The sequence below is a fragment of the Cryptomeria japonica genome, chromosome 3 (genome assembly GCF_030272615.1).
Source record: "Cryptomeria japonica chromosome 3, Sugi_1.0, whole genome shotgun sequence".
NCBI classification, from domain to species: domain Eukaryota; kingdom Viridiplantae; phylum Streptophyta; class Pinopsida; order Cupressales; family Cupressaceae; genus Cryptomeria; species Cryptomeria japonica.
This window is the reverse complement of record NC_081407.1, coordinates 472,690,850-472,979,207: the sequence shown is the minus strand read 5'-3', so window position 1 is coordinate 472,979,207 and position 288,358 is coordinate 472,690,850. Positions and strand designations below refer to the sequence as shown.

The 288,358-nt window shown below is 38.4% G+C and overlaps 1 protein-coding gene across 1 annotated transcript; it reads left to right on the top strand.

Moving 5' to 3' along the window:
* The first annotated feature begins 88,659 nt into the window (after positions 1-88,659).
* On the top strand, positions 88,660-231,618 carry LOC131029585 (proline--tRNA ligase, chloroplastic/mitochondrial). The gene is made up of 11 exons (XM_057960114.2): positions 88,660-89,036; positions 89,142-89,198; positions 90,285-90,395; positions 90,568-90,654; positions 90,739-90,852; positions 90,952-91,158; positions 124,673-124,810; positions 214,164-214,325; positions 214,553-214,752; positions 230,796-230,879; positions 231,047-231,618. The coding sequence occupies exons 1-11, from the start codon at positions 88,737-88,739 to the stop codon at positions 231,186-231,188; spliced, it is 1,602 nt and encodes a 533-aa protein (XP_057816097.1). The 5' UTR covers positions 88,660-88,736; the 3' UTR covers positions 231,189-231,618.
* The last annotated feature ends 56,740 nt before the right edge of the window (positions 231,619-288,358 follow it).

Sequence of the window (288,358 nt, the reverse complement as noted above, 5' to 3'; positions counted from 1 at the left end):
CTGAAATGAAATGATTGTAATTGAAATGTATACCTTGATGAAGCTTTCTTGAATCCTCACACAAGGGTTTTAGGGTTCTATGTAGAATGTCTTCATAGAATATTGACCATGGATGCCATCTTGAATGCTTGAACTTGACTTCTCTTCTTCTCTAATGCTTGATGAATGCTTGATTGATTGCTCACTTGAATTGAATTTGCTAGGGTGTAATTGAGATTATAGAAGTCATTAGATTAGATTTTAAATGAGAGGAGTAGACCTCCTTTTATACTTGATTGCTTGAAAATTATTTCAATTTTTGGAGTAGGCCGACACAAGGTCAAATTTCCCGCTCACATGAGGTGAACGTTGTCAGGACCAAATTTGGGTCTTGATTAAGAGGAAAAGGGCATTGGGTGCCCTGTTCCTAAGAATCAAGACTCAAATTTGGGGAGAAGGCGGGGAAGGTGGTGAAATTGCATGTTGTAATTCCTTTGAGCATAATCAAAATAGGCATTATATACGGATATAATTTACAACACTACACAAGGATTGACAATGCTAAAGGAATGCTATTAGGGGATTGGAAACCCCAAAAATATGAGAAAACAACACATAAAATTTAAACAAATACTTAAGAAATTTTTTGGGATCATTAGGGTATGTAGGTATGGATAAGTCCAAAATGTTGAAAGGTTTACAAACACACAAACTAATAAAACATTGTAATTAGCCCAATTATGGATTTTAATACCTTTTAGGATAACTATTTAATATGACTCAAATTGACTATGAATAATGTTTCAAATATGAATTACAAATTAGATGAAAATGAAACAATAAAAATGGTAATACAAATTTGAGTCCCATCAATATTAATTTGCATGATAAAATAATTATGATGTACACAATGCTCCAAGTAGAAACATATGAAAATAATGGGTTGTGAGAAACATGATCTATATGGAAAGGTAGTAAAATGATAAATTATGTATATATAATAGTGACAAATATGTTCTCGATAACTTTATAAGACAATAAGAGATCATGGACTCAATGCTCAATTTAGTTAGATCTAATAATAATAGATCAATATAGGGAAATTAAAAATGATAAGAAGATAGACCACTCAATATATGAATATTAGATAATTCTGTTAGAGGCCACATCATTAATGTAAGTATATATAGGGAAATGCTCTTATAAGATAGAACAATCAATATAGGAATATAAGACAGTGGTCTAAGAAGATTGATAAAATAATGTAGAAACATATATGTGAAGCAAATAGTTACACTAATTGTAATATAAGAACCAAGGATCAAAGAGATAAAGGATCACAAAATCAAGAGATAACAAAGTAGAGTGACCAAACAAGATAAGATAATATTATAAAAAGAGATAAAAAAATGTAAAAGATAATAAAAGTTAATGATAAAATCAACTAAAAAATAAATCAAAACGTTCCCCCTAAGTGGGTTAAAATGGTATGAACTAAACATAAAAAATAAAATAAAGCACATACATGCAAATAAAACAGGTGCTTGAAAATAATGTTGTAGCAATTAACTTTATTCTACCTTTAATGAGCATGCATGAACATATCAAAAATACCTAAAATAATATACAATATCAAAGTGGGATTCATCATTTTATATTTTTTATTGATTGGATAGGGATAATAGATAATATTGATGCTCACTCCTTAGGATAATAGAGTCTAATAAATATTGCAATGTCATATTATATTGACATACAATCTCTAGGGTTTAATAATAATCTATTATTTTCTTACTTAAATATAATCTCATGTTATTGACTTAATAAATGAGATTTTACTTACTAATTATTCGTAACTTTTACACACCCTAATTGTTTCTTGAATGGGTTAGCTACCCTCTTTGAAGATTTACTAATTAAACCCTGAAATCCTACAATAAATGTGCAAGTATAAATTTTCTACTCTACTTGAGAATTTACTTATTTATAATAATATGTAGTATAATGTAGGGGACAGTCAAATCAATAAGAATGTATGCATATCATTATCATAAAGTAAACTACATATAACATATACATTGGAAAATAATCATATAATTTATGGTGCAGGAGCATCTAGGGTGTAAGGGAAATCTTGCATCACCCAAAAATATTGTTTATTTTTATTTCTATTAAGTTTAGTCAATAATTGTTTAAAAGGATCGCAACATGGCGTGAACTTACGAAAATTCAAATCGGCAGCAACTTTTGAGGGCGCAACAAGGTGAAAGCAAAGTGGAGCATGGTGTTGGACTCAGAGTGAAGCTGGGTGGCGCTGGCATCTCGGCAATGGAAGTAGAGGTTGTCATTCCTATGGAGACCATTCGAGATCTGGCAGCCAAGGAAAAATGGAGAGCTGTGAATTCTGAAAGAACCCTGAACCCATTGGTGCCACATGAAGATTTTCATACAGGGGAGTATTGGCCCCAATGGGTTTTTGAAAGGGGTAGATGGGTTCACAAATGTCACCCTTTCTTCCAAAATCTATATCAGGAAAGGTCATCCTAAAGAAGGGATCAAAGCGCAAGGCAGCAGAGTCAACCGGGAAAATTAGGGCCTTCATGGCCAAGATGGAGGCCTTTCCTATTGTGAAACTGAAGGAATAAGGATACCTTTCCGACCATTAGTGTGGTTGAGCATCTCTGAAAGTAGGGGTTTAAGAAAGGCAAGAGTGGATGGTTCAGGCAAACAAATATCCCAAAAGCGGATCAGGTGGACAATTGGAGATCTAAGAATGTAGGTATCGCCACTTGAACCAGCAAAAAGTGGGAAAAAAAGAGAGATCCCAAAGACATTGGTGAAAGCTCCCGGAAACAAATAGAGCTTCAAAACCAAGTGAGTGATCCCTCTATCTTGACAATCCTTTTGAATGATAACATAATTAATGAAATTAGGGAAGATCTTTGAAACTTATGTTTCTTCACCAAATGGGGTGGGGGACATGGGGGCAGGGGCAAATTTTCCACCTGGTGTAGAGATCAATGGGGGGAAGGGATTAAGGTCATGTCACTTCCCAATGATTATTTTTTGGTTGAATTCTTGGATGGAAATGAGAGGTGGAAAACCCTTAACAGTGGTCTCTATATGTTGGATGGCATTGGAGTTCATTTAATAGACTGGCAACCAAACTTCAACCCCAGGATCCACAAATTGCCTAAATGTTTGGTTTGGGTGAGGCTATACAATATACCATCAGAATACTAGAATACTAAGGCCTTGAAATAAATTAGAAATTTCTTCGGATCCTTTATATCTACAGATGAAATTCTGGAAGACATGATTTGGGGAAGTTATGCAAGGATCTACGTTAATGTTGATCAATATCAAGCATGCCAAATAAAATAAGGATCATGGGCAATGGAGAGGGGTGGACACAAAGAATCGACAGAGAAGACCAAATGTTCATCTATCCCAAATGTTTTTAGAGGGATCATATTGGAGTGGAGTGTGTCGTGTCAGCAGGAATCTCCAAAGAATACTCATGCACATAAATACCTAAGCTGCCACAGGTTGATAACAAGGTCAAAGAACAAAGTAAAGTTCCCTCCCCTATTTCTAAATAATCTGAGTGGATGAATGATGCGATGGACACAGTTGTGCCCAACAAAAAACTATTGGTTGAGGAAAATTTGGGAGTCTCTAAGACCCCTATCATGCCTTCACATGGATCTCATCAGGGGATTATACATCAAAGCAACTTGGCCTAGATTCATGCAGACATACTAGTGGAAGGCAATGTGGTAGAATTGCAATCACTACTTCAGGAAGCAAAATCCCTTCAATCAGAAATAGAATCATAGATGAAGACCCTACCAACTCCACATGGTGAGGAACTACCCATATTCCCCATTGGGGATGAGGAAGAGGTGACCATCATGACTAGATCTGAATCTAGTATTCAGAGGCTACAAAAGGTAAGATACATGCACACTAAGCACATCTTAGGTTATCAGGAGGAAGGAAAAGACACTCAGGCTGAGGATTTTTAGCAGAATGAGATTGGGGATGAGGATTCTGAATCGGAGTGGGAGGAGGAAGATGGTGGATAAGTTGAAGAACTAGGTGATTCCAGCAAGAAATGTTTTGAGGCCTCTATATCCAAAATCAGCAAGCCCAACATCAAGCCCATGGGCAGGAGAGGTCACAAATCAAACAAAACAATGTTGAAGCTAGCAACAATCGATGCTGGACAAACCAAACTTTTAACAGGGAAGGGTGATCCCCTTCCCTAGGAGTAATGAAGATCATGACTTAGAATGTCAGGGGCTTAAATGCCCCTGACAAATGGTGCTTGATCAAGCGTCAAATTGATGAAGCAAAAGGAGACATTTGGATGCTTCAAGAAACAAAGTGGAATAGATCAGACATTGATATGCGGATGCGATTGTGGAGGCAATAGAATGGGAAATTTGTGGAAGTTGAAGGGACCTCGGTAGGTATTGGCATCATTTGGAACCCATTGTTGGTCAAAGGAGAAGTAGTGGATGAGGGGGAGCATTGGCAGCAATGCAAAATAACTCTGCTAAGTAGTAATGAATCCTTCTTTATCTTCAATATCTATGGGCCCGTTGTCATTCCAAAAAAAAGGGAGTTGTAAAATCTCATATCGAGCAAACTAGATGGATGTAATAGGGCAAAAAGCATCATTGTTGGGGATTTCAATGTGACCCTAAATGATCAAGAGAAGACGGGTGGTATTCAGAGATCCAACATTGTCCAAAGAGATTTCAAGAATTTTATTGACCGCAATTTACTTATGGATATTGCCCCCAAGAATGGTGTTTTTACTTGGACAAATAGAAGGATTGGCTTCTCCAGTATTACAAAAAATTGAATAGAATTTTATTGTGCTGGGATTGGACATCAAAAAATCATCTAATTGAAGCCCTTATCCATCCACTCTCAGGCTCTGACCATTACCCTATTCAATTAGATATCTCCTCATGCCACCCTAGAGGAGGCATCCCTTTCAAATTTGAGAAGATGCGGTGCAAGGACCTCAATCTTCAGAGTCTGATCTTAGTCTAGTGGAATGAGATTGATGTAGGGCACAACTCACATTTGTACAAATTACGTAAGAAGTTGAAGTACATTAAAATGAAGATCAAAGAATGGAACCAAGAACACTTTAAGAATATATTTGTAGAAAAAGGAGGGTGATGGATGAACTCGAAAGAATAAATGAAGTTGTCATTATCAACGACATGAGCAATGATGACTTTCTCAGGGAAAAATTTCTTAAAGATGATCTCAATGAGATCTTGAAAAGGGAAGAAATTCATTGGAGGCAGAAATCAAGAGAGATTTGGCTCGGAGAAGGTGAAAGAAATATTTCCACATAACAACAATAGCTAATAGAAACAGAAGCAGGATTTTGCAAATCAAGAAAGAAGATAATAGCATGGCTCAGAACCTGGAGGAAGTCAACTTTGAAGTAGTAAGTTTTTTTAGTCCATTCTAAATAGGGGTAATCAAGTGGATGAAGTGGCTAGGGACAAGATCTTAGCCTCCATCCCAATGATAGTATCCAAAGACCAAAATAAAGAGTTATACAAATGCATTGATGAGGAGGAAGTTAAGATAGAAACCTTTCAGCTTAACCTAGATAATTCCCCTAGCCCTGATGGTTTTCTTGCAGCCTTTTTTCAATCATAGTGGAATATCTTAGGGAAATATCTTCATTGGTCAATGGAAGAGTCAAGAAAGAGGATGACTATGTTGGGAGCCATCAATCAAACCTTCCTTGCTCTCATCCCTAAAAAGAGCAGCCCTTGGGAGATGGGGGACTTTATACCTATTGCACTATGCAATACAATGTACAAGGTTGTAACAAAAATCATTGCAAACAGGTTGAAACAGATTCTCAATCTCATTATATCTAATGAGCAAAGTGGATTCGCCCCTAGCAAATCAATTGTGGAAAGCATCATCATGGCTCATGAAACATTACACTTTGCTAGGAAATCCAGGGATGCCTAAATGATTATGAAATTGAACATTCTGAAAGCATATGACTTAGTGGATAGGGAATTCCTCTTCAAGGTTTTGGACAAGTTTGGTTTTGGGGATAGCTAGATCAATTGGGTAAAAAGTTGCTTAACTACCACAAAGTTCTATGTGTTAGTCAATGGGTTTTCTCATGGTTTTTCTCCTCTACCCAAGGGATTAGATAGGGAGACCCTCTCTCCCCTTATCTTTTCATTATTATGGCAAAGGCCTTGGGAAGATCTATCTGCGGCTTGTATCAAGAAGGGCGTTGAGTAGAGGTGAATGTTGCAAATGGAGTTGAGCATACTACTCAATTTGCAAATGACACAATCCTCTTTGGTGTCTCGATTAGGTGTGAGGCTAGAGTCATTAAATCTTTCATGGATGAGTATTGCAAAGCATCTAGTCAGAGCATCAATTGGAACAAATCAGAATTTTTTTTTATTAATACACAACCAAGACTACAAAGAACCCTGTCTAGAATTCTTAATTTAAGTGTTACAAACTTCCCTGGGAGATTTTTGGGTACCCCTCTGTTCATAGGGATAAATAATATTAGCTACTGGGAAGTGTTGATTCCAAAATGCAAGGCTAAGCTGGACAATTGGAAGGGCAAGTGGCTTTCCTCGGCTGGAAGACTCACAATGATCAAATCAGTATTGGTTACGATCCCTATTTTTTTTATGACATGCTTAAAAATCCCTTCGGCTATGGAAGATGACCTCATACTAACCATGAGGAAGTCTATGTGGAGTGGGGTTGGTGATTGGGACAAGCTCCCCTTGGTAGCCTGGTAGAAAATTAGTCGACCCAAGGAATCAAGGGGTGTAGGCATTCGCCAACTGTCTTTAATGAACCTGGCCATGGGTGCCAAGCTTGTATGGACCATGTGTAGTGGGGGTGAGCAAAAATGGGTCAGAATCCTTAGGAGCAAATACTTGGACTCGGTTGAGCCAAAAAGAATTCTGACAACTCTCAACCCTCCCAAAGGCTCGACAATTTGCAACTACATACTAGAACGCATGGATATCATTGGTGATCATGTTACCTAGGAGATTGGTAACAGACAAAAAGCATCCTTCTAGAATGACTCATGGGGAGGAGGATGTATTTTGAGCTCGCTCCCAAATTTGAATGATATTAAGGAGTCATCACAGCTGTGGGGAAACAAGGTTTGTGATTTTGGGGAAGTAGTGTTGTAGGATGGAGTAATGAAACGGCAATGGAAAGCTCTAGACAATTTGAATGTGGATCAACAGAAAAATGATACATTGTAAAATATTCTGAAGAATCGCATATCATCCCAATAGGGAAGGAAGACATCATTTGTTGGTGTAGCTCTAAGGATGGAAACTACAAGGTCGACCTAGGCTACAAGATCAAAGAAGCTGCAAGAGCTAATCAAGAATGGCCATTGAAATTATTATGGAACAAACATTGCATGTTGAAAGCCAAGGTATTCGCATGGTTGGCTATACAAAAGAGAATACTTACTTGTGACAGGCTCATGAAATTCGAAGTGTAGGGTCCCAGTAGATGTGTTATATGTGGGATAAATTCGGAAATAGTTGATCACCTATTGTTGCTATGTGAATTTTTTTGTAAATGTTGGTGGTATTTCATGCATAAATTAAACATTTATTGTCCATTCTCGAAAGGGATTGACGACTGGTTTAAAATATGGCCACAAAGGACCTTGAAGGCAGTATTTGGGGATATATGGACAATTCTCCCATCCCTTCTGATTTGGAAATTATGGAAGGAGTGCAACCGACGCATTTTTCAGGACAAGTTGATGGACTTAGGAGCCCTTGGTCAGAAGATAGAAACCTCTTTGATTGCTCTAACCAATGAAGCTGCAAAAGGAAAGACTTTAAAGAAAATTGTATATATAGGATGGGACTATAGACTAAAACTCACATTCCCAAGCCTCTCTATTCCCACTCTCTTTGGGAACAATTCCTGCAACCCCCCGCTTCGATCCAGGCCCCTTGTTCAGTGGGATGCTCCAAACCCTGGTTGGGTCAAGATAAATTTTGATGGGGCTTCGTTGGGCAATCCAGGCCCTAGTGGAATTGGGTGTGTGATTAGAAATGAATTTGGTAATTCTTTAATGGAAGTTTCAGATTGCATGGGTCATACTACAAACAATATGGCAAAGTTCTGAGCTGCATTACGTGGACTATAGGTTGGGGTCAGTAGTGGGGCCCAAAAAATCTATTTGGAAGGCGACTCCCTAAATGTGGTAAATGCGATCAGGAAAAATGAACATCCAAGCTGGATCCTCAATCAATGGCTCCGACCAATCAAATCGTTGTTGAACGAATTGGAAGATTTTCGTATAAGCCATGTGTATCGGGAAGGGAATGTGATACCAGACAATCTAGCTAAAGCGGCGGCACAGTCTGTCAATACATGATTAGATGGTACCATGCTAACATCATATCTCAACAGTGCATGATATTCCCACATGACTCATCACCCTCGCCTTTCTTGGGCAGTGAGATCATTGATTTTCCTTACCCTCCAGGAAAGATTGTTGATATTTCTCAAAAAGGTACAGATATCCTCTATTAGTATCACTACAAGTGGGATGACTTATGAGTTGGTTAACATGATATTTCATCAATGTAAGAAGTGCTAGGACATCCCACTTCACCTTGGCGATCATGAGAGTGTATGTTTGGTCTATTTATAGATCTTATTCCTCAATTTTTGCATATTGCTTATGAAGTTGAGCTATCTCAAAGTGATTGGACTTAGGGTGCTAGGGTTGCTAAGGATGGATACACTTGTTATACTGGAGTCCACCAAATGACAAATGGCCTTCTTGGGGGAAATTTCTGACAAACGGCTTCTAGAAGTTATGGCCATGAAGCACCCTCTTATTCTACATGATGTAAAGAGAATTCTGGGTGGGGAATTCATTAGAGCTTATCACTAGTATCGAGTAAACTCAAATATCCCGGCCATGCTCATCGCCATGCTAATTTATATGGGGGTGAACAAATAGTGAGTCAATAAAATGACTCAAATGATATTCAAGCACTGCTTTCTCAGTGAGATTGACGCTCCCCTGGATAAATATCGATGCCAACTGTCGCACCCCACTGCCACAAAACTACTACATGTCGTTGGGAATAGTAGTATAGGTTAATAAATTTGTGGTGGTGCAAGCCCTTGAGCAGGGGAGCCTTGTTGTGGAATGGGATGGGAAGGACCGAAATATTTCTTTTCTGCTTAAGGCAATTGGTGTTCTATCGGGCCCTAACAAGGCTTGGATGAGGAAGTTTGTACTGGTGGAGGACTTGAGTGAAAGACAGGACATTGGAGTCCTAGAAAATAGTGAGTTTGAACCTGACAATGCTTGGGGCTTTGGTCGTAGCAAAGAATGGATATCGGACGACAATCGTCTTTCAGAAGAAATGGTTGATTCAGAGGTCCATGTTGATTGTGGGATGGAATGCCCTGTGGTGTTGAGAGTGGTCCTGTTTCAAAAAGCCAAGGAAAGTGAACAAAATTTGTAGGAGGAAGAGGTCAGTGAGCCTGAGGCTGTGGCGCTTGAGGGGATGAATGTTCACTCTCTCTGAGCCTTTGGGTGATGTCTCTCTTTTCGTTTTTATTTTTTGAACTCTAGCACAACAAACAGGTAATAGCCTGTATTTTTATAAATATACTATAAACTATGCAGGGTGGTAGGTGTGTCTGTTAGTAGTATTTAGATTCTATATGGCAGTTTTTGGGAATTCTTGAATGTAAATCAGGGGCACTAGGCCTTTGGATTTAGTTGGTAGTAGGAAGCAGGACATATTTCCAAATTATATATGTAAAAATATTTCATATTAATGTAATGGGTTCTGCCCCTCTGCAACTATTTACCTCTCAAAAAAAAAAGTTTAGTGAATAATTGTCGATAAGGGCTAAAAATGGTAGGGTTGCTATTTTTAGTAAGTTTGCATTTGTGCATGTATGAACCTGAAAACTGACCAGAAGGAATAGAATGGAAAAATATAATGATCGGTCTCCATACTATGTATCATTTTGGAGATATTAATGTTGGAAGCATGAGCTTGTATGGTTGTCATTGACGTCAAACCTAGTTATCCAGATGGATGTTGGTCTGGATATGTCTTTGGTTGTTGCAGTTGTGCTTTGTGTTGCAAACTGAGTTGAGTACTTTTGGTGTTGGTTGTGGCATTTTGTTTTGGATAAATATCTTTGTTCTCTAGCAAGGAGTATGTCTATCAGAGTGGTCTAGAAATCTCTTGGTGCCCTCCGAATATGTTGCAGATTGTGTTGCACTTTAGTGGATAATGTTTCATGGCGTGTATAGTTTTCTCAATATGTTTTCTTTGTTTCACAAGAGAGATTTGTTGATTTATGTTCAGGATATTCAGTTATGTTGTGACTTGATATGTTTGACTAATTTATCTTAGATGGATCATATTCTTTTGGTCTAGATATAAGTTGGAAGTTCTATTAGGATGTAGTCATGGGTCTCAGCTTGGTGTGTGGAGATCCACAAGGAGTATTTTACATTGAAAGATGTTATGTGGCTAACTGAGTTCTATATCTACACATTACATTTGGTAACAGCTTTGGAGAATGTATTAGTGTGAGTGGTTCATTGAATTAATCTTGGAAGGATGTATTGTAATATGTTTTGGTTCCCTCTTTCTCCTGGAGTGGGCCATCTTGGGTAGTTTTGGTTTGGGTGGCTTATTTTATCAAATATTGCTTATTTTGTTTTGGCTTACCCTCAATTAGGTTTCCAAAGTTATATATCATATTTAAGGTGTGCATATGGATGAGTTTTAGTGTGATGGAAAAGTGAATTGTATGTGAAGTGTATACGAATGATATGCAAGCATAAATGAGATTGTGAATGTGCGCAAGTCAGTTTGACAAGAGATTTGAAGGTGATATATTTAGTGAGATAGTGTGTTGTGATAGCAGATGCTATCGGAGATATTTTCCATGATGTTGGTCACTTGATCCAGTTGTTCAAGGATAATTTCATGTTCAAGATAATCCTTCTCAATTTCAATTTAGCTACTTCCTTCATTGTTGATTTATAGTGAGTCCCTAAGTAGCAATTTGTATCTTGCCCTGAAGAAGTGATAATCAACAAAGCAAGACATGATTTTGTATCTTTCCTAAGGTTGTGCACCTTATTCTACAAGTTCAGAGCAGTGAGCTCTTTTCCAGAAAGCCATATTCATTATAAACTATTCATATATATTGTGAGTTAAATTCTCACTATGGTTTTTCCATGTTTGGGTTTTCCACGTAAATCTAGTGTTCACATGTTGATGATTGATGCTCGTGTGTTGGTGATTGTTGTGCTATTGTTAAGTAAGTTGATGGTGTTTATAATTAATTTGTTTTGAAGTTCCAAACTAATTCCCCTCTCTCAGTCCTATTGTGTATTCAACAATCGGTAGTTGAGTTGTTGGTTCCTCTTGGAAAGCTTAATCACTTGAGGTAGATTTAGAAATGTCGCAAGAACTTTGTGTTAAAGCACTGATGTTTGATGGAACAGATTTTAATTATTGGAAGGAAAGAATGGAATCTTACTTGGAGATATTGCATACTAGAATCTGGGATATTATTTAGACTGGTTACTAATGAATTCAAAATGCACCTTTGACTCTAGATGAAATTAAGGCTCGGGAGACAAATGAAAAAGCTAGAATAATACTTATCAGTTGTCTAAGTGATGAAGTATTTGGTAAGGTTACAAAATTCAAAGAAGCTAAGGAAGTCTGGAACAAGTTATGTTATGCATATGAAGGTGATTTGAAGACTCGGCAATCTAGGCTCTTGAATTTGAAACAAAAATTTGAAGGTTTTAGAATGGTTGATGATGAAATTATTGAGAACTACATGCACAGAGTGAATGATACCACAAAAGATATTCAAGTTGTTGGTGGAATCTTAGAAGAAAGTGATGTTATCAAAAAAAAAAATTGTTTACATTGACCAAACCCTACAAACTGAAGAAGTGTGTTATTGAAGAATGTCATTATCTGAATAACTATCTGGTTGATCAAATTATCAAACATTGTATGCCTATGAAATTGGGGATATGGAAGATATAAAAATCCTACCAGAAGGAAGTTGTATTCAATGTGTCAAGGATATTAGGAGATGAACCAAAAAAAAAGTGAAAACTTGGATGAGATTGAGGTGAACTTTGTAAGAAGACTAAAGAGAGGAACTAGAAAGTACAAAGATAAGTTTCACTTAAAATGCTTTAATTGTGGAAGAATTGGTCATTATGCTTCTAAATGTATATATAAAAAAGACTATAGAAAATCTTATGATGATGAAAAGAAAGTAGATATAGAAGTCATGATTTTAAGAAAAGGACAAATGATAGAGATAAAGGAAAAAAGAGTTTATGTTCTATGGAGACACATTCATCTGAAGAAGAAGATGGCAAGGACACAAATGAAGAATCTTTATTCTTGGATATAGAGGAGAAGAATTGGAATAGTTCTAGAATACTGAAAGAGAAGATTGCATTACATGCTAAAGAAGAACCAAGATCATGGATCATTGACTCTAGATGTTCAAATCACATGACAAGAGATAAGGACAAGTTCATTAATCTCAAGAAGTATGATGGTGGATTAGTGAATTTTGCAGGAGAGGAAGTTACACCGATTTGTGGAATAGGAAGTATCTCGATTGATGGTAAGCATAAAACTAATGATGTTTATTATGTAGAATTTTTGAGACACAGTTTGTTAAGTGTTAGTTAGATGCGCAATCAAGCTTATGAAGTTGTATTCACAAATATTAGATGTATAATCAGAAAAAGGAAAAACTAGAAAGATGGTAGCAGAAGGGATTAGAACAAGTGGAAATGTTTATTATATAAAGGACAAAAGTGAAAATAGATATTTTTTGACTTAGACCAATGAATGTTGGTTGTGGCATAAAAGAATGGGACATGTTAACTTTGACAACATGATAAAGATTAGTAATAATAAAGCAGTGAGAGATATATCAAAGATTACCAAGCCTATTGATATTGTGTGTAGGGAATGTCAGTTAGGAAAGCAGACAAAGAGAAGTTTCAAGAACAAGGAATATTATACTTCATATCTCTTGGAGATGATTCATACAGATCTGTGTGGACCTACAAACACAAGTGGACTTTATGGAGAAAGGTATTTCATGTTATTTATTGATGATTATTCTAGGATGACATGGGTTACATTTTTTAGAGAAAAATCTAGAGCTTTTGAAAAGTCTAAAGTATTCAAATCAATAGTAGAAAATAGAGTTGATGCTAAAATCAAGTGTTTAAGATCTGATAGAGGTGGAGAATTTACATCGAAATAATTTGACAATTTTTGTGAGAAAATATGGTATTAAAGGATATTTTTCTACTTCGAGAAACCCTCAACAAAATGGTGTGGTAGAAAGGAATAATAGGATTGTTATTGAGATGCCTATAATTATGATGAATGATGCTAACTTGGCTAATGTGTAAACAACAGTATGCATAGCTTGGCTATTGGAAAGAAGTTTGATACGAGAGAAGATGAAGGAATATTCTTGGGATATTCTACAAATAGCAAAGCCTATCGGTGTTACAATAAGATAGTGGAGAAAAAAATGTGAAAGTATGCAAGACATAGGATCAGACTGCCCTTGAACCCATTCAAGGGACTGGATTTGAGAACATTTCAGATGCTTAAAAAGAAAAGATAGACCTGGAAGAGAACAATGTCGAAGAGATAGATGGAACTAAAGAAGATAAAAAAGAACCAGAGCAAGCAATCAAGACTATGAAGTATGTGCAAAGAAATCATTTAGAAGATCAAATAATTGGAGACAAAAACAAAGGATTCAATACAAGAAGTTTTATAGAAGTAAATGAGCAAGCAAATTATTTGTTTATGTCAATTATTGAACCTAAATCATATGAAGAGGCAAGAAAAGAGGAAAGTTGGATAAAAACAATGTAAGAGGAATTGAATAAGATACAAAAGAATCAAACTTGGGAGTTGGTACCCAAACCAGTTGACAAGAATGTGATAGGAACTAAGTGGGTGTTTTGGAACAAACTAAATGAACAAGGACAAGTCAAAAGGAATAAGGAAAGATTGGTATGTAAAGGCTATTCTTAGGTAGAAGGTATTGACTTTGAGGAAACTTTTTCTCCAGCAGCTAGGATGGGAGATATTAGAATGTTTCTTATTTTTACTCCTATAAGAAATTAAAGGTATATCAAATGGATGTCAAGTTAGAATTTCTAAATGGAGAACTAGAATAAGTGTACATTGAGAAAACAAATGGATTTAAATTGTCAGAAGATCCAGATGCGATTTGTAGGTTAAAGAACGCATTGTATGGACTCAAACAAGCACCTAGAGTGTGGTATGCGAGACTGGAAAGATATTTATTACAATAAAATTTCAAGAAAGGTATTGCAGATAGCAATATTTATTTTAAGGTTGAAGGCATTAAGTTGCTGATTTTTATTGTTTATGTTGATGACATTATCTCTAGAGGAAGTGATGGTTTGTGTAAATAATTTGGAGAAGAGATGTAGAAGGAATTTGATATGTCTATGTTTGGAGAAATGTCATTCTTTCTTGGTCTACAAGTTATTCAATTGGATGATGGAATTTTTATTTCACAAGCTAAATATGTCAAACAAATGTTAAAGAAGTTTGATATGGAGAATTGTAAACTTGTTACTACTCCTTTAGCTATTGGTTACAAACTAGGTAAAGATGATACATCTTTGAATGTTGGTCCAAAGAAGTATAGATCTATGATTGGAGGATTGTTGTAGCATACTGCGTCCAGACTAGATATTATGTAGGTTATATGCTTATTTGTGAGATTTCAAGCTAGTTAGAAGTAGACTCATGATCAAGAAATGAAGAGGATTTTTAGGTATCTGAAAGGAACTTAGGATTTTGGTTTATGGTACAAAAAAGGATGGATATTTCATGTTGAAAACATATACAAATGTTGATTGGGCCGAAAGAATTGATGATAAAAAAAGTACCAATAGTGGCATATTCTTTTTGGGAGATAGATTGGTTTCATTAAGTAAGAAGCAAGAATTAGTGTCATTATCTACTGCAAAAGAAAAATACATTGCAACAACACCTTGTTGTACTCAAGTTATGTGGATGAATTAGACTCTTAAGGATATAAGAGTGATATATGATGAAGCTATTCCTAGTATGTGTAATAATATCAATGTTATAAAAATTTCAAAGAATCTAGTTATCCATTCAAGGACAAAACATATCTCAATTCGTTATCATTACTTAAGAGAGAAGATTGTAGAGAAAGAATTCAGATTGGAATTCATTTCTACAAAAGAATAAGTAGCAGATATTTTTACTAAGGAATTGGCAAAGGATACTTTTGAGTATCTCAAGGAGAAGCTAGGGGTTATTGCCCCTCCTTTTTCCAACTAGATGCATTTCAATGGTGCATCTTTCCAGGGGGAGATTCAACACTTATCCTTTATCTCCTAGATTGATGTTGTTGCTCCTCTTAGGGGGAGTAGTGGTGGGTGTTGGTCAATATGTTATAGAGAACCCTTTGTCATTGTTGTCAAAGGGGGAGATATTTGTTGTGAGATTACTGGAGAGATTTGTTGTAAGATTTTCCAGATTTGTTCAAGTTGTTCAAGTGTTTCCATCAATGACAAAGGGGGAGATTGTTGGAAGCATGAGCTTGTACGGTTGTCATTGATATCAAACTTGGTTATCTATATGAATGTTGTTCCAAAAATACATTTAGGTGTTGCATTTGTGCTTTGTGTTGTAGATTGAGTTGAGTACTTTTGGTGTTGGTTGTGGCATTTGTTTTGCATAGTTATCTTCGTTCTCTGGTAGGGAGTGTATCTATTAGAGTGGTCCAGAAAGATTTTGGTACCCTTCGAATATGTTGTAGATTGTGTTGTGTTTTAGTAGATTATGTTTCATGGAATGTCTAGTATTCTCAGTTTGTTTTATTTCTTCCACTACAGAGCTTTGTTGGTATATGTTCAGGATATTCAATTATGTTGTAACTCGATACACCTGATTAAGTTACCTTATTTGGATAATATTCATTTGGTTTGGATATGAGTTGGAAGTTGTATTGGGATGTAGTTATGGGTCTCAACTTGGTGTGCAAAGATCCGCATGAAGTATTTTGCATTAGAAGATGTTATGTGGCCGACTATTTACTATATCTACACGTTACATTTGGTAACAACTTAGGAGAATGTACTAGCATGTGTGGTTCATTTTATTAATATTAGAGAGATGTATTGTAATATGTTTTGGTTCCCTCTTTCTCTCGGAGTGGACTCTTTTGAGTAGTTTTTGTCTAAGTGGATCATTTTTTATAATATTGCTTAATCTATTTTGGTTGACCCTCAATTAGGTTTTCAAGGTTATATCTCATATTTAAGGTGTGTGAATGGATGAGTTGTAGTGTGATAGGAAATTAAATTGTATGTGAAGTGTATGCGAATAATATTCAAGCATATCTAAGATTATGAATGTACAAAAGTCAATTTGAGAAGAGCTCTGAAGGTGATATATTCAATGAGATAATGTGTTGTGATAGAAGAAGTTATCAGAGATGTTTGCCATGATGTTGGTTGATTGATTCGGTTGTTCAAGGATAATTTCATGTTTAATAGATTCCTTCTCAATTCCAATTCAATTATTTTGTTCATTGTTGATTGACAATGAATCTCTCAACAATAATTTGTATTTTTTCCTAAAGAAGTGATCTTCAACAGAGCAAGTCCTAATTTTGTATCTTTCTTAAACTATTGTGCGCCTTAGTTTGCAAGTCTGAAGCAGTGAGCTCTTTGCTAGGAAGTCATATTTGTTGTTAACAGTTCATATATATTGTGAGTTAAATGATCACCATGGTTTCTCCATGTTTGGGTTTTCCACATAAAACTGGTTTTCATGTGTTGATGATTGATGCTCATGTGTTGGTGATTGTTGTGTTGTTGTTAAGTTGATGTTATTTGTAATTAAACTATTTTGAAGTTCTAGACCGATTCCCCCACCCCTCTTAGTCCTATCGTACGTTCAACAATTAATGTTTCAAGGTTCAAAAATCCTATAAAAAATATTCAACTTGAATTTTGGACCTTTAAATGGTCGAGTGGAACCTTAATGAATGTTTAATTAATTATTAATTTGGGAAAAACATGGTGTAGATCACTTCAATATCTTTCATTTAAAAAAGGGCTCGATCGGGTTCTCAGATAAAAATTTATGGTTTCTAAAAGTTGTGCTACTTTAGGAGGGAAAACAAAAAGAAAATCAAAATATTTTGATAGACACCAAAACCCATGTGGGCATTTTTTAGCATATTTCAAGGCAAGGAAAAAGGAGAGAAAAGTGATCAGTCACAAAAATAAGAATCACTTTCTATAACATTCTAGGGTGTTATACATTCTAGATAAAGAAGACAAATGAGGGGTGACAAAATACAGCTTTGGTAGTATAGATTGAGGTTTTACTTGCATATTATTATAATGAGAAAGCTCGTGTAGCTATAGCATGTTATTTTTTAAGTGTTGTAGTTTCATTTGATTGGGATAATAAAAATCAATTGTATCTTTCTTGCACTTTTGGTTTATATGTTTGTTGTTGTTGTGTGTTTGAGTTTGTAAGGGGAGTACCATTTATCAAGTGGTATTGAAGCAAAAGTTCCCGAATGTGTAAAAAGATAGCCAAGTATGAGGTAGTTTGCACTTGTACTGCGGTTGTGGGTATGTGAGAAAAGTCAGAAAAATGCCCCCGTGAAGGAATCATGGTGGAAGAAATATTGTTGTGGCAAAAGAGGATTTTTGAGTCCTCCAAAGACAAGTTCAAGCAATGGAAGAGGATTTGCATACATGAGTTGATATTAGAGAAAGAGATGAAAGTGAGGATGAATCTAAGGAATAAGAAGAAGAATAATCTAAAGGAGAAAATGAAGTAATAAATCTTAATTAAGATAGATTCGTGAGGGTCAATTCCAAGATTATAAAGAGGCCAAGAATTGAGGTTTCTAGATTTTCTACAAATCTAAATCCAAAGGAATTGATCGATTGGATCAATAATATGAAGAAGTGTTTCAAATATGAAGAGGTGGGAGATCTTGTTAGGGTCAAGTTTTCCAAAACCAAGCTAAAGGGTCATGTTGGTATTTGATGGAAAGAAATTCAATTAGAGAGAAATAGAAGACAAAAAGAGAAAATAACAAGATGAGATCAAATTGTGAAAAAATTAATAGAAAATTCATTCTTATTGACTATGAGCTTGATATTTTAAAAAGGATGCAAGGGTTGAAGCAAGTGGTAAATTTTGTTAAAGGGTATATAGAAAAGTTCTACCAAGTCCTAATCAGAATGGGCCATTTTGAGGCTAACAAGGAGAAATTTTCCTAATACATAAATGGGTTGAAGTTGAGTTTCAAGGAGAGTTGAATTTGGTAAGATGAATAGAAGGTTTGAAAGCAAGGAAAGAGGTGGAGGTCATAGTGGAAGGACTTATGGATGGTCTTTTGGAGGTCTAAGTGAAGATCTAAAAAAGACTGAAGGATCAAGTAGTAGTCAAAACTAGAAGGGAGATAACACCTAGCATCCGTGTGATCAAAATAATGGAGATCAAGAGGAAGAGCAAGATCTAGACAAGGATCGAGAAGAGGAGGATTTTGTGTAACCTATTTCCAATGTGCAGAAGAAGGACATCGAGCATTTAAATGTCTACAACATCAAGGAAGGATAAATAAAAGACCTAAGAGTAATGTACGAGTTGAACATGTAGATGAGGATGTTTAAGCTTCCCATTCTAAAGATTCTTAAAGAGGAGAGGTTCTTGTTACTAGAAGAGCCATGCTAAATGAAGAGAAAGAACCAAATCAAAGGAAGAATTTGTTTCACACAAGATGTAAGTGTGAAGGTAAATTTTGCAATGTAATTATTGATGGAGGTAGTATTAATAACCTTGTTCCAAAAGAAATGGTTAACAAGTTGCAGTTAGAAAGAAGAAGGCATTTGAATCCATATCGTATTGCTTGGTTGTAGAAGGACCATAAATATTTGATCAATTAACAATGTTTGGTAAAGTTTAAGATTGGAAGTTATCATGATGAGGTATTATGTGATATTATGCCTATAGATGTTTGTCATATGTTGTAAGGGAGATTGTGGTAGTTTGATCAGTGTGCAGTACACGATAGACATGCCAACACCTATTCCTTGAAAAAGGATGGATTTCATCATAAATTGAAGCCCCTGAAAGAGGTAGAGGAAAAAGTATGAAACAATTCCAAAATATTTTTAGTTGATCAATGGAAGAAAATTTATGGAGGTTATAAATCATGAACACATATATTATGCTTTGATTCTTAGGGTTGATAGAAAGATGATAAATGGATACTTGTAGAGGTTTCAAATCTATTGGATGAGTTTTAGGATATTGTCTTTGATAATGTGTCTGAGGGTTTGCCTTCAATAAGGAATATTAGTCACCACATGGACATGATTCCTAGAGCTAGTTTGCCAAATATGGCAGCCCATAGGGTGACTCCACAAAGAATAAAGAATTGAATATAAAAGTGTAAGAGTTGTTAAGTAAGGGATTGATTTGAGAGGGTTTGAGTTTGTGTGTAGTACCTATAGTAATTGCACCAAAGAAGGATGGAGAATGGAGGATTTGAATAGATTCTCGAGCCATCAACAAGATTACCATCAAGTATAAATTTCCCTTGTCGAGAGTGGATGACATTATGGATTGTTTGAGTGGAGCTAAGTACTTCACAAAGATAGATTTGAAGAGCAGATATAACCAAATTCAAATTAGAGGAGATGAATGGAAGACAACCTTCAAAACCAAGAAGGGCTTGTACAAGTGGTTAGTCATGCCTTTTAGGCTAACCAGTGCACCAAGCACATTTGTGCGGCTCACAAACAAGGTATTAAAAGAGTTTTTGAGAAAATTTATTATTGTTTACTTAGATAAAATTTTGGTTTCTCAATAAGACATTGGAGGAGCATTTAATGCATATCCAAAGAGTCTTTGAGAGGTTAAGAGAAGAAGTTATTGATTAACTTGAATAAGTGTAGTTTTGTGAAGGAGTTAACTAGTGTACTTGGGATTTGTTGTCTTAGCAGATGATCTTCAAATAGACCCAAAGAAGGTGGGGCCAATCATTGAGTGGCCTACCCCAAGGAGTGATGCTAAGATGAGATATTTTCATGGTTTGGATAGTTTTTATTAACAAAATATTAGGAGTTTTAGTAGTATTTGTGCAACCCTAACTGAAAAAGTGAGAGGGGATAGAAAGGAGTTTAAGTGGACTACATGAGTACCAAAGAGTTTTGACATGTTGAAGAAGAAATTCATGAAGAAACTTGCTTTGGCACTTCCAAATTTTAATAAGGTAGATTGTGATGCTAGTGGTAATGCCATAAGAGCAGTATTGAGTTTAGAAGGTAAATCAATTGCTTGTTTCAGTGAAAATATGAATGATTCCAAGAAAAAGAACTTTGTTTATGATCAAGAGTTTTATGATATAGTTTATTTTGTTTACTAATCATCAAGCTTTATAATATTTGAATAGTCAAGGAAAGTTGAATCAAAGGCATATAAAATGGGTTGAGTTTTTGAAAAGTTACACTTTTGTTTTGAAGGATAGGAGTGAGAGGTCTAAGAGAGTTGCAAATACCTTGAGTAGATGGTACAATTTGTTGACAAAGATGAAAATTGAAGTTGTTGGATTCATGAACTCAAGAGTTTGTATCCTAAGAATTCGGATTTTGGAGAGGCTTGGAGAGCTTGCATAAAGCCTGTTACTTTCAATAGGGCATGGTGGTTGGATTTTATTATCCAAGGTGGTATGTTATTTTGGAGAAGCCAATTGTGCATTCCAAAGAGTTCCATGAGGGATAACTTAATCACGGCAAAGAATAGTGGAGGATTGGCAAGACACTTTGGTTATCCAATAAGACCATTGCTCTAGTTTGAGAGTATTACTAACGGCCATAGTTGCAACAATATATGAAGAAGTTTGTGCAAAGTTGAAAAGTATGTTAGATGGCAAAAGGAAAAAGTTATAATAAAGGGCTACATTAGCCATTACTTGTACTGAAGAGGCTATGGGAGGATATTAGTATGGATATTGTTCTTGCTTTACCAAGGACTTAAAGAGGATATAATTTTGTTTTTGCGGTAGTGGATAGTTTCTCAAAGATTGCATATTTTATTCCTTGTAAGAAGACTAATGATGTTGTTCGTGTTGCATAATTATCTTTCAAAGAGGTGGTGAGACTACATGGTCTATCAAAGAGTATAGTTTCAGATAGAGATACCAAATGTGTTGGCTATTTCTAGAGGACATTGTGGAAGAAGTTGAAGATAGATTTGAAGTCAGTTATGCACACCATACACACATTAATGGAAAGACAAAAGTGGCGAATAGGAGTTTGGGTAATTTTCTAAGATTCTTAGTAGGAGATAAACCCAAGGAATGGGATTTGATTTTACCATATGCGAAATTTGCTTGCAAAAATTCTGTCAATAGAAGCATTAGTAAATCACCATTTTGGATTGTATATGGAATTAGTCCCAAAAATTCTTTAGAGTTAAGCAAGATGGACAAAGGAGAAAAGAAAAGTAACAAATTTGAAGACTTTGTAAAGCACCTAAAGAATTTGCATGAAGAGGTGAGAAAGGCCATTAATAAGATAAATAGTTAGTACAAAGCTAAGACATATTAGGATAGACAATATAAGGAATTTTAAATCAAAGATGAAGTCATGGTTCATCTAATAAAATAGAGATTTCATATGGGAACACATAATAAGTTGAAGACGAATAAATTTGGGCCATGCAAAAACTTTAAGAAGCATGATTCAAGAAATGCTTATGAGGTAGATTTGCCAAGTGGACTTAACATTTCACCTGCATTCACTATTTCAAATTTGATAGAGTATCATAAAGGAGGCATTGAAGATTAATTAGTAAGCATGGAGAAATATTCCAACACCTACTTCAAAAAGGAGATAAAAGACATCTTGGATAGTTGTGTGGATAAGAGCACAAGAAATAGAAAATATAAAGAATATTTGGTTAAATGGAAGGGAAGACCTGTTGAAGATTCATCATGGTTATCTAATGTAGAGGTTAACTATCTTAGTTTTCCTTAGAACACTTGAGATATGACAAGATCACTTCTCAAATTACCCTGGGTGGCTGATGCAAGAGCATCTAGGGTGTAAGGGCAATCTTACATCACCCAAAAATATTATTTATTTTGATTTTTGTTAATTTTGATGAGTAAATGTCAACAAGGGCTAAAAATGGTAGGGTCACTATTTTTAGTAAGTTTGCATTTATGCATGTAGGAAATTGAAAATTGACCTCAAGGAGGGGAATGGAAAAATATAATGACTAGTGAAAGAATCATCTCAAAATCTTATATCGTTTGGGAGATATTAATGTTTCAAGGTTCATGTTACCTATTTTTTACCTCTAGGCCAAAAATAGTAGAGGTCTTGGGTCCTTCAAAGAGGTTTTAGAGGGGTCTCAAAAGTATCTTTGGTCTATATGATAGGTTTTGAAAAAAATGACTAAAATATTTATCTTTTTCTTTTATTTGAAATCTTTGAATGTTTTTCCAAAAGAGACATCCACACACCATAGAGAAAATTAAAATTAAAAGTAATAAAGATGTCACTTGCATTAAATCAAAGGTCAAAATTATCCCCCTCATGTCTGAGTTGCCTTGTCATTAACTCCATATTGTAGGTATAGGAACAATTTTCATGTTTTTGTCCTAACATGGAGACAGGTCAAGTTTTAGGGTTTGAGCTTTAGTTTCCATCCCAAGAGAACAATTGCATGCTAGTCATGGTAGGCAAGGCTATCCTAAGCCTCATGAATTTTTTTGACAATAGTCAAATATATTTAATCACTGTAACAATGTTTTACTTGATACATCTTCACGTGTTGATCAACTTCCAGAGTTAAAGAACCATTCTAGAGGTTTTGGACATGAAAATGGTTACCATTTTGAAGGGAGAAGGTGTGAAAAGAGTTGAGCAATCTATGATACCCATTGTGAGTGAATCATTCAAAATTCATGCAAGTCTTTAAGCCCCCAAAATGAGTAGGTTTTCTTATTTTGCATCATTTTCTATGGTCTCGCATGAGAATCAAGGTTATTTGTGTATGATGTTTTCTTTATTCTATTCTTAAAAGCATGTTCATGACAAAGGAAGAGTAAATAGAAATACAAAGTCTTCAAGCCTTTTGAACAACATAATGGAAATTTTTTTGTCATTAATATACATTTTAAAATTGCTCGAGCATGAAACCCCTCTAGGGTTTAGGTCAAGCTCACCAAAGGTATACATTAGTTAGTCACCAATGACAACGTCAATCCATGAAAGCAAGATCAATTTCAATAGGTATTGATAACTATTACCTAAGAAAGATATGGTTACAACATTAGCAAGGGTGGAGTGTAGTTTTAGCAACCTTCTTTGATAGTCAAAATCACAAGGTGTAGTTGATAATGGACAATATGACAATGAATAAAGCTTCCAAGCAAGGAATGCAAATTGAAAATGCAACTATCTTCTCAGAGGTATCCAATAAAAGAAAAAATATTTATGAAGAGGTTGAAGACTCTTAATGGTACAAAACTCAAAAATGATGATTCACATCCCATTGAAGAAAATTTTAGTACAAAGAGATTAGTCTAAGGATATACACTCAAGATCAAGAAAATAAGAGAAAACTCTAGAGAACAAACCCGTAGTCCAAAATCTTGGGAACAGTGTGTAGTTCAAAGTAGCAATAACCTGTGATCTTGACAATAGTAAGAGATATAGATAAAAAGATAAATTTGCAAGATTGAAGACCATCAAATCCCATCCACTAGATATCATGTGAATCATAGTTTTAGGGTTAGTGGAAATACAATCACTTTCACAAAAAGGTAGCCTTGTGAATCTTATTAAGGTCATGAAAGGGTCAAAATATATATAGACCAACTCATTAGATTATGTGATCTCAAAGTCTAATGCAAAGGAAAACCTTGAAATCCTAAGTCAGAGGTATCTGAGAGTAGTACAACAATGAAATGAAAGAAAAATTGCAAAGGGACTTATTGTAGTTATATTAGTACCATTACATCTTCAGAGAGTGACAATTAAATGAAGATAAATCAAACACCTATGCACAAATGAAAAAACAGAGATGACAGTCCTTCCAAGTAGAATTAATCAGTCCACAACCCAAAACAAGGGGTAAAATAGTGAGCTTGATAGTCTTATCAAAAAACAAAGAGGATAGTCATTAAGCCTTTTAGAAGGAAAGGGATAGACCTAATGCAATTGAAATTTTGGGATATGATTGATAAGAAGCTTGTGTCATGATAGTCATGATCATGCTATATAAAGGAAACAAAGTACATAAAGGATTCTCCATTAAACCCCACACAATATGTAGACCTATGAGAAAAGTACAAGAGATAATCAAAGAGGATAGATCATAAAGTAGTTGTAAATTTATTTTCATAGATAGTCATGAGTCCAAGAGAAGAGTCATCAAGGAAAAGAATCCTTGTGAGGATTAATGACAATGAAGAATTATAAGACAACTAAAATTTAGACCAAAAAATAATAATAAGGAAAGTCATAGACAAATCTATAGGAAAAAAGATGAAGGATGGTGAAATTTACTAATTCAAACAAGAAAGGACAAGAAGATTTGCAAAGGTGAACCTCCACAAGGACAACAAAGAAGTAAAATTTGTCAAGAAAAGAGATGACAATAGGATCATGGAAAACATAATACTTTTCAAATACATGACAATGAGATTGGTTGTTGCATAGTGATGATAGTAGTATAGCCTCCAATAGGCTAAGATGTAAATTTATCCTAAACATCATATTACTATCATAAGTACAAATTATTGCAGTAGTAGAGAGGTATGGTAGTCCAAGCTAGAATGCAAGACTAAGTTATGATACATTGTGTGCCAAAGAATAAAGGAGAACATTCATAGAAATCTAAGTTTATGAGCAACAAATGATACTCAGAATGACACCAAAATGGGAAGATAATCCTCATAGGCATTGCAGATGATAGCCACATAACACTATTACCAAGAAGTGTAGGAAAGAATGCAGTCATAGTAGAACAAGATAGTCCTTAGAGAACATATTCATATGATTGATAATAGTATAAGAATGTGACTGCCAAGGTAATAATGGTAAGAAAATAGAGATGATATGTAAGATGAAATACCTCATAATGATAGTTTGATAGTCTAGTCTCACAAAAATTCATATGAGAGGACAAACCTTAGGACATTAAGGAAATAAAAGAGACTATGTGCAAAAGGAAGTTTACTTTGAAGATGGATGTCAGAATGTACAAAAAGGTTCTTTGTGATAGGGTACAACTGGAAAAAGACCTTGACAATCCAAAAAATGAAAAAGATTGCAGACAAAAGGCAGTAGTCAGAAAGAGCTTGACAACAGTGCATTAGCAATTTCAATAAGGGCTCCATTGTCAAATATAAGAGACAACTCTTTGGCAGATTGGACAATGAAAGATGTAGATCCAAGAGCAAGAAGATAGAACTATAATAGTGTATTAGGGTGGCATATATGCAAGGAACAAATATCATGGAGATAAAGAGCAATCAAAGAGCTTTTTTTAATTGCATTTGGTAAGCATAGAATAAGACCATTATCTTAGGTAACGAAGATAGTGATTTAAGAGTGTTAAGAACAAAAGATGATAAACATGTGGCAGTTTCAATTCCTTTAAGATATCCAACACCTAAAGAAGACTAAGTCAAACTCTAGGTCAATAATCATACAACTAGCTATAAAGTCACACAAATAGTTGATTTTCATCATACAATTAATGACATCAGTTTGAGATGGCTAAATGAGGATTTTAGGAAGCAAATGAGGAAATTAAACATTAGTTCAGGACTCCAGATGGGTGATGCATGAGTCAAGGAAAGTTTAGAGACCACAAACCTTCAATTCAGAGTAGTTTAAGGCATCTCTTCACAGGATTTTTGATCTCATTCAAACCTAAGAACTCTATCTTGCAAAGTTGGAGAAGAAATCAAGTTGAAGTCCACCACTTGGAGTTAAGTTTGAGGATCAAAGCAATAATTCATCATCAGTCTCATCCTTCAATTGAAGAGTTTTTTCTTATAAGTCTTCTTTTGTATCTTCTTTCTTTCTCCAGTTCTTTCTTTTAACTTGCATACACAACAAAACTCGAAGCATTTTAACTCTGATTTTCTCAAGTAATTCCAATTTTTAGAGTACTTTCAGATTGTAATAGCAAATCTTTTCAAATACAATAAAGAAGCAACGTTCTTTTTCATATATTTATAGTTTTCAACATTGTGAATGAATGGTTTGGTATGTTTACTGTGTTTTCTTTTCAAAAAAATTTGAATGTGTCTTATTTATAGAAATATCAAAGCAAGGGATTTCATGTTAATGCAAGTTATAAGTTGTGTTAGGTTGGTTAAGGTAGTTTGAAATTGTGAAAACTCAGTTTTCCATTATGCAAATAGTGAAACATGACCTTATAAAACATTTTTTCATTTCATGAGTAAATTTGAGTTGTAAACAAGGAAACTTCTTCCATTGAGTCTGATTATGAGCCTAGAGAAATAAGTAGAATCATAAATTTTGGTGCATCGCCTCCTAGGGTTAATAGAAATTCAATTCAAGTAGTCTCCATCCCTTTTCCAAGCAAGTTGCAATAGTTTTAGGAGGTTTTTTAAAGGGAACCAACCCATAATTTGGAATTTAATCTTAATGTTAAGTCACCACAACCTAAAGATGTCCCCATGTTGCATAGGATTGATGAGATTTAGGGCTTACTATTTAGTGCAATCCTTCATGACAATAATTCAAAAATCATATAACAAGTATTCAATTTGAATTTTGGACCTTTAAATGATTAAATGGGATCTCAATGAATGTCAAATCAATTATTGATTTGGGAAAAGCATGGTGTAAATCACTTTGAGATCTTTGGTTTTAAAAGAAAGGGTTCAATCGATTTCTCAAATCAGAAGTTATGGTCCCCGAAGGTTGAGATACTTTAGGAGAGAAAATAAAAAATACTTTGGTGGGTGCCAAAACCCTTTTGGACATATTTTTGGCATAATCCAAGGTGAGGAAAATGGAGAAAAAAGTGGTTGGTCAAAAAAATAGGGATTACACTTTCTAGAATATTCTAGGTCAGTTATACATTCTAGATAAAGAAGGTGAATAGAGGGTGACAAATAATTGTTCCAATAGTAAAAATTATGGCTCTAGCTTGTAGATTATTGTAATGAGAAAGCTTATGTGGTTGTAGCATGTTTTATGAATGTTGTAGTTTTATTTCATTAGGATAATAGAAAACAAGTGTTTCTTTCTTGCATTTTTTGTTTATTTATGTGGTGTTGTTGTGCATTTGGGTTTGTCAGGGGAGTACCCTTCATCAATTTATTATCTTTACAAAAAAATTACAATCTTAAATAGATTTTTCTTGGCAATGTTTATCTCTCCTAAATATCCCAACTCATAATATGAAACTGAGCATATATTAATAGAACCTTTTTTTGATGACCAAATATAAGCAAGAAAATGATTATTGGGCAAACTTAATCAATGCAACATGTCCCTCAAGCCACTTTTTTTGAAATATATTGCAAATAGAATGTTCCTCAAACCAAGGTTTATAAAATTTACTACAAAAAATATTCTCTAATTATAATATTGTAACAATTCAAAAATCAATGTCATATATGCATTACTTGGACCAAAATGGATATCCAATATGCCAAGGAAATCTAAATACTTAATGTAGGTAGTTGACAAGAGGAATTGTAGTAATGTTAAGTAGGTGGGAGTGGGTGGATGGGAATTGTACAATTACATTTAATGCTCAATAATGTTTGAATAAATGTTAAAACATTACTCATTTAACATTATCAAGCTTCCTTGAGCCTTTAATTTTTCTAAAAATATTTCCCCTTTAAATTATCAAGCCATAAGATGGGTTGTGCTTTAATTTTTTCTCACCTCCAATAGACATTAAGATTCTAATATCAATCATGTTGGGCCTCTGGAAATTGTTGGATTGCAATCATATGTCATTTTGGGCCTTTTGGGAGGGTAGGTGGGTTTTATAGTGACAACAATAGGATTTTTAGATTGGTGAGGGGTGGAAATAAATCATACTACATACCAAGGATCAAAGCATTGGGGATTTAAAGAATCAAGGGTGATAGGGAAATTCGTTGTAAAGGAGATGTGAGATGTGGAAAAGTTGACTAGGGAATCTTGAAAAAGAAAGAAGGATTTTGATATGTTGGGATTGAGGAGTCGGGATGGGGTTTAACCTTGTCTTGTATAGGAAATGGTTCAAATTTTGACTTTGATAGGATATGTAGAGCAATAAATGGAGTTTAAAACTTTGAGGGATTGATGGAAATGGGTACTCGAATTAAGGGTAAGGTTAAAATTACAATCCCACAATACTTAGTAACATTTATGGAGTGAAAGGAATCAAACTTCAAGTAGTATAAATGAAGGGCCCGAATGGGTACCAAGAAGTGAGATAGAGGATTGAGAATGATAAAGGAATCTTATTAGGGGATTGAAAACCCAAAAAATATATAACAAAATACAACTTATTTAAAATTTTTACAAAGACTTAATCAAGTTCTTGGGATCACTAGGGTATGTAGGTATGGATAAACCCAAAAATTTGAAAAGTTGACAAACACACAAAACACTAAGGAAAGCACCATAAATAGCCCAAAATTAGATTTTTTATGAACTTTTACATCTTTTGACACTTAGGGTACCTATTTAAGATGTCTCAAACTGATTATAAATAATGATTCAAATATGACTTACACATAAGATGGAATAGATTCAAGAAAATAGGTTTGAGTCCCAACACTATCAATGCAAGATAAAATAAATATGATGTACACACTACTCTAACTAGCAAGATATGAAAACAACATGGGTTGTAAGAAAAATTATCTATATCGAAAAAGAATAGAATGATAAGTTATGTATAAATGATAATGAGTAATATGTTCTTAATAATTATATAAGACAATAAGAGATCATGGACTCAATGCTTAATTTAGTTATATAAAAAACAAAAAATAAAAATAAATAAATCAATGTAGGGAAATAAAATATGATCTATAAAGATAGACCACTCAATACTAGAATATTATATAATTCTCTTAGAGGCCATATCATTCTATATAAGTATATATCTATAGGGCAATGCTCTTAGAAGATAGAACAATCAATATAAGAATATAAGGTAATGATCTACAAAGATCGATAAAATAATGCAAGAACATATACATGAAGGAAACAACCACAAGAATCGTAAGATAATAATCAAAGATCAAAGATAAAAAAGACCATGAAATTAAGAAGAAGAAAAAAATTAGACTGACCAAAATAACAGATCAAAAATGTAAAAACAACCAACAACCATGAAAAAATCAAGAAAAAAATAAATAAAAACATCCCCTAAGTGGGTTAATATGGTATGAAGTGAACAAAAAATAAAACAAAGCACATATTCCCACCCCTCGGGCCCCCTACCCCAAGTGATGGAAATGACATAAAGAAGTTGAAGGGATACCAAAAAACAAATTAGATGTGAAAAGTGATTAATACTAAAGACGAATGATAAATGAAGGAAAAATAACAACGATATATAGGAAATGAAATCATCTCCTATATTAGATGGTTTCTCTTTATGTTACATGTGACCTCAATGTGTATCTTTCCTTTGTCCATAAATTCTTAAAGTATATGTTGGAATAAAATACCTTTATGTTGAGAACACTCACGTGCATGGTGAGAACTATATTTAGCATAATAAGGATTTGTTAACTCGTTTATACTCTCATGTGAAATAGTGCTAGAAGATACTAAATGAAAGCATGAGCTACTTTAAAAAATTAATTACAAATAAAGAAAGATGAATTAAGCCAATTTAATGCTCTATCACACATGCACAATCTAAACTTGCTAATTAACAATGTATCATCATCTATGTTCATATAGTTAGTAAGTAAAAAGGATTTCACATATAAATAAGTATCAATGGAATTATCATAAGTACCATGTGATCAATTCTTAATAAGACTTATAATTTCATCATGTAAAAAAATTAAGTTTCAATATGATAAGCTAATGTATTCTATATGAGGATTAGCATCATATATGATAGAATGTAGCATATCAAAGGAACATAAATCCATAGAATGATCATGACATGCCAAAATAATCAATACAATATCTAATGCTAGGCTAGTCATCTTAAATTGTTAATCCCAAACTAACAATTATATTCATAATCATGAAAAGTGTTACATAATAAATCATATCATCATATACATCATGCCTAAGTTTAATATTAGCTTTAAGTTCTACTAAGTAATGGAAAACATTATTTTGTTTATCATGTTATAAAACACAAAGAAGGGTAAACGACATGACATGAAGACATAACATCATTTATTGGCACTATGCCATTGTCTATTGATAAATAACACAAAGAAAATATACTCAAAATTAACATTTTATTAAAAACATACAAAAAAACTATCACTCTCCATAATAGAGATAAAGAAGTGTGCAATATATGGGAATCATGAAGAAGTGAAGTAAATTTTATTAAAAACATAAAAAAAAAAAACTATCACTCTCCATAATAGAGGTAAAGACATATGCAATTCCCATATATGGGAATCATGAAGAAGTGAAGTAATGGTATCAAGCAAATATGGAAAATGATAAGAAAATCTTTGAAGGAATAGAAAAAGTAAACTTAATCATACATAACCCCCATAGATAAAGTTATCTCATCATTACAATAGAATGTTAAAAGAATCTAGAACAATGGGGTCACTTTTCACAAATACTTAAAAAAAAAACAGTGATCAATGCATAAACAACATGGTTCTATATATGGATGCATGCGCCTAAAAGTTATCTTTCCAGAATGGAGAGCTCACGTGGAGGAGGAGTAGGTGGCAATGGAAGAATTCAAATTTTGAATTCTCTACAAGGCGAGAACTCTGATTCCAATGGAGGTAGCGGCCAGATCGATGGAGCTGGCCAGATGGGGGAGAAGGACAAGCCTCCGGATATTCTGTAGGCTGACGGTACTCTGTCGGAAAAGAATGCGAGTCCTAGAAACGCAGTTGGGGGGTCCAGCCCATGTGAAGTTGTGCTGGAGAATGGAAAAGAAATTAGAAAGTGGTCAACCCTCTTTGGAACTAGACCATCTAAGAAATCTTCCCTGCCTCTTGTTAAGAATATATCGGACCCGACTGGTGGTAAGTTTGCCATCTCTATTCCTGACTCGGTTTTGGATCATAACATAAGTAGTATGTCGAACTCTCTGGTGGGTAAATTCATGGGACCATGCCCAAACGTTGAGGTTGTTAGGGCTTATGTTAAACGGAAATGGGCTTTGAAAGGCAATGTTGAAATTTCGGCTCTGCCCAAAGGCCTTCTCACCTTTGCCTTTTCTTGTGAAGAAAAAAAAATAAGGATTCTCTGTGGTAGTCCTTGGTTGGTCGGAAAGATAGCTATGGTCCTCCAGAAATGGCACCTGAATCTAAATATAAGTGAATCTCTTCTGGTGCAAGTCCCAGTTTGGGTTAAGCTCCCAGGTCTGCCTCTCGAATACTGGGCAGAAAGTATTTTCTCAAATATAGCAAGCTCTTTTGGTGAGCTCCTCTCAATAGATCCAATCACATCCTCAAGAAGGAGGCTCACTCATGCCAAAAATTTTGTGTAGGGGTTGCCCACGACGCAGATATGCCTGAGCAGATAGATATTGTGTCTAAGTTGGGTACTTGGAAACAACAGATCGAATAGGAATCCATCCCCTTTGCTTGTTTCCACTGTAAAAAAGTAGGTCACTGGGCTAAACATTGCCCTCTAAAGCCCAAAGGGGATAATAAGCAAGTCAAAACTACAATAGAGAGTAGAAAGGCTCTGGAGAAAAAGGTATGGCAAGTCAAAAATACAAAAAACAAGGAAACTGACCTAGCTGAGATCAATTGTTTTGGACCCCTGGGAGAGAACAATGATGTGGTCTCCTCGGCCTCTGTTTCTAAACATCATTCCCCCCAGGAATCTTTAAGGAAGGAACGTATGGAAGCAGATAACCTCCTGGGAGGGCAGATCCCAAGAGAGGAAATAATAGAACAGAATGAATCTTCTAAAGAAACTACCCAAATGGTGATTGTTGACACCTTGGCTAGTAAGGAAGCTTCCAATGAAGAGGATCAGAAGGACAAGGATATTAAGGAAGTGGAGCAATCTGAGGAAGGGGAGATTATTGGATCAGAGGAAGAGAAGGTTGACTCTTCCCCTCTCACAGATAGTTTTGATTTTCAAGAGGCCCAAAGCTGTGCTATCTTGGGTTTGAATCTTTCTGATTCAGATCAGACCTCTAAAACAGTTAATAGCTCTTCACATGAATCCAGATCACCTATATGGGGTAATGAAGAGAAGATTTCTAGAATCCTTAGTGATCCTGAAGTGGCTTTTGAGAAAGAAGTCGAGTGGAAAATTCCAAAACACGGTAACAAGAAAGGATCCACTCTCTTTGCTACCCAAATAAGGAAGTCTAGTAGAATTGCTCAAGTTGATGTAGGGTATGTCTCCTCATCCCCAGGACGACCTTCAAACCACAAAGTTAGAGATAAGGAGGCTAGAAAGAACATAGCAGATGGGACTCAGAGGACTCTAAAGGAGTTAGGAATTGGTAAGTGATTATGAAGATTGTTTCTTGGAACATAAGGGGACTTAATAATCCCCACAAGCATGATATTATTAGGAATATGATTAGGGATAGTAAACCTGGATTTTTCTTATTCAAGAAACTAGGATGAGTAGAGAAAAGGTTGAAGCTTTGAATTTCCTTAAATCTGGTAGCATCTTTGGTGGTAGCTCTGAAAGTGCCTCTAGAGGCATTGCAACAATCTGGAATCTCAATAGTGTTAGAGGTCAAGCTCTTATTCAAGAGAGCAATTTTTCTTGCATTAAGTTTGACCATTTAAAGGATGACACCTCTTGGGTCCTCACAAACATCTATGCTCCCAATACCTTGAAAGCCAGAAGCAATTTTTGCAAAAAACTTATGGAAATAAGGGACAACTTCAAGAACCTCAGTTGGCTAGTCATGGGAGATTCAATACCCCGTTGAAAGAGGAGGAAAAATTTTGTGGATGCCCTTCTCAGCTAGATAGTAGACTGGCCCTCATGGATTTTATAAACACTCAGGCCCTTAATGTTGTGGAGATGCAGGGTTTCAACTACACTTGGACTAATAGGAGGGCTGGAAATGACCTTATTCAAGTTCGCCTTGATAGGGCTCTTATATCTGATGATTGGTTTAGACATTAGTTTTGCTCTCTGTCTGCTCACATTCATGTTGGGTCTGACCACTACCCTATAAATTTTATTGTTGACCCTATCAACAGCAGAAGGCATTTTCCCTTTAGGTTTGAAAAAATGTGGACTTTACATCTGGATCTTACTCATAAAATTCAGGAATGGTGGAACATTCAAGTTGAGGGTATTGCCATGTATAGAGTTGTGAAGAAACTTAAAAGCATAAAAGATAACATAAGGACCTGGAATAAATCCAGCTTTGGGAATATTTTTTAGGCCAAAGGAAAAATTCAGGAAGACCTCAACAAAATTCAGGTCCAAATCTAGAAGGATGGATTCTCTACTGTGACAATTGCAGAAGAAAATGAGATCCTCAAAAGATACCACGATATCATTGCTAAATAAGAAGCTTTTTGGAAGCAGAGATCTAGATGTATTTGGCTGAAGGAAGGGGATAAGAACACTAGATTCTTCCATATGTCGACTATCAAACACAAAGTTGCTAATAGGCTCAAAAAAATGATGGTGGACAATGTGGAGCTGGTCAAGGAGGAGGAGATTAGAAATGAGGCAAAAAGTTTCTTCTATGATCTTCTTTGTAGGGATCAGAGCTTGGATGATGATGTTCAAAATGCCTTCCTCCAGAACATTCCTTGCCTTATTGATGAGCATAATAATTCTTTTTTGACTTCCATCCCTTCAAACTTGGAGATCAGAAATGTTGTCTTTTCTTTTGAGGGCAATAAAGCTCCTGGACCTGATGGCTTCCCTATGTTCTTCTTCCAAGAGTTCTGGGATATTGTTGGGAAAGATGTCTCCAATGGGGTTAAAGATTTTTTTGGGGCAAGAAAACTACTGAAAGAAATTAACGGTACCTTCATTTCTTTGATCCCAAAAATTCAAGGAGCTAACTCCATGGATAAGTTCAGACCTATCAATTTATGCAACTCTTTCTATAAGATAATTTCCAAGGTCCTCACCTCCAGACTCTTGAATATCCTTCCCTCTTTGATCAGTCTTTAGTAGAATGGTTTTGTGCCAAGAAGGCAAATTCTTGATTCCATCATTACTGTCCATGAGAATATTCATTCCCTTGTTATGGCCAAGAAGCAGGGTTTTATTCTTAAGCTTGATCTCTCTAAGGCTTATGACTGGGTGGATTGGTCTTTCCTCATGAAAGTTCTCTTGGCTTTTGTCTTCTCTAATAGATGTGTGGACCTCTTCAAGCAGCTTATCTCCTTTGCCTCCTTTGTTGTTCTTGTTAACAGCTCCCCCTCCCCTTTCTTTAAAGCCTCCAGAGGTTTGAGGCAAGGGGATCCCATCTCCCCTATTCTCTTCATCATTATGGTTGAATGCTTTGGCAGGTACATGGAAAGCATGGTGACTAGAGGTATCTTTAAAGGTCTTCAACCCTCTTATGTTGATCACACCTGCTCCCACCAGCAATTTGTGGATGACACCATCATTATGGGGGATTCAGTATTTCAGAAGCCAGAATCCTAAAGGACACCCTGTGCAAGTTTGCGTCTACTTCTGGCCAGCTTATCAATTGGGTTAAAAGTGAAGTGTTTTTCATCAGCACTCCTAAGAGAAGATAACATAGAATTAGCAGGATTCTGGAATGTCAAATTGTTGATCTCCCTACTACCTACCTTAGCCTCCCCCTGGGCATCTCTCCACCTGATTCCTTTTGGAGTTCTTTGGTGGATAAATTTCAGAGAAAGCTTGCTGGTTGGAAAGGTTCTCTCTTAAGTCGGGCTGGGAAGTTACAACTTCTTAAAGCATCCCTTCAAAGCATTCCTATTTATGCTCTTAGTCTCTTCAGAATCCCAGTTAAGTTTGTTGAAGCTATTGAAAAAATCCAAAAAAAAATTATTTGGTTTGGGGTTGAGGAAAAGAAGAGAATGGCTTTAGTGGCTTGGGACAAGGTTTGTAGATCTAAAAGCAAGGGTGGTCTGGGTCTGAGGAGAATCAGGACTCTCAATGAAGCTCTTTTGTCCAAACAGGTATGGAGATTATTCCACTTTGACAGTGAGTGGTGTGAAAGTTGGAGAAGTAAGTATCCGCTCCTGTCTTCATCTCTTTTCTCTTTCATCAATTATGATTTCAGTATCAATGGATCTCACATTTGGAACCATTCTTCTAAGTGTAAAGATAGCATCGCCAAAGGGGTTAAATGGAGAGTTGGTAATGGTAGGAAAGTCAAATTTCGGGAAGATCCCTGGTTGCTTGATAAGCCTTTTCTGGAAATCCCTGATTGGGCCCGTTTTATTGCCCCTTGTAAAAGAGTTTTTGGTTCCTTGGTTGAGGGGTACTGGATAGGTGACAAATGGCAAAATATTGAAGGTATACACCCTGGCTTCATCAATCTCAAGAAACACTTGTTTTCTGCTTGGCTGAATAATGAAGAAGATATTCTTATTTGGAAATTTGAGCCCAAAGGCAACCTTACTATTTCTTCCATGTATGGAGTGTTGACTCCAGCCCCCTCAGAGAGCCCCTTCTTGTTTAAATCTTGGATTAAGGGTCTTATTCTGAAGATCAATATCTTCTACTGGACTATTCTCTAAAACAAAATTTTGACTCTAGACAACCTAAAGATTAGAGGTTTTAATCTCCCCAATAGGTGTGTTTTATGTCATGAGGAGGAAGAGTCTGTGGACCACTTGGCTATTCACTGTTCTTTCACTGTCTCTATTTGGGAAAGCTTTCTTAAGAATTCTTGTATGGAATGGGTGTTTCCTAACTCTATTCAAGATTTATTCCATTCTTGGAGTTACCATTGGTCTAATCCCTCTTTGAGAACTTTGTGGTAGCTCTCTCTTCCCCACATCCTGTGGGGGATTTGGAAATAAAGGAACAACAGCATCTTTTGGGATACTTCTCTCCCCCAAAGCTGTTGTTTTTGAGAAAATTCAAAGGGCAATAGTGGAGAACCTCAAGATCATTGGAGAACCTTGCAATCATGTCAATTGTTTGGAAGCTCACATCCTCAACTCCTGGAACTTGAAGAGTGTTGTTAGGATTGATTCTAAACAAAGTAAGAGACTTGAAGCTAAATGGTACTCTCCCCCTCATGGATGGTTCAAAATCAACTTTGACAGTGCTGCTAAAGGCAATCTTGGACTAGCGGGATGTGGTGCAATTCTCAGAGATGAAAATTGCATTTGTAAGGAAATTGTTGTTGTTCCTATAGGTTGCCAAACTAACCATATGGCGGAAGCTATGGTTGGTCTCCAAGGCATCCTTCTGGCTAAAAGGTGGAATTGTCCTTACCTCTAGATCGAGGGGGACTCTAATAATATCATTAACTGCCTTAAAGGAATTACTAAGCCCTCATGGACTATCAACAATATCATTCAGGCTGCTAGGGATCTTATTAAAACCTTTGATAAATGTTTTATCGCTCACATTTATCATGAAGGAAATGGCCCTGCTGACTAGGCAGCTAATGTGGCGGTCACTCATGACAACATGATTACCTGGAAGGGTGAAGAGGATCTCCGTAATGATGCCAGATCGATCATTTTCATGGATCGATATAACTGCACCTCAAAGATTTTAAATGGATTATATAATGATTAATAACATGACTTGGAGGGCTAATATTAATTATTATTGTGTCAGTACCAATAATGATAAGACAAATGCCACCTTCTCCCATGCTTTCTGGGTTTTTGGGGCCACTTCTAGAGATTTGTTTCCTGTAGCTATCTGCAACTCTCAATTTTCTGGTTTGAGCTATGAAATCATGGGAGGTAATAGGCATCGCTACAAGCCCAGTAATTGTAAGGAATGGAAACAAAAGGAGGAAATTTGGAGTATCTTACAAAAGGGCGGGCTAACGAAGTATCTAGAAAGACTCCATGGGAGGGATTCTAAAATCACTAAGTTTTTCACCAAAAATTGGAGGAAGGCACCCTGAAGATGGGAGATCAAACTATCTCCATTGACGAAGACCTCATTGCTCAGGTGACGGGTCTCCGGAGGGAGGGAAGTAATTTCTACAAGGACAGAAAGCTTAGCAAGGAGGCCATCGAGCGATATCCTGAAACTAATAAGGAGAAGAAGCACCTGTTTAAGCTTAGCAAGACCTACTACCCTCCCAAGGATTTTCTAAGCCTTGGAGGGAGGTTCTGTTTGCAATAATGTGCTACATCACTCTGGATGGCAAATTTACCAAAGTTTATGGCTAACATTTTGTGTTGTTCAACCACTTCAGGTATGAATACAAAGTTAACATACCCTATTTCCTTATTTTCTCAATGAATGCCACTATCAAAGCCCATAGAGAGAACCCTAAGGGAGACACTGATATGCACCAAGGTCTTGTGGTTCTTATCTATGATCATATTAAAGCTAATAAAATCGCCTGCCCCCAAATTTCTATCTCTAATTCTAAGGAGGAAGGGTCAGACTTTGATTTTTCTGTGGGTGAGGATTCTGACGGTGATTCGAAAAGTGAGACTAAGGAGAGTCTGGAGGACTCTGAGGTTGAATTTGGAAAGAAAAGAAAACAGGTGAGCATTAAGCTGTCCTCTTCTAAGGGAAATAAAAAAAGAAAAGAGAAGGTCTTCCAGATTCACTCTTCCTCCTCCTCGGAGGTCTCGGAGGACTTTGAAAAGGATGACTCTCCATCCCCTCGGAAGAAGAAACCTAAATCTTCCTTTTAGAAAAGGAAAAAGAAGAAAAGGCAGGACAATTCTGAGCTGGAGTCAGAGGACAAAGAGAAGAGCAAGGATTCTGATGTAGACCAAAAAGTTGAGGAGGAGATTATGGGGGATGGTTTCAACCAGAGTGTTGGTGGTGATGCCGAACAGATTACCAGTGGAGAAGTCCCCAAAATTGATCAGACCAAGCCTGGTGAAAAAATCCCCCTTCAAACCCTTCTATTGAGGGTTTGAAGGGGTTTCTGGATACCCTCGACTAGCTCATAAACAGTCACAAGAAAGTTGTGGAGGAAAACAAGAAACTGAGTCATAGGGTTCAAATTCTAGAGACAATCAACATCGGTGAAGGTAAATCCATGGCTGAGTATGTTGATGATTTGGGAAAGACTATTGCCAGAGCTGAAGAGATTAGGGACACCTTCAACCCAAGGTTTGAGCAAATGGAGAAGGCCTTGGAGGAAATGAAAAACAATGACACTGCTAGGGACCAAAGAATGGTGGATGCTGAAAATAGACTCAACAAAATTGATACATGTCTCGAAAGCATTGTTGAACAAAGTTATAACATTCTGAAGGACTCGGCTGACAACATCAAAATCATGATCAGTAAGCTGGAGAATGAGAAGTGATCCCTAGAGCAAGAACCTGACATGGAAGGCGTGGGAGATGTGCAAGGACCAAGAACGAGAACCAGAGGCAAGAAGAGGGAGAAAAAGCCAAATAAGGAAATCGAAGAGCTCAAAGTTGCTTCGACAAATTATGACCTGTTGGTCATCAAGGCTGTTGATCTTCTTAAGTCTCTGTAGGTGTTGTTAGCTGACTAGGTCTTTTTTCTAGTTTTTTATGCTTTGTTGTTCCTAGTCTTTTGCTGTCCATTCGGATTACTAGCCTTCTTGCCAGTCTTTTGTATGTTGTCATTATGTTGATCTAGTTGTTCTTTGCTGAACTATCTTTTGTTCTTATTGTTAAAGGTTTCGGGTCCTTAAAACCTGTTTTTCTTATTAATCGAAAAATGGTTCTATATATAGATATAGGATTTTCTATTGTAATAAAAATAAAAGAGTTTAATAGAAGGATGAATCAAAGGAAGTATAGACATATACTCAGAAAAAGATGGCTCTACCCCCACTGAAAAAATGGCAGTGCATTCACCGAACTGAAGGTGGCAAGCGAGGAGCAGAATGCGACACGATCCTTGAGCACCCAGGAGTTACAAACCATTGATGTTTTAGAGGAGATAGATGAAGAATTGGAGTTTTTGCAGGACCTAGCGTTGATTTGCAGATTCATCAGGCCTAGGGCTGAAAGGAAGAAGATAATGAAATGGGTGGAAGATCAATGGCAGATGCCTCAAGTTATCAAATTCTTGCCTCACGGATTCTTCACGGTTAGATTTGCTTCCAAGGAGGATAGAGAAAAGATATTGGAAAGAGGATTTTGGTATATGAACTCATCCCCACTATATATCTAGAAATGGTACAAAAACTTTAACCCACTCCTGACCTGCCCGTATGAAGCACCAATTTGGATTCGCTTGTATAATTTACCTATGGAATATTGAATGGAGGAAGTGATTCATAAAATTGGTGGATCTCTTGGAACCCTAATAGAAGTTGATATAGATATTGCGGAAGGAGATTCCTACCTATATGCGTAGATTCAATTAGCTGCAGTCAAAACCATTCCAAAGGAGGTCATTCTATCTGCTCATGGGAAAGAATGGATCGAAACGGTGGAAATTGAGCAGGGATATTTTTACTGTTTGAATTGTGGAAAGAGAAACCACCCCACATCAGATTGCAAAAATAATGTGCCTAGGACCAAGAAGGTCTGGAGGCCAAAAAAACCTAAGTCCCCCAACCTGGTTCCACAAGAGTCACATATTCAAAAATTTGATCCACAAGACATGGCAGCCAATCCAAATATGGGGGTTGTGGTGACTAGGGATAATATTTTGCCGGTCTTGCACAATCTCGAGGCTCCTATCACCAACAATGTGGAAACTCGGGTTACTCTAGCCACTAAAGAAAATAATACCCTCGATAATGCTCTGAATGGTCTTTGGGAGAAAAAGGAGAATGTAGGTCGGGAAGATTTAGATATCATGGATCCTCGCAGAATTAGCCAATCAGCGGCTATTGATATTGGAGATGGCAAAAGCAATACGGGTAGGAAATGGAACAAGCAAAAAAGGGAAGAGGAAGCGTCGAAGAAAGGTCTAATGAGTGTGGCAGAATTTCTCAAAAGGAAAAGTACCAAGGGTGCACAGGCCTCTCTTGGGAAATAATAAAATTCTCAGCTAGAATGTCAGGGGTCTAATGGCTCCTGACAAGCGTCGGATGGTTAAATTCCATTTGATGAAAACCAATTGTGACATTATACTAGCACAAGAGACTAAGTTTGGCTTGGAGGAGGGAAAAAAATGTCTCATATTCTGTAGGTTCTGGGATGGCTGGTTTCATGAGGCGGATGGATCATCTGGCGGATTGGGAATTCTATGGAATCCAAAATCCATCCAGATTTTGAAATCTAGTGATTGCAAGAACTAGATAGCATGCACAGTTATTTGCAAACACACTGGCACCACCTCCCCACTGTGGAATGTATATGGACCAATTTTATCTCAGGAGAAAATTAATGTCTGGGCTGAACTTCAGACTCAGATCTGCTCTCTCAAGATCAATAATTACATTTTTGGTGGTGACTTCAATGCTCTTCTAGATTTGTCAAAGAAATGATGTGGGAGTTGTAGAATTAACAAAGACATGGAGGCATTCAAAGGCTTTGTGTAGATGATTGAGGCTATGTATTGTGTGTCATGTGAAGGTTGGTTCACCTGGACCAATACAAGGAAAGGTTTTATGAACATTGCAAAGTGGCTTGACCATTTTTTGAAGGGTTCTAAATGGTTGTTGGATGGGACTCCCCTCAGGGCTTCGACACTCCCCCTTTCCCTATTGGATCACTTCCCTATCCTCCTAAATATTGGAGCGAGTATGCAATGTGAGGGCAGTTATTTCAAATTCCAAAATATGTGGTGGCGGGATCACTCTCTAAAAAATTTGATTGGAAACTAGTGGAATGAATACAAGCTTCCCAAAGGTACAGCTAGTTTCTGCTTTGCGAAAAATCTCAACTACATCAAATGCAAACTCAAAGTGTGGAATAAGGAGGTCTTCAAAAATACATTTTCAGAGAAGTAGATAGTTCAAAATGAGTTGGAAATACTCAATGCCATAATTCTAAAGGATGGGATGAATGGGGAAGATTTCAAATTGGAAAAATCTCTGAAGGAGTGGCTTGATGAATTGCTTGTACGGGAGGAAATCTATTGGAGGGATAAGGCCAGAGAAACATGAATCAAAGATGGGGATAATAACACAAAGTTCTTTCATGCCTCATTAAAAGCCAAAAATGCCTCAAACCTAATTGATGAGATTGTGTTAGACAATGGGTCTAAACTATCAGATAGGAATTCAATTGGATTGGCTAGAGTGGATTATTTTCTCCATTCTAAATGAGGATGTTTCTCCTAAAATAGTTGATTTCAATCATTTCCTAGATTGTATCCCTCAAATGGTATCTGATGAAGATAATGGCATGTTAATGGCACCCTTCAAATAAGAGGAAATTAAGAGGGTGGTCTTTAATTTGGATCCTGACAGTGCCCTGGTCTGGATGGATTCCCGACCCGTTTTTTCCAAAATTATTAGAAAATTTAAAAGATGATATCATTTAAGTGGTAGAGGAGATCTGCATCAAAAAGAAGTTTGTGAAATAAATAAATAATATTGTATTGGTATGCATACCTAAAAAGTAGGGGGCTTGCTCCTTTGACGAATTCATACTGATTGCTCTCTGCAACACAATATACAAAATTGTCACCAAAGCATGGGCGTCTAGACTCAAATGCATCCTTCCCAAACTAATCTCGAAGGAACAAAACCGCTTCACCCCTGGCAGAGATATCATGGGCAACATCATCCTTATAGCGGAATCCATACACTCTATTGTCACAGAGAGGAAGAAGGCGATGGCCATAAAGCTAGACATCTCGAAAGCATATGACAAAGTTTGGTGGGAATTTCTGGACTGTGTTTTGGATAAATTTGGCTTTGACAAGGACTGGAGGAATATTGTCCATATATGCCTTTGTTTTACATGCTTCTCAGTTGCCATAAATGGGGAGCTTTTTGGCTTCTTTGGGAGTAAAAATGGGATTCGGCAGGGTGACCCCATTTCTCTTGCTCTCTTTGTCCTAATGGCCGAAGGTCTCAACAGACTCATCCACAAAATAAGGCAAAATGGTTTATGAAAAGGATTGTTGATTCATAGAGATTTAGACCCAAACACCCATGCCCAGTTTGTCGATGACAACATTTTATTCGGTGAAGCAACTATTCAAGAAGCTAAAGTTATAAAGAATACATTGCAAATTTACACAAATGCGGTACGTCAAAAAATCAATGATGCCAAATCATAAGTCTTCATCTTCAATACTAAGGCAGCTACTCAAAAAAAAAATCATCAACATTTTAGGTTGGAAGACTGGTGTGCTCCCCTCCAAATATCTTGGTGTCCCCCTTTTTTCTGGTGCATCCTGACCTATCCTATGTGAAGAGCTGATTGCTAAATGCAATAAGAAAATGAAAAACTGGAGGCATAAATGGTTGTCTCTTCTAGGTAGGATCCAACTTATTAAATTTGTCTTATCTACAATGCCTATTTACACCATGTCATGTTTCAAATCATCTGGCAAGGCTATTAGAGACTTAGAAAGCATCTTCAAAAAAAATATGTGTGAAGGATGTGGTGAGGCTCACAAGATACCCCTGTTGAATTGGGATTTAGCATGCAAATATGAGCTGATGGGTGGTCCAGGTTTGAGAAAAATGGAGTTGCAGAATTTGGCTCTTGGGGCCAAGCTAGTTTGGAGACTTTATCGATCACCATCCAAAGTTTGGTGCAAGATAATACAAAAGAAGTACCTAGATAGTGAAGATCCAACAAGGATTCTTACGATTGAGTCAAATAAACCTGGATCAGCTACTTGGAAATTTATCAAAGAATGTAGATATATCCTTACCGAGCATCTTACATGGAAAATCGGGAATTGCAGAAAAGCTAAATTTTGGCAAAAATCATGGAATGGTTATGAAGTGCTCACTGAGATCCTTGGCTCCCCAAACTAGATTGATGAGGTGGAAGCGATGTGTGGCACAAATGTAGTAGACTACCTTGAGGAACAATCATGTAAGAATGGTCTCTTCATTTAGAAGACAATATTGATAGAGAGGATATCGGAGGAATCAAGATCGAGGTTGACTGAAATTCTTAAATCTAGGTGGATTAATCTGAATGGTGAGGATGATGAAATAATTTGGTGTGTGGCTAGGTTGGGGGAGTATTCGGTCAAACTGGGATATCAACTGCTGGTTAATGAATATAACAATGGTGATTGTCCTGCTAAGTTGTGCTGGGATACGTTGGTAGCGCCTCGTGCTGGTGCTTTTCTATGGACTGTAATCCATAACCGTATTTTAATAAGGGAGTGACTTAAGACTTATGGGTTTAATGGTTCCACCAGGTGCACTCTATGCATGGCAGAGGAAGAGACATCATATCACCTTCTTCTACAATACCCCTTTGCCAGGAAATGCTAGAATTGGGCACGTTCCTATTTGAATTGGCAAGCAACGACATGTGCTAATTTCAAAGACCACATTATGAGCTAGCCCATCAACAATTGCAAGTCACTCTGGGTCTCATTATGTATTGGCACACCCTCTGCTATTATCTAGCAAATTTGGAAAGAATGAAATAGAACAATCTTCGAAGACAAGACAAACCCGATGGAGGTGATCATTAGAAAATACGCAGAATGATATCTGAATTGGTCAACTTCAAAGCCTATGGATGCAAAATTGAATATATCTCAACTTGGGACAAGGAAGTGCAGATGAATTGGGGTGGTTTGATCCCCTTGAATATTAAAATATCCTCAAAGTGAAACAATAGAAAATGCATCAAATGGGTGGGGCTAGAACCAGGGGCTTACAAGCTCAACTTTGTTAGTGTTGCCAACGGCAATCCTGGGGAGGCTGGATATGGATGTCTAATTCAAAACTCTCAGGGGACATGTTTGTTGGAGTGTAGCAGAGATCACTGCATTGGAAAGAGGCTTGAAATACTGTGTAGACAAGCAGATTTCCCCTTTGGAGATAGAAGGTGATTACCAAATAATTATCAATGTTGTAAAAAAAGGTCATGCTCAAAACTGGAAACTTGCAAGCAAACTTGACTCGATAATGACCCTTCTTCATCAGATACCCGTTTTCACACTAACACACATTTATCCGGAAGTAAATCTTGGGGTGGATTTTTTGGCCAATAAAGGAGTAATGTTGAAGACAAGTACAAAATAGGTGATCTTCCAACCAATAGATACGAAGCTGGTTAATATCCTTACAGCCCAGGCAATTGGTGCATGTGACATACCCAGGATGGGCATTGGATAATATTTTTGGGCTCTGGGGCCACATGATGGACTGCGGATAGTGTTGGGGGAATGCTCTCTGCCCAAGGGGAAATCTAATGGCTCGATTTCCTCCACATACTAAATGGTCTATTAGGGAATTTTTTGGAAAGATTTGGACTCTTCCCACTAATTGGATGGCATGATCTCTGCTATTGTTGTAGATTACCATAAAGGAGGGTACTGTGATGAGTGTCTATCAGGAAAAATTGTTCACCAATTTCGAATTAGATGTGTGTGCTGAGAGGAGAGCGTACATGAGCAATGCAGCAGGTTATTCCATGCAAATGAATGGATCGTGGAAGACATTCGCAAATTGGATGGGATTTGGATACTTCACACTGGAACAACATCCTTGGCATGGATTTCAACAAAGACATTCACTTGCAGGAATGTCCTGAGAAGGATAAACGAAGTAAGACTACTTTCATAGAGGATGTGTGGGAAGTCTTTCGGGCTGGGGTCTTCAACTGCAACTTGGAGCCCTTCCAGTAATTCAGGCAATCTGAAAACTCTTGGCTCTTTGCTTCTGACTTTAGTAGGCTAGTAGTTATTGGCACTCCACTAGGCTCCATCCTGAGTGCTATTCCAAAATAAGCTATGGCCCAGCCTTGCTTGAGATGTATGGGAGCTAACCCCTTTTTCTGTTAGCACTTATCTATATAAAAAAAGAAGGATGAATCAAACAACATAAAAATAGGGTACAATTTGTTATAGCTTGAGATATCAATTGTGGATTATATTTTAAGAATATGCTAAAATATAGACATAATATCAATAGAAGGATGGGTAAGGTGGGCAATGTTGGATTTAGTTGTGAAGCCACCCAAGATCAATGTGACTGAAGGAAATCAAGACAAGAATCTAAGATGATCAAAACTCAACACTCCCCTAGCATTGAACTAGACTCATAATCAACTGAGCTAGTGATCTACAACATAGGGAGAGGTGAGGGTTGATTATGTAGAAAAAAAATGGGCAAATAAATCCAAGAGGAATAATAAGTCCCAATGGCCCAAAATAGGAGGGAGTTTTACCTACTTGGTAAATGCCAAATACATGGTTATGCCAACTTAGGTAAAGACAAGCAAATGGTTATGGGGAGATGGATAATAAATCCAAAAGAGGGTGTGACATTTAACTACCCAAATGTGGGTGTGATTGACACATGTGATTGTAGGATTATGACATGTGTCCTCATACTAACCATTATAATATAACTTAAGCAAGCTTAATAATGAGTGTAAGAAAAATAATTATTCCCTAACATAAGAGAAAAAAAAAACCTACACTAACACTCCCACTTAACTGTAGCTTAGGTGGGTGAAAATACACAAAGATGGGTCCTGACTACAAGGCCATGTTAGGTACCCATGTGCAAAAAAATCTCTCACAAATGGAGAAAAGGAGAAAATCCTATGGGATAAAACTCCTCCCAAAAAGAGAGAAAATTGAAAAAGTTTCCCAACACAAGAAAGAATCTCATGCAAGGAACAAATCCCCTCCAAAGTAAAAAGGATAAGAAAGACTAAGTAGCCTCCCCAAAATTAATCAATTGTACCAACGGTTAATGCTTGAAACTAGATGTAGAAGATGACCACGATTGTCGAACAATGTTCCTCCCCTTAGTAAGAAACAAAACCAAAGGTGTGTATACTATCTTCCCATTCTTGAAAGAAATATGAATGAAGAAAGTGCAAAATGTATGGAGTCTCTAAATACTGCCCATGTGTCTCCATGTCGATGCTGAAAAATATCGAAATCAAATCAGGCATCCTAGGTCACACTAATGAATATGACAATCTAAAACCTAGTAGAGATGTATGTTGAACAAGATCCAAAGACTTATGTATCTCCTCTAAAGATAAAGGTCCCTCCTCCAAATGCTTCTCAAAAGTATCCACACTCATGTCAAACTGTGATAAATGATTATGTGGAGAATGAAAAAGAGGATCCAAAGGTTCATCCACAACAACTGAAGAAAAATCAACTTCGTCAAAGAGAAGATGAATATCATGAATAGTGTCTCTCAATTCTAAAATATGAGACCCCACAAACAAACCCACAATGTTTGTTAAGTAGTCATCCCAATGAACTAGATCTAGAAGACGATGCATATCCCATTGTATCGAATCGCGAGTAGCCATGAATGTAGCAACACAAGTATCCTCAAAAGCAACAATAGATGGAGGAGACTGAATACAAGGTTTAAGAACTAGATATGATGTGAGAATACCCAAGTTAAAGTAACCAAAGTTATTATCAAACTCAAAATTCACACTAGGAATATGATCAATAGCCAAAGGATCAAAACCATCATCAGGTGCAAAGTCTAAAAAGTTATATAACTGAAATGCATGATCAACCATCCTAGTAGCAATTATCTCCCTACTTTCCAAGTCTCGAATGATAACTGAATCAGGTGTGAATTCTATAGTCTTACCTATCCACCATGGGTGCTCAGATAGATGGAAAGAATATTGTTTGACAAATAAGGTACACACAAAACATCATTGAAGGTTTCATCCTCAATATCAATAGAACCTTTCCCAATCATATTCATGTAAGTTTTATTGCCCATTAGAATAGGTGGCATAACACAAGGCTTAAAAGAAGAGAACATAGAATGTGTAGAATCTATATGATAAAAAGCTCTAGAATCTAGGAGCCACCTTCCTGATTCATAATTTGTAGTAGCACAAAGAACTTTACCTTTATTTTTAGTTTCTTTAGAAGCAAATTATGCATGACCTTTTACCTTAGTAGATCCTAAATGTTTTGAATGTGAAGAAGAAGATGACTCAGATATTCTATAAGGAAGATCAATGTTGTTATTCTTAAGAAGATGTTTCAGTTCATCAATATCCTTCTTAGAACAAGAATGTTCTTCATGTCTAGTCCTCTTGCAATATAAACAAGTAGACTTCTCCTTCTTGGATGAATCATTTTTTTAAGGTGATCTATTTTGTACTTGATCTGTATGTGTCTTTTTCTTCAAGTTCTTATGTTTCTTGTTAGACTGTCCTGACTCTTTATGTCCCTTAGGCTAACTAGACAACAAGGCCTGATTCTTTGATGGCTTAATGAAATCCATAGAAAGAAGCTTCTATTTTTCATGTATTAACATCTTAGAAAAAGATGCAAATGAAGGCTTAACATAATTTGATCCCATTGTTAACCTGTGAGTATGAAAACTAGAACCAAAGGATGCATATTCAGGACCCAATTTGTTCAGTACATTATAGACCAATTGAATGTCCTTTTTCTCAATACCACATTCTTTACATTGTGCTCTCAAATTATTAACCTTAGTTATGAAATCTTGGATGTTATCAAAGTTCTTTGGATCTCAAGCCTCATCAAATCATTTTCAATCTAATAGCTTCTTACTTTGTCAGTTGTAATATACAATGTTCTTAGATTTTCCCAAGCTTCATGTGAAGTCTTACATGCTTCAATTTGAAACATGAGATCAAGGGAAACAAAACTATGAAGACATCAAAGAGCTTTTGTTTGCTCAAGCATCCATTTTATCTTTTCCTTAACTTTTATAGGTTCACCTACCTTTTTCTCAACATATGGAGTATACCCCAATTGCATTGGAGCATTCCATGCATGTTGATGCCAAGTAGCATAATTATATGGTGTAAGAAAAGGAACCTTAGAATGATCCATGTGAATAGGAAATGAAGATCACAAGAAAGTAGATCAGAAACACACACACAAGAGAGACCCCCCCCCTTTTCACTCAATCAAGAATCCCCCCAACAAAAAAATGATTGTGGCACTTTATAAATCAGTGTGTTTAGAATGGTGGAGTTGTTTTCTAGAGTTTTACAATGTCCAGATATAGACTCAAATATTTAAGTACAATATAATGTCAGAATTACAACCTCAAAATAGCACCAATGTGTATTGCTCAAAAAAATATCAACTTTAAAAAAAAAGAAGCACCTCCATCCGAGGACATATGTGAAAGTTATAATTGTTCGAAGTTGGAAAAACAGGGATTGTCCTTCAGATCTGATGAGAAAACTGATTTTATAGAAAAACAAGATCACTTGAGAAAAAATGATTAAACCACCATGAAGAGCGCAAAATTCTACCCTAAATCAAAGAAATTGTACTGAAAAATTCCTTCATATGAGTGAGAACGAGCCTTCTAAAGTTCAAATGTAAATATCAAAACTGCAATGGTGAGGGGTCTTTGGTTTGCAAGGTCTCCACCAAAGTTAGCTGAATCCTGCTAAATTTAAAAGCACACAAATTTTTTAAAATGGCCAATCAGATTAGATGTCTGCTAATTTTAAAATACTTCTAACCAAATTCAGTAAAAATTTGTAAGTCTGGTATGTTGCCAAAACTAGCAAATTTTCTTAAAAGGCCACTAAATGCATTTGTGCCACCAACTTTCAAGCATTAAGGCCTAGTTCGTTGGTGTAGTGGTCAAAGCATGAGCATAGAGGCCAAGGCAATGTTGTGCAATGCAGGCTAACAAATGTTCTAAGCATTTTTTTTGTTGATTTTGAATGTTTTAAAAATAATTAAAAAATTGTTTCTAAAGGGGGGTCGAGGCCACTCCCCTCCCCAAAGGGGTCCTGTGCTCCTTATGTGGAGGTGCAGGTTTTAATGCATTGCTCCACTATGTGGTGCAAGGTCCAATTGTAAGTTGGGTACCCTGCATACCACTTGGTATGGGGGCTTGCACCTGCACAGGTACCTTGGTACAAAAAAAATTATTTGATTTTTTATAAATAAAAAAAATTCAAAAACTTTTTAAAAATTTTAAAACAAACTTTTCAAAAAATTTAAAATAAGCTTTTTATAAAATATAATATAAATTTCTACACAGAATCTAACATAAAAACCTACAAATTTTTTAATAACATTTTATTTTAAAGTGCAGGAAAATATAAATATATATTTTTTATGTCTGTACTGTATTGTGCAGGTGGGCCAAAGGCTTGCTTGCTAAATTTTTTTGTCTTAGATTTGACTGTGTCCAAAATTAATGAATTGATAGTCCATATGAATTTTTTTGGGCCTTGATGAGCTCAAATAATGGCTCAATGTTGTCCATGTCTTCTATGTTCTTGCTAGTTTTGTCAAGGGTTTTAGATACTGTTTTAGGTCTTAAGGCTCCGTTAATGACGTTTTTATGTTGTTTTCATGAACAACAAAAGTGGGCATGAACTTACCCCTATATACTTCCATTTTGGTTAAATATGGTGAATGACAAGGTGGCCTTGCTATGTCGTTTATTCATATTAATCTTGCATATAGTTGGATAAATGTTATTAGGATATGAAATGGATATCCCTATTGTTTTGTGCACGCTAATGTCACAATGCAGGAATAAATGAAGGAGCATAATTGGCCAAGGCCTCACAATGTAGAAGTTCATGCCAATTAACTGGATTGAAGACAAATTCACGCCAAGATAAAACATTGAAGAATTCAACAACTGATTATTTACAGCTCATGTGGAGTAGTAATGCAACTTTAATGTTCATGCTTGTAATAGAGTAGATCTAGGGGGAGCAGTTATGCTAGATTTCCTCTGCAGCCGAAACAACTTGACTGTTTCCTATATAGAGTGTAACTCCCTCTCCTTTTTCTTATGTTGTAATAAATAACATCCTACTAATATCTTGGGAGTAGACTTTCTATTAGTTAGATTTAGTTAGGAGTCCTTTGGTTATAAATAAAGTTCAGATATCCCTTCTTAGGGAGAGAGAGAACATCAGATATTGTAATTTCAGTCTTTAGTTTTATTAAAGAACGGTTTTCAGCAATACTATGATGTAATAGTGTTTTTGGATAGTACTTAGTTGAGTTTTGGGAAGACTTGCTAAGGGGGCCCACTTAGTGAGAATTCCAATCTTTATGTTCAACGGTTATTTTTCATTCAGTATCTAGTTGTTGTCCTAGCAGATGACTGTTCTTGCAGCCACTAGAAAAATATCATGTGACTTTTCCTGCAACCAAAGTAGATAGAGTAGTTTCTTGCTTGCTTGCCATGGATTAGATTGTTGTTGATCATTTGAGTTCAGTTTAGAAGGTAGCTTTTTTTAAGCATTTAAGTTGTTTCCTTTTCATGCACCTTACTTTTAGTATCATTTGCTTTTCAATTATAGATAGTGTGGCTACAATAAGGTCTCTAGCGCATATACTTTACTAACCCATTTCAAGTACACACCTCGGGTTGACAAAAAATGAGCCTTCATAAGGATGAAGTAACTACTTAGTATGGATGTCCAATCCCTAAGGTATGGATCTAGGGCCTGATTATTAAAACCTTTAAAGGAAACAAACAGGCCTTCTAGACGCAATGATGCAATCCGTTTGGCCTCAAAAAGCCCCGAGATGTTAGCTACCCTTCAGATCTGACTGTGAAACCTGTTAATATTATTTTAGGATTGCTTGTAGGCGGCATTTTGATCAAGTGGCAGCGATTTCTTTTGATTTTCAGCTATTTTCCCATGCGTCAGCATGCCCGCCAAGTGGCGTCTCAGCATTGCCTCAAGTCGCTTGCTTTTCTCGCTCAAAGTTGAGAGAACATGGAGTTGTCGCGTGGCTCAGGTTTTTATATCGATGTATGCTTCTCGACCCCACTACCCATCGTGTAAATTTGAAGACACTTGGTGTCCCCGCATTGCACGATCTGGTTCTCTTTCTGCGCTCAACTTCGGATATCCCCCGAGTCGTTGCGTGTCTTCCATGGTAGTTCATGAACTAGGATGCGGTTTGCATCATGTTTTTCTTGTTGGGCAGGTGCAAGGATCACCATGACGCAGTTGAGATAACAACTTTGAAGGTTGTTTTGCTGGGTAGCATCTCGCGGTGTGCCGCGCCATGTTTTCTTGTCAGATTGTGCCTATGGCCTTTGTGATGGTTTTATTTGAAGCTTAATATATTAACTTTTGTTTTGTTTTCGAGTTCAACAACTTCTATGATATTTGTTGTGAGACTTTGCAGATTAAACTATGTTCTGAGACTTGTTATCTGTTGGATGAATGGTTAATATCATTTTATGTTGAATGAGTTTTGTTGAATTACTCTCTCGAATGGTTCTGAGCATGTAGATTGTTGAATGAGCTTTAAAGTCGCATGTCTCTGGGTTTTATATGTTGTTAATGCTTTTCCAAAATATTTTGGCGTATCGCCTAACTAGTGTAGGTCATTTGTTTTAAGTTTTCTCCTTCTCCTTTTCTCCCCCAATTGTATTAAGAGTTGACTTCTCAAACCCGGAGGTCATTCAGTGAGTTTCGCGCAAAAGGTCCCCCATCACTGAATTTCCCATAAGGTTGTTAGCGTTTAGGGTAAAATTAAGAGTCAATAGTTCTTTTTCTGGCACGCCCGATGGGACCAAAATTTTGAACAAGCCTAAGCTAGTTTATGAGCCACAGACCTGTTACCAAGAGCTAGACAACTTTAAGTCCCAGTTTGCTCCTTCCACCCTTGGTAAGAATCCATTTGCCCGCAACCTCTTCTTCCCATAACCCACATATCTTCCCTACGGTTGTTCCCATAATAATGGATCAGATTCCCTCTAGAAACTTTGTGACTTGGAACAACAGAAGCCCTCCCATTCCTCCCATTCCACCTGCAATATAGGGGTGCATTCCCTCTTCCACTAAAAAGTTATCTCTAAATTTACCAGAGAATGTCCCAAGACCCCTGGAGAGAACCTACAAGATGTGGCCAATGTCTGCACCGTCCATAACATCATAGAGCAAAATATAGCTTTGAGATTTCTCATGGCTTCATTCAAAGGGAAAACTCTAGATTGGTACAGATCCCTTGGTCCAAATTCTATAGCCGATTGGGATCAGCTGGGTGACCGCTTCTTTTATTGATTCTTTGACAAGGTTGATAGGTCATCCCTGATGCATAAATTGATTACCATAAAGAGAGCCCCTCAAGAAGTTGTGACAAAATTCAATTTGAGGTTTCAGAGGACCTGGCAGAGAATGTCGTTGTCCACCCGTCCACCTGCAGATATGGTGTTCATTTTTTATCTGAAAGCCTCCAACTCTAATATATTTGTGATGATTCAATCTCTCAGGGGTGATACCCTCCCGGATGCATTTGATTTGGTAGTCCAAGCAAAAAATAATCTAATCAATGTTGGAAATCTTGCACCACGACCGCTCATGCTGGTCTTTCCTGAGCTATCAAATCAGGTCCCTGAACCAGCCAGGCCAAGCACATCTGCTTCCCAATCTATGTACGTGTACCCCAGCCCCAACAAGAAAATCTGCCTCCTCCCTCATGTCTAGTTGTGGAGGTCAATGATATGAAAAATTTGTTGAGATCTTTCTCGAATGAAATCGTTAATCTAAAAAGGTCCCAAATCGCACATAATAGACCCCCTTTCCAACAAAATTTCCAAGGGAATAGGCCTGCATATTAGCAAAACCAATATGCAAATAACCAAACTTCCCCAAGTCATCCAAATGGCCAGATAGTTCTGGTACCCAATCCTTTCCAGATTGTCTATCCTAACACTGATAAAGAGTTGACCATGGGACAAAATAATCTAGCAGATGATACCAATTCTTGGTGTTTTCCATGTAACAACGCCCACGCCCCAAGAAATTGCCCAAGAGGCAATTTACAACAAAAAATTGCAGATCAATGGAACCTAGGTGTGGCTTCAGATGATTCGGCTTATGCATCCCCTGGCATAGACAATGTGTCTCTCATTGCAAAGATGCAAGGTATGTCAATAGAGAAGGAAACAGAGATAGCTTCAGACCATGCACTATTCTCTTGGATGGAGGATGAAAATGTCATGCTCACAAATGGCACAACCACATCAAGCTCGGGGGCTCCTCAAGTGCAATCAGATTACAACCTCTGGTCAAAAAGCCGCTTCATGGGAGAGAATGTAGGCACGCATGGTAGATTCACCGCAGATAAAGCTCCTGAACAACCCTCAACCGCTACCACATACCCAAGAAAGGAATTTATCCCCTATAAGTCGAGAGAGGCAAAGACGTCGGTATCGTCAATGTCGGACGTGGTGCAATAGGTAAAGAAAGCCTCGACCAACATCTCCTTATGGGATCTCCTTAGTATCCTAGAGCAGAAGAATCGATTGAAAGAAGCTTTGTCGAAGGTGGGGAAACCTGTAGGCAGAAATGTTGCTAATTCTCTGCGGGTCAATGAAGAAAGATTCCAGCCCTCTACAGAATGATCATGCTCATCGACGGTGTTAACAAATGAGGTCAGACCTCCTATATCCCAAGTAGAAGGTAAGCCTAAACCAAATCCTTTCTATCTGACCCTCATAGTAGGAGATAAGCTGTTACACAATTCTATGATAGATTCCAATGCCAGCACTATCATCATGCCTAAGCAAATTGCTGAGTTTTTGAATATCAAATATGAGCCTTTAAATAGGGGTGTTATGCAACTAGACGGGAATAAGGTCCAGACCGTGGGTCTTATCAAAAGCCTTCCACTGACGTTGTTCACATGTCCTAGTGTTATTGCGCCTCAAGAAGTAGTAGTTATCGACATTCTGCCTATTTTTGGCCTCTGCCTTTCTCGAGACTTCACCACCAAAATAGGAGGTTACCTATCCTTAGACTGGTCTCACCTTATCCTTTGAACCCAGCGTGGTGCTAAACTCAAAATTATTTTAGAACCCCTTCACATCGAGCATGTAGCAAATCAGGCTATGCTCAACTTTGAGCCAACTCATACCACCATCTCTAATGAAGAGAGAAAAATAGTAGAGTTTCTTGAAGATGAAGAGGTGACTGGGGATATCCCACTAGAGCAAGAGGTTTTTCTCAATGAATTCATAAATTCCGATCCATACTCCAACTATCATGCCATAGGTCTTGGTACTTACTGCATTTTTTATGAAGATCAAGTCATCCCAAAACTAACTAAAGATCCATTGACTAAAGAAGAGTTGTCCTCTGCACTTTGGACCTTACACTTTGATGGTAGAAGATGCAAAGAAGGTTCAGGGGCTGAGATTTGCCTTACCTTCAAGTGAACAGATTTTGAAGTCTTTTCGCCTGCAGTTTGCTTGCTCCAACAATGAAGCAGAATATAAAGGGTTGATCTAAGGCTTACGCTTGGCAAAAAGGATGGGTATAAGGCATTTGAAAGTTTTGGGTGACTCTGAGCTGATCATACACCAAGTCCGAGGAATCTCTAGTGTCAAACACGTCCATATGAGATCCTACCGCCATAGGACATGGGATCTAATCAAAAGCTTTGATGCTTTCAATATCTAGAGGATTCCTTGAAAGAAAAATGCATCCACTGATCAGATGGCTATTATTGGATCGCAATTCAACCCTGTTGTGGACCTGCTCGCCAATCCCCAAGCGATTTCTGTGATCGTTCAACTAGTTATTCCTGATAATGACACCCACTGGCAAGTTTTCGAGAGCGACAAGCAAATCGCTTTGTTCATTCAAAACTCAGGAGAGTTCTCTAACCAATTGTAGCCTAAAGTAAATGAAGCTTATGGGGATTATATCAGTCAACTCAAATCCAACAAGCTCCCAAATGGATTGATCACACTAGAAAAATTATTTGACCATGATGATGCCAAAAATGACAAATGAAAACTTATGGCTGATAAGGGTGACTACGCCAAAATGTCATTAGGGAATGGGAGAATACTCAAGGTCAGAAAGGAAGTTCCCTCAGAAGATCGAGAGAGATTGGCTCGATATTGTGATGAATATGTGGGCATGCTAGCATGGTCAAATTAAGTTTTGAAATGATACAATTCTAGCATCATTCAACACACCATTGAGCTCACTGATGGGGCCAAGCTGGTCTGATAGAAGCAGAGACCTGTCAATCCGAAGATTGAGTTTCTTATGGCTCAGGAATTGAAGAAGCTGATATAATCAAAGATTATCTATCCCATCAAGCATAGTACATGGGTATCCAATTTGGTGCTATTCAGGAAGAAGAATGGAGATATCCGACTTTGTGTAGATTTTCAAGACCTGAACCAAGCATCTCTACAAGACCATTATCCTTTGCCACCAATGGAACAGTTGTTAAGAACGATAGCGGGGTCAGAGATGTTTTCGATGTTGGATGGTTTATCAGGTTATAACCAGGTATTGTTAAAGCCAGAAGATCAACATAAGACAACCTTTGCAACCAAATGGGGGATATTTGCTTATCAGAAAATGCCTTTTGGGTTGTCAAATGTCGGTACAACTTTTCAGAGAGCTATGGATCTGGCTTTCAAGGAGCTCATTAACAAAATCATCCTCATATATTTGGATGACTTGACCATGTTTTCAAAGCACAAAGAAGATCACTTCGATCATCTTGAACTAGTGTTCCACAAGTGCTTGGAGTTTGGAATCTCATTGAACCCAAAGAAATGCATCTTTGGGGTCCCACAAGGAAAAATACTAGGGCACATAGTGTCAAAAGAAGGAGTCTCCATCGATATAGATCAAGTGAAGGCAATGAAGGAGCTTCCTCTTCCTATTAAAAAAAAGGGCATTCAGTCCTTCCTAAGTAAGGTTAACTTTGTTAGCCACTTTATCTCAGACTTTTCTGGGATGGTGAGGCCCATCACTCTAATGCTTAAAAAGGAAACACATTTTTAATGGACTTCTAAAGCTAAAGAGGCTTTCGAGAAGATCAAAGATGCCATCTCTTCAACTCCCATGCTCTCCAACCACGATATGTCTTAAGATTTTATAATGTATGTTTTCGCTAGCAATTATAGCATTGTTGTGGTTCTAATCCATAAAGATGCAGACAAAAGAAGTGAGCACCCCATAGCTTTCCATTCCAAAACTCTGAAAGAATATGAGGCTAAATACAATTTTGTTGAAAAGAAAGCTTTGGCCATTGTCAAAGGCCTAAAAAAGTTTAGGCATTTTATCGCCTGTAATAAGACTAATGTGTATGTCGCCCACCCTTCAATTAGGGAATATATAATGGAAGGCGACATTACAGAGAAGAGAGCGAACTGGATTACCAAAATCCTAGAATATGACATTGATGTCAGATCCACCAAGGTGATCTATGACAAAGGTTTGTGTGAATATATAGCCCAAGAGTTTGACCCCCAAGAAGATGAGGTTACTATAGAGGAAGTTGTAATGGTCACCTCCGAACCAACAAAAGCATCTTGGATGGAAACTTGGAAACATTTTATGAAGACTAAGATTTTTCCTAAATGCCTCCCTCCCAAAAAGAGGAGATTCTACAGGATGCAGAACAGCGGCTTCTGCCTGGTGGAAGGAGTGCTTTTCAAGAGAAATTTTGACAGATTCTTGATCCGCTGCGTGGACTAGGGCCAAGCTAGTAAGATTCTACATGAATTTAATTATGGTTTATCAAGAGGCCACTTTTCAATGCAAACCACCATCATTAAGATCACCCCGTGTTGGGTACTTCTGGCCGTCTATGTTCAAAGATGTGCACACTCTGGTAAGAGAATGCAAAGAATGCCAATACTACAGTGGTAGGTGCAAAAAGGCGGCAGTGCCGCTTAGGCCCATAATGGTGGAAGAACCCTTTACTCAGTGGGGTCTCGATTTCATAGGGATGATCAACCCCGAAGCTCAGTCGGACACAAGTGGATCTTAACTAGGACTGACTACTTCACCAGATGGTCTGAGGTTGTCCCCCTAAGGAATTCATTAGAGGCCAAAATATTAGCATTTCTGGAAGATTTAGTGTGTCGATATGGTTCGCCAAAGAACATAATATCAGACAATGTGCAAGCATTCATAGGCTCATGAGTCACCCAGTTCGCTCTCAGTAGAGGTATCTACCTAAATACCTCTTCAAAATACTATCCATAGGGAAATGGCCTAGCCGAGTCCACTAACAAGAATCTAATAAGATTTATTAAAAGGATGGGCTCTGAACACAAAAGGGAGTGGCATCACCACTCGAGAAGCGCATTATGGGTAGATCAGATAACGCCCAAATAGATTCTAAAGAACTCTCCATACAAGTTGGTCTACGACAAGGATGTATTATTCCCCATGTCTTTGGAGATTCTCGCCTTACAATTACTCAAATCTATTGAGGTGGCAGAAAATGGTCCCATGGAGATGAGATTGACGGAGATTATGGAACTAGAGGAAGAAAGGGAAGTGACATTTTTTCATCCCTTCAAAACCGCCAGCAAACCATCAAGAGGTGGTTTGATAATAAGAAAAGTTTTGATCCGGGATTCAAGCAAGGCGACCTTGTTTTGAAATACAATAAGAGGGCAGCCAAGCCCGGTCAACGTGCTAATATTAATGGTTTATGGGAGGGACCCTTCCACATTATAAATTGAAAAGGTTTCAATGCTTTTGATCTCGAGGATATGCAGGGAGATTCTCTCAGAATTCTGGTCAATGGGTTCCATCTTAAACCCTTTCACTAGCAACATTTTTCTTAATGTACAATAAAGTAAATAGTGTTTTTCGGTGTGCCTTATTTATCTAATTATGTTTCTTCATGCATTCCCAAAGTGAAAATTGAATCACAAGATACACCTTGATCAAGCAAAAATAAATCATTATATTATAGGTATCTTGGTACAATATATATAGAAGGCCTGCGGCCTAATTTTGAGAAGTAAAAAGACATAACTTTCTGAAGGCAAGGTGACACTATCTCAATGATATTATTCATCATCATCCTCATCCATCTGGAATTCAGAGTCATCACTTCATCTTCGACATCATCTCCCTCTGATCACTCGTGGTCAGAGTCGTCGCTAGGCTCCTGAGCTATTGACACAAGCACCAGGTTAGGTAGGACATGCGGCGTCAAGATCTACAGGAATGTGTAGTCCCTGAACTTAGTATACCATTCAATGCCAGCCAGAATGGGCACTATCAGATGGACCCGGAGGAGGAATTCCACAGCAAGCTCTGCTCGAAAGCGATGAGATGACAACGACATGGTCTTCAGACCGCCTATAAGCGGATGTTAGGTCACTTCCTCACCAAAGGTGATGAAACACCACAAATCCGAGGCCAGAGGTAAGCCTCTAAAAGGGACGTAGTACGCCACAACATCTTCTAGGCCACCTATATACTCCAAGGAGAACAACGCTTTAGCTAGCTCCGAGGTAAGATAACTAGTCATCTCGGTATCTAGTAACAGAGCCATAAAACGTCAGCAAATATATGTGCTTACACGGTATCTGTACACGTCGTCAATGAAATCCTCCCCAAGCACCCATTTGATGGTAGCAATGATCAAAGGATTTTTGTGTCGTGTCATCCCCTGTAACCTCTGGTCTAAAATATTACCTAAGAAAGTGACTTGAGCCTTACTGCTAGTGAGCCTAACGAGAGTATCCATTTCTTCAAGAAACTTCGTCGTTGAGCTAGATACTGTGCAAAAGAATGTTTGAAAAGACATATTTATAGTGTATTTTTAAGCTCCAGATGATGAATGAAGTAAAAAGTCAGTGCTCCTGATTTTCGACGCAACTGTCTCCCGTCATCAACTCGCACAAGTAGACGGAGTCTGGTTTGAAGGTTGCGTACGTCCTACCCTGTACCTCAAAAAGAGAAGCGGTGTCCTCAGACTCCACGTGTATATATAGGTACATCATGTTTAAGCAATAACACCCGCAGGTATGTTATAATTTGTGTGAGCCCCGCTAGCTGCTGATGCTCTCCTTAATGGGGAGATTTGTCCAGACAGGCAGATCATCTCAAGTAGCTCTAATTAACGACGGACTAAATAGGCATTTTCTTGGGAATCGCAGATGGTGATGCTCATCCTTTTTTAGAATCAATTGCAACTGGAAAATGAATTGGAATACGTACAGATAGGCTCTCATTATTAAACGCCTTCTTTCATGAAGATTTAGGCATGCGACACATTTAAAGAAGAAGGTCTTCAAAAGTGCCCATCATATTGTTCATTCTACAACCCCAAGCATCGAAAAGCTTTACAAGTGTTAGAAAGAGAAGCTCTCATGCAAAAGAGGGAGATGTAAGAAACTCCCTTAGGTTCTTTCCAAGGAAGATTGTGGGTAGATGTATTCAGGGAGCTCTCATATTCCTCTCATGCCATGCCCCCAAAGTCGGAATATCAAAGAACCAAAGCTAAATAAAAAACGGTCACCCGCAACCCGGCGGCGGTGATAGATTCTCTAAAGAATTGTTGGTCGAAAATTTTGTACACTTGGGGAAATATAAAAAATTGTGGTTTCAACCACAGCGTGTGAGTAAAACTCTCCTAATTAAGGGAAGTCTCCCCCTATCTAACTACAACTTTGAAAATAAAATAGGATGGGACAACAATCTTTCTTCTTCTTTCAAGAAAGACAATATCCTTTTCTCTTCACACAAAAGGATAGTGATTTGATATAAAAAACAGTAACCACTTTCAAAATGAAATGAGAGAAAGGAAATGAAGTTTCTTGAAAGAGCAAAGACTTCCATCACTTCCTTCGAGACGACACAACAATATCAAGCTCAAAGACTTGATTATGTGAAGTCCTATCTACCCTTTTCTATATTAATGCTATAAAGAACAAATTATAATAGCTCAAAGACTGGAATATCTTATTCTTTTCTACATAAAACAATGGGAAGTAGTATAAGCTCAAAGACTCACAACTATTTCTCACAAAATCTATTCCTAAATTCTCCTAAGATCAAGTGAAAGCACAAAGACTTATATCTTCTCTCAACAAAATATTTATTTTAATCTATATTAACCTCAACTACTTGCAGCACAAAGACTACAAATCAGATGTGATTAAGCTCTTTAAGAAACACTTGCAACAAAGATAATATAGAACATAAACTCAAGTATGTAGCACAAAGAGTCAAAGCTTGAACAATTTCCTTATATTCCTTTCAATTCTTGAATTCACACATGAAAGCTCAAAGACTTATTTGTTGTAAATTTGGCAGAGTTTTTGCTTGCTTTCCAAAACATGAAGATTACAATAGACCCCTCAAGTATTTATAGAAGAGGAGCCTTGAGAAAAAGGTGGGAGGATCCTAACTAACTTGAGAGATTCTCTCAACCACCAAGACTTATTCAATAACTAACTAAGACTTATTCCAACTATAGTCCTAATTGAACACAACTTGTAGTTGCTTTACATGTAATTACAAAAGTGCAAGTAATGAGTTAACTTCCATTTTACAAGAAGACTTTTACATGTAACTTGTCAAAAGAAAAACTATAAATAAAGATTAAAAATATGGAAAAATACAACTAAGTGTTGAAAAACACTTAAGTTGCAGCACATGAAGACACGAATCCTTCAAACTTCTGGATGATCATTTGTAGTTCATCGGGATCCGGTTCATGGGTGTTCTTTGCAACAACCATGGTCTTCACAATAGTGTCATGACATCGAAGGAGCGCAGATCTATTTTCATCCAGGATGGACTGGATTTTATGCAAAAAGATTTGGTGTTTCATCAACATTTGAATTGAAGTGGTCGAGAATTGTTCACTCCTCCATTCATTATCTATCCTCATCTGTAAATCAGCAAGAGCTTCTTCTTTTGGAATCAGCTCTCCATCCTGACTTAGTTTTTTGTAAGAAGCCTTTTCACAATGAGACAATATCTCGAAAAACTTCACCCCGTAATCTCATTGTATCACCAATCTCCTCAATTTGGGATTTAAGAACAAGGGCCTTATTTTCCAGAAGCTCTTCAAATTCCAAGTACATGACCCTGGAAGAGATGATGGCATGCTCTTGTAGAACACTCAACTGTTGTTGAGGCATGGTACGACAGATTGTCAAACTATCTTCAACACTTTCCAGATTCTTTTTGAAAGTATCGAAAGTCTGATCCAGTTTCTCTTCAAAGGTTTCCAACTTAGACATCATCTGAAAAATGTCCTTCATCACTCGTGCACATAGATCATGAAGTTGATCAACCCAGGAATCCAATGCTAGTACCTTTTGAGCAGCCCTTTCCACTCCATGAATTGATTCTTGGGAACCAGAAGAACCTATGGAGTTACTCCCTTCAGTAGCAGGTTTTGTGATTTTATGAACAACTACCATAAGTTGTTGGTTTTCCTCTTCTAGCTTGTCTTTCTTTCCTAGAACTTCATCACACCACTATACCAGTGAAGCTACAGAAAACTAAGCATCATGTTTAATCACCTCATGCATTTGCTTACCCAATTCTATCCTTGTAACTTTGTAATCAACAACTGACATTTCTTCAAGTGGCTTATCTACAATGGGTTCAACAATTTCAGTTACCTTCATCTTGTTGCTGTCAACAGTTACTCTGGAGATAGTCTTGGCCTTTTTATCAACCTTGGATCTGGACTGTTTTTGTTGCTGATAATCAAAGGCATTAGGTGAGATTTCTTGCTTCTTCCTCTTTGGAGTAAAAGAACTAGGCCATGGAGGTAAAGTCATCAACTCTCCTCTGTAGCAGTTGTAGGCAAAGGAGAAGCAGTTTCTGTTTGAATAATCGTGGTCATCCTGGGAGGAATATTTGTTTGGATGGCGACCATGGTTTTCTCAGTAACCAATGGGCATGAATATTGCCTCATGAATTCTTCAAAACCAGAAGTGGAGGTATCAATTTCTGACAGTTGGACACAAGCAGGAGTATCTTCAGGAACTTCTTGCACATTCTCTTGTTGATGATCAGGAGGTGGCTCGTATGCCGAAATAGGAATGGCATTTTGAGGAGATTCATGAACAAGCTTGCCAGGAGGAGAAAGGGGCGTATCAATGGAAACTGGAGGAATAATCTCATGAGGTGAGTCAGATGTTGGAGACTTGGGAGCATCATCAAATTGTTTCCCTTCTTCTGGATTATCCAGATCGATCACCTGAACATGAAATCGTGACTTTTCCTTTCCATGAACTGTCGCCTCCTTGGGAGGAAGCACTATTGCCTGACTAACTCGCAATTTGATGCTTGTGCCCGAAGATGATGCACCTTCCTTGTTGTCAACATGAATCTCAAACTTACATCCAAGAGGCCCCATAGAATCATCTTATTTTCCAATCTTGATTTTTATGAGTCTAACAACATTACTTTTCAGCCAAGCGTTGGTGTTAGCCAAGATAGGCTGAAACCTCTCAAGAATGGATATGCACTCCTTGTGTGACCATTGGATTAAAAGAAGTGAAGCTTCCTCAACCCTTCATGAAATATATTCAGGATCAAGTACATGCCCATCATCAATCATCCCTTGTGGAATGTCCACGAAGTTCAAATCAACAACCTGCTCAACAATGAGCTTGCAGTAATCCATCTTTAAAACCTCGACCTCTGTGTAGAGATCTACCCAGATATCCTCAATGCTATGCATGTGCACAAAGGATTTTTTGATATTCTCCTTCATACCCCGGTAATCAAAATCAGCTCTGGACTTAAACCTTTTGAGCTTAATTTCCTGCATTTTGGTCTCCATGGCCTTAGCTTTAACAGATGTGATGAGAGAATACCGAGCAATTTTTAATGGGTTTGTTGTAGAGATCCCCATTCCAGCCTTGTGTCTGGCAGACTGATGAGTGTGGACAGCCATGATTTGTCTTCCCAACTCCATAAGAATGATCTTATCAGCTGGGTATCTAGGGAGCATGTATGGCTGCCCACTATAGCTTCCGATTCTCATATAGGTGAAGGTTGGGAACTGTAGAAACAAGCATCCATACTCACTCACCCTTTACCATGCCTCATATGATACCCTTTTTCTCTTTAGAGTTATGTCAAACTGACACATGAAGTAACCGAAGAATGCATCTTGGACTCTTCTGAAATGCAATCTGCTGGGTCTCAAAGGTAACTGATCATAATATTCCCAAACTAGTATAAGCGAGCAATCACCCTTGGTAGAAAGACCTGGAAAATTTCTAAGTGATGCTGCTAAGTACACCAAATATGAATTCATATAGAAAGTCATGGTGGAATTGAGTACTGCAAGTTGTTCACACAAGGAATCGCTAATGACTTCTCCCCATGATATATGATGGGACTGCCTTATGAACATGATGAACTGGTACATCCAGGGCTCAAAAACATTAGAATGTTCAAGGCCCATTATCCTGATGAGGAGGGTTATGATGTCTCCTATTTCCCATTTGAAATCATAGCGGTAAAACTTAGCCCACCTTGAGAAGGTGGCTCGTGGCTCTTGGATCCACCTGTTGATATGTCGTTTACAATCTTTTTCCCTTTTTACATAATACTCAGCTGCACTCTCTTTGGATATTTCCATGTAAATAGGTGCAGGAGGTATTCTGAAGACCTTCTCAATTGTGTCTGCATCAAGACAGATTATTGCTTCGCCATCATCATTTTTAATGATTCTTGTCTCCCTGTCAAAGTGATGGGCGCAAGTGAGAACAAATTTAGGTTCTAGGGCAGCCACCGGGAAAGAAGATGCATGATGGATATGGCTGTCCAACAGCCGCTGCATATTGCTATCTTGTGGATCCTCAACGCTTTTCACAAATTCTGACATGTCTACATGCCCTATCTCTGTATCTCTAATATGATCCAAAGGAGAGGAAACTTAGGAAGGCGCAACTTCATTTTGGTACTTGTCATATTTGTACTTCATCTTTTTTGGAATTGGAGATGACGCCAAATCTGACATTGATGGACAACCTGGAATACTGTGATGAAGACTTAAAAGAGTTAAGGCAACATCATATTCAGCTGCAAATAACATTTTTCCTTCTTCAAATGGGAAAAACTTTGACTCTTAAACTTCACGACTTTGTGAGAGAAAGAGGGGAAATATATGGAAATGGGGGAATCTTGACTTTGATGAATTTTGGATCTTAGGGAAATTTTTGCAAGTATACAAGTTGGAAAGGGCATACATGCAATCAGATTTCTAAAACCCGAATGCAAGTACACTTGTAAATTTGCAAATGGAGAAATGGATGGAAGACTTTCGGAAAATGATGAAAACGGAAAGTACGGATATGGGTGACATGAATGGATAAAAATGGGAAAATCTGAGAATGTCATTTTCATGAAAATGGGAAGAACTTTTCAACATGTAATCGGGTTCTTAAAACCCGATTTTGAAAGGAAGGGTATTTCACACTTTTTCAACTTGGAATTTAGTCAAAAATGGTTAAATTCTTCAACCATAAGGGAAGAACAAAGATTTCCAGCCAACTTGTAATTGGGATTTAAAATCCCGAATACAAGTAAAGAGGGAAAATGGGGAAGAACAATGCGATCCAAAAATTGCATATCAAGGGGAAAAACTCTCTCACAAAACCAATTTTGGGACAAGAACAACATATTTACAAATTTACAACTAGGAAGGAAAACTAAGAAAACAAGAAAATAAGAAAATAAAACAAGGAAATAAAAGAAAACATACCTTGTTTCAAACTGAAAATTCCTCTCCAAAAGATGCAACAATCTTGAAATGAAGAAGACAATCCAATAAATAGAGACAATCCACAATGCCAAACCCTAGCCACGTTTTATAAAAATGTCATTTGCATAAAAACGTGGTGTCAAATGCAAGGGAAATGGCATGAAAAGTGGCCAAGACTCTTTCTTACCTCAAGGCCTTAGAATACCAAGCCAAAACGATTTAGGAGATTGTTGATTTGTGGCATCCTTGAAGGAGAAAAATGTGGTTTTTGGTAAAAACGTGTTTGTTGTTATAAACCAAGAAACCAACAATCTTAACCTCCAAATGGCATGAAAGATGTCTACAAATGCATGAAAATAGGAAGGAATCCTAAACGCCTTCTTCCTCCAAAAATTTCTCCACAAAAACTTGCTTAAAATCCTCAAAAAACGTTTTTTCTTGCAAATCGGGTTTTTGGAAACAAATAACAAGTTCGAATCTGCATGAAACAATGAAAATCAGATTTTTTGGAGGAAATAACAAGTTTAAAATGCACTTTTTCAACTATAAGGCAAAAATCGGGTTTTTTAGACCAAATAGCAAGTTTAAAATGTCACTTTTCTCATTCTTAGGCAAAACCGGGTTTTGGAGAGAGATGTGCAAGTTTAAAATCACTTGTAAAGGGAAACTAAAAACCCTACAAAAAGTTATAATTCAATTGCACACATGTAATAGAGGTTTAAAATCCCTATTACAAGCAAAAACCATTAAAGTAGGGGTTTTAGAGAATAATTACAAGTTTACTTGTAACTTAACCAAAAAATCCCTATTTTAACTGAAAAAGCCAAAAAGCGTCAAGGGGGAAATAAAAAGCAAATTACAAGTTTTTATTTTTCAATAAAGTGTACTTGTAATTAGCTAAAAATTTCCCTACAAAGACCAAAACAATGGAAATCATTAAAACTTGCAGTTCAAGGAAAATTCTCCACCTGCAGTTAGGGAGAAAAAACCCGAAATTGAAGGAAAGATATAGCAAACGAATCCAGAATGCGATGAAATTCAAAATGTAGTTCAAGGATGGACTGAGGATTAAGCCAGTCTAAGAATTAGTCTAAATTTTGCCCCGAGAAGCATGCCATAGGGTAAAATTTTATTTTTTACAAAATTTTTATGTAATAGTCCTTCATTTTTGGAAACAAAAATAACAACAACAACTGGCTCTAACTGGGGAATTCTTTCATTTATCCTTCAAGATATTGAAAGAAAAGAAACTAGAACTCTAAGTGCCTTCCTCTTATCCATTGTGTCACAAAGTCAAACAACGCAAAACAATCAAACAAAAGACAAAAAATCAAACAAGAAAAAGAAATTATTTACAAGAAGTTACCTCGAATCTTCATTCAAAGTAATGCTTCAAATGCTAACCATTATAAGGCAACGGAAATTGTGTACCATCATGGTAAACCAAGATAAAACTATCTTCTCCAGCAATATGGTGAACAGTGAAGGGTCCTCGCCAAAGAGAATCAAATTTGCCATGTAAACCTTTCGGTTCCCTTCGCTTATCCCAAAGCAAAAAATGATCACCAACTTGGAATCCTCTTTTCTTTGCTTTTTTATCAAAAAGAACTTTAACTTGTTGCCGATGTCGAGCAATCTGATCCACCACTTGTGTTCTTTGTTCTTCCAGCTGAGAAAGATACATAATCCTCTTGTCTAAAGCATTCTCAAAAGTTTGATCTTCAATTGCCTTAGCCAACTTAAGAGCAGGAAGTTCCAAAGTGATGGGTATTTCTGCATTGATCCCATAAAGAAGTTGAAATGGTGACATACCAATAGTCCTTTTGGGTGTAATTTTGTCTGCCCATAAAGCATCAAAAAGAGCTTTATGCCAAGACCTTTGATTTTCTTCCACAAGTTTGTGAATAATAGTAATCAAATTTTTGTTACTTGATTCCGCCTAACCATTACCTTCGGGATAATAATCGGATGAATGAGTTAACAAAATACTATTTTCAAAGCAAATTTGTGAAATTTCAGAGGAAGAAAAGGTGGCTGCATTATCAGTCACGATTTTGAATGGAACATCAAATCTGGAAATAATATTCTCCTTGAGGAATCTACACACTATCTCAGAAGTAGCATTCTTTACTAGTATTGCTTCCACCCACTTCATGAAATAATCTGTAGCAGTAAGGACATACGAATGAAAGGATTGATCACACCAAAGAAATCAATGCCCCATTGACAGAAAGGTTCTTCAACAATAATCGGCTTCAATGGTAACACTGCAAGCTTTTGTTTGCCCACAAACTGCTGATAATGTATACATTTACGCACCTATCTAAAAGCATCTTGAAAGAGAGTAGGCCAATAATACTTAGCTCTCAAAATTTTGTGAGCAGTCACTGGTGTAGAAAAATGTCCACCACAAGCCTTTTCATGGAAAGATTCCAGCAATTTGGTTTGTTGTGCTTTGTCAACACAACAGAGGAAAGTACCATCAATTGCTCTTTTGTACAAACCAGTATCCCATAATACAAAGTTCACAGATTTCAACTTGATGCTTCTTTTTTCCTTGAATGGCAAATGTTGTGGATATTCACCATAAGTCAAGAAAAATGCTATATTAGAGTACCATCCATCAGTAGTACTGACAAACAACACCTTGGGAAGATCTTTAGAATCATCCAATTCTCGCTCCTCTGGAATACCTTCCGCCATCAGCTGATAGAGTCCTCTTCCTCGAACAAGCTTTGTAGGCTTAATCTCCAAATCATACTCTTGGATTTTAGCAATCCAATTCCCCCTTTTTGTGCCAAACTCTTGTTGTGTTAAGATAGACTTGGTTGATGTATCAGGAACTAACACAACGGTATGAGAATTCAAGATGTAAAAACGGAAGTTCTTGACTACTTTAACAACCGCATAGGCATTCATCTCAATAGAGGAATACTTGAGTTCATGAGACTTTAAAGGGCAACTCATGAAAGCAATAGGAGATTCAATCTCTTCTGAGTTCTTCTGCATCAGAATAGCCGACATAGTATGCTCGGAAGCATAACTATAGATGATGAACTCCTTGGTGTAGTTGGGACATACCAACACAGGTGCATGAGAAATTGCATCTTTGATATCATTGAATGCAGCTTTGCCTTCTAAATTCAAATGGAAAGTAGTCTTTCCTTTCATCATATCCATAATATGACGAGTATTTTTTGCAAAGTCAGGAATGAATCTCTACAAAAAAATTACCTTACCAAAGAAGGAATGAACAACAGTCTTATTGGACGGCAGAGGAAGAGTTTGAATAGATTTTACCCTTTTAGGATCAACTTTTATCCCTTCCTTGGAAACAATATGACCAAGGAGTTTTCCCTCTGTCACACCAAAAACTGACTTCTTGGGATTAAGGGAGATGACGTGCTTGCGACATCTTTCAAGTACATCTTTTAAGTGAAAAAGATGATTCTCGCGGTCTTTAGAAAAAACAATGAGATCATCAAGATATACTACAATATATCTTCCCACAGTACCACGGAAGGCCAAGTCCATAGCTTGTTGGAAAGTAGCTCCTGCATTGATCAACCCAAAAGGCATTCTATGGTAGGCAAATGTACCCCATGAAGTAGTAAATGCAGTCTTATGCTGCTCAAATTCACTAACCTCAATCTGATTGTATCCTGAGAATCCATCTAACATAGATAGCATTTCAGAACCTGACACTGTTTGTAAAACTTGATCCATGATTGGCAATGCATAATTGTCCTTGAGTGACAGTTGATTAAGATTTCTAAAATCAACACACATACATATTTCTCCATTCTTCTTATGCACCTGCACTATATTTGCCAACCATGTTGAATGATGGATGGGAAAGATAATCCGGGCATCAAGCATCTTTTGAATTTCAGAAAGAATGGTACCTGAAATTTTTGGATTATACTGGCGATGCTTTTGTCTAAAGGGAATTGCACCAAGCTTTAGGGGAATGTCATGCTGCACTTCCTTGGGTTGAAAGGATTTTAGATCATCGTATGAATATGCCAAGACATCATGATATTGGCACAAAAGCTGAATAAACTGATCTCTTTCATCTGAAGTGTAGTTATTGCCAATATTGACAAATTTGAGATCTTCATCTGAGCCAATATTATATTTCTCATATCCCATAGGAGAATCAACACTTTCTTGTTGCCGCCTCTTGATATAACAATCATGTTGATCGAAAAGTTTTTCAAGAGAAACCAACCCCTTGGTAATCTTATTTCCTTTCAGCTAAAGAATATTTTCATCTGACTCGGATGATGTTTCAAACATTGAATCTGATGATGAAGAAGTAGGAGAATTACTTCCTTCGAAATACAGGTTGTGGAAACCATCTTCTGCTTGCAGGAAATTATTAATCTGTTTATCATCATTGAAGATCTGCTAATGATCTCAATTGTAAGGCACACTAGGTCTGCAGATTAACTCAATAATATATTTATCTTGACCAAAATCAAGATGGGGAATTAATGAAGTAGCTGAAACAGCAAGGGAATCAACCCTATCTTTGTATTCACGAGGCACAACTGAGATGCTAAAAACATCGAAATCTTCAATATTTTCCCATACCAAATTACGGTAATGCCTGAGTCTGTCATTTCTAATCTGCTATATACTTCTTACTTGACAAACTACTAATTCTGCATCACCCTGGGCGTGAAGATTTATGATTCCTCTTTTCAATGCAACGCTCATTCCTAACAAAAGTGACTCATATTCAGTTGTATTGTTAGTATTAGCGAATTGCAATTTGAAGGAATAAGGGAAGATCTCTCCCTTAGGAGCTATGAGAACTACGCCAGCTCTGGATCCATTTGTAGCGCAACTACCATCAAACTCAAGAGTGCACACATCATTCGAACTGTGGTTTTTATTGGAATGATTAGTGCTGCCTTCATCCAAAATGAATGCATTATCAAAAGAAAAATTGTCATTTTCTTCCATAGGAGAAGATGAACTCTCCTCTTGTGTAGGAGAAGAGTGAAACCCTTCTTGTCAAGAAGGTAATGGAATACTTTCATCAGCAACAAGAGATGAAACTTCTTCAACCATGATATATGAACTGGAAGACCCATCTTCAGATGCCTGGTCTTGATCAATATCAACAGATTTTTCATTCGCTGAAAGTAGTGAAATGTCGGAGCTGCTAGAAGGACAATCTTCAACAAATTCTAAGATTTCATCTATATGGAGAGAATAATACCCGAAACCTGAAGATTCAAAAATAATTTGAGCATGGGGATCATTAGACTTGACAATCGTGTACTTGGTTTCTCTTTTAGGAATTAACTTCTGCACAATACCTTTGATAGGTATTGTTGCTTCGGTCATATCCATGTTGAGTTCACCTCCAACATCCTTGCAAAAATTATGACCAAGTAACATTCCATATGACGCGGAACGTCGGCTACCAAAATAGTCATCTTTATTTTATTATCTGGAAAAGCTGCAAATGCAAATTGAGCATCTTTGATTTGCCCAATAAGAGGCACTTGTTTGTTTTCCATGGAATAACAATGACCAAAAGTTTTGGTCAAGGTCAACCCCAAAGCTTGAGCAACTTTTGCGGGCATGACGTTATCAGAAGCACCAGAATCCAAGACATAATTTCTCAATTGAAAACCATTGATCAATAGGGAAATGTAAAAAGGTTCTATCTTTCCTTGGGTAGTAGATGTAATGGTCACCAAATGATTGGGCAAATTCTTGGGTTCTTGTGGGGCAATATTTTCAAGTATAGGATGAGTTTCCTTGCTTTTAACAAAGTCATCTAACCTATCAAATTGATCAGGATTAGCTTGTAAGTATTCAAATTCGGACATTTGAATCTTGGTCTTCCTAGCATGGTCAATAATATCGAAAGCTTGAAATGAACCAGCTAGAGAGGGATTAGCATTGTCCAAATGTGGTCTGGGGTTAGGCATATTGGGCTTGGAATCAATAAAAGAAGCAAAAGGGGGATTTTTGTTACTTGACTTTTTGTTGCATCCTTTGGAATGTAGGGCAGCGGTGTTCCCCTTTTAGCAATAGTAACAGGTGTTTGTAAATCACTTGAAACTTTTGCAGCTTCATCTTGTTGAGCCAACCAAGTCTGGAATCTTGTCATCATGGCAAATGCTTGACTATGAGTCCTTGAAGCAGCATTAGAGTCATCATAGTGCATATAGTGTATAGTAGAGTCGCCAGTTACATCTTCTTCTTCTTCTTATTGAGGAAGAGCAATGTCATCAAACTGATAATCAAAATAAGAAGATTCATTTTGATCCGTCTCATAGTAGTCAACCGCTGCCTTTGAAGGAGGTGGTTCAAGCATAAGCCTCTCGGGAGGAGGAGGTAACTTGGGTTGATTCTTAGCAGCATAATTGGCAGCTTAGGATACGTTCATCTTGGGATATCCTTGTATGGTGTAGGATAGGAATTTTGAGATACTTGCTTCTTTAAAGCAAGAAGTTCATTTGCCAATTTTTGCACCATTGGATTAGTAGAACCTGAAGATGAACTCTCCATATGAGAACCTCCAATAGACCAATTAGAATCCTTTTTATTTTACCAGCTCTGATCAAATCATCTTCAATTTCAGTAGCCATTGATTGAGCAACAACCAAATTAGCGGGAAAGGCTTGTCTCAAGAAGAAACTGACCTCGGGCAACTGAGTATTAATGAAAAAGCACTTGAGATTCTCAGGAGTAGGTTTAGAATTGATAGGAATTCTATTTGCTAATTTATTGAACTTAGCAGTGAATTCACCCATGCCTTCATGGGTATCCTTATTCATTTGGGTCAATTGGGCCAGCAAGGCATGCTCATCTTCCACGGGCTTGAAACGTTCTTCAAACTTGTCTCTCAATGAGTTCCAAGAAATGATTGAACCAACAACAAGATTGAAAAATCAATCAGCTGCAATACCTTGAAGAGTTTCTATGAACAAATGAACAACAACATCTTGATGTTCTACTCCAAGAACACCACATGCCATATAGAAAGATTTACATGCTCATCGGGATGTTTCTTTCCATCTCCATAGAACTTGGGATATTTTTACAGGAACCTTGTGGAAGTGGATGAAGAGGAGGGGTTAGGGACAAAGGACCAAAAGCTACTCCCCACGGATCGAGAGGAGGATATGGAGGTGGATTAGCCATACTAGATGATGAAGATATAAACAATTTGAAAAAGAAGGGAATTTTCACTTGGGATAGACTTCTTTTTCTTAGAAGGAGGGTAACTTATGGTTCATGAAAGGGAGGATGTACTAGTAAGCAAATGGAATCTAGCTCGTTCAGCAGCAGATATCTCTTCAATATGTTCACCTCTCCTTCGACGAACGTAAACACACAAACCTTCCAGCTTAAAGAAATCAAAATATTTCCAAGCTCTTATCAACAGGAAACCCAAGAAAAGTTATTTCTTCTTTAAAATCAGCAAGACACTAGTCTTCAAACGAAAGCCTGAGGCTTCCGAATGCGTCCGTGTCCCTAGCAGAGTCGCCAAAAAATTGTTGGTGGCTCAAATGGGCCAAAGAAATTTATACCAGAGATTCTAAGATAGAATTAACAGAGCACTTCAAATCTCTCTCTCCCCAGCAGAGTCGCCAAAAAACTATTGGTGGCTCGGATGGGCCAAACAAATTTAGACTAGAGATTCTAAAATAGAAGTAACAAAGTACTTCAAATCTCTCTCTCCCCACCAGAGTCGCCAAAAAACTGTTGGTTGAAAATTTTGTACACTTGGGGAAATATACAAAATTGTGGTTTCAACCATAGCGTGTGAGTAAAACTCTCCTAATTAAGGGAAGGTTCCCCCTATCTAACTATAACTTTGAAAATAAAATGGGATGGGACGTCAATCTTTCTTCTTCTTTCAAGAAAGACAATATCCTTTTTTCTTCACAGAAAAGGATAGCGAATTGATATAAACAGTAGTAACCACTTTCAAAATGAAATGAGAGAAAGGAAATGAAGTTTCCTAAAAGCTCAAAGTCTTCCGTCACTTCCTTCAGGATGGGACAACAATATCAAGCTCAAAGACTGGAATATCTTATTCTTTTCTACTTAAAACAATGGGAAGTAGTATAAGCTCAAAGACTCACAACTATTTCTCACAAAATCTATTCCTAAATTCTCCTAAGAACAAGTGAAAGCACAAAGACTTACAACTTCTCTCAACAAAGTATTTATTTTAATCTATATTAACCTCAACTACTTGCAGCACAAAGACTGCAAATCAGATGAGATTAAGCTCTTTAAGAAACACTTGCAACAAAGATAATATAGAACATAAACTCAAGTATGTATCACAAAGACTCAAAGCTTGAGCAATTTCCTTCTATTCCTTTCAATTCTTGAATTCACACATGAAAGTTCAAAGACTTCTTTGCTATAAATTTGGTAGAGTTTTTGCTTGTTTTCCAAAAGATGAAGATTACAATAGACCCCTCAAGTATTTATAGAAGAGGAGCCTTGAGAAAAAGGTGGAAGGATCCCAACTAACTTGAGAGATTCTCTCAACCACCAAGACTTATTCAATAACTAACTAAGACTTCAATAACTAACTAAGACTTATTCCAACTACAGTCCTAATTGAACACAACTTGTAGTTGCTTTACATGTAATTACAAAAGTGCAAGTAATGAGTTAACTTGCATTTTACAAAAAGACTTTTACATGTAACTTGTCAAAGGAAAAACTACAACTAAAGATTACAAATATGGAAAAATACAACTAAGTGTTGAAAAACACTTAAGTTGCAGCACATGAAGACATGAATCCTTCAAACTTCTAGATGATCATTTGTAGTTCATCAGGATTTGGTTCATGGGTGTTCTTTGCAACAACCATGGTCTTCACAATAGTATCATGACATCGGAGGAGCGTAGAGCTGTTTTTATCCAGGATGGACTCGATTTTATGCAAAAAGATTTGGTGTTTCATCAACATTTGAATTGAAGCGGTCAAGAATTGTTCGCTCCTCCATTCATTATATATCCTCATCTGTAAATCAGCAAGAGCTTCTTCTTCTGGAATCAGCTCTCCATCCCGACTTAGTATGTTGCAAGAGGCCTTTTCACAATGAGAGACAATATCTTAGAAAACTTCACCCCGTAATCTCATTGTATCACCAATCTCCTCAATTAGGGATTTAAGAACAAGGGCCTTATTTTCCAGAAGCTCTTCAAATTCCAAGTACATGACCCTGGAAGAGATGATGGCATGCTCTTGTAGAACACTCAACTATTGTTGAGGCATGGTACACCAGATTATCAAACTATCTTCAACACTTTCCAGATTCTTTTTGAAAGTATCAGAAGTCTGATCCAGTTTCTCTTCAAAGGTTTCCAACTTAGACATCATCTAAAAAATGTCCTTCATCACTCGTGCACACAGATCATGAAGCTGATCAACCCAGGAATCCAATGCTAGTACCTTTTGAGCAGCCCTTTCCACTCCACAAATTGATTCTTGGGAACTGGAAGAACCTATGGAGTTACTCCCTTCAGCAACAGGTTTTGTGATTTTATGAACAACTGCCATAAGTTGTCGGTTTTCCTCTTCTAGCTTATCTTTCTTTGCTAGAACTTCATCACACCACTGTACCAGTGAAGCTACAGAAAATTGAGCATCATGTTTAATCACCTCATGCATTTGCTTACCCAATTCTATCTTTGTAACTTTGTAATCAGCAACTGACATTTCTTCAAGTGGCTTATCTACAATGGGTTCGACAATTTCAGCTACCTTCATCTTGTTGATGTCAACAGTTACTCTGGAGATAGTCTTGGCCTTTTTAGCAACCTTGGATCTGGATTGTTTTAGTTTCTGATAATTGAAGGCATCAGGTGAGATTTCTTTCTTCTTCCTCTTTGGAGTAAAAGAACTAGGCCATGGAGGTAAAGCCATCAACTCTCCTTATGTAGCAACTGTAGGCAAAGGAGAAGCAGTTTCTATTTGAATAATCGTGGTCATCCTGGGAGGAATATTTGTTTGGATGGCGACAATAGTTTACTCAGTAACCAATGGGCAAGAAGATTGCCTCATGAATTCTTCAAAACCAGAAGTGGAGGTATCAATTTTTGACAGTTGGACACAGGCAGGAGTATCTTCAGGAACTTCCTACACATTCTCTTGTTGATGATCAGGAGGTGGCTCATATGCCGAAATAGGAATGGCATTATGAGGAGATTCATCAACAAGCAAGTCAGGAGGAGAAAGGGGCGTATCAATGGAAACTGGAGGAATAATCTCATGAGGCAAGTCGAATGTTGGAGACTTGGGAGCATCATCAGATTAATGCCCTTCTTCTGGATTATCCAGATCGATCACCTGAACATGAAATCGTGACTTTCCTTTCACGAACTCTCGCCTCCTTAGGAGGAAGCACTACTGCCCGACTAACTCGCAATTTGATGCTTATGCCCGAAGATGATGCATCTTCTGTGTTGTCAACCTGAATCTCAGACTTATGTCCAAGAAGCCCCGTAGAATCCTCTTCTTTTCCAATCTTGATTTTTATAGTCTAACAACATTACTTTTCAGCCAAGCATTGGTGTTAGCCAAGATAGGTTGAAATCTCTGAAGAATGGATATGCACTCCTTGTGTGACCATTGGATTAAAGGAAGCGGAGCTTCATCAACCCTTCGTGAAATATATTTAGGATCAAGTACGTGCCCATCATCAATCATCCCTTGTGGAATGTCCACCAAGTTCAAATGAACAACCTGCTCAACAGTGAGCCTATAGTAATCCATCTCTAAAACCTCGACCTTTATGCGGAGATCTACCCAAATATCCTCAATGTGATGCACGTGCACAAAGGATTTTTTGATCTTCTCCTTCATACCCCAGTAATCAAAATCAGCTCTAGACTTAAACCTTTTGAGCTTAATTTCTAGCATTTCGGTCTCCATGGCCTTAGCTTTAACGGATGTGACAATAGAATATCGACCAATTTTTAATGGGTTTGTTGTATAGATCCCCATTCCAACCTTGGGTCTAGCAGACTGATGAGTGTGGACAGCCATGATTTGTCTTCCCAACTCCATAAGAATGATCTTATCAGTTGGGTATCTAGGGAGCATGTATGGCTGCCCACTATAGCATCTGATTCTCATATAGGTGAAGGTTGGGAACTGTAGAAACAAGTATCCATACTCACTCACCCTTTCCCATGCCTCATCTAATACCCTTTTGTGCTTTAGAGTTATGTCGAACTGGCACATGAAGTAACCAAAGAATGCATCTTGGAATCTTCTGAAATGCAATCTGTTGGGTCTCAAAGTTAACTGATCATAATATTCCCAAACTAGTATAAGCGAGCGATCACCCTTGGTAGAAAGACCTGGAAAATGCCTAAGTGATGCTGCCAAGTACACCAAATATGGATTCATATAGAAAATCATGGTGGAAGAGACTGCTGCAAGTTGTTCACACAAGGCATCGCTAATGACTTCTCCCCATGATATATGATGGGACTGCCTTATGAACATGATGAACTGGTACATCCAGGGCTCAAAAACATTAGAATGTTCAAGGCCCATTATCCTGCTGAGGAGGGTTATGATGTCTCTTATTTCCTATTTGAAGTCACAGTAGTACAACTTAGCCCACCTTGAGAAGGCGACTCATAGCTCTTGGATCCACCTGTTGATATATCGTTTAGAATCTTTTTCCCTTTTTACATATTACTCAGTTGCACTCTCTTTGGATATTTCCATGTAAACAGGTGCGAGAGGTATTCTAAAGTCCTTCTCAATTGTGTCTTCATCAAGGCAGATTATTGCTTCTCCATCATCATTTTTAATGATTCTTGTCTCCTTGTCAAAGTAAAGGGCGCAAGCGAGAACGAATTCAGGTTCTAGGGCAGCCATCGGGAAAGAAGATGCGTGATGGATATGGTTGTCCAACAGCCGCTGCATATTGCTACCTTGTGGATCCTCAACCCTTTTGACAAATTTTGACATGTATACATTTCCTATCTCTGTATCTCTGATACGATTCAAAGGAGAGGAAACTTGGGAAGGCGTAATTTTGTTTTGGTACTTGTCATATTTGTACTTCATCTTTTTTGGAATTGGAGATGACGACAAATCTGACATTGATGGACAACCTGGAATACTGTGATGAATACTTAAAAGCGTTAAGGCAACATCATATTCAACTGCAAATAACATTTTTCCTTCTTCAAATGGGAAAAACTTCGACTCTTGAACTTCACGACTTTGTGAGAGAAAGAGGGGAAATATATGGAAATGGGGGAAACTTGACTTTGACAAATTTCGGATCTTGGGGAAATTTTTGCAAGTATACAATTTGGGAAGGGCATACATGCAATCAGATTTTTAAAACCCAAATGCAAGTACACTTGTAATTTGCAAATGGAGAAATGGATGGAAAATGAGAATTAGACTTGCAGAAAATGACGAAAATGGAAAGTATAGATATGGGTGACATGAATGGATAAAAATGGGAAAAATTCGGGAATGTCATTTTCATGAAAATGGGAAGAACTTTTCAACATGCAATTCGATTCTTAAAACTCGATTTTGAAAGGAAGGGTATTTCACACTTTTTCAACTTGGAATTTTAACCAAAAATGGTTAAATTCTTGAACCGTAAGGGAAGAACAAAGATTTCCAGCCAACTTGTAATCGGGATTTAAAATCCCAAATACAAGTAAATAGGGAAAATGGGGAAGAACAATGCAATCCAAAAATTGCATATCAAGGGGAAAAACTCTCTCACAAAATTAATTTTGAGACAAGAACAACATATTTACAAATTTACAACTAGAAAGGAAAACTAAGAAAACAAGAAAATAAGAAAATGAGACAAGGAAAGAAAAGAAAACATACCTTGTTTCAAACTGAAAATGCCTCTCCAAAAGATGCAACAATCTTGGAATGAAGAAGACAATCCAATAAATAGAGACAATCCACAATGCCAAACCCTAGCCACGTTTTATAAAAACGCCATTTGCATAGAAACTTGGTGTCAAATGCAAGGGAAATGGCATGAAAAGTGGCCAAGACTCTTTCTAACCTCATTGCCTTAGCATACCAAGCCAAAACGATTTAGGAGATTGTTGATTCGTGGTATCCTTGAAGGAGAAAAACGTGGTTTTTGGTAAAAATGTGTTTGTTGTTATAAACCAAGAAACCAACAATCTTAACCTCCAAATGATGTGAAAGATGTCTACAAATGCATGAAAATAGGAAGGAATCCTAAACACCTTCTTCCTCCAAAAATTTCTCCACAAAAACTTGCTTAAAATCCTCAAAAAATGTTTTTTCTTGCAAATCGGGTTTTTTGGAACAAATAGCAAGTTCGAATTGGCATGAAACAATGAAAATCAGGTTTTTTGGAGGAAATAACAAGTTTAAAATGCACTTTTTCAACTATAAGAAAAAAATCGGGTTTTTTAGACCAAATAGCAAGTTTAAAATGTCACTTTTCTCATTCTTAGGCAAAATCGGGTTTTGGAGAGAGATGTGCAAGTTTAAAATCACTTGTAAAGGGAAAATAAAATCCCTACAAGAAGTTGTAATTCACTTGCACACATGTAATAGAGGTTTAAAATCCCTATTACAAGCAAAAACCATTAAAGTTGGGGTTTTAGAAAAGAATTACAAGTTTACTTGTAACTTAACCAAAAAATCCCTATTTTAACTGAAAAGGCTAAAAAGCATCAAGGGGGAAACAAAAAGAAAATTACAAGTTTTTATTATTCAATAAAGTGCACTTGTAGTTAGCTAAAAATTTCCCTACAAAGACCAAAACAATGGAAATCATTAAAACTTGCAGTTCAAGGAAAATTCTCCACCTGCAGTTAGGGAGAAAAAACTCAAAATTGAAGGAAAGAGATAGCAAATGAATCCAGAATGCGACAAAATTCGAAACGTAGTTCGAGGATGGATTGAGGATTAAGCTAGTCCAAGGACTAGTCGAATTTCTGCCTCGAGAAGCATGCGACAGAGTAAAATGTTCATTTTTTCACAAAAAGATTATGTAATGGTCCTTCATTTTTGAAAACAAAAATGAGGACAATAAGAATGTCATTGAGCCCAAACTTCACAAGCATCCTAAGAACCTCAGAGAGGACGCTTGCGGTAGAATGGTAAATCACAAAAATGAGCCGCAATCTACAATAGTCAATTTTTGGAATAGTGGTGCTTCTCAGTTCGTGGTCCCCATGGTCTTGCATTGTCCAGAGTTTGTGGCTGCATGCGCTAGCAGGTTTGACCTCGTTTCTTTTTCAATTCAGGGCTCTTTTCTGAAAGTAGTTATAACCCTAGAGGTTGTGAGAGATATGATGTGTTGTCCCATTTTTGACAGAACAGAGGTGTTCACTGAAAGTGCCATGGAGGAATATTGGAGCACTAGAAGAGATATTGTCTCTTTCAGCTAGACCTCCAAGACTCCCTCTATCCTACAACAACTTAAGGCATGATGACCTCAAGGACATTTCCTTGACCCATGCATGGCTATGCGGTTGTGATAATGACTGGGAGATCACTGCTCCTATGATAGGCTTCTTGTTCAAATGCCAGAAGCAGAAAGAGCCATTTCATTTTGACTTCTCTATTTTTATAGCCAGGGAGATGGTAAAGCAACTAGATGAATTCCAACATTTTTGACGGTTCAAGTTCACCTCATTCCTAGTTCACATTTTCTTACACCAGAATGATGCTTTTTTAAGCCAATTCATGCGACTGACTACACATGATGAGTCAGGAAACAAGATGCCTATGTCGGCCTGGACACCCATCCTTCTTGCTTCTTACGATGCCTACCAGTTTTCAGACTGTTTCCTAACTCCCATCCTTCAAGATCTTGGTTTGATCCCTGAGGAGCCTCTTGCCCGCTTTTCTCAGATACAAATGAATTGGATGTACAATGAGCGCCCTCCTTGTGATTGGTTTCTAGGTAGCGAGTTTTGCTTTATCCGGGTGCATGGCTTCTTTGAAGAATCTTTCCGCCTACCTACCTATGTCATAGAAAGAACCCTCGCCCTTGAAGTTCCACGACAGTTGGTGAAGATTGACAAAGCTATAGGGGCGGGAAAACATGATACCTCCATAACAGAGGACCACAAAGATATTGGCCCCATTACTCTCATTCGGAGAAGCATTGCTGAAAATGTCCTAACATCCAAGTGGTGCAACTTGGCTTAGTAGTAATTAATGATATGTGGAGTTACGACCCAGATGGGTGCCTGTCTAAGAGAAAAAATGCAGTTAAGCTTGAACCACGAAGTTCGTGGGAAGCACACACTAACCCGCCAGTAAATGACCCAAGTCTCTATGTGGGTCTCAATGATTTTCCCATTTTAAAACGACCCTCGTGGTTTAATTTTTACTCTATCTTGCAAAAGTACAATCTAGCTAAGCCCATTCCTCGGAGTATGCTAGAAGCCATGAGGTTGGATTCGTGGCCTAAGAAAAGGAGGATTTTTGGATCTATCATCAAGAAGTGAATTAGCCCAGGGCTAACATCGAGAACGCTCCTTTTGATGAGAGTTTTGAGATTGAATGGTGACAACACAACAAGTCAGATGAAGAGACATGTGATGAGTCCCCACATGGTAACTCATCCCCCGAGGCGGCCCAATAGCAAGAGGTAGAAGTTATAAGTATAGAAGAGAAAGAGACCGAGCCTTATATTCCTCCGTTCCCAAATTGCCAAGAGATCGACTGAGAAGCAGGCACCTATTTCCCCTTCCAGTAAAAAGCAATATCTAGGTTATGCAAAGAAAGGTTCATCTTCTCGGGTCCCAGAGGTTTCCTCAGTCTCTCAGCGGTTGGTGACTTCTACGGTTCAGGTATGCCCTTCTTTTCCCTTTCTCCCTGCTCAATCTGTATCATCTGCTCCCCATCTCGCATCTATTCCTACCCAAATTCCCACTGCTCTCACATTAGCGCTCGTCGGGGCTCTAGTCGACCCTTAAGTTGCGTCATCACAGGTCTCCATTTTGCTCCTTGCCACTAATTTTATCCCTGTAGTGTTTTCCCCACAGATGCCTAATGCAGCCACTATCTCGCATAGGTTTGGTTTTGGAGAGTCCACTCCTCCCCCAAATGTTGGGGCAATGTCCACTGATCCATTTTCTTCAGGAGCCTCTCCTTTCGTCCCGTTGTTTTCTCCAACCACACTTGCACACCCCATTCAGATCTCTTTTGGTGGCCCTATTTCCCAATTCCCCTTTGCAATCCCTCTTGGTGCAGCATTTGCAGGCCAAGCTATTGCACCTGGATGCTTATCAACAATAGGTTACCTATTCCAAGATTGCACGTATTGGTAGGACTGGTAAGAGAAAGGAGAAAGATGGTGCCAGGCCAGCCCATTCGCACATACAGACACATTTCAGTGAGGAAAAGGATAGTCTTTTCTTTGTGACCATGTTCCCCAAGGTTGACAAGCCGAAGGCCCAAATGAGACCCAATGATTACACCTTGCATGTTGTCGGGGTCAATCTCCTGAACGCTTTGACATCTGACAAAGTTAAAATGATGGAAGAAACTTCGAAGTTCGTGTCTTCAGATTTCATCAAAAAGAGTCGTCGCCTGGAGAAAATGTGAGCAGAGAATGCGAGTCTTTGAGAATCTTTGGACCAACAGAGAAAGGAAGACAAAGCTAGGAATGCTGAAATCAACCGCTTGCAGGGATTGTTGACACAGGCTAACTCTAAAAAAGGAAAGTTGCAGTCCGCCCTGAACAATGTGAGTTCTCAGTTTAAAGGACATGAGGCAACAAGGAATGTGGCATTGAAAGAATTGCATGAGAGGGAGCAAGAAATACAACAACTAAAAGAAGCTTCCAGAGATGCTACCCAAATTCATACACAACTGCATGAGGAGATCCACCTAAAAAAAGAATACGCTCGACAACTGAGTGATGCACATGTCACGCTTTCGGAGGAAAAAGCAAGGTTTGAAATATTTGCATGTGAAAAAGTGAGTAGCATAGAGAAAGATGAAAAGAAATTCCTGGATATGGAAGGTTTGTTACAACAAGAGCGAGATCACATGTCGGACTTCAACAAGCTGTACAAGATGGAAACGCCAAAATCCTCGTTCTAGAAAGTCAGGTGGTCCATGAATAAGACAAGTGCAGGGAGCTGCAATATGAGATAAGAGAAAAAGATGAGGAAGTCTCACAGTTGTCAAACACTCCTCCCCCCTGGAGGTTCCTCAAGATTTTTCTCCAATTTTTGGTAGAATTGTACGTTCCCCATTGGGAAAGAATTTAGCAGTATTGCCCTTTGCTACAACCCGTGCTGAGATTTCTAGGAGAAGCACAATCTCTCTGTGTTGAAGTGGGCGCTCTCATTGACAACTCTATGCTTTTTATTGGTCCTAAGATCCCTATAGCCCAGAGCTTAATTCAGATGTTGTATGCTGCTCAAGATGAAGAGTTGAGAGAAAAGGGAATTACAGATCGCAAGCAATTAATCAGGAGGACTAATTTCTTCATTAATCAACACAGGATAATCATGCATGTATCAATAGTGCTTGAGCCTTTAATGATTTTGGTTCCAGATATCAAGCATCGCATAAAGAGGTTTGTTTCCCTGGGTTTGCCTTCTCCTTTTCCCGCAGATGTTTCTATGCTAGGGATAGAACAAGTGTTGAACCAAATAGAGAAATTACAGCAAGATAGGACCTTCCTACAACGCCTGAACAATCCTATTTCAGCAGAGGAGGTCGAGCATTTCCTGCACCCCCAGGCCCAACTCTACATGCTCTTGAAACTGGTCCATGATGAACCAACGAACTTGCCATTTGATGAAGTAATTTGTTTAGATCAACACTACCAGAATCTGAAAGCGCAGGTGTTACCCTCCGAAGACGAATGGTTTCCGTTGTAGTAGGTCTTCAATCTGCTTCACCCCATTCTAGCATGAAGTCTAGTCTTCGAACCAACAATTTTGGGTTCTAGCATTCCGTAGGCAGAATTCCCCATTTAGGCACCAAGAAATGTTAATATTATTTCAGGATTGCTCGTAGGCAGAATTTTGATCAAGTGGCAACAATTTCTTTTGATTTTCGTCCATTTTCTCATTCGTCAGCATGCGCGCCAAGTGGCGTCTCGACGTTGCCTCGAATCGCTCGCTTTTCTCGCTCAAAGTTGAGAGAATGCGTAGCTGCCGCGTGGCTCAGGTTTTTATATCGGTGTATGCTTCTCGACCCCACCATCCATCGTGTAAAGTTGAAGACACTTGGTGTCCCCACATTGCACGATTTGGTTCTCTTTCTACACTCGACTTCGGATATCCTCCGAGTCGCCGCATGTCTTCCATGGTAGTTCGTGAACTAGGATGCGGTTTGCATCACATTTTTCTTGTTGGACAGGTGCAGGGATCGCCATGACGCGGTTGAGATAACAACTTCAAAGGTTGTTATGCTGGGTAGCATCTCGCAGTGTGCCATGCCAGGTTTTCTTGTCAGAAGCGGTTGCTAGGCTGTTGCTGATGCTGTGAGCTGTTAATTAGGAGCCGAGGGCTCTATTTATGCTTTCTTTTCCTTGCTTAGAAGGGTTCAAACTTTTAGAGAGATTTTTAAACTTTGGCTGATTAAAGAGGCCTTTATGTTGATTAAATTTGGTGAATGATAGACATGTTAGATTGTGCCTATGGCCTTTGTGATGGTTTTATTTGAATCTTAATATATTGACTTCTGTGTTGTTTTCGAGCTCAATAACTTCTATGATATTTGTTGTGAGACTCTGTGGATTAAACTATGTTCTGATACTTGTTATCTTTTGGATGAATGGTTAATGTCATTTTATGTTGAATGAGTTTTATTGAATTAGTCTCTCAAATGGTTCTGAGCATGTAGATTGTTAAATGAGCTTTAAAGTCACATGTCTCTGGGTTTTATATGTTGTTAATGCTTTTCCAAAATATTTTGGTGTATCGCCTAAGTAGTGTAGGTCATTTGTTTTAAGTTTTCTCCTTCCCCTTTTCTCCCCCAATTGTATGAAGAGCCGACTTCTCACACCCGAAGGTCATTCAGTGAGTTTCGCACAAAAGGTCCCCCATCACTGAATTTCCCATAAGGCTATTAGCGTTTAAGGTAAAATTAAGAGTCAACAAAATCTTTGCTACAAACCTTCACAAAATTCACTTCTAGTGTCCAATTTGGATGAAACAAAGGGTGATTCTGACTTTCTCGACTGCTTTGAACTCAATGGTGAGGTTAGATTTTCTCCAGGAAGTTCCAAAAATATCCGCACTGAAAGGCAAGAGATAGGATCCCCCCAAAACTATAATTTTTATCAAGCTTTTCTGATTCTCAATGTCATCATCGGATGCAAGAGATCATACTTTTCTTTCAAAATAAATGAATCTAGATTCCTTAAAGATCTACTAACCCACAACTCACAACTAACTTTGATACCATGCTGGATTTAGCTGTGAAGCCACCCAAGATCAATGTGACTAAAGGAAAGCAAGACAAGAATCCAAAGATGATCAAAACCTAACACTCCCCTGGCATTGAACTAGACTCATAATCAACTAGGCTAGTGATCTACAACATAGGGAGAGGTGAGGGTGGATTATGTAGAAAAATATGGGCAAATAAATCCAAGAGGAATAATAACTCCCAATAGCCCAAATTAGGAGGGAGTTTTACCTACTTGGTAAATGCCAAATACATGGCTATGCCAACTCAGCTAAAGACAAACAAATGGTTATGATCAGGTGGCTAATAAATCCAAAAGAGGGTGTAACATTCAACTACCCAAATGTGGGTGTGAATGACACATGATTGTAGGATTATTCCATGTGTCCTCATACTAACCATTATAATATAATCTAAGAAAGCTTAATAATGTGTGTAGGAAAAAAATTCTTCAAACGTGTAGTGTCACAGTTAAAATACTTCATTGGTGAAGCAACCACCAAGGTTCAAACCCCTGTTGGGCCACTATGCTCGGAGGCCTTGTGTCTTCGCTAGGTCATTGTGCTTGCAGGTTTGAACAATTGAAGTGTGGGGATGGGATCCCTCATTGTGGCCTCACTAGTTCATAGCTCCGGGTCAAAAAGCGTTTCACTTGGAGCCGGATAGCGTGTCATGCCTGTGTTGCCGGTCACGTTAAAAAAGTTTACTAGACATTACAAAAAAAAATGTGTGTAGGATAAATAATTATTCCCTTACATAAGAGAAAATAAAAAACCTACACTAATAGACAAAAGGTTGATTATGCAAAGAAACACCATACCTTAGGAGATAGATCTATCAATCAATACCAAGATAAAATAATAAATTATATACAAAACATAAAAAATTAAACCTTAATTCTAGATTTGAGAACCTGGTTAGGATTTTTGGGTTCTTTAAAATGGAAATGAAATAAAAGGCTCCTTTATAGGTAATGTAGATTAATTAATTGCTTTAAAATAAAAATTAAAAACAAACTATAATAACAATAAAAGAAGAGAGACATTGCTTCATTTTATGATTGAAGAATGCGTGCTAATTGATGAAGATAATGAGATGTGTATTCCTCAAAAACTAGGAATTCCCTAAGCAGTTGTGTATATGGATGAGAATCAAAATATGGTCGACTGTACTATTCTAGATCCAATTCACAATTACAAACTTTCTCTATGCCCATGAACTCAATCTTTGATGATCTTTGGATTCTATCTTGTGAACTCTTAGAAAATAGGCTTCTAGACAATGATATTTCTATTTAGGGTCTCAAGATTATATTTTAGATTACATATATATAGAGATCAAGATTGTGACTATGAAAATGTCCTCATAATTATAGACATGACCTAGATTAAACAACCAAATTGAATTCATATATAAAAATATACTTTTTAATTATACAAATACACGATCTATAATTATTTGATAGGCTATTATTTGGAAGAAAGTCCCATCAGAATGTAATGTCTCACGTCGGGACTTTCTCACTCTTGCCAAAATAAACCTGTCTAGATGCGCATTTTCGTAGAACAAAATAACTTCGTCCTACATTTATACCTATTTAGAAAACTCTGCCTACTTGATTGCATGTTATTGTGTGCAATACTCTTCTTTTAAATAGACCAAGTTATTGCCTACGATCCACACACCCATCAAATATAAAAATGACACACAACATAACTGAAATGAAACCCACATATTTTTGCTCCATGCTTTCTGAAGTTTTTTGTAGTGTTTGTAATCGATGTGTATGTGTCATGCCGTCTAGCATTTTGTAGTGTTTGTGATCATAAATTTGGCCCTCGCTGAAAAAGTCTTGCTAGACTTCCAAGATTGCTCGGGTGGATATCTTGGAGAGATCTTATACTAGATGGATGTAAGGGACCCTTTTCCAGAACCCGCCACTTCTCTATGCGTTTTAGAATGCTCAAAGTTGCAGAAAAGCGTTTTCAATAGGTCTTATTTTCAATGTTGCACTTACAATTCATACATAGTTAGAATGCTCAAAGTTATGCATGATAGGGTGTTGAAGGTACGCAGTTTCCGTGGAATATTTAATTTAATTATTACACAAAAAGAGATACTGTTTGAAGACACTAAATTTAAATTTTTTTAAAATTAAACCTAAGCTTTCCAAATTATGGATGCCTATATAGTAATGCAATATTTTCACACACTTCTCTTGAGCTGATGCACTCTAATTGTTACATTTTATTTTATTTAATGAGAGCTATGCTCTTGGTAGTATTCATTTATAAATAAAATAAACAATGGGTCCTTGGTCTGTTGGTGAAGTTGAATGGCTCCAAATGAGCCCACCAAGGATCAAGTCTTGCTGAGTACAAGGCTCCGACATCACAAAGGATGAGGTCGGGATTGTGTCGTGAAGGCCCTCGCTGGGTTGGCAGCGCGCGGGCTTCTTGCCTTTGCTGGGCTATCATACTCATCGTTCTGTCTATTTTTATAGCGTTTATGTCAGCATGCTTTATAAAAGTTTATATTATTGTTTAAATCATTTTTATTTTTATCAATTCTTAAAATTGTTTCAAATAATTTGAATTGTATTTAGTATGTATTCTTTTATATAAATTATTTATATATTTATTAAAATATTATTCTTATATGATTTTTGTTATGTGCAATAATATTTTAAAATTTGTATATTTTTGTTTAATTTAACATCGAGTGACTATCTTATTTCCCATGGCTACTTGAAGACCCATTTCTCCACGCCATTTGAACATCGACTCTGTAGAAAATCTAATTTGTGGCTATCTTAATTTGTCGTATCTTTTTGCAACTCTGTTTTGTATTGACGTACAAATTATGTTTTGTATTGAAGCACAAATTACTGAGAACTCTGTAGAGTTTCATATTTGTATTTCTTACTATTCATCAATAGAATTTTTGTTTTGTATGTTGTAGCATACGTTTGTCAATATATTATGTTTTCTTTCAATGCTCTCTTTTGTTTTGATTCCCCTACAACCTACCTGTATAAACATGAATGAATAAATGCAAGAAATGAACTCCTTTAGGAATAGGTAATTGCATTAAATCATTCCATCAAAATATAAATAAAATTAAATAGAATTGCAATGAATATGCAAATTTCACATTAGACAATAGTAGAATTGTAATAAGAAACTACTTACACTATAATCTCTTTATCAATCTTCATTTCAAAGGTAAAAAAGGCTACATTGAAACTTAAATCATTTCCAAAAGTACAAAAATGGTGTACAAAATAATTTACAACGCACTCAAGGACGTCATATTAGAAACTCATGCAAAGGTGGTTCTAAAAGGAGCATAGTGGAAAGAAGCGCTATAAGACAATATGCTTTATAAATATGGAGCTTATACACTTATTTGTGAAATTCCAATTTATGATTCTGATACAATAAAGTATAGAAGTATATACTATCTACTGCCTGAAATCTCTTCAAATTATGATTGTTGATAGGATAGGATCTATCATGTACTTCTTGTTAATATTCTAGGTGTTACAACTAATGGACTCTTCCAGTGGAAAAAATCAATGTGAAACCCTGGAAGTAATTGAACTCGGGAGACTACAAAGCCGAAAAAGAAGCTAAGCTATGACCATCATAAGGAGGAAATAGCTGTCCGTAGGCATATTAAAAAATTAGAACAAAGTCAAAACACTCCCCAACAAGTAGAAGCATAAAGGTTGCAAAATCATAAAGAATACCAAATTTTTTATGAATGTCATAAAGAAGAAATAAATGCACAGAGGCATATTATAAACTTAGAGAGACAAACATGTCAATAACAACATCAAACAGAATATGTAATAACATTTAGCTACAATGCTAATTTCATGAAAGCATTAAAAAGATTTAGGCATTGAATAGACACACTATCCAACTTGTAGACATGCACAATATATAGATTTTAATTATTTTTTGCATCTATACATATTAGTTTTCCTCCACATTTCAAGATCGTATTCTAAATAAGTACTCATAACAAAGGAAATATTCATTTCTTCCAAATTTTATGTGTATTTTAATATATTACCCAAAACATATCTTGATATCGACCTAACCATTACATCTTATTAGAATAAAGTGCTAGTTATATAAATATATTAAACTATTATCTCAAATTAAATACAAAATTAAATGAAAAATACACCAACAGCATATAGATATGGGACACTTGAAATTCTCACCTATAGTTTTAAAGGAGTGAACTCGTGTGAGGGATGATCCAGTGTGGATAGAGCTGAGAGCAGAGTTGAGGGATGGGAGCTCTGCGCTTGCTCTCACCACTCCATTTCACACACTGTGCATATGGGGAGAGGAGGACAGAAGTGACAGGGGCACGAGCAAGGGCGAGGACAAGGAGCAGTGCCATTAGCCCACTTCGCTCATCCTCTCTTCCTCTGAAACACAGTGAAGGAGAGAGCATAACCCCGCGTTCCCAAGATTTCAATATGTGGTATTTGGACGTGGTAGCAAGCGCAGAGCTTGCTGACTACGGTCCTGTGAGGGGCACCATGGTCATACGACCCTACGGTTATGCCATCTGGGAATTCATCCAGGTGCCTGCTCTGCCTCCCCTTTCCGTTCCCCTCATCTCTTCTCTTCTCTTCTCTTTCATTTCATTCTTTCTCATTTCATTGCCTTTCCTTACTTTGCATTCCCAGACTTATTTGGATGCTAAATTCAAGGAAACTGGTCACTCCAACATGTATTTCCCCCAGGTAACACAACTTAATATTTTCCGCGATCATTTTTTCATTCAACTGTATCAATCTTTGGTTGTGGCGGAATTCTCACAACCTATGTCAATTAGCTTTTTTTATGTTGCAGAGTTGATGGTTACTATGAAAAAAAGACGAATAATTTTCTCATTGCGCTTCTGAGGACTTGATTTATAAGTTGCCTAAAATTCAGACCTTTTTCTATATTGATTAAACCTGCATTTATAAAGTAAGATTATAGAGCAGCAGGGTAACATAACTGTTTAATTTTTTAAGAAAAATAAATATTTTTGATAATTTGCATATTCATGTCCCTTATATGGAAATATAGAGAACAATTAAATATCTTGACTAACTATACTACGAAGAAATGTATCTGTCAAAATCTTTTAATATGGACTCTTAGCACACATAGAAACAGGTTGCATTTTGATTATAAGCGCTGCACTTGTCTCGTCAGCTACTCTCTTATTGCTTCTGGCAGCCCCATCAAAGTCCAACTTCCAAATTGTCATTTAAGACAATCCCTGTCTAGATATTGAACCCTTTGTTAGGGAGGGTTATGAATTTTTAAAAGTTGTCTGAAACAGTTTCTCCTCTTAATTTCAATATATATCAGAAACAAACTCTTCTAGCCATCTGCCAAAGTCTAGGATTGAATTATGAAATGTGTTAATACTTGAGAGTTTAAATTGGCATTTTACTATTCACTTGCTGCGTTTAACATCTGAATGATAAAATTTTATAATGTTTGCGTTTCTTATAACCATGCAGACTGCCTTTTCATTTTTGTTTGAATGTTTGAAATCTGACGATGCTACGTGTAATTCAGGATGATGTGTTGCTGTATGGTATATTATATATTTATCGTATTGATGGGAAGAACCAAGTCCTAGTTTTACCAATACTTAACTTCTGATTTGGAGAAGTTGCAAGTAGTTGTTTGAACTAAATAGAGGATGAAAAATATACTACTACATAAGTTCATATATCATACGATTTTTTAATTCTTCTTTTAGCTTTTTCAATCCTTCTCTACAGTGAATTATTTCTCTTAAAATCATTTCATGGTCATGTTTTGAACAGTTTATTCCTTATTCCTTTATCGAAAAAGAAGCCAGCCATGTAGAGGGTTTCAGTCCCGAGCTTGCTCTGGTTACTATTGGAGGTGGGAAGGAACTAGAAGAGAAGCTTGTGGTAAGATAGATGTTTTATTGAACTAATGAACAAACTAACTGTTTATGACTTACGTCACTTGTGGGAAGCACAGATGTCTGGATAAGGCTCTCTGTTTAGTGCTGTTTCTGAGGAATCTACTGTTCTATATTGAACAATAATTGTTTTGTGCTTGATCTTGAGGCATGTTTAGGTACGACCAACAAGTGAAACTATTGTAAATCACATGTTTACTAAATGGGTGCATAGCTATCGGGATCTTCCTCTAATGATCAACCAGGTGATTTTTACACCTCTCTTTAAGAGTTTTACTAGCTAGATCAAATACTATCTCTGAGCAATTGAGATTGCTGTTATATGATAGTGGGCAAATGTCACAAGATGGGAAATGCGTACCAAACCATTTGTGCGAACACTGGAGTTCTTGTGGCAAGAAGGTCATACAGCTCATGCCACAGAGGAAGAAGCAGAGAAAGAGGTTTGTTCATGTTTCCTTGAAGGATGGAGGCATCTTACAATGAATATTTCTTATGTGTTTACTTTAGTTATAACTTTTTCTGGTTCGAAAACACTACAGGCTCTGCAGATGATTGAAGTGTATCGTAAATTTTCCTATGAACAAGCAGCTATACCTGTTATAGCTGGCCGCAAGTCCAGGGCAGAGACATTTGCTGGTGCTCTTCGCACCTATACAATTGAAGCAATGATGGGTGACTGCAAAGCACTGCAGGCTGGAACTAGTCACAGTCTTGGGCAAAATTTTTCTCTTGCATTTGGTACTCAGGTTTGCCTCAATTTCTAGTAATTTCAGCACAAATTCAAAGATTGAAAGAATTAGCTGTTGTTTTTCTTTTTGTTGTGCTTATGGTATAATGGTTCTAGTCGTGAAAATAAAATACCATGGAATTGCATAGAAAAAATTAACAATATTTATCTCTCAAAACGTGCATCTGTGTACCATTACAAATCCCTTCTGATGTGAATGAGAAATCGCAGAAATAATCAAGAAATATAGAAGTCAAGTTTGAAGCATGTGAGGCACAATAAATCCGACTTCAGCAATGAATTCTGCATATGTAGATAGTTAAGCTAATTTGCTTCTTGTATGGTAGTTCTTCTCAACAATTATGAATGATATCACACATCCCCTTATAGACTTGTTTGTTCTTCTCTACTTGGATGACATACTGATTTTCGAGAGAACATTGTAGGAACATTTCAATCATGTTTAGTGGGTTCTCTAGACTTTGTCATTATAACTTGTATGCCAACTTAGTGAACTGTTTTGTTTCTGTGAAAAAACCCCAGCCTTGGGGTATATTGTTGATGAGTATGGGATTTTTTAGTTTATCGGACATCCTGAAAAGATAATTCATTCAAGATCTGATTGATCAATTCCATATAGAGCCTTTTAAAGCTTCATAGCTTCCTGAGAACATTCAATCTTTATAGGATATTTGTACCTGATTCTTCTCACATTGCATGTTGCTCAAGTAAACTCTCAAATGTTGGTATCATGGCAACATTCACCTGGACTGACCTACAACCAAAGTGTTTCAAGGGTTGAAGTGTGCTCTGTCCAAGGCAAGCACTTTGCTTATTTGCAATAGCGATTTGAGATTGAAAATTGTTGCATCCAATGCTCCTCAGGGTTGCGTACCCTGCTCTTGTACCCCCCGTCCCCTGAAGGGAATGTTTTGGGGGCTCAGAGATAGCTAGGTCGGCCCAAAATTATTTTATTGAAACATTTATTTATTTCTAAATGAAACCCACACTAAGTGGCCCAAGAAAAAGACTTTATAAAATATTAATAATTTCATTTCTTAAATTTTATCCACTAAACCTAAGCTGTTTTGCACAGAAAACTGAGTTATCACACGCCCTCCTTGATCAATGCCAAAAAGAGAAATGTCCTCAACATGTTCCAGAATTGATACGGGACAACAGGGTACGAATAGCTGTCCTCGGAACAGGAAGGGGACGTCTAGGCATCCCCTGACCATCTCTGGGATGGCTAGTTTTCCCCTGTGGCCTAGCAGCGAATTCACTTGCTTTTCAAAGAAAAAACACATTTTAAATTAAAAAAGGGATGGTTGGGTCCTCAAGGATCCCTCCACCCCTTTAAGCATCATCTAAACCTAATTCATTCATCAAAAAAACAAAAAAGAAAAAAAAATCTCACGTTTTGAGGGCCCTCAAGGATCCCCCCACCTCTATAAGCAACATCTAAACCTAATTCATTCATCAGAAGAACAAAAAAGAAAAAAACTCTCATTTTGACATTTGCAAACCTGTGTTGAAGACCAGCAATTGAAAGAGGAGAGAACAACAATTGAAAGAGGGGATTAGGGCATCAAATCCACTACATAGAGGTAAGCTGTTCATTTACATCAATTTTTTTAATTTGTTTTGCTTTTTTTTACTACATAGGAAGGGCATTGTAAGTTTGTTTTTTCTTTTATTTGGACTTGCAGCTCTCTTTTCAATTCTTAAACATAAAAGATTATGAGCAGGTGAGAGTAGTGATAATCAGGAGGTTGAGGTTAAAATGCAAGAAAGTAGACCTTGAAGTAGAACTCATAGAAGTGTGGTAGCCATTGGGGGTTCTTCAAGGTGTGGGAGTGTAGCAGGGCTAGCAAGTTCAAACCCATTTGAATGTCCTTCCAAACTCCTCCAAAAATATGTAAAAGGCCCATTTAGGCCATAGAAGCCTCTTTTACAATTTGCATCACGAGTTGATAAGTATAAGGAAAAAAATCCAGGGTAGAGTAGAGAAAGGCTTTGCCATTTGTGCAAGAAAGAACTTAGGGGCAGCTATATAAGAGTTTATTGTCATCTTTTGTGGATAGGTGGTAAAGGGGTGAAAGGTTGTGAACAAATAAGAAAATTGAGGCAACTAGATTGCATATGGAGGGGAGGCAAAAAAAGAAAGGGATTCCATAGGAGAGTATGTAGTCTAGTGTGTCATTGCCTACAGGATGCGTGGATGTTGGATTTCATGGGGGAGAGGGTTCTACTTCTAATTCTATTAGAGGAAAGAAGAAAAACTACTATTGTTGCTGAAATGTTTAACACACAATTACAACATACGGTTGATTCCTCTATTGTTAAGTTTTTTATGTTCATGCCATACCATTTCATGAGGCACATTAACAAATGTTCAAACATGTGATAGTTGTCGGTCCTTCATTTGTTCCACCTAGAGAACATATGCTACACACCACCCTCCTTGATAGAGAATATTCCAAGGTGAGTGTGTTGATGGATGATATGAGACAAACTTGGATGATATGAGACAAACTTGGATAAACGATGGATGCTCCATCATCGTGGATGGGTGAACCAATATCAAACGTCAATCATCATTAAAATTATTGTCACAAGATCAGCTGGCTCTTATTTTCTTAAATTTATTGATTGTTTGGGGAAAAGGAAGGATGCAAACTTCCAATTTCAAAATATAGAAGATGCCATAGAAGTGGTTGGAGCCTTTAATTTTGTACATGTAGTGACCAATTCAGCTTGTGTGTGTAATTTAGTTTGCTTGATGGTGGAGGGTGCTTATAAGCACATTTTTTTGACCCCTTATCGTGTTCATGCATTGAACAATACCTTGAAGGAAATTGGGAAGATAGATTGGGTAAGGCAATGGTTTTAGAGGACACTAGATATGCTAGCTACTTCATTTTGTTGGAGATAATGCTTGAGGTCCAAGAGGCTTAACAATTAATGGTGGTTAATGCAGAGTGGGGTAGATGGTTAGAGGAAAGCATGTTGGAAGGAGGAAGTGTGAAACGAAAAATCCTTGATGATGATTGGTGGTCCACAATGAGGTAACAAAATTACTGATTTTATTATTTATTTTTTAAAATGTTTGTGTAATAATTTATTAATGTTTTGAACTTGTAAAATGTTTTCATTCTTTTTGAAGATTTTAATTTTTGTAACTTGTTTGCACTTGTAGATATGTTTGCAACTTCATTGAGCTTATTGTGCAAGTAATTACACTTGTTGACATCGACTCCCCTAGCATTGGAGAGATTTATGAGACCTTTGATAGCATTCTTGGGCAAATGAAGCAAGCAATTCATGGCAGGGACCCTACTTTGGGATTTTACAAGGAGCAGCTTAGGCCCATTGTGACGTGGTAATGGAAGTGGAACACTATGAACATCCCGCTTCATATGGCAACTTATGCATTTGGATCCCAAATGATATGCATCTAAGCGTGGAAGAGTGCCTCAATTTGATGTGAAGAGGTGAAAAAGGGGCTCACGAAGGCCCTTCAAAAAATCTATATTGTTGAGGAATCTGCTTTACTTCCCTTGTAATGGCTTGCATTAATCAATCTTCATGGTCTAACCTTCAGCAAACCAGAGGTGACGTCGGATAGAGCTATAGGTCTCGATGCAATAGTTGTCAATTCTTCATGCTGAACAAGTTCTGAATTTACTTTTCTTGCTACTGTTCTGAAAATTCCAGCAAGCTCAAAAACATTGTTTGGAAACTTTTAAAAATCTGAAATGTAAAAATCTCCATGATTCAACCCATGAAGAAACTACTCCAACTACAATTGTGTTGGCATTTGGCATAACTGATACAGAAGAGGTGATACAGTTGAAGATGGATGACTACACTGGTAAAGGATAGAAGTCTATTTGTGATGAAGAGATTGAGATTTTGTGAATAGATGACTTGATCAGCTATTTGTGTTGTCATTGATGGCAACTGATGTCAAATGGTGATTACTGATGTTCTTGATGTTTTGTTTTGTCATCTAAGTGATTTGGTTTACTGGAAGACAGGGTTTACTGACAAAGAACTGAAGTCTGTGAAATAGGACTTTAATTGGTAAAGCAGAGATGTTTTGATTGAATCCGACGATCGGCGATGATTGGTAATTTGTGGTTTGAAATGTGAGCTTGTATCATGGAAAGGAGTATCTGACCGAAACCGGAATTTGTGAAGATTACCGGAAGGCTTCTTTCAAATTTTTGATTAAGTTTTGCTAAGGTTTTAGTAGGGTTTAAGATCGGTGAAGATATCATCAAATCGGTAATGATTTTTGTTATGACGGTGATCGACGATGAGTCTACATGAAGTTGGTAACACGACACAACCCGCATGAATGATTTGATTGCTGTTTTGACACGATTCAAGGAAGAATTTCTTGGGAATCAATGAAACACTTAGTAGGGTGTTTTGAGGTTTTGACTTTGGTACAGATCGGATTTTCGTGATGGGTTACGATCAACCAACGGTTGATATTGCATTGTAATTTGTTGTAATGATCTGTATATCGATCTGTGATGATCTCTTATGATTTGTATTGTAATTTCAAGATGTAATTAGGGTTTAGTAGCCGACCTAGTTGAGATGGCTAATTAGCATGGCACAGTTGATGTTTATGATGTCGGTGGTCTTAGAGAATGTGTTGAGCCGTCCAAGAGAAGTGTGAGATCTGCTTGAGAGTTGCAGAGTGTTGAGCATAACTGGATCTGATCAAGCAAGCTGAGATGTGCAAGTAACAAATCACTTATTCACTGTTGTTCCCTAACAGTTGCAACAGGTTAAATCCCTTAACCAGGTAGGTCCTAATAGGCCTTAAACATTTAAAGTCCCCTAATAGGGCAGCTCTCAAAAGAGTTTTAAATCCTCTCACATCCTAACAGATTATCAAGCTTCTAATCGGGCTACTAGGCAAATCCCTTAACTGGGTGACTCCTAACAGTGCGTATTGTAAGCTCCTAACAGGGCGTACTTCAAAAGAGTACAAATATTTGTGGGTGCCAACTCCCACTGTGGTTTTTCCCTATTTGGGTTTCCACGTCAAAAATTATGGTGTTCATGTGTGGAATGCTTTTCATGTGATGTTCTTGTTTATGTTTCATTTTATGCATTATTTCTGAGTACACCGGCTATGATGTTTTATCAGAGGTTTATCAAAGGTTACCAGTACTGATAAGAGTTGATAGTGAAAGTGTTTTGATTTGATTGATGAGGGTAATGAGCTGGTAAATGATCAAATCTATATGATTGCTTAAGTGGTGAAATAATTGATAGATGTGGTAAATGATTTGATTAATGTGTTAAGCAAATCTGATAAAGAGGTTGTTAGATCTGATAAAAGAAGTTGAGACATTTTGATAAATGATTTCAGATCTGATATAAGTTTGTTTTTGGGTTTAAAGTTTCAATTGGTCTTAATACTGATTCACCCCCCCTCTCAGTATTAACCGGATCCTCATAGGATTAACAAATTGAAGGGCATGCATTACAACTCAACTTAGATGATTTGTGAAATGTCCCACTTGTTGGCCAACTCCAAAACTCAAGAACAAACTTTATGCAAGAGTGTTGCAACTCAAAACGAGTACCAACTAGGAAATAACTCTCAACTGAAATCATCAAATTGCATACCCAAGTTACCTTCCAATTCCTCATGTAGTTAGGAATGCTGATACTTGCTAATGTCATCTCACTCCAATTGCAATCTTCATTTGTCTCCTCATTTGCTCATTTCATAATTGGTGGTCTCCCAGTGGATAGTGAATTGATGCTATGATTAATACCAAAATCAGACCCTCCATCATACCTTTCAGCAGTAACTCCAAGGCTATTCCAAACCTCTTGTGCTTCTTCATTACTATTTTCAGCAGTAAACTGAGGATCCAAATAAACAAAAACACTAGGCCTATGCTCAAGATAAGCTCCATGCTATAACAAGTTTGATTTGTTTTCAAGAGTGTTCTTCTTAAAATCAACTCTTTTAATGCCATCCTTTAAGCATAACTCCTGAGATGAGATTAGAACAACATTATAGTCAAAAGGAAATTCATCCCACATATGATCCCCATCATACTTCGGTGCCAACACACCCGGATCTCAAGTACCTAAGGGATGAATGTTCAGTTGAGAGAAAAGATGTTCACTGTGCTCCTCATGAGTGGTTGTCTCTTTGAATAAGTCACTCTCCAACTCACTAATATTGATGTCATCTTGAACAACTCTCACCAAAGGCTTGGTTTGAAAGTCAAACCAAAAGCCACTTGTGTTATCTTCCCTTGATTGAGATAAGGGATCATCACCAATAGCTGATTTCAAGTCATCATCATATTTGCTTTCACCAAGCCCTTTATCTGAAAACACATTAGTGAACTCTTCACAGTCATCTGCTCCACAAGAATAATCAAGGAAGTCATTAGTCTTAGAATCATCACCAGATGAACCTGAACTAGGATCCAAGGCTGTTGTATGCACAACCTCATCCACAGTAGCTGCAAGAATGTCAAAGAAATCATCATGAGGCTTTGTCACACATCCCTCATGTCAAGGCATCTTCTCCAATCAAATGATTTGCTATGAACCTCTCTTCATCCACTTGAGTTCTTTGATGTGGAGTTTTTTGCTCATCTTCTTTCACTCGACTTCACATGTTTGAGTCTTGTCACTTTCTTAAGATACCCTTTAATGTCTGGATCCTTCATTAGATTAGAGAGTTTGTGCATCGACTCAAATATAGACTTATCAGTTCTAGACATCTTTCCGACTTTGTTATGCAACTGCTGAACTACAACAAGTGATCGCTACCCAACATTTTGGCAGAAAAACTTGCTCTGATACCACTGTAATGTTCACCCCTATTTTTTTGTTTTTGTTTTTAAGATAGTTTTGCCATACAAGTATTTGCCAACACAAATTGAAATAGTTGTAAATTAAGTCTGATCTCTGATGTCTTAATTTATTCAAAGCACAATACATATTCTTGGAAACAATATTTTCATAGCCCAAGCTGAAATAGCAACACCAAACATCAACTTAATTCAGTTTCAGTCATTAAATCAATGAAATACCTCAAACGGGCAGCCAATGAAGTCATTTCAGGTCTGTTGTAAAGTGCAGATTTATAACAGTCATGATCAGCATTGTAACATGACTTTTTGCGATTGAAATCAGACCTCTAGGAGGCTGCAATGGCACTAAGGACACCTCCAAACAGCTAAATATATCCTCCAAACTGCTCAGAAATATAGGATAGCAAGAATAACCTCTTATTGGACTGAACATTTCTCAAAAAACTCCCAGATAAGACTGCTGTAGCTGATTTGCTGCTATTTTGTATTGGGACAACTAGCTAGTCTTCCGAAAACCTCCTTGACCAACTTGTTGTGACCATTTCACACATCGACCCATTAAAATGGGGACCCCCTCTTTTCGCTTTTGTTTTGCCTATTCTTCTCTCTGCTTTTAGGGTTTTTGAGTGAGTTGTCTGTCTGGGCTAAGGCTAAACCTTAGGGGGTTTCTTCCAAATGTTTTTTCAAGCTGAGTCCAGTTAAATTTTGAAAGTTATTAAGCGTCCTCCCGAGGATTGAGATTGAGACGATAAGGTGAGCCTGTCAGGGAGGTCAAATAGGTCTCAGGTTAGGTCTAGTCAGGGTTTTTGAGGTAAAATCCAAAATTTTGTTTAAGTGTTAGCATTTTGAAGATGGAATTATGTGTTCTTGCCTAGGTAAATTTTGATCAAATTTTGGAGGCAAGATGATGCCTGAAACAAAGAAATCGCTCCTGTCCTTCACTGGAGGCCCAGGGCGAACTTCATTCTAAGTGCAATTTCTTATTTTGAGAAGGCTTACTAACTGGTTCCTGGCCTTGAAGATGACCTGACTCTGCCTTGTGAAATGAGTGGAGACTTAAATTTTGAATGGATTAGCCAGAAAGGACAAAATCGCTCCTGTCCCTCACCCAGGGACCAGGGCGAAAATGTTATTTAATGCATATTTGTCATTGACTTTTCTATTTTGTTTTGTGTAGGGTCTCCAGGAGTGATGATCAAACGTGACTTGATACTTTTGAAGATTTTGAAGGCACGAAAATGGGGAATTTTGAAGATTTAGAGAAATTCGCTCCTGTCCCTCTCCAAGGGACCAGGGCGAAAAGACTTATTTGAGACATTCCTAACCTTGTTTGGTCGAATTGAAACATCAAAGGCATGGTGGACGGCGAAATGAACGTGATAGAGCATCCAGACTTGATTAAAGACAATGAAATGATGAAGTTTTTGCCTAGAAGGTTAAATTCGCTCCTGTCCCTCTCTGAAGGACCAGGGCGAAATTCTTTATATCCACATTTTTTGGACCTTGCTTGGACTTGAACTCTTATTCATAGTGTGTAACAAGATGAAATCTTTCCTAGCCAAGACATTTCATGATGAAAGATGAAGCATTTTGGCCTAGAAGGCAAAGTTCGCTCCTGTCCCTCACTGAAGGACCGGAGCTTGATTTTCAAATTTGTACCATTCTTACAGGGTCAAAATGATTTTATGATTTGAAGAGATCAAGGAAGGCATGTTTTGTCCGTTGAATATAATTTGAGTGGTCCACAGAGGAGGAAATCAACCCAAATGACAAAAGGTGCTCTTGTCCCTCACTGAAGGACCATGGCGTTTTTTCAAGATTCTCCTCTTTGTTTGAGATTTTGAGGCAAAACTTGACTTGGATGAAAGGGAGAAATGATGTTTTATGCCTTAGATGCGATTGAAGGTTTAAAGAACAAGGAAATATACCAAAAAGTAAAAAGGCGCTCCTGTCCCTCTCCAAGGGTCCAGAGCGATTTTCTAAAAAGTGCAAATTTCTTGCAAAAGACAAGGCAAGTTTGTGATTGAAATGAATGGAATAAGGCATGTTTATCCCGTTGAAGATAATTTGGAAGGCTAGCAAAGGACGGATAAGTTTGAAAATGCAAAATCGCTCCTGTCCCTCTCCAAGGGACCAGGGCGAAAAACCTAATATCCAGCCTTTCTCTCCAAGATTGGACAAATCTAGGCCAAGGCGCAAGTTTGAAAGGATGCTTAAAATACTTCGAGGTGGAATTGAGATGCAAGATTTACAAATTTTGATGATAATAAGGAAAATCGCTCCTGTCCCTCTCCAAGGGACCAGGGCGAAATTTCTAAATGTGCCCATTTACCTTACATTTTGAGATGATATTTTCGTTTCCAAGACTCAAGAGGGAGTGAAGTGTGATGTTCTACGCCTGGAGGGTAATTTGAAAATTGATGTAATCAAGAATTTGTGCAAGAGACTCAAAAGCGCTCCTGTCCCTCACTGAAGGACCAGGGCAATTTTCACAGAATCAACAACTTCCCTCCAAGACTACGCTAAGGCAAAGTTGTGCAAGATGAGGGATGTCTTCTAAAGCATGGTGAACAAAGGTTTGACTCCAAAACTTGACAATCTTGGGCTAAAATGCAAAAGTCGCTCCTGTCCCTCTCCAAGGGACCAGGGCGAAAATCTTTGGAACACCTATTTTGCCTTGCAAAAGCAAGTTAGGCATGCATGAAATGAATGAAAGGGATCATTGCTTACCCCACAGCGAGAATTGACAAATAAAGATGAAGGATTGAGGACAAAAATGGAAAATCGCTCCTGTCCCTCTCCAAGGGTCCAGGGCGAAAAAGTCCTAAAGACACTCCCCTTCTTAAAATCAAGCGAATTGAACTCAAGATGAAGTTTTGGCGATTAAAAATGAAGAATGCAAGGTTTAAATTGCAAGTTCGCTCCTGTCCCTCTCCAAGGGACCAAGGCGAGGTTATTGGCATTCTTTATTTTTACCTTATTTCAACATTGATATCCTCTAAAATTGCATTAGATGCCAAAATTGCCAACTTCGAAATATTTGAAAAAAATTTAAATTAAATTGGCAATTAATAAAGGCGCATTGGTATTTAATAAATTAATTTTGAGCCTTAGAAAATCGAATTTTTATTATAAAGGCATTTAAAATTAATTTTTGTGAAATTAAAATTAAAAATGGAGCGCTTGAGGTATTATTTTTATTTATTTTATCAAGTCGGCCTCTTCTTTTTGCAATTTTATTTATTTTTTTAGGCCTATTTTGCCAAGTCGGCCTATGGGAGGCAAAGTGGTGAGCGCCCTATATAATAGGGGTGTTTTGATCAAGTTTAATCAATCATTCACTCATTACTTCAAGTGCGAATTTGGAGATCAACAAGGGAGTGCGAAATCTGGTCTATTTGGAGCGAATTTAGCCTAAGTATTGAAGACTAGAGGTGGTGGAGTTGATGCTTGTGATGACTAAAGGAGACGCATTTTGCTAAAGGGATAACTTTGATCTACATTTTGCCTAGCGAATTCTCCTATTTTTGCATCATTTCTTAGAGTTAATTCTCAAGAGGAGGTATGGCGAAATTACCTTGACACCATTATTGAAGATTTGAATTTTACGCTTTGTTTTGAAAATCCTAAGTTTGACGTAGTTGATTAGGAAATGATAACCCAAGATTTATCATGAAGTTTCCTAATGGATATCTTTTATCTTCCTTTTGAATCTTCCTGTCTACTCTATATTTCTACGCTTCAAAATATATTACTAATTATGAAATGTTGTGTAGGTGTCAAGATGGCGACTCCAAAGGCAGGAGCATCTACTAGTCGTCCAGCTCTCATGAAGGAAGATCAGAGGAATGAAGAATTGGAGACCAAGATCGTGTCAAAGTGGAGCAATATTGGAGATACCAACTTGGGAAACTTCAGTGTCAAGAAGTTTCGAGAGGTCCCTTACATTGGCAAGCCATCACCTGTCGCAAAGAGGATAATTGAAAGTGGCATCATCAAAGCGGCCGGTTTCCCTCCAGCAATCCAGTGCCATGAGCTGATGATCGAGTGTGCTCGCCATTATGACCCACAATCAAGATCGATCGTATCCAAGGAAGGGAACACTTTGGCGTATCTTTCGGAGGAGGCTATAAGTGAAGCTCTCCATCTTCCAGAGCATAAAGATATGATTTACAAAAGCTTAGAGGGAGCCAGGTCAATGTATGAAGACGATCCAGACACTTGCTTGAGCATCATCAATAAGAATTGGTTACTCAAAAGTCGTCCTCGCCTGAGCAAGATTCCCAACACACCACATAGGATTGACTTCCAGGAGGAGTACAGAGATTTGATAACTTTGCTCAATTGAGTTACAGGGGCTCCTCAAGCCTTCTACTTTGAGAAGTGGATGTTCTACTTCATCCAAGTGATAGTTCAAGGGAAAGGAACGATTCATTGGGCTAGAATTATTAGCCATTGCCTGGATGTGCAGTTAAGAAGACTAAAGCCTACCAAGTCATTTCACATGAGCTCATACGTCATATATGCCTTGATCAGGAGTTTTGAATATGCAGGACTGCCTCACAGAGGAGTGATCGGAAGAGGACCCGAAGAAGTGAGAGTTTGTGACTCTTATGTTCATTTGCATCATCCACCTGGAAGTGACTACAAGTTAGTCAATGATACCTTCACGATGAACATCAGTAGGATATTGCAAGGCGGGATTCACAATCGACTATCTCCGGATGCACAAGAACTTGTAAAGAGGTATGGTGCTTGGTTCATCCAGTTTCAAAAGTTTACTTATATCAGAGTTCATGGGTGTCCTTCACCTCCCTACATGTTGCCGAGGTATCCGACAGACAGGATAGTGCTACTTGAGGTGACTAGGCAGTTGGCAGCTTATGCGAAGGCATTTAGACACAGGCATGGAAATGGATTTCCCGTGCCCATCATATTGGGGAATTCAGTTGAGGTATGCCCTAATGCTCTAGCCTTGGATGATGCAGAGAGGGAGTTGGCATTATATTCATTCACGTTCTTTGTCTTGAGGGAGAATTTTGATCCTTATGGGTATATGGAAGAGACAGCTGGTAGGAAGTACAAGCACGAATTTCAGGTAGAGGACTTTTGGATGAATCTCTCAAATGATTTAGAAGTGAAAAGAAAGATGCATTCCAGATTACCTTTAGATTTCATCAGGAAATGCAAAGTCTACAGAGTGGCCGATCAAGCTCAGGACAGTGGTAGACATCTCCAGTCATCATATGACAGAGAAGACAAAGCAGTGAAGATAGATTGGGACGAGCTTGAGATTTCAGACTTGAGAGCTTTGATGGCTCCAGTTTTGTCATGTACTCGCAGATGGGTGGATGTACAACATCAAAAGTTAAGAGAGCAGAACGTACCAATGACTTTTACTTTGGAGGAAAAACCAAAAGAAGGAGGAGCGAGCGCAAGTGAAGACAATTCTCATCCTAGAGGAGCGAATGAGGAATCTTCCCGAGATTCCTATTGCTGAGATTGAAGGAATTGTGTCCAGATTCGCTGCATATGCTAATAAAGAGCATTGGAAAGGGAATAAGGTTCTAGAAGAGAGGTTGTTATAAAATGATGTGGCATCTCAATTATCATTGGTCTATGTTCCCTCGATTTTGTGCCAATTAATTATTTGGCTATGCATTTAATAATGTTCAACTAAAAAGGGAACTTTTTGTAACAAACCCTAATTAGGGTTTAGGTGTCAGAATCTCAGCCGTTGATCTTCTTTTGATCTGTGCCGTTCATTGTAATTGAGGATGCTATATATACCCTCACTCTTTTCATTTTGTCATAGCTAGAAATTAGAAGATTAGAGCTTTTGGAGAGAAGAAAGTTATTTTGTAGCAAGATTGAGCATTGAAGAAAGAATTTCAAGCAATTGTTGTCTATTTTGGCTTTGAGATCAATAAAATATTGAAGTTATGGTGTTTTATTGCAATTCTTGTGGCTACTTTCATGGTTGTTTACTTTCTTGAATCATTCTCAGTCGAAGTAGTATTTAAGTTTGAAGGACTAAGTGTTGGGCTTGATCTTTGGTGAGATTCACATTCCAAACCACTAGCTTCTTACTGATTGTAAGGACGCCTTGTGTGGTCAATTGGAGATATCCATATTGCTTGAACCTTCAATCATTATTGAACTATTGATATGTACCTTCATGGTAGTGTCTATAATTCTTGATGATTTGAAAAATCACTAAACACCTTAGAAGATCGCATCAATTCCAGTAGAGTTGTAATTGCTTGGCAATACTGAAATTGGTAGAATCTTACCAAGTCTAGCCTACATTGAGTCATTCTTAGGATTAGATTAGAATTCATCCCTTGCTAACCCTATCTTTTGATCTTTTTTGAGAACTTGTTAGTTTTAGGAAAATTCTGTTCCTGCAATTCGAAAACATAAGGCCCCTTGAAGAAACAGCATTCACAACGACCACTGGTGCTTATCCACACGTAGAGATCCTACAACGAAGAACATTGAAGTCACCCTAATTGATCCTTTCTCGCGATATCTTCAGCATTCAGAGGCTTTACTCAAGAGAGGATAAGGTACCCTTGGGTATTTTATTCTGTGTTTGATAGTGTACAAAATACACGTCAACACAACTCCAAAATGTCCTAGTAACACATGCTATCTCCTTGTTCAATTCAAACGCTTCAGAAAGATGGGAGTACAATCCTCAAACCTCACCACAATATCCTTGGAATAGATTTCAAAGCAACCCACAGTTGTACGGCCTGCCTGGGGGGCTGATTTCTCTTAGATTTTCAAAGTCTCCCAAAAAACCTTCAAATAGTAAATGGAAATTGGCTGCCTATCTGAAGGAAATGAATAAAAACAATTCCTAGAAGGAAATAATTGATGCCCTAAGAGATATGAACCAAAATGAGGGTTCACTTGTGACTGGAAATGGTACGGCCAGCACTAGAAAAATACTCAGAACCTGAAAACTGACACAGCAATCTCAAAATCCACTAACATACAAAAATCTGAAAAATTCATTTACCTTAATTTGCATCAAAGCCTTTGTCACCAAGCTCAAGCAAATCACTGAAAACTCAAACTGAAATCAACAACCAACTAGGGAGGATCTTATCTTTATCCCCCTCCCCCTTGGGCTGGTGTTTGGTCTAAAAACCTCATCCCTAAGATCAATATATTTCTCTGGATCTTGATGCAAAACAAAATCCCGACAATTGATAATCTTTGCAAAAGAGGTTTCTATCTCACCAATAGATGCTTCTTATGTGAGAATGAGGTTGAAAATATTCATCACCTAATCTTGCATTGTGATTTTGCCTCTGAAGTTTGGGGATATTTATTGCAGTTATGGAATGTGGACTGGGTTATTCCCTCTTCTCTTTTGGATGCCTTCAACCAATGGAGAGGACCGATTGCCAATCATTCCTTGAAGTTACTTTGGTCCTTTTCCTTTCCACATCTAGTCTGGGGTCTATGGAAAGAACATAACAATAGAATTTTCCAAAATGTTGCTTCTCCCCTTGCAGTTGTTTTCAACAAGATCCAAAGAGCTAGAGCTATCACTGCGAACTTTCTCTCTGCTAGAATCAATCAAAGTACTAAGGGGAATTTTATTTCGCCTTTTGATTTAGATACTGCCTCTAGATGGAACATTAAGTTGGATTATCCTAAGGATCCTAGAATGGCTAAATCTCCCAGAGATTATGCCCATTGGACACTTCCCTCGTTTGGATGGGTCAAAGTCAATTTTGATGGGGTGGCCAAAGGAAATCCAGGGCTGGCTAGGTGTGGGGGAGTGATTAGGGATGAAATTGGTAGGTTGTTAGCAGCAGTGGCACTCCCCTTGGGATGTCAGACTAACCACCTTGTTGAGGCTGCTGCCACCTACCATGGGTTATTTTTGGCTAAAAAAATAATGCTAAGTCAATATGGTTGGAAAGGGACTGTAATAACATTATCCAATGTTTATTGGGTAATTATAAGCCCTCATGGAATATAAAATGTTGGATTGAGAAAGCTAGGGATTTATTAAAAACATTCCAAAACCATAACATTTCTCATGCCTATCGAGAAGCCAATGGTTTGGTTGACCACTTTGCTAACCTTGGAGTTAGTAGCAATGATGAAAAAGAATGGGGGCTAGGGGATAATCTATCGGCCGAAATAAAGGTTGTAATGTTATATGATTTGGCCCAGGGGAGACAGGTTTTAAATGATCACATAATGCCTTATTCTGATGGCTCGTATTTCAATCATTAAATGTGTCATCCTTGCATTACTTTTGGTTGGGTCACACGCTTTTTGGGTATTTTGTGGCCTGCTTTGGAATTATTTGACCATTCTTATTAATACCATTGTCGATTCCATGGGAGGAGAAAGGAAAAGGGTGGCCCTTGAACTGTGAAGAGCTCAAGAAGAATAAAACAATTTGGCGTATCTTGGACCGGGGAGGGCTCACTCCCTTCATTGAAAGATTTATGGCACCTTGTTGATGTGTCTTTTGTACACGACCAACCACAGAATAAAATACCTAAAGGTACCTTATCTTCTCTTGAACAAAGTTCCCGACTGCTGAAGATCTCGCTGAAGGGTCAATCGAGGCAACTCCAAGGTTCTTGTATGTAGGTTCTCTACGTGTGGATAAGCTCTTTGCGGTACGATGTGATTTTGCTGGAATCACAAGGGGACTCACACTCGACGACTTGAACGTCTGATTTGCTTTGGATATTGCTGGAACGTGAGATTTTATTGATCCTAGATTTTGAAAAAAAAGAAAAAAGGATAAAGGTCGGAACGGGATCTATTTCTAACACTAAGAATGTAAGAGCAATGAATGACCTTTGATGAAATTTTAACTAAGTCTTGCTTTGACATCCCAGGACCATCTCCACAAGGTTAGTGCGACCTTCTAAGGAAAGCTTTATGATGTTCAGATCACTGCTACAAGCATGGACACCATCAGGCCGATGCATATCAATGAAGAAGCGATAATTGAAGTTAAGCTTAAGCTGAATGATTCCAGTTGACTACACAAGGCAAGTCATGCAAATTGTTGAATTGACCCATAGAATTCACCATTTCTTCAATGAAGTTTACAAGTCTTTTGCAACAATATCTTGGCAACAATCTTTGCCTTCTCTTTCTACTCTACTCTAACTATTTCCTACTCTTTGACTATTCACTATTAGCTAACTATTAACTATTAACCCTTACAAATGAGGAGCCAGGGCTTATATAGAGAAACCCTTTACAAATAGACGGCTCTGATTGATTTAGAATCAATGGCTAGGATTGCAAGATAGAAACCCTAATTAGGGTTTGTTACAACAAACTTCCTTAGCCAATTAGAAAATTACATTCCCGGAGTGAGGACCAATAGGAAGCATGGGTAGGTGCCTCGAAGTTTGTGCCGTACCCGATGAGTCAGGTACATTGAATCTGGACATGCTGAGGTGGACCAATCTGACTGGAGGAATGATGATTGGGATGCCACCTTGTTTGACACTCGTAACTTGGTTGATGTTCAATTTGATGACGCTGAGAAGCTAACTTTAATTAACTCTTCTGAAACTATCTGTTTCTTCAACGGACCCTTGCTTTGACCTTCTTTGTCTTTGATGTGCTAGATGGATGGTGTACCTTTCCTTGAAATGCTGGCATCGCCTTCCTTTGTCATCTTGTGGTTCCTTACTGTGGCAAAGTGAAGGTTCTGGAGGTAGCTGGCAATTCCTTGAACACCTTGAGTCTTCCCTTTTGCCTGTGGAACGTCCTTGACGATGATGGATTGGAATTGGTCATCCTTGATGATGCTGGACTGGAAGAGGTCGTCCTTGATGATGCTTGGTCTTCTCCTTCTGCAAAATAAACCAAAAGATGATTTAAGTACATTTAATAAATTCATTTCAACATAGCATTTTCCACCTTAAATCATCAAGAAAAAGATATTAAAAATGAAGCTTGCTCAAGATTCTCCCCAAGGACAGGCCCTATAAGAATTTCGCCCTGGACCCTTTGGAAGGGTCAGGAGCGAATTTTACATCCTGGCTCAAATTCTTCTCACTTTGTGACCGTACTTGCTTAGCTACATACCCAAGGATGCCCTCATTCTCAACCAACACCAAGCTTGATGTAAATTTGGGGCAAAATAGAGGTTTTAAGAATTTCGCTCTGGACCCTTTGGAAGGGTCAGGAGCAAAATTTACATTTTAGGACAAAATCTATCATGCCTCTACTCCAAAATGCCTTCAAGCAAGCATACACTGGTCTTCTCTCCACCAAGGTCTGGGAATCCATCTCTTGATCTTTATCATGAGCAATTTAGGTGAAATTGGGAATTTCGCTCTGGACCCTCTGGAAGGGTCGGGAGCGAAATTCAAGTTTTAGGTCACAACTCTTCATTTCCTTCACTTCAATTCACCTTGCAGGGCAAAGTAACAACATTTCAACCTCAACCACGCCTTAGGACTCAAAGTCCTGCCTTGACAGAAGGAGGAAATAGGTAGATTGAAGAATTTCGCTCTGGACCCTTTGGAAGGGTCAGGAGCGAAATTCTCTTTTTAGCTCAAAATTTGCATTTTTAATGGTCAAAAGTCTTTCCAAGGCATTCCAAATGGCTTCTTTCACCCTAGTCTAGGCCTGACTTCATTCAAAATTTGGAGAAAAGGATGGTTTTAGGGTTTTTCGCTCTGGACCCTTTGGAAGGGCCAGGAGCGAAAATCCTGTTTTAGGCTTCTTCCTCCATTCTTTCAACATCAATTAACTTTAAAAGGCAAGAACATGTCTCCTCACACCCATCCAAGCTATGAAAACCTAAAGTTTGACTAGTCTTGCAAGGAAAGTAGGTGATTGTAGGGTTTTCGCTCTGGACCCTTTGGAAGGGTCAGGAGCGAAAATCTTGGTTTAGCTCAATTCCTTCAATTTCAATGATTTCTAGCAACTTGAAGCCACTCCTAAGGACCTCTACCATCTCAATTCACTTTAGTCTGCAATTGTCTTGGCATAAAATTGAGGAAAAAAGGTGGTTTAGTGAAATTTCGCCCTGGACCCTTTGGAAGGGTTAGGAGCGAATTCCCATTTCTAGACTTGATTCTTCATCCTTTCAATCCAATCCAGACAATCCATTATCCAACTGGGTCTAGGCAAGGTCAAACTAGGTTTTTAAGGCCAAAGGAAGGCAAAATGGAGGATTTCGCTCTGGACCCTTTGGAAGGGTTAGGAGCGAAATTCTCCTCCCAGGGCGATTTTCATCATCTCAAAGTCTAAAACCTCTTTTCTAAGGCAAACATGCATCAAAACCTACCAAACCATGCCTTAGAAGTTCCAATCTCGGTCAAGCTAAGGAGCAAAATAGAGGAAATATGAATTTCGCTTTGGACCCTTTGGAAGGGTCAGGAGCGAAATTCTAATTTTGAGCACATTTATCCATTCTTTCAATTCCAATCCATCTCAAGAGGTAAGGATATGTCACCCCATACCTATCTATGCCATACAAACCAAGGACTCGACCATCTCCAAGGGAAAATAGGTGTCCTTCAAGAATTTCGCTCTGGACCCTTTGGAAGGGTCAGGAGTGAAATTCTAATTTTAGCTCAATTCCTTCACCTTTGGCAATCATAAGCAACTCAAAGCCATGCCTAAGGACTTCTTCGATCTTGATTAACACTTGGCTAGATACAAAATTGAGAGGAAAAGATGGATTTTAGGAATTTTGCTCTGGACCCTTTGGAAGGGTCAGGAGCGAAATTCTCATTTTGAGCTAATCTTTCACTTGCTTCCTCCTTTTCACGCCTTGGACACACTTTGTTAGGCTTCCTTCCATCATGATCATGCCAATTTATCCTTTAGGTCTCCAGTTTTTGTAGAAAATAGGGTTTTACATGAATTTCGCTCTGGACCCTTTGGAAGGGTCAGGAGCGAAATTCCTCTTTGAGCTCAAGTCCTGGCATCATTTTCACCTTTCTTCATTTACACAAGTGTTTTTACCTTCATTCAAGCCTAGGAAAGGGTTAGCTCAGAGCCTGGGTTAAGGTGGAGTGTTCGGTGGAGAAATTCGCTTTGGATCCTTTGGAAGGGTCAGGAGCGAAATTCCTCTTTTAGGCTTAATTCACCTCCTTTTCCACTTGACTTTGCCCTAGGCTAGATCCTTGATCCATTTCCTTCCATGTCCTAGCCAAATTTGCCCAACTCAGACCCTCAAAAGACAAAATTCCCTCATCAAGATTCAATGACCTCCTGACACCATAAGTGACAAGAGCAGAAACTAAGCTTAAGGGAGACTTTCAAAGAAACCCTAATTCTGGAGCATCGTGGACTCACCCTGACTTAAGCAAAGCCTGCTATCCAGTGATCCCCCTGACAACACTCATCATGCAAAGGCTAACAGACAAAACCCTAAAAGACCTAGGAAACAAACCCTAGAAAGCAAAAAGTAGGGGTCCTCATTTGCAATGGGGTGATGTGTGAATACGTCACAACACGCCCATACAAATGTCACAAAGAAATTTGCCAAGGGTTTGAAGGACAAAAAAATTCGAATTGAGGGCAGATTGGTGGAAGTTGACGAGAAACTCATTGCTGAGGTCACGTGCCTATCAATGGAAGGAACGAAGTTCTACAAGGATAGGAAAATGGTTGATGTTGTAGTCAAGAAATTCCGTAGAAATGAGGAGAGGGCAAAGCTTGCAAAAGTTGACAAAAGTAGCTATGACATGGGTAACATTAAATCTATCTGGTGCTCTATTCTTGTGGTTTTGATGAAGTATGTTACCCTTGATGGTAGATTTACTAGGGCCTATGGGCATCATTTTGTTTTGCTCAATTATTTTAGGCACTAAGAGAAAATCTCTTTCCCCTTCTTCTTGATGGCATCCATTAATGCTAGTATTAAGGACCACAAAAAAAAGAAATCCCGTGTCCTGCATGGTGGGTTGCTCTCCCTCATCCATGAACATATCAAAACCCTATCCTCTCCTTTGACTAGGGTTCTTGATGTTCCTAGCGATTCTGAGGAAGGGGACCATGTTAGTCTTTCCTTAGATGAAGAAGATTGGAACACTGATATGGAACTCTGAATCTGAGTCTGAGTCCTCTTTGAAGACTGTCCATCGAGTTAAACGTGCTAGATGCTCCCTTGTTTCTACTTCAAATTCTGATTCTCAACCTTCCCACCAGATACTTCTTGATAAATCTGTCCAGGCTCAAACCGGAGTGATAGACCCCCCTTCCCAAAGGAGCTCAATGTCAACTCTCCTTATCTCAACATGGAAAGGCAGAATCATGATGATGTTCTCTCCTTAGCCCGTGATGCTACTGTTGACAACTTCAGGATGTTTAAATGGGCTTTCCATGAAATTAAAGATATCAATGTGAAAATTCGGGCAATTAGCAGTAAACACGATTCTCAAGCTATAGAATAGTGGACGGTTGATCAGAGAAAGTCTATTGTGGATTCTATGTAGAAGACTGTGGGAACGGATAGTGATATGAAGAAAGACTATGACTGCAAGATTTCTCAGCTGGAGGAAAAAATCAAGAAAGACTTTGAAGGTAGATTGAGTAAGGTGGAGAATAAATATCAGAAAATTAATGAGAATTGATATATTTGGTTTCCTTCAGTCATAAATTGGTTAAGAACTTGGTTGAGAGTTTAAATACCATGGTTGGAAAGCTTGATGCCATCCATTAGGAAGGATCTATAGTGGATGTGGAAGCGTTGGATAAAAATCTCGAGGAAACGGTGGGACCTTTCAAGAGAACCAGAGCTAATCTGAAGAAGAAAACTGTTAATTAGGATATTTAGGAGCTAAAGAAGATTGCACTAAATATGACTTAGCTGGAAACTGAGGCCGCTGAGGCCCTTAAAAACTTGTATTAGTTTCTTCCTTTTTACTGTCTCTTTCCTTGTTTTTGGCTGTGTTGGTTTTTTGCTATCTTTGGGCTGCAGTGGAAATGGCGTATCTTAGTGTAGCTTTTTGATGTAGTTCTTTGTTAAAGGGTTTCAGGTCCCTTCAAAACCTGTTTGTTTCGTAATAAAAAACTAAGGCAGATCTTGCACCACCGAAACCAGGCTAACTAAAGAACTCTCCAAGTTCATTTCAACATCTTGTTATATGTGCACAAGCAAAATGATGCAAATGAGAGCCCCAATCCTCCTTTTATAACTTTTGAGAGCTATTTTAGGAAAAAATATTTTTGCTTTTTTGAAAAAGTGCTTTTGCTTTTTAAAAAACCTTTTTTTTTACTTTTTTGCTTTTTTTTTTTGAAAAGCACTTTTTTAGTTTTGCTATTTTTTGGAAATGCGCTTTTTGCTTTTTTTTTTTTTGAAAAAAAACAATATTCAACTCAAAAAAATCTCTTTGAAATATTAATAACAATTTATGTGCAAAGGCCCGCCCACCTCGACCTCCCCCAAAGCATATGGATTTCAAAGAATCGATGTTGTTCAATTAATCAAGGAGACAAAGCTCCTTTAAATAGAGTTACAAAGACGATGTTTCTAAAAGAAACAATTGTTAACTAGAGGCGAAATTAGAAACAACTTAAATGACCATTAATAACACAAAGAGAAAGATATTATTCTAATACCCTCCCTTAATGGTCATCATTCTAATTACCAAGAGAAATAACAGAGAAGGTTGCCCCCTTCTTCTCAGAACATGCTGCAACAGAAGACAAGAGCCTGCCACTAACTCTGCCACTTGAGATGAGTCTGCCACCAACCCTCCCAGAAATTGCAGAACTTCTGGAGATACCCAAACAACACCAACCGTCCAACCTGATGTTGGAGAACTGTTCCTCCCTGTAACTAGAGACACACTAAGAACAGTTGTCACGATTTTGAGGAAAAAATCGGCAAACCCTCCAAACTATTGCAGATGAGCAAGATGCCCGAAAAATAGACTGCAAACAAGAGACTAGTGCAGATGTTCGCACAACAACTTCAGGTGCGACTAAAAACAGATTGCAACAAAGTACAATTTTTGAGGAAAAAATCATAAACCCTCATGATTTTTTTTTTACAGGGACAAAAAATATTTAAAAACCCACAGATAATTTTTAGGACAAAATTATTAAAACCCACAGATTTTTTTAAGGGAAAAAATATTGAAACCCATCATAATTTTTTTTTAGGTAAAAAAGTATTAAAAACTGAAACAAACATTGATGCCCATAAGCCATCTTCACATTTTTCGAGGCACAAAAAACGAGGTACTGAGAAGATGCTAAGCGCACAAAACCTGACTACCTTCCAACATCAAGTTGGTCAATGATGCCATCTTGCACGTTTCCCAATGCACGGAAAACGAAAAAACTGAGAAGAGGCGTTGGCACAAAATTCAAAAAATTCGAATCCCAATGCAGAAACAGAGGCAAATGCAGGTACAAACTTCAAAAAAATGAAGTACAATGGGCACAAATTTCAAGAAAAAAATTCTGGCTGACCCAAAAAAATCCGAAGACAACCCAAAAATCCTTGTGAAAAACCCAGAACGAATCTGCTGTCGGAATCTAGATCCGTTGGCTCGAAAATCGAGGCACCCAGAAAATTCTGATGACGACCCAATTGAGGTCTCGAAAAACCCACCACGAATCTGTACTCAGAAATTTTTTTTGACTGAATCTGGAGGGTCAAAACCCTAGCCGAAAATGCAGATTTCCGTACAAAAATGGCAGAAAAAAATTTGCAGGCAGGAAAAAAATGCGTTGCGTGGTTGCGCGAAATGCAGGAGAGACGGGTCGCGGGAGAGGGCAGAAAATAGCTAGAAAACCCTAGTAGTGCAACCAAAACGAACTGCAATTTTGAATAAACAAAGAAATTTTTCAAAAAAAAACTGTTAAAAATTCATGACGAATTTTTAATTGAAAAATTATTTCGAAATTAACCAAGGCTGCTCTGATACCATAATACAGATGCAAAAGTATATGGATTTCAAAGAATCGATGTTGTTCAATTAATCAAGGAGACAAAGCTCCTTTAAATAGAGTTACAAAGACGATGTTTCTAAAAGAAACAATCATTAACTAGAGGCGAAATTAGAAACAACTTAAATGACCATTAATAACACAAAGAGAAAGATATTATTCTAATACCCCCCTCCCCTCAAATCTCTTCTAGGTGTCCATTTTGAGAAACTTAACTTAATTTGATAATATTAAACACTAAAGTAAATCTTAAAAACATAACTTTAGTGCAAATATTAAAATAATTCCAAGCACGTTGTAGGAAGGCCCACCAAAGCATCGAAAATTGAAACCGAACATGTCAAGACATTATTGGTGTTGAATAATGCTGCTCGGTGCCAAAATGAGCACATACTATAAATAGCAGTCTTCTCCAAGAACCAAAGAAAGCAAACCTAGAAAAATCTAGAAAGATCGGTGCCATGCAAGCAATTTTTATAAATAGTAATTGTTGTCGATGTTAAGTTTTATGATCAGATTAGATAGAAGATAATTCAAACACAATTGCATAGTACATACCCTGGGAAAACCTTCCTCTTGAAGGTGAAAACCCAGCAACAAATGTCTTGTAATATATTAGCAAGATGTCTTTACAAATGCTTCACACTTTGAAGCCATATGATCAAATTGATTCACACTAGATTGCAGTGAATGCAACCCAAACTTCCAAAGAAATGTATATAGTATAAGTTCGATCTGCCTTATGAATACAAGCTATCGAGGAAGGAATCAAACTGTTGAAGATGAACACGAGATGCTGAAGGATGATTTACACGATCTGCTGAAGAATATATTCCTTGATCTGCTTGTTGTATAAAATTGATGCCAAGGAAGGGAGATATGATCTCCCTTTATATCCGTCGGTGGTAACTCTTCCCTCAAGGGTTGGCACCCTTCAAAGGAACACGTCTCCATATGATGCATTGTGTTCTTTCACTAAGGGTGGCGGACTTTTAAGTCGGCTCATTATGTAATAATTACATGATTTTATATAAGCAAATCGTATTTGCTTAATTGACATTTTAATTGTCTCTTTTATTAAATCGGTATGAATAAATGTTTGTAAATTGATCTATAAAATGTCTAAGGCCGATAGGCCAATTAGACATTTAGATTAGCTATGTCGGCCCATAGAAGGAATCCGACCAAAGCTATAAACGTCAACGCTCCCTCTTAGCTAGGGAGGAATCCTTCTCGATATCTGAGACACATAGTAACATCCACCATGGCTACTCCCATGTATGGAATTGCAAATGGACACAAGTGCCCATCACGGAATCACTTAACGTGATGTCGTCATCTCATCATGACGTTCACCATGGCTACCCCCAGAGGGCGAATAGACACAAGTGCTAAGTCATGGAGTCTCTCACATGACATCCACCGTGGCTACTCCCAGAGGGTGGATCCACCATGGCTACTCCCAGAGGGTGGAACAAGGGCTTTCACCCCAAACTTCTCTCACATAAAAGAATGCATTTAACAAGGGCTTGCATCTCAAACTTCTCTCACAGAGAAGAATGCATTAAACAAGGGCTTCCACCTCAAACTTCTCTCACAGAGAAGAGTGCATTATAGTACATCTCAAGAAATTACTGATGTCGAGACTCCCTCTTAGCAAGTGCTTCGTTCTCCACAACTCCAAGCTTGTCTCGAAAATGCACAAACTTCACTTTGGCAAGAGGCTTAGTGAGAATGTCAGCTGTCTGTTCCTCAGTACAAATGTATCTCAACTGAACAACATTCCTCTGTACCATATCTCTGATGCAGTGGTATTGGATCTCAACATGTTTTGTTCTATCATGAAACACTGGATTGATAGATAGCTTCACACAACTTTGGTTATCACAATGAATAACTGTAGGCTCCAACGATTGTCCAAACAATCCTGCAAGGAGCTTTCGAAGCCACACTGCTTCACGAGTTGCCACACATGCTGCAATGTATTCTGCCTCTGCGGTGCTCAGTGCCACTGAAGACTGCTTCCTGCTACACCAGGAAATCATAGCAGATCCCAAACTGAAGCAACAACCAGAGGCGCTCTTTCGATCAATAACACTCCTTGTCCAATTAGAATCAGAATAGCCTTGCAGATTCAGGTCCACATTGGAAGAATATTTCAAGCCATATCCAATTGTGCCACGCAAGTATCTCAAGATATGCTTGGCTGCAACTAGATGTATCTATCTCGGTTCACACGTGAATTGACTAAGTGCACTTACTGCATAGCAAATATCCGGTCTAATGTTAACTAGATACATCAAAGATCCAATCAATTGCCTGTACATAGTGGGATCCACAAGATTTGAACTAGCTGTAGATTCCCTCAATTTTTTCAAGGTAGTCTTCATTCGTGTAGACATTGACTTGCAATCTAACATTCCAAATCTCTTCAAGATGTCAATGGTGTATTTTCCTTGACTCAAGATAATCTCATTAGGCCTTTGCCATACTTCCAAACCTAGAAAGAAATGCACGAGTCCTAGGTCTTTCATCTCAAATTCTGAAGTCAACTCATTGCATCTAAGGATGAGATGATCTTCCCTAGTAAGGAATAAGTCATCAACATATAGAACCAAGATTAAGACTTCACCATTGAATAGCTTGAAGTAAAGATTCAGATCAACATCATTCTTGCAGAAACCCAAAATCACCAAGTATCTGTCAATCCTTTCATACCATGCACGAGGAGCCTGCTTAAGACCATATAATGCTTTCTTCAACTTGCATACATGAGACTCTTTCCCATGAATTATGAAACCTTCAGGTTGCTCAATGTCTACCTCTTCTTCAATCATCCCATTGAGAAAAGCTATCTTCACTTCCATCCCTTAGTTGTTGCAATGGCAATGATGGTCCTGATGGAAGTGTAGCAAGCAATAGGAGAAAATGTTTCTTCATAGTCTATTCCTTCTTTTTGAGAGAAACCACGAGCCACAAAGTCTTGTACTTCTCAATGCTTCCATGTAATAACCCACTAATTTTTTTTTTTTGATTTTCAGGCCAATAACAATTCATCCACAACAAATAACCCGTTAAGGTTAGAGGAGTAAGCAAAACAACTGAAAGGGAACCCTTCCACCTTTTGTTCACCGAGAGCCCAGACTAGGAGGGTGAGAGCATACGGTGTTCCGAGGATCGTCAGCATCAATAAACAAACTGAAAATTACAATGCATGGGCGGCAAGCCAGCCCCTTCTGCTTATCCAGCAGGATAGAAACTGAACATCTTGGCGGTAAACCGACCAAGGGAAAATTACAAGAAATTGAAGTTCAATCACTCTACCGCGTATTTCAGCGGGAGGACATTATATTAAACAATCACTTTACCGCATATTTCAGCGGGAGGACCAAAGCATTGAACTTATCACTTGACCACTTATTTAGTGGGAGGACTGAAAATTACAAATTGTTGCATATCAGGCGGCAAGCCAGCCTCTTCCACTTATTCAGCGGGATGAGAATTACAAAGATAGAACTGGTTAGTAGTACTACTACCTAGCCTTACAATAATAGAAATGATAGGAGAGTAATGCAGATTTCTACAATAAAGATATAAATTTCTGTTACAACCAATCTGCAGGCTGGAAACATAGACCAGCAGTCTAGAGAAATGCCAAAATACTCATAACTCCCTCATTTTACATCCAAATCAGCTCAAACCAGTCCCAAACCCACCGTACGTCATATGCAATGGTAACCAATCAAAACAACACCCCAAAAAGACCCTTATTTAATTTGCACGCATCCCAATGCAAGGCAGAAAACCCACGCCTAGCCTAGAGATTTCGATTTAGCATAATAAATTTAAAACTCAAACAAACATGCTATAAACTTACAAAGTTTATTGCCAGTGCTGGGAAGGAAGATAGGAATGATACCCATAACTGTCAGTCGCTCTAGCAGAGAGGTGTGAGCAAAAATGTGCTTCAGCCACAGGCGAAACCAGCAAGTTCCAGAATCACTTCAACACCAAGATGTCTATGGCAAAACTTTGAGAATGTAGAAGAATACAAGGCACAGCTAGGTACTGTATTTCAAGTACGAAACCGGGTAGCACTAGGGAGATGCACTCCGAAGCCTCAAGTTCTGTCGCCAATCCGGCAGCATAACATTACAGATTTTCAAGATACCAAAATGAGAGCCCAAGTCACTTATTTATAACTTTTTGCCAACCAAATTCAAATTCAAATGCACTCCAATTACGCCCAAACCAAATGCAATTCCATTTCATCCACATTTAGCATTGCATTTCATTTCATTTCCTTGCACAAGTTCGCCCTTTTTAATAAATATAAGTGTCATAAAATAAAGTGTAAAGTGGGCGCCCAACTATGACTTCCAAATAAAAAATATAACTAAGGCAATATACTTAGAAAATCGCCCATTTGCCTTGAGTTATAATTTACTTATTAACACCATGATGACCCCCTTGAAGTCATATGCAATTTTCGCCCAAATAGACTTAGGATAAAATTAATATTTTCTCCCTTCCTAAGTCGTCCATCCATAAAATAATCAATTATTAATACCTCATGCCTAAGGTATAATATATATTAAAATGCCTTCTCCTCAAATATTGATTATTGCCAAATTGAGCCGGAGACTGAAGTGCTGGAAATCACCAAAACTGAACTGAGTTGGGGCTTTGAACTGAACTGCCAAAAATAGTCATCTGAGCTGAGCTATAGAATCCCTGCCAAGAATAGCACCAAAAAATGCTGGAAGACCAACTGCTCAAACTGACCTGCTGAAAATAGCCATCTGAACAGGCCAGCTGACATCCTGCTAAAAATAGAACTGCTAAAAATAGTACTTGCTAAAAATAGCATCCTGCTAAAAATAGTAAGTGTTTCCAAAGTGATTTTAACCACATTCTGAGCAGTCGTCGCACTTACTAAAAATAGTAAGTCAGGAAAAAGTCACTCGATGCAGATGCATGTCGAACCATCTTGAAGCTCTCTGAAAACCCAGAAGGAATCCAAAATCCAAACTGTCAAACTCCCACATATACGCCTTGAAAACACAAAAGAATCCTCCTATAAAATAGGAAACCCTAATTCTCCTTTCCAAATAGCCTACGAGTCTCCGGAATAGGCCAATGGACCACTGAATGCACATCATTGAGAAGGGGACATTACATTCCATCAACTGCATGCTTAATCTTGTATAGCCACTTGGAAGATACAACTGACTTTCCTTTAGGTCTAGGTACAATATGCCAAACATCATTATTGATAATGGATGGATATTCTTCATCCATAGTATCTTTCCATACTTGCAGTTTTGAGGCTTCCTTAGCACTGGAAGGTTTAGTCTCAATAAGATTACACATTAATGCAACATAGCTAGAGAATTTCTGTGGTCTTTTACTTTCTTTGAATGTGCCTCTAGGAGCTGTGAACTTTTCTGCCTCTTGCATAGTGTTTCTTGCCCAAAGAGGTCTCTTTCGATTGACAACAATATCTCTAGGCCCATCAGTAGGATCCAAAGGTTCAATTGGATCATCATCTGCTACATGTTCAATGGACTCCCTCTGAATCTCAGGAGTATGATCAATGTCCATGTCTTGAGGAGTCCCATCATCTATCTCCATGCATGAACCTTTAGATTTTCTGAATGCAACATCTTCTTCAAATGTAACATCTTTGCTCACTTCTATTTGCTTCTGATCGGGAATGTAAATTCGGTAGGCTTTAGAGGTTTCACTGTAGCCCACAAATATTCCTCTCTTGCCAGAAGGTTCCAACTTGGTTCTTTTGTCTTTGGGTATATGAACATACACTGGACAACCAAAGATCCTTAAGTGATTGATATCAGGTTTAATCCCTAAAAAGGCTTCCTCTAGAGTAATATTTTGCAATATCTGGTGAGGATATCTGTTCTGAACATACACTACTGTTCTAGAAGGTTCTGCCCAGAGAAAGGTTTGAAGATCTTGATCATGGATCATGGCTTTTGCAGCTTCAACAATGGATCTGTTCTTTCTTTCGGCAACCACATTTTGGTGTGGGTTGCAAGGGACACAAAACTCCCTCTTGATCCTTGCCTCAATACAAAAATCACGAAAGCTACCAGAGGTGTATTCACCTCCATTAGTAGACTTTAGAACTTTAATTCTCTTTCCAGATAAGTTTTCTACTTGAGCCTTAAACTATTTAAATCTACCTAGGACTTCATCAGACTCTTTAGACCTTAAGAAATAAATCCAAGTCTTCCTAGAGTAGTCATCTATGAAAGTTACATAATACAAAAATCCACTTAGGGATGCAATTGACATTGGACCACATAAATCAGAATGTACAAGATCTAAATTTTTTTTTTACCTATTTTCACTGCTATGAAATGGACTCTTAATATTTTTACCCATAGCACAACCTTTACAAGTTCCATCATGTACATGACTAAGTTTAGGAATACCTTTAACCATCTTCTCCAATGATGGGAGATCCTTGAAATGAAGATGCCCAAGTTTTCTATGCCATAGTTTGCTAGAACTGGAAGAGTCATGTAGAAAGGCTTGAACTGGATGAGTGGAAAGCTTATACAAACTCTCATGTCGATTCCCGATCACATGAGCAATCTTGATGCTGGAGTTCTTTGGCCATGCAAGAACTCTCCCTTCAAAAAATGCTATTTGATAACCCTTATCCTCCAAGGCTGAAATAGACACAAGATTTCTCTTGATTCCTGGCATGAATAAGACATCACTTAGATGAAGAGAAATTCCAGATTCTAGGTTTAGTGATGTGGCACCAAATCCTTTCACTGAATGGCGAGCATCATCTCCAATGATTACTTGGAGATTAGACTCCCTTTCCACCAAATCTGAAAGATGTTCTCGATAGCCCGTGATGTGTCGAGAAGCTCCACTATCAATTAGCCAAGTGTCACTATCCGTGGGAACATTTCTTGATAAGGCTAATATGAAGAGGAATCCATTAGAGTTGTTTTCTGCTTCCTTTTGAGTTGAGACTTCATTAATGTTCGCCATTTGTTGCTTAGGCCTTGTCAAGCAGTCCCTTGCATAGTGACCAAACTTGTCACATCTAAAGCATTGAATGTGAGAGAGATCTTTCTTCTTCTTTGAATCAGGTGCAGAATCTGATTTTTGATCTCTATTCCTCTTGACGTTGCCCTTCTTCCAATTTCTTCCTTTCTTGGTAGATTGAGTGGCAAGAACATGAGTGTCTTCATTTTGAGAACCTTTAGCAATTCCCCTGGCAGCCAATCTAGATTCTTCTTGAATGCAATCCGCACGAAGATGATCAAGCTCAGGTAATTTGGATCTCCCACTTATACTTTGAATAAATAGCTCCCAAGAATGAGGAAGGCCATTCGATTGCAACATGACAAGATCTTTATCAACCACCAGATCTCCAATAGCGCTTAGTTGATCCCTCAGTTCGGAGATCTTCATGAAGAATGACATGACCGATTCTCCTTTCACCATCTTGACTTGATGAAGTTGTTGCCTCAATGTTAGAGCCCTACTTGTGTTGTTGATCTCATATAGGCCTTCCAAGGTCTTGAACATGTCTCTTGCAGTTGTCATCTTGGAAATGAGAGGCACTAAGTGATCCCTCACGGAGTCAATCAATATCTTTTTCGCTTTTATGGCATTCTTCTTGAATTGAAGTTTCTCCCCTTGATCTTCTGGCTCGGATAAGTCTTTTTCCTCCACAAACTGAAGAAGATCATTTTCTTCAAGTGCAATAAGCACTCTAAACTTCTACGAAGTGAAGTTCGATGCGCCTTCAAGCCTAACCTCGACTTTAAGACCAATCACCATTTTTGAGGCTTTGATGTTCCTTCTTGAAGGTGAGAGATGAAGGAGAACTTTGTTGTTATAGGGAAATCTGATCACGATTTACTTCACCATGGCTCTGATACCATGTTAAGTTTTATGATCAGATTAGATAGAAGATAAACACAAGTGTACAGTATATACCCTGGGAAAACCTTCCTCTTGAAGGTGAAAAACCCAGCAACAAATGTCTTGTAATATATTAGCAAGATGTCTTTACAAATGCTCACACTTTGAAGCTATATGATCAAATTGATTCACACTAGATTGCAGTGAATGCAACCCAAACTTCCAAAGAAATGTATATAGTATAAGTTCGATCTGCCTTATGAATACGACCTGCTAAGGAAGGAATCGGACTGCTGAAGTTGAACACGAGATGCTGAAGGATGATATAAACGATCTGCTGAAGAATATATTCCTCGATCTGCTTGTTGTATAAAAATGATTGGTGCCAAGGAAGGGAGATATGATCTCCCTCTATATCCGCTAGTGGTAACTCTTCCCCCAAGGGTCGGCACCCTTCAAAGGAACACGTCTCCATATGATGCATTGTGCTCTTTCACTAACGGTGGTGGACTTTTAAGTTGGCTCGTTATGTAATGTATATAAGCAAATCATATTTGCTTAATTGGCATTTTAATTGTCTCTTTTATTAAATCGGTATGAATAAATGTTTGTAAATTGATCTATAAAATGTCTAAGACTGATAGGCCAATTAGACATTTAGATTAGCTATGTCGGCCCATAGAAGGAATACGACCAAAGCTATAAACATCAACAGTCGAAACCCATTGTAACTAAGAATTGAGTTACCAAGAACTCTAGAACCCTCCTGGTGCATTAGGAAATCTAGGAAAAAACTTGAAAATTGGCCAACACTCGCAAAAGAGGATGGTGTGGGGACATTACAATTAAGTTTTTTATAGGAGTTTCAAACTTTCTGATAATTTATCAAGTTTTTAGTGTCAAAATGGTATGTAATTTTTTGATCTTGCACGAAGAGATTCTCACTGTCATTGTTTCATAATCTCTCTTGCACAGTTTGAAGATCTGCATTTGATTCTTTGCTACCAATGCATGTGTCCAATGGATTGTGGCTTCACTAGTGAGGTTGATCTAGTTATCTGTTGTTACTCCTATATCATGGATCCTTGCTATATTTGACTTGGCAGGTGGTTGCATTACTGGATACTTGTAGGCCTTTGCCACTCTTTGTTGTGAATCGGTGCAATTATTTTGCAAGTCTTTTCAGTGTTGTTTAAAAGTTAATTGCATGATTTTGCAAATTAATTGGAGGTCTTAAAAAGATATTGAACTTATTTTATCCTTGTCCTTCTTTGTGCTATTGCTTCTACCTTGTCTAAGTTTTTTGTTATCCTCTTAGGAGTAAAAGTCAAGTCCCTTGGAATAGAATAGGGTCTTCTTTGAGATTCGCTCATAGGGATTTTGGTGATCGTATTTGCTTCATATTCTTTGAATCGAATTAGCCATCCTTTGCCCATAATTTACTTTGAAGCACTAGGTAATGAGTTTCTCTTTTATTCATTTTGCATGCCTAAAATCACCTCCTAAAATTTAGTTTCCTGCCTGTATATCCATATTGTCTAGTCTCCTGCCATAATCTTCAAGACTCAAATTTATTGGGTTGCAGTTCAAAGATCTTCTGATGGCTTTTTAAGTAGATGTGGGCATCATATCCATAGTGGTGCCAAAATTGAAGACTGTCCATCTTGGTATCTGCCTCCCATTACTTGAGTTTACATGTCATACCAGGTTTTCCACATTTTAATTACTGTTTGCTTCCCTATCCACCAACAACTATAACAGCTTAATTAGATTCTGTGAAATATCTTCTCTGCAAAATTTTGCAATACTTAGAGAACCGCCTGCCTCATAATTTTGATAATCTCATCATATACTCGTGCCTCAGTTTTTGTAGCTATAGGGGTGTAAACATCACCTTCAGTGGTTTTCAACAACTTAATAACTCTAATTAATTCCTTTTTCTGTATGGGGTCTGGATACTGTTGATTAGGTGAACTGGACTTCTATCATCATTCCCATCAGTTCAAATTCAGAACTCAGAAGTCAAGGCATAGCTTCCTTAAGCTTGAGAAATCTCCACATTGGTCTGAATTCCCCCATCTTAGCATACTAATATTCTATTTACATATTGGGCAAAGAATAGGAGATTGAATTAAACAGAAAAGAAATGGGGCAGTGTGACAAAGCTAGTAGATCGTTTATCAATATAGATGAAGGGAAGGCATATAAAAATGCTGTATTCTGCAAAGCACATAAAGGAAACACAACTACTCAGAATGTAAAGGGTGGGAATCATTATTGTAATGGATATATCAACCATCCACAATTAAATTTGAGGCCAAGAGTATAAATAACCACATGGTATACATTTCATTAATTGCTTCAATAAGAGCGTATAGAGTTTCAAAGTCTAGAAGATAGATTGCAACTAAGATAAACACAAGATTAAACTTCCATCAGAGCTTCAAGGAGCTAGACATCTTCTCGATACTAAGATTACTAAAGATCTAAGCAAACTCATACGATTTGCATAAATCTAAGCTGCACAATATGAGCTACTAGTTTTTTGGTATTTTTCCAAAATATTGCCCTGAACTGCTACTTGACTAAATATAATAAGAGTATTTATTGTTTAAATATTATACATGAAACATGTATGCATGATTTTATGGTGGGAAGTGGATTTCTCCAAATTGGTTGCTGCAGTTTAGAAGAGTAGAATAAAGTAAGCTTAATCCTTAGATTATACTCTATTTTTTTTTGTGCATCTCCCTTTTTCTAGTTTGTAAATGTGATTTAACACCATCAAATATTTAATTCATCCAGCAAACTCTATGTTCTTTACAGTTCACTGATGAAAATGGACAACAACAACATGTATGGCAAACTTCTTGGGCAGTGAGCACACGTATGGTTGGTGGCATTATCATGACTCATGGTGATGATCTAGGATTAAGGCTTCCACCTAGAATGGCTCCAATACAGGTTATTTACCGTTCTCATGAATCAGCTTAATGCGTTTGTGTTTTGAGTTTTGGAAGATTGAAATTCTATTCTATTGTGTCTTGCTTTCTCTTTTATGTAAATCAAGTTGCATGCTTTTCAAGAAAGGAGTTGGATATAGCAACTACACTGAGTAACTATAGAGAAATTACAATGGTAATTTGCCAAACCATGATAAAATCTGTAACATCTATTGCAAATATTTATTATCATAGTTGAAAACCCTTTAACTTCTTTATCAAAGCTTTGCCAACAACTTAAAATATACCAAACATTGCCAAGGAATTCGCTTGAATAATCACATCCAGAATGCAATTAAATTCACACAAACTAATATATGAATGGAGACCAGTACTGGTAATGATATTGATTTCGGTACGTTTATTTTTGAAAAATAGGAGATGGGGTACTTGGAGGTGCCAGTTTTATTTTAATATAATTTAATAATTTATACAAAATATCATGACATTGAACTCTCAAACAAGAACAATGTTTAACATAAACTTTAAAGTTTAAATCAGAGATTAGAAAATCGCCTGAAACTCGCCAAACTCGGCGAGTCCGAGTCCGAGACATGCTCGCCGAGTCTCTGGAGCTCGGACTAGGGCTCGGCCGAGTTTGGCGAGCAAACTCGCCAAACTCGGCGAGTCTTGTGCCTGGGACTCGGCCGACGGCAAGGCCCAAAAAAGGCCAAAAAAAATGCATTTTTAAAAATGAATAATCTCGTCTTTGTTCACTACACCCTCCGCCTGAGAATGAGAAAAATTAGGGTTACAACATGTCAGCCAATAGAAAAATAACACCTGATGCCTTTACTAAATAGTGACACAGATGCCCCTTGACCCCACCTTGGGGGCGCTGCCCCCAAACTCCCATTGAAAAATATAGGGGGAAACTGCGTCAATAGAAGCAGGGAAAATTTAACCTTCGAGTTTGACACTGATTGGATCGACCAGGTAGATATAGAGGCTGAGACTGTAGCCATGGCAGAGGAGGAGCAGAGAGCACGAGCAGAGATAGGAGATATTGATAGTGACACAGATGTTCCTGATGTTGGTGAGCATGGCATGGTGTCACAGGGAGCGACTATGGCTGCCGAATCATGCAGGACCTACCTTAAACGCCTTCGCAGGGGGCCAGGGTGAGAGGGTGCACGCTCCTCTGAGCCATAGGCTTGTAGTTGTATTTACCTTTGGTATTTGTGTGGAACATTTGATGATGATCATATGATGACATGGATTTTTTATTCCACGAGTTTTGTAATATTGTATACATTTGACAATATTTATATATTTATGTTTCTTATTTCCTTCAGCTACAATTTGCGTTTATGCTAATGTGATTGATGTATACTTGTGTATGTAATCAAATGAGCCGAGTTTGATGATGTTGTTGTGTCTTTAAGGTGTATTCAATAAAGGGTGCATGAAACAAGTTTTAAATCTTAAAAAATCTCTAAATATCTTGAGTTTTTCACTTTCTTGAGTCCAGCCGATTCAGCCGTGCCGAGTCTGACTCCGAGTCCGATTCAGCCTTGCCGAGTCCGAGCCGAGTCCAAGTCCCGTTTCTTTGGTTTAAATACACAAATGACAAATGTCATTTTGTCAAATAGTCAAAGAGTTCACACTACATATTGGATATTAGATTACATATTGAAATGCAAAAATGTTTATAGCTTGATAGACAGGTTGATAACTTGATACACAAACGAAAAAATAAAATCAGAAATCTATCCTCTACACTTGTATGTCATGATCATCCATATCAAGGATCCTTAGCTATGATATTCTCCAAATACTCATCACTCTCAAACTTAGGTTCCTCTGTTGGTATTAGAATTGGGGGTAAATCACTAACGCCATCTCCTTCAACCACCTCATCCATCGTGGCTGCAACTTCTCCATCAGGTGAAATTTGGTCCCTTTTGTGTGAAGGACCCTCCTACAGAGGCTCTACACGAGAGAGAATGTGAGTGAACCATGAATGTACACCAGGTTCTTTGCCTTCTTTGACCCTAATTGGTTTCTGTTTAGTGAATGAATAAAGCCATAAGTACTCCAATTTCACTCTCAAGATGAAGAGGTGGCTATTTGTGAGAGCAATCATATTGCAAATGATTGCAAATTCATGGGTTTCTTCTCCATGATTCCACCACCACTGTATAGGGTCTTTCTTTGCATGCATATCACATAAAGCTTCCACGGAAGAATAGTCACCATGCCCACATGAAAACTTATTCCATTGACTCATAATTGAAGCATCCTCACCTTGGCCATAAATCTTTTCTATTGCAGCCCAAAATCCCTTCATTACCTCTCTATCCTCATATGGAGCCCTCTTCTTGGTCACTTGTATATCATACCATTTAGGATTTTAGGCATAGGCAGTAGAATGAAGGGGTGTGTTAAATTTGTTCCATCTTCCATGTATCTTTTCTTCTATCAAAGGGTATAGAGAAGGGTCTTTTGCATCTGTTATTTTCTTAACTTTTTCACACATGAAATCTATTTCTTTTTAAATTTCTCCCAAACATGGGTTGTTTGAATTTGCAAATTTGATCACCTCACACACGGGCTTAATAAAGTCCACAACAAATTCAACATCAGCCCAAAAAAGGTCATCAAGGACCTTACCTCTCACCTCAATTGCAATATCTGATGTAGATTGCCTCCAAGTTACCCATGTATCACTAACTATAGTGGAACACAAAGCTTCTTTGAGTTCACAAAGACACTCAAGAAGAATAAAATAAGAAGCAAATCGTGTATGAACAGGTTTGAGAAGCTCCATCTTGGCAAATTTTCAGTAAATGGCTCGTGTGTGGTGATGGTTACATATGAACATCTGCATTTTTCTACCCTTTTCTGTGAATTTGAACTCCACTAGAACTTGCTAATATCCTTGAGTGCATTATTCAATGAATGCACACAACACAGTGTCCAAAATGTATGCCTATACGTTTTTTTGCACCAACATGCCTGCTGCTTTACAAACAGGGGCAACATCTTTAACAACTTGGACTACATGTGATGCCCCCACCTCCTCAATGCTATCACATAACAGGTTATGAAGATACTATGCATTTTTTTCTTGCCCTAAACAATCTATTGCCTTCAAAAAATAAGGCCCTTTGCTACATGTTACCATGATATTAAGTAGTGGACGATTCCTGACATCTGTCCACCCATCCATTACAATATTGCATCCTTCAATAGGCCACACTCTTTTCATTGGTGCAGTTTGTTACTCTAATCAAACCTTTTCTTTATCAATTAGAGTAGTTTGAAGCTTGTCATACCCAGATGGTTTATACCCAACTGGTCCGTTATTGATATCTTAGACCATTTCTTAATAGAAAGATGAGTGAGCAACATTAAATGGTATACTATTTGCATAAAAGAAGCGTGCAATATTGCGTCAACCGCTTCTTGACCTTGCACATCAAATAATCTTCCAATGGGGTTAGAGTTGCCGATGTGTGGTCTCTTGGGAGAAGATTCTGCTCCTACATCTCAATCTTTTGTTGTCACATGAACATTTCTAGAAGCCCCCGTTGTGCCTTGCACACACTCCCCGTCGCCAACAGGGTCCCCCCTTTCTTTTTTGGTTTTTTGTCTCACCCCCGGTGTGGGATTTTGAATTTTTATTCGCCATAGAGGTGCAATAGGTAGTAGTATGAGGAAATGATCTTGCAGGAGAGTGTAACCGTCTGCTTCCTTAAGTCCTGAGGAGTTCGTATCAAATGTCGGGCATGATTCCGTCCACGATGAGAGGGTTGAATCATGAACCGTACAAAGAGATGGGGCGTCTGTTGATTTAAGTTGCAGGGCCAAGGGGTGAATGTCAGAGAGTCGCGTAATTTTAAATGTTCAAAATTCTCACAAAGGAAGATTAATTTTCGCATAAGTTTGAAAAATCGGTTAAGAGGGCAAAAATGTCAGTTATTCATGAGTTTTGCAAAAAGGCCTTTCAAGCCGAAATTAGCTTTAACTTTAAACATTTTCAAATGTCTCTTCTATCCCGAAAATGAAAATCACGTGCAAAAGGCATCAAACCTTTGTAATTTGCAAAGGGCTTTTCAGCCCGAAAATGAAAATCACGTGAAAAAGGCGCCAAATAGTATACCATAGAAACCTCCCTCAGCCCGAAAACCAAAAATCGTGTGATGTAAAGCATTTAACTTTAAACTTTTCAAAAGGGCCTTTTAGCCCGAAAATGGAAAGTTAGTGAAAGGTGAAACTTAAAACTTTGCGAGTCTCTTTTAGACTGAAAACATTAAAATCGTAAAATAGACTCTTTTGCCGAAAATGTCACAAATTTGCAAAGCGGCCATTCAACCCGAAAATCCCCAAAATTTGCGAAAATGCTCATCAAGCCGAAACTTGTGAAAAGATAACTAAAACTCTTAGAACGCCCAAGTAGGCCGAAATATTGAAAGATATTAAGTTATTATATCGCGAAGTAAGCATTCACGCCGAAGTAAAATAGAATCCCAAGGTCGCACGAATCCTTCATCAAACCCGAAGTGGATTAAGTCTGGCGATTTGCGAATTTGTGAGTTTGAAGTTCGCATTTTATTCTTTCCTGCCGAAAATCCTCTTTGAATGCCAAAGCATATTCAGACAAAATCACGTGAAGTCTACCTCAAAACGCCGAAGGAGATTAAGTGCAAAACCTCCCAAATCCTTCTCTTGTGCCGAAGACGAAAAAGAGGAGGTCATTATAAGGGCGCGGTACACTTTCTTCCATTTGCCCTAGAATCAAATGATCAAAGTCGCGTGATTTCTTCTTTTCTGCCAAAAATGACTAAAGGGAAAGAATCGCGCGAGACCCTTGTGTAGCCCGAAAATGTCCGAGTTCGCGCAAGGCGACTAGGGAACCTGCAACCAAGGAGTAGTCGAAAATCAATAGAGTGATTCACATTTTGCAAAAGGCGTTTTCTCATTTCACTATATCAAGTTGAAATTGCAAAGATTCTCTAAACGTCAGGTTGATACTTCATCGACATTTGAAGAAGTCAATTCCTCCTTTCATTGCACTTCCAGGTAAATTCGAAATTTCCCCTTGAATGTTCAAATTGTTGCATTTAGCGAATAACCATGTTTCTTTTACCTAAGGTGAAAACGCAAATCAGAGCCAAGTATATCTTAAAGGTTTAACCCTGTAAAGCGTCAGTGACCTGCCAAATCGACCATTCAACAAAAGATTTGAAACTTAGGCAAAATTTAAGAATTCTAGTCCCAAACTGTGAAATGCTTAGCATCATCTTACTAGTAATTTGCATGCAAAATTGTTTTGAACAATCAGCTTTCAATTATCAGAATATTTGAATCCTGAGTTGCAAGCAAGAACATTTGCTCTGTCCGCCGTAATCAATCGGAAGTAGCATTTTTGAAACCCGCTCTAAGCAGCGATATTTAAACAAAACCAACTTAATTTTTTGCTTCAAATAGCATTTAGTTTCCGGATGATCAGGCTCTACTTATTGAAATGTCATGTTTATTCAAATTTCGGTTTTCCGGTTGATCATTGATTTTAAGTGCTAACGTCGTCCTCCGTTTTGGCTAACCTGTTTTGTTGCTTTATCTCGTCTTGTAATCCGTTTCCGATTGTGTAGGATAGATGCCTAGATCAGCGGTTGAATCCTCAAAGACATCTGGCACAACTGGAACGTCTCGGGTTTCCAAGTCTGACATTCCCCGCAAGGGCGAGAAAATGAAGTACCAATACCAAAGGGGAGGAGTTAGGGAGTCGAAGGTCCAGAGTGTATGGGAGAACATAGGAGACACGGACTTGGACCACATAGATATCCAAGATTTCAAGAACAGTGTATACTCTCCAAACGTCTATGGCAGGTCCAGACGGATGATGGAGAGTGGTATTTCTCAGGCAGCTGGCTTCCCTCCGGCCATGCAAAATTATGAATTAGTGGTTGAGGCTGCTAGACATTATCAGCCAGAAACCAGATTAGTGGTGTTAGAGGGGATGGTCCTAGCTAATTTCACACCTGAAGCCATTGGGGAGGCATTTGATATCCCATTTCCAGATAATCCTATTGCTACAACTACTGATGAGGCGCAAGTCGCTTATGACATGAATCCTGCTAAATGCAAAACGTTGATAAACGAAGAATGGTACAAAGAAAGAAGACCCCCAAGCATTAGAATCAATAAAAAGACCCCCATAAGTGATTTTCATAACGAGTATGGTGATATGGTTACCTTACTCAGTCAGGTCATGGGACTCCCTCAATCTAATCTTTTTGAGGAATGGATGTTCTATTTTATTGAGCAGGTCTTCGCTGGGAAGTGTAAGTTTGACTGGGCTTAGATCATCAGCGACAATATCCATACACAGTTGATTGAGCTTGAAGGAAAAAAGTACTTTACCATGACTTCCTGCTTGGTCTACATGTTTGCCCGACACCAACCGCTGACGGGGCTAACCAAGAAAGGTGAGATCAGGAATGGGCCGAATCAGGTGAAGGTGTATGAATGCTACCCTTAGCTGCATTATTATGACATTGCTCAAAGAGAAAAGAATAACATTGCCTACGCAATTGGTCAGTATGAGCGTGTCAATGATGCCTTTACAATGCGCTTGGTCAGATTAATGCAAGGAGGATTGCATATAAGGCTCTCAGAGTAGGCTATCACTTTGATCCGGATAATGGTGCGTGGTTTATCCAGTTTCCTAGGTTCACTTACATCAGAATAGTAGGCTTTGAGGGAACACCATTTCGGCTTCCACGTTATCCGTTAGATAAAATTTGTCCTCATGGAAGTTGCAAGATTGGCACACCCAGCAGGCAGTCTACTCAGAGATAAGAAGCAATCTGGGTTCACCTTCCCCATGATTTTGGGTACCCTTGATGCACATTTCAAAAATTCGGTGCACGTCGAAGAGTCGTTTGCTGAATTGGCGTCCTATGGTCTACATAAACATTTCCCTAGGAAGTGCTTTGATCATGATAATTTGGCAAAGAGAGCCTATGACAGGCACTACAGGGCCAAGGCGTCAATAGAGGATTATTGGAGCAACTGTTCCGATGACTTTGAAGTCCGTGAGCGTAAATATTCTAGGGTGAGTGTTCAGCAAATGCGGCTTTATGAGTACTGCCAAGTCCTGGATCAAGTGACAGACTATGGAAATTGCTTGCAAGTCCGAGAATTTGAGGCAGTCAAGAACCTCTTCCAGGCGTTGATTGGACTTAGAACCCAATCACAGATTTTGAGGCAGTTATGGAAGCTCCAAGGAGGTATACCGATTACTGGCTATCCCAACAAATTGAGAGACTGACCCATGAAGGGACCCAATTTACATACAATCTAATGGGTAGTCTCGATTCCTAGTCTTCGGAGGATGAAGGAACCTCAAGCGCACCAAAGGAAGAGGTTGAGAAACCTGAAAAGAAGAGGAAGAAATCAAGAGCCAATAGAGGGACTCTAACATCAAAAAGATCAAGGAGAGAAAAGATCCCATTAGGATGCCGGAGGTTAGTTCATCATCCAGGGACCCCAGTTCAGAGGATGATGTGGTTGAACTTAACTACATACCTACTCCGCCTTCACAAAGTGATCTTGATGCATTCAAGGCAAATAATCCTCAGACACAAGGTGAGCAAGATGCAGAGGTAAGGATCGTTGGCTCTGATGAACCTGAAAATCAAGTTGAGGAGGGAGAGATTGCACTTGATCAAGAGACTGGTAAGCATGAGCTCACACAGGGAAGTAGGAATGAATTGCAATTGAATAATGGCGGCAAGGATGACACCATTGTTGAGGGAGAACAAAAGGGGGATGAGACTCAGGAACCCGACAAAACTGAAGAGCAACCATCACAGGAGGATACCCGACAGTTGTTCAATGAGGTAGGAGAGAACTTAGCCATAAGTAAGGGATTGGATACTGCATTCGTCCCTTCTATGACCGATCAATTGCAGGTAGGAAGTGAGCTAGCTAAAGCCTCCAAGGAACAGAGTGGGAATCTTGCAATTACATCTAGATAGACCATCCCTCAGGACTGGCTAATTGCTCGTGCACAGCGGAAGGCAGCCGTCAAGCCACCAATTAACCTGGACGATATCTTCTCTCGAATAGGAGAAATAAAATCCAAAGGTAAGAAAAAGCCAAAGACCTACTCCAGGATCACTAAGGATGAGCAAAGGAATCGCACGATTCATATTGCCACCCCACCTACAGATAAGCCAGCAGATCAGATTGGATTAGCTGATTACAATGTTGCGACCATCCCAATAGGGCGAGCCACCAAAGAGCAGGAGAGGGAAGAGTTCAGAGATTCCGTGCAGAATATGCTTAGACAACTCGACGAAATGACCGCAGAGAGAGACATGTACCGAGCTCATGCTAAGCAAGCTGAGGGGTACATTGATCACCTGTTGAAACCGCTGCAACATGCCGTTGAATCCCATGTTTCCCCATTGGCATTGGCACAAAGGACTACAACCGAGTTTGAAGGAGTGCGTGATACTGCCAAGGCCGTCAGGGAATGGATTTGGGACATTAAAGAAAAGGGAGAGCAGATCATTGAAGATGTGCAGGAAATGGCCTACCACTGAGAGATCATTCACGTCAAGATGTTTGAAGTGAAGAGGGAATGTTTCAAGGTCCATGAGGTGGTTGGTGTGATTCTTCCCCTCATATGGGCTCTTTTTTGGACCCACACGCAGATTCACACATTGCCTACCATCGTGGATCCCTATGACATTAGCACTTTCAAGGAGTGGTACTGGACTGCCAACATGAAAAATGATACGAAAGATACCATTAACAAAAAGAGCAGGAGAGTGTGAGGAAATTTTGTCAAACATGAAGGATCTTGGTGGAAAGATCCTCAGATCAATGGTCCCTGGCTGGAAGAATAGTATGTTGGATAATGAAGTACAACCAAGGTCGGAGGATAGGCTGAGAATTGATAAGGTTGCATACTCCATAGAGGACTTGGAATTTGCCAGTGGGTTGCATGCAGACATATTGAGTTTTGAGGCTCATCGGTCCGACTGGAAGGATGGATTGAAGCATGTAGATCGCCACCTAGAGGGTATGATACGCCATCTTCCTATGCCCCCAAGCATGGTGTTGTTCCAACTGTGCATAAGATTTCAGGATTACGTTCGAGCAGAGCGTATAGTAGGTCAAGACATCTGGAAGGAGTACTTGCACGACAAGGCTGAATTTTTGGAAAAAGGGTCCACAACAGGGAAGGAAAAAGTGCTTTCCTAAAGTATATGTTTCTTTTAAATCTTAAAGTGCACTTTTTCAGACATAAAGTTTCTTTCTTAACTACCAAAGTTATTGTAAATTTCAAGCTCCGTGCATGTGCACTTTTTGGAGCAGTTTTATATTTGGTAGTTATTGATTATCCTTTTTGGTAGTTATTGATTCCTCTTTTGGTTGTTGTTGATATTTTGCCTCCCATTTATGGGTATGGGCAGTTTTAATTAGAGGACGAATCTGGCCCATTTGTCTAAGTTTAATCTTGGCCATTCATCCATTTTGAGAACTCTATATAAATGAGTTAGTTTCTCTTTTATTTGAGGCAAAAAGTTAAAGATTGTTGCAAAAACTCTGGCAAAATGTATACATATTTTAATGGATGTTAAAGCTGTGTCTTTTTTATTGTGAGTGCATGGTCCTCTTCTCCATCTATTTTATATTTCTGCAACTGTATTTACTTTTCAGACAGTTTGTTTATGCATGTATTTGATGGAAATCTTGGTTCATACCATTAGGTAATAATTGATTATTATTCCCTCTGCATGGTTAGTCTGAGCCCAATTTTGTGCTAAGTTCGGTTGTTAGATTTGAATGAGTGGGAGTAAGAGTCCAGCATTTGTATTTAACAGCTGAAAAATTCAAAATTCCTAGATGATTACACTGGTTTTTACCTAGTTGTGCTAATTAGTTGGCAAAGTAATTTCTGGTTTAAGATTCCCGTCTATGTGTTCAAATATGCTGTCTTAGTTTAGTTAAGCTAGCTGTTCTTATTACTCTTTATCCTTATTCCCCCTTTTTCCCTTTTTTACTACAAAGAAACCCGCAAGTCAAGCTGAAGTAGCATCAATTAAAAGCAAATCAGATGAAATAGTACTACAAGATTTTAGGGAACTTGTGCGAAACCAATTCCGTCTAACCGTAAGTCCCCTTTGTGTTTCCAGCAAAACACATCAACTGCTGAGCTATCCTACAGTTAAGACCTAACAAACGAAACCTTGAGGTCGTCCCCATTGATCAACTTAAAACAGCATTAGGGATTTCCTTATCTCAAGAGAGGATAGGATGCTTAGCATTCTATTCTGCGTTGGCCAGATGAAGTCGTAGTTCCGCGATTTTAGCCACCTCAACAGGCCCATCCACCTCTAACTCTCTATTTTGATTTTGAGTTGCAGTAGTTGCCCCTGTTGTTGAAGCATGAGAGTTTAGATTAGAAACTTTCCCATTAGCCCTTTCTTGATCCCTCATAGCATCATATCATTCTACCTCATTTGGACAAGGATCAACACCTTTTCTAGGTATGCGAAGGTGCATGCAGGATGGCTCACCCTTGTGTAAATTTGTTGCCATGCCATTTCACAAAGCTTACATGTGATCATGGTTGTTCCACATGTACCCTTTGGCCTCATAACACTATCACAGTTTTCCACAATGGGTACAAGCCTTTTTTTCCCCACTTGACATTTTTAATGTGAATGGAAAAATAAAAAATATTAGGTTTGGCAAATTAGCAGCAAGATACAACATTTGAATATACAAAAAGGCCTCTATCCTTGCATTCTACATTTTTTTATCCTGACATTCAATGGCAAAGCTTAATTAGCTAGGTTGGCTATATATATATATATAATTTTTTTTATGTCTATTTAACCTATGTAGGCTGTAGCAGATTCAAGACTGTATTACACGCTGCCTCCGAAAATTACAAATATTTTATTATATCTATTTAACAACTAAATATTTGATTTGTGCTACGTTGGTGCTTAGCTGTGGGGGTTGGTGCCTGCCAATGGGTTGAAAGACAAGTTTATAGAAGCAATATTTTGCTGTGGTTTTCACCTATAAGGGTTTTCACTTAAATCTTGTGTTATTTCTGTGTTCATAATTGCTAGATCTTGTATGGCTATAATTACTGTGGTTGATTAAGTTTTGAAAAAGTAAAAGTTCGTATTATACTGATTCACCCTCCCCTCTCAGTATAATTGTGTGCTCGTTAGGGTAACAGTGACAAGATGTTTCCTAGCTATCCAAAAGTCTTAGGGATGACCTTATCTTAGGAAACCTCATTTTTCCAATTTTGGGGGAGGATAGGGGGGAGGATAGGGACACAACCTTGTGGAACACTAAATATAATAAAAAAGTATGTAATATCCCCATATGTTGTTATTTACGAAATAGGGAACACTTAACTCTATTAATCAATTACAAGAGACTTCTTTCCTTGAAAATCTCAAATAATGCTTAAGGTAACAATAATAGAAGTTACTTGATTGCAAAATAATAGTTTATGATATCACTTAATGAATGATTGTCCTTATAAAATATAATTGATACCACTTATATTCAGATATTATATGTTATATGTAAACGATGTCACTACTATTTCAGATACAGCACTTGGATATTTGCAAAATCATCTTGAATAATGTGTGTGTGTGTGTGTGTATCTGATCTGCAACTATGATCGGATTAGATGATGCTGTCCCTGATATAGCTTGAAGGAATATGCAAATGAGATAACCAATCGGTAGAAATGAAGAGAGAATTCTGCTCTTTCTGATGTGTTACTGTGTGATGTATGCTTTGAATCTCCTTCCTTAGATTATAGCAATAACACTATTAGAGCCGTGTCTGATCTGGCAAATGGAATGCTGATAATGATTTTCAATCGTTAACAGTGATGAGATATAATTGCTGTCTCTGATTGTTACTTGAAACTTGTGCAATAATGGTGTGGTTTCTGATATACACTTGGAAGTATGCAACTGTACTGCAAAAGGCAATGAATGCTCAAGAGAGCAGATCCGTTAGGATAAAATAAAAGACAAGACAAATTCCAATGATGATTTGTTGAATGGGTTTGAACTCTATTATGTTTCCTTGCACAATGGGAAGGGTGGCCTTTTAAGAGATATGTCTGTTCTTAAGAATGCCTCTCCTTAAGCAATGCGCACCTCTTCATGACAAGTCAGTTTTGTCATCATAACCACTGTTTCGCATTAGTATCTCAAATTGTTGTTTATGGCTAATCATTCGAATAGTCAACTTCTTCTTAATATCGACTTGCTTTGGTTTCGTAGTGATACTTGGTAATGATTGAATGCTTATATGTCAATGCTAATGATCTTTATTATCTGTTAATTGCTGCTACATTAATTCAGATCGGTTGTTGTCTTTTGCTTGGTCTAATGGCTTGAACATGGTTCATGGAGAATTGATATTCCATCTGCCTTCTTAGTGCAATGATGATAATGGTGTAGGTATACTTATCACTGAATCTTCCTTTGATGGATGGTTTAGTTCTAACTTCTGATCATTTCCATGAACTATTGGATCCTCTTATATAATGATATACTTCTTGATAAGGATGATACTTTGTCAGAATATCTGATGGCAGTGATACTAAAGAATGGATGTGTTTGATAGGTAATCAATTCTATTGCTGATTGTAATCTTCTGTTGATCCTTAATTGCTCCTTTGCATGCACTGACCATATATTCTCCTCTTATTTGACATGAACAATCCACTGTTGTATGGTGATTATCAACCACTTATATCATATATGATTGATCACTATTTTCTGATTGATAACTTAATCCTTCTGTCTTGGTATGATAGAGATATCGAAGAAGATTTCCCTTATTGTATGGGCCTTCATGTGACAACCCTAGCATATTGCTTACTATCTTTGTCATCTCATTATCGTACGACAATTGTTGTGATGATGGTGATGCTATGAATACTCTCTATGAGCCATCCATATCTACATTAAGTATCTTACTCCTTCCTTGTTGCCTTCATCTTTACACCCTGGATCCTGACTTACTCTCATATCACATTCTGTTGTGCCTCTTAATGTCAACTAGGAAAATCGTTTTATTGACAAGGTTTCATGATTTTCCTTGATACCCTTGATGCTTATTGATTCTTTATGGAAAGAACATGCAAACTATCTACTTGAATTCTTATTTGCTATGTACAATTTACCATTAACTATTTCCTAACTATCTTGAGGTGATCAAGGCCTGCCACTCCTTGACCTCATATGTGATTTATTGCTGTTTCATTATTAGGGCAAAGATGGGGACATCACAAAGTATGTGTGGCTTTGGATATTCCAAACCACAAATGAGTCTCCCTTTGATGTATCTCTTTTTTAATTTTCTTCAAAACAATGCAACATCTTTTGTGCTGCTATGAATTTGAATGTCGTCTCAACAATATATATACATAATCTAGATTAAAAAAAATTCTGTTTCTTTTTTGTCTCTAAATGTTTGGATATCATAATGTGCATGTAGATGAACTTTATATGACTTTCATACCTAATTTTTCTCATTATCAAAGATCATGAATAAGAATAAGCTAATTTAATTTGAGTGATTATATATTTACTTAAATCTCATCATATAAGAGAAGCACTCAGTAAAATTAATCTGATTGGATCCAAGGTGATTGCAATGCCTTGGCCATAACTTGTCCCGTTATGATGGGGTGCCCTTTTACGTTTCACCAGTGTTAATGATAGGGATAGATTCAGTGATAGGAAGACATGCTTAAAGTTGGATCATGTAGGTTGTGTGTGTTCAACTCCATGGTTATAAAGTGATAATTTGGCTATGCCCACATGAAGGTTGTAAAAGTAGTAGCATAGGGTATAATGTGTGTTAGTCAGCTATTGATTGGTTATTTTGCTAGGGTTTTCAAATGTCCGATGCTTGACTTGAATAGATATGGCATTCAAATACTTGCATGCCTCACAAATTTGTGTGTAGTGAGTGACATTTTGTTTGTCAGCCAACCACAACTCAAGTAACTCCCTACTTGCAATCTGTTTCAGCTAATGGAAACTTGAACTAAGAAGGTCAACTCCCTACTTGCAATCCTCAACTCCAAGAATTTAAGCCATATTTGGTCTTCAAGCCTAAGAAAGCAACATCATTCATTCATTGTTTATCAGTCTTTTCAGTAAAAGGAAAGACTTTGATCCCCCACCAGCATCAATAGATTAAAGTCCAGATGACAAACCAATCATGTTTTTCCATATGGTATGTATTGATGAGAAGGATCCTAAATATAGGCAGGTTGCTAATCACTTGTTGACCTTTCAAAAATATTATTCAGAATTATGGTGGACAACTTCTTAGTGAAGTTATCATAAATTTTTCCTAGTCTATACCTTAGACATAGTTCAAGCTCTGTGGCATACAAAGTGGAAAGGGACGGGTCAATGAGGAAGCAATACTGAATAGTCAGGGCAAGTCATCATCTTGTTTGTGCAAGGTCCTTTCAATCATGGAAAATCTAGGATTACCAAGGGAGGCCCTAGTAATGGGTTTAAGACTAAGTTATAAAAGAGAGACATGCAAGAAACCAGGGACTTCTTCCAAGCAGGGTGCATCTGATTTTCCAGGTACCTTTGAATCATTTCTGCTACATAATGAAATTATTTTCTGGAATTGCGCATGTTTTGCATTCTCTTGCCATGCCATAGTGTTTACTTAATATCTACTCTGTTCTTCTGTTGACAGGCCCAATTTTCAACCATTGTAAGTCTTGTATTTAGCCTTAGTTTGATTTTAGGCTAGTGAACTAGATTTTACCATCTAGAAAGTCATTGTAACAAGGGAAGATGGTATTGTACTGGTAGAGAAGTGTCTCTAGACACTATATGCAAAAAAACTACACATTTTCATTTCACGCTTGAATTTCCAGGGTGGGGCTGAGACAGCAAAAAAATAAAGGAAAGATAGATTCCACAAGTTCTTTTAATGGGGTTGATTGGGTTTTTGTTGAGCCTTCTGCAGTAAAAGTTGTCCTTGCTCTTGGGCTCCTTGTTGCCAGTAGTCCTCAACCTTGAGATAATTAATAAGGGCCTGGAGTTGAGGAACTGCTAAAGAAAATGTGTGGACCTTAGGACCAGCTGATGGAATTGTAAGTCCACATTGACCAGTTTGAGATCTGCAAGTTCTGGTTGCAATGTGCTTAGAATTCTACCAATTCTATGCAGCTGACCTTGCCTTGAGAGTGTTATTTGATGATGGAAAGCGAAGAGGAAAGCTTAAAAGCTAACCTACTCAAAACATTGGCTAAGAAAAGTTGGACTGAAATCTGATATAAACAGATGGATACAGTAGCTTGATGTCCCTTGGTTCTACCCCAACTGCAAGGAAATGAAAATTGCAGGAAAGCAAAGATAAACAGATTCACATTCAATCACACAAACTGATTTTTTCTACTATTACAATCAAATTGCATGGAAAGAAACAAATGCTCTCAGGTGTTGGAGTTAAGATTATGCCCATTTATCTTGCAAGCAATGTTTATTCCTTGATCCAGGTTTGAATAAGAAAGTTGTTTACTCTCCTATCTGATAAAATGAATACTTGAAACGATGAGCATAATTAATAATGGATAACAAGTAGAGGAGTAAAAGTATATCTTTATTTGCACATGAGGTTATTATAGAAGTATACCAGAGATGACCAGCCAAAGTCAGAGTTGATCTCACTAGATCATGCTGCTTTAGTTGATGATACACAATCTATTTAAAGGACCCAACGATTGCCAAGAGGAACACATTCGTCAACTAACTGACTTGGACTGACTGACTCTTATAACTACCTGAGAGCCAACAAACAATTACTACATAGTCAGATAACCCATACTATCAAATATAATAATAGACATCATTACATTGACTACAAGAGTAGAGTGAATAAACAAATTGCAATTCAATATGTCCTAATAAATAAAGCTAGGCACTATCTAGAAGTTAATTGTAGGAAGTGGCAATGTTTTGTGTATGCTAAAAAAGAAGGTACCTATAGGAAGTAAAAATGATGAATCTAGAATGGATATGACACTTGGATTGACCTACAATGGGCACAAGATGATTTAAAATAGTGAACTATGAATCAAGAAGACAAATCAAAGGTAAACCAATATAAGTGAATTTTGTTAAGCAGTTCACAGGCAATGACATGGACAAAAAAGAGAAATCAAGCTCCCTTAACATACACCAAAGACAATGTAAGCTAAGTGAAGCCTAAACTTTGAATAGCCTTAAAAAAACAAGCAAACAAAGGTTTTGAAAGAAGTAGACTGAAGCAAGATGACAATTGTTATGTAAATAGTGAAAAAACTGTTGGAGTTGATAGTGAACCTCACAACTCCCAGAAATCACCAGCAACCAAAACACCTATCACATCTGAAGAGAAAAAGCTTTGATTATGCTATGCAACCATGAGAGAGAAAGAGATTGATCCAAGAAAGCATGATAGATATTGCCTGTATTGATTAATAAACTTGGATTACTTGGATGATTATAATGAATGCTTATAAAAGCATAAAGATAAAGCCCTAGATGAAACCTTAGGTGAGGATTAAGTTAGATCATGACAAGTGTCATCTTATGAATTGATTAGAAGAATAATAGAAAAAACACTTATAAGTTTATAGCTTAAATGCAATAAAGTGATTGATTACTTAATTATTAAGGTGATTTTTTAATTACTTCAACACCCCCCTCCTTTAAGATCAACTTAGGGAGAAGCTAAAACCCTAATGACAAATGCAACCCCTTTAAGATCAACTTAGGGAGAAGCTAAAAACCTAATGACAAATGCAATGGTGGATACACAGGTGGGTCCCAACTACAAGGCTTGATGAGATACCTAGGTAAAAACAAATGAGATGAACCTCTCATTGCTGGAGAAAAGGAGTGAAAGAAGGAAAGGACTCAATATGGATCCCTAATGATTACTTCTGTCGCACAAGTACAATGAATGCCCCCCTCATAAGAGAGAGAAAATGAGGACAAAAATACCCCCAATAAAGAAGTAGCTCCTATGCCAATGGTGTAAGCTTGAAGGCATATGATGATCCATTGCTTGCAAACAACATTTCTCCACTTAGAAAGAAACTTATCCATTGGTGATTGGAGAATCCACCCCATAAGCTCAAAGAATAGAGATTTTAAATCCAAGTGATGCATGCCTCTAAAAACTTCTCAAATGTCCATATGGCCGAATTAGATGATGTCTATCCAAAAACCTATGTAGATTGATGTAGAATAAGTTGTAAATTCGATGAAGATAGTGGGCTAACAACGATTATATTGCTATCATATGGCTATTAACAAAGAGGAGATGAATGTCCACAAGATAATCCTCCAAATCTGCAATCTGGGATTACACAAACAAGGATGATAAGATACAAATCCCAAGTAGTTATGTTTGGAAGATGATGGATGTCTTGCTGCATTGAATGTAATGTCCCCATTTTTTGCGCCTCCCTAAGCATCAATTATTTTTAGAGGTTAGCCTATTATAAGTGGTCCCCGTAGGCTAATGTGGTGTTTGGGGGGCCCTTTGAGGGTGATTCAGGGTTATTCAGCTGACCCTTTAGGTGTCTATTTTGGTCCTCCCCATCTCATTGCATCATTTTATTTGTGGTTTGCCTTCCAGAGGTCTTTCAGGCTCCGTTTATACACACTATTTTTAGTAAGTCACTTGGACGTTTGGGTCCATACTATTTATGGTAAGTCATCAAGATGGTTAGAGGGCACCACAATTATATCCGAAAAGTTGGCAGGATCAGTTGTTGGTTTGATATTTGGCATGGTCTAACACATACCAACATTGCACTCAGAAACATTACTTAAGAAAATCGTTTGGCTAGAAAATATTATTTTTGTTATAGGATCTCCACTATTGCTCCATCCATTTCTTGATATTGTCTACACTTGGCCATGCCTTAATGAATTTTGTAAGTTAGGATTTTTTGATAGATCTTGAATGGGCTTGTTTAGAACTTATTTTCAGTTTGAATGCTTGGTATTTTTGTGGCTGTCTGTATAGTTTGACTTCCAAGTTGGATGTGTTGGCTTAATTCTTGAGAGACTAAGTTCTCCATATTAATGGTGTCTTGGCCATCTCTTCATCTTTTGCATCTCCATCTTTGACAACCTTCTATACCTTGATTTCTCATCGATTAATTTGCAAATTTGTGCAAGTAGGGGATTCTTTTGATCTGCCTGTTGTCTTTGTCCAAGGTAGAAGTAAAGTGCACTTTTGTCCTAAATCTCAATTGGATGTGGGGGCATCAGATTGACAATTGATGAAATCCTTTCTTTTGGATATTATTTTGGTTTTCTCCTATGATACTGAATTCGTGTAGGGAAGGGTGGAATCGGGTAGAGGTGTGAGTCGAATTCTGGTACAAGCCTTGCACGTCTCGGGTCTCGCCCGAGCGCTCAAATCTGTTAAACCCACAACAGATCCAGGTGCCCAGGTCGGACCCAGGCCAAACAAGGGTGTACCTGGATGATTCCAGCCCCGTGGGTGCCCAAAAACGGGGCTTACATAAATAAAAGAACATTTTTAACACCTCGAAAAGCACTAAAACCCCTAATTTTGCCCATTTCACTCATTTCTCATCACAATATTTGCATTTTTTACCATTTTTTTCCTCCAAGCTTGTTTTGAAGGTGGTTGCATTTTTCTTTGAAGGTGAAGGTTAAAGAGGTGTGAGACACACACCAAAGGCTTAGGAATCTCTGGAGAAGGAAGCTTTCGCCATCAAAGGTGAGTGAATCTTCATTTTTTTCACGTTTTAAAAAAAAATTCACGATTTATTTTAAATTTTTTTAGCAAGTTTTGAATTTTTATAATAGGGGGTTATAATGCCGATTTTTGTTTTTCAATTTTTTCCAATAATTTTTTGAGTTTTCCACTTTAGGTTCATTAATCATACATAATGGCTGGAAGTGGAAGCTCTAGTTTAATGGCTCAGGGCTGAAATGAAGAGAGCCCTTTTAAAATTTATGCAGGTTTGCCACTTTGGCATTATACAACAATGATCAAGCAAATGTCTAGTGGTAGGAGTTATCTTTGACGGTGTAACCATTGTGGCATAGAGTATACAAGCTCACGATATCAAGTGAAAGGTCACTTATGTGCTATTTTTGGACGCAATAAAAGCTTTTGAGGGGTCAGATAACAAAGGGCTGCTAAAAGCTCTACTCCTGGAATATATTAGAGAACAAGAGGAAGTCGAAATGAGAAGCAACAAATCAAAGACTTGTTGGTTGAAAATTTTGTACACTTGGGGAAATATACAAAATTGTGGTTTCAACCACAGCGTGTGAGTAAAACTCTCTTAATTAAGGGAAGGCTCCCCCTATCTAACTACAACTTTAAAAATAAAATAGGATGGGACAGCAATCTTTCTTCTTCTTTCAAGAAAGACAATATCCTTTCCTCTTCACAAAAAAGGATAGCGATTGGATATAAACAACAATAACCACTTTCAAATGAAATGAGAGAAAGGAAATGAAGTTTCCTGAAAAGGCAAAGACTTCCGTCACTTCCTTCGGGACGGGACAGCAATATCAAGCTCAAAGACTTGATTATATGAAGTCCTATCTACCCTTTTCTACACTAATGCTATAAAGGACAAGTTATGACAGCTCAAAGATTGAAATATCTTGTTTTTTTCTTACTAAAACAATGAGAAGTAATGTAAGCTCAAAGACTCACAGCTATTTCCCACAAAATCTACTTCTAAATTCTGTTTAAGAACAAGTGTAAGAACGAAGTCTTACAGCTTCTTCCAATAGAACTTCTACTTTAACTAATTTAATCTTCAATACTTGCAGCTCAAAGACTGCAAATCAAATTCGATTAAGCTCTCAAAGAAACACTTGCAAAGAAGGAAATATGGAACACCAACTCAAGAATGTAGCACAAAGACTCAAAGCTTGAGTAATTTTCTTCTATTCCTTTCAAACTTTCAATTTACACATAAAAGCTCAAAGACTTCTTTGCTGCAAATTTGATAGAGTTTTTAGTTGCTTTCAGAAAGATAAAAATTACAATAGACCCCCTCAAGTATTTATAGGAGAGGAGTCATGAGAAAAAGGTGGGAGGATCCTAATTAACTTGAAAAATTCTCTCAACCACCAAGACTTATTCAATAACTAACTAAGACTTCAATAACTAACAAAGACTTATTCCAACTACAGTCCTAACTGAACACAACTTGTTGTTGCCTTACATGTAATTACAAAAGTGCAAGTAATGTGTTAACTTGCATTTTACAAAAAATACTTTTACATGTAACTTGCTGAAAGGAAAACTACAACTATAGATTACAAAAGTGGAAAAATACAACTAAGTGTTGAAAAAACACTTAAGTCGCAGCACGTGAAGACATGAATCCTTTAAACTTTTGGATGCTCATTTGTAGTTCCTCGAGATTCGGTTCATGGGTGTTCTTGGCAACAACCATGGTCTTCACAATAGTGTCATGACACCGAAGGAGCGCAGAGTTGTTTTTATCCAGGATGGACTGGATTTCATGCAAAAAGGCTTAATGTTTCATCAATATTTGAATTTAAGCGTCTGAGAATTGTTCGCTCCTCCACTCATTATGAATCCTCATCTGTAAATCAGCAAGAACTTCTTCTTCTGGAATCAGCTCTCCATCCTGACTTAATATGTTGCAAGAGGCCCTTTCACAATGTGAGACAATATCTCGGAAAACTTCACCCCGGAATCTCGTTGCATCACCGATCTCCTCAGTGAGGGATTTAAGAACAAGGGCCTTGTTTTCCAGAAGCTCTTCAAATTCCAAGTACATGACCCTGGAAGAGATGATGGCCTGCTCCTGTAGAACACTCAACTGTTGTTGAGGCATGGTACGCCAGATTGTCAAACTTTCTTCAACACTTTCCAGATTCTTCTTGAAAGTATCAGAAGTCTGATCTAGTTTCTCCTCAATGGTTTCCAACTTAGACATCATCTGAAAAATGTCTTTTATCACTTGTGCACATAGATCATGAAGCTAATCAACTCAGGAATCCAGTCCTTGTACCTTCTGAGCAGCCCTTTCCACTCCACGAATTGATTCTTGGGAACTAGAAGAACCTATGGAGTTACTCCCTTCAGTAGCAGGTTTTGTGATTCTATGAACGACTGCCATAAGTTGTCGGTTTTCCTCTTCTAGCTTGTCTTTCTTTGCGAGAAGTTCATCACACCTTTGTACCAATGAAGCTACAGAAAACTGAGCATCATGTTTAATGACCTCATGCGTTTGTTTGCCCAATTGTATCCTTGTAACCTTATAATCAGCAACTGACATTTCTTCAAGTGGTTTATCTGCAATGGGTTCTACAATTTCAGCTACCTTCATCTTGTTGCTGTCAACAGTCACTTTGGAGATAGTCTTGGCCTTCTTAGCAAACTTTGGATCTGGACTGTTTTAGTCGTTGATAATCAAAGGCATCAGGTGAGATTTCTTGCTTCTTCCTTTTTGGGGTAAAAGAGCTGAGCCATGGAAGTAAATTCATCAATCCCCCTTCAGTAGCAGCTGTAGGCAAAGGAGAAGCAGTTTTTGTTTGAATCACAGTGGTCATCCTGGGAAGAATATCTGTTTGGACAGCGACCACAGTTTGTTCAGTTACCAATGGGCAAGTAGATTGCCTCATAAACTCTTCAAAATCAGAAGTGGAAGTATCAATTTTTGACAACTGGATGCAAGTAGGAATATCCTCAGAAACTTCCAACACTCTCTTGGTGATGATTAGGAGGTGGCTCATATGCTGAAATGGGAATAGCATTCTGAGGAGATTCATCCACAAGCAAATCAGGAGGAGAAAGAGGCGTCTCAATGGAAATTGGGGGAATGATCTCATGAGGCGAATCTGAAACTGGAGACTTAGGAGCATCATCAGATTGCTGCCCTTCTTCTGGATTATCTAGATCAATCACCTGAACATGAAACCGTGATTTTTCCTTCCCACGAATTGTCGTTTCTTCAGTAGGGAGCACTATTGCCCGACTAACTCGCAACTTGATCCTTGTGCCCGAAGATGACGCACCTTCGTTGTTGTCAACCTGAATCTCAGATTTATGTCCAAGAGGCCCCGTAGAATCATCTTCTTTTCCAACCTTGATTTTTATAAGTCTAATAGCATTATTTTTCAGCCATGCCTTGGTGTTAGCCAAGATAGGCTGAAATATCTCAAGGATGGATATGCACTCTGTGTGACCATTGGATCAAAGGAAGTGGAGCTTCCTCAACCCTCCGCGATATGTATTTAGGATCAAGTACGTGCCCATCATCAATCATCCCTTGTGGGATATCCACCAAGTTCAAATCAACAATTTGCTCAACAGTGAGCCTGCAATAATCCATCTTTAGAACCTCGACCTCCGTGCGGAGATCTCCCCAGATGTCCTTAATGCGATGCACGTACACAAAGGATTTCTTGATCTTCTCCTTCATACCCCTGTAATCAAAGTCATCTCTAGGTTTAAACCTTTTGAGCTTGATTTCTTGCATTTCAGTCTCCATGGCCTTAGCTTTCATAGACGTGACAAGGGAATACCGGCCAATTTTCAATGGGTTTGTGGTAAAGATCCCCATTCCAACCTTGTGTCTAGCAGAGTGATGAGTGTGGACAACCATGATCAGTCTACCCAACTCCATAAGAATGATCCTGTCAATTGGGTATCTAGGAAGCATATATGGCTGACCACTATAGCATCCGATCCTCATATAGGTGAAGGTGGGGAACTCTAGAAACAAACATCCATATTCGCACACCCTTTCCCATGCCTCATTTGATACTCTTTTGTTCCTTAGAGTTCTGTCAAACTGACACATGAAATATCCGAAGAACGCATCTTGGACTCTTCTGAAATGCAGTCTCCTAGGTCTCAAAGGCAACTGATCGTAATATTCCCAAACTGGTATAAGTGAGCGATCACCCTTGTTAGAAAGACCTGGAAAGCGTCTAAGTGATGCTGCCAAGTATACCAAATATGAGTTCATGTAAAAAATCATGGTGGAAGGGACTGCTGCAAGTTGTTCACACAAGGCATCGCTGATGACTTCTCCCCATGATATATGATGTGATTGCCTTATGAACATGATGAACTGGTACATCCATGGCTCAAAGATATTAGAATGCTCGAGACCCATTATTTTGCTCTGAAGGGTTATGGTGTCTCCTATCTCCCATTTGAAATCGTAGCGGTACAACTTAGACCACCTTGAGAAGGAGGCTCGTGGCTATTGGATCCACCTCTTGATATGTCGTTTACAATCTTTTTCCCTTTTCACATAATAATCAACTGCACTTTCTTTGGAGATTTCCATGTAAACAAGTGCAGGAGGTATTCTGAAGACCTTTTTGATTGTATCTGCTGTAGGATTTGAAAAATACAAATCCACAGAACCCAAAAGAAACCTGCATGCAAGAAACCTGTCACAGAGAAAGAGAGAGAACGAATACAAGGGTTTTGGCTCTGACAAAGAGAAAAGATGTATTATCAGAGAAAAATGAATCAAGAAATCTGAATAATACAAGAGATCAATCCTTATAAAGGAGATCAACACCAAAAGGAAAACCTAACCCTAAGGTGTGAGCATTTAATAATTAAATATTAAATATTAAATAACTAATATGTGCATAAAGGGAAATCTTAAGAGGAGAGCAAAGTTAATTAATTACTTTACTCTAACACCCCCCCTTAAGATGAGCTACAATGCAGCTACAAACAATGCAGAAAAAAGCAAAGGAACTACAATGCAAAAGAGGGTCCCGGCAACAAGGCCTGATGAGGTACCCAAATACAAGAAAATCTCTATAAAGTGGAGTAAAGGAGAAAACCCAGTGGGAAAAAACTCCTCTCCAAAAAGAGATAAAGAATCATGCTGAAAAGAAAACATGAAGGAAGGAAGGCCTCACTGAGACCCCCCAAGGACAACTTCCTTCACCCCAAGCATTGAGCGCAACTGAAGATAGCGCGGAGATGCCAAAGGTTTAGTGAAGATGTCAGCAACTTGCTCCTCTGTAGGAATATACTCCAAGATGAGAGAACCATCCTGAATCAACTGTCTGATGAAGTGCATGTGGATTTCAATATGCTTTGTCCGTTGATGCTCCACTGGGTTGCGTGAAATGTGAATGGCGCTCTGGTTGTCACACCAAAGAATAGTGGGACAATCTGGAGGAAACCCAAACTCTGTCATCGATTGCCGAAGCCATAAAACCTCCTGACTGGCTAACACTGCTGCACGGTACTCAGCCTCTGTAGATGATAATGCAATAGCAGATTGCTTCTTGCAAGACCATGTGATAGGACCAGAACCAAGGCAAAAAACGAAGCCAGAAGTAGACTTCCGATCATTGACATCACCACCCCAATCGGAGTCAGTGAAGCCAATGATGTGAGGGGATCCTGAAGAGTAGTGAATGCCATAATGTGTGGTGCCCCGAATATATCTCAAAATACGTTTGGCTGCTTGCCAATGGCTCTCATGAGGATCATGGGAGAACCGAGAGACAAGGCCAACCGCAAAGGAAAGATCAGGACGAGAATGTGTCAGGTACAACAGACTGCCAACCAACTGCCTGTATAAAGTGGGGTCTACTGAAGGAGTAGAGCAAGTGGAAGACAAAACAACACCTGACTGAAATGGAGTGGGGGCAGACTTGCAATCAAGCATGCCAAATCGCTGAAGCATATCAAGAGCATACTTCTCCTGAAAAATGGAAATCCCATCCGAAGACTGAATAACCTGTAGACCCAGAAAGAAGTGCAAGAGACCAAGATTGGTCATCTCAAACTGCTCCATCAAAGCTCTCTGAACACTCTGAATCATGGAGGATGAGCTACCTGTAATGATGAGATCATCTACATATAGCACTAGAATCAAAAGATCACCCTCCTGACGCTGAATATAGACTGTGTGATCGGAATGACAGCGTGTGAAGTGCGAGGAAAGCAAGAAGGAGTCCATCTTCTCATACCAAGCCCTGGGGGCTTGTTTGAGACCATACAATGAACGTCGAAGTCTGCAAACCAAAGAAGTGTCCTGCACAAAACCCTGAGGCTGCTCCATATAGATCTCCTCATGTAGGTCTCCATGCAAGAAGGCACTCTTCACATCCATCTGAAACACTGTCCATCCCTGTGAAGCTGCAAGTGAAAGTACCAGGCGTATAGAATTCATCTTGGCGACAGGAGCAAAGGTCTCAGAGTAGTCAATACCCTCTACCTGAGAAAACCCCTTCGCAACAAGACGGGCCTTATACTTATCAATAGAACCATCTGCAGCATACTTGGTACGATACACCCACTTGCACCGAACCAACTTTCTTCCCTTAGGAAGAGAACAAAGATCCCAAGTATGATTCTTCATCAAAGAAGAATACTCCTCATCCATGGCCCTATCCCACTCTGGGTGTCCTGTCGCCTCTGAAAACTTTTGAGGATCATCTGAAAGGGTATGACTCAAAAGACTAGAACCAGATGTCTGAGCACGAGTGCGACGAGTATCTGAAGGATCACCTGCCAAAGAACCAGCTGCATCAACAGTATCACGGGCCCACTTCGGCAAAGACGGAGCAACTGGTGGTGGTGGAGATGGTGGATCATGATCTACATCATCCTCAAGAGATAAGTAATCCTCAAGAGATGAAGAGGAAGGAGTAGGCAATGAGGGAGAAGCTGGTGATGGAGAATCCATCTGAGGATAGCACTCATCAAACTGGACATCCCGCCGAAACAAGACCTCTCTAGAATCAGGATCAAACAACCTGTATGCCTTAACATCCTCACAGTAGCCAACAAATATGAGTGGTCGGCTCTTCCTCTCCATGGCTATCCGCTGAGCATCAGGAATAAATGCCCAAGCCTCACTACCAAAAACTCGGAATGTAGAAACATCAGGCTTGACATGGGTCCAAGCCTCCTCAGGAGTCATATGTCGTAATGCCTTATGGGGCATCCGGTTCTGAATATAATTGGCACAATTGACTGCCTCAGCCCAAAATGAAGAACTCATAGCTCGAGACTGTATCATACAATTTGCCATCTCCCGTAAGGTTCTGTTCTTTCTCTCAGCAACACCATTCTGTTGAGGGGTATAAGGAACTGTAAACTGATGCTGTAAACCATGCTCAGTGCAAAAATCTCTGAAAGCCTGATTTACATACTCCCCCCCATTATCTGTGCGTATCCTCCTGATAGAAAGTCCAGATTGCTTCTCCACAAATGTCTTAAACTTCCTGAAAGAGTCAAAGACATCAGACTTGTACTTAAGAAAGTACACCCATGTACGTCTGGAGAAGTCATCAATAAAAGTGAGTACATAACGGGCCCCTGAAAAAGGAGTCGGAAAGGACATAAGATCACTGTGTACCAACTCTAGGGCTGCCCTAGCACGAGAGGCTCGACCCTTAGGAAAAGGATCTCGATGATGTTTGCCAAGGACACAACCACGACATACACCATCTGTACAAGAAATCTGTGGAAGCCCAATCACAAGTGCCTGTGTACTCATCTGTTGTAGATATCTGTAATTGACATGACCAAAATGCTCATGCCAAAGCCTGCTCACTGAATCTGCATGTGCTATAAGAGAGGAACCAACAGTGTCTGAACTCTCAAAGCCATCAAAACTATATAAGTGAGATGCAGAATCCACACTCCCAGTAGCCACAACCAAGTCAGGATCATGAAGATCTCGAATAACCACATCATGTGGAGAGAACTCAACTGTCTTACCAGAGCCAGAGTGGCAAATCTGATAAACAGATAGAAGGTTTGTCGAAATGTCAGGAACCAAAAGCACATCCTGAAGACAACCACCATCCAATGAAACAGTACCTGAACCCTGAACGGAAAGTTGTGCTGAGTCACCAACTGCAATATGTCTAGTGCCTGTAGGAGCAAGAGCGGTGACCAAATCCTGTGTGTGTGTCATATGGTGAGAGGCACCAGAATCTAGAATCCAAGTGGACGCTGAGGACAATGCTCGTGCAGAAAGAGCATGACCTTTCCCTGTGGGCTGTGAAGGAGGCTGTGGTGCACTGATATTATGCTGCTGCATGGCTTCCTCCAAAGCCTCTAAACGTTTCCAACACCTGGAAACGGGATGTCCTTCCTTGCCACAAAAACTGCAAGGATCACCTGATTTCTTCTTAGTCTTGGAGGAAGACTCACCAGACTTTGAAGATTTGCCCTGTTTAGAATTGAATTGTGGTTTTGAATCAGACTTAGGTGGTGGCTTGGAGGGATTCTCACTAGCCTCTGAATCTTTCTTAGGCTTCGGTTTCTGCTTTTGTTTTCCTTTGGAGGACTGGGCTACCAATGCTTGGTTCTGTGAACCTGAAAGTGAATCCAACTGCTTAAGCTTAGCTTGCTCACGAGTCAGACGATCACAAAAGACCTCAAAAGAAGGCATGACATGTCGAGCACCCAAGGCATCCATGGTGGAATAGAAGGTCGAAGAGAAGATCTGAAATGGACCCCGAAGCTTGGAGAGAATCAGGAAAATGCACTCTGTATCAGTCTTAGTCTTACCACAACCCTGCAAGATAGATCTTTGCTGTTTGAACTTCATCAGAAAGTCCTCAATAGAAGGAAATGAATCAGGTACCAAGGAAGTTAACTTTGCCTCAAGTTGCAAAGCTCTGAACTCGTTGACAGTACCAAAAAGTCCCTCAAACTTGGTCCAAATGGCTCGAGGAGTGATACAACCTTCAAGATGAAACTGGAGACTGTCGGAAATGTGTAAAGCCATCAATCCCATAGCCTGATCCATATTGTTCCTGTGCTGCATAATCTCAAAAGGACGTGTCAACTGAGGCTGAACCTCATCCAAACAGGACCATAACCCTTTTGACTGGAGAAGAGTCATCATGCGACCCTTCCAAGTGTGGTAATTATGCGGTGTGAGAGATTCAATAGGTCTGTCTGCCATCCTGTGAACTGTGCCTCAACTGCTCTGAATTTTTAATTATTATTAAGTGGTCTTTCAGAACTAGACAGAAGATGCAGAAGGGGGTTTGATTTTTTTGTATTGGTGTTTGTAAATTCTGGTTTTCTGATGTAAATAACAGAAAGCAAGAGAAAAGACCCCCCCACAATACAAAAAACTAATCCCCAATACAAACTGAAAGCCAGAAAATGATAGAAAGCAATAACGGGTTGAGACAAAATTTGGAGCACCTGAAGATTTTTCTGATGAAATAGACTGTAGATCTGAAAAGAGCACAGAACCACCTTTCCGACGCCTATTCGCTTTCGAAAAATGGAGTCCGTATGCAAAAGATATGGCTCCTGGAGTGCAAAAAACTTGTTCTGAATTCGACTGGCAAAAAACACTACAAAACGGAAAAATCAGAAAAAAAGATCTTCATCTTTTAGATCGGGCTCGGAACCAGCTTTCCAACGCCTATTTTCATTCGAAAATCCGAGCTAAAATGCCCGAGTTATACCCGATTTAGTAAAACTGCTTCTAAAAGGCCCAAATAGGCCCTTTAAGCCCTCAAGGGCTTAAAAAAATTAAACCCCTGGTCCGCTGGGCAACCAGGGGCTAGCGCAGGTGGCTGGCGGCGCTATGACGGTGCAGGGGCAGCGGCGGTGTGTGGGCTGCGTGCGAGCGGGGCGCGGGTGGCGCGTGGGCGGCGCGCGGGCGGCCGTCGTTGCTGGGCGGGGCGAGGGCGGTTACCGCCGGGCTGCGCACCTGCTGCACCGGCCGATAAATTGGCTGCGCCCTTTTTAAACCAAAAAACTGCGTTTTTAAATTTTTTTTTGATTTTTTTTTTGAAAATCTGCCTCGGTTTTTGTGCCCTAGGGCCGTACGGCCTTGGGGCCAAAATTTTTTTGCCTCCTGGAGCAACTGTGTCCAAATCGGACGAATTTTATATGGAAATAGGGGTTTTTGGGCGCTACGAGCTCAACGGTGAGGTCCGTTTGGGCTCAAAGTGCACCGAAAAAAAATACCCCCCTATTCCAAAATAAAAAAACAGAAGACAAACACAGATCTGATGCAACCAAAACCTGGATCTCAAAATCTTTCAAAAGTCTGAACAAGCTGCAGCAGATCCAGCTCTGATACCATGTAGGATTTGAGAAATACAAATCCACAGAACCCAAAAGAAACCTGCATGCAAGAAACCTGTCACAGAGAAAGAGAGAGAACGAATACAAGGGTTTTGGCTCTGACAAAGAGAAAAGATGTATTATCAGAGAAAAATGAATCAAGAAATCTGAATAATACAAGAGATCAATCCTTATAAAGGAGATCAACACCAAAAGGAAAACCTAACCCTAAGGTGTGAGCATTTAATAATTAAATATTAATTATTAAATGACTAATATGTGCATAAAGGGAAATCTTAAGAGGAGAGCAAAGTTAATTAATTACTTTACTCTAACATCTGCATCAAGACGAATTATTGCTTTACCATCATCATTTTTGACGACTCGTCTCTTTGTCAAAATGATGGACGCAGGCGAGAACAAATTCAGGTTCTAGGGCACCCACCGGGAAGGAAGATGCATGATGGATATGGCTGTCCAACAACCGCTGCATGTTATTATCTTGTGGATCTTCCACCCTCTTGACAAATTCTGACATATCCACGTGCCATGGATATGGCTGTCCAACAACCGCTGCATGTTATTATCTTGTGGATCTTGCACCCTCTTGACAAATTCTGACATATCCACGTGCCCTATTTCTGTGACTCTGATACAATCCAAAGGGGAAGAAACTTGAGATGGTGCAACTTCGTTCTGATACTTGTCATATTTGTACTTCATCTTTTTTGGAAGTGGAGATGATGGCAAATTTGACATTGATTGGAAACCTGGAATACTGTGATGAAGACTTAAAAGTGTTAAGGCAACATCATAATCAGCTGCAAATAACATTCTTCCTTCTTCAAATGGGAAAAACTTCGATTCTTGAACTTCACGATTTTGTGAGAGAAAGAGGGGAAATTTATGGAAATGGGAAAATCTTGACTTTGACCAATTTCGGATCTTGGGGAAATTTTTGCAAGTATACAAGTTGGAAAGAACATACATGCAATCAGGGTTTTAAAACCCGAATGCAAGTACACTTGTAAATTTACAAATGGAGAAATGGATGGAAAATGAGAATTTGACTTGCGGAAAATGATAGAAATAAAAGTATGGATATGGGAAACATGAATGGATAGAAATGGGAAAATCCGGGAATGTCATTTTCATGAAAATGGGAAGAACTTTTCAACATGTAATCCGGTTTTTAAAACCCGATTTTGAAAGGGAGGGTATTTCACATCTTTTCAACTTGGAATATAAAAAATGGTTAAATTCCTTAACCGTAAGGGAAGAACAAAAATTTCCAGCCAACTTGTAATCGGGATTTAAAATCCCGAATACAAGTAAAGAGGGAAAATGGGGAAGAACAATGCAATTCAAAAATTGCATACCAAGGGGAAAATCTCTCACAAAAAAAACCGATTTTTGGGGGAAGAACAACATATTTAAAAAAATGCAACTAGAAAGGAAAACTAAGAAAACAAGAAAATAATAAAATGAAACAAAGAAAGAAAGGAAAACATACCTTGAATGAAACTGAAAATGCTTCTCCAAAAATGCAATCAATCTTGGAATGAAGAAGAATAGCTCTTAAGTAGACACAAACCGCAATCCCCAAACCCTAGCCACGTTTTTGAAAAAACGCCCAAAACTGAAAAACATGGCAGCAAATGCATGAGAAATGGCATGGAAAATGTTTGAACTTCCCTCAACCCTCAATGCCTTACCACTCCAAGCCCAAACGATTCATACCATTGAAGATTCGTGGCATTCCAAATGTTAAAAAACATGGTTGCTGTTATAAAGCTAAAAAACAGCAATCACAATCTCCATGTGGCGTGAAAGGTGTCCAATCATGCATGAAAATAGAGAGGAATCCTAAACGCCTTCCTCCTCCAACAAATTCTCCACAAAATTCGCTTTGAAATGTTCAACAAAAATGTTTTTCTTGCAAATCGGGTTTTTGGAGACAAATAGCAAGTTCGAATTTGCATGAACTTGTGAAAATCGGGGTTTCTAGAAGCTATAACAAGTTTTAATTTTCACTTTTTCTTCAACAAAGCCAAAATCGGGTTTTTTGGAACAAATTGCAAGTTTAAAATGTCAAAAATACACTTTATAAGCAAAATCGGGTTTTTGGAGACAAAGTGCAAGTTTTAAATTGTCACTTTTTCATTTACAAGGCAAAATCGGGATTTTTTGACCAAATAGCAAGTTTAAAATGTCAAAAATGCACTTTATGAGCACAATCGGGTTTTTTGAGACAAAGTGCAAGTTTTAAATTGTCACTTTTTCATTTACAAGGCAAAATCGGGATTTTTTGAGAGAGATGCAAGTTTAAAATTACTTGTAAAGGGGAAATAAAACCCCTATAACAAGTTATAATTTACTTGCACACATGTAATAGGGTTTAAAATCCCTATTACATGTAAAAACCATTAAAGTAGGGGTTTTTGGAAAGAACTACAAGTTTACTTGTAACTTAACCAAAATATCCCTATTTTAACTAAAAAAGCCAAAAAGCCCAAAAAACAATAAAAACAATAAAGGGGAAATTTAAAACAAATTACAAGTTTTCATTGTATTTTAATAAAGTGCACATGTAGTAAGCTAAAAATTTCCCTACAAAGACCAAAACAATGGAAATCATTAAAACTTGCAGTTCAAGGAAAATTCTCCACCTGCAATCAGGATTTTAAAACCCGAAATTGAAGGAAAGACATAGCAAACGAACCCAGAATGCGATGAAATTCGAAACGTAGTTCGAGGATGGACTGAGGATTAAGCCAGTCCAAGGATTAGTCGAAATTCCATGTCAGGAAGCATGTAATGGTCCTTCATTTTTGGAAAGAAAAATGAGGACAACAATTGGCTCTGACTGGGGAATTCTTTCATTTGTCCTTGAAGATTGTGAAATTAAAGAATCCAGAACTCTAAGTGCCTTCCTCTTATCCATTGGGTCACAGAGTCAAATAAAGCAAAAAACAAACAAACAAGAAAAAGACATTATTTACAAGAAGTTACCTCGAATCTTAATTCAAAGTAATGCTTCAAATGCTGAATATTCTAGGGCAGCGCAAATGGTGTACCATCATGATGAGCCAAGATAAAACTATTTTCTCTAGCAACACGGTGAATAGTGAAGGGTCCTCGCCAAAGAGAATCAAATTTGCCATGTAAACCTTTCGGTTCCCTTTGCTTATCCCAAAGCAAAACACGATCACCAACTTGGAATCCTCTTTGCTTTGCTTTCTTATCAAAAAGAACTTTGAGTTGTTGCTGATGCTGAGCAATTCGGTCCACTACTTGTGATCTTTGTTCTTCCAGCTAAGAAAGATACATGATCTTTTTGTCTAAAGCATTCTCATAAGTTTGATCTTCAATTGCTTTAGCCAACTTAAGAGCTGGAAGTTCCAAAGTGATGGGTATTTCTGCATTGATCCCATAAAGAAGCTGAAATGGTTACATACCAATAGCCCTTTTGGGCGTAATTCTGTCCGCCCATAAAGCATCAAAAAGAGCCTTATGCCAGGACCTTTGATTTTCTTTCACAAGCTTGCGAATAATAGTAATCAAATTTTTGTTACTAGATTCTGCTTGACCATTACCTTGAGGATAGTAATCGGAGGAATGAGTTAACAAAATACTATATTCAAAGCAAAACTGTGAAATTTCAGAGGAAGAAAATGTGGCTGCATTATCAGTCACGATTTTGAATGGAACACCAAATCTAGAAATAATATTCTCCTTGAGGAACCTACATACTATCTCAGAAGTAGCGTTCTTTACCGGTATTGCTTCCACCCACTTGGTGAAATAATCTGTAGCAGTAAGAACATACGAATGACCTGCACTAGAAGAAGGATTGATCACACCAATGAAATCAATGCCCCATTGCCGGAAAGGCTCTTCAACAATAACTGGCTTTAATGGAAATGCTGCAAGCTTCTATTTGCCCACAAATTGTTGACAATGTACACACTTACGTACCCATCGAAAAGCATCTTGAAAGAGCGTAGGCCAATAATACTTAGCTCTCAAAATTTTGTGAGCAGTCACTGGTGCAGAAAAATGACCACCATAAGCCTTGTCATGGAAAGATTCCAGCAATTTGGTTTGTTGTGCTCTATCAAGACAACGGAGGAAAGTGCCATCAATTGCTCTTTTGTACAAACCAGTATCCCATAATACAAAGTTTGCAACTTTAAACTTGATACTCCTTTTCTCCTTGAATGACAAATGTTGTGGACATTCGCCATAAGTCAAGAAAAATGCTATATTAGAATATCATTCATCAATAGTACTGACAAACAACACCTTGGGAAGATTTTCAGAATAATTCAATTCTTGGTCCTCTGGAACACCTTTTGCCATCAGCTGACAGAGTTCTCTTCCTCGAACAAACTTTGTAGGCTTAATCTCCAAATCATACTCTTGGATTTTGGCAATCCAATTCCCTCTTTAGCAGTAAGAACTTACTCTGTAGCAGTAAGAACATACGAATGTGCTTGTCGTCTTCAAAGACTTGAAAGTTGGTGATGTTGTCCGGGACTAAAGGTACTGGGGTCAACTCCACTGTGAACTTCTTCAGTCCTTCCATAGCCAATGGAACCAAAGAGTTGGCGGCTTGAGCAAGAGAATTGGCCACCCGATTCTAATGTCTGTATATGGACTTAATATTGAAGGCATCCAAACATTCAATGAGATCCCAAACTTGGTTTCGGTACCTAGTTAGCCTTTTGTCATGGCACACACTGCCTCCTGATTTGTCTTATTACTATTGCTGAATCTCCATATACCTGCAGTACTTTAGCCTTCTTTTTGATGGCTAGCAATAACCTATGAATCAAGGATTCATATTCGACCACATTGTTAGTGCATGGGAATTGTAGCCTATGGGCGGCGAGGTAGGTTTCTCCTGACGGACTGATCAGTTCAAAGATGGCTCCTGATCCTTGTTTGGACTTAGATCCATCAAACCTTAGTGTCCACATTAGATTCTCCTGGTTTTTTGACTCTTGGACTTCTTGGCTTTCCTTTGACACGTTAGATAGAGTTTCATCTTCGGAGGAACTTTCAACTTCGGGATCTTCAATTTCTTCTATAATCAATGTCTGTGGGACTCTTTTGTATACTTGTTCTAATGCAATCTTGCACATAGCACAAGATAATTCTGAATGGACGACATTATGTATCCTGCACTAGTTGGGGAGGAGCAGATCTCGAACAGATGCTAAGTTGCCAAGTTGCATACACTGTTGCACATTCTTGTGGACAAATTTTCTAAAATTTTCAAACATTCCATCATCATCTTGGTTAGATCCTCGATCACTTTCTACGATAATTTCTGTAGATTCTACCACTTCTTGTTGACTGCCTTTCTCTCACAGGTCCTGTATCATCAAGACTTCTTCTACCTTAGGTTTGTATGTCCCCAAATCAGTTTCTAAGAATAGGACCTCATTATCTTCTCCATACTCTGTTATCATGAGTCTCAATCTTGGAGTACTGTCGATTTTGATTTGGTTTGGAACTCCTCTCCAAGGTAGCCACATATGTGCAAAATCCGTTGATACATATCCGTTCAATTTTCGCGACCAATCTCTACTCAAAAGCATACCATATGTGTTAGGTATATCCACAACTGATATGTCTATGAAATTTTGGACCCTTGGGTCTGCTGCTAACTGCATGTGGATATTGTTCAATTCTCCCATGACTGGAACCTCTGTCTTGTCTAACTGAGTGACCTTCCTTCTGGTGGGTGCAGGAGTTATACCTAGCTTCTGACAGACGGCTAGGGGCATTACATTGCTAGAAGCTCTTGAATCATATAGACAGTTGTGCAATAGTTTTCCAAAGATCCTGACTAATAGCAGGAATGGGGCTGGCTCATCCTTTCCTTGACAAAGAATTAAGGAATCCTCATCATGTTCTTGATTCTTCACTTCATTGACCTTTGGATTGCCATTCTTCTCTGAGGTTTCTTCTTTTGAATTTTCCGCTTTGTTTGAAGACTTCCCTTTCTTTACCACATCCTTCTTAGTAGCAACCCATTTTTTGGGAAGAATCTGGCTTGAAGTGAGGCTTTCTTTGACGGTGGGTTGGGTTTTCTTAACATTGCCTCTTTTAAGTAACACTTTTCCTTCTAACATATCCTCCTTTTTGGCTGGAAAGGATACAGTCTTGACCATACATTCGTCTTCCTCCGACTGCTGTTTGTTATCAACTTCATCTTGAATTACATTGACGGTGGCTTGAGTACTGTTGGCCGTTTCTTTGGAAGTATTCTGACTATTTGGCCTTACTATGCTTGAGTCATTCAAACTATTGATCACGGCGTCTTTAATTTCTGACACTTTCCACAACTCATAGAGAGGCAAGCTAATCTTAACCCTTTTGAGTTCTTCCAGCACCAACATAGCAAGTCTTTTTATTTCATCTCTTGGAGGAGGAGGAGCATTCCTTTGTCTATACTCGTGTATCTTGCGAATAATCCGGAGTATTACTAGCCTTGGGATCTTGGGGAGTAGAGAAATTGTTTAGAGGAATGGATGTTGTCAGAGGTTCCTGGTTTCTCTGATTTCTTTGGTATACCCTCGGGCCTGCGCCTCCTGAGGATTGGTGGAATACTTCTTTTATCCCTTCAACCAAGACACTACTATTCAAGGGTGGGAAATAATACTCTGAGTCTTCAATAGGTTCATTTGCTGAAGCAGGTGGAAACTGGGAACCAGGAGGTACCATCAGTCCATTAGCTGATTCTCGCGGAAATCTTCCATTTTGAGCTTGGTCGTTCTCTCCTTTTGGTGAATGTTTGTAACTTTCCACAACCATGGCTTGGTCATACCGAGTGGTCGGGACCATTTCATATCTTGTTGTAGGAGGGTTTTCGGGCGCATCATTGCTACGCATCTCCTCCTGAAATATGTCAGCTGCAATCTTGAATTCAGGACACTGCAATTTAGAATGTTGATTTGTACTGTGGAGTCTACACTAGCTGGATAAGGCCGCCTCTGCTAGAAACACTTTACTGGTAGGATGACTTTCTTGATTTTGTGAAGTTGATGAGTTGTCTAGTGGCATCACCATATTTCCGTTATTAGGATCCGTATTCCATGTTCTCCTTTGGAAGCCTTGATTGTTGTTTCTAGAACTTTGATTATTGTTTCCTTGAAAGTTCTGATTGTTCACTTGTTGTCCCTAATTAATTCTTTGCATGCTTTGCAGTTGGTTATTTTGATTCCTCAAGTGGGTCACCTCAGTTGACAACTTCTTGACTTGTTCAATCAACTCTTTCATTTCATCTTTTTCTTCCTGTGTTCTTGAAGAGTTTGTTGCATTTTGCAGGTACACAGGTTGTGCTGGCGGGGCTTGTGAAAGTGCAACTCCAGGATGAAGCACCAACTGGTTTGACGGCTGCACACCAGGATGTGTTGCTTGCGGAATTGGATTCATAACTGGGGTTTGATTTGCCAATGCCAGACTAACTGCTTGAATTTGGTTTGGTGCTGCAGTAGGTCCCATATGAAGTAGTGGCCCAGTAATATTTTGCCCCATGTGCTTACTGACTTCAATAGCCTTTGCATATGCTGTGTTTAAATCATTTGGGATAGGATAAGCTCTCACAAACATGGCAGTGAGATGATCTAAGGCTCCATAATAAATCTCCCTTGGGTTAGCAATGAGATATGGATGTCGCAACATCGTGTAAGCTCTATGGAACCTATTATTGAAAGAAGTAATAGGCTCATGTTCTCTCCTTCGGATCTCAACAAATTGTCTATACAACTCAACCGACATGGTTGGAATGCCAAACTTTGCAATAAATGTATCTTTCATTGCATCCCATGTTCTGATTGACCCTGTTGGTAGGCGAATGAACCAGATGTATGCTTCTTCTCCTAATGAATAGGGAAAAAGTCTACATGCTACATCTCCGTATTCAACTCGCCTATTGCGAAGAAGGTCTTCGAACATTTTGATATGATCTTCCACGGTACGATTGAAATCATTGGTGTTGAATTTGGGACAAAAATTCTCAGGATTCTTAGGCATATCATGATATACTGCAAATTCTAATGGTGATGGATTGTCGATCATCCACGTGGCGCCATTGAGTGCATAAGCAGCAGGAGGAGGAGGAGGAGGAGGAGGATTGTGAGCCATTGTGCTTCCTGAAAGTTGGGAACTTGGTTGAGAACTTGAGGAATTGACCTAGCTTACTGGTTGAGAAATAGCCTGGATACTTGCCTGAATTGCTGCTTGTACTTGTTCTTGAAGTGATGGAGCTTGTAATAAATCAGAAGTGCCTTCTAATCTCGATTCAGGTTCTTTTGAAGTATTTTCTCTCTTAGCCCGCTTCGGTCTTGAAGTGAATTGAACTTCAGTCAGATTTTTTGTGCCTGGTGTAGACCTCAATATCCTTTGGTTTTTTTCAGGCGAGAAAGAACCAATACGATCCAGCATGAAGATCTTGTTTCTGAGGATTATTGCAGGTTCCTTTGATTACAAAGTTCCCTGGCCACAACTCTTTGACGCTCTTCAGCTCTGTCTGCTTCTTGCTCCAAAATAATTCTAACTCTAGTATACTCAGCTTCACTTCTCCTTAGGTTCCACGCTAGGTCATTCAATCCTGAAACAATGTCTTCTTGAATATTGCCTATCTCCAAATTGGGTTGTACTACCTCGTTCGTTCCCCTATGTGGCAACACCATAGTGGTACATGTTCATCTCGAATTTTACTGAATTTCTTTTTTGGAATTTTCTAGATAGTATTGTTCCTCTTGATGATCAAACTTTTGTACAAAAAAGTAGATTGGCCCTCCTTCTAGCGCCAATTCTGTTGATGTGTCTTTTGTACACGACCAAACACAGAATAAAATACCCAGAGGTATCTTATCCTCTCTTGAATAAAGTTCCCGAATGCTGAAGATATCGCCAAAGGATCAATCAAAGAGACTTCAAGGTTTTGTATTGTAGGTTCTCTACTCGTGGATAAGCACCAGTGGTCGTTGTGTTTGCTGTTTTACAAGGGGCCTTACGTACTTTCTGGGAAAGCTTGTTCTTGCAACTACTTTTCGATGAGGAAATTGGATTCTCCTAATACTAATGGATGTTTCAAAAAGATCAAAAGATAAGGGTTTTAAGGAGGTGATACTTAAACTAATCCTAAGAATGACTCAATGAGGACTGGTCTTGATAAAACTCTACCAATTTCAGTATTGCCAAAAGGTTACAACTCTACTGGAATTGGTGCGATCTTCTAAGGGGATTCAATGATTTTCAAATCATCAATGGGATAGATACTATCACTAAGATACATACCAATATCTCCAATAATGATTGAACTCTTAAACAATCTTAATGTCTCCAGTTGACCACACAAGGCGTACTTACAATCAATAAGGAGCTAGTGGTTTGGAATATGAGTCTTATCAAAGATCAAACACAACATTTGTCCTTCAATCTTAAAACTTAAATACCATCTCTACCAAGAGTGATTCAAGAAGATAAACCATGAAAATAGCCACAAGGATTGCAACGAAACACCTTAACTTCAATATTTCATTGATCTCATAGCCAAATAAAACAACGATTGTTCAACTTTCTTTCTTCACTAATTATTTCTCTGCTGCTAACAATATTAAACTTATTTCTCTTTTTCTGACTCTAACTCTCGAACTCTTTAAAATAAAATGAGTGAGGGCTTATATAGCACTCTCAAATACAATGAACGACTTGGATCAAAAGAAGATCAACGACTGAGATTTTGACACCTAAACCCTAATTAGGGTTTGTTACAAAAAGACCCCATTTAGATAAACATTATCAATCCATAGCCAATAGAAATTGGCACAAATAACGAGGAAACATAGCCCAATGGGAATAAAGTTGCCACATCATCTTATAACAACTTTTCATCTAGAATTTTGTTCCCTTTTCTATGTTCTTTTCTAGCATATTCAATGAATTTGGACGTAATCCCCTCAATCTCAGCAATGGGAATCTCATGAAGATTCTTCATTCGTTCTTCCAAGTCGAGGACTTGATCAAAAGCTGTGAGAAGGGTCGTCTCCCATCTAGGTTCTAGCTCTTTTGTTTTCTCGATCAGGAACATAGTAGCAAACATCTGACCTCGCTGCTCTTCTGTGACCATGTTCTCCTCCTTGCAAAAAATGATCTTGATCCTGTCTTCCAACTCTTGGACGTCCACATCTGTCTCGATCTCAATCATTCTGTCAAGGATCATACACAATACTTCAAACACCTTGTCTTGAATAGGGTGGATGGTGCCTTCAACTCGGCTGCATCTGGTATTGATGTCTTCGAAAAGAACTTCCTTCATCTGGAGCAAAGTTGACCGTTGCGGAAGGCTATGGGTTCCTCCATCCATTATTTTCTCTTGTGCTAAAATCTGTCTTGGCTTCCTTCTTATCACTTGCAAAACCGGGATGACAACATCTCTAGTGTGAGTGAATGCATCCACAATTATCAATAGATTATGAATGATCTCAAGGACCTGGATAGCCCGATGGACCGTCTTCATCATTCTTGTTGCAAATTCAATGGCTACCTTGTAAGATTCATCAATCCAAGCACTCATGAGTTGAGCTAAGTTCTTCATCTTTTCTGCCTCATTTATTGATTCGGGAGGAAGTGCATGCAAAGGTGATATTGCTGGATCCTGTCGCCTCAATGGTTGACTAAGGTGACTATAGTAATTCCTCCAAGCATTAACCTCCCTTTCTAGCTTCTTATTCTTTTCCATTTCTTCTTTGAGTTTGTCATTAAGTGCTCTCACTGAGTCAGTTGCTTCTTCCATGGCCTGCTCGGAGGTAAGTGGACCAAGATTAAATGTCTCTAGATCATATTCCTTTGCTAGAATCTCATCTTCATACTTGTCCACCATTGGTGTGGCTACCTATACCTTTCTGGATCCTGTGTCATCTCTAATTACCTTTGACATCTTTGTAGCCTTCTTCTTTTCTATCTCTTCATGGGAACTTCCTATGAGACTTTCTAAGTCAAATACTTGTTCTTCCTCTTCAACCACAACTACCCTTGTCAGTCTTTCCTTTAGCCAATCTGGAATAGAAGACTTCCTTTCTCTTACTTGTATTTCCTTAGGCAGAGGTCTATCCTCCGTGAAAGGAGATGTTGCTTCATCATCATTCCTTTCTTCTTGTTGCTCATTAGCACCAACCTGGAGAGATTGACTCGATGAATGCTGAGGTGTTTGTCCTTTACCTTGTTTATCATTCTGTACCATGGATTCCATAGACTCATCAATTTCATACACTATCTACCTTTGATCTTCTCCTTGACTTGTTTCTTTTTCATGCCTAGAAGACGTACTTGGTGAACGATCAGGATTCACTTTTTGTTTCTTCTTGGAAGGTTCTCTCTTCTCAGGTCCTTCCTTTCTCTTCGATCCCTTGGAATGAGAAGCATTCTCACTCACACTTGCTTCTCCTTCTTCTGTTCTTGTTTCTAGGGTGAATGTCATGGCTACTTTCTGCTCCTTCAACTTTTGATGCTGTACGTCCACCCATTTGCGAGTGCAATTTAAAATAGGATCCATCAATGCTCTTAGGTCCTCAACTTCTGGCTCATTCCAATCTATCTTCACCTCTTTATCTTCCTTCTCATAAGACGATTGGAGATATCTACCACTGTCTTGGGCTTGGTCGGCTACTCTGTAAACTTTACATTTCCTGATGAGATCCAAGGGTAATTTGGAATGCATCTTTCTTTTCACCTCCATATCATCCTGGACATTCATCCAAAAATCTTCTACTTGAAACTCATGTTTGTATTTTTTTCCAACTGTCTCCTCCATATGACCATGAGGGTCGAAATTCTCCCTTGAGGCAAAGGATGTGAATGAATATCGAGACAATTCTTTGTCTACATCTTCCGTGGCTTGAGAATTAGGACACACTACAATTGAATTCCCTAGTATAATGGGTATGGGGATACCATTTCCGTGCTTATGCCTTGATGCTTTAGCATAGGCCGCCAACTGTCTAGTCACCTCAAGCAATATATCCTGTCCGTAGGATACCTTGGCAACATATAGGGAGGTGAAGGACATCCATGGACTCTGATCTAGGTGAATTTTGGAAACTAAATGAACCATGCACCATGCTTCTTCATGAGCTCCTTTGCCTCGGTAGACAATCTATGGTGAATCCCTCCTTGCAATGTCCTGGTGATATACATCGTGAAGGTGTCATTGATTAGCTTGTAGTCATTCCTTGGCGGATGATGCAGTTGAACTTAAGAATCACAAGCTCTTATTTCTTCGGGTCCTCTCCCAACAACCCCTCTGTGAGGTAGCCCTGCATACTCAAAACTTCTGACTAAGGAATATATAACATATGAACTCATGTGAAATGACTTGGTAGGGGCTAGCCTCCTCAACTGCACGTCTAGGTTGTTACTAATGATTCTAGCCCAATTGAGCATTCCTTTTCCTTGGACGATCACTTGTATGAAGAACATCCACTTGTCGAAGAAGAAGGCTTTAGAGGCACCAGTAACCCGATTGAGCATGGTTATCAAGTCCCTGAATTCTTCCTGGAAATCAATTCTGTGTGGCGTATTAGGTATCTTGTTCAAGCGAGGCCTACTCTTTAGCAACCAGTTCTTGTTGACGAAGTTCAGACAGGTATCGGGATCATCTTCGTAGATAGACCTAGCTCCTTCCAAGCTCTTGTAGATCATATCTCTTGGCTTCAGGAGATGAAAAGATTCACTCATAGCTTCTTCTGAGAGATAGGCTAGGACAGTTCCATCCTTGGCTACGATCGTCCTCGAATGTGAATCATAGTGCCGGGAACATTCAATCATCAGCTCGTGACATTTGACTACAGGAGGAAAGCTCGCAGCCTTGATGATGCCAGTCTCAGTTATCCTCTTGGCAACAGGTGACGGCTTGCCGATGAAGGGCGCTTCTCGAAACTTCTTCACATTGAAGTTTCCTAGATTGGTGTCTTCGATATTGCTCGATTTGGACACGATCCTGGTCTCCAAATCATCGTTCTTCTAATCTTCTTTGATGAGAGCCTGTCGGGTAGTGGATCCACTGGCCTTGGGGGTCATCATTTGATACCTACAAAAAAAGGCTTAAGTTAGTTTTGAGCATAATACCTCAAGATAGGAGATTTGAGACCTTTCAAAGAAATGATAGATTACAATTTGAAAATAGAGTGATAAACCTTTAAAAGTATGAATTTTCAAATTGATAAGAATCAAATTAGATTATTGAAGACTTAAATTCACAAAGGATTGATATAGAAAATTAAATCAAATCTTCAATATGCTTTCAGAAATCTGATTGTACATACCTTTCCTTGATTTTTAGCTATTTGTTAAATTATAGTCTCAGTCGTAACACAAAAGACTAAATCTGTTTGTATCAGCGCAGAGAATACTAATTCTGTTATTTACGATTTAATTAACATTGGAATTTAGTTAGTATTAACTAACAAATTCACTTTGCAAACGTTTAAGTTTGGTTAAAGTAATGAACGCTGGTGTAGAGGATCGTGGCTCCACATAGGGGTCACAACCCTATGTGGAGCCACGTGGTTCCACATAGGATCGCGACCCCCTGTGGGGGCACGATTCCATGAAGACAATAGCATATATACGCCATCCTCCCTATTGAACTGAGTGTTCGATGTGGATAACAAAAACCAGAAAGATATCGGTGACATATATACACATTTGCCTTCGTACCTACAGAGGCAAATCGATAAGAGACATAATCGATTTTCATTTCTTCAATCTGACTCTAACATACCAGATATTGAAGCCACAGCAAATCTGATTGCACAGAAACAATAACAGTCTATTTTACATTTACACTATCAACCTTGAAAAAATGGATAAAGGAAAATGGAGATTTGCTGGACGAAAAGGTCTTTGATCTGAATTTCAGGTTCCTCCTTTGATGACTTAGCCTTCAATCAGCCTCCAACCAGTTTTCAAGCAGCCTTCTTCAATCAAGAAATTCGCCTAAGTCTGCTGAAATTCGCACCTCTAGTTCTGCTCTTCAAGTTCGTATAGGAAAGAATGAATGAATGATTAAAAAAAACAAAATACACCTCTCCTTTATAGGGCCCTTTGACCATTTGTCTAATAGGCCGACTTGGTAAATGTATAAATAAAATAAAATAAAACCCTTTACAAGCTGGCTGACTTAACAATAAAACACAAAAAAAATGGGTTGAGCGCCAAAGTATGACATTTTTTATTTTAAGGCATAGAAGAAATTTATTAATCAATTTTATAAGTGCCTAGATCATACGAATTTGCTTTACTCCCATAAATGAGGTTTGATTAGCAATTTAGTGAGAGGATATAGGTAAGCCTAGAAGATGCTAGAGTTTTTTCAAAATTTGATGAAGGCACATTTTCTCCATAGGCACTAGAATGCTCATGGTATGAGGAAGGGTTAAATCACCCCAAGGAGGCTTGCTTGAACTTTTCACCTAGGTTCATTTACTCTATCTTCTCAACCTTGAATTCTCACCACTTCATGCTCTTGTCATCATGTGTTTGCCTAGCCTTTGCCTAGTCCAAATAAGGTGAAAAATAGGCATTTAAAAAGGATTTCGCCCTGGACCCTTTGGAAGGGTCAGGAGCGATTTCCTTGATTAGGTCTCAATTGCCTCATTCTTTCACTCCAAATTCCTCTTAAAAGTGAGCATATGCTAGTTTTAGTTCAACAAAGTCTAGGGATTCCATTTTTTAGCCTCCACTATGGGTAAATTGGGTGATCATGAGAATTTCGCTCTGGACCTTTTAGAAGGGTCAGGAGTGAAATTCATCCTTTAGGTCAAAATCCATCCTTCTTGAACTCAAAACTTTCTCAAATGCAAACTTGTGATAATCTTCAAGTCTAATCTTCCTTCATCACTGCTCTAGCCTAGCTCAAACTTGAAGGAAAAATGATATCTTGTGAATTTCCCTCTGGAACCTTTGGAAGGGTCAGGAGCGAAATTCAAGTTTTAGGCTTCATTCTTCATCTCCTTCACTTCAACTCATCTTACAGGGCAAAGTAACATCATTCCAACCTTCAATCATGCCATAGGAATCAAAATTTTGGCTTCACACAAGGAGAAAATAGGTGTTTTGAGGAATTTCGCTTTGGACCCTTTGGAAGGGTCAAGAGCGAAATTCATCCTTTGCTTGTTTATCCTCACTCAACTTCATTTCTTTCACTTTGTTTCCTCTAGACTCTCTCATTTGAATCCATTTCTCAACCTGGCAACATCTGCCTAATCCTCAAAAGGCTTAAAAAGGAAAATTCACTCAAAATCCTAGACAGGGACAAGACCTATCTAGAATTTCGCCCTGGACACTTTGGAAGGGTCAGGAGCGAAATTCATGTTTTAGTTCAAAATTTGCATTTTTGGTGATCAAAATCATTCAAAAGCAATCCAAAGGATTTCTCTCACCTAGGTGTAGGCGTGACTTCACACAAGATTTGGAGAAAAAGATGGTTTTAGGGTTTTTTTGCTCTGGACCCTTTGGAAGGGTCAGAAGCGAAAATCTTGTTTTGAGCTTATTTCTCCATCCTCTCAACCTCAATCAACTTCAAAAGGCAAGGACACACTTCTTCACACCCATCCAAGCTATAAAAACCCAAAGTTTGACTTGACCTGCAAGGAAAAAAGGTGATTTTAGAAATTTCGCTCTAGACCCTTTGGAAGGGTCAGGAGCGAAAATCTTAGTTTAGCTCAATTCCTTCAAATTCACTGATTTCTAGCAACTCAAAGTCATTCCTAGGGGCATCTCCAATCTCGATTCATCTTAGTCTGCACTAGCCTTGGCATAAAATTGGGAAAAAAGGTGGTTTAGTGGAATTTTGCTCTGGACCCTTTGGAAGGGTCAGGAGCGAATTTTCTTTTCTAGAACAAAATCTCCACCTTTCATTGTTTTCAAACATTCCCAAAGGCAAGAACATGTCCATTCTTCCTTCCAACATGCCTTGGATACTAAAAATTTGATCAAACAAGGAAGAAAATGAGGTCCAGCTAGATTTTCGCTCTGGACCCTTTGGAAGGGTCCGGAGCGAAAATCATGTTCTAGGCTTGATTGTTCATTTTTCCAACTCCAATCTTCTTTGGGAGGCAAACATACATCACTCTCCTTGCATCCATGCCAAGATCTTGACCTTATCTAAGGAGAAAATGAGTGTTTTCAAGAATTTCGCTCTGGACCCTTTGGAAGGGTCAGGAGCGAAATTCAAGTCTTAAGCTAAAACTCTTCATCTCTCCCAACTCTAATCACTCCCTTAGGCTAGAACATGTCAAACACCTCCAAATATTGCTTAAAAACTAAGAAGTTGGCCTAGACAAAGAAGAAATTGAGGTCTATAAGGATTTTCGCTCTGGACCCTTTGGAAGGGTCAGGAGCGAAATCCCTATTCTTGGCTAGTTTCTCACCTTCTTTCATCTCATTCTCCTTCAAACTCAATCAATTTAACTTCCTCCTATTGCAATCAAGACAATCCACCATCCAACTAGCACCAGGCAAGGTTAAACAAGGTCTTAAGGCCAAAAGAAGGCTAAATGGAGGATTTCGCTCTGGACCCTTTGGAAGGGTCAGGAGTGAATTCTCCTTCCAGGTTGATTTCCACCATCTCAAAGCCTTAAATCTCCTCTCCAAGGCAAACATGCATCAAAACCTTCTCAACTATGCTTCAAAAGTCAACGATTTTGGTCATATCAAAGAGCAAAGTGGAGAAAAGGTAGATTTCGCTCTGGACCCTTTCGAAGGGTCAGGAGTGAAATCCATGCCTTAGGTCAAAAACCATACTTTCAAACATCTTCAATCACTTCCTAGGGTTAGATTATGTCAATTCGCCCTTACCATGTCCAAGGAATCAAGGTTTCCAGTGCAAACAAGGAGAAAAAAGGTGACTTCAAAGAATTTCGCTCTGGACCCTTTGGAAGGGTCGGGAGCGAAATTCATGTTTTAGGTTGATTTCACACCTCTTTCCTACTCAATTCACCTTCAAACTTGGTTAAATTCACCTCTCCTTATCACCTTTATGTCCACTTGTCATTTACTTTGCTTGAAACAAGGTCTTTCCAATGCCTTGGGGCAAAAATAGAGGGCTAGATGAGGATTTCGCGCTAGACCCTTTGGAAGGGTCAGGAGCGAATTTCCTCCCCCAAGCATAATTTCCATCATTTTCTCGTTTCAAACCTTCTTCCTAAGGCAAATATGCATCCTAGTCCTCCACATCATGTAGTAGAAGTTTCAAACTTGGTCAAGACAAGGAGCAGAGCAGAGGAATATGAATTTCGCCCTGGACCCTTTGGAAGGGTCAGGAGCGAATTTCATGGTTTTGGCTCATTTTATACCTCAAACATCCTTTCCTTGCCTTGGATATAACTTTTCAAGACTTCTTCAATCATCATCAAGTGAATTTGCTAATCAATTCCTGAAATCACCTGCTGAATCTCCCCTTGGCTATTGACTTTGCTTAATCGACTCTGACCTGGAGGAAAACAGGACTTTGACATGAAAACCAATACTCCTGACCTACCTTGACCTGAGATCTTTCATCTCTTTTGGCCAATCTATCCATCTTCATTCTCCTGAAAGGTAAAACCTTTTAAACAACCCTAGGGCTCAAGGCAGACAACAAATGACCTCCTAAAACCAGGCTTCACTTAGCTTTGAAAGAAACCCTAATCTACCCAGCCCAGGCGACCACTCACTCACTCAAAACACCTAGCAAGTAGAGAAAAACTAACTAAGGGAAAGCAAAACCCAAGAAAAAGAGGGGGTCCCCATTCTAATGGGGCGATGTGTGAAATGGTCACAACATCTGGCGACACCACTAAGAATGTTCGCGAACATTTGAGAATCAATTCATCTTTAAAGAATACTCAGAGAATCTCCCTCAACAAATCAAGGAGTTAAATAGCATTTACAAGAAGAGACTTTCATATTGAGATAGAGTACTAGGTCCATAGCTATCCATGTGTGTGCAATGAGTTAATTCCTCTCAACAAGACAATCATGATCTTTGGGTTCCCCGGTGATTAGCTATGTAGTTTATCTGAACCTCAAAAGCATCCTGGACAGGGCCTCGCTGCCAGTTAGATGTCCATAGTCCCGACAAGGTTATCGCCGCAATCTCACGAACATTGCTCCATTGCCAGCCGGGTGTCCATAGCCCTGATGGAGTTATCCGTATATTCCCATTAGCCAATTTTGGTATTTCATTTTATTTCATCTTTTTCTTTCATTTTTCTCATTTTTTCTTTTAGATATTGCTCTTTCATTCCGTCAATTCCTTTGGCTTGCAAGCAATAAGGCTTACTAGGGTTTGAGAGTTGCGGTGGCGCGGAAGCCTTATTTTGGATTTTTCATGAATCACAGCTTTGCCTGAAAACCATAACGACTCAGACATTATTAGTGTGAAAAGATATAATAACCGAAGGACACTAATATCTCACTTCAATAAGCCAATCTTACTTCATTGCAAATATAGTTGTTTGCCTCACTGGGTAAATAGAAAGAGTACAGAAGTAATGCAAAAATGAACAATGCAAGTACAAGATGAATACGATAATAAGCTTTCCATTAATGACTCAGAATGCACCCAATGTCCATAGTATTATTTGTCGTAAACATCACCTCCTTCAATACCCGCAGGTAGTACAATATATAATAGCTGAAGGGGTACGACACAACCGTCGCGACTCCAACTACCTACTTGTCGGCTAACTAACTACTAACAAATAACATTACTACCAAAATATAAGATATACATATTTCCCGACATCATCCCCCCCAAAAAAGAAGTCGTCTTCGACGACTAACAACAAAAATGGAGACAATGCAACCCATGCAAAATATACATCCAAGACAAAACTAAGGAGGGGGCTGAGGAAGTGTCCCTGAAGTATAAGGCTGAGATGCCAGTGTCCGGGCCGCCAAGCGGGCGCAGAGCTCATAAACCTGCTGAGTACGTGCAGTCACATCACGCTCCGCCTCCAACACTTTCTCCAAAGCCGTCTTCACCATATGCGCGACTTCCAGTAACAACTTCTCTTTCGTATCCACTGTCTCCGTCATACAGACCAATCGAGCCTGCAACAGGCTCCTCTCGGCAGTGACTGCATCCAACTCCTGCTGTACGAGGCTCCTCACACTCTGCTCCGCCGAAAGGCGAGCCTCCACCTCAGCCTTCTCTGCTCGGGCCATCTCAAGCTGCGCCAACAACTGTGCCCTCTCTGCTGCCCACGAGGCCTGCTGACTGGCCACATCCCTCTCCAACTCGACTCGAGTAGCCTCGCGGACTGCAGACTCATGCTGCATACGCACTAATGCATAGTAGGCGTCTCGGTAGACCTGCTCAATCTCTCGGACGACTGCCATCATTCGACTCTCCACAATGGGCTCACGCACAATCCAAGCCTGTAGCATCTCATCCGTCTGAGTAGTCGGCCATCCCTGAGACTCAAAGCATGTAGCAAAAGCTGCGGGGCAGCCCACCCGCGTAAACTGTAGGACCCTCTCTAACTCCACCACAACCTGCTGTAATGCTCGCATCTGGGCCGTGGCCACCACTCACCTACCCCTCGTCACCATGTCAACTAAATAGGCCTCAATGGCCTCCTCCTCCTGCTCCGAAGGCTGTGATCGTGATGGAAGTGGTATCTGTGTAAGAGCGCCAAGGGGTAACTCAGAAGTCTCTGTCGGAATTGATACTGCCGCATCTTGCTGGTATGAAGGTACCTCCTCCGCCACTAGAGGTGTAGCATCCCCCCGCTCCTGGATGGCAGAGACGACCTCTCCTGCCTCGTTCATGTGCCTCGACAGATGAATCGTCCAAGTCTACTACCTCAGCTGGAGTCTTTCGACAAGGTGAGAATACAACAACTCCCACGGGTGGTACCACTGTCATCTGAAATCGCTGAGTTAGCCAGCTCTCCATAGCCACTACCGATGGGTCTGTACTAGGGATCCCCGAGACTCTGCATCTCTACGACCGGAGTGTGTGTCGCCATAGCCATGGGCTCCTCCAACAAGGAGGTAGAAACGGTCACCACTGCCTTAGGTCCAACTACATCCAACCGCACCTGAGGCTCCGTATCAACCACCTCCCTTAGTCCCTGCTCCTCATCTACCACTACTCGATGCGGCGACCCATTTGTACACGACTCCGCCATGTCTTCAGGAAGTGCCTCCGTGGCCGGGGCCGGTCCCGAAGGTGGTGCTCGACCTTGCGGAGGTGATGCTACCTGCTGCTGGATGGGGCCAAGTGCAACTGGCGTGCGGCTCTGCCCAAATGCCGAAATAGAGGTGCCTCCCACTCTAGATGACATCACAGGTGTGCCCATCGGTAGCAAGGGTGGGGCAAAAAGGACCCTCTCCCCAGTTGGATCCATCCTCCCCTCCTTCGTCGCCCTGCTGCTATCATCCTCCTCATCCTCCACCTCCGAAGCCTCTGTACTATTGGAAGTCTCCCTCCTACTATCAGGTTCCCCTGAGGCCATATCTACCATCCTTTTTCGCTTCGCGGAAGAGTGCCCAATGTCAAGGTGTCTCCAATACATGATAGGAGGCTCACCTGCTGCCAACGGTCCCTGCGGCCGTACCTCCAACTCTGCCTCTAGCACTGCTTCCCGCGTGGCCTCCAAGAACAGTCCTATGGCATAATGGGGCATATAAAACGTGCGATGCTGCATTGTCAAGAACTCGCACATTCTCTCTGCTAGCAATGCAGCCCAATCGTACACAATGCCGTTCATAAGCCCGTTCATGAGCATAATCTGAGGGAGGGCGATGTCTGACGCCCTACCAGATCTCGTCAACCTGCTCTTAATGACATCCATTATGCATCGCCAGTGGCCCTGTGCAACAAAGGTCTTGCGCATTCCTCATCCCTTCGTGGCATCAGCCACGTTGTCTAGCTCCGCCTTGGTCAAGTTTCTGGATACTAATTTAATCCAATATTCTTTCTCCTCACGCTTCATCTTCTTAGCCTTCAACTCGATTTTCCTGCCCTGTCTGCCTGGGATGTCGAACACTCTGGTAAAGTCCACAGCTTTGAAGGATATGGCGACATCCCTCCCGAGATACTCAAAAGTACTCGTCCGTGTGTGTCTGTCAAAGGTGTCCACCATGAACCGTAGGGCACCCTCATACTCTCGGATAGGAAACACGGGCATTCGGATAGCCCACTCCACTCCTGCCTTACGAAGGTTCTACTTCACCAAATCATCGTCGGGTGTGTCCTGTCACCATTTCCTGCATTCAGACTTGTTCAGTCCCTCGAAGGTGATATTCTGAGGAGTCAATGTATTTTTTCCACTTGTCGCAGGTTGTGGTGGTTTTTGCTTTTTCTTCTGACTTGCGCTGGCATCCATTGTGCTGCCTGCAACACGCACGCCTCATGACAGGACCCTGATATTTCTATTCATCTGGCTGCTACTAGAGGAAGCCTGCAACTGCTTTTTCCAACTCCGTTTCCCAGCCGACTCCATTAATTTCTCATGTAACTGATTTCTGGTTATAGCCGTACGGTCTTGAAACACCTGCCTAACCACCTTAACTACCTCATGGCGTCGAGGCCGTACAATGATCTTTCGGTTGTGCAATTTTGCCATCTCCGTGCCGCCAGCTAGGATGCTCCTTCGTATGGCTAATTAATCTGAATGCCTTGCGTGGAAGTGCGGTGACTACCTTCTTCCGTTTCCGTGTTGCTGTGCGGACGTGTCTGGCTATGTATGGCTACTTATGGCTGCGTGTGCTTTGCGTGTGCCTGCACTGTGCTTGCGTGGGCGTTGGGTTGTTGGGTGGATTGCGTGTATTGGCTGGGCCAGGGCTGCGTGTTTTTATGCGGGTTGCGTTTGGTGCGGTGCCTTTATAACTTGCGGCACTCTCCACCGCACGGTGGTTCCACTGTTCGGTGTTGCCACTGCGCAGCGGTTCCACCGTCAGTGTTCCCACCGTTCGGTGGTCCATCGTGGTTCTCTTTGTTTTTTTTTAATTTATTTATTTAAATTTTTTTTTTCTAATGCCATACGGTCCGTTGTCGTACGGATCGTACGATTTTTTTTTTGTTTTTTTTCAATTATTTTGTCCTTGAGGCCGCTGGTGCAGCTGTCACTCGTGGTACGATTTCAATTTGGAGCCGTTCATAGCCTCGGACACCTGTTTTCCGTCCAACGTTGTCATCCGGATGGCCCCGTTGGCCCCGACTTTGTGGATTCGGAATGGGCCTAGCCATCTCACCTTAAACTTCTCTGGTTTGATCTCATTTTTCCCGTTGTATTTCAAAACCAGCTGTCCCGGGGTGAATTTTGCCTGTCTTAAATGCTTGTCGTGCCATACTTTTCTTTTGGCTTGTGCGGTCTCCGTGGCCCATTGCGCCACCATTCGACGCTCGTCTAGTTTGTTCAAGTTGTAAAGCCTTTCCCGCAGGCTTTCCAGGTCTCCGAGTCTATTTTCAATTGCTATTCGGAGACTCGGTACCATAAATTCGATAGGCACCACGGCTTCCTGACCATACATCAGCTGAAATGGAGTTTGACCGGTGGTCACCTTGTAAGTTGTTCTGTAGGCCCATGGTACAGAGGGTAACTTTTCTTCCCAGTCTTCCTTTTCTACTCCGCAGGACTTGTAGATTACTGACACCAATATTTTATTCGTGGCCTAGGCCTGCCCATTTGCACGTGGGTAGTACAGGCTCGACAATGAGTGAAAAATCTTAAACTTTGTGGTTAATAGCCGTATGACATGGTTCACAAAGTGGCCCCCTCGGTCATTGGTCAGTTGAATAGGTATGCCATATCGCGTAATGATTTGTTCATAGATAAATTTAGCCGTGCTTACTGCGGAGTTATCTGGAAGAGCCCTAGCCTCCATCCACTTAGTCAAGTATTCTGTCGCAACCACAATGTAACGACACCGTCGCGTGCGGCTAGCCTTAAGAGGCCCTTCAAAGTCGAGTCCCCATCGTTCGAAGAGTTCTTGGGCGTGGGAAGGGTTGAGGGGCATGAAGTCCCGCTTCAGAGGTTTGCCTGCCCGTTGGCAAGTGTCGCACCCCACGACCCACTCCCTGGCGTCGTGATGTACGGTTGGCCACCACAGTCCTGCTAGAAGCAACTTGCGGGCCGTAGTGTCTGGGCCCATATGTGCACCTGCGGGTCCTTCGTGTGCCTCCCTTAATACACTCAGGACTTCTTCCTCCATGACGCAACGCCTTAATATCTAGTTTGGCCCCATTTTGTAGAGTAAACCATTGATGAGTGAAAAAGTCCTGCTCCTTAATACTAGCTTTCTCCGTTCCCTTGGGGACATATCTTCTGGAAATCGGGACGTCGACAGGTACTCTCCAATCTTATTGTACCACGAAGGGAGTACGGCTATTTGGAACAAGTGCGCATCGGGGAGATCATCATTTACTCCCTCTGGAGGTTCCCTCGACTTAATCCGTGACAATTGATCGGCTATGACATGGCTTTGCCTCGGTCTTACCACAATTGTAAATGTTAACTCCTGTAGTAGCAATAGCCAACGGCTTATCCTCCCTTGGATAATAGGCTTGTTTACCAAGTACATGAGTGCCTGATGGTCAATGTAAAATGTGAATGGTGTAGCCAGTAGGTAATGACAAAATTTTTGTACGGCATAGACCATGCCAAGGGCTTCGCATTCTGTGGTATTGTAATTCTTTTCAGCCTTCAAGAGCAACCTGCTCGCAAAATACATGGGGTGGTCCAGCCCGTGTCCTCCTACTTGGGCTAATGTAGCCCCGATGGCATAATTTGAGGCATCCACGTGAACGTGGAATTCCTTATCCCAGTTCGGGTATGCCAGTATGGGTGCTCCCATCAATCTCGTCTTCAGCTATTCAAAGGCCTTGCTCTGTGGCACTAGCCAGATGTATGGCTCCCCTTTCCGTGTCAAACTATCCAACGAGTGGGACACCCCAGCAAAGTTCTTAATGAACCTCCTGTAGTACCCCACATGACCAAGGAAGGACTTTATCCCAGTGACGTCCGTAGGGGGTTCCATTTCTACTATTACTCGAATCTTGTCCGGGTCTGTTTTCAATCCGTCTTTACACACAATGTGTCCAAGTAATCTTCCCTGTGATACCATGAATCTACATTTCTTCGGATTGAGGGCCAACCGTGCCCTTCGACATCTCTCTAGGCACTCCTCGAGGGTTTTTAAGTGGATGCCCTGCCCGTTGTAGCGAAGTTCTTGATGAACCTCCTGTAGTACCCCACATGACCAAGGAAGGACTTTATCCCAGTGACGTCCGTAGGGGGTTCCATTTCAACTATTACCCGAATCTTGTCCGGGTCTGTTTTCAATCCGTCTTTACACACAATGTGTCCAAGTAATCTTCCCTGTGGTACCATGAATCTACATTTCTTCGGATTGAGGGCCAACCGTGCCCTTCGACATCTCTCTAGGCACTCCTCGAGGGTTTTTAAGTGGATGTCTTGCCCGCTGTAAATAGACCAATCATCCAAGAAGGCTTTGAAGTTCCCCACGGACATCTTATTGAAGATGTGCAAGATGATGCGCTGAAAGGTCGCGGGTGCATTACATAGACCGAAGGGCATTCAGTTGTATGCATACACGCCGTCCTCCACCATGAAGGTTGTTTTCAACTTATCTTCCTCTGCGATAGATATCTGGTTGTACCCAGAGAACCCATCCATGAAGGAATAGATTTCATGTCCAGCTACTTCCTCCAAGATGCTGTTGGTGAAGGGTATGGGAAATGGGTCTTTAGTAGTGACAGCGTTCAGACACTGGAAGTCTACACAGATCTAGATTTGATTGGCCTCTTTCTTGAGGGAAATCACAATGGGAGACACCCATTCGCTTGTCTGCACTTTGAAGATTATGCTCGCTTCCAACATCCGCTCAATTTCGTCGTTCACCCGTGCAGCATAGTTTTTGTTCATACGGTAAGGCCGCTTCCTTACCGGTTGGGCTCGCAGTACCAATGTTATGCGGTGTACACATAGCTCTGGGGGCATGCCCTTCAGGTCCTTGTACGTCCATGCAAAAAATCCTTGTATTCAAGGAAAATTTTGAAGGCTGCGACCTTCAGCATTGGATTCCAGTCATCTCTGACAAGGATGATCTTGGGGTCACTCGTCCCCCCAAGATTTGTCTCCTTCAAATTGGCTTCTTGATATTTAATAAGCTCGCCCTTCGGGAACTGGTGTGCCGACGTCTCATTCACCGAGGCCTCCCCTTCCTTGTACTCTCCATACTCTGGGGGAAATATATCTGGTTCTTCCTCGATGCTCAATACATTACACGAGGGTGTAAATAATTCATAATCTCCCATTTGCCAGTGGAAGAGGCCATTCAAGGAGTCCCCGTCGTCCCCCGACCATGCCTCCAGTTCTAACACCCCTTCGTCACTGGGCTCCATGCTGCGTTCGTCTCCACCCTCCCCCAACTGGTCTCCCTTAGATTTCGAGTCGGAGGAAGATGCTAACTCCTCACTCACCATCTGCGTACGAAGATCGATCACGTACTTCCTCCTCACGTTTTCCAAGGAAAGAGTATTCCGCTTCCAATTATGGTTCGCTTTTGCTACAATGAGCCACCCCCGCCTGAGAATGGTGTCATACCCTTTCTGCTTCAGTGGAATTACTACAAAATCCAGCACGAATGGCTGCGTGCCAATCATCACCTGCTGGCCCATGAGGGTACCAAGGGGTTTAATCCCGTGTTGATATGCCCCTAGTAGGTTGAACGTGGGAGGCCACAACATAGGCTTTCCCAGTTTTTCCATGTCGCTTCTGGGAGCTCATTTACTACTGACCCTCCATCCACAATAGTGTCCGTCAAGGTAGTCCCCAAGATGCCCATTTCTACCACCGCCGGTTGGCGTCTGTTGTTGACTACCAACAACATGGGGTCAACTGTGGGGCTTACGACCTCCCTTAACACGGGGTCGACTGTGGGGCTTACGACCTCCCTCATTTTCATCTGTGGGGGTACGGAGTTTAAGATAGCCGTTTTTAACTGAGGCATGGTCTCAAGGAGGTCTTGAATCCTCACGGGTACCTCCATCTGCGATATTTGCCGTAAGATTCTCTCTTCTCCCCTCGTCCGTGGCGGGCTTGCGGCTTCGTGGCTGTTTTGTCCTTGTGCGGCCATTTCCTTTGTGATCTCGTCTCTTTCTTCCCGCACTCTCTCGGTCTCCGTGTGGGGATCTGGGTATGCAACCTTTTTGGCCTGTGCCCTTGTGATTGCCAACACTTCTGCCTTCGTAGGTTCTATGTTTAGAAGGTTTACATCTGGCTTCAGGCAATTTGCGTCCTCATGATCGCCTAGCCCACATCATCGACAGAGGTGCTGAGGGGTGGCTTCCTTTGTGCAATCCCGGGCAAAGTGCCCCCACTGATTGCAAGCCTGTTGTGACCATTTCACACATCGCCCCATCGCAAATGGGGACCCCCTCTTTTTGCTTGTTTTTCGCTTGTTTTCGCTTTCGTTTTTAGGGTTTTGTTAGTCAGTTAGTTGTCTGGATTTAGGGCTAAGCCTTAGGGTTTTAAATTTTGCCTTTTTTAAGCCAAAATCCAGTTATTTTTGAGAGCTTTTGAGCTTCTTTTCTAGAATGCAAATTTTGAATGCAATGATTTCGCCAAAATGGTCTAATTTTCAATTGGAATGTTCATGCAGGGCTTAAACTTGTTTAAGTGTTGACCGTCAATGTGAATTTTTGTCTGATTGAATATTTTGACCAAATTTTGACTTTTTTGAATTTTGATCCTAGGTATTGGAATTGATTTGTTTTCGCCTCGTGAAGTGTTAAAATGTGAAAAATCTTGTTATTTTGGCCTGTAGGAGCAAAATCGCTCCTGTCCCTCAGTGAAGGACGGGAGCTCATTTCCAAATATCTCATTGTCCTCGCAGAGTCCAGACAAAGTTTACGTTTGAAGTGATGGAGAACGACGAGACCTTTCCATTGAATATAAATTGAAGATTTTCGTGAGCACAGAAATGCCTCCAGGAGGAAAATCGCTCCTGTCCCTCAGTGAAGGACCGGAGCTACAATTCAAATTTCACCTTGTCCTTGCAAGATTTTGATGACTTAGCAATTTGAGGACGTCCGAAGGAAGATACTTTGCCGAATGAATATAATTTGAGATGCGAAAAAAGAAGGAAAATGACCTATATTGACTAAATCACTCCTGTCCCTCTCCAAGGGACCAGGGCGAAGTACCTTGTAGCTCTCGTCCCTCTCCCAGGGACCAGAGCGATTTCCTTCATTTTGCAAAATCCAGACAAGGGTCGGGGCAAGTTTACGTTCAAAAACAAGGGAAAACATGAGATGAGCACATTGAATATAAATTGAAGATTTTTGGGACGTCCATACCAGTGTTAAATGCCTAGTTCGCTCCTGTCCCTCGGGGAGGGACCAGAGCGATTTTTGATATAATTGCCTTTTTTTGCAAAATTACAAACAATGTCAAGGCATGGGCGGATAGAGTGAAGAAGGACGAATCCGTTGAATATAAACTTAGAGCATGGCAAAGTGAGATGAAGGCCACCAAGGGAGGATCGCTCCTGTCCCTCTCCAAGGGACCAGGGCGATACAGTGGTGATGATACGTCCCTCCAAAGTTCAAGGTCGTCCCTCCAAGGTTCAAGGCCGATCCAAGTCAGGACGAAGGGTGGCGAGGACATTTCAAGGCATTTCCATCAAGCGCAACGTTGCAAAGGTCATCACATGGAAGGATTTGCACTCTAAAGACCTAGATCGCTCCTGTCCCTCTCCAAGGAACCAGAGCGATATCTACATAATGGCGTAGATTTCAAAAGGCAAACAAGTTTCAAGTTACCAAGAGGGTCGAAAGGACATCATTCCACGCAATGAAGATAATTGCAAGTTGGTGCAAACAAGAACAAGCACATAATGATGAACTTCGCTCCTGTCCCTCAGGAAGGGACCAGAGCGATGTTGGATGTATTGATCATTTCATGCAAAATTCACGTAAGGACAATATATTGCAATATTCTGGAGGGTCCATGGTATGACAACAAGGTGATAAACAAGAGTTTTGAACGTCCAAATATCGCCAAATGGTGTAAAGGCCCCACATCGCTCCTGTCCTTTGGACAAGGACCAGGGCGATCCTATCAAAAGCGCTCATATTCCTCCAAAATCGAAACAAGGCAAGGTTAAGCGAGACAAGGGACGGCGTTTGGAAAACATCACAATGAAAGATCGAAGGTCAAAATGCATATTGAACGTGAAAAAATCAAGATCGCTCCTGTCCTTTGGACAAGGACCAAGGCGATACTATCAAAACACTCACGTTCCTTCAAAGATCAAGGCGAAATGAGGTTAGGAAGTGCGAAGGACGACGTTTGAAGGACATTGCAAAGGTGATCGAAGTTTAAAAGTCGCCAAGATCAAGGAGAAATCATAGATCGCTCCTGTCCCTCTCCAAGGGACAAGGGCGATGGTCCCTTTAATGCATCCAAACACATAATAAAAGCAAATGGGAATAAGCGCAAAGGACACAAGCAATGATATTTCGAAGGTCGAAGATACAAGATGAACATGAAAACTTAGGATCGCTCCTGTCCCTCTCCAAGGGACCAGGGCGATAATGGCCATAGGATGCATTTGCTCGCATAAGAAAGGCAATCAAATTCGAAGGACCACCAGATGATCGATTTGGGACATGGGAATGAAGGAGTCGAACGTTGAAAACGCAAAGATCTAGACCAAAATCATGGATCGCTCCTGTCCCTCTTCAAGGGACCAGAGCGATGAGGTACGTCCCTTTATTTTCATATTTTTGGCGCCAAATTAAACAATTCGAATTTGCTTTAAATGCTAAATCAATTTAAAAAATTGAAAATCCATTTTTTATTGGCATTTAATATGGCGTTAGACATTAATTATTTTTTTTGCCTTTATTTAAAATCGAAATTTGCAATTAAAAAACGCAAGGCATTAAATAATTAATTAATTAATTAATAAAAAAATCAATTGGAGCGCTCATATATGGAGGTCGGCCTTGTTATGTCATTGCAAATCATTTAAAAAATGGTTTTATTTTTATTAAGTCGGCCTAAGGGGTAAAGGATGCAAGCGCTATATAAGGGGGGGTAGAATTGTCATTTTCTACATCATTATTTTTCCTTCCTTCATGCGAATTGAGAAAAGGCGAATATAGTGCGAGTTTCATTCATCCAAGGGTGGTGCGCTTAGACATTCCAAAGGTGGTGTGATTACAAACCAAAGGTGGCGAAGACACTCCAAAGGTGGTGCGAATTGCATTGAAGACCCAAAGGTGGCGCTAATATCATCTTGTGAGGAGTGCGAAATGTGTTTGAAGGGGTGCGAATTCAATCCAAAGGGTGGCGCTTCATCCAAACCAAAGGTGGTGCGAGCTTGAGGATACACCAAGAGCGAATTTGAAGATCCATCCAAGACCACGCCTAAGGCGAATTTGCTAAGGACTTGGAGATTTGTTAGTGCGAACTTGAAGATCCATTTGAGACCAAGTCCAAGGTGATAATTGAAGATTACATTCTCTCCAGAGGTGGCGAAGTCAAATTTGAGGAGATCATATTGAAGATTATCTTTATACCTCAATTTTGCCTAGACGAATTTTGTTTTTGCATTCTAGAGTTAGCTCTCTGTCGAGGTATGGCGATTTAATTGTTATTGCTTTATTCATTCATCGTCATATTTCAAATTTTGAATTTTAAATCTTTTAGCTCAATCGTTGTATTTTAGGAAATGATAACTCTAGGGACTTATCATGAAGTTTCCTAAAATCTATCTCTCTTATCTACGTTATTTGTTGCAAAATCTATTTCTTATAATGAAATGTTGTGTAGGTATGGCGACCCCAAAGGCGGGAGCATCCACTAGTCGCTCGGCTCTCATGAAAGAAGATCAGAAGACTGAAGAAGTGGAGACCAAGATCGTGTCCAAGTGGAGCAACGTTGGAGATACAAACTTGGGAAACTTTAGCACGAAGAAGTTCCGAGAGGTCCCTTACATCGGCAAGCCATCACCTGTCGCCCGGAGAATAATAGAGAGTGGCATTATCAAGGCGGCCGGTTTTCCTCCAGCTATTCAGTGCCACGAGTTGATGATCGAGTGTGCCCGTCATTACAATCCACAGTCCAGGACAATTGTGTCCAATGAGGGAAACACTTTGGCGTACCTTTCAGAGGAGGCCATAAGTGAAGCCTTCCATCTTCCAGAGCACAGGGACATGATATACAAGAGCATTGAAGGAGCCAGATCAGTGTACGATGATGATCCAGATGCTTGTCTAAGCATAATCAACAAGAACTGGCTACTCAAGAGTCGTCCCCGTCTGAGCAAAGTACCGAACACACCACACCGGATTGATTTCCAAGAGGAGTACAGAGATTTGATTACCATGCTCAACAGAGTCACAGGAGCACCTCATGCCTTCTATTTTGAGAAATGGATGTTTTATTTCATCCAGGTGATTGTTCAAGGAAAGGGTACAATACATTGGGCTAGGATAATTAGCCATTGCTTAGACGTACAGTTGAGAAGACTCAGGGCTACTAAGTCCTTCCACATGAGTTCATACGTCATCTATGCCTTAATCAGGAGCGTTGAGTACGCAGGACTACCTCACAGGGGAGTGATTGGAAGAGGACCCGGCGAGGTCAGAGTTTGTGAATCCTATACCTACTTGCATCATCCACCAGGGAAGAACTACAAGTTAATCAATGATACTTTCACGATGAACATCACCAGGACGTTGCAAGGAGGGATTCACAACAGATTATCTCAGGATGCCCAGGAGTTAATCAAGAGGTACGGTGCTTGGTTCATTCAGTTTCCCAAGTTCACTTACATTAGAGTGTATGGATGTCCTTTACCTCCATACATGTTGCCGAGGTACCCTACAGATAGAATTGTGTTACTTGAAGTAACAAGGCAATTGGCAGCATATGTGAAGGCATTCAGACACAGACATCAGAATGGAGTTCAGGTACCTATTATTTTGGGTAATTCAGTTGAGGTATGTCCCAATGTCTCAGCCATGGATGACGCAGAGAGGGAGTTAGCCTTGTATCCTTTTTCATCTTTTGCTTGGAGGAATAGTTTTGACCCTCATGGACATTTAGAGGAGACGGTCGGTAGAAGATTTAGACATGAGTAACAAATTGAAGATTTTATGATGAATCTCCTAGATGATCTTGAAGTGAAACGTAAGATACATTCTAGATTGCCTTTGGATTTCATCAGGAAATGTAAGATTTACAGAGTGGCCGACCAAGCTCAGGACAACGGCAGGCACATCCAATCTTCATATGATAGAGAAAGAAAAACAATAAGTTTGAATTGGAATGAGCCCGAGGCCGTGGATTTGGATGATTTGATGGCATCAGTCTTGTCTTGTACTCGCAGATGGGTAGACGTTCAACATCAGAAGTTGAGAGAACAGGGCATAGCTATGTCTTTTACTTTGGAAGAAAAGCCAGCCGAAGGTGGAGCCAGTGTTAGTGAAGGCAATCCTAATCCTAGGAATCCAGGAGAAGGTAACCTTCGATGTGCCAGTGAAGGCAATCTCCATCCGAGAGGTTCGAAGAGAAAGGAAAGATCAGAAAAGAAAGAGCCTTCCAAGAAAAAGCAAGGTGCCGGCAAAGATCAGACTCCAGGTACTTCTTCCAGACCAGAGGATAGAACAGTTCGAGTGGAAGAGTCCATGGAATCGATGGTACAGAATGACAGACAGGAGGAAGAGCAGGCACAGCATGTTTCATCCGATGGATCCCTCCAAGACTATGATTTAGATAATGATAACGAAGTAACATCTCCTCCCAGACAAGAAGAAGTAGTACACAAAGAAATTCAAGTTCAAGAGACAAGATCAAATATCCCAGATTGGTTGAAGGAAAGATTGACTAAGGTGATCGTAATTGAGGACGAGGACAGTGCAATTGATCTAGAGAGCCTTGTTGGACGCTCACATATGACAACAGAGAAGAAGAAGGCTACAAAGATGTCCAAGATGATTCGAGATGAGACTGGATCTAGAAAACTGCAGATAGCTACACCGGCGGCAGACAAATATGAGGGTGAGATCCTAGCAGAAGACTATCATATACAGACTATTGAGTTAGGACCATCCACAGCAGAGCAGACTTTAGATGATGCCACCGACACATTTGAGGCATTGAAGGACAAGCTTAGAGAAGAAGTAGAAAAGAATAGAAAGCTTGAGAGAGAGGTCGGTGCGTGGAGGACATATTTCAGTCACATCAATGAACCTTTGGGACGTCAGGATCCAGTTAGATCACCATTGCAGGCATTGCCCCTTCAATCAATCAATGAGGCAGAAAGATTCAGGAACCTGGTCCAGCGTACATGTGGTTGGATGGATAGATCTCACACGGTGGCCATTGAGTTTGTTACAAGGATGTCGAAGATCACCCATCAGGCTATCCAAGTTCTTGAGATTATTCACAGATTGATGGCAACAGTAGCTGCATTTGCCCATACCAAGGACGTTGTCATCCCTGTCTTGAAAGTTATAAGACATACATCCAGAAGAATTTTAGCGCAGGAGAGGATCTTGGAAGGTGATTCTCACAGTTTGTTTCAGTGGTCAACCTTACTCCATATAAAGAGTGTTCTTTTTGAGGACATCAGTGTTAGATGTGGTCAAGTTGAGGAGGTGATCAATCCGATCCAGGACAGAGTATTTGAGGTACTTCGTACCATTCTTGGCAGAAGGATCGAGGTCGAGACAGATGTGGATTTACAGGAGTTTGGGGATAGAATCACGATCATCTTTCGCAAGGACGCAGATGTTACAGATGAGCAGTATGATCAGATGTATGCCACCATGCTCCTGATTGATAGAACAAAGGAACTTGAACCTACTTGGGACGCAGCTCTTCTAGATGCATTTGATCAGGTTATCCACTTAGAAGAGAGTATCAAGAATCTTCCCGAGATTCCAATCACAGAAATCGAAGGAATCGTGACAAAATTCATTGCATATGCTAAGAAGGAAAATTGGAAAGGGAATAAGATTCTAGATGAAAGGTTGTTACAGATGACATGACATCTTATTTCTCATTGGTTGATACCTCCTAGATTTTTGTGCCAAATTTAATATTTGGCTATGTATTTAATGTTGTTCAGTAAAAAGGAGGTCATTTGTAACAAACCCTAATTAGGGTTTAGGTGTCATGATCTTGTCCATTGATTTACTTTCAATCTGGACCTTTCATTGTAACTGGGGATGCTATTTATACCCCCATTTTTCATTTCATTTGAAAAAGAGATGTAATAAAAAGAAGAGAGAATAGAGTGAAATAGAGAGATTAGAGTTGTAAGCAATTTTATTTTGTAGCAAGATTGAGTCTTGAAGAGAGAAGTTCAAGCAATTGTTGTATATGATGACTTGGAAATCAATAAAATATTGAAGTTATGGTGTTTTGTTGCAAGTTTCTTGAGTTATCTTCATGGTTGTTGGATGTACTTGAATCACGCCCAATCAAAGTAGTTTGTTAATTTGAAAGACTAAGTGTGAGATTTGATATTTGGTAGGATTCGCAATCCAAACCACTAGCTTCTTGCTGATTGTAGGAACGCCTTGCGTGGTCGACTGGAAAACACTTTGAGTCCTTAATCTTCAAGCATTTTCGCATCTAGGATATGTACCTTCGTAGTAGTGTCCTTGGTCTTTGATGCATTGAACACCATTATTACCTTAGAAGATCGCACTAATTTCAGTTGAGTTGTTAATCTTATGGCAAAATTGAAATTGGTTGAGTCTTGCCAAATCTCATTCATGCTAAGTCGTTCATAGGGTTAGACTAGATTAGACTTATTTAAACCCTGTCCTTTTTCCATTTTTTTTTGAAAGTTCCTTTTAGATTAGTAAAATCTTCGAACCATTGAATCCGTAAGAAGCCTTGAAGGAAACAGCAAATCACATCATACCACTAAAAAGCTTGTCCACACGTGGAGACCCCACTAAAAGAACCTTGGAGTCCATCTAACTGATCCTTTTTGCAGATCTTCAGCAGTTAGAGACTATTTTCTCAAGAGAGGATAAGATGCCTGTCGGTATTTTATTCTGTGTATGATTGTGTACAAAATACACGTCAACAGAATTGGCGCTAGAAGGAGGGCTTGTACGTGAACTCCAGATTCTATCACTTCAAATTTACGGAGGTTATCTCAAGAGCTTTTGTCCCTCCTCCCACGTCAACAGAATTGGCGCTAGAAGGAGGGCTTTCGTTTCAAAGTTCGAAGTCCGAAGATTTTGAAAAGAGAAAACATTGCAAGCATGATCATGAAGTACGATGGTGTTGCCGAATGAAGGACTGAATCAAGTGCTGCAACCCAATTTGCAAATAGGCAATACCCAAGAAGACATCATTTCCCAATTGAATCAAGTAGCTTGGAACGCAAGGAGAAGTCAAGTCGAATATAACAGAGTCAGAATCATCCTAGAGCAAGAGGAAGATAGAGCCGAAGAACATCAAAGGGTCATAGCTAGAAATCTTCGCAATCAAAGGAACCCACAATAATCCTTGCAAGACTTCACGCTGGATCGCATTGGTTCATTCTCGCCCGAGAAACATCAAAGGTTGTTGAGGTCCACACCAGGCATCAAGGATCTAAGTGAACTTCAGTTTACTTCCAAAGCAAAGCGAGCTAAGAGAGAGGACACTCCCAAAGAGTTCGAACTAAGATTGGAAGGATCTCCTGAGTCATCACAAGTTCTTCAAGAACAAGTCCAAGCGGCAATCCAATCTAGTATCCAAGCAATTTCACAAACAAAGAGCCAAGCTAGTTCATCAAGTTCAGTTTCAAGGAATACAATGGCTCATCGTGCTCCACCTCCACCTCCTCCTCCTCATGTACTTAATGGTGCGACGTGGCTAGTCAACAATCCATCACCGTTGGAATTTGCAGTTTATCATGATATGCCGAAGAATCCAGAACACTTTTGTTCCAAGTTCAATGTCAGTGATTTCCATCGCACGGCAGAAGATCACATCAAGATGTTCGAGGACCTTCTTCGTAACAGACAAATTGAATATGGAGATGTGGCATGTAGGCTTTTTCCCTACTCATTGGGAGAAGAGGCATACTTTTGGTTTATTCATTTGCCTACAGGGTCCATCAGGACTTGGGACGCGATGAAAGACGCATTCATTGCCAAATTTGGCATTCCAACTACGCCAGCGGAGTTATATAGACAGTTTGTTGAGGTTCGAAGGAGGGAACATGAACCTATTACTTCCTTCAACGACAGATTTCACCGAGCCTACACAATGCTACGTCCTCCTTATCTTATTGCAGATCCAAGGGAAATTTACTATGGAGCCTTAGATCATCTCACAGCTATGTTCGTAAGGACACATCCAACTCCGAATGATCTAAATGCGGCCTATACAAGGGCCATTGAAGTAAGTAAGCACATGGGACAAAACATCACTGGACCACTACTACATATGGGACCCGTCGCAGCACCTAACCAGATGCAGGCAGTTGGCACGGCTTTGGCCAACCAAACTCCAGTCATGAACCCAATTCCGCAAGCGACATATCCCAACGTACAGCCGGCAAATCAGTTGGTCCTTCACCCAGGAGCTCCAATTTCTCAAGCTCCACCCGCTCAACCTGTGTACCTGCAAAACGCTACAAATTCGTCAAGGACACAAGAAGAGAAAGACGAAATGAAAGAGCTAATTGAACAAGTCAAGAGGCTATCAACCGAGGTAACTCATTTGAGGAACCAGAATAATCAACTCCAGAGCATGCAGAGGGCCAACCATGGCCAACACACAAACAATCAGAATTTCCAAGGGAATAATAATCAAGGATTCAGAAACAATTATCAAGGAAATAATAATCAAGGTTTCCAAAGAAGACCATGGAATACAGCTCCAAACAATGGAAATGTGGTGACGCCTTTGGACAATCCACCAAATGCGCAAAGTCAAGAGAACCCCTCTTCGAGCAAAGTGTTTTTAGCCGAAGCAGCCTTGTCCAGTTGGTGCAGACTCCACAACACGAACCAACATTCCGAGTTGCAGTGTCCTGAGTTCAAAATTGCGGCCGACATTTTCCAACAAGAGATGCGTACTACCAATCCGCCTGAAAATCCTCCCACCACAGGGTACGAAATTGTTCCAACCACGCAGTATGGTCAAGCCATGATCGTTGAAACCTGCAGATATTCACAAGAAGAAATTAGTCAAGTACAAAATGGGAGATTTCCTCCAGAATCGGCCAATGGACCAATGGTGCCACCAGGATCTCAGTTTCCGCCAGCATCTGCAAATGGACCTGTAGAGGATTCAGAATACTATTTCCCACCATTGAACGACAGTGTCTTAGTAGAGGGAATCAAGGAAGTGTTCCACCAAGCGTCAGGAGGTGCAAACCAAAGAGTTTACCACAGGAATCAGAGGAATCCTGAATCTTTAACAACATCGATGCCTCCAAACAATTTTTCAACTCCGCCAGATCCCCAAGCCAGCAACGTCCCTGAATATCCACAAAACACTCAAGAATACAGACAAAGAAATATTTCACCTCCCGCGGGAAATGAAATGAAAAGATTGGCCGCCTTGGTGTTAGATGAACTCAAGAAAGTCAAGGTAAGTTTACCACTCTATGAGTTGCTCAAGGTGTCTGAAATTAAAGAGGCAGTGATCAATAGTTTAAGTGAACCTAGTACAGCGAGGTCAAGTGTTCAAGCCACTATCAATATGACTCAAGGGGAGGCCGATTCTCAAGAACAACCCGAACAAAACGAGTGCATGGTTCAAACTATAACCTTCCCAGCTAAAAAGGAAGATATGTTGGAAGGAAAAGTATTGCTCAAAAGAAGCGAAACAAAGAAAGCTCAGCCTACAGTCAAAGAGAACCTCACTACTAACTTGGTTCTTCCCGAAAAGGAAGTCGGAAGCAAGAAAGATGTGGTTAAAAAGGATAAATCTACAAGCAAAACCAGTCACTCGAAAGAGGAGAGCCCAGCAAAGGAAGATCACTCAAAGATTAATCAAGTTAAACATCAAGAATCAAGTGAAGGAAATTCAGTGCCTTCTCAAGGAAAGGACGAACCGGCCCCGTTCCTGTTATCAGTCAGAATATTTGGAAAGCTATTACACAATTGCCTTTATGATTCCGGAGCCTCAAGCAATGTCATGCCTTTAGCCGTTTGTCAAAGACTTGGAATAACTCCCGCACCTACCAAGAGAAAGGTCACTCAGCTTGACAAGACAGAAGTTCCAGTCATGGGAGAATTGAACAACATTCACATGCAATTGGCCGCAGACCCAAGAGTCCAGAATTTTATAGATATATCAGTGGTGGATATTCCAGATTCATATGGAATGCTCCTGAGTCGAGATTGGTCCCGAAAATTGAATGGATATGTATCGACCGATTTCGCACACATGTGGCTACCATGGAGAGGAGTCCCGAACCAGATTAAAATTGATAGCACCCCAAGGTTGAGGTTGATGATAACTGAATATGGAGAGGACAACGAAGTTCTATTTTTAGAGTCCGACTTAGGAACATACAAGCCAAAAGTGGAGGAGATCTTGATGATACAAGATGTGCGAGATGAAAATACCCAGCAGGAGGTCATGGAATCGACGGAGATCGTCATTGAAAGTGACCAAGGATCCGATCAAGAGGACGAAGGCATGTTTGAAAATTTCAGGAGATTCGTACAAAGAAACATCCAGCAGAGTGTGCAACTTGGCAATCTAACATCTGTCCGAGATTTGCTCCTTCCGAATTGGTGTAGAATTCACAATGCCGTCCACTCAGAATTATCTTGTGCTTTATGCCAGACCGCATTGGAACAAGTAAACAAAAGAGTCCCGCAGACACTAATTATAGAAGAAACTCAAGATTCAGAGTATGAAAGCTCTACAGACACCGAGAGTTCTGTAGAAGATGAAGTTTCGTCCGATACAACAATTGAAAGTCATGAAAGTCCAGAAGCAAACAATCAAGAAAGTCAAATATGGACATTAAGATTCGACGGATCTAAGTCCAAACAAGGATCCGGAGCCGGATATGAATTAATCGGTCCTAAGGGAGAAACATACCTTGCCGCTCACAGATTACAGTTCCCTTGCACCAACAACGTAGCGGAATATGAATCCTTGGTTCATGGATTACTGCTAGCCATCCAAAAGGGGGCAAAGATACTGCAAGTATATGGAGATTCAGAAATCGCAGTAAGGCAAATCAGGAAGCAATATGTTTGCCATGACAAAAGGCTAACTAAGTATAGGAATCGAGTCTGGGATCTAATTGAAAGTTTCGAAGCTTTCAATATCAATTCAATTTATAGACATCAGAATCAAGTGGCCAATTCACTTGCACAGGCCGCGAGCTCATTGATTCCATTAGCAATGGAAGGAATAAAGAGGTTTACAATCGAGTTAATATCAGTTCCTTCGGTCCCAGACAACATTACCAATTTCCAAGTTTTCGAAGACGACAAGCACATTCTAGACTTCCTAACCAGCACGGACGTCTTCTTAACACAGATCATAGATATCAGTTTCTTGGATGTCTTGGTCTCGCTCTCGAGATCCATCGCTCTATTGTATGCATCTTCGTACGAGGTTGGTGGGACAATTTTCATCTTCTTCGGGAGGGAGTGTTTCAGTCCCTCCACGAACCATCTCTTTTTCAACCCATCTGCTGGTTGACTCTCCATTTTCCCCAACAGTTCCTTGAGCCGCCGACTATAGGCTCAGATAGTCTCGTTCTTGTTCTGCTTTGTGCCATAGATTTCGGCTACTATTTCATTGTCGTCTTTGAGGAGGCGAAACTCTATCCCGAATTCCTTCTTCAATTCGGGCCATGTGCCGACTTTGGTCTTATCCATATCTGAGTACCAGTCGATGGCCACTCCCCTCAAGGTTGCTGGAAATTGTGTTACCCATTCGTCCTGGTCAGTAACACTATTCCCTGACCATATGGTTTTGCAAGTGCGGCAATGGCGGACGGGATCTTCCTTCCCGTCGCCGTTGAACTTCGGCAGTTTCTGTTTACTCGCCATTGATGGGGGTTGTCTCCCCGCAGGTGGCTGTGGCTATGTCTAACATGCCCTTGCGCCACTCACTCCGGCGCCGATGGTGTGTCCTGCTTGGACGACAGGCGCACCTATAGCCGTACGGTTGTCCTCCCCTCCGTTCTCACCCGCCCTCGCTACCGGCTCCCTTTGGTGGTCCTCACTTCGTGGGGTAAGGGATAAGTTCCTGAACTGATCCCGGGTTTCTTTGACTAGGTTCCTTCGTAACTTAGTTTCCTCCAAAAACTCTTCGTGGCTTCTCGCCCTACGGTGTTCTGGCGACACGTAGAAATTTCCCTCAACTTCTGCTCCCTTCGTGACACCTCCTTGGTTCCCTTCGGGCCACCCTTCGGCAGGTGGTCCTTCAACAAGTTGCCTCAGCCTCCGGCTACGTTCTACTTGCTGTTCCAGAATCAAGGCCCTCTGTGCGGCCTCCCACTCCTCCGTTTGTGCTTTCTTATTCCTATCTTTGTTTAATAGGGAGGGCATTTATTCCTGTATATTTCCATAAATAACAACACATAAAAACAGAACACTCCTTTATTAATTCATCTCATCAGATACAACTTGTGTCAATATCATGACACCTTTATTCAATTATAGAATGTTCTTTTATCCCTCTGGGATTCAGGCTTCAATTTTCTCTTGGCCTCGTGCCATCACACTCCGCTTCCCGACGGCTGTTTTCTTCGTACTGTTGGAGGATTTGTTGACGTCGCTCTTCCCGTGCAATCTCCTCTAGGCGAGTTCGTTTTGCCAATGATGCCTGTGCAAGCAGCTGAGGGAGGTGGTTCATCAACCGATTCACTGCGGGGCTAACTTCCAGTGCGCTCCACATGACACTTGTTGGAACTTCCGCCTCCGTGGCCTCCCTTCGGACGTAGGTCTCGATGGCTACCTGGAGTAGGATTGAAAATTCCCTCGTCGCAGTGTCTTCTCCGTTGTAGAGCTCTGTGTGCGCGTTGTCGGCTTCTGGGTTTATCTCAGCAACGGGTAGGCCCATCGTGTCCGTGCGCCATCCGCTCTTTCCTTCTCCCGAGTATGTCTAGGCAATGGCGCCAAATGTTTGCCTCACTGGGTAAACAAGAAGAGTACAAAAGTAATGCAGAAATGAACAATGCAAGTACAATATGAATATGAGAATAAGCTTTCCATTAATGACTTAGAATGCACCCAATGTCCATAGTATTATTTGTCGTAAACATCACCTCCTTCAATACCCGCAGGTAGTACAGTATATAACAGCCGAAGGGGTGCGACACAACTGTCGCGACTCCAACTACCTACCCGTCGGCTAACTAACTACTAACAAATAACATTACTACCAAAACATAAGATATACATATTTCCTGACAACAATAGTTTGACTCAAGATTCCATCAAGAAAGATTTCTTCATGTTCCTAGAAGACTTCATGATTGGGCAAATGAAACGGACAATCTAGCGGGATGTCAGAGTGCTTCATAACAAAAATCGCCCTTTTCAAATGGATACCCTTCAAAACAAGTAGACCAACCAAACTAAGACGCAAAAAAAACCACCTAAACTAAGACCAAAATGAAGACCAAAGAAAACCCAAAAACACACCACACACCGACCCAAGCAAACCAAACTCAAAAGAACCTAATCTAACTATATACAAAGGCAGACGTCCTGAACTTTAGGACTGGAAATAATGCTTAAGATACCTCCCATTGACAGGTAATGGGACATCTTCCCTTGTTAAGGTCTTCAATTTGAATGCGTTCTCTCCTAGTATCTCAGAGATCTGATAAGGGCCTTTCCATAGTTTATCAAATTTATCATGTTCTCCCCTCTTTTCATGGGCTTTATCCCAGTATAGGACAAGATTCGAGATCCTGAATGCTTTGATACTAGCTTGTCTGTCAAACCATCTCTTGACAACTCCTTGATGTTTTGCAAAATTTTCTAAGGCTTGATCTCTCTTTTCTTCAAGATTCAACAGTTGTGTTACTCGAGCTTGCACAACGTCCGTGTCCTCCATGTATTCTTGAATAAACCTTAAGGTTGGGACCCTTAGCTGCATTGGGAATATTGGGTCTTGACCATAAACTAGGAAGTAAGGCGAAATCCCTAACGCAGTCTTGGTCCTGATCCGATCTGCCCAAAGGGCAAATCTTAGTTGGGTATACCATTCTCTTGGACTTCTCTCCAACAATTTCTTGTTTACAATGAGCAGGTTTTTGTTTGTTGATTCGGCTAACCCATTACCCTAAGGATAATAATTGGATGAAAATTTAAGGGTTATACCATATTCAAAAGCCCAATTGGAAAATCTTAATGATGTGAAAGCTGAACCAATATCGCAAACCAACGCATAAGGACAACCAAACCTTGTAATAATGTTTTCCTCAAGGAATTTAATCACGGCCTCAGTAGTGCATACCTTAAGAGCTTGAGCCTTCGACCATCTGGTACAATAGTCAGTTACAGTGATGATATACCTATGTTGCGCCGAGGATGCAGGGCTGATGACACCAATAAAATTCATCCCCCATTTCGCGAATGGTCTTGCTTCGATCACTGGATTGAGCGGCATGGCAGAATTCTTCTCTCTGAAAGCGGCGACTTGGCAAGTGTGACAAGTCTTGACATGATCAAATGTATCTTTGAATAGTGTGGGCCAGTAATATCCTGCTCTCAGAATTCGATGAGCTGTGGCTAGGTTAGCACCATGCCCCGTACTGAACTTCGAGTGAAAGTGTTCAATTATCTGCTTTGCTTCCTCTCTGCCAACACATCTTAGATATACTCCTTCATGATTCCTGCGATATAAGACGGATCCTTGAAGCATATAATGCCAACACTTTAACCTCAATGCTCTTTTCTGAGTGGGTGTCATATGAGCAGGGCACTTCTGATTGAGCAAGTTGGTGACGATTTCCTTATACCATTCATCTGGGGTGACATCATCCAATTCATATACCTGCTGAACTAGCCCGAGCCTGTCAACTGCCAGTGTCTGAGCTAGGGCTTGCCCTCGAACAAGTTTCATAGGCTGGATTTCAATATCAAATTCTTGAATAATGGCGACCCACTTGCCTCTTCTCTCCCCTAGTTCATTTTGCATGAGGAGGGTTTTCACGGCTGCATTCGGTACGATTGGATAAACTTTGGCCCTCAAAAGGTAATGTCTGAATTTTTTGATGGCTTCTACCAACACATAGGCTTGTTTTTCAATATTAGGGTATTTGAGTTTTGCATCCTTCAACGGGGTGCTCATGAATGCAATCGGGTTCTCGTCTCTCTCTTCACTCCTTTGTGTGAGGATAGCTGGACAAGTATATTAAGAGGCAAATGAATATAGATAGAAGGGCTTCATGTAGTCAGGACTGATCAGTACTGGAGCCTCTGCGATCGCTGACTTTATTTCCTCGAATGCTCTTCTCGCCGGTACCGTCCATTCTATTTTGGCGTCTTTCTTCAACATCTCATTCAAGGGTCTAACTATCTCGGCAAATCCTGTGATGAATTTTCTGACAAAATTAATCTTGCCAAAGAATGATTTAAGCTCTTTCTTATTGGCTGGCAGGTTGATGGTCGATATAGCCTTTACTCTATTAGGATCAATGGAAATACCTTTCTTTGATATGACATGACCTAGCAACTTTCCTTCTGTCACTCCAAATATGCATTTTTTAGGATTGAGGGAAACACCATATCTTCTACATCTTTGGAAAACCTTTCTTAAATCATCCACATAATCTTCCCTTTTCCTGGAGAAGACTGTAATATCATCCATGTATATGATGATGCATTTCTCTATCAGGTTCTTGAAAGCGATATCCATAGCTCTCTGAAACGTGGCTCTGGCATTGATGCGTCCAAAAGGCATTCTTTTATATGCAAACGTTCCCCACTTGGTAGTGAAAGCGGTCTTCAATCGATCCTCAGGGTCTACCAACACTTGATTATAACCTGAATATCCATCCAGAAATGACATCATTTGTGATCCGTTAACAATTTGCAACACTTCGTCCAATGATGGCAGTGGATAATTATTCTTCTCTGAAGCTCAGTTGAGATTCCTGAAGTCGACACACAGTCTGATCTCTCCGTTCTTTTTCCTGACATGTACTAGGCTGGCGACCCACGTCGAATGTCTTACTGGAAAGATGATTTTGGCTGAGAGCAACTTCTTGACCTCTTGATATATCAATGGTTTCAATAAGGGATTGATCGACCTTTGTCTTTGTCGGAAAGGTTTGCTTCTTGGTTTCAAAGGGATTGTATGAGTGATGATTGCGGTGTCATAAGTTTTGAGATCTTCATAGCTCCAAGCAATGACATCTGGGAAATCTCTCACATTTTTCAAGATACCATCCCTCTCTTGCGAAGTACAGGTCTTTCCGATGAATACATTTTTGGTTTGTTTGTCATCACCAACATTGATGGTGTCACACACATTTCCTTCCATGCTATGACTTTTCACCTCCCTCCGTTTGTCCAGATCAAAGATTCTTTCTAGCTCCACCATTCCCTTTGGGATAGTGTTTGTTTTTAGATTCAAGACTCCTTCTGCATCCAGTTCTGCTCCTTCTACTTCTTTCTCATCGATGATTTGAGCTAAGAAGACATCTGTGTTGGTCAAGAAATCCAATATGTGCTTGTCGTCTTCAAAGACCTGAAAGTTGGTGATGTTGTTCTGGATTGAAGGTACTGGGGTCAACTCCACTGTGAACTTCTTCAGTCCTTCCATAGCCAATGGAACCAAAGAGCTGGCGGCTCAAGCAAGAGAATTGGTTACCTGATTCTGATGTCTGTATATGGACTTCATATTGAAGGCATCAAAACTTTCAATGAGATCCCAAACTCGGTTTCGGTACCTAGTCAGCCATTTGTCATGGCACACATACTGCCTCCTGATTTGTCATACTGCATTCGATCCTCATATAGGTGAAGGTGGGGAACTGTAGAAACAAACATCCATATTCGCACACCCTTTCCCATGCCTCATCTGATACTCTTTTGTTCCTCAGAGTTCTGTCAAACTGACACATGAAATATCCGAAGAATGCATCTTGGACTCTTCTGAAATGCAGTCTGCTGGGTCTCAAAGGCAACTGATCGTAATATTCTCAAACTGGTATAAATGAGCGATCACCCTTGGTAGAAAGACCTGAAAAGTGTCTTAAGTGATGCTGCCAAGTATACCAAATATGAGTTCATGTAAAAAGTCATGGTGGAAGGGATTGCTGCAAGTTGTTCACACAAGGTATCGCTGATGACTTCTCCCCATGATATATGATGTGATTGCCTTATGAACATGATGAACTGGTACATCCATAGCTCAAAGACATTAGAATGCTCGAGACCCATTATCGTGCTGAGAAGGGTTATGGTGTCTCCTATCTCCCATTTGAAATCGCAGCGGTACAACCTAGCCCACCTTGAGAAGGAGGCTCATGACTTTTGGATCCACCTGTTGATATGTCGTTTACAATCTTTTTCCCTTTTCACATAATAATCAGCTGCACTTTCTTTGGAGATTTCCATGTAAACAAGTGCTGGAGGTATTCTGAAGACCTTTTCGATTGTATCTGCATCAAGACGAATTATTGCTTCACCATCATCATTTTTGATGACTCTTGTCTCTTTGTCAAAATGATGGGTGCAGGCGAGAACAAATTCAGGTTCTAGGGCAGCCACTGGGAAGGAAGTTGCATGATGGATATGGCTGTCCAACAGCCGCTGCATGTTATTATCTTGTGGATCTTCCACTCTCTTGACAAATTCTGACATATCCACGTGCCCTATTTCTGTGTCTCTGATACGATCCAAAGGGGAAGAAACTTGAGAAGGTGCAACCTCGTTCTGATACTTGTCATATTTATACTTCTTCTTTTTTGGAACTGGAGATGATGGCAAATCTGACATTGATTGGAAACCTGGAATACTGTGATGAAGACTTAAAAGTGTTAAGGCAACATCATAATCAGCTGCAAATGACATTCTTCCTTCTTCAAATGGGAAAAACTTTGATTCTTGAACTTCACGATTTTGTGAGAGGAAGAGGGGAAATATATGGAAATGGGAAAATCTTGACTTTGACCAATTTCGGATCTTGGGGAAAGTTTTGCAAGTATACAAGTTGGAAAGAACATACATGCAATTGGGGTTTTAAAACCCGAATGCAAGTACACTTGTAAATTTACAAATGGAGAAATGGATGGAAAATGAGAATTTGACTTGCGGAAAATGATGGAAATGGAAAGTATGGCTAAGGGAAACATGAATGGATAGAAATGGGAAAATCCGGGAATGTCATTGTCATGAAAATGGGAAGAACTTTTCAACATGTAATCCGGTTTTTAAAACCCAATTTTCAAAAGGAGGGTATTTCACATCTTTTCAACTTGGAATTTCAACCAAAAATGGTTAAATTCCTTAACCGTAAAGGAAGAACAAAAATTTCCAGCCAACTTGTAATCGGGATTTAAAATCCCGAATACAAGTAAAGAGGGAAAATGGGGAAGATTGAATTGCATACCAAAGGGAAAATCTCTCACAAAAAAAACCGATTTTTGGGGGAAGAACAACATATTTACAAAAATGAAACTGGAAAGGAAAACTAAGAAAACAAGAAAATAATAAAATGAAACAAGAAAGAAAGGAAAACATACCTTGAATGAAACTGAAAATGCTTCTCCAAAAATGCAATCAATCTTGGAATGAAGAAGAATAGCTCTTAAGTAAACACATACCGCAATCCCCAAACCCTAGCCACGTTTTTGTAAAAATGCCCAAAACTGAAAAATGTGGCAGCAAATGCATGAGAAATGGCATGGAAAATGTTTGAACTTCCCTCAACCCTCAACGCCTTACCACTCCAAGCCCAAACGATTCATACCATTGAAGATTCGTGGCATTCCAAATGGCAAAAAACGTGGTTGCTGTTATAAAGCTAAAAACTAGCAATCACAACCTCCATGTGGCATGAAAGGTGTCCAATCATGCATGAAAATAGAGAGGAATCCTAAACGCCTTCCTCCTCCAACAAATTCTCCACAAAATTCGCTTTGAAATGTTCAACAAAAACGTTTTTCTTGCAAATCGGGTTTTTGGAGACAAATAGCAAGTTCGAATTTGCATGAACTTGTGAAAATCGGGTTTTTTAGAAGATATAACAAGTTTTAATTTTCACTTTTTCCTCAACAAAGCCAAAATCGGGTTTTTTGGAACAAATTGCAAGTTTAACATGTCAAAAATGCATTTTATAAGCAAAATCGGGATTTTGGAGACAAAGTGCAAGTTTTAAATTGTCACTTTTTCATTTACAAGGCAAAATCGGGATTTTTTGACCAAATAGCAAGTTTAAAATGTCAAAAATGCACTTTATGAGCAAAATCGGGTTTTTTGAGACAAAGTGCAAGTTAAAATTGTCACTTTTTCATTTACAAGGCAAAATCGGGATTTTTTGAGAGAGATGCAAGTTTAAAATTACTTGTAAAGGGGAAATAAAACCCCTATAACAAGTTATAATTTACTTGCACACATGTAATAGGGGTTTAAAACCCCTATTACATGTAAAAACCATTAAAGTAGGGGTTTTTGGAAAGAACTACAAGTTTACTTGTAACTTAACCAAAAAATCCCTATTTTAATTAAAAAAGCGAAAAAAGCCAAAAAACAATAAAGGGGAAATTTAAAACAAATTACAAGTTGTCATTTTTTTTTAATAAAGTGCACATGTAATAAGCTAAAAATTTCCCTACAAAGACCAAAACAATGGAAATCATTAAAACTTGTAGTTCAAGGAAACTTCTCCACCTGCAATCGGGATTTTAAAACCTGAAATTGAAGGAAAGACATAGCAAACAAACCCAGAATGCGACGAAATTCGAAACGTAGTTCGAGGATGGACTGAGGATTAAGCCAGTCCAAGGATTAGTCAAAATTCTGCCTCGGGAAGCGTGCCATAGAGTAAAATTTTCATTTTTCACAAAAAAATTATGTAATGGTCCTTCATTTTTGGAAACAAAAATGAGGACAACAAGACTGATCATACTCTTGCCAAGACTAGCTTGAAGAGGCCTTCTAGTGGCTTCACAAAACTGGCTGGTCCACATCCTTTCATGCCAATGCCACCACCTTCTGAAGGAAAGGATGTTGTGGTTACGCAACTCTTGCCAAGAGTAGCTTGAAGAGGCCTTCTAGTAGCTTCACAAAACCGGCTGGTCCACATCCTTTCATGCCAATGCCACCACCTTCTGAACCAATGGATGTTGTGGTTACACGAAAAAGAGGCCCATTGGATAGGGCTAAAAAAAATGAAATCAGAGAGATTGCAAATCATTGCGATGCTCGTTGCATTTATGGCAGTGGGCTTCCTGTCGATAGTGTTAGATCACCTTATTTGGTGGGAGATGGTGAATATCCTTTGCAATATACTTTCTGATTATGTTACTTTTTGGGTATGAAAAGGTGTGAACCATCTTATTGGTGAAGGAGAAAGCTTCGGTAGAGACACAATTGAGAGTGATCAAAGATACACGGTTAGAAACACTTGTGTCCATCATTTTTGATGGATGGAAAGATTGCAAAAATAGGCCATTGATCAATGTTATGGTAGTGTCCCCTGAGGGGCGATGTTTTTGAAGGCAATGGATTGTGAGGGGCAAGTGAAAGGTACAAGTTTCATTGCCAATATCCTCATAGAATCCATTGACATGGTGGGGCCTCAAAATGTTGTCCAAGTCATAACAGACAATGCTAAAAATTGTAGGGTAGTTGGGTCTATAGTGGAGGCTACATATAATCACATTTTTTGGACATGATGTGCAATCCACTCACTCAGTTTAATCATGCAAAAGATTGGCACACAAATTGATTGGGTCAAACAAGCTTACATGGAGGCTAAAGAGTTTCAAATGTTTGTGACTAATCATCACATGTCACAAGCCACATTCTAGACCTTCTCCAAGTTGGAGTTATTGAAGGTAATTCAAATTTTATTTTTTAATTTTTATAGTTGATATATGATGTGTATTTTTTTTATGTCATGTTACGTTGCCGAAACATGATTTGCATCTCACACACTTGCCTTAAGACTTGTGAAGCTGCGAGAGACCTAGAGGGCTATGGTTATCAAGACCTTGTGGAGTGTCTGTGTTGACGTGTATTTTGTACACTATCAAACACAGAATAAAATACCCAAGGGTACCTTATCCTCTCTTGAGTAAAGCCTCTGAATGCTGAAGATATCGCGAAAAGGATCAATCAGGGTGACTTCAAGGTTCTTCGCTGTAGGATCTCTACGTGTGGATAAGCACCAGTGGTCGTTGTGAATGCTGTTTCTTCAAGGGGTCTTACGCACTTTGAAAGCTGGTCTGTGTTGCTCTCACTCGACTGCAGGAACAGGATTTTTCCTAATACTAACAAATTCTCAAAAAAAAATCAAAAGATAGGGTTTTCAAGAGATGAATTCTAATCTAATCCTAAGAATGACTCAATGTAGGCTAGACTTGGTAAGATTCTACCAATTTCAATATTGCCAAGGAATTACAACTCTACTGGAATTGATGCGATCTTCTAAGGTGATTAGTGATTTTCAAATCATCAAGAATTATAGATACTACCATAAAGATACATATCAATAGTTCAATAATGATTGAAGGTTGAAGCAATCTAAATATCTCCAGTTGACCACACAAGGCGTCCTTACAATCAATAGGAAGCTAGTGGTTTGGATACGAATCTCACCAAAGATCAAGCACAACACTTAGTCCTTCAAACTTAAATACTACTTCGATTGAGAATGATTCAAGAAGATAAACAACCATGAAGATAGCCACAAGAATTGCAATAAAACACCATAACTTCAATATTTTATTGATCTCCAAGCCAAAATAGACAACAATTTTTCGAAATTCTCTCTTCACTACTCAATCTTGCTACAAAATAACTTTCTCTCTAAGCTCTCTAATCTCTTTCTCTAAAATCTAATCTGATCTAATCTTCTAATGACAAAATGAAAATGAGTGAGGGTATATGTAGCATCCTCAATTACAATGAACGGCCCAGATCGAAAGAAGATCAATGGCTGAGATTCTGACACCTAAACCCTAATTAGGGTTTGTTACAAAAAGTTCCCTTTTTAGATGAACATTATTAAATGCATAGCCAAATATCTTATTGGCACAAAAGTCGAGGAAACATGGACCAATGATAATTAAGATGCCACATCATTCTATAACAACCTTTCTTCTAGAACCTTGTTCCCTTTCCAATGCTCTTTCTTAGCATATGCAACGAATCTGGACACAATTCCTTCAACCTTAGCAATGGGAATCTCAGGAAGGTTCTTCATTCGTTCCTCCAAGTGAATAACCTGATCAAAGGCAGTGAAAAGAGCCGCTTACCATCCAGGTTCGAGTTCTTTGATCTTCTCAATCAGGAGCATAGTAGTGAACATTAGATCCCGTTGCTCATCTGTGATGACATTCTCATCTTTGCAAAAGATGACCTTGATTCTATCTTCCAACTCTTGGATGTCCACATCTGTCTCAATCTCGATTCGTCGGCCAAGGATGGTACACAATACTTCAAACACTTTATCCTGAATTGGATGGATGACACCTTCAACTTGACTGCATTTGGTGTTGATGTCTTCGAAAAGAACCTCTTTCATCTGGAGTAGAGTTGACCACTGAAGTAGGTTATGAGTTCCTCCATCCATTATCTTTTCCTGTGCTAGGATCTTCCTTGGTGTTTGCCTGATTACTTGCAGAACGGGAATGATAACATCTCTAGTGTGAGCGAAAGTGGCTATAGTTATCATTAGATTGTGGACGATCTCAAGGACCTGGATAGCTTGATGGATTGTCTTCATCATTCTTGTTGCAAATTCAACAACTACCATGTGGGATTTGTCAATCCAAGAGCTCATAAGCTGAACCAAGCTCTTGACTCTTTCTGCTTCGCCAACCGATTCGAGGGGAAGTGCTTGCAAAGGAGATACTGCTGGATCCTGACGTCTCAAGGGCTGATTGAGATGACTAAAATAGCCTCCCCAAGCACCGACCTCTTTCTCAAGCTTCCTATTCTTTTCCATTTCTTCTTTAAGTTTGCCCTTAAGTGCTTCAAATGAATCGGTTGCCTCATCCATCGCCTGTTCAGAAGTGAGTGGACCAAGCTCAAATGTTTCTACATCATACTCATCTGCAAGAATTTCACCTTCATACTTGTCCACTACAGGTGTAGCTATCTGCAATTTCCTGGATCCTGTCTCATCCCTGATCACCTTGGACATCTTGGTGGCCTTCTTCTTTTCCGTTACTTCTCGAGAATTTCCTATAAGGCTTTCCAAATCAATCACATCCTCTTCTTCTTCAATCACAATCACCCTTGTCAGTCTCTCCTTCAACCAATCTGGGATGGCGGATCTTGTCTCTCTAACTTGTATTTCTTTAAGTAAGGGTTCATCTTCTCGGAGAGGAGATGTCGCTTCATCATCATTTCCCTGATCCTCCTGTAGCTCATCAATTTGTAGAGGTTGACTTGATGAATGTTGAGGTGTTTGTCCCTTCTCTGGCTTATCATTCTGTACCATGGATTCCATAGATTCATTAATCTCAGGTACTATCTTCTCTTGACCTTCATCTTGACTTGCCGTCTTTCCATGTCGAGAAGATGTGCCTGATGGGCGATCTCGATTGGCCTCTTGCTTCTTCTTAGAAGATTCTCTTTTCTCAGGTCTTTCTTTCCTCTTGGCGCCTCTAGGATGAGAGGTGTCTTCACTTGCGCTTGCTCCTCCTTCTTCTAGCCTTTCTTCCAAAGTAAAAGTCATTGGTATGTTCTGCTCTCTTAACTTCTGATGTTGTACATCCACCCATCTGCGAGTACATGACAAAACAGGAGCCATCAAAGCTCTCAAGTCCAAAATCTCAGGCTCGTTCCAATCTATCTTCACTCTCTTATCTTCTTTGTCATAGGATGACTGGAGGCATCTGCCGTTGTCCTGGGCTTGATCGGCTACTCTGTAAACTTTGCATTTTCTGATGAAATCTAAAGGCAATCTGGAATGCATCTTCCTTTTAACTTCTAAATCATTTGAGAGATTCATCCAAAAGTCTTCCACCTGAAACTCATGTCCGTACTTCCTAGCAACTGTCTCCTCCATATAACCATACGGATCAAAATTCTCCCATAGGGCAAAGAAGGTGAATGAATACAAGGCTAATTCCTTCTCTGCATCCTCTGAAGCTTGAGTATTAGGACATACTTCAACTGAATTCCCCAATATGATAGGTACGGGCACTCCATTTCCATGCTTGTGTCTGGATACCTTTGCACAAGCTACCAATTGTCTGGTTACCTCAAGTAGCACTATTCTATTTGTCGGATATCTCGGCAACATGTAAGGAGGTGAAGGACATCCCTGAACTCTGATGTATGTAAACTTTTGAAACTGGATGAACCATGCACCATACCTCTTCACAAGCTCTTGTGGATCTAGAGATAGTCGATTGTGAATCCCGCCTTGCAATATCCTAGTGATGTTCATCGTGAAGGTATCATTGACTAACTTGTAGTCACTTCCAGGTGGATGATGCAGATGAACATAAGAGTCACAAACTCTCACCTCTCCAGGTCCTCTTCCGATCACTCCTCTGTGAGGTAGCCCTGCATACTCGAAACTCTTGATCAAGGCATATATGACGTATGAGCTCATGTGGAACGACTTGGTAGGCCTTAGTCTTCTCAACTGCACATCCAGGCTATTGCTAATTATTCTGGCCCAATGAATCGTTCCCTTTCCTTGGACAATCACTTGAATGAAGAAGAACATCCACTTCTCGAAATAGAAGGCTTGAGGAGCCCCCGTAACTCGATTGAGCAAAGTTATCAAATCTCTGTACTCCTCCTGGAAATCAATCCTATGCGGCATATTGGAAATCTTGTTCAGGCGAGGACGACTTTTGAGCAACCAATTCTTGTTGATGAGGTTCAAACAGGTGTCAGGATCATCTTCATACATTGACCTGGCTCCTTCTAAACTTTTGTAAATCATATCTTTATGCTCTGGAAGATGGAGAGCCTCACTTATAGCCTCCTCTGAAAGCTAAGCTAAAGTGTTTCCTTCCTTGGATACGATCGATCTCGATTGTGAGTCATAATGGCGGGCACACTCGATCATCAGCTCATGACAGTGGACTGCTGGGGGGAATCCTGCCGCCTTGATGATGCCACTTTCAATTATTCTCTTCGCGACAGGTGATGGCTTGCCAATGTAGGGGACCTCTCGAAACTTCTTCACACTGAAGTTTCCCAAGTTGGTATCTCCGATATTGCTCCATTTGGACACGATCCTGGTCTCCAATTCTTCGTTCTTCTGATCTTCTTTGATGAGGGCTGGACGACTAGTGGATGCTCCTGCCTTTGGAGTCGCCATCTTGACACCTACACAACTTTTCACAATTAGTAATATATCTTGACGCGTAGAAATATAGAGTGAAAAGGAAGATTTAAGATTTTAATTAGGAAACTTCATGATAAATCTTAAGTTATCATTTCCTAATTAATTACACAATACTTAGATTTTTCAAAACAAATGTTCAAAATTCAAATCTTCAACAATGGTGTTAAGATGATTTCGCCATACCTTCTCTTGAGTATTAAACTCTAAGAAATGATGCAAAAATAGATGAATTTCGCTAGGCAAAATGTAGATCAAAGTTCTCCCTTGGATAAAATGCGCCTCCTTCTTCTTCAAAAGAATCAACTCCACTTCCTTCTAGTCTCCAACACTTGAAATAAATTTGCTCCAAGCAAACCAGATTTCGTACCTCCAATTAGCTCTCCAAATTCGCTCTCAAGGCAATGATTGAATGATTTGAATTGTGAAAAAACACCTCCAATATATAGAGCGCTCACCCCTTTGCTCCCTCTAGGCCGACTTGCAAAAAAGAGGTTTAAAATAAATAAAATTCCAAAAAAAAGGAGGCCGACTTGGCAAAATAAATGAAAATAAGGCCTTGTGCACTTTATATTTAATTTTAATTTAATAAAAATTAATTTTAAATGCCTCCAAGATAGAAGTTCGATTTTTTAGGCTTAAAATTAATTTATTAAATGCCAAAATTTAATGTCAATTTAATCTTAATTTTCCACATGCCTCAAAATTAGCAATTTTGGCGATCTAATGCAATTTGGAGAATATTAATTTTTAAAACAAGGCTTAATGAGATTTCATGAGGATTTCGCCCTGGACCTTCTCTGAGGGTCAGGAGCGATTTTTGCAAATTGGGCTTCATTCTTCATCATTTTTCATTAAAACTTTATTCATCATTTGGCAATGTCCTTCCTTAATCCACTCCAACCAAATTCGCTTTGTTGTTGCAAGGTAAAATGAGGATTTTCAACAATATCGCTATGGGCCCTCTCTGAGGGTCAGGAGCGATTTTTCGCTGTGGGCCCTCTTTGAGGGTCAGGAGCGATTTTTCATTTTCTGACCAAGATCATCAAGTTTCAAAGGCAAAATAATATTCATCATGTTCTTGGAGGTCTCTTCTCCTTGTCCTAACCTTGCCTTAGCACCATTTTGGAGAAAACATGCCTTTTTTGAAAATCTCGCTGTGGGCCTTCAGTGAGGGTCAGGAGCGACTTTTGGGTTTTAGGCAAATTCCTTTATCTTTTAATCTTCAAATCACCTCCAAGGCATAACACATCACGTTCTCCTCCTGTCCAAGCAAGATTTTATCTCAATTCTTCAAACCAAGGAGAGAAAACTGGAAAATCGCTATGGGCCCTCTCTGAGGGTCCGGAGCGAATTTTGTAATTGCCTTCAAAATTTTGATTCTCAACGATTTCTTTTCACTTCAAGGCTTTTCAAACATCGTTTCAAACCCATGCCTAACCTTAGCCTTCCTCAAACTTGGATGAAAAATTCCCATTTTAGGTTTCTTGCTATGGGCCCTCTCTGAGGGTCCGGAGCGATTTTTCACTGTGGGCCTTTAGTGAGGGTCAGGAGCGATTTTTTCATTTTGGGTTGATTTCTTCTTGTGTTGATCCTCCAAATTATATTCAACGGATAGAACATGCTTTCCTTCATCCCTTCCAATCATAAAATCACTTTGATCTTGCAAGAATAATGCATATTTGAAAATCTCGCTGTGGACCCTCTCTGAGGGTCAGGAGCGATTTTTGCTACCTGGACCAAAATGTTTCACTTTTCATCTAAAAATCACTTTGCCAAGGGAGATATCGTCTTGTTCTTTGCTATGAATAAAAATTCATGTCCAAGAAAGGTCCAAAAATGTGCACACAAAGAAAATCGCTGTGGGCCCTCTCTGAGGGTCAGGAGCGATTTTTCCTTTCCTGGGCAAAAATCCTTCAATTTATCATCTTTGATCAAGTCTAGATACCTCATTATGTTCATTCTATCCTTCATCATGCTCTTGACCTCTCAAATCAACCAAATAAGGCTAGCAATGACTCTTATAAGATTTCTCGCTGTGGGCCCTCTCTGAGGGTCAGGAGCAATTTTTCTGTTTTCAACAACGTCCTTCATCATTTCTAGCCAAAACTTCCTCAGGTGGGTGGAGAAAGTCATTTATTTTCCATTTATGATCAAAACTTGGTCTCTTTTCATTGCAAAATGAAGGAAATCAAAATCTCGCTGTGGGCCCTCTCTGAGGGTCAGGAGCGATTTTTTCCTTAGTTTCCAAAGTTCACCATCTTTCACGTCTTCAACCTTCCAGAGCATTAAGTCATGTTCAATCATCCTTCCAGGAGACCCTGTGCAAAGCAATTTAGAAAAGTCAGTGACAAATATGACTTAAACAACATTTTCGTCCTGGGCCTTCACTGAGGGTCAGGAGCGATTTTACCCCTTTTGGCCAAATTGCTTCAAATTTAAGTCTCAAATTGCTTCACAAGGCAAAGTTGGGTCATTTTCAAGGTCAGGAACCAGTTAGCAAAAAACAAGAAATTGTACTCCGGATAAATTTTGCCCTGGGCCCTCTCTGAGGGTCAGGAGCGATTCGTCTGTTTCAGGCATCATCTTGCTTCAAAAGTTTGATCAAAACTCACCTAGGCAAGGACACACAATTTCACCTTCAAAAATGCTAACACTTAGTCAAAATTGGATTTTACCCTAAAAACCTTTATTAGACCTAACCTAAGACCTATTTGACTTTCCTGCAAGACTTACCTAATTTCCACCATCTCAATTCTTCGGGAGGACACTTAACAATTCTCCAAAATTTGACTGGACTTAGCTTGAATGACATCCAAAAGAACCCCTAAGGTTTAGCCCTAGTCCAGACAGACAACTCACTCACTCAAAACCCTAAAAGCAGAGAGAAGAACAAGCAAAACAAAAGCGAAAAAGAGGGGGTCCCCATTCTAATGGGGTGATGTGTGAAATGGTCACAACAGTCTGGAAGCAGTCAAACACAAAAAGAGCCCAAAAAGTAAGAGAATTGGTCCTTGATGATGAGTGGTGGGATCATATGGAATATGTTTTGAGTTTCATCGAGCCTATCACAAGCCTGATTAGGTATGTTGATCTTGATCGCCCATGTTTGGGTGAACTTTATGGTGGCATGAACTCCACGGTGGGAAAATAAGAGCAATAATAGAGACCAAGGAACATGACCCAACAAAAACATTTTTCAAAATTGTGCAAAAAATTATTGTTGACTGTTGGAACAAGATGGCCACCTCCTCACAGTTCTTAGTATTTGCTATGATGCCAAAGTTTTATAGCAAAGAGATACTTGCATTGCCAAGGAATTTGCCACCATATAAAGATGCGGAGGTTGCTACTGGCTATAAGGCTGCATTTAGAAAAATATATTCAGATGATGAAACTTCAAATATTGTCTTGAGTGAGTTTCGCCAATTCATATCATCAAAATATCATGATACTACCGCTCTTCATGCCAAATATAGGATGGATGCTAATGATTGGTGGTATGCACATGGTCAAGGCTCCATTTTCTTGCAGCCTCTTGCAATTAAAATTCTCTCCCAAGTATGTATCTTTTTATTTTTTTAATTTTTTGTCATTTTTCGTTCAACGGTATTATATTAAAATATTTTTCTTTTATAATTTATGTTTTAAGTTTTTAACTAAAGGTATTCAAACTCAACAGGTTGCAAGTTCTTCTTTAGCTAAGCGGAATTGGAGTACATACTCCATCCACTCGGTCAAGCACAATCTTTTGGGTGCAAAAAAAGTAGAGGATTTGGTTTACATACATTCCAACCTTTGTCTATTGTCACATAAGAAACCTGAGTACAATGAGGGTGTGACAAGGAATTGGGATCTAACCCTTGAGTGTGCTGATTTAGATGCTACAGTTGCACAATGTGCCCAAGTCTCTTTAGATGAGGCAGCTGTTGCGCTTGACACAGATGTAGCTAGTGGGAGTGGCAATCTAATGGATTGTGGTTCAAATGATATTGAACCAAATGTTGACCATGATGTGTTTGATGAAGATGAATATGGATATTAAATATGGGCCATGGCTTGTAATTTGAATTTTCATTGTGTCATGACATTTTGAGACTTGAATATTATCTTTTTTGCAAATTATGAATATGATGTTATGAGGTAGTTAAAATTTTTATTTATTGGCAATCATGGATTTATAAGTATCACTCTTCTTATATTTATACAATTTGTATTTTATAATTTTGATGTTTGAACATATATATAATATATATGTATATGTGTGTGTGTGTGTGTGTGGACATACCCGTACCCGTACCCAAGGATTTTTTTTTTTTTTGCTGTACCTGCGAATCCGTTCCAGTACACAAATTAGCAACTTAGGTTTTTTCCTTTAGCTTGTTGAGGCTTAAAGCCTTATTTTGCATACTAACAGAAAGTATATCCACTTTTTAACACTTGTTATTGCATTCATTACATAATTTTGAAATATCACTTTGGTTGTATCTGAAGAGTTGATATTTGTCACTATCTCCATTGCATACTGATCAGAAATCCATCTTTCAAGTTTTGACTTCATGTTCCAACATTAATAAAAATCCTTGTAATAATTCCATAACTTTAATTTCCCACTTGCCATCCCACCTCATTCATGGTGCCATCTGTGTCAGGTCAACCCCCCAAAGGCTTGAAATTCACCATCATGGAAGTATACTTTAATTTCCTAGGCTTGCCAATCCTGGGAAAGTGTGTTTTATAGAGGAGTCATTTATCATACTCTTTTTAAGTGTCATTTAGGTCTAAAGTGTTGCCCATATGCGAGTCTTTCTTAGCTGAGCAGAACTTGTTTACCTGCAGGGAAAAATACACCCTGCTTGAATTGTGAATAAGTTCGGTATGGATTTTCTAATTTGTAGTTAGGGCAGATGACATCATGGTAACTCAAATATAATATGGCATAAATAAAATCTCAACAATTATGTGACGATCCATAAATTTATTTTATATCATCTATATCATAAACAAGCTCAACTGTGAAAAAATAGCATAATTGAGTCTCGTATGCATATCTAAGCTCTCAAACAAGTCCATCAAATGTCTAGCCATAACATGTGTTTACAATGCACATGCCTGCTACTGTGAAATCCTAATAAACAACTTATTTTAACACAAATTTAACCAATTGTATGAAGTAGCAACATACAGTTTAGAAATGCACTGAAATGGATGCCCCAAAATGGGGTGCTACAAAAGTGGAAAACCATGTTTTCAGAATTTTCAAAATAGATGACAATATTCAAGCAATATACTAGACTGGTTCCCACAAAAGCATTCTCAAAAAGAATGGAAGACATTGTTTTATTAGGCAAAAATTTGCTATAAAAAGAAAAGACCATTAGAATTTTCAGTTTCTTTTTATCAAGTTTGGATGATTTGTGTTTCTGTCTTAGCTTCCAAAGAGATGTTGAAGCGTAGTATACTCATTTGCAATACTAGTTGTTTTTTCTTGTATAATCCACGTTACTTCATTGCCATTTGAAAATTCTATCTGCATAGTCAAGTAAACGAAGCACCCTTAAAGAATTTTATAGATTGTCATCTTTCATGATCTTGAATTCAGTGAGCATGGTTTTGAGTTTTGACATTATTGGTGCCTCTCCAAAAGTTGGCATTTCAAAGGGCAATACTTTTATAAATTGAATAATATCAATATGTAAATTTTGTGTTTCTTTGTCATTTTTTCTATGCAAGTGACATTCTAATTCCTGATGCTTTCTTTCTATATGGAATTTCATTGTTTCATTTGACTCTCTTGTTGAGTAAAGACATGCATCTTTGATTGGTGTAGAGAACAAAGATAACTCCAACTTAACAACAGGGATGCAAAGAAAGTCTCTCTCTAAGGAATCTAGAAAAGCTAACATTTGTGCTGAGCTGTAAGAGGTGAGGTGTCAGCCTCTTTGTGGAAATGCCATAATTAAGTTTGACTGGAAAGCCAATAACAATGAGCCAAGTTATATGACAAAGCAGTTTTCTGTTGTCGTGAATCATCAAGTGTCCCCCAAGAGAGGTTTTCCCAAAGAAACAGTTAAAATCAACTTAGATCCATTGCTAAAAAGTCCTGCCAATGAAATATTGGCATGATTAGGAGTATTATCTGTAGTACACAACCTGAAAGAAGAACCATGACATCGGCATCCAAAGTCTCGTTTTGATGGCAAATCCTTAATGAAGTATCAACTACATCAAAACTTTGTGTTTGAAAGGAGATTGTGCCTTTTTAAATAGACTGACAACTTCTTTATCATCACACTTGAAGGTCCTTCATTCTCCAGCTTTTGTTCAACCTTGCTCGCGTGCCTCACTAATTCATGAAAATACTTTATAACATATCATTGAAGGCCTTTTTTATAGTTTCTTTTCTAGTCTCTTGAAATGGGAAATGTCCCTTGTGTTTAAGATTCAAATATCCAGTATAGATAAATATTGCAAAGTATTAACGTAAATCACATGCACTGATGCACATGATATATGAGGGTGAAATGCCCTAGTTTGTAAGGTAGGGTTATACCATACATTGTTCTTTAAGGAAGGAATCACTTAAGATAATTTTTCGTTATGAGATCCAAACTTGCTTCCCTACTTTATCTATACTACTAAATAGAACCGATCTATGATCCATGATCCTTGGTTTATAATGACCAATGACTGTATATGTAACCACTCTCATAAAGTAGGGGAGGGTAAACCCTTTACACATCAGGGCAACAAATGACCAATATGACCTATTTCAAAATTTACCTGTTTGATCCATCACAAAAGCTATGTATTAGGTCCATCCTATCTGCTAATTACTTTATGCGCCACAAGATGGCTACTCTATAACATTATATATGATGTACATCATAAATTCTTGTTCTTAGGTGTATAACATTCTAACTTACATCTCATCACTTTGTGGTTACTTTTGAAAGGGGAAATCTTCAGATGTTATCCTACAAAGGTCTTGTTAGACTTGCTAAATTACTCTCTTGCCAAAATTAGTATTAAAAGATTTGGCACAAAAGATCAGAAATGGTGTAATAGGCTCATTTCAATTAATTAACTTTTGAAAAAGGTTACACGAGCTGCTACATAGACCATATTCTTTAGACTGTGGAGATCCTAAAAGGGTAAAATAGTGTTACTGATGATGTCCTACAACCCAAACGAGTCTATGATTACATGAATATGCTGAGCACTCTTAATTTATCGATTTAATAAAACATGCCATGATGAATCCCCTAAACTGCTTTAACTTCTGATTCTCCGGTAAAGTATTCTTATTGAACCTTTATGTTTATGACTCCCAACCTCAGCTGATCTATTGACAAACTGCAAAAAAATTGAAGTCACTAGTGGGGTCCCCTTCACCCTACTATGTTTTTACCCCAATGAAAACTTTTGAGCACCTTTTCATATTTTTTATAGATTGCTTATGAGGGGCAAAGATAAGATGAATAATAGATGTGCCTTGCTGATAGGATTAGTATGTCTTTGCCCTAGAATAAAGGAAAACTTAAAATAGCTGGTTAGTATTTTAGCTTTCTATAGAGATGTACTTGTACATATAAGAAGCTTGGAGAACCAATAATTAATAATTGATTGCTAATTCTTTTGGTTTTCTTATTACTACAGGTAGTAATTGTTCCAATATGGAAGAAGCCCGATGAGAAAAGAGGAATATTAGAGGTAGCATCTATCCTAGAAAACATTCTTAAGGAAGCTAGCATTCGGGTTAAATTAGATGACTCAGACCAAAAGACTCCAGGATGGAAGTTCAACTTTTGGGAAATGAAGGTGTGTTTATTTTTTTCATGTATTAGCATGTTGTTCTATTTGGAAACATGTCCATGTTTGGGACTTACATGTTCAGGTACTAGAATAATTACTAATTTTATATAGCAGGAGGTAAGTTTGAGTTCTTGCATGATACCATCTATGTGTTTAAATTTGCAATGTTACACTATTGCTTGGAATAAAAAATATTTTTCTCATTCCATGCCGAATTTTTGATTGGCTTGTAGGGGGTGCCTTTAAGGATTGAAATTGGTCCACGTGACCTCTCAAACAAGACGGTGGTTGTTTCAAGGCGAGATGTTCCAGGAAAACATGGCAAAGCTTATGGAATATCCATGGAGTCATCATTTATAAAAGCATATGTAAAAGAAAAACTGGAAGAAATACAATCAGCTCTTTTGGCAAGGGCTATAGCATTCCGTGACAGGTACTCACTGATTTGTGATAGGCATTCACATATATGTTTTAACAAATTTTTCTGTCTTAATGGATGTTGGATAGACTTGACATGCTGATTGTCTGCAAATAGAATGAGCTTATGCTCCTGTAGACGCACAACCAATGAATGTGTATACAAATCTTTTTTATTATATTCAGTGAAGTGTAAACTAAAAGAGGCCAAATGAGTATGGAGTAAACCTGGAAAATGATGAGCTTTGTACAATTGACCAAGGTTCCATTCTCACAGGCTTGTAGGCACCTCCAAGTGGCAATGTGAATTCTTGGAGGAAGGGGTTGAACTTGTCAAAATGAGGCACCAGGGTGTGCCTTAGTATTATTAACCCAAGTTCACTCCCACACCTAATGTCTATCCTAATTTTTGGAAGCTCAAGATGGAGCATCATTTGTGGTAATGTTGTCTCTTGGGCCCTTAGTTGGTCCCAATGGTGATCGTTCACTTTGGGTTGGTTTGTCATTTTGGTTTTCTGACCCATATGCAGGTCTATTTTTCTCTAGTTTTTAGTGGTTTGTTTAGATTATATGCTAGAATTTTGCAGCTGTAACTATGTTAAAACATTATGAACTATGTTACAACAAGTTTTTGGGATAGCAGGGGATGGGAGACCTTTTCTAAGGGGATGGTAGGGGATAGCAATTGAAAAATATAGGAAATGTTAATTATTCATAGCTAAGGCATTGATCATATACATTGTAGAACCATATCATGAAACATTAGAGCTGAATTGAGAATTCACATGGGTTGACATACAAATTAATGAACTTTCAATGTCTAATTGTTTCAAATTGACTTTTCATTACTAGTGTGCATATATATATAATACAACAAAATGATAAGGTTAAAAAACTTCAAGTATAGAATGATCACATGTAGACAATCTAAGATCTATTGCAGCTATTCTTTTGCCTCACCTTGACCTTAATCAAAATCAAACTCAAATGTACAACCCGAGTTGGCCTAGTGGTGGAGAACTTGTGCTCTTGAAAGAGAGGTCACAAGTTCAAATCCCATAGAGGGTAAGGTATGTACATCTTATCGGCTTCGGCCTATTACCGATCAAAAAAAAAAAAAATCAAACTCAAATCTAATTGATTGTCAACATTAGGGCCTGCCTCATACAATAGAACACCCGCTGATTCCTCTTGTGCCTCATCAATTTGTGCGGTGTCTTTAGGATCAATGCCCTTCCATAAAGTTGGAGTCTATCAATACTCAGGAGTTTATCGATCTTAAAGTCACAAGGCACTACACACAATCACCAATTTCTTTGTTCATTGAGAGGTAAGGCAATTCCTTTTGATAGTGAATGAAGTTGTATGTGCACCACTTTATCTTTGTAGCAGAGGAATTGACAACCTATGAAGTGAGGTGAATTGCAAGTATCCTTAACTCTGGTGTATCCTTGCCATTCCATATCTACCATCCAATGGTTGCTTTGAGCCATAATGTAGCTCTTTCTACCTTTGCCTCTAGTTTGAATGTTGGACTGCAGAGTTTAGCAAAGCCAAGCCACCATGTTCAAAGTAAAATTGACTTCTTCTCACTTGAATACATCTTTTGAAGGGCTTTCATTAACCTTTCTTTCACTTGTTCATCATTAGAGGCATCATCCCAGTCCTTAGTTTGAGATTTAGAGCAAAGGCTGCCATATGGAGTGGGGTGTTCATTGTGTTCCATTGCCACATCACAATAGTCTTGATATGCTGCTCATATAATACCAAATTAGGATACCTATTTGTTGACGTGTACTTTGTACACTGCCTGACACAGAATAAAATACCCAAGGGTACCTTATCCTCTCTTGAATAAAACCTCTGATTGCTGAAGATATCGCGAAGAAGGATCAATCAGGATGACTCCAAGGTTCTGTAATGTAGGGTCTCTACGTGTGGATAAGCTCTTTGTGGTATGATGTGATTTGCTGGAATCACAAGGGGACTTACATTCAATGATTGAACGTCTGATCTGCTTTGAATATTGCTGGAACACAGGCTCTTGCTAGCTTTGATTTGAAAAAAGGAAAAAAGACGAGGGCGAGGAGAGGATCTAATCCTAATACTAAGAATGTAAGAGCAATGAATGATCTTCGATGAAATTCTAACTAAGTCTCGTTTTGACATCACAGGAACATCTCCACAAGGTTAGTGCGATCTTCGAAGGAAAGGTTTATGATGTTCAAATCATCACTGCAGGCATAGACACCGTCAGGTTGATGCATATCAATGAAGAAGCGACAATTGAAGTTAAGCTTAAGCTGAATGATTCCAGTTGACTACACAAGGCAAGTCTGCAATCAACAAACTGCTAGTAGTATGGATATACGAATTCCACCATCAATCAAGCACATTTCTTCCACTCATTTATTAACATGAAATCAAATATGAGAAGTATAAAGACCATGCAAATTGTCGAATCGACCCATAAATTTCACCATTTCTTCAATGAAGTTACAAGTCTTTTACAACAACATCTTGGCAACAATCTTTGCCTTCTCTCTCTACTCTACTCTAATTGCTATTCTAATACTTCCAACTGCTTACTAACTATTCTAACTCTCTGTAATTGCCTTTACAAAATGAAATGTCAGGGCTTATATAGTGCCCTCAATACAATTCGATGGCTTAGATCAATTCGAGATCAATGGCCAAGATTTTACAATGAAAACCCTAATTAGGGTTTGTTACAACCATTACATAACATTTAATGCTTGACCAATGATAAAATTGTATTGCTTGGACACATGTCCTCTCTAGAAAATTCGACCAATGAATAGCCGGGGTAGGTACATAGAAGTTTGTGCCACCTTCCATGAGTTAGGTACATTGAATCTGGAAATGCTGAGGTGGACCACACTGACTGGATGAGCGATGACTAGGATGCCACCTCGTCCGACACTTGTAACTTAGTAGATATTCAACTTGATGTTGTTGTGAAGCTAGCTTTAATTAATTCATCTGGAACTATCTGCTTCTTCAACGAACCCTTTGCTTTGACTTCTTGTGTCCTTGATTTGCAGGATGATGATGTACCTCGCCTTGGAATGCTGGATTGGAAGAGGTCGCCCTTATCTTGATGATGCTAGATCGAAGAAGGTCGTCCTTGTCAATGCTAGACTGGAGGAGGTCGCCCTTGTCCTTGCCTGATCGTCCTTGATGAGACCGTCCTTGATCTGGCTTGATTTTCCTTGAGAAGAGTCTTTCGACTTGTAGATCTTTCAAGCTTGGGAGTCGCCATCTTGATACCTACACAACATTTCACAATTAATAATATATCTTGAAATCTAAAAATTAAACTTTAAAAGGAAGATTCAAGATTTTAATTTAGGAAACCTCATGATAAATCTTGAGTTATCATTTCCTAATTTAGGATTTTCAAAGCAAAATTTAAATCTTCAAAAATGGTGCCAAGCTGATTACGCCATACCTCCACTTGGGAATTAATTCTAAAAAATGATGCAAAAATAGGAGAATTCGCTAGGCAAAATGTAGATCAAGACTCCCTTTAGCAAAATGCTCCCCCTTTAGCTTGGAAAAGAACTCCATCTTCCACTAGCCTCTTCAAGATTTGGAAATTCGCCTTCAAATGTCTTCAAAAATCTGGAAATTATCCTCCAATCTAGCAAGAAATACGCCTCTCCAATAGTCTTCAAGATGAATTTCGCCTTCCTTAGCTTCTGGATTTCGCTCCTCAAATTGCTCTCCAATTTCGCACTTGAAAGGATGATTGAATGATTTGAATTGTGAAACAAGACCTCCAATATATAGAGCGCTCACCTTCTACATCTCCCATAGGCCGACTTGGTGAAAATAGGCCAAAATAAACAAAAATTAATAAAAGAATAAGGCCGACTTAATTAAGCAATAAAAAGGATAACTCAAGCGCTCTTCTTTTAACTTTAATCTAATAATAATTAATTTTGAAATGCCTCAATTAATTTAAAAAACGATTTTCCAAGGCTCCAAAATTAATTATTAAATGTTATGCGCCTTTCATTAAATGCCAATTTAATTAAAAATTTTTAAAATATTTTGAAGTTTTGGGCGAACTTGGCATCTAGTGCGATTTGCTAAAATAAGGCAAAAAAATAATGAATTTTGATAACTTTCGCTCTGGTCCCTTGGAGAGGGACAGGAGCGCCTTAGCTAATTGCCCTTAAAATTTGTGGTTGTCGCAACTCCATTCCACCTTGAAGCACTTTAAGTATCATTCCAAACTTGTGCCTTGACCTGGATTCGTCCCAATTTGGGGAGGAAGGCTTGTTAATGTGTTTTTCGCCCTGGTCCGTTGGTGAGGGACAGGAGCGCCTAGGCAACTTGGGTTGATTCTCTCCTTTGTAGGCCACTCAAGTTATATTCAACGAATAAAACACACTTCCCTTGACCTCTTCAAATCTTGAAATCACTTAAATCTTTCAAGGATAATGCAAATTTGGAATTCAAGCTCCGGTGCTTCAGTGAGGGACGGGAGCACTTTTTCATTTTTAAGCCAATTCGTCCTTTGCTAGTCTTCCAAATTATCTTCAATGGATGAATCTTACCCTCTTTCATTCATTTCAATCACGCAACTTGCCTTGCCTTTGCAAGAAATTTGTAATTTTAGAAAAGAGGGACGGTCCTTCAGTGAGGGACGGGAGCACTTTTGGAAAAGTGGGACGGTCCTTCAGTGAGGGACGGGAGCACTTTTGACATCTTGGCGTACTCTTTTGTTCTTTAAATCTCTCAATTGCATGCAAGGCATAAAACATCCTTCGTCCTTCCCATCCAAGTCAAGTTTTGCCATAAAATATCAAACAAATAGGAGAAACTTGAAAAAGTGGCACGGTCCTTCAGTGAGGGACGGGAACACTTTTTGTCATTTGGGTTGATTTACTCCTTTGTAGACTGCTTAAATTATATTCAATGGACAAAACATGCCCTCCTTGATCTCTTCCAATCATAAAATTGTCCTGATCCTGCAAGAACAGTGCAAATTTGAAAATCAAGCTCCGGTCCTTCAGTGAGGGACAGGAGCGATTTTTGTCCTCAAGGCCAAATCACTACAATTTTCATCTCAAATTTCCTTTGCTAGGGAAGATTTCACCTTACTTCATGCTATGAATAAAAGTTAATGTCCAAAAAAGGTCTAAAATTGTGCATATAAAGAAAAGCGCTCTGGTCCTTTAGTGAGGGACAGAAGCGAATTTGACCTTCTAGGCAAAAAACTTCATCATTTCATTGTCTTGTCTCGATGCTCTATCATGCTCATTTCGTCCTTCATTGTGTCTTTGATGTTTCAATTTGACCAAACAAGGTCAGGAATGACTCAAATAAGCCATTTCGCCCTGGACCCTTGGTGAGGGAGAGGAGCGATTCGTCTTGGTCCCTTGGGGAGGGACAGGAGCGAAATTCGCTCTGGATCCTCAGTGAAGGACAGGAGCGAAATTTGACTTTTCGAACTCTCTATCAGGATAATTTTTATGGAATATAACATTTAAGTATAAGAAAGACTTATACTTTAAGTTATATTCCATATATACTTTCAGGATGTTTGAGAGTGGTTTCAGACCTCCAGGAGTTATATTGCAAAATCTAGTTTTTTGAGGTTTTTCAGTTTCCAGACTTAGTCAAATTTCAGGATCAGGACATTCCAGACTTAGCCAAATTTCAGGATCAGGACTTTCAGACTTAGCCAAATTTCAGGATCAGGACTTCACTCAAGCCGGACTTGCTATCCTATTGATCTCCCCGACAACACTCAAAAATGCAAAGGCTAACTAACAAAACCCTAAAAGACCAAAAAAACAAACCCTAAAAAGCAAAAAAAAAACCATGGGTCCCCATTTGCAATGGGGCGAGGTGTGAAAACGTCACAACATCTAGCGCCACCTTGAATAAATGTTCCTGAAACATTTCAGAGATAAAGACTCAATCGACACCTAGAACCTCCAGAAAATTCAACCCAACTTATCAGGGGATTAGAAAGTGCACTCAAAGTGGAAGAAGAATCCCTAACCAAATCCAGACACTTAGTCTTTGATTACCCAGGTGTGTGCAAGTGTATTCATTCCGCTCGACAAGACAATTATAACCTTCAGGTTCCCCTGTGATTAGCTACATAGTTTATCTGAACTTCAAAAGCATCCTGGATAGAGCCTCGCTGCCAGTCAGACGTCCATAGTCCCGACGAGGTTATCGCCGCAAGCTCACGAACATTGCTCCATTGCCAGCCAGGCGTCTATAGCCCCGATGGAGTTACTTGCATATTCCCCTTAGCCAATTTTGATATTTCATTTCATTTCATTTTTTTTTTCTTCATTTTTCTCTTTTTTTCCTTTTGATATTGCTTTTTCACTCCGTCAATTCCTTTGGCTCGTAAGCAGTAAAGCTTACTAGGGTTTGAGGATTGCGGTGGCGCTAAAGCCAGATTTTAGATTTTTCACCAATCACAGCTTTGCCTTTAAACCATAATGACTCGGAGTCTATTAATGTGTGAAGATATAGTAATCAACAGATGTCGGCATCAAGACACAGAAAATGATTCCCTTCCAAGTCAAATACAGGTCCTGATCAGATGATAAAGCTGAAGAGGAACAACCTCGGATTCCAAGCACTTCATGAATAGATATCTAAGAAATGAGTCTAACATAAGATCCAGGATGTTGCCAGTGTGTGAGCAACAACACAAACACCTTTCTCACAAAATGGAGGCTCCCACTCAAGACACCTAAACTAAAGCAAACCGACCGACAAACCGACTCAAAGCAAACTAAACTAAAACACACACCAAAAGCAAACTATCTAAAGAAAGCAAACAACTAAACTACCTGAGCCACACTAGATCATGAGTCAAATGACTCAAGGCAAATCAAGAACAAGGCTCAAAAGACCTCTAATCTAAAAACACGAAAAGAAAACCTACTCTAAACCTATATACAAGAGTCCTAGACTCGACACGACTCAAAGAAGCAAAATATATACATGACTTTACATGATTTCTCAGGTTGTGCAACAGGAGCATGGCAAACATGATGGTTCTCAGTCGGGCAAATTCATCCTTAAACACAGAAAGACAAACTCTCACCATGCATTTCTCATACTCAAGCAAGTTTTCACTCAAAATGATCAACTGAGGTAATTCGTTAGGACCATGATCAATCCAGATACAAGTTTTTTTCCCAAAATCCCCATAATCAAAATCATAATAACTTTCAAGGCTAGGATTAAGGAAAGAGACAACCTGCCATGTTTCAGGCTCAGACGGAACTGCATTGTCGGAAGCGAGGTCACCAGCTGCTTTAGGAGGTCGCCATTGATGATGAATCATTCCACGAGCATTCGCAATATGTTGATCTTGATTAAGAAATTCCTCTTGAAACAAGCTCAGTGCCCCTTTGAATAGCTCAAGATTCTCTGTTTTCATTGGGACATCTTGCATAAACCAGGCATCTTCATGAAATTTTGTTAGCGTATCCTCAAAAATGAGAGTCTCCTTGAGGGATTGAACTTCAAACATCTCCTCTAGTCGATCAAAGATAATCTCAGGTGGCCTTTCTTCTTCAAGAATAGCCTCGGGAGGTCGGAGCTGATGATGGATCACATCACTCACAGTAACTTGCTTATCTAGAAAAAAATTTGGCAGTGATTCCATTTGCGTTTCCTCTACAAGATCCTTCAATGCTTCCTCAAATATTACGAGAGTGATGAAATCTTTAAGCGCCCCTTTGAATTGTTCTTCATATCTGGATTCTTCATTCAATATGTCAACTTGATTGTCTTCTTCAATGAGGCCATTTGAAAACTCCTGCAATTCAATCTCAAGGATCTCCTTTTGTAGCATAAACGAGAATTCTTCAAGGGATGAGTCGTCTTCTTTAATTGCTTGTTCAACTCCTAGATCTTCCTCAATTGATTCTTCAACTTTTGTTTCATGGTATTCTTTTTCAGGTGCAAGGCATGGCAAGCTATCTACCGTAGTACATTGTTCCTCAGGTGCACTTGTATCGTCAACGTACAATTGATCCTTCTCACATTCAGATGCTGGAACGATGTCTTGTTCATAGGTTCTCGTAAATTCGGCTGCGAGATGTACACCCCAAGATCTGTTAATAATACACTCTTCCTCGGACAAAATTGGCATTCCAAACTGGTTTCTGACTTGATTGATAGCCATTTCACATATTGAGCAAGTAAATTCTGAGTGAGGTGAGTTGTGAATTCTACACCACAATGGTAGCAATATGTTCTCTAAACGCATTTCACCATCCAAAATGAGTTGACTCTCGATCATCCACATGAAGCTTAGAAGAGGATCTTTGGTTTCTGGGACACTGAAATTGCTTTCTTCTGTTTCTGGCCTTGGGACATCCCAAAAGAAGATTTTTCCTTGCGCTGCCGATTCCATCCTTGATAAGTACTTTAAGCAATGCATTTCATCATGTTCCTTTGTATCGTGGACTCGACACTGCCCTTGTCTTGCAAACTCGGACAATCTTCGTGGATAAAGTTGTGTATCTAATCTCCACCAAAGTTTAGGAAAATCAACTTGTTGCTCCTCGTGAAACTGTTGCCGCTCCATTGAGAAATCTTTTCTTTTTTTGATTTTTGATTTTTTTTTTTTTTTGATTTTCTATTTTTCACTTTTTTTTGTATTTTCTGGTTTTAGAGAGATCTTGACTATCTCAGATTCAACTTGAACGTTCAATTGGTTCCAGCTTGATTCCTTCTTGCGCAAGTCCAACTGACGATCCAATGATCACCTTCCGTCGAGTGTTTGAGAAAAAGCTTTCCACTGATCTTCCTTGGATTCAAGAGTTCGTGTTCGCTGTCAGGCACTCCAAATTCAATTCTGTCGAGCGTGGAGGAGGGTAAAAAGCTCTGGAAAATTTCTTCAAATGTGATGTGACTTGACAAGATCGGACTTTCAAATGCTCAGCCCTCCTTCTAGCGCCAATTCTGTTGATGTGTATTTTGTACACTGCCTGACACAGAATAAAATACCCAAGGGTACCTTATCCTCTCTTGAATAAAGCCTCTGATTGCTGAAGATATCGCGAAGAAGGATCAATCAGGATGACTCCAAGGTTCTGTAATGTAGGGTCTCTACGTGTGGATAAGCTCTTTGTGGTATGATGTGATTTGCTGGAATCACAAGGGGACTTACATTCGATGATTGAACGTCTGATCTGCTTTGAATATTGCTGGAACACAGGCTCTTGCTAGCTTTGATTTGAAAAAAGGAAAAAAGATGAGGGCGAGGAGAGGATCTAATCCTAATACTAAGAATGTAAGAGCAATGAATGATCTTCGATGAAATTCTAACTAAGTCTCGTTTTGACATCACAGGAACATCTCCACAAGGTTAGTGCGATCTTCGAAGGAAAGGTTTATGATGTTCAAATCATCACTGCAGGCATAGACACCATCAGGTTGATGCATATCAATGAAGAAGCGACAATTGAAGTTAAGCTTAAGCTGAATGATTCCAGTTGACTACACAAGGCAAGTCTGCAATCAACAAACTGCTAGTAGTATGGATATACGAATTCCACCATCAATCAAGCACATTTCTTCCACTCATTTATTAACATGAAATCAAATATGAGAAGTATAAAGACCATGCAAATTGTCGAATCGACCCATAAATTTCACCATTTCTTCAATGAAGTTACAAGTCTTTTACAACAACATCTTGGCAACAATCTTTGCCTTCTCTCTCTACTCTACTCTAATTGCTATTCTAATACTTCCAACTGCTTACTAACTATTCTAACTCTCTCTAATTGCCTTTACAAAATGAAATGCCAGGGCTTATGTAGTGCCCTCAATACAATTCGATGGCTTAGATCAATTCGAGATCAATGGCCAAGATTTTACAATGAAAACCCTAATTAGGGTTTGTTACAACCATTACATAACATTTAATGCTTGACCAATGATAAAATTGTATTGCTTGGACACATGTCCTCTCTAGAAAATTCGACCAATGAATAGCCGGGGTAGGTACATAGAAGTTTGTGCCACCTTCCATGAGTTAGGTACATTGAATCTGGAAATGCTGAGGTGGACCACACTGACTGGATGAGCGATGACTAGGATGCCACCTCGTCCGACACTTGTAACTTAGTAGATATTCAACTTGATGTTGTTGAGAAGCTAGCTTTAATTAATTCATTTGGAACTATCTACTTCTTCAACGAACCCTTTGCTCTGACTTCTTGTGTCCTTGATTTGCAAGATGATGATGTACCTCGCCTTTGGAATGCTGGATTGGAAGAGGTCGCCTTTATCTTGATGATGCTGGATCGAAGAAGGTCGTCCTTGTCAATGCTAGACTGGAGGAGGTCGCCCTTGTCCTTGCTTGATCGTCCTTGATGAGACCGTCCTTGATCTGGCTTGATTTTCCTTGAGAAGAGTCTTTCGACTTGTAGATCTTTCGAGCTTGGGAGTTGCCTTCTTGATACCTACACAACATTTCACAATTAATAATATATCTTGAAATCTAAAAATTAAACTTTAAAAGGAAGATTCAAGATTTTAATTTAGGGAACCTCATGATAAATCTTGAGTTATCATTTCCTAATTTAGGATTTTCAAAGCAAAATTTAAATCTTCAAAAATGGTGCCAAGGTGATTACGCCATACCTCCACTTGGGAATTAATTCTAAAAAATGATGCAAAAATAGGAGAATTCGCTAGGCAAAATGTAGATCAAGACTCCCTTTAGCAAAATGCGCCCCCTTTAGCTTGGAAAAGAACTCCATCTTCCACTAGCCTCTTCAAGATCTGGAAATTCGCCTTCAAATGTCTTCAAAAATCTGGAAATTATCCTCCAATCTAGCAAGAAATACGCCTCTCCAATAGCCTTCAAGATGAATTTCGCCTTCCTTAGCTTCTGGATTTCACTCCTCAAATTGCTCTCCAATTTCGCACTTGAAAGGGTGATTGAATGATTTGAATTGTGAAACAACACCTCCAATATATAGAGCGCTCACCTTCTACATCTCCCATAGGCCGACTTGGTGAAAATAGGCCAAAATAAACAAAAATTAATAAAAGATTAAGGCCGACTTAATTAAGCAATAAAAAGGATAACTCAAGCGCTCTTCTTTTAACTTTAATTTGATAATAATTAATTTCGAAATGCCTCAATTAATTAAAAAAACGATTTTCCAAGGCTGCAAAATTAATTATTAAATGTTATGCGCCTTTCATTAAATGTCAATTTAATTAAATTTTTTTAAAATATTTCGAAGTTTTGGGCGAACTTGGCATCTAGTGCGATTTGCTAAAATAAGGCAAAAAAATAATGAATTTTGATAACTTTCGCTCTTGTCCCTTGGAGAGGGACAGGAGTGCCTTAGCTAATTGCCCTTAAAATTTGTGGTTCTCGCAACTCCATTCCACCTTGAAGCACTTTAAGTATCATTCCAAACTTGTGCCTTGACCTGGATTCGTCCCAATTTGGGGCGGAAGGCTTGTTAATGTGTTTTTCGCCCTGGTCCGTTGGTGAGGGATAGGAGCGCCTAGGCAACTTGGGTTGATTCTCTCCTTTGTAGGCCACTCAAGTTATATTCAACGAATAAAACACACTTCCCTTGACCTCTTCAAATCGCGAAATCACTTAAATCTTGCAAGGATAATGCAAATTTGGAATTCAAGCTCCGGTCCTTCAGTGAGGGACGGGAGCACTTTTTCATTTTTAAGCCAATTTGTGCTTTGCTAGTCTTCCAAATTATCTTCAATGGATGAATCTTGCCCTCTTTCATTCATTTCAATCACGCAACTTGCCTTGCCTTTGCAAGAAATTTGTATTTTTCGAAAAGAGGGACGGTCCTTCAGTGAGGGACGGGAGCACTTTTGACATCTTGGCGTACCCTTTTGTTCTTTAAATCTCTCAATTGCGTCCAAGGCATAAAACATCCTTCGTCCTTCCCATCCAAGTCAAGTTTTGCCATAAAATATCAAACAAATAGGAGAAACTTGAAAAAGTGGCACGGTCCTTCAGTGAGGGACGGGAGCACTTTTTGTCATTTGGGTTGATTTACTCCTTTGTAGACTGCTTAAATTATATTCAATGGACAAAACATGCCCTCCTTGATCTCTTCCAATCATAAAATTGTCCTGATCCTGCAAGAACAGTGCAAATTTGAAAATCAAGCTCCGGTCCTTCAGTGAGGGACAGGAGCAATTTTTGTCCTCAAGGTCAAATCACTACAATTTTCATCTCAAATTTCCTTTGCTAGGGAAGATTTCACCTTACTTCATGCTATGAATAAAAGTTAATGTCCAAAAATGGTCTAAAATTGTGCATATAAAGAAAAGCGCTCTGGTCCTTTAGTGAGGGACAGGAGCGAATTTGACCTTCTAGGCAAAAAACTTCATCATTTCATTGTCTTGTCTCGATGCTCTATCATGCTCATTTCGTCCTTCATTGTGTCTTTGATGTTTTAATTTGACCAAACAAGGTCAGGAATGACTCAAATAAGCCATTTCGCCCTGGACCCTTGGTGAGGGACAGGAGCGATTCGTCTTGGTCCCTTGGAGAGGGACAGGAGCGAAATTCGCTCTGGATCCTCAGTGAAGGACAGGAGCGAAATTTGACTTTTCGAACTCTCTATCAGGATAATTTTTATGGAATATAACATTTAAGTATAAGAAAGAAGAAAGATTCTTATGCTTTAAGTTATATTCCATATATACTTTCAGGATGTTTGAGAGTGGTTTCAGACCTCCAGGAGTTATATTGCAAAATCTAGTTTTTTGAGGTTTTTCAGTTTCCAGACTTAGCCAAATTTTAGGATCAGGACATTCCAGACTTAGCCAAATTTCAGGATCAGGACTTTCAGACTTAGCCAAATTTCAGGATCAGGACTTTCAGACTTAGCCAAATTTCAGGATCAGGACTTCACTCAAGCCGGACTTGCTATCCTATTGATCTCCTCGACAACACTCAAAAATGCAAAGGCTAACTAACAAAACCTTAAAAGACCAAAAAAACAAACCCTAAAAAGCAAAAAAAAAAAAACATGGGTCCCCATTTGCAATGGGGCGATTTGTGAAAACGTCACAACACTATTATAAATTGTTTATTTCCTTTGGCCAAATATGCTATCAAACATCTCTATAAAAGTCTAAACCAAAGTAGAATAGTAAGAATCCACTAGACACGTGGATAACATGAACAAGTGCTGGACATAAGGTTTGCTCTACAAAATAACCTCCTAGAAGGCTATATTGGAACTCTAACCAGAAGGCAGATAGTTTATGTACATGATAATATCAGAAGCACAACAAAGAAAAGGTGGTTGTAAGGATACAATTCAAACCTTGGCCACTAGAATTGTGAATATTCCATAGCAACAGCTAAAAGTTAGGCATGTAGAAAGCTAACCTATGCCCCTGATTTGAGTAATCCTGTATGGTCCGAACATTTAAAACCAAGCTGTGTCACTAACACTCAAAATAAATTCTTAAAAACATATTAAATACAAATGGATTCAACCAAGATGACAATCTAGCCATTTTTTTTGGAATACTTCTAGAAGGCAAACGATAATGCCACCAATAACCTAGGAAAAAATGGCTCACCTATGGATTATTCTGCATAGGGGGTCAAGCTAAGAAACAAGACCAGTGTGAACCTATCAACGAAGGACAAGAAAACCAAGGGAATCAAACCATCAAAAGTCTAGTAAGAAACTCTTTTGAGAAGTTCGAAGCAACTGAATTCTGAATCACTTGAGCACAAGTCAATGATATAGAATCCCAAATTCTAGTAGACTCAGGTTGTGAACCAGTCAGCAAAGGACATCAAAACATCAAAATTCTAGTAAGACTCTTTTGAGAAATTCAAAGCAATTGAACTCTGAATCAGTAGAGCACAATTCAATGATACAGAATCCCAAATTCTAGTAGACTCAGGTTGCACCCAAAGTTTCATATTGGGGATTTTTACACTTAAAGCTAAATTTCTAGTAACAGAAACTTACAACGTCACAGTAATATACATTCTATCTTTAACATTCAGATGCATATGCACCAAATGTAAAAATACAATTCCAAGAATATGTTATTCATCTAGAGTTTGCTCTGATGAAGTAAGGCTGGTTTAGTGTGATCCTTGGTTGCATATGGATTTCTGAGAATGATATTTTAATGCATCCTGGAGAAAATGTTTATCAACTCAAAGAGGAAAGAAGATCAAACTTTATGGTGACAAGAATTTCCTCCATTTAATTCTCACATCCAAGTCAAAATGCTAGTTAGGAAAAACAAACACTGCTATTTTGAACCTAGAGGAAAAACTAAAACTTGCAAGTAGAAGAAAAATTCAAACCATGATTTTTCTATGCAATATCTCTCTGAATATTTTTGACTTGGTATATTTAATAGAAGTATCAATTGTATAAGCCACCGTGTTCATTTTTGTCCTCTAGAGACTGTTACAAACGTCCTGCTCATATCCAGATTTCGAATAACTTAAATCCAATTTTCTAATAACTGAAACTTATGAAGTCAAAGTCATGCATTCTAGAATCTGAATATCAGACACTTATGCATCAAATGTGAAATATAATTCCAAGAATATATTAATCATCTAGAGCTTGCTCTGATGAAGAACGGTTGGTTCTGTCTTATCCTTGGTTGTATATGGATTTGTGAGAATGATATTTCAATGCATTCTAGAGAACAAGTTCATCAAGTCAAAAGAGGAAAGGAGATCAAACTTCACAGTGACAAGAGTTACCTCCATTTAATGGTAATTTTCTCACGTCCAAATCAAAGACTAGTTAGGAAAAACAAATACTGCTATTTTCAATTCATCAAGCCTAGAGGCAAAACCAAAACTTGCAAATAGAAGAAAAATTCACACGCTTGTCTTTCAATGCAGCATCTCTCTGACGACTTTTCACTTGGTATATTTAATAGAAGTGTCAATTGTTTAAGCTACTGTTTGTTTCCTTTTGTCTTCTAGAGACGGTACAAATGGCCTGCTCAGCATGAAAAATATATATGCAGCTTAATATAAGGACAAACCTTCCAATTGCAAATGTGCATTAACAGGATGATTTATATAATACTCGTCTCTTATGAATTTCAAAAGATGATAAAAATTTATAGTTATAAATGCTCCAGACCACTAAACACAAGTTGGCTGTCATTTTGCTGTCAGGAAGATTAGGACAAATCTGCCTGATAATAATATCTTGGGGCACTTCTTGTAGTTAGTAGTACTTTTTCCTTGTTTAATCAAATACGGGCATTTATATATTGACAGGAATCTCTTAAGATGTATTAAGTCATGGTAGTATATTAGGGTTTTCAAAAGACTCTTAAAGTACACTGCGTGATAGAGGGTGTGGTTCACCGGGTTTTACAAGATATTTTATTGAATTTTATGTTGTTATAAAACTTATGCTTAGCCTTGTGCCAAAAGCTGTACTTAATTTTCAGGTAAACATATCTTTTCCTTGAGGGGGTGGTATTTAATTTCCTTACACATTAACCCTACAGGTAGTCACTAGGTTTTACAAGATATTTTATTAAAACTTATGGTGTTTTAAAACTTATGCTTAGTCTCGTGCCAAAAGTTCTACTTAATTTTCAGGTAAATATATCGTTTCCTTGAGGGGGTGGTATTTAATTTCCCTACACATTAACCCTTTAGGTAGAAGTCTCTTGCTTTTGCATGTATATAGAGGTACAAAGACTTTTCACAACTAATAAGATGCTATAAAGGGTGGCGGTGTGCAAAAATTTAGATATATATCACTTTTGAATTTCCTGTAAATTTATTTGCCTCGAGTCTCTCTCTTTTTGTTCTCTTCTAGCATCTACTCTTAGATGTTTGCATTTTATATTAATATATCCTATAGTAGTGGTTACATGGTTCACCCGAATTTTTCTCTTATGCATGAACACAGTTTTGTCCAATATTTTTGTGCAAGAGAGAAGATGCAAAGTTGATTTCGAATTAATTACTTTGTTTGGCTGGCCAGGGCCACCTAATCTGATATTTTTGTAAATGTGTAGCAACATTGTTGATGTAAAGTCTTATGAAGAACTCAAAACAGTTATTTCTGAAGGAAAATGGGCACGAGGTCCTTGGGCCTCAGGGTATTCACTCAACCATCCTACTTTAATCGCATAATTGAGGCTAACCCACCAAAGTGAAACAATGTTGATAACTTCATCTCATGATTTGTTGTTATATGTGGATATGCTGTTCTTTATAAGAGGTTAGCCTTATTAGTTTCTAAAACAAACTGATTTGTCAATTTCAGTGATTTTGAAGAATTGAAGGTGAAAGAAGAGACAGGAGCAACAATAAGATGTTTCCCTTTTGACCAATCTCCTGGAGAGAAAGTTTGTTTCATGACAGGAAACCCTGCAAATGAAGTTGCTATCTTTGCGAAATCTTACTAATATGTTCTTTTCTGTGAATTGGATTTATTTGTTCCCAATTGTCATACATCTGTAAATCAACTATATAATATCAAGAGATGCACAAATCATTTGGCATTATATGTTTTGTAATCTCCCCCCTCCTGGTTTTGGGCATTGTTATTTCCTGTTTAACGTACTAAGGTGTTATAATTTTCAGGAAGTCATCTGATTAGTTTCCCTTTACTGTGGCGCTATATGGTGGTAATGCTGCATTTGGTGGTGCTCTATCCATTTGCAAGAGTAAAGGAAATCTTGCATTTGGGTCCATCGATATGAAAAGCACTTTTTTGGTTCGCACAATTTACCATGTGCTTTGGAATGTATTCATTAATAGAAGTTGAGAAGAGGGCTCTTGTAATCTGTTTATTACTACAACAAATATTTAGAGTTTTGCTTTCTTCATAGTTCATTTGTTTTGTATTTGAAATGGAAAATAATCATCAGGCTCATAAAATTATATTTGTTGAAGCAATTTGGAGGGTGGCCAACAATAATTTGCTTTTTTATTTTTGAGAAAATATGAATGGTTTATAGTTGGAGACCTGGTAAACTTCCCCAGATTAAATTTCCTAGTTGTAAGTCTGAAACAAAGATGCTGATATTCCTGTGTTTATTCTGACGATTGAAGGCTTTGAAGGAGTTTTGACATTTCACATGCTTTCCAAGTGCCAGTTGTTCATGGCTTCAATTACAAAACGCTCAGTAGAAAAAATGGCTAGATGATCTCTAATATGTTGGAATGGTACAGTTTTATCTTATGTACAGAGGAGATCTCTCCTGATTGATCTGCACCAAAAGCCTTGTTTTGTCAACCAACAAAGTTGCCATCTATGAGAGGTTCTTTCCTTATAAAGGGAACACGTCCACACTTCACTAGGATCTTAGTCATTTTAGTTATTCAAAGCAAGGCACTCTTCCTTGCAAGAACTCGTGTTAAAATAGTATTTGAATTTGAGATTTAATAAATATATCAGGAGCAGCGGAGTAATAGGCAGTTAAAGGAATTAGAAACATTTATAAAGATGTAGAGTGTTATTTTGAAAACACAAGAGGAGCTTATGTTGCAAATCTGTGGCATCAAAGAGAAAGGATGGGAATGGCTGGGCTTGTGTCGATAGATACATAACCACTTGGTAGGAAATAAGCAAGGTTTATAGATTGAATCATGAGTTGTGCATTTATTCATTAATGTTGGATAGGGTCGAGGATTATTGTAGCTTTTGGGAAATATCTTATTGAGTTGTGTTCCTTATTTGTTCCATAAACAAGGGAAGCTTATCAAGATGGGTGTGCTTGGGTTGATGTAGCAAGTTTTATTTGTAAATAAAGTAGAGCTTCAAGGTGAACCAATGCAAAATGTGCATCCGAGTGAAGACCAAGGATGCATTGATAATGGGTACAAGATATGTTTTACTAGAGTTGATTTAAGGGAAGTCACAAGGACAAGAAGAAACATAAGGAATCTACTTAATGTGGCAAGTTGAATCATGTTAAGGTTTTTTGCTTCAAGAGGGAGGATCTTATGTAAGAGATCAAGGAACTCAAAGAAGCACAATAAAAATGGGAAGTGTAGCTAATACTCATTATGCTTTTTATGTTGACATTCAAATGTAAATTTGCAAGGATCCTAGTTCCACACATCATATGATCAAGATGGTAGATCATTTCAAAAACTAGGTAAAGTTGATATTGAGAAGTCTTATATTACAAATGATTTTACTCTTGAATGTTGCCGATTGTAGTTAGATGTGTTAGAAAATGGCATAAATAGTGACGATTGTTGGGTTAATGATTTGTGTTAACCTAAATGATGTCATATTTTATGAAGTTTGTTGGCTCCTGTATCTATACTAGATGTATTGGGGACTAAATTTAATCACATTTGCATTATCTTTAGGGGGAACAACGAGATCTAGATCCTTAACAAGAAAATCTCTCCTCGTTCCACTTTATGCTCTATTAGGATTTGTGATTTATGAAAACATGTCAAGTTTGTGATTAATCAATTAGTTGTACATGACATTGGTAGGGGAGGAATCTTTCAAAACTCACCTTCACATGAAGATTGAGTTTCATTGGTTTTAGAGATTAAGGAGGTTGTGTACAAGTTAGTTATGGGCTTGGGATGATATGGATCATCTTGGGGTAGACAAAGGATAGGACTAGAAGAATTAGAAAGGAGTGGGAGAATTAGAATAGTGAGGTTTTTCATTTTTGATGTTTGCACTACTCTCCATAGTCAGCAAAGGTGTCATAGATTGTATGAGAGTCTCACAACTATGACAAATTTGTCATGAAAATGACAAAAACATAAATATATGTTGCATTTGTCAGGAATATGACGAAAACAAATGCCCCTTGGCATAAGCATAAATGCCTCTTGGTAGAAGTGACAAAAGTTGCCACAACCAAGATATGGCCTGGAATGTGCTTCCAAGTATTGTACACTATTGTTGATGTTAAATGGTTGGCTCTTGTAGTACCCTAGTGTTTCCAATAACTTGGGATTATGAGATTTGTTGTAGTTTCTATAAGCTTGACGACATGTTGCTTGGTTCTAGCATATTGCCATCCACAACAATATGAAAAAAATGATAAATAGTGGAATGAGGAATTTACACACACTCTTGTTGGAGTTTTCTCTTTTTAGGGTTTCTCTAGAGTAACTTACATGCATAGTCATTTTTATGGGTTCTTTATGCTTCATCTTTGTTCTCATGTTTGTTTTAATATTTTTTTAATATTGTTGATTGTTTTAATGTTTACATATTACACTTGATTTTCTATTTTTTATTATATTGATAAAAATGAATTTTGAAAGGGCTTGGACCCTTTACAACAAAGCAACCAACAAGCAAATGTAATGAGTAGCATGAGATTTGGGACATACCAAATCATCAAAGCAAAATAGAGGCACAACTATATCCCAACCGCTAAGCACAACCACAACCAAAAAGACAAAATAGGGAACTTAAGGATCCAAAATAGACAATGCTAAAATCAACCTTGCTCAATTCACACGCTTCACTCTAGTATGGGATTGAGAAATAGATTTGGGAAAGACCTTTCTTCCAACTTTGTACAATTGTTCTAAAATATTTTCTTTCCAGTCCTTAGAACAAGGAGAAATAGGGCAGGGGTGGATTCCTCCACAAAGAGCCCATAAATGTAATAGGAGTAGAGGAATGTTGATATGGAGTATCCAAACAATGAATGTCCACCTCAAGAGTAGGTTGAATACAATCCTAAGTCAAATTGTAGGCTAAGTAATTGAAGTAGTAAGAAGTTGGACTCACAAATATGTGTCAATGGAGCTTGAGTGAGACCTACTAGAGTTGTACCAATTGTGTGAGATCCAATATCCTAAGAGGACTCAACATCTTGAGAGAACCATTAGTTACGGAGTCAAAGGTCGAAACCATAAAGTGATCTTTGGATGCATTCTTCCTCATGTTGTCACACCCTTACACAAAGAGAGTGGACGATTAGTGGCCAAGTGAGCGGTAGTAAAGCATCATATTAATTTGAAGGGGATATCCTCATAATCAAGTGGTTGATTCCAAGGCCTATCCCTCATCATCAAAACAATGTCCTTATGCATAGGCTTAGAGATATCAATATCCACTAGAATAAAAGCAAATGTTGAGCAACACACGTAGAAGGGGTAGAATCAACTTTTTAAAAAATGACCAATACAATTGTATGTGGTCTCATAGCATGAATCTTCCTAGAGCTAGAGTTGAAGATTTAGAAAGTGAACCCAAACATACTAGCAACCTTTACATATGACAATCAGCTCGATCTGAATGCAATAACCTTAGCATCTACATTAATATTAGATTGTTGATAGTAGTTGTAGACACACAAATCTGTCCACTTAATTAAATGAATATTTAATATTTATTTGATTATTTTAACCATCAATAATCAGTTAATTAAATTAATATTTAATTAATTTATCCTCAACCTCTTCTTCTATTAACTAAATTAATTATTCAATTTATTTAAATTAATTCATTAAGCCACACTCTAACAATCAATTAAATGAATAAAACATATTTATTTAATTTAATCCCTTTCCTCCTTTAAATAAATTATTTAAATCCCTAAACTCCTCCTCACTTGCATTTTCCAACAAATGCAAGTTGCACTATTTGGTTGAAATAAAGTAATTTTATTTTAATTAAAATCGTATTTTCTCTCACCCACCAAACCCACTTGCATCTTAAATCCATTTTAGATTCTTCTAAACCATTTCTAATTAGCCTAATCCCATCCCCTAATTATTGTCACATTCCTAAGCAACTTGAAGTCACTTTTCAAAGCCTCTAAAGTCTTTGAAAAACATTAAAAACTTTATGTCTTCAACAAGTTAACCCCTAAAGTCCTCCAAACCCTTAATGGTTCTTACATAACCATTTATGACTCTTACATAATTATTAATGATTAATTCAACTTGCCCACATGGTTAGAGGTTTTCCCTCTATTTCATCCCCCATTTAACTCATTGGTCTCTTCAATCATTTATTGCTTTGACTTGGTTATCCCCACTAACTCTTGCACAAGAGTTTGTCCATTGGATAAAGGCATTATTCATTGAATAAAAACTTTATTCACTAACTCAAACCTAACCAAACCCTCCCAAGGTAACCTTCATGTCATCTCAAGCATTTAATGTTTCTTCCCTCTCTTCTCAAGCCATCTCATGTTGACATTTGTCATCCTGGGATTGGATTGAAAGCAATCACATGGATCGATTAACTTTCAATCCCGACCCTTGTTGAGATTACTCAATCTCAACCATCCATTTCTCTATATTTCCTATAAATAGAGCCCATTTCTTCTTCAAAAGGATCCAAAAATCTTTATGCATCAAACTTATAGTTATTTTTGTGAGAACATTTAGGAACATTTTCTTTGTTATTATGCTAAAATTAACAAAGACTAATTATTTGTTTTTCTCATATTAGCTTATTTACACTTGCATAGGCATTTTGTTCTTATTTTGATAATCTTAAATCTTCATAAGACATCCATAAATAGTGCAAAAAGCTGAGGGCTACACTCATGTGAAACTTGGAGAGGAGAGGAACAAGGGATGAACAACTATGAGCATTGTGAGGAGCATCTCGGGGAGTTTTCTTTCCCTTTTCCATTTTTGTATGTTTCTCATTGTCTGTTTTATATCCTCTTGATATGCATGTTTAGGATCATAGGTTCATTCGTATTTCATATTTGATTGTTACTAGCAATACTAACGTTTTGAACTTGTGTGCACGTTTTTGTGTCCTTTTTAGCGTGCATCATTTGGTGAACCTGACGTGAATCGAACACACAACCTTCTGATTATGTTTCCAATCTACCTTTTTCTGTTTTTCTTATTTTCTTCACACACAGGTTGCGCTTTAGCGCTTTTGTCTCGTATTTTGGCACTATCAACGGAAGAGTTTTAGCACTTTCTTCCAAGTTATAGTGCTTTTGCCATAGTTATAGTGCTTTTGTAGTAATTTAGCGCTTTTGCGCTCTCCATTTGTCAGCCTGTTAATTCAATTAAAACTATTAAAATAGCGCTTATGTTCATAGTTAAGCGCTTTTGTTAGTTGTTTTTGTGCTTGTGTTAATACTTCGACACTTTTGTCCAAAGTAGCGCTTCTGTGTTTTCACATAGTAGCACTTTTGTAACAGAGAGTTCCAAAAAAATAAAATTGTAACCGAAAAATTAAAAACTTAGGCTTGTAGAAGCCCACCAAAAAGATTTTTATTTCACTAATCTTTTTTTTTTTTTGCAGGTTACTAACAAATTTCTTGCAGAATTCGAGGAGTTAGATTTGGGAAATTTAAATTTCTTTCTAGCTTTTTAAGTTGGATAAAAATAATTCACTTTCCTTTGTTTTAAAAAAGAACCTCATCTTTCGTTTTGGGCTAAAATCAACAAACATCTTCATTTGGGTTTAAAAAGAATTTCATTTGCAAGTTAAAAAGAACAAACAAACCAAACAACTTTGCTTTCTTGCAAGTTAGGGACACACTGTAATGTCCCCTTTTCATTGATGTTCTTTCAGTGGTCCATTAGCCTATTCCTGAGACCCGTAGGCTAGGTGGAATGAGTAATCAGGGTCTAGCATCGATGAAACGAGGACTTACTATTTTTAGTAAGTCAGAGGATGACCATTCTGGTGCCACTGTCCTACTGAGCACCCCTTGCTTTGCCTCTGGACGCGATGATCATATTTTTTTGAGCATTAATTCTTGACTTACTATTTTTAGTAAGTGGTTGGATGACACATTTCTATTTTTGGTAGTAGACAGGGGTCTGAATTCTGCAGCAGTCTGTGGTCGTCTGGGCTCAGTTTCATCTTGGTGGTGATAATAATCAGTGCGGGAGACATTTGCAACATAATTAAATATTATTTCCTTATCCTAAGGTTAATATTTAATTAATCTATTTATTGGCTACTGGTTTATTAAATTTGGGATTAATGCCTGTTTAATCCTAAGTTTGGGCGAAATTCAGTTGTTTAATGGAATGTGAAATATTTTAGGGGATATTATTTCATTTTGCATCGCTAACATGTGCCTGAGTGTTTAACGTGGGTCCTCCCCTTTCTTGGGTGTGACTTTTGACTTAGGAAGTTGGGCGCTACACTTGGGTCCACATGAAAGTGGAATGAAATTCGAATGCAAGCGTGGAATTTGGAGGGATGTCATTTGAATTTGAAGAATGAAGTTATAAATATGAGGCTTGGGTTCCCATTTGCATCATCTTGAAAATCTGTAATGTTATGCTGCCGGATTGGCGACAGAACTTGAGGTTTCGGAGTGTGTCTCCCTAGTGCTACCCGGTTTCGTACTTGAAATACAATACCTAGCCGTGCCTTGTATTCTTCTATCATTTTCAGAGCTTTGCCATAGACATCTTGGTGTTGCAACGATTCTGGACTTGTTGGTTTTGCCTGTGGCTGAAACACATTTTTGCTCACATCTCTCTGCTGGAGCATCTAACAGTTATGGGTATTATTCCTATCTTCCTTCCCAGCACTGGCAAATAAGTTTGTAAGTTTTTAGCACGTTCGTTTGAGTATTGATTTAATTATGCAAAATCAAAATTCCTAGTCTAGGCGTGGGTTTTTTTGGGTTGCTTTGGGATGCGTGCAAAATAAAAAAAGGGTTGTTTGGGGTGTGGCTATGATTGGTTGTCATTGTATTGGATGTACGGTGGGATTGGGCTTGATTTGAATCAATTCGGGTAAAAATTGAGTGAGTTATGAGTATTTTCATGTTTTCATGGGCTGCTGAAACTGTACTTTCAGCCTGCAGAGCAGTGTAACAGAAAATTACAGTATTGTGTAGAAATCTGCAGTTAATCTTCTCATCTCATCTCCATATTGTAAGGTTGTTTCCATAGTACTGAGCATCCCATTCTATCTACTTTTATTTGTAATTCCCACTGCATAAGTGGAAGAGGCTGGCTTGCCGCCTTCTCAGTTTTGTAATTCAGTTTTCTTTGATAAATAGTCGTCCTGCTGAAATATGTGGTAGAGTGATGGTTTAATGTAATGTCCTCCCGCTGAATAAGTGGTCGAGTGATAAGTTCAATGTTTTTGGTCCTCCCGCTGAAATATGCGGTAGAGTGATTGTTAATGTAATGTCCTCCCGCTGAAATACGCGGTAGAGTGATTGAACTTCTATTTCTTGTAATCTTTCCCTTGGTCAGTTCACCGCCAAGAAGTTTAGTTTCTATCCTGCTGGATAAGGAGAAGGGGATGGCTTGCCGCCCATGCAGTTGTAATGTTTAGTTTGTTTATTGATGCTAACGATCCCCGCAACACCGTATGCTCTCACCCTCCCAGTCTAGGCTCTCGGTGAACAAAAGGTGGAAGGGTTCCCTTTCAGTTGTTTTGCTTATTACTCTAACCTTAACGGGTTAATTGTTGTGGATGAATTGCTATTGGCCTGAAAAAAACAAAAAAAAATTAGTGGGATATTACACACACCTTTCAATTTGGGCTTAAAATAAACCAACAATCTTTCATTTCTTGCAAGGATAAAATTCACAATCAATCTTTTATTTGCAAGTTAAAAAGAACAATCAAAACTTGCCCATCTTTTTTTACAAAGCGATTTTACTTTAAAGCAAGTGTGCTTTCAATTTTGTTGACCAAGATTTTCACTTTCCTAGTTAGAAAACAAATTGCTTTGTGGAATTAAAAAGAACATTATGTCTGTTGGAGCAACATCTCCAAATAGCAATCACATTGCGATAAAAAGATTAAAAAGAACAAGTGTTATTCGTGATTGGCACGCTTGTGCAAAACTGTAGAGTGGTCCCATTTCTAACACACACTATCCTCTCCCTTGGCTCTCGTGGTCCGAGGTGCAAGAGAAAAGTGTTAGTAATGCTCTAAATTTTTTATTTTTAAGAGATGCCTGCAAAGAGACACATCACTCTTGGGAACGAGCTTGTGCGGTAAATCCTTCAAGCCTCTATAGAAATCAGGTGAGAGCGAAAGTTGTAGCCTTGGGTGTTGCTATTCCTATAGTGTAACTTGCAGAAAGGACATATGGACCCCACCACAAGTTACAAGGCTCTTAAGTGAGTCACTATAGAACGAACTTACGTACAAAGACATCGAACATTACTAGACACCTCTTATTTTAGAAGCCCACCTATTCTATTGATTGAGGATATTTGTGAAAAGTGCAGTGCAAGAGCATAGATGGTTTTGCTCCCAAGATACTCACCATACATATTTTCTTGAGTAGAAACAAGGCTTTTTGAAAGACTACTTGTAGCTTGATGAAAGTGGTGACTCCCCCATCATAGGGATTATCTATCTATTATGCTCGCGCAAGATTGAGTATATCATATCGTTACATGCCACGACAAGATTCATAAGGTATGTAGTACCAAAGTCAAAGAAATATCAAAATGTGGGCTGAAAATATCACAACTGGCCATTACCTTAGGGATAAAAAGTGTTTGAGTTGTCTTCGTCTTGTTTCAGACCAATAACAATTTGGGCCGACTTCAGGCTTTGGGAAACATTAAAATACATTTGAAAAGGGTCAAAAAGTTCATGATTGGGTTGATTTAGACCCACACCTACTGTGCCCTTTTGTTGAAAAGGGGCAAGATTATTGTGCTTACTGTGTTTTCTTGTCAAAGAGTTCAAAAACAAATTGAAACGAAGTATCTATCCAACAAATCTACATCAACATTGACAAACAAAAATAACATCAACAAGTGAAACAAAATATCTGTTTGTATGACCATCACTCATATCTTGAGAAAGCAAAATCTTCATCAAAAAACCAAATTGAAGAAGAGACAACTAGGTTCAAAAGCTCTTATCAAAAGAAGGAAATTTATCTATATCAATAGACAACTTTTTCTCTCACACAAAGCCTTCTTGCGTCATATGCACTTGTATCTTCAAGACAAATCCAATGAATTTGACAAAGAGCCTTTGAGCAATAGAGCTTTTACTCAATATAGAGCTTTTGATTATCACAAGAACAAAGGGGGCAAGATCAATCCTGCTTTCTTTCCTAAAATTTGTATCACATATAATGAAGCTCAAGGGGAACCATTAACCCATGTAAGAGAGGAAGAAGTAGAAACCCCCTTTGTAACATAAAGTTTTTATTGAGGTACATATTCTATCCACTTTCACCTCCACACATCACAAAACCATTCAACTCTCAAAACACAAAAATGCTTGTCCTTAGTATTTTCAGATATTGCTTAAATCAAACCAACAAATCACTTTTAGGGTGTCTCTACATCTAGGATCAATCATCCTAAGGGGCATTTCTACACATCTAGATAGGTTAAAACTAGTTTACGAGTGCATCCTCTCATTACTAGGTAGCTTGGTTTGTAACACATCTCAAACCTTGCTATACCTCATCTCATCAAATTGTTGAAAAATACGAGAAAAAGCAATTCACAAAGAACTTTATTGACATCCAACCTTCAGTGTTAGAGATCTATCTTACACCAAATATTTCACAAAACTTGTCTCCCATCAAACACTTCATCACCACCTCATAATCACTTTCACAAATATAAAAAATATGGCTCAAACAAGATCAATGAGAAACCGACAACCAAAAATTGAAGAGGAGGAAGAAAACCTCAATGATTTTCATGAGGCCATTGGAGGAGGCACTAATGATGAAGATCCTAGCACCCCAACTCCCGAAGATATATAAAGAGCACAACATAATCCCAAATTCAATAGACTCTTTGAAGAAAATCTTAGAAACAATGCAAATGGTCATTTCTTAAGACTTGCTCAAGAGGGTGCCAAACTACCCTCCAACTTTGATACAACACAGATACGACAAACACCTGAACAACATATCCATCATGATGGTGGAGGAGGTAGAGACTACTTCCGCTACGATCCTAATCATCAAGGGAATCCTCCACCTCCTCCCCCCCCTTCAGAAATGGACATGTTGAGCCAACAAGTAGAAAATATCGCCCAACAACTAAACAATGGTGTGAAGACAAATCGGTTCTCACTTAACGACATTTGTCCCTATCCCTTTGATAGGAACATGCCTATGCCATCTTTTCCACGAGGGTTTGAAACACCCAAGTTTGAAAAGTATAGAGGCAAATGAGATCCTAGGGACCATGTACGGGAATTTCACTTAGCTTGTTTAGAGGTGGCCTATGAGGACACATATCTAATGCGCGTCTTTCCTCAAAGTTTGGGAGGCAGAACCACATAATGGTTTTCACGATTACTAGGTGGAATTAGAACATTTGAAGAACTAGTCCAAAAATTCATCGCTCATTATGCACACAACATAGAACGTGATGTCACCATGGCAGATTTGTGCAACGCCAAACAAAAACCAGGGGAGTTGTTTTCAACTTTCCTACAATGGTGGAGGCAATTATCTAGTAAACGCCCCCTTCATCTACCTGAGCAAGAACTAGTGGAAATTTTCATTTCCAACTTAAATGATGAAATGGAATTTCATTTGGACATGAAGGGCACAAAATCCTTTGAAGAAATGATCACTCAAGGAATAAAATGTGAAAGAGACCTCATAAAAAAGGGACTTATAAAAATTTATAATGAACCTAAAGATGGCCCTCGTCCACATTATAATAGTGGTAAACCAAAATTTTGGAACAAAAACAAGAACGTTGTCGATGATGGGATAGTGGACGCAAGAACAGTGAAGATTGCACAACCCGTGGTCAGGTTTGCAGGACAAAATCCCCCTCCTAACAACAACACCATCAATAATCCACAAAATCAAGGTCACAAAAAACAACAAGAGGCACCAAAACCTAAGCAACAAAACTACAAGCCAAAACACACATATACACCCTTAGGGGAACCCATCAAAACGATCTTACGTCAATTGGTCTCTTCCAATCTTGTGACCTTACCAAAAACATCTAATTATGAGCCTTAGGTCAAGCCATCATGGTGCTACGATAACGAACATTGTGAATTTGACCAAGGAAGAGGGTATAAAAAAAGCAATTGTCATCGGCTGAAAGATCTTGTTCAAGATCTTATTGATAGAGGAGAAATTGAATTTGAAGGACATGATCCAAAGAAATCTAATGATGATCACTTAATGTTCAAGTATCCACTTCCATCACATGATCAAAGGGGTCCTTCCACCTCAGGGAGAAACACAGATACCACAACCAATTACACCCAAGCTGCATACAATTATATTGTGAATCACCTTTATGATGCAGATGAAAAAGTTGCAACTCTTACCATAAAAGTTCCAAATCCTACATGCAACGTAGTTACGCGTCGTAGCAAAATTACTATTCGAGCGACACCACAACAAATGACACCCTTGCCCAAACAATATAATCTTGTGGAGCAATTGGATAAGACCCTGCCCTCATCTCCATATTAGAACTTTTGTGCTTATCCCTCTCACATAAAACAATCTTGGACCAAGATCTCCAAGAAGCGTCTGTCCCTACCAACCTCAACACAAATCAGTTTCAAGCCATGGTTGGTAGTCTAAAGTCATCACCATGTCTCACTTTCACTGAAAGTGACAACACAGCCTTCCAACAACCTCATCCCTACACTTGAAGGATTTGTAAACCAACATAGAATCAAGCGAGTCTTTATTGACAATGGAGCAGGCTTCAACATATGCACCTTGCAGTTAGTCACAACACTGGGTTATGCAGTAGAACACGTAGATGTTAGCAAAAAGATAACCATTAAAGCATATGATGATGTAGAACATTCTTCGAGAGGAGCTTTTGCATTAACCATCGGAGTAGAGCCAATGGTGAAGCATATAGTCTGCCAAGTTCTAGACCTTCCTTTGCCATATAATCTCTTGTTAGGAAGACCTTGGATACATGCCATGCAAGCCGTTCCATCTACCTATCACCAATGTATCAAGTTTCCACATAATGTGGCATAAATTACAATCCTTGGTGATGTAAATCCATTTGCATATTGTAATAATATTAACCATCAACCAAAGATCACTGCACCTAACAACAGAGAAGCTATCCCTTCCTCATCATATGTTAATCCAACCTCTCTTTCCATCTTAACAACCCCTACACCAAAGTAGGAGAAATAAAAATTGAAAATGGCCGAGGAAGGACCCGGGGAATATAATCTTAGCCAACTATTTTGTGTTGGACAATTACTCACATCCCCTAGAACTCATGGAAATCCCCAAGGTTTACTTCAAACACCACTAGCCAAAAGAACTTGTACTTTGGCACAATTCACACCTGGTAAAAGTCAAGAGGAGGAAACCATGGATGAGGACCTTATAGAATGGATCTACACAGACCCTATCAACAAAGAAAGTTTGAAGGCTAAGCTCCCCAGTGATGAATATAGAAAAGGCTTCACTATAATGCAAAGAATGGGCTATGATGGCCATAGTGCTTTGGGACATTGAAAACAAGGACGACACGACCCTTTACAACCTAAGTTGAAACCAAAAGATAAAACTGGAGTAGGTTTTCAAAAGGAATCTCATCCTAAGCTTCGATTCAAAGGAAAACCCAACAAGCCCATTTATTAGCCAATTACTCCAAGGATGCAATCCTTGACTATATCTATGGCACCAACAACCCTATCAATAACATCAACAACACCAACAACACCGATAACCCCATCAACATCATCAGTAGCACCAACAACATCAACAGAGACGATAAACCCATCAACAACATTAGTAACACCAATTATTCCTACGACATCAGCAACTCCACCTCATCAATAATTAGATGCTAGAAAGTGATTATGAGACAGACTCACATGAGTGGGAATGGGATTTAGTGAATCTAAATAATTTAGATGAGGAAGACACATCACCTCCACTACCTCGTAAAGATATACCAATGTATGGAGAAGCATGGATAAAAACTTTTTGTATTCTTGAGCTCGCAAAAACTTTCACAAGCTCTATGTCAAATCCTACACCCGAATCTGGCAAGGAGTACCATTGATGCACTTCACTCCTCTATATTAACCCTCACTGATGCCTCCTACGAACTCAACTTAATCGATGAGGTAATGCCTATCATCCACCCCGAACTCATCGAATAGAACCAACCAAATCCCCAATGTCTTTGATCATTTCCAAAATGATGAGGCACTCATAGGCTTTTTAGAATTACGGGATAACATACCAAGAGGGGATCATAAAGCTAGGTTTTCCATTGAACTTAACAATGCAACATACTTTGGGGCAGATGCCAAACCTTTCAGCTGCAAAAATACTATAATAAAACATGGATCTTCTAGTGAAAACCACACAGTGGCACTTGTTGATCCCAAAAAAGTAAAAATAAAGAACATATCCAAAGGTGAAAACCTCTCTAAGGTGCCTGAGGATGAAAGGTTTGACATCATCCCCTTTAGTACAAATTAGGAGAGATCAACAATCCTAATTGAAGAAACAAAAGAATTCAATCTGGGGACCCCTGAGACTCCTCACAAGATACATTTGGCATCTCTCTTAACTCCCGAGGAGTAGCCAAAATTTGTAGACTTCTTCCAAAAGCGCCAAATCAACTTTGCATGGTCTTATGCAAACATGCCTGACTTAGATCCAGATTTGGTCATGCATCACCTAACTGTAGCAGAAGGAGCTAAACATGTCAAACACAAGCTCAAAAAGATGCACCCAGAGATTTCTATTCTTGCCAAGGCTGAACTTAAAAAGCTCTTGGATGTTGGTTTCATCAGACCAATTGATTATGTAGAGTGGATATCCAATATTGTACCTGTTGGTAAACCTAATGGGGGCATCTGTATCTGTAAGGATTTCAAAGATTTAAATAAAGCATGTCCTAAAGATGACTTTCCATTACCAAACATTGACATGATTGTCGATTTAACAGCAAGTCATGCAATGCTTTATCTTATGGATGGCTTTTCTGGGTACAACCATATCAAAATTGCTCCAGAGGATCAACACAAAACTGCTTTCACATGCCCATGGGGAACATACTGTTGGAATGTGATGTCATTTGGTTTGAAGAATGCGGGGGCAACATATCAAAGAGATATGACTACCATCTTTCACGATATGATGCACACAATAATGGAAGATTATGTGGATGATTTACTCACTAAATCATTAACAAGAGAAGGTCATCTTGCAATACTGGATAAAATCTTCGATAGATTAGAGCAATATCATGTATGTCTCAATCCAAAGAAATGTGTCTTTGAAGTAACTTCGGGGAAGCTCTTAGGATTCATTGTCTCAAGTTAAGGCATTGAGGTAGATCCTGCAAAAGTCAAGGTAATCATGGACATACCACCTCCAAAGAACATCAGTCAGTTAAGAACACTACAAGGGTGGCTATAAGCCATTCGACGATTCATTACATAATTGGCTGATAAATGTCATCCCTTCACCCATCTGTTATATAAAAATATCCGCTTTCAGTGGGATACAAAGTGCCAACAAGCATTTCAAAGGCTTAAAGACTACTTGATGAATACACCCTTGTTGATTCCACCAGATCCAAGCAGACCTCTATTGTTATACATTTCAGCTACAACCATGACATTAGGAGTATTGCTTGCACAACATAATGTGGAAGGAAAATAATGTGTTGTCTACTACATTTCTTGAACACTAGTAGGCTATGAACTCAATTACACACCTATTGAGCGAGCTTGCCTAGCAATTATCTTGGCAACCACCAAATTGAGGTACTACATGTTAACACACAAGGTACAACTCATTGCTAAAATAGGTTTACTCAAGTACCTACTCAACAAGGCATCATTGACAGGCCGCTTGGCCAAATGGGTTATGATACCGAGTAAATTTAATATTGAGTACGTAGACCGCAAGGCTATCAAAAGATAGGTTTTTGCAGATTAGTTGGCTGATGCACGACTCACAGGTGATCATCCTCTTGTTTCCAACTTTCTGGATGAAGAAATCTTCATGATCACAACTACACAACCCTGGAAGCTATATTTTGATGGCTCTTACACTAGACATGGCTCGGGGGCAGGTATTATTTTTATCACACCGCAAGGTGACAACATCCCAAAGTCATACAGGCTCACTTTTCCATGCACAAATAATATCACTGAATATGAGGCCTTGATCACAGGACTCAGATTGGCTATACAATGGCATATAAAAGAGCTATAGGTATATGGAGATTCCCAGCTAGTCATCCGACAAGTCACTGATGAATACCAAACAAAGGATGATAAAATCATGTCGTATAAAAGGATGGTGGATAGTTTCAATCACTCATTTACAACTATCACATTTGAGCAAGTACCAAGAGATCAAAATCAAGCTGCCAACACAATGGCTACAATTGCATCTCTCTCGGATCTTCCACAAAATTTGACATGCTATGAGTTCTTGGTAGAACAACTTTAGATCCCCGCTTATGATATCCCTAAAACTTAAATGATATGTCACCTTACTGGTTCCGACTCCCCATGGTACGGTGAGTTTTTGACTTACTTATGTGATCACATACTTCCTCCTAACCAATCGAACAACCAACAAAAAACCTTTATCCGCCAAACCACTCGATACACCATCATTACCGAAACCCTATACAGGCGAAGTCTTGATGTTACTCTCATTCGATGTTTGGAACAAGATGAGATAACAAAAGTCTTGGAAGAGGTACATGAAGGAATTTGTGGGGCTCACTCAAGTGGTCCTTCACTAGCAAAGAAAATCATGCAAGCCGATTACTATTGGCCCTCCATGGAGAAAGACTCCTACTACTTTGTCAGAAATTACAAGAAGTGCAAAGTTCACAGAGATCTGATACATGCCCCAGCAAAGGAATTGCAACCAATCACAACACCATGGCCCTTTTGTCAATGGGACTTGACCTTGTGGGTAAAATCCATCCATCTTCATCCAATGACCAAAAAATTATCATTACCGCCACCAAATACTTCACAAAGTAGATCGAAGCGGTTCCACTTACCCAAGTCACCGACAAGAAGATCGCCTCATTCATTCTTAATTACATATCTGCCGGTATGGTGTACCCATGTCCATCCTCACAGATAACAAACTCCGCTTCAAAAATCAAGATGTCCGTGAGCTTTGTGAAAATTTTCATATCCAACACTGCTTTTCCACCCCATATCACCCACAAGGAAATGGTCAGGTCGAAGCATCAAACAAGAACATATTGAGGATCCTCAAAAAACAGTCAATGATGCTGGCCGTGATTGGCACATTCAATTAAATTTAGCACTATGGGTATATCGAACTAGCATTCGAACCCCTACATGCGCAACATATTACTCACTGGTTTATGGAGCAAAATCCATCTTGCCTATTGAGGTTGAAATACCATCTCTACAGGTCTCCTTGCACAATATGATAGATGATGAAACATACCGAGTCTCACGTCTTCAGGACTTGGAACTACTTGATGAAAAGTGACATGCTGCATACAACCACCTAAAAGCCTATCAACAATGCATGAGAAGAAGCTATAATCATCAGGTCAAACCTTGTACATTTGAGGTAGGCGATCTTATTCTCATGGAGAATCCTCGCAATCAACCAAATAGAGAACATCAGGGGAAGTTTGAATCAAATTTGTTGGTTCCATATGCCATCACTGTTGTCTTTGGATTTGGGGTACATCAGCTGGCAACTTTAGAAGGAGAACCACTAGCAGATCCAATCAATAGCATGCACCTCAAACAGTTTCATACATAAGCTATGCAGAGCATCAGGCTCCTTCATATATCAGAAAATACTAAAACCATTCAGAAAACAATCCTAAAAGAAAATACAAAAAACCAAGAAAATAGTAAAGAAAATCATGCATCCAAATGGTGAAAAACACTTTGGTGGCACCTTGGGTAAGTGCGGTGGTGAAAACCTGGTAAACAGAAGCCATTCGTAAAAGGCTATGGCTCCATTATCTTTCAGAATTGTTGTGATCACATCCATTGCATCCATTGCATCCATCATTCAAACCATGGCTTGTTATTGATATGCAATCAGGGTTATTACTCATGTGTCCTGCATCCCGCTTTCATAGCAACATCTAACTGGGGGCAATGCTCTTAACCTACTGATGGAAGTGGATTCTACATTACTTGTGATTCATTGAGTTCCTCATTCAAAAATGTCTAGACATATACCAAAAACATTCATAAAAAGTTGAAAAAAAAAATCCCCAAAAACATTCGTCAAAAACTCAGAAAATCCCCAAAACATTCACAAAATACAAAAACATAGCAAAAGCATCAAAAATCAATCAAAAAAATTGCAACATATATTATTCTTTGTACATACACATCGCAACAGACACCAAACAAACATTTTGAGCTACTCAAACGATGACCACCTATCAAATCAACCAGCCAATCAAAGCATTTGCACACAATCGTCTTCGCAAGGATGCATCCTTCTCGATGAAACAAAGACATGGTAACATTTTCTTTGACAAGAAAATTCCGTTTAGCTAATAAGTACTTGGTCGGTTTGTTATTTATTTATTCATATCAGGTTCCTACACTACTTCAGGATATCTACAACTGACTAGAGTAGTTGAGATGGTTCCTAATATCTTTTTTTCTTTGTTTGCTATCTGCGGATTGTTCCAATGAAGTTTTGGGACATGTACTAATGGTGTCTACATGGGAAGCTCACCAAGCTATGTGATTCTATGCAAAATATAGTTATAGATCTCATATGGCTTACTGACTACAGCGTATACCTTGACCATTTATACATGAACCAGAATGGAGGGGAACTTTCCTTGTCTGCGATGTTTGCTTACAGGCGAAATGCTCAAAGTTGGTTCCTGCTACCTCGGCCAAGAATGATACTACCATGATTGATGATGAAAATAAAGCACTGTGAATAATCTATGAGTCATCATTTCACCTCATCTGTATATATTGCATTCCATCCATCCATAAATCCATATTGTTGCATATCATTCATGCATAGTAATGACAATGCATACTCTCTTTTGTTGATCCTCTTCCATATGAATGAGTCCTAGGTCCTCCATAACTTCTATCTAACATTGAATCATCCCCCTCACCCTCCCTCTCTAGCTCATCATCATAAATGCATACCATGCATCATTTCCCATCCTAGGTCCTCCATACCTTCTATCTAACATTGAATACCCCCCTTACCCTCCCTATCCAGGTCATCATCATAAATCACATACCCTACAATCGTGTCCCATCAACCCAGTCAAGCCACATTCATCATCGTCCATCTCTAACAGGAGGGATTGTGTTTCCCATCCTAAGTCATCCTATAAGCCAAGCAAGTTACTCTAGCTGCACAGGTACATCGACTCACACAACCCTAGGCTATCAACAAATACTTTGATCAAGTATCTTCAGGTCTCAATAGGTAATTGATTATATTAGACTAAAACATGCATTTATCACAATGACCTACTCTCAACGAGGTTGCTATAATTCACCACAAACAACCTAAAACACAAACACTATCAATTGATCAACCAATCAAACATAATCAAAATGAACAATTACATCAATTGTCTAAGTCTCAACAAGTATTTTGTTTCAGATACCTTGATTTCATCAGGCAATTACATCAATTGTCTAAGTCACAATAGGTCACTTTGTTCACTTACTTAGACTTTATTTTGTCCAAGCGAACAACTAACATCAACTGTCACGTTTTGACTCAACTGAGGCAATTCAACCGATTGCACCAAATTGTCCAACCAATTTTGATCAATTGTACAGTATCAATCAAGAGCACAAATACTACATTTGTATTGTATCTCTTATATGACCTAAGAGGACTCGGTGGCTTGCCATTTCTCCCTATTCACTCCTTCTTCTCCCATTCTTTCACCATTGTTTCTAATTTATTCTATTCTTCCTCCCCCCAACTTCTTTCTCTTTTTCGAGAGATCGCCTGATTTTTTAACATTTTTTGGCCCATCTCTCGAGGGGGCATACCTTTCACCCACTAAATTAACATTTATGGGGCATATTTCTTCTCACCTATCTTTCTTTCTTTGAAACAACGCGATAAACCACACTATCTCAAAGAGGGGCAAATGTAGACACATAAATCTGTCCACTTAATTAAATGAATATTTAATATTTATTTGATTATTTTAACCATCAATAATCAGTTAATTAAATTAATATTTAATTAATTTATCCTCAACCTCTTCTTCTATTAACTAAATAAATTATTCAATTTATTTAAATTAATTCATTAAGCCACACTCTAACAATCAATTAAATGAATAAAATATATTTATTTAATTTAACCCCTTTCCTCCTTTAAATAAATAAATACATATTTATTTAAATCCCTAAACTCCCCCTCACTTGCATTCTCCAACAAATGCAAGTTGCACTATTTGGTTGAGATAAAGTAATTTTTTTTTAATTAAAATTCTATTTTCTCTCACCCACCAAACCCACTTGCATCCTAAACCCATTCTAGATCCTTCTAAACCATTTCTAATTAGCCTAATCCCATCCCCTAATTATTGTCACATTCCTAAGAAACTTGAAGTCACTTCTCAAAGCCTCTAAAGTCTTTGAAAAGCATTAAAGGCTTTATGTCTTCAACAAGTTAACCCCTAAAGTCTTCCAAACCCTTAATGGTTCTTACATAACCATTTATGGCTCTTACATAACCATTAATGGTTAATTCAACTTTCCCACATGGTTAGAGGCTTTCCATCTAACTCAACCCCCATTTAACTCATAGGTCTCTTCAAGCATTTATTGCTTTGACCATGGTTATCCCCACTAACTCTTGCACAAGATTTTTTCCATTGGATAAAGGCATTATTCATTGGATAAAAGATTTATTCACTAACTCAAGCCTAACCAAACCCTCCCAAGGTAACCTTCATGTCATCTCAATCATTTAATGCTTCTTCCCTCTCCTCCCAAGCCATCTCATGTTGACATTTGTCATCCTAGGATTGGGTTGAAATCTATCACATGGATTGATTAACTTTCAATCCTGACCCTCATTGAGATTACTAAATCTCAACCATCCATTTCTCTATTTTTCCTATAAATAGAGCCCATTCCTTCTTCAAAAGGATCCAAAAATCTTTATGCATCAAACTTATAGTTATTTTGAGAGAACATTTAGGAGCATTTGCTTTGTTATTATGCTAAAATTAGCATAAACTAATTAGGTGTTTTTATCATATTAGCTTATTTACACTTGCATAGGCATTTTGTTCTTATTTTGATAATATTAAATCTTCATAAGACATCCATAAATAGTGTAAAAATTGAGGGCTACACTCATGTGGAACTTGGAGAGGAGAGGAACAAGGGAGGAGCAACTATGAGCATTGTGAGGAGCATCTTGGGGAGTTTTCTTTCCCTTTTCCATTTTTGTATGTTTCTCATTGTCTGCTTTATATCTCTCTTGATATGTATGTTTAGGATCATAGGTTCATTTGTATTTCGTATTTGATTGTTACTAACAATACTAACATTTTGAACTTGTGTGCGCCTTTTTGTGTCCTTTTAGGCGTGCATCAGTAGTTAAATTTGGACTTAATACTGTCCTTAAAGGTGTGTATAGAAGATATAACATCTAGAAATTTGTTAAGAAACTTGGTGTGTAATATAAAACCTATTTACATATCAAGTGGTATTTAGAGCATACAAGAATACCCGTTGCTTTTGGTTTTCTAGTTTGTTGAAATTCTAAGTTTATGACAAATACTAGATAAATTAGGAGTAGTAATTGAGCCTAAAATTGGTAATAGGAAGTGGTGAATAGTTGGGAGTAATAATTGAGTGTATTTGAGCCTAAGATTGGTACTAAGAAATGGAATAGAGAACAAAGAAGAGTCACCAAAGAAAGAGGGATATATATATTTTAGAAGTTAGAATAGGATATTAATATGATCTAGGTCTCTAAGCAAGATTGATATGCTTGAGTGTTCAAGAATCCACAACTCAGAAGTTGGGCATTGAAAGGAAGTGAGAGATGGAGAAGCATTCCAGGAAGACAAATTTTGAGCATGAGTCATAATTAATTGGAAACACAAGCCTATTTAAAGTTGAGGCTAAGATAGATTCCAACCATTCAATTGTGAGTTTAATGTGGAGAAGTTAGACCAATGGATTGCACAATGGTGGTCTACTTTAGGTTGTTAAATTTAAAACTCATAATGGAAAAAATATTTTCTTGTTTGAAGCTCTTTTGTCATGCATCCACTTGATACAAGGCTCATGCTCCTTTGCAACTACCAAGAGTTCCACCAATCACTAAATGGAGGAATTTAAGGAAATTTGAAGAAATAACTCTATCCCATATGATTGCTATGAAGAGGAGAGACCCGTCTACTAGTACTTTTTTTTATCAAAGACAAGGTCAAAGAATTCAAGAGTACACCAATGAGTAATGTAAGAAGACAATATAACTTGGTAAGGATGTGATGGCTAGAGATGCGTTAATAAAGTATGTATTAGGGCTAATTGATCACCTAAGAAGGGTTGTTGTGATGGAAAAATCTCAAAACCATGATTATTCATGCATACAAGACCACTATGTAGAAAAGGACAAGAACAAAACCTCCTCTAATCAACAAAAAAAAGGAAATAAGGATAAACAATAAGGTTGGCACACAAACAAGAGCAAAGATAAGTGGAAAGGCAAGAAAAACGGTAGTGTTGTCGTGAAGACCACAAACCTTAATAACAAACAAAAACATTTTTGCAGACATTATGACATATGAGATAATGAAGAGACTTGTTATAAACCACTTTCATAGCTACAAACTTTTAATAAGTACACAAAGAACAAGAGTGCCAATTACAACAAAGAAGTGAAGTAAATTGAGTGCATGACGTAGATAAACACCTTTGGGCCTACGACAATTCTCACTAACAAAAAACTAAGGACACAAAATAAATATTAAAAGTTGAACACTGAAATACCATGCAATCATAGAGCACACAAAAACAATCAACACAACAAAATAGTTTGCAACTTGTAACTTTAATTAACCTTCTTGAAAAGAAATGTAGTGTCCCTCCTAGACTTGCATTTTGATTTGCGTTTAGATAGACGTATTTAGACTTATGATGGTTACTTGGATGATATTTATGACTCTTCTGCTATATTAGATGGTATTGTTTATGGTGAAAATGGATAACAATAATAACGATATTGAAAGGCTAAATGAATTCAACCACAAAACCCTAGCCTAACAACAACAAAGATCCACCATAACATATGAAGATTACTGAAGACAATGCAAATCAAATGAAATCACAAAGATTATACCATCACATGTCCAATAGGGTTTGGATCTCCATTCTTCCTATCTCCATTGATCTTGCTTGATATAACTTCTCTCAGATTTTATGTGCACAAGAGCTCAACAAAGAATGGAATGTGGTTGTAAGTAGGATCGCATATGCCAAGTAGTCAAATTGATCAAGTGATTAGCCAGGGTTTGATAATGAAGAAAGCATCTCCTTATATAGAAGACACTATATGAAATGGAGGGATAAGATTGAGAGGTGTAAAAGGAGGTCGGCTATGATTAGAGGGTAGGTAAAAGAAATAATAAAATAATGAAAGGGGTAGGTAGTGTATGAATTAAGAGATGAATGACATGTGTCATGGGGAGAAAAGGTTAATGAATTAATTAAATAAATAAAGATTTATTTAATTAATAGAGGAAGTGGGATCAATTAAATAAATAAGATATTTATTTAATTTAGGAAAAGGATAATTTAAATAAATAAGTGTATTTATTTAAATGAGAAATAAGGCTAGAAGAGGATAAATGAATTAATTAAATAAATAAAGATTTATTTAATTAATAGAAGAATTAAGCTTAGATAATTAAATAAATATTTATTTATTTAATTAGACTGGACAATTTCGGGTGTCTACAGGTATCATTGATGCTAGGACTTTATGTGGATTCATGTTATCTGATATGACTCTTATGACCGGAGACTTTTATGATTGATGATGCAAAACTTATTATATGACATATGATATCTGATGGTTCTTATGGATGTTGATACATAGTATCATCTTGATGGATGGATTTATATGATGCATTGATTTACATTGAATCATTGTTTACATGGATTATGTGGCTTATGAGGATACTAACCCTATTTCATTATGATGATTCTATGCGATGTTTTGATATTATATTGTGTTATTGTCTTCATGAGTAGAGACAATGCCATATCACTCATTGCGAGCAGGATATGCCGTCACGACTCTCTATCACTTATCTGTTTAAATATATATGTATCGTATATGTTATGTTGGTCTTTGATGTAGGTTTGCAGGTACCAGACATCGACTCCACCTGGCTCCATAGGTGTCTTTATCCCAATGACAAGTTGTCGGAGATGACATAGTTTCCCTCACACTCCAGGTCTAAGTTGTGTACCTTGTAGTCTGCGCCACGACGCAAGTTGAGGTTAGGACCTTGCGTTATGTTTATTCCCTTGGCGTAAGTGGGTTTGAGCCCATGGTTATGTAATTTTTTTTTTATTGTTTAATTATTATATTATAGATATTTATTTGATTATTTTAAGATGATGATTTCCTTGTGAGATTTTATTTAACTGGTTCAGATTTATTTAATTGGTTTATTGAATTAATGATTGATTTGATTATTATGTATATTTAATTTGACTATTGGTGTTGTCGAATTATTTTAAGATATTTATTTATTTAATTGTTATTTGATGATTTATCCATTATTTATTTATTTATTGTTTTTAGGCTTTATTTAATTGATAATTATTATCGATTTTTGATTTATTGATTTATTAAATTATTTTTTGTAATCTTTGATTTGATTTTTATATTTTTTATTAAAGGTCCTATTTCTAAGACCTTATTCATTTAATTTATTCAATTGATTACATAAAGTAATGGATCATTATTTAATGTGTTTATATAAAGTTATATTGTCGGTAATTGTATTTGAATATTATTTACCTACCCTTGCGTGTGATTGGTTGATTTTTATTTGGGAGGTAAATTATATTGGGAGAATAATATTTGCCTTGAAACTATACAAGTTAGGTAAATTATATTGTTTTTAGGAATATTTTGATTGGTTGACGTTTGGCCATAGTTTTGAATATTTTTTCTATTTATTTGCCTCTCTGTGATTGTTGACGGGTTAATCTTTCCGGAAATTTGAGTTTGATTTTGGATTGCGTTGGAGGTTGAATTGAGGCTTGCTTGCTTGAATTGTTTCTTGGATTGCTCTCATTGAATCTTCATTGTTAGGGTTGCGATCTCCAGGTTGGAACTCTCAGATCTCCTTTCTCTCCAAATTTATTTTTGAAAATATTGTCTTCAATGGTGTTTTTAGAATGATTGTTGGGGGTATTTCTAATTGGTTATGAAATTTATTTGAATCCTATAAAGAGATTGGAAAGGGAAAATTTATTATTGTATTGATTTGGGAATTTTGATATGATGCTTCTGGGAATGTGTTTACTGTGTCTTACATTTGTCAGTTTCTGCTTTGGATTTGGGTATTTCCATGCATTCTCAATGTTTAGAGAGAATATTTCATTTATTTTAGTGACTGTTTCATTCTCTTAGGTTCTGGGAAAGAGTTTCTTTATAGATTTTGGGAGTTGTTGGGTGTTACCATTGGTCACCTATGGATGTTATTTTTTGAGAGTCTTGCCTTGCATTGATTTTAATTCACCTTAGAGGTTTGGAAAGTTATTATTTTTGTCTTTGGTATTCCTTTTGATTCACCTTTCTATCTACATTATGTTTCTCTTTGAGATTGAGAAAGTTGAGCACTTTCCTGTGTATTATGTGTGCATGATTGTTCTTGTAATCTTGCTTAAACCTTATAGGAGGCTATTGTTTTTATTTAGAATGCTATGTATGTGTCATTTTGACCTTCTTGTACATTCTCAGAATGGATCTTAACCTATTTGTGAACCCGGGACCCAAACTGGACATTTTCATCAAACTATATCTCCGTTTTATGTAATTTTTGCCTTTTGTGTCATATGGACCACAAGATTGGTCATATGCATCACTTCAGTGATCATATGTGCAATTTAAAGTTTTGTATGCGCCATTCTAAATAATTTATAGTTTCTCAGGTTTTCGTCATCTCATTTTTTGTGGGCTAATTTTGGGGTCCTTCCAGAGGCTGACTATGATTGCTTTTGAGCTTCTTAGAGTCATTTATGATTTCATATTGATGTTATCTATTATGATTAGTGCTCCGGTAAGAGGATTCATGCCTTACCGTTGAGGTAATCTATATGCGATATGTTGCTCCAGCGGGAAGGAGAATACCTTGTTGTTGAGGGTGTTAGCACATATTTTTACAAAATATTTTTGTGCTATTTATGGATTCTTTTTCTTATAATTCCATTATAGGAGCATTTATTGCTTGATTGTATGTGCAGGTGACATGATTGCAGTGTCTTCATAAAATGGCATCACTTGGGCATATTCAAGGGAAGTGTTGAGTGAAATGGCATTCTCATAATCCACATCCTCAAAATTAGTCTCATTGCAAAACCATTTTTGGAAAATCAGCATAGAGAAGGGCCTTCTTTTGCAAAAACTGCAAAATTTTGCTTATCAACATAAGTCATCCTGCTGAGATTGCCTCGAAAGGAAGGAGCATGTTAATCAGAGTGACTCATGTCAACGATGTTTCCTAAAGAGTGAGCGGTGGGAAAAGGTGCGACTAAGTGGAAATCCATCGGAGCCAGTTACGACGACAAAGTCCGAACCATCAGAGTAACTTGCACTATCGACAACGAGGAAAAAATGTTATCCCTATGCCCGATGAAGTTATTAGTGGAACTCTTGCCGATAATTGATAAAGTGATCTATTCGTAATGGTACATCGGGTTATCGCAAGGTCCTAATATATGTTACCCCGATACCAATTGGAGTAGAGAAGGTGACCCTATCCGAGAGACTCTCTCCGATAAAGTTATACTAAGCAAGAAAGGATGTAAGACTCATCGGGATAACATACATTATCAGGGAGATGCATTTTGGGTTATCCCAATGCCTGATGAGGAAGATGAGCTCGACACAAGAAAAGTTGACTACATCAGGAGAGCCTACACCAATAGACTGAAGCATCCCGATAAGGAGAGTAAGGTGCAAAAGACTCATCGGGGTAGCTTTCGCTATCAGAGAAACATCTTTAGAGTTGTGTCAATGCCTGATGGGTAGAATTCTAGAGAGGGCGGATCTATCGGGGAGACTATAACTATTGGAAGTAAGGTAAATATGCTACTCCAATGCCAGATCAAGTAATCGGTGAAATTTACGCCGATCAAAGAGAAAGTTAGATGTCATGGGCCCATCAGATGAAGTGTAAAGTAATTTCATCCCGAAGGCCGATGGAGTGACTAGAGAAATAAACAGAAGGAGGTCCCATCAGAGATACATACCCCGATGTAACATAAGAGAAAGCTAACTAATAGAAAGGAAGGGTGGACCCATCGGGGTAAGTCAAGCCTTAAGGAAAAAGGTGAAGTGGCTGGGGTGAAATCCGATGGATTGATCAGAATCACCTATGCCAATTAGAAAGACAAAAAGGTAATTGAGGGAATGCATGGTGCCAAATAATTAAATTATTGGGTGTGGTTATGTCGATTAGCTATTAGAATGTCTGATACAACAACTATTATTTAATGCTTGTGAACAAGAGGATTTGATCCGCATGAAGCAAAATTGATGAGTCTTTTGATCGTTATAGACCCTAGTCGTTGCATATCCAACTTAAAAAAGAGTTCATGTACCAAAAAAAATTCACAATCTCTTCAGTCATTAACATTGAAGTTGCATACAAGAAGCACGGGTAATTAAGAATTCAAGCACTTAATCATGGAGGCATCTGGTTCACAAGGTAAGAGAAAGGTCATAGATATCTCAGATACACAATCAACTAAGTTAAAAAAGGTGAAGTCTATGGAGGGTGTGCAGAAGTGAAAGTTAAACCAGTATATCATTGACTAGATGGAGTCATCTAGTGCAAAGTCAAGGGGGTCTAAAACAAATTTTCTGCCTAAGGATCAATTGGAAGATAAGTGCAAAGGGGTTGGGGATATATGGACAGCCATAAAAGGCCACAAATTATTTTTATATCACTACCTCAGGCGGAACGAGGAGATGCCATTGTCCAACCCTTGGACGACAAATTTAGGTAGATTTGTGGTACCAAATGTGTTTCAGAATCTCTGATTGTTGGAATTGCTCAAAAGGAAATACAACAAATAAAAAAGATGCATTCAATTTCCTAATGGGGATCCATTCATCCGGAAATATGCTGGGTCTATTCAGGAGGTTTTCGACATGTCTTATGAAGCCTACATGCCCTAATCCTTCTCAGACCTGGAAGGAGAATATACCCAAATAGACACCGCTCACACAACATGGAAGTTTTCAATTCACAAAAGGGAGAAGGGACGACTCACAGAGAAGGACGATCCTCCTTTTGATATTACCCTGTTTAGGCAATACTTGCAGTACACATATTGGGCATGCGGCCAGGTCTGCGGGGAAGAAGTTCCCGATGTTACAAGAATAAGCCCATTGGTGTTGGCTACAGACATTCAAATGCATGAGCTGAGGCCATTTGATTGTGTAACCTACTAGGCAAAAAAGTTGCATGAAGGGTTTTTGAGTCTGCAAATAGAGCCTAACCCTACTTTCAAATTTTATTCACTATCAATGCATATGGTTTTGTTTTATGGGCAGATGCAAGGTCTGTGGCCTGCAAAGTTAAGGGCACCTTCCAGAAACAAAGAGGGACAAGACCAACCAATCCAATTATGGGTATCCCTTGGGGACTCAAGGTTTGACAAATCACACTATGTGTTGTTTGAAGAATACTTCGTCAAGCCCTTGTACAAATTGTTTGGGATAGAATGTGAGGGGTCTATCGCACAGGTGATTAAAATATTCTTGAGACTCCATACTTTTGGAGACACTAGGGTCAATCACAATTGGGGTGACTGGTTTGTATGCCAGAATTTTTCTTTTTTCAGGGTTTATGGTTTTGAAGGTGCTCCATTTATGTTGCCTACATTAGTGCTCGACACAATTGCATATCAAAAGAGTTTTAGGAAGCTTAGTATGTCAAATGCGAAGCATTTGGGTGGTGCACATAAACAAACATTCATGCCTGACACTTTACATTTTGGAGATTTCACCATTGTGTCTACCAAAGCATAGGAAATGATTGAAAAGAAGTTGGTAGAGGAGTACAATCTGTATGGACACCAGGCTCAAAATACTTATGATCCAGATGGATATATTCACCACTGTAGGAAGAGCCAAAACCTGGGATAATATTTGCACATACCCATGGAGGCAAAGGATTTATTTAGGAACAAGGAGCAGGATGAGGCTGATGCAGTCTTAGAGGAGTTGAACAAAAAATTGGAAGAGAAGAAACAGAGGCTTCAAGAACTAAAAGAAGAAGGAGACTCTGAGAGTGAGTCTGATGAGAATGTAGCTGTGTCTACTCTCCGTGAACCCTAACTAGAGGAAATGATAGAGAGCCAGAAGCAGGCTATGGTGAGACTCAACACCAACACATATGTGAGGATGGAAGAAGATGTAGCATTTGTGGTGGATGAAATTTTTGTACAGTCCAAGGAGTTTAAGTCCTTCTTATACCACTACAAAGGAAAAATATTGAGGGAAAGCATCCCAAATGTCACCCTTGAGAATGAAGCAGAGATGCTAAAAAGATTAGAGGACATCAATGCAGAGGTGGCTACAATGACACCATAGAGAGGGAGGCAACTTCTCAGTGAGGCATGCATCATTTTGTTCCCAGGATGGGATTTAAGTGCCTCTTTCATTTTTGACACTTTGTTGCATTCGGATAGAAAAGATGTAAAATTAGACATACAGGGACTTGATGACATTTTTATTGGATCAAGATATGATCCAAATTAAGAGGAAATCTTGCTTTGGGCCCTATACCCCCCAAATAAAAGACCTAATATTATAGATGTAGATAAAGCAATTGCGCATATGATGAGGTTGAAATCAAGAGAGGTTAATCCAATTGTCACTACTGACTGAGGGATTGACATTGCAAAACTAAATAAATCCCAAATGAAGTGGGTGTTAAAAGAGAGTGAGAAATACAAAAAATTATATGAAGACTTGTTAAGAAGTCATGGTCATGAAGTATGATAGATAAATGATACTGGTATGTAGTGGAAAAAGAAATATGAGGACCAAATTAAAGAAAATATAAAGCTGAGAAGGCAAATTAGGACTACTGGGGTGGATGATGCTTGTGTTTTGTTGACCAACGAGTTTGAGCATTTGTTGGAGGTTCTCAAGGAATTCTGGACCAACTATCAAAAGACTCAAGATAACATGTCTTCTCATAAAAGAATATTGAATAGGCTGAAGGCATTGTTGAAAGAGAAGAGTGTCGAGGAGAAAATTGTTGAGAAGATCCAAAGAAGGTTGAACAAGCATAAAGGCATTCGGTGTGGACATCAAGCATGAATTTACCGATTGTAAGGATATTGTCAGATTTGGTGTACCAAATATTGTAGATGATGCAGAGAAGTTGAAGGACAAAGGGATTTGGATTGTAGATTGCCAGAATGTGCTCAACACATCCTTAATGTTGCCCTGATAGATGTTTTGGACATGAAGGAGACAAGTGAGCATATGGAAAGAATGGTTTCCATGGAGATCGTTGTCAAAGATATTGTATTCAACACCAACACTCACTAGGACAAGAAGTATTTGGGGCATATTCAGAAATGTAACACATTATTGGACGACCAAAATTGAGTTCTTAGTTTGTAATTTTGTTTTATGTCTGGCAGTTAGGTAGTTAGGTATTAGGTTTTAGTTATGTTTAGTTTAAGAAAATGAAATGTAATCCTCTCATTTGAATCCTTTGGCTCACATACATATAGTGAGTCATTTTTGTATCATAAGGGAGATAGACAATATTCTACGGCTAGTTGGGGCTACAAGTGTTATGTTTTAGAAAAGTCAAATAGGAATGAGGAGTTTATTTTGTGCAAACTGAGTATATTGGAGTATTTTGTAAGTGCAGATTTTCTATACATTCTTATTCCAGAAGTTAAATATGCAAGATTTCATGTATTTATATTCAGGATGTTGTGTGTAATTTTGTGTTTGATGAAACCATATGTGCTCTTGATAATTTTTCTGAATTTGCTGTGATGTGCCATCACATGATGTGGTATTGAATGTAAAGTTGGGTTTATTTTATTCATATAACACATAATGAAACCTTCACAGTGATGATCTTATGATTGTCTCTTGAGTTGATATTGGTTCTTGTCCACAAAGTTATTCATTAACTGTCATATAAAGGCACTGGTTTGTTATTCTTCCTTGCTGAATAAGTTTGTATGCATCAGGTCCTTATCAAAGAAACAAGTCTTTTAATTCCTATAAGTACTACTCTTTTCATAATTACTTAAGGCCCTAACAATAATCTTTCACACAATACAATTATACATACACTTTATCAGTTTTAAAGGCATTCAATAAAAAACACTTCTGTTAGCATAGTTACAGGAAAACCTTTTGCCATCTCTGCAATTGCTAATTCCCACAATTTAAATTCACTCAAAACAAACCTCTTTTGTGCTTGAGAGTGTAAGGTACACCCACCTAGGTTTGGTGGAGCCTAAAGTGTAGAGGGATTTGGTCTTCAACCATCCTTGTTCGTTGGCCAAGGCTGATTGGATCAACTAAGGATTAGGCAAGTCTTTAGTTATTCAATATGTTGTTTTGGGTGCCAACAAATTGGCGACTCTGCTGGGGAGTTGTCATACATAGTTTGACATTCACTTAGAATCTCTAGTGTTTTTTCATTGAAGATTTGATAATTTTTGTTCTCCCCATCCGAGTCACCCAACAGATTGGTGACTCTGTTGGGGAAGTTGTCTTAGGAAGTATTTAGAGTCTTTCGTGGTTTGTTTCAGACTCTACTGGAGTAAAGAACCTAGAAGATTAATAGAAGATATTGTTCCTCTTAGGAGGTGGTGACTCTACATTTTAATACATGAATAATAGTTGGTATTTTGAGAAAGTAAGAGGAACCCCTAGGCAATTATCAATAAAATTGGTGCAGGGGAGAAGGTCTCTGTATAAGGGACATGATAATCTTGTGCAGTTGAGTCCAAAGAAAAGGTATAACAAAAATAAATCAAGTATGGCATCTGGGGGTTATAAGAAGTTTCCTAGTAGAGAGGATGGCTCTTCATCTGGTGATAAGTTTGAAAATCTGGAGGAAAATCCATTCTATGCCTTAAATGCAAAAGATAATAATGGTGGTCATGATGAAACCCTAACTGCTGAGGAACAAGAGGAAAGGAAATGGGATGAAATCATACTTAAAATGGCCAACTTAAGTGGAGATGAATCCAAAATGGCAAGGGCTCTTAGGAGACAGCCAGATTGGGTATTGCAAAAATTAGGGTTACAAAGAGATACGATTAAAAGCCCTAGGTCAGAAGGGATAGAAGACAAAAGTAAAGGTGAGGGAAATATACCAACAACTCCTAAATATAGTCCCCCTCATATGAGAAGAATAGAGAAGCCTTTTGTAACCTTTGATAACCCATTATCAAATGGAGGTAGAAGATGGAGGGATGTGCATAGGGATCAAAGTGAAGAAAGGCATATAAACAACCAAGATAATGGAGGAAGAAATGGAAATAGGGAAAATGATGGAAGCTGAAATAACACAAATAGAGGTAGTATTATAAATAATAATAGAGGAAGTAATAGGTATGGCAAAAACCAAAATAATGGAAATAATGTAGGCAACAATGACAATAATGGAAATGGTACTGGTGGAGGTAGAAAAAACAATAATGAAAATGGAGGTAATAATGGAAATAACGACAATAATAATGGTGGTGGAAACAATGGGAACAATGGTAATTATGGTAGAAATGGTGGATTCAACAGAGGAAATATTAACAATCAAAACAACAATCAGGGTGGCAGACGACCTGTTGGACACTATGTTTGAAAATAAAAAAATATATATAAAAAATATATATTTCCATAGGTGTAAAGACTAAAAGATTTTTCGGCCAGCAAATTGTATCGAGCATTTCAAAAGAAGCTTCATTGAAAGAGTATTTTCATCGAAATAAAGTATATAAAGCGCCAAGCAAAAATACTTCGGCAAAAAGTCACCTTCGATGGATACAGAAAACCGCTCATCGATACTCCAAGTTTCATCGAAAAATGAAAAACGAAAGGCAAAAAGGTAAAAAGTAATTTCAATGAAATATGACTACCGAAGAAACTCATAAAGCATTCATCGAAATGCAAGACTTCATCGATGACATAACATCGAACAAAAGAAAAGGTGTTTCATCGATAAAGGAGGATATCGATGGAAAAGGACTGTCGATGAACATACATAAACCTTCACCGAAGAAAGGAACTCATCGAAAGAATGATTTCGATGAAACTTGCGAGTGACCTATCGAAAAAGTTTGTCGATGAAAGAATGATTTCGATGAGTCTTGAAAGTGGCTTCTCGACATGGGCCACTCACCGAAAGAATAATATCGAAGAAAATGGGCTTTCGATGAGAGATTTAAACACTCGGCCGAAGACAAGGGTTTCATCGATAACTTGAATTACGATCATTTTGGTCGAACTGTACTTCCCGCGAAAGAGTTAAAGGCCCAAGTGAAGAATGTCACATCTGCAATTAAGTTCAAACACTTGAATAGCTGTTGTAGACGCAGAACATTAACTGTGCACAAGTTGCCCATACGAATACAGCTGAACCGATTGAACTTTCATAAGAGCCAGATCAATGCCAAAAGACTGAAAATTGCGAAGAACTTGCGGAAACTTGTGAACGACAATCAGAAGAGCCGGGCATTTCTCCAAGTAAGTGTTGTCTCTCGTATTTGCCGTAATCATGGAACCTTCATCTTCTTCTTCTAAAAAGAGTAGGAAAGGAAAAGAACTAAACCCTGAAGAGAAGCCCAAGAGACAAAAGAAAGAAGGGAGAGCTCTGACGCAGGATTTGTTAGACCAGCGTCCCTCATCTAGTGTAAGGTCTAAAAAAATCAAAAGTGAAGAAGAAGGATTGGAGGATAGATTTGAAAATCTAGGAGACATTTGGACTGAAATCAGAGGACATGAATTATTCTTATTTAGCTACAAAAGAAGGGATGCTCCTGAGCCCATAAGTAATCTATGGAAGAAGAACTTAGGGAAATTGGTAGTCCCGAACGTGTTTGTAGATGTCGAACTAATGAAAGCTCTGGTAGATTGTTATAATCCGAGAACCAAAACCATATGCGATTACAGAGGGAATCCATTAGTGGTGATTAACAAGCAAACTATTGATATGGTATTTGATTTAGACTGGGAGGTGGAGGAGAGTATCGATATGAAGAAACTTTCACAAGAATTCTTCAGTTTGGAAAACATCTACAGGACTTGGAAACTGCCTATTCACCGGCCAAAAGTGGGTGGGTCATTCGTTCCGTTTAGCAAAAATGACAAGGTGCCTTTCGATGTCAACCACTTCCATCCATATTTCAAATATACATATTATGCTGCAGCCCAAGTATTAGGCCTAGAGGCTCATCCACTCATGGATATTGGGGTTATGGTTTTGTGTGCTGATTTACAGTCAAAAGACCCTAGGTCATTTGATTTTGCCACTTATGTTGCAGATGCCTTAAATCATGGGTTGGAAAAGTTGAAAGGGGACCTTGTGAATGTTCATTTTTCATTGTACTCCCTGTTAATGCATATCATTCTTTATTGTGGACAAGAGATTAACTTCTGGTCAGATGATTTCTGCATTCGATCTTATGATAAAAATGGTTTGAATAAGCCAGTTCAGTTATGGGTTTCTGCATGGGACCAAAGGTTCATGAAGAACCAGTACTGGCACTTTCAAGAATATTTTGTGAAACCTCTTAGTGCAGCTTTTGGGCAACACAGGGATTACACTTTGTCCCCTGAAATTAAGAGATTCCTTAGGCCAAAGGACTTCTCTCCAGAATCACAGATTGATCATAATTGGGGTGATTGGTATTGCCATGATAATCACACAGAAATCAGGGTATTTGGGTATGAAGGGAAACCCCACATGCTTCCAATCACAGTGCCAAACAGGGTGGCTAGCCTGGAGATTATAAGGCAATTGTCTATTGTCAGTGCTAAACACCTTACAGATTTCGGTAAACAGTCCATTGTTCCAGGTTTATTGGTTTTTTTTGATTTTATTGTTAAAAGTTCAAAAAGCTATCATTTACTGCAGAATAAGTTAGACTACTATGGCATGACTCTGGGTGAGCCTAGAGAGAACTTCGATCCTGAAGGGTACATAAGAGCTGCCAGAACGTCACAAAAACTCAAAGCTGGAATACATGTGGCCAAACTACCAGATGACCTGATTAAAAATCTTGAAAGAGAAGAGGCCAAGGCTTTGAGAGAAAAGAGTGAGTTGACTTGGGAGGCCTACAAATGGAAAAGGGCAAGGGGAATGATAGATGGAGATCTAATTGGAAATCTCCAAGATCCTTTGGAAGTAGCTAAAAGGCTGCTTCAACATGAAGCAGAAATCATGCATAGAGTGCCTTCACAATTCCTTCATTTCATTAATACTGAGAAGGATAGTCAGCCCCTAGCTCACATGTCACCAAAATCGACTGCTAGTAGTATCCCTGCTGATTCTCCTAGAGAAGATTATCCTCCTGGTTTCGAAGCAGAAATGAATATGGACACTGGTGAAATTAATATCAAGGATGTCGTCGATATAAGGATGACTGAACATGAAGATTTTGTTGCTAATGATGGATTCACCTCTTCTAGGGAATTCCTCTCATTTTTATACCAATACAAAGGAGCTCATGTAAAACGAAGCATGGCTGGGAGACCAGAGGAAGAACAGATGAAGAAATTGCAGGATGAGATTGATGTCCTCATGAAAGATATGACTCCTGAGAAAGGGAGGAAATTACTAAAAGAGGCCGGTGTAATCATCTTTTCTGGTTGGGATATAAACTCAGCACTTCTTTTTGACGGATTCCTGAAAAAACAAGACTTGAATCAACAGGTGATGCCTCAGGAGATAGACAAATTATTCCTAGGCTCTGGATATGATCTTGACAAGAAAGCTCTCCTACAATGGGCATTATATCCAAAAGGGAAGAGGCCTATCATTGTGGACATTGAAGAAACCTTTGGGCACCTCATGGTTCATCAGGTTGGAAAGACTGACCCTAGGGTCACTGCTAAACTAAACTTGGATGTTGCTAGATTGAACCTGGACCAGACAGAATTTTTGGTCAGAGAGAACGTCACATACAAGGGGTTGTATGAAAAATCTAAAGAGGAGAATCAAAAGTTTCAAGCAAAAATATTGCAACTAGAGACAGGGACTCCTATAAGCGAATACACCTCATACCCCACGGGACGTAGCTTGGACGATGTCTCTGATGCTCTGTATTGGAAGTATCAAGCAGAAAAAGCCAATAAACGTGCAGAAGGTATCCAACAAAGGATGGACAAACTGGTCAATGATATCATCGGACATCGGTTTAACACCATGCTCTTGCAGGTTGAACCATATTGGAAAGTATATAATGGAACAATAAAGGCGTTAACAGAGCATGAGAGATTAAAAGCACGACTGCATGAAGTACTGAATAATGTCGATGCCATGACACCAGAGGAAAAAACTGAGGGGACTGCGTATATGGAGAATCATGTTAAGCTTGAAGATACGCTGAGAAGAGATCTGAAGGAATTGGATGATGAGAAACCTGTTGGAATGCCCTCTGTTTACAAAGAAGGAGAAGTGATATCCCTGGAAGATTTGCGAAAAGAGCTCATCAGCGTCAAGGATTGGGCCTTGTCAGAAATAGATCGAAGTAAGGATATGGCCCCTACTGTCAACCAGATGATATTCAAGTATCTGCCGCAGGGAGATGAATTGAAGAAACAGAGTGCTCGAATCAAAACCTTCAAGGACGATGATTACATTCATCATTTAGGACTTCTAAATCTCTTTTTGCTTAAGTTTGTTAGAAGCACTCAAACTAACGATTAGTGTTTCGAAAAGTCGTGTCTCTTCATGAAAAGCCTTCATCCTCATATATATATGAGAATGATTTTTGTAATGTGGAGGGGACGAAAAAAAAAATACCAAATAAGAAGATGGCGATGTATGACAGCCTGTAAGTTTTACAAACTTCAATGGAATACATGCTATGAACTGTTGTTTTTCTTTGTGTATGTGTTGTGGATTATTTCACTTTGTTTTGGCAATCGTCTGTGATATTATCTAAAGTGATAAGGTTATTCATATTCTTGAAATCAAATTTGTGCTTCATGTTATAAGGTTGAAACAAAAGTTTTGCTTGCGAATTGTAATTGTTCCTCGCAGTACTTCATTGATTGGTCCCTTAAAGGTAGGGTTAAATTCATTCAATCAACATATGATATAAGCATTCAAATTGATCTCAAAAGAAATAATAACCGACAGGTCTATAAAAGGGTGGATTAAAAAACTGTCTCACAGGCTCGCATAATAAGTCCTGAAGAAAGTATAATGACTCTATAGCCCAAATAGCAAAGAAGGCACTGGTCAAAAACAGATTACACTCATCACTATATTTCACCATTTAAAGCAAACAGAAGTAATTAGGAAACATAGATCGAATAGCTTCTACAACAACAATCTTGAACTCATCTGCTGTATCTCCATTTTAGGAACTTATGCCATTCTGAGACTAGGAGATATCAGATTAAGAAACTAAATCTGCTATAAAAAGCATTAGTTAAAGGAACAACTAGTGAGTAGGTATACCTGCCTAGGTCTTGCAGAGCCTAAAGTGAGAGAGTTAGTAACCAAATAGGTTCACTCTATAAGTTGGCCAAGTCAATTGGAGGGTTTGATCATAGGAGTTGGCATTTCCTTAGAATCTATCCAATCTGTTGATTTGAGACCCAACACGACCTATGATCATTGAAAGATATAAACAATTGGATTTCACTGGCATTGTTGGCTATCAAAACCAGATCACTAATGATTTAAGATTAGCTATCCCTAGATTCTCAGGAAATGGAGTTGATTCAACAGAACAATATGTAGTTAATGTAAAAAATATCATTGAAGAATTTGAGGTTCCTCATGAGGATGTATTCATGAAGTTGTTTGTTCAATCTTTGATAGAAGATGCAGGAGAATGGTATAGAAGCCTCCTCGATAGGTGTATTGACAACTGGCAAGAATTTGGAACATTGTTCTTCAAAGAATTTGGAGATCACAATTATCCTTCATTTGCATCCCATGAATTGACAAGTATAAAGAAGAATCAAAATGAATTAGTAGCCGAGTTTAATAAAATATTTAATAAAGTATTAAATAGAATACCTAGAGATGTTAGACCTGTTGATTCATTTCTGATTAACTTTTATTTGAGTGCTTTTGGCAGCAAACCCATTATGAGATTTTGTCTCATAGACCTGATACTTTACAACAAGCATTCAAGATAGTTGCTACCATTGATAATAACAGGAAAGTCGCTGGGAAGGTTTCCAAGAGAGATGATCCAAAGTTGTACAATACCAGGGCTCCCAAGAAAGATGAGCTTACTCAAATCATGGATATGCTTGAGGACGTAAAGGGTCAGCAAAATCATAATGAAAAGCCACCACATAGAAACAATAAACAAATGAATTACAATAGACTGAGAGTACATGATATGCCATATAGAAAAAATTGGAAGGATGGGAAGCCAGTGAAGCCTAATGTAAACAAAGAAACTCTCGATCCACTGAAAAAGGCCACAAATTTTGTGAATGAATATCCATGGTGTGATGTTTGTAATTTACCTCATGTTGCTGAACAATGTATGATTGCCCAAGGTTTGATAGAGGAGGAAAATTATAATGAGGATTGTGAACCTACTGTAAATGTACTTTCATCTGATCCATATTGGGGAAGGGATGAAGACTCATCCGAGGGGGAGCATTTTTCTGATGTGCAACAAATGAGAGAGAACCGACATTACAGTATACAACAGGTCTTTTCGGATGATGATGATGAAGACATTCCAACTTTGAGAAGATTGTTCCAAGATGATACAGTGCCTTCACTAAGGAACTTAATTGAGGAAGAAAAGAAAGCCTTCACTATTGTAGCAGTAGAGCAAGTTAAGAGCAATTATCAGCTGAGAAATAGGAATGTAAATAATGAGAAAGGTAAGCCAACAAGTATGTTTGCCAAAATTAAAAAACCAGAAGGGAACAAAGACAACACTTTCAAAAGAAAAGATGTAAATGCCAAAAAGGGAAAGGAAGAAATACCAGAATAGACCAAGAAAGAGGAAATGCCAAAACTAATTAATCCTGTGGAGAAGAAGCAAGTAAGAAAGCCTACTTCAAATAGTAATTCTTTCATGTCTCAGGCGTTGTCTCAAGTGAAGATATCTATGCCCTTGATAGAAGTAATGAAATTCCTAGACTACAAGAATGAGTCATTGAAAATTATATCCAATGTTGGAAAAGTAAGTAGGGAAGGTCTTAAAACTAAAGAAGATCCTCCTATGGTGTGTCTTGGCATGTCTATTACCAAAAATCTCACTCAGGTAGACCCTTTCTACTTAACATTACTGATAAACACAAAAATGCTAAAAAATTGCATGATAGATTCAGGAGCAACATTAAATATCATGCCAGAGGACGTCATGAAAGAATTGGGAATGCATGTTGATACACCTTATGGTAAATTCTATGCCATGGAAAATAGGTCAGTTCCTGTAGTAGGAATTATGAAGGATGTTGAGTTCAAATTCCTAGCCTGCCCAGATACTGCATACAAGACATATATCACAGTTGTACAAGTGCCTGCAAATTATGGGATGTTGCTGCCCAGATAGTGGTCTAATTTGGTGGGTGGACATGTCCAGCTTGACTTATCATATGCCACTATTCTAGTAAAAGGGATAGAGGTGAGGATAAATAGAGAACCAAGATCCCCCTACCTCATTGAAGAAGTTGATCCTGATGAAATGACTTGTTTTTGCCACTCAGATATGGACAGCTTTTAGGTAAGTATTTCTAAACCTTTAAAATTTGATAAAATTACAGAAATAGTTAAACAAAATCAAAATTTAATTTGGAAATTGTATTTTGATGGTGTCTATAGTAAGGATAGAAATGGAGCAGGAGTTCTACTCATTTCACCTAATGGAAAATCTTTTAAATACTCTTTCTTGTTAGCTTTTGAGTGTACTAATAACATTGCTGAATATGAGGCTCTTTTATTAGGACTTAAAATAGCAAATAAACATGGCATTGAGTTACTAATAGTTTATGGTTATTAAGAAATAGCTGTTTCACAAATTAGAGGCAAATTTGCTACCAAAAATACAAAATTAAGAAGCTACAGGAATGAGGTTTGGGATTACATTGAACTTTTTGATGCTTTCTCCATAAATTGGATTGAAAGGCCAAATAACATTTTGGCAGACTTCATGGCTAACTTGGAAATCAAACATAATGATATCCCTTTTGATGATATTACCCAAGTAGAAATAAAGACCAAACCATCGGTCCCTAACAATATAAAGAGCTAGCAAGTATTTGATGATGACAAGGGTTAGCTAAAGTTTTTGTATTGTGAAAATTGGTATGAGCACCAACTAATTGTTTGGAATGGAATTGTGGAGGAAATTGATGGCAAGGGGACTATACTTGGGCAAGAGGTGTTGCATCTAAAGACAAATAAAATTCCAAAAGAATTGATAGAACTTGAAAGAATGTTTGATGATAAAGATGTAGCAAGTTTCAGACCTAATTCAGGAGGATGTGAGGATGTTGAAAAAATAAACTTGGGAAGTGAAAGCAATCGAAGAGAAGTATATATTGGAAAAAGGCTCACACCAAAAATTAGAACAATATTGATTAATTTGCTAAGGAAGTACAAGCATGTCTTTGCTTGGTCATATGATGACCTTAAAGCATACATGGAAGACTTGTTCCAACATGAGATACCCTTGAAGCTTGATGCAAAGCCTTTAAAACAAAAGCAAAGACCAATAAATCCTACTTTGGCTCCCAAGATGAAAGAAGAGTTGATGAAAATGAGAAATGTTGGTATTATTGAGCCCATAAGGCACTCAACATGGGTGTCCAATTTGGTCCCGGTCAGAAAAATGAATGGTGACATTAGATTGTGTGTGGACTTTAGGAATTTAAATGTTTCATCTTTAAAATATGCTTATGCTTTACCTAACATGGAGGCTCTTTTGCAGGAAGTCGCTGGAAATGAATTATTATCTATGATGGATGGTTTCTCAGGGTATAATCAAGTCAAATTTAGGGAAGCAGAAAAGTTTAAAACCGCTCACCACACCTTGGGGCATGTATGTCTATGCTAGGATGCCTTTTGGACTAACAAATGCAGGAGCCACATTCCAGAGGGCTATGGATGCAGCCTTTGAGGGGCTGATTGATTATATCTTGGTAGTTTACCCTAATGATATGACTTCTTATTCTAAAAAGGTAGAAGACCATTGTAATGACCTAGAAAAAATATTTATTAGAGCATTAGGACATGGCATATCTTTAAATCCCCAAAAATGTCATTTTGGAGTTCCTGAAGGGAAATTGTTCGGTCATATCATTTCAAAAGATGGTGTGAGAATTGATCCAGAAAGGATTGCTGCTATTGATAAGATTCAAATCCCTAAAATAGTTAAGGCGATTCAATCTTTTTTCGGTCAAATTAACTTTGTAAGAAGATTTGTGTCAAACTTCTCTGAAATTGTAAAACCTATTGCTAAAATCTTGAAAAAGGGTGTTGAAATAAAGTGGACTAATGAAGCCCTAGAGGCTTTTGTAAACATCAAAAGAGCCATCAAGGAAGCCCCTGTATTAAAGTCCCCTAATTTCTCCAAACCTTTTCAAGTTTTTTCATTTGCTTCACTCCATACTATTGCAATTGTCATCTTACACAAGAATGACGAGGTCCATGAACAACCAGTGGCATTCTTTAGCAAAACTTTGCAAGCATCTGAGTTGAACTATGATTTGAATGAAAAATAGGATTATGCTCTTGTGAAAGCAGTAAAAGCTCTCAGACCCTACGTGGTTGGTGCCACTATTATTGCATATGTACCAAATGTTGTTGTTAAAGACATCTCCAGACAATCAGAGACTACTAGAAGGCGATGTAGATGGATAAACCAGATCCAAGAATTCAATATTGATATACAGATCACAAAGTTGGTAAGAGGTTAGGGTTTAGCAAAATTAATGACAAAATCCAACCTTGAAGGATCACATGTAAATCAAATAGAGTTGGAAGATGCACAAATAAGCATTGAGAGATGCCCTTGGTATACAAATATTGTTTATTACTTAAAGTACATGAAGTGTCCCGATAGTTTAAAATATATTCAGAAAAGAAATTTAAAGCTTCAAACATCTAGGTATGTATTACTTAATGAAGATTTATACTGGAAAAATAGAGATGGCATTCTTTTATTGTGCCTAGATGAGTGTCAAGCACCTGCTATTTTAAAAGACTTTCATGAAGGTGTATGTGGAGGCCACTTCTCAGCCAAAACCACTACTCATAAAATTCTTAATGCCGGTTATTATTGGCCCCAAGTTTTCAAGGATTGTCATACTTATATTAGAAAATGTGAAGTTTGTCAAAAGTCTTCAGGGAAGCTCAAGTATAATGGAGCTTTTCCCCTCAGTCCCATGCATACAAAAGAACCATTCCAGATGTGGGGTATTGACTTCATAGGGGAAATAGAAAACAAATCTAGTGGTGGGCATAAGTGGATTTTGGTGGCTACTAATTATTTTACTAAGTGGGTTGAAGCTATTCCCACAAAACAGGCTACAAGCAAAGTGGTGACAAATTTTGTCTTGGAAAACATTCTGACCAGATTTGGAGTACCTAAGAAGATTGTGGTAGACAATGGAATGTGTTTGATATCTAAGGAGTTCTCTAATTTTTGTGAAAATTATGGTATCACTCTATCTTATTCATCACCTTACCATCCCCAAGGAAATGGACAAGCATAATCAAGCAATAAGAACTTGTTGAAGATTATTAAAAGGATGTTGGGTGAAAATAAAAGAGCTTGGTATTCAAAATTGATCTTAGCAGTATGGGTTGACAGAGTGACAGTCAATAAGTCCACATGATTTTCTCCATATGAGCTTGTATATGGAAAATAAGCAAGATTACCCTTGAATAATTTGTGTCCAGTTTATAAATTTGTTACATAAGTGTTCAAAAGAAGTAAACTTCATGGGGGACAGGTTGATGGTGTTGTCTGAGTTGGATGAGTGTAGAAAAGAGGCTCAAGAAATAAACATTCAGAGGAAACAGATGGTTAAGGCTTTACATGATAAAAGGGTTTGTGATAGAACATTTGAAGAAGGAGAATGGGTACTTAAATGGAATGCCAAAGACCAAGACAAAGGAAAACATGGAAAATTTGATGCACGAATTCATATTACTTGTAGGATACTGATGGCGAAGTGTTGGAATTTTCAGTCCATGCTCAATGCCTCAAGCATTTCTTCTTTTGATAATTAGGGAGTATTTCTTGTATCATAGTTATAAAAGTTTTCTTTTGTTTCTTGTTATGTGTTTTCAATTTTCAATTTTTGGTCTTCTTTCCACAGATAGCTGAGATCTTGCTATGTCCCTAAAAAGAACATGCATCCCCAAAAAGAGCCATCATTAGCACATATTTTTACAAAATATTTTTGTGCTATATATGGATTCTTTTTCTTATAATTCCATCATAGGAGCATTTATTGCTGGATTGTATGTGTAGGTGACATGATTATAGTGTCTTCATAAAAAGGCATCTCTTGGACATATTCAAGGGAAGTGTTGATTGAAATGGCATTCTGGTAATCCACATCCTCACAATTAGTCTCATTGCAAAAACATTTTTGGAAAATCAGCATAGAGCAGGGTTGTGAGTATGTTCAGAGAGGTAAATGGTGTGGGAGAAACCCTTCAGTATGATTGTCAAAAGTTGCATCCATAAAGAGGGCCTTCTTTTGCAAAAACTGCAAAAATTTGCTTATCGACATAAGTCATCCTGATGAGATCGCCTAGAAAGGAAGGAGCATGTTAATCGGAGTGACTAATACTGATGGTGTTTCCTAAAGAGTGAGCAGCTGAAAAAGGTGTGACTAAGTGGAAATCCATCGGGGCCAGCTACGACAATAAAGTCCAAACAATCAGAGTAACATGCACTATCGGCAACGAGGAAAAAATGTCAACCCGATTCCCGATGAGGTTATCGGTGGAACTCTTGCCGATAACTAACAAAGTGATCTATTCATAATGGTACATCGAGTTATCAAGAGGTCCTAATCTATGTTATCCTAATACCCAATGGAGTAGAGAAGGCGACCCTATCAGAGAGACTCTCTCTGATAAAGTGATACCAAGCAAGAAAGGAAGTAAGACTCATCGGAATAACATAAATTATTGGGGAGATGTGTTTTGGGTTATCCCGATGCCCGATGAGGAAGATGAGCTCGGCACAAGCGAAGTTGACTACATTGAGAGAACCTACATCGATATACCGAAGCAACCCGATAAGGAGAGTAAGGTTAAAAAGACGCATCGAGATAGCTTCCGCCACCGGAGAAACATCTTTAGAGTTGTGCCGATGCCTGATGGGCAGAATGCCACAGAGGGCGGATCTATTAGGGAGACTATAACTATCCAAAGTAAGGGAAATACGCTACTCCGATGCCTGATGAAGTAATTGGTGAAAGTTACGCCGATCAAAGAGAAAGTTAGATGTCATGGGCCCATCAGATGAAGCGTAAAGTAATTTCATTCTGAAGGCTGATGGAGCGACTGGAGAAACAAACAGAAGGAGGTCCCATTAGAGAGACATACCCTGATGTAACATAAGAGAAACCTAGCTAATAGAAAGGAATGGTGGACCCATTAGGGTACGTCAAGCCTTAAGGAAAATGGAGAACCGACTGAGGCGAGATCAGATGGATTGATCGAAATCACCTATGCTGATTAGAAACACAAAAAGGTAATTGAAGGAATGCATGGTGCCAAATAATTGAATTATCATGTGGGGTTATGTCGATTAGCTATTATAATGTCTTATACGACAACCATTATTTAATACTTGCGATCAAGAGGATTTGATTTGCACGAAGAAAAATTGATGAGTTTTTTGATCGTTATAGACCCTAGCTGTTGCATATCCAGCATAAAGAAAGAGTTCATGTGCCCAAAAAATTTCACAGTCTCTTTAGCTATTAACATTGAAGTTGCATACATGAAGCACAGGTAATTAAAAATTCAAGCACTTAATCATGTAGGTGTTTGGTTCACAAGGAAAGAGAAAGGTCATAGAGATCTCAGATACATAGTCAACTAAGCCAAAAAAGGTGAAGTATGTGGAGGGTGTGCAGAAGCGAAAGTTAAACCATGACATGATTAACCAGATGGAGTCATCTGGTGCTAAGTCAAGGAGGTCTAAAAAAAATTTTCCGCCCAAGGATCAATTGGAAGATAAGTACAAAGGGGTTGGGGATATATGGATAACCATAAGGGGCCACAAATTGTTTTTATATCACTACCTCAGGCGGAACAAGGAGATGCCATTGTCCAACCCTTAGATGACAAATTTAGGCAAATTTGTGGTACCAAATGTGTTTCAGAATCTCTGATTGTTGGAATTGCTCATAAGGAAATACAACAAATAAAAAAGATGCATCCAATTTCCCAATGTTGATCCATTCATCCAGAAATCTGCTGGGTCTATTCAGGAGGTTTTCGACATGTCTTATGAATCCTACATGCCCTAATCCTTCTCAGACCTAGAAGGAGAATATACCCAAATAGACACTGCTCACACAACATGGAAGTTTTCAATCTACAAAAGGGAGAAGGGACGACTCATGGAGCATGACGGTCCTCCTTTTGAGATTACCCTGTTCAAGAAATACTTACAGTACACATATTGGGCATGTGGCCAGGTCTACGGGGAAGAAGTTCCTGATGTTACAAGAATAGGCCCATTGGTGTTGGCTACGAACATTCAAATGCATGAGCCGAGGCCATTTGATTATGCAACCTACTTGGCAGAAAAGCTGCATGAAGGGTTTTGAGTTTGCAAAGAGAGCCTAACCCTACTTTCAAATTTTATTCACTATCAATGCACATGGTTTTTTTTTATGGGTAGATGCAAGGTCTGTGGCCTGAAGAGTTAAGGGCAACTTCCAGAAACAAAGAGGGACAAGACCAACCAATCCAATTATGGGTATCCTTGTGGGACTCAAGGTTTGACAAATCACACTGTGTATTGTTTGAAGAATACTTTGTCAAGCCATTGTATAGATTTTTCGGGACAAAATGTGAGGAGTCTATCTTACAAGAGATTAAAATATTCTTGAGATCTCATGATTTTGGAGACACTAGGGTCAATCAAAATTGGGGTGACTGGTTTGGATGCCAAAATTTCTCTTTTTTTAGGGTTTATGGTTTTGAAGGTGTTCCATTTATGCTGCCTACATTAGTGCCTGATAAAATTGCATATCTACATTTTTTTAGGAAGCTTAGTATGTCAAATGCGAAGCATTTTGGTGGTGCACATAAACAAACATTCATGCCTGGCACTTTACATTTAAGAGATTTAACCATTGTGTCTGCCAAGGCATAATATATTTTTGAAAAGAAGTTGGTAGAGGAGTACAGTCTGTATGGACACCACACTCGAAATAATTATGATCCAAATGGATATATTCACCACTACAGGAAGAGACAAAACTTGGGAGAATATTTGCACATACACATGGAGGCAGAGGATTTATTTAGGAACAAGGAGTAGGATGAGGCTGATGCAGTCTTAGAGGAGTTGAACAAAAAATTGGAAAAGCAGAAGCAGAGGCTTCAAGAACTAAAAGAAGAAGGAGACTCTGAGAATGAGTCTGATGAGAATGTAGTTGTGTCTACTCTCCGTGCACCTGAACTAGAGGAAATGACAGAGAGCCAGGAGAAGGCTATGGTGAGACTCAACACCAACACAAATGTGAGGATGGAAGAACATGTAGCATTTGTGGTGAATAAAATTTATGTACAGTCCAAGGAGTTTAAGTCCTTCTTATACCACTACAAAGGAAAAATATTGAGGGAAAGCATCCCAAATGTAACCCCAGAGAATGAAGCAGAGATGCTAAAAAGATTGAAGGAGGACATCAATGCAGAGGTGGCTACAATGACACCACAGAGAGGGAGGCAACTTCTCAATGAGGCAAGTATCATTTTGTTCCCGGGATGGGATTTAAGTGCCTCTTTCATTTTCGACAGTTTGTTGCATTCGGATAGAAAACATGTAAAATTAGACATACAGGGACTTGATGACATTTTTATTGGATCAAGATATGATCCAAATGAAGAGGAAATGTTGCTTTGGGCCCTATACCTCCCAAATAAAAGACCCAAGATTATAGATGTAGATAAAGCATTTGGGCATATGATGAGGCTTAAAGCAGGAGAGGTTAATCCAATTATCACTACTGACGTAGGGATTAACATTGCAAACTAGAATAAAGCCCAAATGTAGTGGGTGTTAAAAGGTTAGAAATACAAAAAATTATATGAAGACTTGTTAAGAAGTAGTGGTCATGAAGTACCACAGATAACTGATAGTGGTATGCAATGGAAAAAGAAATATGAAGACCAAATGAAAGAAAATATAAAGTTGAGAAGGCAATTTAGGACTGCTAGGGTGGATGCTGCTTGTGCTTTGTTGACCAACAGGTTTGATCATTTGTTGGAGGTTCTCAAGGAATTTTGGACCAACTGTCAGAAGACTCAGGATAACATGTCTTCTCATGAAACAATTTTGAAGAGGCTGAAGGCATTGTTGAAAGAGAAGAGTGTCGAGGAGAAAATTGTTGAGAAGATCCAGAGAAGGTTGAACAAGCATAAGGCATTCGGTTTGGATATCAAGTAAGAATTTACCGATTGTGAGGATTTTGTCAGATATCGTGTACCATATATTGTGGATGAGGCAGAGCAGTTGGAGGACAAAGGGATTTGGATTGCAGATTGCCAGAATGTGCTCAACATATCCCTTTATGTTGCTTGGGCATATGTTTTGGACATGAAGGAGACAGGTGAGCAAATGGAAAGAATGGTTACCATGGAGATTGCTTTCAGGGATATTGTATTCAACACCAACACTCACTAGGATAGCAAGTATTTGGGGCATATTCATAAATCTAACACATTATTGGACAACCAAAATTAAGTTCTTAGTTTGTAATTTTTTTTTTATGTCTGGCAATTAGGTAGTTAGGTATTAGGTTTTAGTTAAGTTTAGTTTAACAAAATGAAAGGGTGTGTCCTTTAATTTGAATCCTTTGGCTCACATACATATAGTGAGTCATTTTTGTATCATAAGGGAGATAGACAATATTGTGCTGCTGGCTGGGGCTACAAGTGTTATGTTTTAGAAAAATTAAATAGGAATGAGGAGTTTATTTTGTGCAAACTGAGTATATTGGAGTATTTTGTAAGTTCAACTTTTGTATACATTCTTATTCCAGAAGTTAAATATACAAGATTTCATGTCTTTATATTCAGATTGTTGTGGGTAATTTTGTGTTTGATGAAACCATATGTCCTCTTGATAAATCTTTCTGGATTTGCTGTGATGTGCCATCACATGATGTGGTATTGAATGTAAAGTTGGGTTTATATTATTCATAGAACACATAATAAAACCTTCACAATGATGATCTTATAATTGTCTCTTGAGTTGATATTGGTTCTTGTCCATGAAGTTATTCATTAACTGTCATATAGAGGCATTGGTCTGTTATTATTCCTTGTTGAATAAGTTTGTATGCATCAGGTCCTTATCAAAGAAACAAGTCTTTTAATTCCTAGAAGTACTACTCTTTTCATAATTACTTAAGGCCCTAACAAAAATCTTTCACACAATACAATTATACAGACACTTACTTTATCATTTTTAAAGGCATTCAATAAAAAGCAGTTTTGTTAGCATAGTTGTAGAAAAACCTTTTGCCATCCCTGCAATTGCTAATTCCCACAGTTTAAATTTCACTCAAAACAAACCTCTTTTGTGCTTGAGAGTGTAAGGTACACCCACCTAGGTTTGGTGGAGCCTAAAGTGCAAAGGGATTTGGTGTTTGACCATTCTTGTTCGTTGGACAAGGCTGATTGGATCAACTAAGGATTAGGCAAGTCTTTGGTTTTTCAATCTGTGGTTTTGGGCACCAACAGAGGGATTGATTGCATGTCTCCAGTGGGATGATTTATGCCTCAGTGATTATAATTTTGTGTCTTTGATCTCTTTTATAGATTGCATTCATGATTGGCTTATTCTTGATGATTTGGTGAAGGCTTCTTTCTTTGAGTATGGTTTATGAGTACTCTTTCCTCAGTTTGTGCTCAGTTTGTTGTATTTGTTCTTATATCACTTTTGAGGCTTCATGTTGTTTTATGTTTTATGGATGTGTATCTACCCTATGGCCTTGGTTCATGGTTGGGGGAGTGGTCTCTTGCATGTGTTGGACCTAGGTCATGAGCACTAGATCTCTAGGAAGGAGGTCTAAACCTATGGAACCACATGAAGAGTTTATGGTTTAATTGCAAGTACTAACATAATAATAATTGATTAGTGGGTTGGGTATTTAGGAATTCACCTAATCAAGATAAATAATATGATGTTGTATGCCCCAATTGGATGGGCCCAGGGAGGTGGTTTTGGGATCCTAGATTGGGAAGACCGTAGGAGCAATATACCCAATCTCCCTTGAGTAACTCCAAGGTGAAGATGGATGCCACATGAGGTTAGCATGTGATGACACTCTACCCTACATGTGTCCATTGTCCATATGCCTTGATTTTGTGATTTTACCTTTGGAGGATTGATTGCATTGATTTAGCCATGTGTTGTATCTTGGTGCTTTAATCTTATGTTGGATTCTTGTGTAGTCATTTTGTACATCCTTTGGTTGATAGGTTCCATCTTAGGTCATGAGTGTGGGTTGGAACCTTTTTCATCTCCTAGCATAGGGGATGGTTCCTATTTGGTTCCACATGGCTGGGTGGTTGATGTCTTCTTCCATTGGGATATATCTCTTCTTGGATGCTAGCATGTGTGGATTGGATTCTTGGATTCTTCATGTAATTATCCTTTGGATATGATTTCTATGTTCACGCAAAGAAGACATTGTATCATGATGATTTGTAATTGTAAAAGTGATTATGTATCTTTTATATAGGTATCTATATGTAATTGTACATGAAATTGAAGTAGGACATGATGTAGTGATTTAAGAGAAGTGATCCTTGATGTATCCGATAATTCGTTATGTAATATGAGTTTATGAGATTTATATGATAGTGAAATGAAATAGTTTATATGTATTGGGGCAGAATTTGTGTTATATCATGCTTAGAATAAATGCTAAAAGGAATGGAATAGTTGCATTGATAGTTATTTGAGTAATTAGGAGAATATTGTTATTAAATGGTTTCTAAATTCTTTTATAGGAAATTACCATGTAAATGAATTATGAATATGAGTGAATGTTGATTCTTATTTGAGTATCTAGGTGGTTATTGTAATTAGATGGTTAGATGTATCCTAGAATGCCTTCTTGGAAATTTACTATGTGAATGATCTATGCATAAGTGCTAATGATATTCTAGATGTTAGAGTAGTAAATGGTAAAATGTCAATAGAATATGATCATCTAGATAGAAAAGTGCTATGTTGGAATAATGTCAAGTAGTGACATTAAGATACCCTAGGGAATGGATTTGTTTGCAAGAATACATTTTGAGATAAGTTGATGTTTAGAAAGAATTAACCTGCTTGCGTAATATAGATTTATGTTTTTGTGCATGTGGTTTTATGTGTTAATGTTATAATGATGCATGTTAATGATAATATAGTGTAATGGATGTTTAAAAAAAAAATATTTCCATTATTTAGTAGATTTTAGATTATTTCTCTAGGGTATTTTGGTAGGAATTACAAGAAAAGAAATATAACATATAGAGTAATTTTCATTTAGAAATCTATCTCCTTTTGCTACAACCCCAGTTTACACCTCTACCAAAACTATTGAGCTTAACTTGCCTAAAAATACAAAAAATAAATCAAAACCAGCTTCCCCCAAAAACATCCCACTTATATCAGCAAAAAAGTGGCATTAAAGGAAGCCCAAAATAGAGAAATAAATGGAAAAATAAAAAGGCCATAAGGAATTTATCAAACTTGAGGAGGAATGTCTTGCCAGTTCTAAAATATTTCGTTATGTTGGAATCTCCACTTTATTATCTTCTCCATCTTTGAAATTGTTTGAACCTCCTAGTTCAGAAGAACTAGGAGATTTTGCCATCCATATGAAAGTACAAACCTTTTAATAGGCCTATCATTTAGGTATCTTCTTGGGATTTCTTGACACAATTCCGGGTCATTGTTAAAATTTCCCACCCGAGTCTTCCTAGAGGAAGGAGTTAAATGCTAATTCCATTATTTAGTTGGGCTAATAAAACTATGCAAATTCCCTAATGTAGATTCCTCAAAATAATCACTGATAGACTTGAAATATTTCCCTTCATTCAAATCACACTTCATATCACTCCTGTCATACTAAGTTAAAAGTCACTTTTCACCAAATTTTTTACCACATGCATGGAAGAATTTTTATGACCATGCTCATATCCAACAATTCACTATTCCCTTCAATCACACCACAATCAATTGAAATTTCATCATCTACCTTTTGAGGTTTACCAATAATTGGATTAGTTGAATCTTGTTGTATCTCTACCTCAAATTTCAATTGGACTTATCTTAAATCACTTGTCTCTTTTGTTGTAAAATTTTTCATCTCCCTTCTTGGTTGATCTAAAATTTCACTTTTCTCTTCAAGCTTAAATCTAGCTTATGTTAGAAGAGATAAAGCTACCACTTCAGTTGCTCCTTCCTCCTTCCATGGTTTTAAGATAGTTTTCCTTCATTTACAACTTCATAAGTTTTATCTCTGCCTTAATGAATTACATTCTTATCATATTGCCAAGGCCTCCCCAACAATAAATGACATCCATTCATATGAATCAAATCACTAAGTGCTTCATCCTAATATGAACCAATTTTGAAAGCAGTATGATAAGGCTTATCCATGAGCACACTATGATTCTTTTTTAACCATGACATCTGTAAGGGTTACCTTTTGGAATGCAAGTAAGCTGTAATTTATCAACCATTTCTATGATCACCTTACACAACTTGTCCTTACATTTGCATTTTGTTTGAAAGACACCCTTCCTCTTCCAATTAGCTTTGAGGATCTCTTTGTCCCCAGATATTAAGGTTCTTCTCAACATCAAATTTTCTCCCAACTTAGCTTTACTTCTTGTAACCAAGATTTTTCTTCTTCTTGGTCTACCATCACTTTTTTGGGGTTTTGAGGGTAGTAAATCACCTTACGAGCTTCATCACAAATAAAGCAGTTCAAAGGGTTCCACTCTCAAGAAGCCAGTTGTCCTCATCCTCTACCTCTGAAGCCTCCCCTTATTCCAAAGTAATCCTTCACATTTTTGCCACCTTTTGGCTCTTCGTTCATGGTAGCTTCTAAAGAAACCTCTTTCCTTTTATTTCGATAGCTACTCATTATGTTATTTTTCTGGTTTAGTTTCTCCTTATCCTTTAAGGCATATCCATATACCTAATCTACAATAATAATTTTTACCAATGTAAGCTCATCCTGAAGTTGAAATTTGAGTCCATTCACATACCCAATTGTTGCTTGCTTTTCACTTTCTTGTATGTTCATCTAAATTTGAAGTCTTAAAAACTATTCCTGTATAAGTTTGTACTGACTTATCTTTTTTTATTTATTTATCTTAATATACTTGAAACAATTTTTTTTGGTTATTCGAGGGAAAGAATCATTCTCTTAGATGTTTCAACATCTTATGGTAAAGTTTATTTTTTTCTTGAACTTTACATGCTTTCCCAACAAAGGGTTTTATGCGACTTCAACTTGGAAGCAATTTTGTTTACTATTTTTGGGTCATCTTCATCTATGTCTTCCATCTCAAAGCACCTCTATAACTATTGGATCTAATATAAAATTATATCAAGGTCAAGCTCACTTTTAAAATCATAAATATCTACCCTCACTTGGAAATTTGTTTTGTCAATCCTTTAATAAGCCTCTCCATATGGTCTTATACCCTAGTAGGATTCTCCAAGTTCTCTTGTTCCTCTTTAGATTTGTCCACTTTTAAATTTGGCCTCAAGAGCCTCTAATCTTTTGAATATTCCCCCAACATTCTTTCAAGGGCCTATGTTTCTCTTGTCCCTCCTTCCCTAATTGACATAGCCTTCCCTATGGGAAATGTAGATTGATTTGTTACAAAAAATTGATGTAAATAATCACCTTTGTGCATGCAATAGTTCTCAATAATAGAAAAATAAAGATTGACATTTGAACATATAAATTATTGGCAATAGGCAACAAACTGAGAGGGGGGAGGGGTGAATCAATTTGCACAAAAAATTATACAACTCAAGCTTAAACTTAGATTTGATAATTAACAGTTAAAACACAAATCAACACCAAGATTTTTGACGTGGAAAACTCAGTTAAGGGAAAAACCACGATGGAATCTACCCACAATAAGATGATACCCTGCTAGAAGTATATGAAATATTACAATGGGGAATGCACATGCATTTAGGCACACTTCTTAGAGCTCACTGCTCAAATTATAATAACAACAATGGCTACAACCCTGGGGAAGACTTGCTATCTTACAAAAAGATTTAGATTATATCCAGAAGATCATGAATTGATAGAATAACATCTCCTAATGTTTGGTTACAGTTGCAGTTAAGCTCATATACTGCTTTGCAACACTTCTCTTCTGCTACCGAAAGATCAAATCTTTATTCACACTTTACACACACTTTCAGATTCCACATATACCTCCGCAACAAAAAAATTACATCATTTTATACAAATTATCAACCTATATTTCAAGGTTGGCTCAACCCACAATACAAAATATAAAATATGACCACACACACTATAATGAAACATACAGACCAAAACAATGTTAGCTAAGACATAATATGTACCCAAATCACCACTGCAAACATGAAACACCTCCAAGAATTATGCCTTGAACTTCCACAACACGCCACAACCAACATGAATGTCACATAACACAAAGAACAACATCAGACTAGGAAAAACATTATCAATGGGTACAACTATCAACGTGAACCACCAACACAGATAGAACATGATCTAGAAACATCCACACGCATCATGAATTACTGCAACAACATCCACAACATCACCACTTACTAGAATATCCATTATCATTATACCAAACCTTTAGAACACTAACTCAAATGACTGTCAAATTGAAAGATACACTTGCAAACATCCAAATCATGAACCATATGAATTGAGGACACGCTAGAACATCCAAAACACTTCCAAATCTGCAACCCAAGATATTGCAATTCCAGAGCAATGCAAAACAAAATTTAGAATACTGAATAACATGAACAACTACAAAACCAACTGTAATACTAGACCATACAAATCGATCAAATCATCATGCGAACCACTAAAACTTCTATTGAATCAACTAGAGATACTTATCTCAAAACCTTTTAATCCACAACAAATCAGCTGAAACATATTGGCCAAACCAACTCATTTGATCTGACTACAACATTGGGATACATAGAAGAATATGTTGACATCAATGACAAAACATAATTCCAGCAAACTTCTCAACAATATCCAACAATATCCCCCTTTGGCATTGATGGCAACATATGAATGTGAAAAATATTCAATGCAAGGAAATGAATCAACAACTCATAGCTCTCAACAATCTCCCCCTAAGATCAACATAAGATATAGCAATTTTTCACATGCTTCTCTCCCCCTTTGACATCAATGAAATATACAACACAAATCATGATTCTCTCCTCCTATATATACACACAAATCTGAACATCTGAACCACTGACTACTCCCCTTGAGTAGAAACCACCACACATCAATCCGGATCACAAGCTATCTCAATGAAATCCATTAGATTGATGCAAATCCATGCATCTTAGTTTTGATCAGGAGGGGCAATGACCCCCAAATTTTCTCTGAGACACTCAAAAGTATCTTTTGACAAAGGTTTTGTAAAGAAATCTACAATTTATTCTTTAGTAGACACATACTCCAATATGACTTCCTTCTCATTCACCTTCTCTCTCAAGAAATGAAACTTTATTGATATATGCTTAGTCTTGGAATGCAACATCGAATTGTTAGAAATATTGATAACACTGGATATATCACATTATATATCAGTAGGCACATCCTAAACAACTTTGATATCATTCAACATCTGCTTCATCCATATCACATGTGTACAATTGCTAGCAACACCAATGTATTCAACCTTTGTAGTAGACAAATATATAGTATTCTATTTCTTATTGCCCATGAGACCAATCTCTTTCCCAAGAAAAATGCACCTCCAGTAGTGCTCTTTCGGTCATCAACATCACTTGCCCAATCAACATATATAAAAGAACTCAAAGTAATTTTATCATATTTAGGCTACCATAAACCAAAAACAATAGTACCTTTCAAATATCTAAAAATTCTTTTCACAATAGTAACATGAGATTCTCTAGGATCAGCTTGAAATATAACAACAAGAAAAACAACATTCATAATATTAGGTCTAGTTCAAGTCAACTAGAACAGTCCACCAATCATAGATTTGTATCTAGTTTGATTTTCTTTCGGAGAGTCATAATCTTTTGTCAATTTACATCCATTCACCATAGGAGTCCTAATAGGCTTAGCATCATCTAATCCGAGTTTATTCAATAATTCCTTCACCTAGTTAGATTGAGATATGAATATACCTTTACATGACTGTGTAATTTTCAATCCCAAGAAGAATTTCATTCACCAACCATAGACATTTCAAATTCATTCTTCATATCATCACCAAACTTTTTGCACAAACCATTATTTCCACAAAAAAGAATGTCATCAACAAATACCTCAACAATCACAATGTTATCATGGTTAATCTTGAAATACAAATTACTATCAAAAATACCTTTATTGAATTTAATTTTCATGAAATAGTTATCCAATATAGCATACCAAGCTCTAGGGACTTTCTTAAGTCCATACAATGCTTTCTTCAATCTGCATACCATATCTTTCTGATTTTTCAATTGAAATCCATCTGGTTGCTGAATGTAAACTTCCTACCAACTCACCATTAATAAATGCTAACTTGACATCCATCTAATACACTTAGAAATATTTGTAAGCAGCATAAGCAAGACATAATCTAACAACTTAAATTCTAGTTATCGGAGAAAAATTCTCCTCAAAATCAACTCCTTCCATATGAGAATAGCCTTTACAAACTAGTCTAGCTTTATTTTTAACTTCACCTTGTTCATTCAGTTTATTCCAAAATACCCATTTAAGTTCCAATTACATTTTTATCCTTAGGTATGGGAACAAGAATCCATGTATTGTTCTTTTCAATCTAATTTAATTCTTCTTCCATTTCTTTAACCCAATTTTCATCTTTACAAGCTTCATCAACATCTTTAGGTTCAATTTTAGAAATCAAGCAATATTCTTCAACAATTCTTCTTCCAGTTATCACACCTTTATTCTTATCACCTATGATCTGATTTTATGAATGATCTAGTCTTACATACCAGGGAGTCTTAGGATTTTTTTGATTACCAGACTCTTGAACTCTATCTTCTGCACTAGCACTTGTACCTTCTCCTTCATTCACAGGCTTTTCCAGATCAATCTAGTTTTGATTCTGATCTCGCACTTGTTTTTCTTTATCTAAACTGACATCTCGATCATCTGAATCATATCCGCTAGTTCTGATCTGTCTCAGATTACTTTCATCAACCTTCACATTAGCACTCTCAGTAATTTTTCTCAATATTTTATTAAAACATCGATAGGCCTTACTATTAATAGAATAAGCAAGAAAATTCCTTCATCACATCTAGCATCAGTTTTTCCTAGATCTTCATCTCTTCTGATATAGCTCTTACTTCCAAAAATTCTAAAATCTCGAATGGTGGGAGCATGACCAAACCATAACTCATAAGGAGTCTTACCAGCATTACCTTTTATGCACACTCTATTAAGAGTATATATGGCAGCACTCATAGCTTCTCTCTAGTAGACATGCATAACATTTCCTTCAATCATCATAGTCCTAACAACTTCTTGAATCGTCATGTTCTTTCTTTCCACAATAACGTTCTGTTGAGGGGTTCTACAAGCATATAATTGTCTCTTTACCCCATGTTCTTCATAAAATGCATTAAACTCACTAGAAGTGAAGTCACCACCTCCGTCAGATCTCAGACACTTCAGCTTTAGTCTAGTCTCAATCTCAACCATAACTTTGAAAATCTTGAACTTATCCAATGCTTTATATTTCTCCCTTAATAAAGTAAACCACATCATCCTTGAATAGTCATCAATCAACA

Coding starts and splice junctions, on each gene's coding strand:
- LOC131029585 (XM_057960114.2), top strand. CDS start 88,737: ATGGGAGCTCTGCGCTTGCTCTCACCACTCCATTTCACACACTGTGCA. Junction 90,853..90,951: donor AGGAAGAAGCAGAGAAAGAG/GTTTGTTCATGT, acceptor AAAACACTACAG/GCTCTGCAGATGATTGAAGT. Junction 124,811..214,163: donor CTAGAATGGCTCCAATACAG/GTTATTTACCGT, acceptor TTATTACTACAG/GTAGTAATTGTTCCAATATG.